Genomic DNA, 242,574 nt, shown 5'->3' with positions numbered 1-242,574 from the left:
GCTAATGCGGTCCCACTATTTAAGAAAGGTTGTAGAGATAAGCCAGGGAACTACAGACCAGTGAGTCTCACGTCAGTGATAGGGAAACTATTGGAGAAAATTTTGAAAGAGAGAATCTATCTCCACTTGGAGAGGCAAAATTTGATTAGGAATAGTTATTATGGCTTTGTCAGAGGGAGGTCATGCCTAACAAATTTGATTGAATTTTTTGAGCATGTGACCAGGTGTGTAGATGAGGGTAGTGCAGTTGATGTAGTTTACATGGATTTTAGCAAAGCCTTTGACAAGGTCCCACATGGGAGACTTATCAAGAAAGCAAATGCACATGGGATACAAGGTAACTTGATAAGGTGGATTCAAAATTGGCTTAGCTGTAGGAGACAGTGTGATGACAGATGGCTGTTTGTGACTGGAAGCCAGTGTCCAGTGGCGTACCACAGGGACCTGTGCTGGGTCCCCTATTGTTCGTCATTTATATAAACGACATAGATGATTATGTGTGGGATAGGATCAGTACGTTTGCGGATGACACAAAGATTGGCTGAGTGGTTAACAGTGAGGCGGAGTGTCTTAGGTTACAGGAAGATATAGACGGGATGGTCAAATGGGCAGAAAAGTGGCAGATGGAATTTAATGCTGAAAAGTTTGAGGTAATGCACTTTGGAAGGAGTAATGTGACACGGAAATATTCAAGGAATGGCTTGACACTGGGAAGTTCCGAGGAGCAAAGGGACCTTGGCGTGTTTGTCCATAGATCTCTGAAGGCAGAAGGGCAGGTTAATAGGGTGGTGAAAAAGGCATATGGGACACTTGCCTTTATCAATCGAGGCATAGATTACAAAAGCAGGGAGGTCATGTTGGAGTTGTACAGAACTTTGGTAAGGCCACAGCTGGAGTAGTGTGTGCAATTCTGGTCGCCACATTATAGGAAGGATGTGATTGCATTGGAGGGGGTGCAGAGGCGATTCACCAGGATGTTGCCTGGGATGGAACATTTAAGCTATGAAGAGAGGTTGGATAGGCTTGGTTGTTTTCACTGGAGCAGAGAAGACTGAGGGGTGACCTGATCGAGCTGTACAAGATTATGAGGGGCGTGGATAGGGAGCAGCTGTTCCCCTTAGTTGAAGGGTCAGTTACGAGGGGTCACGTTTAAGGTGAGGGGCGGGAGGTTTAAGGGGGATTTAAGGAAGAGCTTTTTTACCCAGAGGGTGGTGACAGTCTGGAATGCCCTGCCTGGAAGGGTGGTAGATGCAGGTTGCCTCACATCCTTTAAAAAGTACCTGGATGAGCACTTGGTACGTCATAACATTCAAGGCTATGGGCCAAGTGCTGGCAAATGGGATTAGGTAGACAGGTCAGGTGTTTTAATGCATCAGTGCAGACTCGATGGGCCGAAGGGCCTCTTCAGCACTGTATTATTCTGTATGATTCTGTCATTCTGTGAAGTGCATCTATGCTATTCACCTCAACTACTTGTAGTGAGAGTAGCAAGTTCCACATTCTAACCACTCTCTAGGTAAAGCAGTTTTTTTCCTGAATTCCTTACTGGATATATTAGTGGCGGTTTCATATTTATGTTCCCGGGTTCTGATGTCTCCCACAAGTGGACACATCATAATATCAGATTTTCATAATTTTAAATTTATTAGAACACCCCTCAGCTTTCTCTCTTCTTGACGAGTCCTGGCCTGTTCAATATTTCCTGATAGTTGTAACCTCTCACTTTTAACTCGTACATGGATCCTCCTTTTCCATTTAACACCTCCCAGCATAAACACTTCCTCCTGATTGACCAAAAGTTGTTCTGCCCAACAATTCTGTGACTGAGATAACTGATTCTTTGCTGGACAGAGCTGTTATTTGAACACCAGATATTTCACAATGATTTTGCATTATAACTGATGTCACAATACTTGTGCAGTGACTGGGAGAAACGTTGCTTTTATGACCTCATTGTTGTAATGCCTAGCAACAAAATGCCTTCAACACTGCCTGTTCAGTTCACTGGCCATGTTAAGGATGAACATCATCTAATGGAACAAATGCCAAATTGACCATTAAGTTTACTTGAAGTAAAATCTCACTCCATCTCCATCTTTCAGCAGAAATTGTTGCTGTGTCTGTGAATCTACCTGAAATGATCTCGGCTAAACGTTGTAATTCGTCAATCAAGGCAATCGCAGAACTGAGAATTCTCCACTCTGAGCCGGTACATAAAATGATTACTCATACAGTCGCAGTGCAAGAATAAAAATCTGAGCAGCTGGGTAAATGGCAGCAAAGTGGGTGGAACTGTTGTTAGCATGCACCATCTCAGCATATCCTAGCCCTGGTGAGTGTTCCCATACAGCTGACTGGTCAGTAGAGGTATGTAGGTCTCTGTGCTGGTGCCTGCTACAGTAATAATAGTTATAGGAACATCTTGTAGCTGTGATCCTGTTTTGATAGTGAGGTCCTCTGGCGCATGCAAAAAGGTTGAATACTAGATTACTGTGCAGTTGATATGAGAGAGTCCAAGAGAACTGTCCATCTGTGTGAATTGAAAAGCACAATATACCAGGAAGCAGGCCAGCGTAATAAAGGTTTATACAGCAACAGACATCAGATAAGACATATACCCATGCCACTGATAAATCTACCCCCCCCCCCGCCCCATTCCTCCCAATTCAGCTCCTGCATCACTTGCAGTTTTGTGTGCCCACCATTAAGCTGGTCTCTTACTTCACTTTGTCAATATGGAATCTTTCCAGCCACCAGCCATGTTCTTCCAAGGCGTCAGTCTCCACTCAATGGTACAGCATTCTCCCCTCTGATTTTGAAGGTGGTTGTGTTTAAGTCCCATTCCAGAAGTTTGAACAAATAAATTGAGGATGATGTTCCAGTGCGGTGTCTAGGGAGTGCTGCACTTTGAGGTGCTGAGTTTCAGGCGACACATTAAACTGTGGCCTGTTTGCCTTCTAAGATGAATATAAAAGATGGCATGGCACTATTTAGAAGAGCAGCAGGGGATCTTTTCTCTTGACATCTACAAAATACTCAATATTGCAACCTTTGTTCCCAGAATAAACAGATCTCTGCCCAATACAGCCCCACATTACTGCAAGTATTAAACATGCTTTTACATTTGTTTTTCGCTATTGGATTCCACAATGAGGTCTGAGTCCAAATGCAAAGCTTTGGAAGTTGAGAAGTGAGCAATAATTGAAAGGGGTAGAATGAATTTTAAAACTCTGGCCCCATTACTGTATGCTCAATGTGTCTATCGATATTTTAGGCAGCTATTGATCGCCTAAGCTCCAGTGCATTTGGCAGTCCTGTTTTTCAGATGAGATGTTCAGTCAGGCCACGCCTATTCTGGCAACTCAGATGAATGTCTGTCAGTAATGCTTGGTGGTTTTCTGAACTTGCCTCACTTGTTCCTTATGAACTGCCGTCAAGTGTCTTGTTTTATCACTATTGAACTTGACATTCATTGCCCTGCCTTACTGATCCAATGGCACCATTTGATGAAGATTGGAGAGTTCTCATTGCCCTGACCACCACCACTCACTCACTCCGTGCCAGCAACAACAGATCAATTGGCTATTTATCTCAGTGGTATTGGTAGGATCTTTCTATGCATAAAATGCTTGCATAACCACAGTTAAAGTAATTCACTGTGTAAGGAAGTTTTATACGATGATATAGCACTTAAATGCATTTTAAAAAATAAAATGGAATGGAATAACATTTGGGGTCTAAACTATGTAAAACCTAATCTTTTAATATTTTCCCTCTGTTGTGATAAACATGCCAGTTTTACTTTTAACAGGAGAGGCCTGAACTAATTACTAGGAACCTTTGAGTCTAATCTAACTGAGAGTAAACTGAGAAGATTAGAATGCCATTCAGGTTATGGGAAAATTTGTTCAGAATCTCTTGCCTTCAGGAATGTGGGGCATTCTGAAGTGTATGCCCAGCACTTCATGTTAATGCAGTTTGACTGAGGTTGGCTTGAGGAGTTACCTTTAAATAAAGGTAAAATCCAATGTTCTCTCAATTTCTTTTGGAGTGTGCGGGTGATTTATTTAAATGTGCAGCCCCTTTAAATTCTTTTGCATGACCGACTTGTGCGTGGCCTGTGCAGGGACTTTTGGGCTGCAGAGCAGCTGACGGGGAGCATTGGAACAATTCCATCATCTAAATAATTTGCATTTATATAGCACCTTTAACATAGGAAAATGTCTTAAGGCACTTCACAGAAGTGTAATCATACAAAAATGAATACTGAGGGGTGATTAAAAGCTTGGACTAAGAGTTGGGTTTTAAGGTGCATCTGAAAGAATGAGCAAATTCTCTGGCTATGATCCTTTGACATGAGCAAATAGCTTGGAGTTATCCCTGTTTATCTGGTTACATTTAGCATTTTTCTTCTCTTTCCTCAGAGCTTCCAACACATTTCCAAGTCTTTTGCCAATGCTACATTAAAATCAGCCACAAGGGGGCATAAGTATCCCATGATGACTATTCCTCACTGCAACTCTGGGCACGCCGGTAGCATCTACTTGGGTTTTCATAGAACATACAGCACATAAACATGCCATTCGGCCAAATAGGTCATGCCAGTGTTTGTTATCCACACTAGCCTCTTCCCACCTTACTTCCATTTCACCCTACCTGCATATCTAATTCCTTTCTCTCTCATATGCTTATCTAGCTTTCTCTTCCTTCTTTCTTTCTTTTGGGCCTCCTTATCTCGAGAGACAATGGATACGCGCCTGGAGGTGGTCAGTGGTTTGTGAAGCAGCGCCTGGAGTGGCTATAAAGGCCAATTCTGGAGTGACAGGCTCTTCCACAGGTGCTGCAGAGAAATTTGTTTGTTGGGGCTGTTGCACAGTTGGCTCTCCCCTTGCGCCTCTGTCTTTTTTCCTGCCAACTACTAAGTCTCTTCGACTCGCCACAATTTAGCCCTGTCTTAAATGCATCTATACTATTTGCCTCAAATATTCCATCTGGGGGTAGTGAGTTCACATTCTAACCATGCTTTGGGTAAAGAAGTTAATATTCTGTAATAGCCTTACTGATAAAATACTATAAGTTCACCTGCACTTTTTAACCCTCAAACTGACGGTACAAATCCAAGTTTCTATAACAACACAGACAATGGGACAGTTATAGTGAATGGACGTAAAGGTATCTGAGTATGCACAGTAAGTGTCTGAGGCATTAGGATGAAATCACCATGAGATCAATCGAGCATTGTGTGACGGATTCGTTGACTAAGCTTTTGGTCACCTGTGCTAATATCTGTGTGGCTCAGTGTCAAATTTTGTTTGATAACAGCATAAGAAATAGCTGGAGAAGACCATCTGACCCTTCAAGTCTGCTCCGCCATTCAACCAGATCATGACTAATCATGTGCCTCCCCACACTATTCTCATATCCCTCAATTCCCTTGGCATCCAAAAATCTATTGACCTCTTTTTGAATATACTGAACAACTGAGCATCCACAGCTCTCTGGGGTAGAGAATTCAAAAGACACTCGACTTTTGGAGTGATGAAATTTCTCCCCATCTCACTCCTAATTGGCTGACCCCTTATTCTGAAACTGTCACCCCATATTCTAGATTCCCAAGCCAGGGGAACCATTTTCTCAGCATCTATCCTGTCAAGCCCCTTAAGAATTTTATATGTTTCAATGCGATCATCTAAAGTCCAGAAAATATAGGCCTAGTCTACTCGATCGCTGCTTATAAGACAATCCCCTCATCTCAGGAACCAGTCTAGTGAGCCTCTGTTGCACAAAACTGCTTGGGTTCTTCAGGAGTGCTGTGTTAGTCACTGCTACAGCCCTTGGACAGAAGGGTTCAATATACACTACAAAAACTAGAAATAGCAGACTTAAAACGACTGATTACGTAAGGGGTTTCTTGTGTATTACTGAATGAGTGAAACTAAGGGGGCACAGAAGCTCCCTGAATTATCCTTACGTCAAGTTTAATTCTTCCTGTTCTGTTAAAGGAAGGCTGACGTTGTGCCTTTATCATGTGCCTCGAACATTTAATAGCATACGGTGAATTAGATTGAAATGCTTAGATATCACTGGCATTTTTAACCCCTAACTATTTACTTCTGGATCATATCTGCTGGTTCTGTTTGGGTACAGGGTGCATTTGTAAAAATGTTTGCTGATTTGTTACTTTGTCTTAACAGCAACAAGGTTCCTTACACAAATGAAACATACCAGTTACCCACATTTGAGTGGTCACGTACTACATCGCAACAGCTACCTTAATTTGCATGTGAAGATTATAAACAAAAAATGCCATCCCAATTTGGACATAAATTGACCGTTCCTTCATCTTTGCTGAGACAATCTTGGAACTCCCTGCATGATAGCACAGTGGCCGCATCTTCACCACACGGACTACAGAAGTTCAAAAAGACAGCTCAGTACCACCTCGAGGGTCACTAGGAATGGGCAATAAATGCCAGCCTTGCCAGTGATGAATTTGAAACAAGTGTTGGATAAATAATGCTTTAAGATCAAAGGTCAGATAGAAAACAGCAGCATTTTTTAGTTTTGCATTCCGGTCATTTGATTTTGCTTCTGCTCTAGAACTGTGTTGTTTTATGTCAAATTTGGCAAATCCACAGACTTATCCTGGAGATTGAGGCTATTTGATAAAGGTTAGGTTTTTCCATTCTCCTCTAGGTTCAGCGTTGGTATTAGTACAGTACTATGTATTGACCTCTCTCGAGCTTCAGCCAGGATTTCTCCGGCTCCTAGAACACTATCCTGAAACTACCATTGTCTGGATTCCAGTAAGTATTCAATTAGAGTTTTCCATCACTTAAATCGGTGAATAACCAGAAGTCAGATATAAAATCATTGGCAAAAGATCTAGAGGGGAAATGAGAAAAAAGTCTTTTCACTTGGAGAGTTGACTGGATTTTGAATGTTTTACCTGAAAAGTTGGTGGAAGCTGATTTCATAAATAATTCTAAAAGGACATTGGAGAGGACCTGAAGATGAGGAACTTGCAGGCTTAAGGACAAAAGGTGGGGATGTAGGACTAAGCACGACTGCTCTTTCTAAGAGCCAGCAAAGACATGATGGGCCGAAAGGCCTCCTGTGCTATAAGTTTCTATGAGGCTCACTGCAGCATAACAGGAGCAGAAAGGGCTAGTTGGCCCATTGAAACATATTACTCTATTTCACCTCATAACATTCAAGTGCATTTTGAAAAGCTACGTTGACCTTGCCTCTACTGCCTTCCCTAGAATAAAGCACTTGGAGCAATGCAATTAGTCCCACTCCTCTGCTTTTCTCCTCACAGCCAATGTACTTTTTTTTTTGTAGTGCACCAACGATTTGTTAGTTTGTGGTCCCTTTAAACCTTTTTGCATGTGTATGTGCAATAACTTAAAGGGTCCCCAACTGGTGCACGCAGCCTGCACAGGATGCTGTGCGGCCACGCAGCTTAAAGGGAACATTGCTCATAGACCTTCATATTTTTCCTTTTCAACTATATATTTAAAAGGGAATATAATTTATAAGGCTCCAATGGCCATTTCTGGACCTATTCCTGAATTTTCATGGAAAGTAGACGGAGCTTGCATTGCCTTCACATTAATATTGCCTCCATATTAATGCTACAGCCTCTGCTGGCTTGCTGTAGTTCCTCCTCCTGGTTGACTTTCCATTCCCCCATTCCCCTCCGGTTCACCTGTGTCGTGTGGCCAAAATTTAAGGTGATTGGTACTCGCATCTCAATGCAATTATGGTGATGAGGACCAAGGACAATTTTTGGAAGGTCCTCGGGCCTCTCCATGTTCTGCTGATGCCTTGGCTACACGCCACACGGATAACGGCAGGTTTCAAGCACCAATAACATGACGATGCTACTTAAAAAAAAAAAATCAACTACAGGCACTCCTCTAGAACTCCTCCAACCTGTCAGAATAGATTATTTGACCTCTTATCGAGAAGGTGATCATTTTGGATCAGAAGTTATTTTAAATACAGGTACTATGTGATTTTAGCCTCACTGCTGCCCAGTATTTCTTCCATGCTAGCCATTACCCCACAGACTTGGCATGCAGCAAGCTAGGAGAAGCCAAATCCTTCTGTGCACCCGGTAACCACCAGGATAAAGACTGAGGGCTGCCTCCTCGCATTACAATTTCATCCCGCTGTTATGTCTTACACAATGTGTACACTAAAGATTCTCACGAGTGTAGTATTTGATACCCTGTAGCTCTGTCTATGCTTTTAGTTTCACAAGTATTGGCAAGTATACATACGCAAGAGATGCTACTGAGTGCCAACATTAATATTTATTACACACCTCTACTTTATATACCTTTTATTCAACTTAATATTTTGTTTTTGTCAAGATAAAGTATGTTAGTGCTAGGGAATGGTTTAATTTTCCACTTTTGGCTCTCATTGTTAGTATTAAGTACTCATAGAAGTTTGATCGGGCAGACATAAGAAGATGTGGGCGAGAGTCTAAAACTGGGAATCATAAATATAAGATGGCCACCAATATATGCAATAAAGAATTCAGGAGAAATTTGCATACTCAAGTGGTCAGAATGTGGAGTTCATTACCACGGGGAATGGTTGAGGTGAATTGCATACATGCATTTAAGGAGGAGGCTCGTGTGGAGCATAAACACTACCATAGACCTGTTGGGCTGAATGGCTTGTTTCTGTGTTGTAAATACTATGTAATATTCCCAAATCAGGAATAGCAGGGGCAGATGAAGTAACACTTGCTCTATTCCCACCCTAAGGATCATGACTTAAATCCAGACTGAGATCCAAACTGCTCCCAGGTGGTATTTTCCTTTTCATACACCCACATTCTCTGTAATCACTGAGTTTAGCTCGCCAACTTAACATCAAATTATGGGCTCTTTTCGTGCTGATGACTAAAAAGCTAATAGAGGGAGAAAATTGATTGCGAGTAAATTGGCAAGAAATATAAAAACAAACAGAGCTTCGAGGGGTATATAAAAAGGAAGAGATTAGCTAAAGTAAGTGTGGGACCCTTAGAGCATGAGACTGGGAATTAATAACAGGGAACAGGGAAACTGCGGATAATTTAAACCAATATTTTGCATCGGTCTTCATGGTGGAGGACACTATAAACATCCCAACAATAATAGATGAGCAAGGAGTAAATGGGAGGGAGGAACTTGTAACAATCTCTATCAAGAGGGAAAAGATGCTGGACAAACTGATGGGACTAAAGGCAGACAAGTCGCCAGGACCTGGTGTCCTGCATCCAAGGGTTTTAAAAGAAGTGGCTACAGAGATAGTGGAGGCATTGGTCGTAATCTACCAAAATTCACTGGATTCCAGGAGGGTACCAGTGGATTGGAAAACTGCTAATGTGATGCCCCCGACAGTAAATGTTTCTATAGGTATGTGAAGAGAAAAAGATTAGTGAAGACAAATGTAGGTCCCTTACAGTCAGAAACGGGGAAATTTATTATGGGGAACAAAGAAATGGCTGACCAACTATATGCATACTTTGGTTCTGTCTTCACAAAGGAGGACACAAATATCATACCTGAAATGTTGGGGAACACGGGGTTTATTGAGAGACAGGAACTGAAGGAAATCAGTATTGAGTAGGGAAATGGTGTTGGGGAAATTGGTGGGATTGAAGGCCGATAAATCCCCAGGGCCTGATGGTATGCATCCCAGTGAACTTAAGGAAGTGGCCCTAGAAATGGAAGATGACCACCAATGCATCCACTAAGATTCCATAGACTCTGGAATAGTTCCTATAGATTGGAGGGTAGCTAATTTAACCCTACTATTTAAAAAGGGAGGTAGAGAGAAAGCATGGAACTATAGACCAGTCAGCCTGACGTCGGTAGTGGGAAAAGTTCTAGAGTTCATTATCAAAGATTCTATAGCAGAGCACTTGGAGAACAGTGGTAGAATTGGACAGAGTCAGCATGGATTTATGAAAGGGAAATCATGCTTGACAAATCTACTAGAATTCTTTGAGGATGTAACTAGTAGAGTTGATGAGGGGGAGCCAGTGGATGTGGTTTATTTGAATTTTCAGAAGGCTTTCGACAAAGTCCCACATAAGAGATTAGCGTGTAAAAGTAAAGCGCATGGGATTGGGGGTAGTGTATTGCGATGGATAGAAAATTGGTTGGCAGACAGGAAACAAAGAATAGGGATAAATGGACATTTTTCCGAATGGCAGGCAGTGACCAGTGGGGTACCGCAGGGATCGGCGCTAGGACCCCAGCTATTCATAGTATATATTAATGATTTAGATGAGGGAACTAAATGTAATATCTCCAAATTTGCAGATGTCACAAAACTGGGTGGGAGGGTGAGTTGTCAGGAGGATGCAGAGAGGCTTCAGGGTGATTTGGACAAGAGTGAGTGGGCAAATGCATGGCAGATGCAGTATAATGTGGATAAGTGTGAGGTTATCCATTTTGGTAGCAAAAACAGGAAGGCAGATTATTATCTGAATGGCCATAAACTGAGAGAGGGGAATATGCAGCGAGACCTGGGTGTTCTCGTACACCAGTCGCTGAAGGTAAGCATGCAGGTGCAACAGACGGTAAAAAAGGCAAATGGTATGTTGGCCTTCATCACAAGAGGATTCGAGTACAGAAGCAGGGATGTCTTGCTGCAATTGTACAGGGCCTTGGTGAGGCCACACCTGGAATATTGTGTGCAGTTTTGGTCTCCTTATCTGAGGAAGGATGTTCTTGCTGAAGATGTAGTGCAGCGAAGGTTTACCAGACTGATTCCTGGGATGGCGGGACTGACTTATGAGGAGAGATTGATTTGGTTAGGATTATATTCGCTGGAGTTCAGAAGAGTGAGGTGGATCTCATAGAAACCTATAAAATTCCAACATGACTTGACGGTAGATGCAGGAAGGATGTTCCCGATGGTGGGGGAGTCCAGAACCAGGGGTCATAGTGTAAGGATACGGGGCAAACCATTCAGGACTGAGATGAGGAGAAATTTCTTCACCCAGAGAGTGGTGAACCTGTGGAATTCACTACCACAGAAAGCAGTTGAGGCCAAAACATTGTATGTTTTCAAGAAGGAGTTAGATATAGCTCTTGGGTTTAAAGTACTACCAAAGGGTATGGGGTGAAAGTGGGAACAGGTTACTGAGTTGGATGTTCAGCTATGATCATAATGAATGGCGGAGCAGGCTCAAAGGGCCGAATGGCCTACACCTCCTATTTTCTGTGTTTCTATTCAAGAAAGGAGGGAGACAGAAAGCAGGAAACTATAGATCAGTTAGCTTAACATCTGTCATTGGGAAAATGCTGGAGTCCATTATTAATGAAGAAATAGCAGGAAATTTAGAAAAACATAACGCAATCAACCAGTGTCAACATGGTTTTATGAAAGGGGAATCATGTTTGACAAATTTGTTCGAGTTCTTTGAGGATATAACAAGCAGAGAGGATAACGGGGAACCGGTAGATGTAGTGTATTTGGATTTTCAGAAGGCTTTCGATAAGGTGCCGCATTGCACAAAATTAGAGTTCAGGGTATTGGGGGGTAATGTGTTGGCATGGATTGAGGATTGGCTAACACACAGAAGGCAGAGAGTTGGGATTAATGGATCTTTTTCAGGTTGGAAAGCAGTAACTAGTGGGGTGAACAAAGAACAGCACAGGAACAGGCCATTTGGCCCTCCAAGCCTGCGCCGATCTTGATGCCTGCCTATACTAAAACCTTCTGCACTTCCGGGGACCGTATCCCTCTATTCCCATCCTATTCATGTATTTGTCAAGATGCCTCTTAGAAACGTTGCTATCGTACCTGCTTCCACCACCTCCCCCGGCAGCAAGTTCCAGGCACTCACCACCCTCTGTAAAGGGTGCCATGAGGATCGGTCCTAGGGCCTCAACTATTTATCATCTGTATTAATGACTTGGAGGAAGGGACAGAGTGTAGTGTATCCAAATTTGCTGACAATATAAAAATAGGTGGTCAGGCATGTTGTGATGAGGAAACGAAGAATCGAAGGGATGTAGATAGGTTAAGTGAGTGGGCAAAAACTTGACAGATGGAGTTCAATGTGGGAAAGTGTGAGGTCATCCACTTTGGTAGGAAGAATAAAAAGGCAGATTATTATTTAGATGGAGGAGGACTACAAAATACTGCAGTACAGAGGGATCTGGGTGTTCTTGTACATGAAAGACAAAAAGTTCACCTGCAGGTGCAACAAGAATTAGGAAGGCAAATTGAATTTTGGCCTTTATTGCTAGGGGGTTAGAGTTTAAAAATAGGGAAGTTTTGTTGCAACTGTACAGGGTGTTGGTGAGGCCACATCTGGAGTACTGCATACAGTTCTGGTCCCTGTATTTAAGGAAGGATATACTAGCATTGGAGGCAGTTCAGAAAAGGTTCACTAGGCCGATTCCTGGGATGAAGGAATGGCTAAACAGCTTAGGCCTTTATTCATTGGATTTTAGAAGAATGAGAGGTGATCTTATTGAAACATATAAGATTCTAAGGGGGCTTGACAGGGTAGATGTTGAGAAGATGTTTCCACGGGTTGGGGGAATCTCGAACTGGGGACATAGTTACAGAATAAGGGGTCACACATTTACAACTGAGATGCGAAGGAATTTCTTCCGAGGGTGGTGAATCTCTGGAATTCTCTAACTCAGAGTTGTGGAGGCTAGGTCACTAAATGTATTTGAGGAGGAGGTAGATAGATTTTTGAAATCTCGGAGTCGAGGATTATGCGGAGCAGGCCCGAAAGAGGAGTTGAGTTCTGGGACAGATCAGCCATGATCTTACTGAATGGCGGGGCAGACTTGAGGGACTGAATGGCCTACTCCTATTTCTAATGTTCTTATGTTGACTGGTTGAAGAGAATGGTTTTTAAGGAGTTTTTTGAAAGCAAGGAGCGAGGTATAATTTGGTAGTGTCTCTAACTAACTGGTAAGATGGTTAGCAATCTGACTTGTTAACTGTGCTTTGTCTTGCTACTAAATAATACTCTTTCACCACCACAACTATTTTGGTATAGTCTCCTAAACGTCTTGCAGCTTGCTTGAAGATAAGGGACTTTAACGAGTTTTCTGAAAGCGAGTAGGGAGGTGGCAACATGGAGTGAACTGGCCAGAGAATTCACGAGGCAGGAGTGTAATGATGGTGCAGGCACTAGTGGGAGCAGAGGTCAAGGAGAAATCTCTGTTAGAGGATCGGAGCTGTGTGTGGAGACATAAAGCGGAGGGGAAAGAGATATTATGAGGAAAGGCTATAGAAGCATTCAACACAACAGTGAGAATTTTAAAGTTAACTCTTTGGAACAGGAGCCAGTAACACTTAGAGGAGTTTCTTGGGATTTTGGGTGAGGGCAGGGCCAACAGTATTAGTCAGTATTCGGATTTCTTTCTTCATATTGGGGTAGGTGTCAATTATTGTTTGGGTGTTGTGGATTAGTTGCGATGCAAAATGGTGATTGGGCAGTTTCTGTAATGGACAACCAATTCGCAACTTGGGTTTTACACCTGAGCGGTGAATTGAAAATCCACCTCACTGTAACCATGACATCGATTAATTACCTGTGTCAGCTTGGCTCACTTGGGAGCATTACATTGACCTTGAGGTTAGAAGGTTATGGGGTCAAGTCCCCTAGCAGCCTGTAAGGAATATGCCATTGTCAGAGGTGTCATACTCTGCATGAAATATTAAACCATAGCCCTGTCTGCCTTTTCAGGTGGGCATTAATGCTAGAATAGGGCAAAGATGGAGGGGTGGCATCCCAGAACAATGGGCTCAAAAGCTATTTTGCCATGGCCGCAGAGGCATGTCATGAAAAAATGGAGTGAAAGATCACGCATCTGTAAAACAAAAATTGGGGATCAAACAGTAAGAAATAAGATGCAATTTTTAACCAACTTCAGAACAGACTTGAAAGACCTGCGAATACAGCTCATTGAACAAGCTGTAATAATGCATCCACATGCAACTAACTCTACCTATGAAGGGAAACAATGAGCCAGTGATATTCTGTTGTTTGTTCTGGGCATATGTGAATCATATAGTCTTACTCAAGTTCTGGAGAGAGACAAAAAGGATGGACGTATTAATAAAATAAGGTGCTGAATAAGTGAATCTGTAAAAGCTCTTGATGAACTGAAGCTTCTTTGTGCCTCACAGGTTCCAATAATGGCTTCAAGCATATAATCCTGTAACTGGAAGAATGGTGCTGTGTAAAATGATAATGCTGATTACAGTGAAAAGGGCACAATGAATGAATCCTTTGCATTATAAAAAAAAATCTGGATTTAGACATAACATTAATGTCGTCCCCAAGGGGATAAAATTAATACCACCTAAATTACTAATGTTAAACCCCTTTTGGTTTAATCCCTTATTAAAGCTCTATTGTTCAATGTTTTGAAAGTCTTGCATGTGTGTATATATGTGCCTATAACTTTCTTGCTGTGTTTATTTGCCTTCTGCCATATTTTCTTTTTCTTCATTTTCATAAGTTAAAGCACCTACTTGTGCTGATATGCAGTCCCATGAGGGCAGACTTAGTGATTGTTCTTTACACGCAACCACAGACATTAAGTAGCGGCATGCTTTGTCCCTATGGAATCATCACAGCCAAGCCTCCTGACCCCAATATATATGATCGCTTTCCAAAAGGGGTCACTGGAGAGTGGGGAACCCTGACTGACTTTTTTTTCTTCGTAGCCTGCGAGTGTTAAGATGAATTGTAGCACTCCAATCGCCACTTAGGCTGAGAACAGTTAATTCACCATAGACCAGGGCTGAAGGTGGGGTCCTTTGTGCTCTATGTATCCATTGAGCCATCTGGGGAGCGTTCCCTCATGCCACCAATGGGTTGGTGGTATTAGTTGGGGACACAGCTGCTCACTTTATATAATTCAGTCGCTGAATTTATATGAAAAAAGGAGCAATGCAATATGAATTTTAAGATGTACATTGAGGACTTTGAACTCGGGATATTTTCATTAGTGAGCCTGGTAGCTGCAGAATATGTAAACTGTTTGATTTTGAGATGTGGATGTGGCAACTCTCAGTTTTCAAGTTTTATTAGTCAAACCATTTATGTTAGAATTTTTATATTGTTGAGCCAGGGCTATAGAGCTCTGTCTGGAGAAAATCCCAGAACAATGACTTAATTAGGTGTATATAAAACTAGATGCCATAAAACCAGCTAGGAATTAAGGAGCAATTTCTAACTCGGGGTGATTAGAATGTGGAACTCGCTACCATAGGAAGTGTTTGAGGCAAATAGGTTAAATGCTTTCGAAAGGAAACTAAATGAATACATGAAAGAAAAATGAACAGAAAGATATGCTGAGATGAGGGTAGATAGAATAGGAGGAGACTTGTGTCGAGTATAAACACACAGACTAGTTGGGCCAAATAGCCTTTTTCTGTACTGTATATTGTATGTAAATCTATGTAAAGGTCTCAGTCCATCAGATACACTTCAACCAGAGTCTGCATGATTATCCAACCATGGACTCCCCATTTCCGAACCCTGTTCACAACCTTTCTCTCTCTTTGTCTCTTTCTCTTTCTCTTTCGCGCTCTCGCTCTCTCTCTTTGTCTCTCTTTGTCTCTCTCCATTTTCCACGTTTACCTCCTCCAAACAGTGCACTTAATTCTTGCCAACCTCCCTACTCAACAGCTTTAAAAGTGCCCATTGATTCCAAATCAAGTATTTTCTCTGTTCCATGTGCTTTTTCTAATCTTTAACCTTGTCAAAAGCTTGCAAGTTTTGTATTTGGGTGACAACAAACCTAATAACACAAAACACAATGGAATATTTCTGCTCAGGTCATATACATCTTTTAAATGAATGTTTCTGGATTATGATTTGTAAGTTTAATATTTTTTCCTCAAAGACCAGAAATAGATATTGACAGATATTTTCAGAATTTGTAACATTACATTTAATGACAGATGGTGCACATCATGGCCACGTCAAAATTTTTATGCAGTTACATTCTAATGTTTGCTGTTCAATCCTCCCACCATTAGTGATGCTGTGGCGTTAGTTGCATGATTCTGCCCACCATTTCTCCTGTCACAACCATGTTTGAAAGACCACTTCCTCTTATTGACCATGAGCAACGTCATGGAAAATTGACTAATAATTTATATAGTTTGTATTTTTCCCTCCAATTTCTCCACTCATTTATCCCTTCTCCTTTGGGTGGCTGAATCATGATGCCATACAGTTTCACAGGCAATGGCTGCCCTCCATCACTGAAGTGGTCACTTATATGGTTGTCTATTAATGTTTGCTTCATAGACAATTTGGCTGTGGGACGTCACAACTAAACTCAACCTTGCAGAATTGGCTTCAGGATTCTTGGGATTCTGGGCACCATGTTCATCCCCCAGCACAAGCTTTGTCATAACCATTAAAATGCAATTGTGAAATGGAATGGCAAGTGTCAGTATTTATATTGTAAGGAATTTGCAGGCTCTGCCTTGCCCCGTTTTGAATATTTTGATCCAGTTGTTGTGACCACGTAGTTTTGTGGGGTCTCGTAGACCCACGTGTTAATTTGTTCCTGCATCCTTATCTTCAGTGAGATCCATGCACGTTTCCAGCTGGGTTCACTGATAATGGCAGTGAAAAACCTAGGTGATTTTTAACACCTCTCGCACAGACAAGCTAAGTAAGGCAAATTGAAGTAGCTCTACCACTGTCCCAAATGAGATGGGTTAATTAAGCACTGGTAGAGAATCCAGGATCCTCTAGCCTGTTTAGTACAAGAATTTTGATGTCCAATTTGTCAAAGCAATTGGAAAAAGCTGAATGCAATAATTAAGAATGATTCTTGTTTTACAAGGATGTAGTGTTAATTGTCTGACTGAACTAAACACATGCTGGGTTACAGTAACTGTTTGGAGTGCTGAGAGCAGAAATTTCTACTTTAACAAGAAAACAGGAAAGTGCATAGAACTATTGAGAAGGAGGGAATTCAGCCCATCAGATTTGCACCAGTACTAGTTCTTCAACTGCAATTAATCCCATTTCCCTGCTCATTCCCAATATCTTTAAATTATTTTGGTTTTTTTTTGGAATCACTGAATTTTTTTTTCTGTAATTAATGAGGTTGCGTTCCTAAAATTGGCACGCTTCAAAACCTATTAATTAGGAAGAAATGTAGGCATATTTTTCATGAACAAAGGAATTTCAAAATAGGCACACTGGATTGTTCTCTTTACAATAGAGAAGGTTAAAAGGAGATTTAGTAGAGGCGTTCAGAATTACTAAGGGTTTTGTTAGAGTAAATAGGAGAAACTGTTTTCCACTGGCATGAGGATTGGTAATCAGAGGACACAGATTTAAGGTTAATTAATTAATTAGCAAAAGAGCCAAAGTGAGATTTATTTTTCAAACAGCAAGTTATAATCTGGTAAACAGTTTCTGAAAAGGTGGTGGAAGGAGATTCAATGGTAACTTTCAAAAGGGAATTTGATACATACTTGAAGGGCAGCAAGTTTGCAGGGCTATGAGGAAATAGCAGGGCAGTGGGACTAATTGGATAGCTCTTTCTAAGAGCTGGCACAGCTAAAGGGCAGCCCTCTGTGCTGTGATTCAGTGGCACCTTTGGAGAGATCTATCTGGTCACTGACTTTTTTTTTGGAGTACTGTAAACTAAAATATTTTTAACGAAGCTTATTCAGATAGAGCCTAGACATTAAATCAGTAAGGCTGCAATGTGTTCAATTATGGCACCAAGTTCTTTTAAATCCAATTAACCTTCACCTTATTACTACTTTAATCAGCCATTTGTTAGAAGTTCCATTTATTAATAAGTAAATCTATTAATACATAATCTAATTAAGCTTGTTCTAAGATAGAGCACTCATAGGACCAAATAAAATTAAAATCACAACTTCATGATATCAGTATTTTGTTTCGCATATACAAATGCCAATATTCATAGTGATATAATTGCAGAAAATTGCAATATTAAAAGTCAAATCCAACAGCCTACATGTTTATAACTTTGCCTGTTACACTGCAAAGTCTGTGTCACACTTGCACCCAGTTATATCTCATACCATGTTCATGGAACAGCAACAAGTCACAACTATACAAATAGCTACATCTTTTAAATATTTCTTTTGAATTTCATAATCTGGCCTTGACACAAGTAGAGGAGCTACAGATTTACAAGTAGCTGCAGGTCTGCAAGGTTCCCACAGTAGTCCAAAGAGTTGTGAATTTTCAAGAGAGAGATCAAGTTCAATACAGCTCCACCTTAGCAACAGGCAGCTGTTCTCCAGGCATTCCCTTTATATCTATTTGGAATGAGCTATCAAGATATAAACAATCATTGTGATTGTATAATACATTGTGTTACATGTGAGCAACATCATGGGAGACTGGCTAGCAATTTAAAATAATTTAAAAATTGAGAGTTGTAATATTACTTGTGTTCTCTTGTTTAATGACTTTTACTGATTGGTACAAAAAATAATCAAAAAGGCTAATGGAACGCTGGCCTTTATATCTAGAGGACTAAAATACAAGGGGGTAGAAGTCATGCTTCTGTTGTACAAAGCCCTGAAGTACTGTTAGCAGAACGATACCTGGACTGCAAGAGTTGAATGATGAGGAGAGATTACACAAACTGGGGTTGTAGTCCCTACAATTTAGAAGGTTAGGGGGTGATTTGCTGAAAGTTTTCAAGATACTAAGGAGAACAGATAGGGTAGATGGAGAGAAACTCTTTATACTGGTTGGGGAGTATAGCAGTAAGGGCCATAGTTTCAAAATTAGAGCCAGACCTTTCAGGAGTGAAATTAGGAAACACTTCTATACATGGTGGTAGAAGTTTGGTACCTTCTTATGTAGATAGTTCCAATGTTACGATCTTTTGCATTTGAAAATTAACAGCAAAAAACAACTCGTTCCTCAACATTTCCACTATTGGTTAGAATGTGGAACTTGCTGGCACAGGGAGTAGTTGAGGTGAATAGCACAGATGCATTCAAGGGGAAGCTAAATAAATACGGAGAAAGGAATAGAAGGATGGTTGGCATTCCTCCATCTACGAAAGATGATGGGCACGGAGCAAACAATCCATTTAGGTGCGGTGTCTTCTCTTGGCACACCTTTACTGATGGCTGTGTAGGCCAAACCTCGAGAGGCAGGTTCTGCCACAAGTGCTACACCTGAAGCTGCCAAGTGACACTGAGTTGTTTTTGATGTCGGCGCCTGTTGCCAAGCTGCTGTAGCAACTGGCCATTGTGGTAAGGCACGCCAGTCCACAGGATGTGTTGCCATTTCCCTTTTTCGTCAGCTAGGGCTTCCTAGGTGCGATAGTTGACATTTCATGTCACGCTTGCAGGCATCCTTTAGCGGAGCTTTAGGCGCCCCACTGGTTGTCTGACCCCAGGCTACCTCACCATACAGAAGTTCCTTGGGTATGTGACCGTCTTCTGCCTTGTGGATTTGTCCAATCAACCAAAGCTGTCTCTGATTAATTCCACCACACTTGGGAACTCTGCCTTTGAGAGGATTGCCATATTTTGATGTTTGTCCTGCCAGGATATACCCATAATGCACTGCAGACAGCCAAGATGGAAATTATTGAGCTTCTTTTCCTGGTATCTGTAAGTCGCCCATGTTTCACAGCCGTACAGCAAGGTGCTGAGACCACAGGCCTTACAAACCATCAGCTTGGTCCTAAGTGTCAGCTTGGTGTTATCCTATGTGTGTTTTGCAAGTCAGCCAAAGGTAGTAATTGCTTTCCCTATGCATGTGTCAAGCTTTGCACCAATGGACAGATAGTTTGTCACTGTGGACCCAAGGTAGCAGAATTTGCTAACTATTTCCAGTGGGATGTTATTTAGTGTGATCAGGGGTGGGGCGATGCAACACCTTGTCCCATGACCACGGTTTTTTTGACACTTGTAGCCAAGGAGAACAAGTTACAGGCATAGGAGAGGCAGTCCATGATTCTTTGTAGCTGGGTTTTCGTGTGAGTGACTAGTGCAGCATCATTAGCATAGAGGAATTCTCTGATCAGGGTGAGATGTGTTTTTATCTTCGTTTTCAGCCTTGATAGATTTTGGAGCTTACCACCTGACCTATTGTGCAAGTAGACTCCTTCCGTTACTGCAGGGAAAGCGAAGGTCAGGAGCATGGGGAAGAAGATGCCAAACAGAGTGGGGGCTAGGACACAACCTTGTTTCACTCCATTCTTCACACCAAAACTGTCGGAAGTGGAGCCATCAAATTGTACAGTGCAGTGCATCTTATTATGGAAGGAGTGGATTAGAATGGGGAGCTTTGGTGGACAGCCAATTTTTCCCAAAATCTTTTAGACCCCTGCTCTGCTGATCGTGTTGTATGCCTTAGTGGAATCTACGGACGTAAGGTAAAGGAGTATAATCTGTTTCCTACACCTCTTGTAGCTGGTATATGGAGAAGATCATATCCACAGTAGATAAGCACATGAGGGAGAAAGGAATAGAAGGATATGGTGGTGTTAAATGAAGGGTGGGAGGAGGCTCATGTAGAACATAAATGATGGCGTGGATCTGTTGGACTGAATGGCCTGTTCTGTGCTGTAAATATTATGTAATGTTTTGGCTTTGATCATGTTCCTATTCTTTCATTTCCTTCTGCACGTCAAATTGACATCTAATTATGGATGGAACAGACTAGCATTACCCTTTTCCTTTTATTAAAAACAAGAAATGCTGGAAATACTCAGCAGATCTGGCAGCATCTGTGCAGAGAGAAGCAGAGTTAACGTTTCAGGTCAGTGACCCTTCATCAGAACTGGCAGATATTAGAAATGTAAAAGCTTTTAAGCAAGTAAAGTAGGGGGTGGGGCAAGAGATAACCAAAGAGAAGGTGTTGATAGGACAGAGGGCCACAGCGAATAACTGACCACAAGGTCATGGAACAAAGGCAAAAGGTATGTTAATGGTCTGCTGAAAGACAAAGTGTTAGTACAGAAAGGGTGTGAATACACTGTAAAGCGCAAAGCACTCCAAACACAAACATTTAAAAAAATGAACAGTGGGTAGGCACAGTCGAAACAAACTTAGAAAAAAACTAAAATAAAATAACTAAATAAAGAAAAAATAATCAAACTTAAAAAAGGGGGCCCGTCATGCTCTGAAATTATTGAACTCAATGTTCAGTCCGGTAGGCTGTAGTGTGCCTAATCGGTAAATGAGATGTTGTTCCTCAAGCTTGCATTGATGTTCGCTGGACTGCAGAAATCCCAGGACAGAGATGTGAGCATGAGAGGAGGGGGGGGGGGGGTGTTGAAATGGCAAGCAACCAGAAGCTTGGGGTCATGCTTACGGACTGAGCAGAGGTGTTCCGCAAAGCAGTCACCCAATCTGCGTTTGGTCTCCCCAATGTAGAGGAGACCACATTGTGAACAGCGAATACAGTATACTACATTGAAAGAAGTTCAAGTAAGTCGCTGCTTCACCTGAAAGGAGTGTTTGGGGCCTTGGATAGTGAGGAGAGAGGAGGTAAAAGGGCAGATATTACACCTCCTGTGATTGCAGGGGAAGGTGCCATGAGAAGGGGACGAGGTGGTGGGGGTAATGGAGGAGTGGACGAGGGTGTCACGGTGGGGGGGAATCATCGGTTGAGGAAAAAGGAAGACATATCAGAAGCACTGTCGTAGAAGGTAGCATCATCAGAGCAGATGTGTCAGAGACGGAGAAACTGGGAGAATGGCATGGAGTCCTTACAGGAGGCAGGGTATGAAAAAGTGTAGTCGAGGTAGCTGTGGGAGTCAGTGGGCTTATAATGGATATTGGTAGACAACCTATCCCCAGAGATGGAGACAGAGAAGTCAGGGAAGGGAAGTGTTGGAGATGGACCATGTGAAGGTGAGACAAGGATGGAAAAATTAGACTCAAAGTTGATAAAGTTTTCTAGTTCCGGGCGGGAGCAGGAAACGGCACAATACAGTCATAGAGTTGGGGGAGGGGGTCTGAGTCGGACTGGAACAAGGAATGTTCGACATATCCCACAAAAAGACAGGCATAACTAGGACCCATACGGGTACCCATAGCAACACCTTATACTTGAAGGAAGTGAGTGGAGTTGAAGGAGAAGTTGTTCAACGTGAGGACAAGTTCAGCCAGGCAGAGGAGGGTGGATGGGGACTGGTTGGGCCTCTGTTCAAGGAAGAAGCGAAGAGCCCTCAAACCATCCTGGTGAGGGATGGAGGTGTAGAGAGATTGGATGTCCATAGTGAAGAGGAGGCGGTTAGGGCCAGGAAACTGGAAATTGTCAAAATGACATAGGGTGTCAGAAGAGCAACGGATGTAGGTGGGAAGAGACTGGACCAGGGGAGAAAAGATAGTCAAGATGGGAAGAAATACGTTCAGTGGGGCAGGAACAGGCTGGAACAGTGGGTCTGCCAGGACAGTCCTGTTTTGGATTTTGGGAAGGCGGTAGAAGCAGGCTGTCTGGGGTTGCAGGACTATGAGGTTGTTTGACAGACTTCCTCAGTTGTGTATCTGTGGAGTGACCATGACAGTGGGAATTTTGGGAGTCTTATGTTTACACGCAACTCTCTTGCTTAATCTTCCTGCTGGTAAGAGATTGTGTGGAAGCAAGAAATAGAGAGCCATAAAAAGGGAAGTAAACTGAGTCACGAGTCAGTGGTGGGAGTGGAATATATTGAAACAAGGCTCTTGGTCACCTCAGGGAACTGAGCCCCAAATAATGTTTTTTCTTTCTAATGACTAAAGGATTGAAATTTATAGCTGTTTTGTATTTACAAAAATACAGAAACATTGACTCTTATACTTGTAAGTTATGTGTATTATTTCCCAGTACCACATCTGGAAAAATATTACTGCATCACTGGTCCTACATTTGATATGACATAGTTATGCCTCTCAACGTATCTTGACTCATTAAAATGGTTCCAACCCCAGGATAAAGACCTGTAAACAAATTTCCTGCAATTACCCGGTTCAAGTTTGTTTACAAAATTGCGCCCAGAATTTTAGGCAAAGCAGGAACAAAAAACATTTTTCTGCTGTTCTGTTGCAATGTTTTTAAAATGTGATCGTGTATCTTCACTGAGATCTGATAGAACAAGAACAAAGAGCAGTACAGCACAGGAACATGCCATTCGGCCCTCCAAGCCTGCGCCAATCTTGATGCCTGCCTAAACTAACACCTTCTGCACTTCCGGGGCCCATATCCCTCTATTCCCTTCCTATTCATGTATTTGTCGAGATGCCTCTTAAACGTCGCTATCGTATCTGCTTCTACCACCTCCCCTGGCAGCAAGTTCCAGGCACCACCCTCTGTATAAAAAAAAACTTGCCTCGCACATCCCCTCTAAACTTTGTCCCTCGAACCTTAAACCTATGTCCCCTAGTAACTGACTCTTCCACCCTGGGAAAAAGCTTCTGACTATCCACTCTGTCCATGCTGCTCATAACTTTGTAAACCTCTATCATGTCGCCCCTCCACCTCCGTCGTTCCAGTGAAAACAATCCCAGTTTTTCCAACCTCTCCTCATAGCTAATGCCCTCCAGACCAAGCAACATCCTGGTAAACCTCCTATGTACCCTCTCCAAAGCCTCCACGTCCTTCTGGTAGTGTGGCGACCAGAATTGCACGCAATATTCCAAGTGTGGCCTAACTAAGGTTCTGTACAGCTGCAACATGACTTGCCAATTTTTATACTCTATGCCCCGACCGATGAAGGCAAGCATGCCGTATGCCTTCTTGACTACCTTATCCACCTGCGTTGCCACTTTGTGACCTGTGGACCTGTACGCCCAGATCTCTCTGCCTGTCAATACTCCTAAGGGTTCTGCCATTTACTGTATACTTCCCACCTGCATTAGACCTTCCAAAATGTATTACCTCACATTTGTCCGGATTAAACTCCATCTGCCATTTCTCCGCCCAAGTCTCCAACTGATCTATATCCTGCTGTATCCTCTGACAATCCTCATCTTTATCCGCAACTTCACCAACCTTTGTGTCGTCCGGAAACTTACTAATCAGACCAGCTACAGTTTCCTCCAAATCATTTATATATACTACAAACAGCAAAGGTCCCAGCACTGATCCCTGCGGAACACCACTAGTCACATCCCACCATTCAGAAAAACACCCATCCACTGATACCCTCTGTCTTCTATGACAGAGCCAGTTCTGTATCCATCTTGCCAGCTCACCTCTGATCCCGTGTGACTTCACCTTTTGTACCAGTCTGCCATGAGGGACCTTGTCAAAGGCTTTACTAAAGTCCATATAGATAACATCCACTGCCCTTCCTTCATCAATCATCTTTGTCACTTCCTCAAAAAACTCAATCAAATTAGTAAGGCACGACCTCCCCTTCACAAAACCACGCTGCCTCTCGCTAATAAGTTTGTTTGTTTCCAAATGGGAGTAAATCCTGTCCCGAATAATCCTCTCTAATAGTTTCCCTACCACTGACGTAAGGCTCACCGGCCTATAGTTTCCTGGATTATCCTTGCCACCCTTCTTAAACAAAGGAACAACATTGGCTATTCTCCAGTCCTCTGGGACCTCACCTGTAGCCAATGAGGATACAAAGATTTCTGTCAAGGCCCCAGCAATTTCTTCCCTTGCCTCCCTCAGTATTCTAGGGTAGATCCCATCAGGCCCTGGGGACTTATCTACCTTAATGCTTTGCAAGACACCCAACACCACCTCCTTATTGATAATGAGATGACTGAGATCATCTGCACTCCCTTCCCTAGGCTCATCATCCACCAAGTCCTTCTCTTTGGTGAATACTGATGCAAAGTACTCATTTAGCACCTCGCCCATTTCCTCTGGCTCCACACATAGATTCCCATCTCTGTCCTTGAGTGGGCCAACCCTTTCCCTGGTTACCCTCTTGCTCTTTATATATGTATAAAAAGCCTTGGGATTTTCCTTAATCCTGTTTGCCAATGACTTTTCATGACCCTTTTTAGCTCTCCTAACTCCTTGCTTAAGTCCCTTCCTACTGTCTTTATATTCCTCAAGTGCTTCGGCTGTTCCTAGCCTTCAAGCCCTTACAAATGCTTCCTTTTTCTTTTGACTAGGCTCACAATATCCCGTGTTATCCAAGCTTCCGGAAACTTGCCAAACTTGTCTGTCTTCCTCACAGGAACATGCTGGTCCTGGATTCTAATCAGCTGACGTTTGAAAGACTCCCACATGTCAGATGTTGATTTACCCTCAAACAGCCACCCCCAATCTAAATTCTTCAGTTCCTGCCTAATATTGTTATAATTAGCCTTCCCCCAATTTAGCACCTTCACCCGAGGACTACTCTTATCCTTATCCACAAGTACCTTAAAACTTATGAAATTATGGTCACTGTTCCCGAAATGCTCCCCCACTGAAACTTCAACCACCTGGCCGGGCTCATTCCCCAATACCAGGTCCAGAATGGCCCCATCCCAAGTTGGACTATGTACATATTGTTTCAAGAAGCCTGCCTGGATGCCGCTCACAAATTCTGCCCCATCCAAGCCCCTAGCACTAAGCGAGTCCCAGTCAATATAGGGGAAGTTAAAATCACCCACCACCACAACCCTGTTACCTTTACATTTTTCCAAATTCTGTCTACATATCTGCTCCTCTACCTCCTGCTGGCTGTTGGGAGGCCTGTAGTAAACCCCCAACATCATGACTGCACCCTTCCTATTTCTGAGCTCCACCCATATTGCCTCGCTGCATGACTCCTCTGAGTTGTCCTCCCGCAATATAGCTGTGATATTCTCCTTAACCAGTAATGCAACTCCCCCACCCCTTTTACATCCCCCTCTATCCCGCCTGAAGCTTCCAAAGCCTGGAACATTTAGCTGCCAATCCTGCCCTTCCCTCAACCAAGTCTCTGTAATAGCAACAACATCATATTTCCAAGTACTAATCCAAGCTCTAAGTTCATCTGCCTTACCTGTTATACTTCTCGCATTGAAACAAATGCACTTCAGACCACCAGTCCCGCTGTGCTCAGCAACATCTCCCTGCCTGCTCTTCCTCTTCGTCCTACTGGCCTTATTTACTATGTCCTCCTCATTTACTTCACTAGCTGTCCTACTGCTCTGGTTCCCACCCCCCTGCCACACTAGTTTAAACCCTCCCGAGTGACGCTAGCAGACCTTGCAAGCCAGGATATTAGTGCCCCTCCAGTTTAGATACAACCCGTCCTTCTTGTACAGGTCCCATCTGTCCCTGAAGAGAGCCCAATGGTCCAGATATCTGAAACCCTCCCATCTACACCAGCTGCTCAGCCACGTGTTTAGCTGCACTATCTTCCTATTTCTAGTCTCACTGGCATGTGGCACAGGGGGTAATCCAGAGATTACAACCCTAGGTGCTGCCTTCTGTTCCTTTTGAATTCATTTTTACGGCATCAGTATGAGTTGCATTAAAAATTGAAAATCTTCCGCAATTGCATTCTGTGTCTAGTGTGCATTAATGATGGTTAGATGTCTTGAAACTTAAATTTCCATACTGAAAGTATGGAAACTGATGTCCGAGGGGGAGTATTTGCTAGAGTGGTTGGGGAGGGTATAAACTAAAATGGCAGGGGGATGGGAACCTTTGCAAGGATTCAGAGGAGAGGGGAATCAAGGACAAGAACAAAAGATCAGTAAGGGTAATAAGAAAAGTGATAGGCAGAGAAATCAAGGGCCAGAATCAAACAGGGCCACAGTGAAAAATAGTGGGAAGGGGACAGGTAATGTTAAAAAGACAAGCCTTAAGGCTTTGTGCCTTAACGCGTGGAGCATTCGCAATAAAGTGGATGAATTAATCGTGCAAATAGATGTAAACGGGTATGATGTAGTCGGGATTACGGAAACGTGGCTGCAGGGTGACCAGGAATGGGAAATGAACATCTAGGGGTATTCAGTATTTAGAAAGGACAGACAAAAAGTCAATATGGCGGTGGAGTTGCATAGCTGGTTAAAGAGGAAATTAAGGCAATAGTGAGGAAGTATATTAGCTCTGACGATGTGGAATCTGTAAGGGTAGAGCTGTGAAACATTAAGGTGCAAAAAAACATTACTGAGGGTTGTATTTAGACCCCCAAACTGTAGTGGTGATGTTGGGAATGGCATTAAACAGGAAATTAGAGACGCATGCGATAAAGGAACATCTGTAATTATGGGTGACTTTCATCAGCATATAGATTAGGCAAACCAAATTAGTCACAATACCTTAGAGGAGGAATTCATGGAGTGTATACAGGATGGTTTTCTGGACCAATACGTTGAGGAACCAACCAGAAAACAGGCCATCTGAGACTGGGTATTGTGTAATGAGAGGAATAATTGACAGTCTAGTTGTGAGATACCCCTTGGGAATGAGCGACCATAATATAATAGCATTCTTCATCAAGATGGAGAGTAATGTAGTTGATTCTGAATCTTAATAGAGGAGACTATGAAGGTATGAGGCGCGAGTTGGCTATGATGAATTGGGAAATGTTAATTAAAGGGATGATGGTGGATCGGCAATGACAAACATTCAAAGAGCACATGGATGAACTGCAACAATTGTTTATTTCTGTCTGGCGCAAAAGTAAAACGAGAAAGGTAGCCAAACCATGGCTTACAAGGGAAATTAGAGATAGCATCTCTAATTAGAGACGCCATCTATGACTCAGCAATGACCACCTATGGCAAACGTGTGAAGCAGAATGCAGACTGGTTTCAATCTCATTTTGAAGAGCTGGAACCTGTCATAGCTGCTAAGCACATTGCACTGTTGAACAACAAGAAAGCCCCCAGCGAGTTAACATCCGTAGCACTGAAAGTAGCCAGGCGCTATGCAAATGACTACTGGCAACACCAAGCAGTCGTACTCAGCTGGCCTCCGACGCCGGAAACATCAGAGGAATGTATGATGACATTGAGAGGTTTTGGGCTAACCATCAGTAAGATCGCCCCCCTCAAGTCTAAATCAGGGGACACGATCACCGACCAACGCAAGCAAATGGACCGCTGGGTGGAGCACTACCTAGAACTGTACACCAGGGAAAATGTTGTCACTGAGACCGCCCTCAATGCAGCCCAGTCTCTGCCAGTCATAGACGAGCTGGACGAACAGCCAACAAAATTGGAACTCAGTGATGCCATTGATTCTCTAGCCAGTGGAAAAGCCGCTGGGAAGGATGGCATTTCCCCTGAAATAATCAAGAGTGCCAAGCCTGCTATACTTTCAGTACTCCATGAACTGCTTTGCCTGTGCTGGGAAGAGGGAGCAGTACCAATATCTATAAGAACAAGGGTGACTGCAACAACTACTGTGGAATCTCCCTGCTCAGCATAGTGGGGAAAGCCTTCGCTTGAATCGTTTTAAACAGGCTCCAGAGGTTGGCTGAGCGTGTCTACCCTGAGGCACAGTGTGGCTTTTGAGCAGAGATATCCACCATTGACATGCTGTTCTCCCTTCGCCAGCTACAGGAGAAATACCATGAACAACAGATGGCCCTCTACGTTGCTTTCATTGATCTCACCAAAGTCTTTCACCTCGTCAGCAGACGTGGTCTCTTCAGACTACTAGCAAAGATCGGATGTCCACCAAACCGACTAAGTATCATTACCTCATTCTATGACTATATGAAAGGCACAATTCAGCATCGCGGCGCCTCATCAGACCCATTTCCTATCCTGAGTGGTGTGAAACAGGGCTGTGTTCTCGCACCTACACTGTTTGGGATCATCTTCTCCCTGCTGCTCTCGCATGCGTTCAAGTCCTCAGAAGAAGGAATTTTCCTCCACACAAGATCAGATGGCAGGTTGTTCAACCTTGCCCGTCTAAGAGTGAAGACCAAAGTACGGAAGGTCCTCAGCAGGGAACTCCTCTTTGCTGACGATGCTGCATTAACATCCCACAGAGAAGAGTGTCTGCAGAGACTCGTCGACAGGATTGCGGCTGCCTGCAACGAATTTAGCCGAACCATCAGCCTCAAGAAAACGAACATCATGGGACAGGACGTCAGAAATGCTCCATCCATCAATGTCGGTGACCACGCTCTGGAAATGGTTCAAGAGTTCATCTACCTAGACTCAACTATCACCAGTAACCTGTCTCTCGATGCAGAAATCAACATGTAGATGGGAAAGGCGTCCGCTATGTCCAGACTGGCCAAGAGAATGTGGGACAATGGTGCACTGACACAGAACATAAAAGTCCGAGTGTATCAAGCCTGTGTCCTCAGTACCTTGCTGTACGACAGCGAGGCCTGGACGACGTATGTCAGCCAAGAGCGACGTCTCAATTCATTCCATCTTCGCTGCCTCCGGAGAATCCTTGGCATCAGGTGGCAGGACTGTATCTCCAACGCAGAAGTCCTCGAGGCGGCCAACATCCCCAGCATATACACCCTACTGAGCCAGTGGCGCTTGAGATGGCTTGGCCATGTGAGCTGCATGGAAGATGGCAGGATCCCCAAGGAGGCATTGTACAGCGAGCTCGCCACTGGTATCAGACCCGCCGGCCGTCCATGTCTCTGCTTTAAAGACGGCTGCAAACGCGACATGAAGTCCTGTGACATTGATCACCAGTCGTGGGAGTCAGTTGCCAGTGATCGCCAGAGCCGGCGGACAGCCATAAAGGCGGGGCTAAAGAGTGGCGAGTCAAAGAGACTTAGCAGTTGGCAGGAAAAAAGACAGAAGCGCAAGGGGAGAGCCAACTGTGTAACAGCCCCGACAACCAATTTTATCTGCAGCACCTGTGGAAGAGCCTGTCACTCTAGAATTGGCCTTTATAGCCACTCCAGGAGGTGCTTCACAAACCACTGACCACCTCCAGGTGCTTACCCATTATCTGTCAAGACAAGGAGGCCAAAGAAGAAGAAGGTAGAGATAGCATTAGATCCAAGGAAGAGGCATGCAAATTCTCCAGAAAAAACAACAGACCTGAGGATTGGGAGCAGTTTAGAATTCAGCAAGGGAGGACCAAGGGATTGATTAAGAAGGGGAAAATGGAGTACGAGAGCAAGCTTGTGGGGAACATAAAAACTGACTGTAAAAGTTTCAATAGGTATGTGAAGAGAAAAAGATTGGTGAAGACAAATTTAGGTCCCTTACAGTCAGAAACAGGGGAATTTATTATGGGGAACAAAGAAATGGCTGACCAACTAAATGCATACTTTGGTTCTGTCTTCACAAAGGACACAAATAACATACCGGAATTGTTGGGGAACACAGGGTTTAGTGAGAAGGAAGAACTGAAGGAAATCAGTATTAGTAGAGAAATGGTGTTGGGGAAATTAATGGGATTGAAGGCCGATTAAATCCCCAGGACCTAATAATTTACATCCCAGAGTACTTAAGGAAGTGGCACTAGAAATAGTGGATGCATTGGTGGTCATCTTCCAAGATTCTATAGACTCTGGAACAGTTCCTACAGATTGGAGGGTAGCTAATATAACTCCACTACTTAAAAAGAGAGGGAGAGAGAAAACAGGGAATTATAGACCAGTCAGCCTGACGTCGGTAGTGGAGAAAATTCTAGAGTCCATTATCAAAGATTTTATAGCAGAGCACTTGGAGAACAGTGGTAGAATCAGGGAGAGTCATCATGGATTTACGAAAGGGAAATCATGCTTGACAAATCTAGAATTCTTCGAGGATGTAACTAGTAGAGTTGATGAGGGGGAGCCAGTGGATGTGGTTTATTTGGACTTTCAGAAGGCTTTCGACAAAGTCCCACATAAGAGGTTAGTGTGTAAAATAAAGCGCATGGGATTGGGGGTAGTGTATTGCGATGGATAGAAAATTGGTTGGCAGACAGGAAACAAGGAGTAGGAATAAACGGGTCTTTTTCCAAATGGCAGGCAGTGACTAGTGGGTTACCGCAGGCTTCGGTGCTAGGACCCCAGCTATTCACAGTATATATTAATGATTTAGATGAGGGAACTAAAGGTAATATCTCCAAATTTGCATATGACACAAAACTGGGTGGGAGGGTGAGTTGTCAGGAGGATGCAGAGAGGCTTCAGGGTGATTTGGACAAGAGTGAGTGGGCTAATGCATGGCAGGTGCAGTATAATGTGGATAAATGTGAGGTTATCCACTTTGGTAGCAAAAACAGGAAGACAGATTATTATCTGAACGGCTATAAACTGAGAGAGGGGAATATACAATGAGACCTGGGTGTTCTCGTACACCAGTCGCTGAAGGTAAGCATGCAGGTGCAACAGAAGGTAAAAAGGGCAAATGGTATGTTGGCCTTCATAGCGAGAGGATTCGAGTACAGGAGTTGGGATGTCTTGCTGCAATTGTACAGGGCTTTGGTGAGGCCACACCTGGAATATTGTGTGCAGTTTTGGTCTCCTTATCTGAGGAAGGATGTTCTTGCTATAGAGGGAGTGCAGCGAAGGTTTACCATTCTGATTCCTGGGATGGTGGGACTGATGTGTGAGGAGAGATTGATTCGGTTAGGATTATATTCGCTGGAGTTCAGAAGAGTGAGGGTGGATCTCATAGAAACCTATAAAATTCTAATAGGACTTGACAGGGTGGATGCAGGAAGGATGTTCCCGATGGTGGGGGAGTCATAGTCTAAGGATACGGGGTAAACCTTTCAGGACTGAAATGAGGAGAAATTTCTTCACCCAGAGAGTGGTGAGCCTGCGGAATTCGCTACCACAGAAAGCAGTTGAGGCCAAAACATTGTATGTTTTCAAGAAGGAGTTAGATATAGCTCTTGGGTTTAAAGTACCAAAGGATATGGGCTGAAAATGGGAACAGGTTACTGAGTTGGATGATCCGCCTTGATCATAATGAATGGTGGAGCAGGCTGAATGGTCTACTCCTCCTATTTTCTATGTTTCTATGAAAGAAGGAACGCATGATGTGACCTCTGCATTTTCCTCGGGGCCCTGGTTTCCTGCGCTGATTTTTAAGTATGCTAATGATATCGGCAGTACATTTAGGCGTAAATTGACATTGCAAAATTGCCTTCATTTCGGGGTTAGCTTCCCAATTACGCCTGAAAAGAAACTTCCACCACTTCATGTCCATATCTTTCCCGTGAGTTGATCGGTCTATGGGATCAAGTGGTATTATCAGTCACATGATTAGTGATCAAGCAGACCGCACCTTCTGATTGGAAAGCACCAGTGTTTGAACTGGGCCCTATTGCAACTCCCAGTTTCAGGCTCACCTCTAGGAAGGATATTTAAAAGTACTGAAGTTCGACCCATGAGGTGTTAACATGACCTCTCTATACTCTATAAATAATTTGAGACTGAATTTCTTGTTGTCACATCACACTTCCTGCGTCACACATCAGCCATCATTCGTTTCTGTCCTGCTTTGTCACACTTCTGAATTCACTTAAATTTTATATTCATATAAAATAGCAGCAAATCAAAACTCCATAGCTTGTAGCAAATGTACAAATCAAAATTGAAGCAAAGCAAGAATGAATCAGAAATGACCAGCCAAAATCTACTCCCTAAAACAAAGCAGAGTTTCACCAAAAGGAAGCACTCATAATAGATATAAAAACTCAGCTGTCGTTTGTTTGCAGTTTTGTTCGAAGTTTTACAATAACGTGACCATAGAATTGTCTGTGTTTTTTGTGTATTTCAGGTTTTTACTTGGAGGACCCAGTCTTTCTCGAAGGCTTAGGCTTTAAGCTAATATTTTTCCTGAAGCTATCTTTCTGTCGGCTGAATGGAGTTATCAACTACAGCTATGCCCATAATTTGGAGGAAATCTGGGCATGTATAGTGTGTAGAATTTTTCCATGTGCACCAGTGCAATCCCCTCTCTGTTCAACATGAAGCTAATCTTTCCTCGTTGCAATAGGATTTCTTGGTATCTTTGTTTTTCCAAATAAGTTGAAAAGCTGCAAATACATGTAAAGGATTTTTATTAGGTAAAGGTTTCAGATTCAAACTTATCAAATGCTCATTGATTTCAGGGAGAAAGAGAGTGAGAGACAGTGATTATATCACCTGTGGTTTCTTTTGGTTGGACTGAGAAATTGTAAACGATGACTATTTACAGAAAATATATCAATTTCTCATAAATCTCATAGAAACTTTTAAAATTGTAACAGGACTAGACAGGCTAGATGCAGGGAGGATGTTCCCGATGGCTGGGGAGTTCAGAACCAGGGGTCCTAGCCTCAGGATACGGGATGAGGAGAAATTTCTTCACTGAGGGTGGTGAACCTGTGGGATTCTCTACCGCAGAAGGCAGTGGAGGCCAAGTCATTAAGTATATTCAAGAAGGCGATAGATATATTCATGCCAAATGGATCAAGGGCTATGGGGAGAAAGTGGGAACAGGGTACTGAATTAAATGATCAGCCATGATCTTTTTTGAATGGCAGAGCAGGGCCAAATGGCCAATTCCTGCTCCAGTTTTCATAAGAACTAGGAGCAGGAGTAGGCAATTCAGCCCCTCGAGCCTGCTTTGACATTCAATACGATCGTGGCTGATCTCAACATTTTCTATGTTTCTGTTAATTTTTCTCAGTGCAAATGTCAAAGCAGACTTATGCTCAGTCAATTTTTCTAAATGTTGTGAGAACAGGTTGGAGAATGAATTTTAAGAGATTTTTGAGCAGTTTCACTCCAGACTGTTAGTTTTTTTAACTTTGGAGAATAGTAATCATTACAAAATAGAAATTGTAGAGTTGTTGAGAGCATTAGGACTACTGTTCAAGTTGAGGTAAGAACAGATCTGTGTAATAGCTTTCCATTCTGGAGTAAAATGTGAGTGAATTGTAGATGTCTATCCTGTCTGCTGGTTGCAGAGTCATTGTGAGAAGGAAAGTTTTGCCAGGACAAGAAAGGCTTCTGCGATAAATGTGAAACATGCTGTTGCAAATGGCCTTTAACAGGGATTCTAACTAATCCAAAACAATATGTGGCTCATTCACTAATTGTAGTACATGATGCTCCAAACGGTTGGGCCTCCCTGATTGACCACAACTGGGCTTTCTTTTCTTGCTGCCAGTGATTCCAAAACTATGGTTGCACACATTATGGTTTAATTATGCCACTGTGAGTTGTTTCACAGATCCAGATTGCAGTATCTTCAGTATCTTCTGACTCTACTCCTGTCAACCACACGATCCCCCTCCTCAGCATTGCCAAGCTCCAAGACTCCTCATTCCCATGTTGCCAAACTCAAGGATCTCACTCTTCCCACTACTACAAAATCCCAACCTTTTCTCCATCCACATCATTACTGAATTCCAACATCTTTCCCCTTTTCAATTCTACCAAACCCCAACATTTCTCTCCGCCATCCCCAGTGCTATCGCAGCTTCTGACTCACCATAAACTATGGCATGGGATATCCACTGGTATATATCTGTAACATGCTGCAAGTCTTGTATATAGCATATGCTTTCCCAGTACATTTATTTCATAGAATCTTGGAGCACAGAGTGAGGCAATTCCGCCCATGCACGTGCTGACTCTTTGGAAGAGCTACCCAATTAGTCCCAATGCCCTGTTCTTTTCCCACCGCCCTGCAATTTTTGCCTTTTCAGTTATTTATCCAATTTCCTTTTGAAAGTTATTCGTGAATTTGCTACCAACACCCTCTCAAGCAGCACATTCCAAATCATCATAACTCACTGTTAAAAAAATGTTTTTCCTCATCTCCCCTCTGGCTCTTTTGCAAATAAATCTGTGACCTCTGGTTATTTACCCTCCAGCCAGTGGAAACAGAGTAAATGAGAAAATATCAAAACCCTTCTTCATTTTGAACATCTCAATTAAAATATTTCTAAAATACTTTCCATGTCTCACTACCCCAGTCATATTTTGCTGCTAGCAGTGCACTCACCGACTAACCATGCCCAATAGAATGGGAGCTCTGTTCTTCCTGGTAAATGTTATGCTTAATTCCCATGTAACACATTCTCCAGCAGACTTTCCTCTGTCACACTTTATTGATTTAACAAAACAGAATTTAATGATTTACTTACCCTGGTAATAACACGACGGAGTGTATTTCCGTCGTCATTGCATGAGTGGTTATCTGGTACCTGTTAACGAGGCCACCAGATTTTCATTCTACTGATATCCGCTCCACAAGATTACTTGCTAGCTACAAAGCCTTACTTCCTGCTGCTATGTTGTTGTCTCAATTTCTTTCAATTGTTAATCGCTATGCCCACATTTGTAATGGCAACTGCCTATTTAAATTTGTCATGCTGTAATTGCGCCGTCCCGTCAGTGGTGGTGTGGCAGTGCCTCAGCTCAGCCCAGTTCCTCAGCTCAGCATGCAGAGAATCTCTTCTGCTCTGACTATACCGCTTCCCAGATTGCTCTAAGTTTTTCTATTTAATTATAAAGAATATAAGAATAAGGATCATATATGCAACTTCAAAATGAGGAGTGGTGAGAATGTGGAACTCGCCACCAAGTGGAATGGTTGAGACAATTAGCATATATGCTGTTAAAGGGAAGTGGGTAAGTACATGAGGGAGAAAGTAATATGTTGATAGGTTGAGTAAATAGGCTGGCTGGCTTGTGTGGAGCATAAACACTGACATCGACCGGTTGGGCCACATGGCCTGTTTGTGTGTTGTAAATTCTATGTAATTATTTCTGCAAACCCTGGTACAATTATCCCTCACCCTCTAACCCACCTTCCCTTGAGAGAGACACCCTGTGTGCAACACTACAGGCGATCAGTCTAATAGACCCAACATAAAGTGATTAGGCTGTGTTATATAATATGTTAATTGCTACATTTTGGGTAAAATTGTGCATGTTTGGGTTTGTATCTCAATCATACAATTCAGATTGTATCTGATGCTTCCTTCCTTTTCTGCTATTTACACCTTCCTTAGACCTATCTTTTGCTTCTATATAAGGCTCATCATCTAAAGTTGATTTGTACTGCGGTACAGTTCCACTGGTACTGGCTGGTCCACTCTTCAATTATCACTTTTGTCATTTAATCTCACCTATCCTCTACCTTATCATAGACCTTCTCCCTATTTTGCTTTATCTCCCTCCCCTGATATTCCTGGCTCTGCAATTGCTTAAAAACTCTTAACCTCTGACATCCCCCAGTTCTGATGAAAAATCATTGACCTGAAACAGTGACTCGGCTTTTCTCGGATGCAGCCCGACCTGCTGAGTGTTTCCTGTTTTAGTTCAGATAGAATCGCATTGCTTTTCTGATGTGTGAACACAGCAAGATCTTGTGATGGTACTTCAGATCCAATCAACTTCTAATCAATTGTAGTTTTGCTTGTAGTAAGTAGCTGTGACATGGTACCAGCACGTTCTCGACATCTCATTGGGCATTCATGTTCAATGACTCAACATCTTGAACCTCAAGCTATTTAAGTGGTGACTGGTTCATTCCGAATAATAGATTTCTAGTTCTGCTGCATTTTTTGGTCCTTCAACTGTATCATATGGAAACTTGGCTCTGGAATGATTCAGATATATTCCAACATGATCTTCATTTTAAAAAATGTATTAATTTTCTAGGAATCAAGATGAGCCATGTCAAAGCTCACCCAGTATGTACATCAAGCAAATTATACAATATAGGGCTTCTCCTCTTCCCTATGATGTAGAGTTATACAGCACAGGAACAGGCCATTTGGCCCATCGTGTCCGTGACGGCCATCAAGCACCTATCTATTCTAATCCCATTTTCCAGCACTTGGCCCATAGCCTTGTATGCTGTGGCGTTTCGAGTGCTCATCTAAATACTTCTTCAATGTTGTGAGGGTTCCTGCCTCTACCACCCCTACAGGCAGTGTGTTCCAGATTCCAACCACCCCCGGGTGAAATTTTTTTTCTTCAAATCCCCTCTAAACCTCCTGCCCCTTACCTTAAATCAATGCCCCCTGGTTATGGACATCTCCCCTAAGGGAAAAAGTTTCTTCCTATCTACCCTATCTATGCCCCTCATAATTTCGTATACCTCAATCAGGTCCCCCCTCATCCTTCTCTGCTCTAAGGAAAACAACCCTAGCCTATCCATTCGCTCTTCATAGCTGAAATGCTCCAGCCCAGGCAACATCCTGGTGAATCTCCTCTGCACCCTCTCCAGTGCTATCACATCCTCCCTATAGTGTGGCGACCAGAACTGTACACAGTACTCCAGCTGTGGCCTAACTAGCGTTTATACAGCTCCATCATAACCTCCCTGATTTTATATTCTATGCCTCGGCTAATAAAGGCAAGTATCCCATAGGCCTGCCTAACCACCTTATCTACTTGTGCTGCTAAATTCAGTGATCTGTGGACAAGTACCCCAAGGTGCCTCTGATCCTCTGTACTTCCTATGGTCCTACCATCCATTGTATTATTCCCTTGTCTTGTTAGTCCTCCCAAAATGCATCACCTCACACTTCTCAGGGTTAAATTCCATTTGCCACTGCTCTGCCCATCTTACCAGTCCATCTATATCGTCCTGTAATCTAAGGCTTTCCTCCTCACTATTTACGACACCACCAATTTTCGTGTCATCTGCGAACTTACTGATCATACCTCCTATATTCAAGTCTAAATCATTAATGTACACTACAAACAGCAAGGATCCCAGCTCCAATCCCTGCGGGACACCTCTGGTCACAGGCTTCCAATTGCTACAACAACCCTCGACCAAAACCTCTACCTCTGGCCACTAAGCCAATTTTGGATCCAATTTGCCAAATTACCCTGGATCCTATGGGTTCTCACCTTCTTAACCAATCTCCTATGCAGGACCTTATCAAAAGCCTTAATGAAGTCCATATAGACTACATCAACTGCTTTACCCTCATCTACACACCTCATCACCTCGAAAAATTCAATCAAATTTGTTAGGCACGATCTCTCCCTGACAAAGCCAATGCTGACTATCCTTGATTAATCCCTGCCTCTCCAAGTGGAGATTAATCCTCTCCCTCAGACTTTTTTTCCAATAGTTTCCCTACCACTGATAGACTCACCGGCCTGTAATTACCTGGTTTATCCCTGCTACCCTTCTTGACTAATGGTACCACATTCGCTGTCCTCCAGTCCTCTGGTACCTCTCCTGTGACCAGAGAGGATTTGAAAATTTGTGTCAGAGCCCCTGCAATCTCCTCATTTGCCTCACATAGCAGCCTGGGATATAGCTCATCTGGGCCTGGAGATGTATCCATTTTTTAAGCCTGCTAAAACTGCTAATACCTCCTTCCTTTCAATGCTAATTTGTTCAAGTATATCATAATCTGCCTCCCTGATCTCCGCACCTACAAAGTCCTTCTCCATAGTGAACAGAGATGAAAAGTAATCATTTAAAACCTCACCGATGTTCTCCGGCTGCACACACAGATTGCCACTTTGGTCCCTAATGGGCCCTACTTTTTCCCTGGTTATCCTCTTGCCCTTAATATACTTATAAAACGCCTCGGGATTTCCTTGATCTTGCCCGCCAGTGTTTTTTCATGTTCCCTCTTTGCTCTCCTAATTACTTTTTAAAGTACCTCCCTACACTTTCCATACTCGTCTAGGGCCTCCGCTGTTTTCAGCCCTCTGAATCTGCCATAAGCCTCCTTTTTTTTTTCCTTATCCAATCCTCCATATCCCTTGACATCCAGGGTTCTCTGGACTTGCTGGTCCTACCCTTCACCTTGATGTACCTTGGACCCTACCCTCAGATAGGATTCTACTCTTAGGCTTACGTTGTGTACCAATTTATTGGCATTCTTTGTGGGAGTTACATGTGCTGTGGATAAAGGGGAACCGGTGGATGCATTGTACGTAGATTTCCAGAAGGCATTTGATAAGGTGCCACATCAAAGGTTATTGCAGAAAATAAAAGCTCATGGTGTAGGGGGTAACATATTGGCATGGATAGAAGATTGGCTAGCTAACACGAAACAGAGAGTAGGCATAAATGGGTAATTTTCTGGTTGGCAAGATGTAATGAGTGGTGCGCCACAGGGATCTGTGCTGGGGCCTCAACTTTTTACAATTTATATAAATGATTTCGATGAAGAGACCGAAGGTATGGTTGCTAATGGTTTGCTGATGACACAAAGATAGGTAGGAAAGTAACTTGTGAAGAGGACATAAGGGGGCTACAAAGGGATATAGATAGGTTAAGTCAAGTAAGATTAGGTTAGTAAGATTAGTAAATTTGCGGATGACACAAAGGTTGGTGGAATTGCGGATAGTGATGAGGATTGTCAGAGGATACAGCTGGATATAGATCGGTTGGAGACTTGGGCGGAGAAATGGCAGATGGAGTTTAATCCGGACAAATGTGAGGTAATGCATTTTGGAAGGTCTAATACAGGTGGGAAGTATACAGTAAATGGCAGAACCCTTAGGAGTATTGACAGGCAGAGAGATCTGGGCGTACAGGTCCACAGGTCACTGAAAGTGGCAACGCAGGTGGATAAGGTAGTCAAGAAGGCATATGGCATGCTTGCCTTCATCGGTCGGGGCATAGAGTATAAAAATTGGCAAGTCATGCTGCAGCTGTACAGAACCTTAGTTAGGCCACACTTAGAATATTGTGTGCAATTCTGGTCGCCACACTACCAGAAGGACGTGGAGGCTTTGGAGAGGGTACAGAAGAGGTTTACCAGGATGTTGCCTGAGGAGAGGTTGGATAAACTCGGATTGTTTTCACTGGAATGACGGAGGTGGAGGGGCGACATGATAGAGGTTTACAAAGTTATAAGCGGCATGGACAGAGTGGATAGTCAGAAGCTTTTTCCCAGGGTGGAAGAGTCAGTTCCTAGGGGACATAGGTTTAAGGTGCGAGGGGCAAAGTTGAGAGGGGATGTGCGAGGCAAGTTCTTTATACAGAGGATGGTGAGTGCCTGGAACTTGCTGCCGGGGGAGATGGTGGAAGCAGGTACGATAGCGACATTTAAGAGGCATCTTGACAAATACATTAATAGGATGGGAATAGAGGGATATGGTCCCCTGAAGTGCAGAAGGTTTTAGTTTAGACAGGCATCAAGATCGGTGCAGGCTTGGAGGGCCGAATGGCCTGTTCCTGTGCTGTACTGTTCTTTGTTCTTTGGGCAAAGACCTGGCAAATGGAGTATAATGTGGGAAAGTGTAACATTGTCCACTTTGGCAGGAAGAATAAAAAATAAGCAAATTATCTAAATGGTGAGATTGCAGAGCTCTGAGATGCAGAGTGATCTGGGTGTCCTCGTGCATGAATCGCAAAAGGTTAGTATGCAGGTACAGCATGTAATTAGGAAAGCTAATAGAATGTTACTGTTTATTGTGAGGGGAATTGAATACAAACGTAGGGAGGTTATGCTTCAGCTATACAGGGCATTGGTGAGACCATATCTGGAGTACTGTGTACAGTACTGGTCACCTTATTTAAGGAAGTATGTTAATATATTGGAGGCAGTACAGAGAAGGTTTACTAGATTAATACATGGAATGGGCAGGCTGTCTTATGAGGAAAGATTGGATAGGCTAGTATCCGCTGGAATTTAGAAGAGTAAGAGGCAACTTGATTGAAATATATAAGATCCTGAGGGTTCTTGACAGGGTGGATGTGGAAAGGATGTTTCCCCTTGTGGGAGAATCTAGAACTAGGGGTCACTGTTTAAAAATAAGGGGTTGCCCATTTAAGACAGAGATGAGGAGACATTTTTTCTCTCAATGGGTCGTGAGTCTTTGGAATTCTCTTCCTCAAAAGGCGGTGGAAGGCAGAGATAGAAAGATTCTTGATAAGCAAGGGGGTGAAAGGTTATTGGGAGTGGGTGTAAATGTTGGGTAATCAGTTCAGCCATGAACTTATTGAATGGTGGAGCAGGCTCGAAGGGCTGAGTGGCCTATTCCTGCTCCTAATTCATATGTTCGTATTGCTGATGCTGGAAATCTGAAATAAAAACCGAAAACGCTGGAAACATTCAACAGTTCAGGCAGCATGTGGCGGAGGGAGAAACTGAGTTAATGGTTCAAGTTATTTCACCCTGATTTCATCGACCTGAAATGTTCACCGTTTCCCCCTCCCCACAGAAGCTGTCTGATCCAATGAGTGTTTCCAACATTTTCTGTTTCTATATCAGTATTCTTATGTCAGTGGATATAATATATATATTATGGAGGCTGATACAATTTGGTCCAGGGGGATTCTTAGTCTTTTCTGCTGGAGCCTCTCTTCGTGCGCACTCTCTCGCTCTCGGAGCATCCATGTTCAATGGATACCAAGAGACAGGATCGACCTTGGTGCCGGGTACAAAAAGGGCAAAACTGTCACTCTGCTTGTGATTTCTCCCTGATGGGCCATCTGAAGATTTCAAACATTTGAAGGAGCAGGCAGGATTGTAGCTGAGTTAATTCCTGTGGACGTAATACATGTAGTCAGTCACCGTCTCGTGCCCACCTAGATTCAAGATATCTTTCTGAAGCCCTTTATTACTACTATCCATCAGCTAACTTGGCACAAACTGGGACCCTACTGGTTTAGATGATGTGCATTTATGTCCATGCCTCAGGGACTTGCTTGCCGTCCACCATTATGGTGAGGACTTTTATGGTTGTATTTGGGAAACAGCAATTCTTTGTCACTGGTAAGATTTTATCTTTATTCTGTTTGTTCATTGTAAATGATAATAGTCTTGAATGTTAATGAAGCCTTTTAAATTCCTTTTGAAATTGATTTGTACAGTACACTCAATGTTGGTTGATATGTGTCCACTCTTCATGTGTGAACCCAGACTTTGGAGTGATTGCTGGGCCATCACAGTCATACTCCAGCTTCCCTCAACCAATGTTAAGTCACGGTGGGAGTTAGTGGGTAGCAATTGAATCCAAGGCCCTCAGCTGATTGTTGCCCTCTCCCTCGTCCTGGTATGCTTCAAGGACTGTGGATTAAACTCGTTGCCTCTTTTGGTCTGTAGAGTGGTCTTTCACAAAATTTGGGAATGATGTACGTGACTTGGAACAATAAACTCCATTATGTATGTGGCCTGATAATTTTGTATCAATACAAAATATTACATCCTTGGCACACAAGAGGAGTTAAGGAAATCATGAGCGAGATTTTCATCTGTACATGAAACGTCATTACAGAGAGGAAAATAGAGTGCCTGTAACTTAAGAGCTGAAGGAATATCAATTTGATTTGATGTAAATCATTAAAAAAGACTCTACAGCAAGTGTGCTCAGTTCCCTTTTCGCAATGGACCATGAGAGTAATCTTTAAGCCTGATATCACGAAGTATTGGTGTTGTACCCCACAGTGTCCAAGCTCAGTGATGTGGGATAAACTTCCCCAAGAGAAATTTCACACCATGGCTTCAAGGTAATGCATGTAGTCCTCATACTTTGAACAACAACTTTCATTTTCATATCACCTTTATTGCAGTAAAACATTGCAAGGCACTTTGCAGGAATGTGATCAGACAAACATTGATACAGAGTCAAAGAAGGAGACCTTCAGACAGGTGACTAAAAGTTGGGTCAAAGCTGTAGGTTTTAAGGAGAGTCTTAAAGGAGGAAAGGTTCAGGCTGGGTCAAAGGCAGATCAGGAGCTAACTCGGGAAGCTACACGGCCAGTCCAAATCCATACACAGCTGAAAAACCATTGTTCAGTGAGCCAAAGATGTCAATAAAACTGCATCCTAAAGAGTTACTGAGTTTAAGATGTAGGGTTATTTTCAATAATGAATTACAGGAAGTTTTATTTCACTCAGTGCTGTGTAGAGACTATTGCACCAGTAGGTGGTGCTGACCTGGACTGCGAAGCCCCAAAAATGTAATGGAATGGCACTGCAGATGTCTTATGAGGCAGTCAAGTAAAGCCAGTGGTGACTTGCTTTCCATACTGAAGTCTACTTACTGTATTACTGTTACTGCTTAAATGAAGAATTCAATGGTGAAAACACAATTGGAAACATTTATGAGAGTGAGGGTGAAAAAAACATCCCAGTCGTAACTGCACTACAGACGCTGTTGCTGAACAATGGCAGTGGATGCGAGCAGAGAGAGCAGGCACACGAGGAAAAGCTGTCTCATATGATTTATGACACGCTAGTGAAGTGACCTGATAATTCACAAGTGACAAAATCGCTTGAATTTCATATGTTGTAAGTAGGGCAAATTGCCTGAGGGGTCAGGGTGGACAAAAGTATTGCCTAAAAACAGATTGAATGTATTAATCATGAACCGTTCCACAAGTGCTAACTCAATGAATAATTCTTATTACCTTATGAAAATATATATCTACAGTGGCATCAGTTATTTAGGAAGACCAGAGAAGCTGGGATTGTTTTCCTTGGAGCAGAGAACGTTGAGAGATTTAATCGAGGTGTCCAAAAGTCTGAAGGATTTTAATTGAATAAATAAGGAGAAGCTGTGTCTATGAGCAGGAAGGTCAGTAACCAGAGGACACAGAACTTGGGATAATTGGCAGAAGAGCCAGGGGAGATGGGGAGAAATCTTTTTATACAGCGAGTTCTGATCTGGGATGTGCTGCCTGAAAGGGTGGTAGAAGCAGATTCAATAGCAACTTTCAAAAGGGAATTGGATAACTACTTGAAAAAGAGATGGGGAGTGAGTTGGGGAGGGAGGTGGAAGTAATTAGATAGCTCGTTCAAAGAGCTGGCACAGGCAAGATGGGCCGAATGGCTCTCCTCCTGAACTGTAAGATTCTATGATTTGACAGTTAACACACTGGGTGGACTGCAATGAATGGGTAAGCTATCGCCTCAATAACCTCAAATGTAAGCACCGCCTTATTGATGTCAGCTTCAACGTGGTGAGCCTGAGTGAGCGTCTCTTTTCCCTACCCCCTGTGTAGTACACAGCCTTTAGAAAGCTCAATCAGGTAACAATCTTTTTTCTTTCTCTCTCCTTTTATTATCTTCCAACAGACTGTGCAAGGAGCAGGATTTTGAGGCTATTGTAAAGAAGGCGTATTACAAAACTGGCTTAAAACCCTCCAGAGAGGAGAGAGAAAAAAAAAGCGGGGAAAGAAATTTGCAGACTTTGTGTCCAAAAGCAAAGTTTATTTAGCCGGGACATTTACCTATTCCGTCACATTTTATTGGAGAGAGAGAGAGAGAGAGAGAGACTGGGAGATCAGCGGGCACTGACCGACCTGCTGCGACTCTCGCCTTCTATCGCAAGGCGTCCCTTCAATAAAACCATGTTTGTTTGGTCTGTCTCCGCTGGAGAATAAACCATTGAAAGGTAAGTGAAAATGTTTAATGGAATGAGAGTGTGAGCTGGGAGCCCCTTAGAAACCAGGGGCACAGCGCAACCGCGGCGTGTTAACAACAAACGCCACATCAGTCTGTAATTTATAACAACTCATATACAATAAAAATTCGCACGTAATAAACATTCACCTGCATTCATTAAGCATGCACTTTATGCAAGAAATATTCATAAAATACATTTCATTTTAAATACAATACTTGTCATTGTGTGCACATTCCATGATGCATGTTGAGATAGGCTCTTTTCTAACCTGGTGTATTTACCATGCTGTTTTTTTTTCCTGCAGTCAGTAAAGTGCTGGCGGTTGCTTTGCCTGTTCTCTCTCCGCTCTGACTGTGCATGGAGCCGGGCTGTGAACCCAGAGCTTCCGCCTTTGCCTCTGCCTGTGTCTCTGTGCTCATATTCTTGCCCTTTCTCCCCGGATCACATCTCCAAAGCAGAGCAAGATTGTTAAAGGAGGAGGACTTGCGGGTTACACATTCTGATAGAATGCGCTCTTTTTAAAAAAATAAAACATCTACATAATATCCCGATTGTGGCTGATAGATTGCATTAGCATTCCTCGTTTCCTGTGTCAAAATTCAAACTTGGCTTCTCATACCATCCATAAGGCTGTTTGATGCGTCTGCATTGGTTTTTAAGGTGCTTCTCTTAAGGTTTGCTAAGAATGATCTATCTATCGTTCTCTCCTTAATCTCAGACAAATCTCAGAATACTGTCTCTATCTAACTCTATCTGGTTTGCTGGAAGCAATCTTTTCCCAGAGATTTGAAGGTTAGCCTTTCAAATCAATCAGCATAAAGCATCGAGTTTAATGCAGCAGAAAAAATATTTCATCTCTTGCCCAGATTATTTTTTGTAGAAATGAATAAAGAATTGATTGGAATAATTTATTCATATAGGTTTGTGTGTGTTAGGGGGAAGAACATTGTGCCAGTTGTTTAAAAAAAAAATTCTGTTTTTATTTTGGAAGAATTTATGTAGTCTGGAAGCAACCTGTAGTGTTTTACAGTGGTTTTTGTGTTGTGCAATAATCTTTTTTAACTGTCCGGTGCACGCATTAAGGTTTTAGTTGCTGTTATTCTGTCCTCCTATGGATTTGTTGTTGCATTGAATCTTTGGAGGATTGCAATGAGATTTTGCTTTAATATAATGGATAGGCTCTCCCACCTCCCTTCTCTCTCTCTGTCTCTCTGACTTTCCCCAGAATTACATACCTACAGAAATTAATTGAATTGAAATCATCCAGGGAGGTGGAGAACTCAGCACCTTCCCCCTTACCATGGCGTCCCCCCCCCCCCCCCCCCATTAAGCTACTAAAATCATGGTTTCATACAGCTAGTCGATAATTTATGACGTGGAACTCCGAGATTTTATACACCTCTTAAAACAAAATCTAATGTAGAAAATACAAAATGATTTGCACACAGTTTAGCAATTGATTTTCCTGTTGAAGTTTTTCTGTATTATGCTGACCTCTTGACTGAGACTGTGGACTTGCATGCACATCTCTGGTGATGCCACTCTTGTCAGCAGCTGCTGGGACCTACGTTAGAATGCCTCAGGACTATTGCTGCTCTGGGTCTGTGTCTCACGGCAAAGTGTACCTTTTTGCTCAGCATACCTCCCCACCACTCTGTAACAGGATTCACTGTCTGGGCAATCATCACTCAGCTCATAACTTAGGGCTTTGAAAAAAATGGATGCTTCACTGACATTTGTGAGACTCAGCAGAAACCTGCAACACTTGGCCTGTCTGCTGCTCTGGAGAGGTATAATTAGAGTGAGCTTGTTAATATTTTACTAGGGAAGGTGATTAGAATAGTTGCGATAAATATGATGTGTAGTGATGCCAGCAATGCAATTAGGTTATTTTGCAATGTAGGGATGTTTCGGAACACAAGTTATCAGAATACAAAAGTTAGCCTTGCTAATTGTATACCTGGACAAGTGATAGGTCTCCATGGCCTATATTTGTTGTGTTTGTTAATGCTAATTATTATCATACACTGCTGATTGTAATATAGGAAAAAGAAATTGATGGGATTCATTGTTTTGAATCTCACTTAGCTGGCAGTTGAAGATATGGGAATGGCATCTAGCCTGTCTCTTATAGTTATGATCCAGAGGCTGTCCAGAGTCATGTAACCACCTGGGAGAGGTGAAAGACTGAATAAAAATCGAGGCCAATTAGGGGGGGGGGAAAATCTGGAAAATCCCTCTCCCATTCCTGTGAAGAGACTCCTTGAGATAAGTGAGCAGTGTTTGTTGGTGTCACATGTTTATTGAGCTGTAAATTGGATCAATTATCCATTTGTAATAATAGGCATACAATGTTTGTGGATTTTTATACAGCACAGATTGTAAGTTTTGCTTTGGGTTGGCAGAGGGTCAAAAGTCTTTTACTGAACAACTTTTGAGGTGATTTCTGAATGAGTTTTGCCTGCATCGTCCAAAAATTAATACCTTTCATGTTAGAGACAGTAGCTGCAGGACAAGAGTATCAACAAATGGGTCAGGACATGCCAAAGGAGCTTGTCTGTTACTCGGCCTGTTTATAACAGTAAGCACCCAAATTCAGCAACAACCTGCATTTAGATAGCACCTTTAATGTAGTAAAACGTGCCAAGGTGTTTACATAGTGAGGTGAAACTTGGAGCATGAAACAAATCATGCATTTCAGGTTTTAAAAAAAAAGCAAAATACCGCTGTGAAACAAATGTGCTGGAAACACAGTTGATCAGACAGCATCGGTGGAGAGAGCAGGTGCTGGAGAGGCATTTACAGCAGTCACTGCCTCCCTTTGGCAGCTGGGTTTCCTGACATCTGGGAATTCCCACTGTCCAGTGTAAGATTTAAAATGGAGATAAAATCTGATGCATGCAGCCACATTAAAATATTTAAATGAGTGCCCTCGCCTCGTGGGAGCAGATTGGTTGCCCGTTCCCCTGCTTCCCACTTGCTTTAAACCCGGAAGTGGGTGGGTTTCAGTTTGAGGTTTTAAACATTTTACGGTGCCACGTGACCCAAATCCACCATTTTTGCGGGGTAAAATTCCCCTCAATTATTCAATGAAATCAATATTTTACTGCATTAAGGATGCTATATAAATACAAGTTGCTGTTGTTGAATTTGGCAGTTCCTGTTTTAAACAGCCTGTGTAACAAATGGGTTCCTTTTGCATGTCTTGAACTACTTGATACTCCAGTCATGCAGCTGCTGTTTTCAAAGAGCCAGCACAGGCATGACAGCCTGAATGAGATTAGATTAGATTAGAGATACAGCACTGAAACAGGCCCTTCGGCCCACCGAGTCTGTGCCGAACATCAACCACCCATTTATACTAATCCTACACTAATCCCATATTCCCACCAAACATCCCCACCTGTCCCTATATTTCCCTATCACCTACCTATACTAGTGACAATTTATAATGGCCAATTTACCTATCAACCTGCAAGTCTTTTTGGCTTGTGGGAGGAAACCGGAGCACCCGGAGAAAACCCACGCAGACACAGGGAGAACTTACAAACTCCACACAGGCAGTACCCGGAATCGAACCCGGGTCCCTGGAGCTGTGAGGCTGCGGTGCTAACCACTGCGCCACTGTGCCGCCCAAATGGCCTCCTTCTGCGCTGTAAGTTTCTGAGGTTCTAGATTCTGTGGAGTGGAGAAAATGTTGGTGCAGTTTCTGCCTTTTATTATTTCATGGGGTGTGGGCATTGCTGGTAAGGCCAGCAATTGTTGCCCATTCCTAATTGCCCTTGACAACTGAGTGGCTTGCCAGGCCATTTCAGAGGGCAGTTAAGAGTGAGCCACATTGCTGTGGGTCTGGAGTCACATGTAGGCCAGACCAGGTAAGAACAGCAGATTTCCTTCCCTAAAGGACATGAGTGAACCTGATGGGTTTTCACCACAACTGATAGTTTCATGGCACCATTACTGTGAATAGCTTTCAATTCCAGATTTTTTAAATCAATTAATTGAATTTATTAATAAATTGAATTTAAATTCCACCAGCTGCTGTAGTGGGATTTGAACCCCTGTCCCCAGGGTGATTTTGAATATTTCCATTCAGTTCCCATTCAGTGCTCCCTGTAGAAGTTGGTTAATCTTTTAGTGTGGCATGGTTAATTCTTTTTTAAAAGAGGCAGGAAAGTCTAACGAGAGTGCTGTTTGCTCTAACTGCACCTCCTTTTTTAAAAACAAATAAATTGACAGTCTAACTTAAATATCTTTGAATTTTGAAAGTATCAGTTTCCATGCCAACATGGAACCCTTTGAAGGAATTTATTTATATCGTGCCTTTTAAAATTTCAGAACATCTCAAAGTATTTTGTAGCCAATGAAGTACTTTTGAAGTGTAGTCACTGTTATAATGAAGGAAATGCATCAGCCAATTTGTGCACAGCAAGCTCCCACAAACAGCAATGTGTTAATGACCAGTTAATCTGTGTTTTAATGATATTGGTTGAAGGATAAATATTGGTTAGGACACTGGAGAGAGCCCCCCTGCCACTATGTACATCCACCTGAGAGGGTAGACGGGCCCTCAGTATAACGTCTCATCCGAAAGACGGCACCTCGGGCACTGCAGCACTCCATCAGTACTGTCCCCCCCAACAGTATAATGCTCCCTCAGTACTGCACTGGGAGTGCCAACCTAGTTTTTGTGCTCAAATCTTTGGAGTAGGACTTGAACCCACAACTTTTCTGACCCACTGAACTGCAGCTGACACCTCGAGTAGCGCTCCCCCTCCCTGGTAGCTGGTGGCGGTGACACCATTTACAGGGTGACTCCAATGCAGCTGCATGGAGCTGGTTCTCCGTTCGGGTGCACTCTTGCAAGAAATGGTTCTCTGGTTGCTAAGTCACAATCCCTCAGTCCATGATTTTCACTCTGCGAATTTAAATGGGTGTCGAGGTCTGTGACCATCACTCCTTCCTGAGAGTACCCGAGCAGGGAATCAGCCATTTCTAATTGATGTTACCTGAGCAGCCCTACCAGGAAGTGAGACTCAGCTTGAGAATCTACATGTTTCCCATAAAAAGCGTTTCAAAAAAAAGATCAAAAGAAATTTATGACGAGACAATTCTTTTAAAGAAAGGAGCACCCGGAACAGAAGGTCCCTCTAGACTTTCCTTCTACAGTTCATAGTTTCTGTGAAATGAAGCACTGGGATGTTAATATTCCAACTTTTAACACATTCATCCCGAAGCTCCTGACTCTGCTATTATAGAGGAAATGCTTATTTTAAATAGATTAACACTTTTGCTAAAATATCCAGAAGAATTTCCAACCACTGTCCAGTTTTGGTTACAACAGTGACTACACTTCAAAAGTATTTCATTGGCTGTAATGTGCATTAGGTGGTCTGTAGGTCACGAAAGGCACTCTATATATTCAAGTCTGTCTTTCAGTAAACTGCTGCGTAATCTTAGGGTCTTTGATCATTACAGTCACGCAAAACCTTCACAAATCACTGGTTCGGCCTCAGCTGGAGTACTGGGTCCAATTCTGGGCACCACACTAAGAAGGATGTCCAGGCTTTGGAGAGGGTGCAGAGGAGTTTTATCAGGATGATACCAGGAATGAGGCACTTCAGTTATCTGGAGAGATTGGAAAAGCTGGAAATCCTTAGAGCACAGAAGGTTAAGGGGAGATCTAATAGAGGTCTTCAAAATTATGAGGTGTTTTGATAGAGCAAGTAAGGAGAAACTGTTTCCTCTGGTAACCAGAGGCGAAAGATTTAAAATAGTTGGCAAAAGAGGTAGTTGGGAAATGAGAAATCATTTCAAGCAGAGGGTTATCATCTAGAGCGCATTACCTGAAAGGGTGGTGGAATCAGATTCCATAGAAACTTTAAAAAGGCAAGTGCACATGTATTTCAAGATAACTGCGTTGGAGGGTTATGGGGACCAAAGCTGGGGTGTGGACCTAAATTGGACAGCACTTTCAAAGAGCTGGTACAGGGCATGATGTGCCAAATGCCTCCCACCCCCTGCCCCCCCCCACCCCGCTTCTGCAATGTCAGAGTCCATGATTCTCATTAATTCTGGCTATGGATCCTGATAATACAAAGCTAGGTAGGAAAATAAACTCGAGTACACAAGGAGTCTGACATGTAGAATGGGAAAATGCCAGGTTATTCACTTTGGAAGGAGAATAGAAAAAAAATTTAATTGTGAGCAACTATGAAATGTTGGTTTTCAGAGGGATTTGGGTGTCCTTGTGCATGGAACACAGAAGTTAACATGAAGGTGCTCCAATCAATTAGGAAGGCAAATGGTATGTTGGTCTTTATTGCAGGGCGATTAGAGTATAAGAGTAAGGAAGTCTTGCTGCAATTGTACAAGACTTTGGTGAGACCACACCTGGAGTGCTGTGTACAGTTTTGGTCTCTGCACCAAAGGAAGGAGACACTTGCCTTGGAAATGGTAAACCAACATTTACTAGATTGATTCCTGGGATGAGAGGTTGTCCTAAGAGGAGAGAGTGAGTTAAATGGTCTTATTCTTCTAAACGCCCAACAGTATGAGAGGTGAGCGCAGTGGTTGACTCTTAACTGCCCTCTGAAATGGCCTAGCAAGGCATTCCGTTGTACAAAAGCGCTACACAAAAGTTGAAAAGGAATAAGACCAGATGCATAAACTGGCATCAATCTAGGCACAAGAAATGATTTTGGCAAACCCAGCCCTGTTGACCCAGCAGAGTCCTCATTACTAACATCTGGGAGCTTGTGCCAATATTGGGAGAAGTGTCCCAAAGAGTAGTCAAACAACAGCCTGACATAGTCATACTCATGGAAACATACCTTACATCCAATATCCCAGACACCACCATCACCATTCCTGGGTATGTCTTGTCCTATTGGCAGGACAAACCCACCAAAGGTGGCAGCACAGTGGTATACAGTTAAGAGGGAGTTGCCCTGGGAGTCTTCAAAATTGACTCTGGACCCCATGAAGTCTCATGGCATCAGGTCAAACATGGGCAAGGAAACCTCCTGCTGATTACCAACTCTCTCCTTCCCTCAGCTGATGAAACAGTACTCCTCCATGTTGAACACCAATTAGAAGAAGCACTGAGGGTGGTAAGGGCACAAAATGTACTCTGGGTGGGGGACTTCAATGTCTATCACTAAGAGTAGCTCCGCAGCACCACTACTGACTGAGTTGGCAGAGTCCCAAAGGACATAACTGCCAGACTGGGCCTGCGGCAGGTGGTGAGGGAACCAGCAAGAGGGAAAAACCTTATAAGACATCGTCCTCACCAGTCTACCTGTTGCAGATGCATCTGTCCATGACAGTATTGGTAGGAGCGACCACCGAACAGTCCTTGTGAAAATGAAGTCCCATCTTTTTGCTGAGGATACTCTCCATCGTGTTGTGTGGCACTACCAGCTAAATGGGATAGATTCAGAACAGATCCAGCAGCTCAAAACTGGGCATCCATGAGGTGCTGTGGGCCATCAGCAACTGCAGAATTGTATTCAAATACAATCTGTAACCTCATGACCTGGCATATCCCTCATTCTACTATTATGATCAAGCCAGGGGATCAACCCTGGTTCAATGAAGAGTGCAGGAGAACATGCCAGGAGCAGCACCAGGCATACCTAAAAATGAGGTGTCAACCCAGTGAAGCTACAACACAGGATTACTTGCATGCTATACAACAGAAGTAGCGTGCGATAGAGCTAAGCAATCCCACAACCAACGGATCAGATCTAAGCTCTGCAGATCTGCCACATCCACTTGTGAATGGTGATAGATAATTAAACAACAAATATTCCCATCCTCAATGATAGGGGAACCCAGCACATCAGTGCAAAAGAAAAGGCTGAAGCATTTGCAACCATCTTCAACCAGAAGTGCCAAGTGGATGATCCATCTCGGCCTCCTCCTGAAGTCCCCAGAATCATAGTGCCAGTCTTCAGGCAACTTGATTCACTCCAGGTGATATCAAGAAATGGCTGAAGGCACTGGATACTGCAAAGGTCCTGACTATTTATTTTTATTTTTTTTTAATTTAGAGATACGGCACTGAAACAGGCCCTTCGGCCCTCCGAGTCTGTGCCGACCAACAACCACCTATTTATACTAATCCTACATTAACCCAATATTCCCTACCACATCCCCACCATTCTCCTACCACCTACCTACACTGGGGGCAATTTATAATGGCCAATTTACCTATCACCTGCAAGTCTTTGGCTGTGGGAGGAAACCGGAGCACCCGGCGGAAACCCACGCAGACACAGGGAGAACTTGCAAACTCCGCACAGGCAGTACCCAGAACTGAACCCGGATCGCTGGAGCTGTGAGGCTGCGGTGCTAACCACTGTGCCGCCCCTTATCCTGGCTTATTCCTTAAGACTTATGCTGCAGAACTAACTGCGTCCCTAGCCAAGCTGTTCCAGTACAGCTACAACACTGGCATCTACCTGACGATGTGGAAAATTGCTGAGGTATGTCCTATCCTCAAAAAGCAGGACAAATCCAATCCAGCCAATTACCACCCCAACAGTCTACTCTCGATCATCAGCAAAATGATGGAAGGCGTCATCGACAGTGCTATCGAGCAATAACCTGCTCACCAACGCTCAGTTTGGGTTCTGTCAGGGACGCTTGGCTCCAGACCTCATTACAGCCTTGGTCCAAACATGGACAAAAGAGCTGCACAGAAGGTGAGGTGAGAGTGATCGCCCTTGATGTCAAGGTATCATCGAGTGTAGCCTCAAGGAGCCCTGGCAAAATCGAAGTCTCTGGGAATTGGGGGTAAATGCCCTTCGTAAATGAGCTGCTGGGTTGTGTTATTTTAGCATGATGGGTCTGATTTTAACCTCTAGTGTAAATTGATTGGGTGGGTGGATAGGGCAGAAGAAGTGGGCTTGGGGCCTGTGCCATTCTCACAGAGGGGTCTCATAATTGAATTTTCTGAACTACCAGTGTGGAATGTGCTCCCCCTGTGGCAGCTCAACCCTCTGGGGGTGACAATCTGGTTTTGTGTGGTCGACTCTGACTGGCCTACAGCAGTGCTTTAAGAGGAAGGCATCGGAAGTGAAAGGAAGCAGCAATCTTAAGGATGAGGCAGCAGTTTTGACAGCCTTTGCAGCAGTATATGCCTTAATTATGGAAGTCCTGAAGCCTCAAAAGCCACAAGTGACTGCATAAAAGTGTACCAAAGCCTGCTTCTCAGTTGCTGAGGGTCCCGTTAATGTTTGCTCAAAATGGCCACCTCACATCTTCCACCGTGTACGTTTAATGGGCAGAAGTGGGGACTGACGGTAATCCGACGAGAGCGGTGGAAATGCCATTGGGGCTTATAATGCCTGTTTCCGATAGGAGCCTGATTCCAGCATCATGGATTGCTGGAATATTGGAACGAGCAGGAACCCGGGGCTAAGTGAGCATGTCTGTTCCCCTCCCTGTTTTGATCCCGTGACCCACCACCATTTCTGCTCATGAACAGGGCGATAGTGAGAGATAAAAACTGCCCCGCCCCCACCCCCAGTTTTGCCACAATCTACTGATTGAGTCAAACTTGAAAATTGTTTCCATCAAAGATTTTTTTTACAAGCAAATGCTTGTAAATGCTTTTAACTGAATATTTACAAGCCCAATTTTAGTCATAAGCCTATTGCATATAGGAATGTTGGACAGAAATAGATCAAGGTCTAACTAATTCACCTCCTACCACCCTTGGAGTGATATGATACAATGATAATGGAGCTATTGGCTAATCATAGCCATCAATCTCTCTCAATTAGTCTACAACAGACCCAGACACAAGATGAGGAAATTCCCAGGGGTGGAGAACCATAGGTCGAAAGTCACATGTTCCTTCCTGGCATTGCTACACTTACCACATGTCATGTCTCAAATGATTCTGTCCAGTCTCTTTCATAATTACCCTTAGACAACACGCAAAGGCTTGAAATGAGGTAAAAGTACAGACAATAAACTGGGATTAGACTCCAGCTCTGCACTTCAGATCCTTTCTCTTGGCTTTCCACCAGAGCTCTTGCAGGAGACCAGGAAACCCCAGAGAAACCGGGTAAACTGTGATAGCCCTATGGAATTTTTTAAAAATTCATTTGTGGGATGTGGGCGTCGCTGGCCAGGCCAGCATTTATTGCCCATCCCTAATTGCCCTTGAGAAGGTGGTGGTGTGCTGCCTTGAACTGCTGCAGTCCTTGGGGTGTAGGTACACCAACAATGCTGTTAGGAAGGGAGTTTCAAGATTTTGATGGTACACACTGCTGCCACTGTGCGTCAGTGGTGGAGGGAGTGAATGTTTGTCGATGGGGTGCCAATCAAGTGGGCTGCTTTGTCCTGGATGGTGTTGAGCTTCTTGCGTGTTGTTGGAGTTGCGCCCATCCAGGCAAGTGGAGAGTATTCCAGCACACTCCTGACCTGTGCCTTGTAGATGGTGGACAGGCTTTGGGGAGTCAGGAGGTGAGTTACTCGCCACAGAATTCCCAGCCTCTGACCTGCTCTTGCGGCTGGTCCAGTTAAGTTTCTGATCAAAGGTGACCCCCAGGGTGATGACAGGATTCAGCAATGGTAATTTCAAGGCCCTTGTTTTTCAAAATAACTTTCATGACTTCAGGATGTTCCAAAGAACTTTACAACCAATGAGGTTGCACTGGGAATGGCGGCCTAGATCGTGTGCTCAAGTAACTGGGGATGGGGCCTGAACCCAAAACCTTTTAACCTGGTCAGTTCTACCACTGAGTCAAGGCTGACACCTGAGGCTGTTATAGTTGCACAAACCAATGCTAATATCCTGTACCTTGCTAAGCTGGCCGTTCTTTATGCCTCAGCCTGGACAGTTATTCAGCTATGAAAAGGATCATGGCCAAACCTGGCCCTGTCTTCACCTGATGCCAACACACGCACGTATGTACATGCACAGTTTCTAGCAAGGGGTTGCCCACTGGATAGCAATGAGGAGTGGTAGTCGAGGCTTAATTCCTTCACCTCCCAAACATTGGAATAGCTGAAGCCAATTGCTTAGTTAAATTTAGGAATGATGGACAGATTTAAACATTTGTAAATGGGTGGAATAAACTAGCTGGTGGAAACCCCCTTTCCCCCAAATGCCTTCACTCCCCCCACCACCCCACCCTACCCAAACACTGATCTCATTGGTAAGCTGATGGGTTGCCTTGTGCAACCGGGCAGCTTGTGCAATCCAGAGAGAGGGAGGAAGCTTTTAATAACAGATTGACTCTGAAATGAGCCTCACAAATGACATGATTATAGGGAAGTCTGCAGTCACCCACCATTCTGCTTAGTCGGGATGGGCCAGACCAATGAAATTTGGGAAAGGACCAGGAAAATTGTCCCTGGTCTCATGAATTAGACTTTCAAAAAATTATAGTTTCTAATAGGTTTTTCCTATTCTTAAAAATTCTTATGGACTTTGGCTACTGTTCTGGAGTTTTGCATGGATATTGGTGTTGTACTAACATTGTCTCAGTGAGAGTGGCTAAGGATATAATGCAAGTTATCGCTGTCTCTGCTTCCTACAACTGGTGAGAATACCAGGAAATTCAGCAGTTCCACAATTTGCATGTGCAAATCCTGCACCATTAGCTCAGTAAACATCTTGTGACTGCCAAACAGAGTATTGCAGTTCAACATTTCCACTGTGGACGCCATCTCTTGCAGAGGCTGCTTCCCTACCGTTGCTGTTTTCCACGTTTCCATAGTTTGTGATCTGTGGGAAGCAGTAGAATCTGTTGTTTTTTGGATTCTTTGGGATGCGGGCGTCGCTAGCCAGGCCAGCATTTACTGCCCATCCCTCATTGCCTGTTGAGAAGGTGGTGATGAGCCGCATCCTTGAACTGCTGCAGTCCGCGTGGTGATGGTACTCCCACAATCTGCACCTATTTTGTGAATCGGCAATTTGCCAGTCCTTTGCTGTTTGAAATGAAGTTATTCTTTACTACCAAGAGCTTGGATATCAAAATGAAACCTTTGGGAGTCAGGTGGCAAATCATTTCCTTAGGTTGTTTGCCAGCACAGTTGGTAACATGCTGAGTTCTTGGTCAGAGGTTTTTAATTCCAATTCCCATGTAAATTCGGGCGGCGCAGTGGTTAGCACCGTAGCCTCACAGCTCCAGGGACCCGGGTTCAATTCTGGGTACTGCCTGTGTGGAGTTTGCAAGTTCTCCCTGTGTTTGCGTGGGTTTCCTCCGGGCGCTCCGGTTTCCTCCCACAAGCCAAAGACTTGCAGGTTGATAGGTAAATTGGCCATTAGCAATTGCCCCTAGTATAGGTAGGTGGTAGGGAAATATAGGGACAGGTGGGGATGTGGTAGGAATATGGCATTAGTATAAATGGGTGGTTGATGGTCAGCACAGACTCGGTGGGCCGAAGGGCCTGTTTCAGTGCTGTATCTCTAAACTAAACTAAAAAAAAGTTTGTGCTAATTTGGCATTCCTGTGTAGTATTGAGGGAGTCCTGTGCTGTTGGAGGTGCCCAACTTCGGATGAGATATTAAACCAAGCTCTTGCTCCGATTGCCTGTTCAGTGGGATGTTAAAGATCCCATTTGTTATCCCGATGTTCTGGCCAACATCTTTCCCTCAGACTTTACCACCAAAGGCTGGCTGCTTATCTCATAGCTCCAATTGTGGGACTTTGCTAGCACAAAATGGATGCTGCATCTGTCTACAAGCCAATAGTCAGTTGCAGTTTGGAAGTGATTCATTGCATGAATTTGAGATGTTTTGATATGATTTGGCACTGTATAAAATGCAGATATTATCACATCAACAGCAGTCCTCCCCCCCACCCCCCCCGATCATTTTGTTTTCTAAATATTGTATTGAAGAAATGCAACCTTTATTTCCCTTGTAAGAGAGCAGAAATGAGTAGTTTGAAAGTTGCGAAGATAATTCTGTCTTTGAAAAGATAATGTATGGTTATACACAATACAAGGCTGTTCAACTTGCCTTTCTAGAAACATTGAAGGAAAATTGATCACTAGCCTATGAGGTAATCCAGTATCTACTCCAGAGTTACGTGAATTATACAAATAGTTCATGATAAATCTGGACTAAGAGAAAGGCTGATAATTGAATTCATTGCTAATTTTCTGCTAGGTTGCCATAATAGCTAAAAAGACCTGCTGTTACCTTGGTTACTAAATTGGTGGCTGTCATATTAACTGAGGTTTTAGCACATTGTGAAGGAGGGTTAGGATACGAAGATGGCTGTTGTGTGACCACAAGGGGCTGAGATTTCCATATGGCTCGAGAGCAGCGTCTCAACAATTTGTATGTTCTATATTTTCCCACTTAGTAGCATGCTGTATGGTTTTTCTGCTGATGAGAAAGAAAATTCTGCAGTGGCAGCATGCAATAGGCAATTTCCTGACCTCCTGTAGGGAACCTCGAGCCATAACCATGGGAGAGAGCATTGGAAAATCAGTAATACAAAAGCAAAATACTGCGGATGCTGGAAATCTGTAATAAAAACAGAAAATGCTGAAAATACTCAGCAGGTGTGCTGAGAGAAATAGAGTTTATATTTCAGGTCGAAGACCTTTCATCAGAACTGGCTGAATGGTTCCAATGAAAGGTCATCGACCTAAATCGTTAACTCAGATTTTCTCTGCACAGATACTGCTTGACCTGCTGAGTATTTCCAACATTTTCGGTTCTTATTTTATATTAGAAAATCAGATTTGTGCTGCCCATGACTTTCTGAAACTAATGGTCAGAAACTCATGATCCTGGATTTTTTGATGCCCATTCCTGAGGGGTGATGCTCCCCACTGGAAGCTCAAAGTCAGAATACTGACTACTAAAATCCTCCATTCGATGGCTTGCACTATATGTCAAAAGTGAAAGTATGGTTCCCTGGGAGTCTATTACTGTTTTTCATGTAGTCGCTGAGAGTGTGTCAGTATTTGTAGGAGTCTCCTGTACTGCATTATTGCTTTTAGGGAGGACCCCTATGTTTGTCAATACTTGCAAGGGTTCCCAGGAGCGTTCCAGTATCTTCATGGGGGGGGGGGGGCCCTCTGGGAGTGTGCCAATATTTGCATGTGGTCTGCCAGGTATGAAGGTTTGAAAACCACTACTATATTAAATGTGAAACTGGGAGCCAATCTAGGTTACAAATAGGCCAACTAGCTGGACTGTGATACTGCAAGATGCAGGTCCCTGTACGGATGTACGTATATCATTGTGATTTTATTTATATATATTTGTGTGCATAGGCAATCCCCTATTTTGTATTGAGGAATGGGCCCTTCCTATGTTAAAGGTGATGTGAGAATGGGCTTAATGCCTCACGACTTTGCCTTCAGATACGAGCCCAAACTATGTCTAACCTGCACTGCCCCCCCCCCCCCCCCAACCCACTCCCCCAAAGCCTTTGTCTGCCTGCTCTTGCCTAATTGATGAGTCAGGTGACACTGACCTTGAGGTGATGTACACACGCACATGTTCCAGGAATAGCCATTGAATGGCGACCAGCTGGCTGTTTCTCTTTTAGGGTTGCCAACTCTGGTTGAATGTATTCCTGGAGGTTTCATTACATGACCTCCTTCCCCTGCCACCAAGCTCCCATCATTCATCACTCGACTCAGAGAAGACTGAGGGGTGACCTGATCGAGGTGTACAAGTTATGAGGGGCATGGACAGGGTGGATAGGGAGCAGCTGTTCCCCTTAGTTGAAGGGTCAGTTACGAGGGGTCACAAGTTTAAGGTGAGGGGCGGGAGGTTTAAGGGGGACTTGAGGAAGAACTTTTTTACCCAGAGGGTGGTGACGGTCTGGAATGCCCTGTTTGGGAGGGTGGTAGATGCAGGTTGCCTCACATACTTTAAAAAGTACCTGGATGAGCACTTGGCACGTCATAACGTTCAAGGCTATGGGCCAAGTGCTGGCAAATGGGATTAGGTAGACAGGTCAGGTGTTTTAATGCATCGGTGCAGACTCGATGGGCCGAAGGGCCTCTTCTGCACTATTATTCTGTGATTCATACATCCTCTCAATGCCTCGCCTTCCCAGTTGGAAAGCAAACCCGATTGGGTGATTCTTGACTGTCAGTCAGACTGCCTTTATTTCTCTCCCTGCCCCACATCAATGTTTTTAGAACTAATATACAAAAGTCTTCAAAGAAAATGAAAAAAAATGCCCCTGTGATTTTTCTCCTGGGCAGCAGTGTCCTGGAAATTCATCTTCAATTCCTGGAGACTCCGGGGCAACCCTGGAGGGTTGGTAACCCTAATTGCAGTATTTCCCCCCCCAATCCACCGCACTCCTCCCTTCACCACCATTGACTGAGATGGACTAACTCAGCAGTTGTCTTTAATGAGGCACATGAATGTTTCAGTCTGTGCACACTGAATGAAATATGAGCTAGGAAGCTGGGAGAAGCAATGACATTTTAAGTCAGTCCATCACCATTTGGGGGGGGGCGGGGGGTGGTGGGGGGGTGAAATGCCTGAGTAGATCACACTGGCACAAATTTAGAAACTGCGATTCGCGCAATGTAAAATTGCACTTCTGCATTATTCAACATGTCGGAATGAGGAAGGGAATTAGTTCAGACAGCAAATAGCACATAAGAACTTGGTGAACAGTTACAGTTAGATTTTAAAAGAAAAGGAGCAATTTTTGATTAAAATCTGTTCCATTGATTGAGGTAATTCTTGAACAAAGGTGCACGTCAGCAGTTGCTAATGACCCAAATTCACATCCAGTATTCAGCATCATTGATCTTTGTTGCACGGACTCATTAGTACTTTACAATCTGTGTAAAGATTTCAACAACTTTTAATAGAGAATAATATATTAGGATGAATCTCAAATGGATACACATTTGTTTTTGATGTGCAGAGGCCAAGAGGCAGCAGAACAAAGGCGCCTGCTGCAGTCTGCTGTCTGAAGCTGCCACTTAATAATCAGACCTTTCCTGCGTACTCCACTTTGTTTTTTAAGAGTATTGCCCTGACGATTTTGCTCTCTAGTTTCCCCCACAGATGTGCGTAACCAATGAAAGTAACCGATGACACCAAGCTCAATATTTTATCCACGTCATCAGATTTATAGCTTATTGTTTTGTTAAGACACTCCATTCCTTTATGCTAGAATGATGTTTGCTGCAGAATTTTCCATGAGCAACCTCAGTAGTGCTGCTTCGCAATCTGTGATCAAGCAGCAGGAGATTGATTCTGTCAAGTCTATCTCCTCTCTGTTGTCTTTATGATTTCTCTCTCTCTCTGTCTAACAACAGAAATACACAGTAGGTCAGTCAGTACCTGAAAGATAGGTTAGCCTGTTTCTGGAATGCCTTCATCAGAATTGTCAGATCAGATTGTGGGCGGCGCAGTGGTTAGCACCGCAGCCTCACAGCTCCAGCGACCCGGGTTCTATTCTGGGTACTGCCTGTGTGGAGTTTGCAAGTTCTCCCTGTGACCGCGTGGGTTTTCGCCAGGTACTCCGGTTTCCTCCCACTACCAAAGATTTGCAGGTTGATAGGTAAATTGGCCATTATAAATTGCCCCAAGTATAAGTAGGTGGTAGGGGAATATAGAGACAGGTGGGGATGTGGTAGGAATATGGGATTAGTGTAGGATTAGTATAAATGGGTGGTTGATGGTCGGCACAGACTCGGTGGGCCGAAGGGCCTGTTTCAGTGCTGTATCTCTAAATAAAAATAAATAAATAGATTCTTTTTTCATTTGAGCTGTTGACTGAACTGTGTATTTTCTGTTTTTATTTTTGATATCAGGGACTCTCTCTCCCTCTGTTTGTCACTATCTTTCTTTGTTTATCCCTCTTTCTCTCTGCCTTTCTCTCTGTCTTTCTGTCTCCGTCTGTCTTTCTCGCTTATTTTCTCCAATTCTGTTTGCCTGTCTGTCTGTCTGCCCCCATCTCCTGTCTGTCCCACCGTCTATCTCAGTCTCCGTCTTCCTCAGTCTCCGTCTTCCTCTTGCTCTGATTCCATCTGCCTGGTAAAAACAATGATAAATCACGACACTTCTGGTATCACTGCTTTAACCAAATTATCCACCAGGGAGCTGATGACTGAAGCTTTTAGGAAAAGATTTGTCATAACACGTTTTTACCGTGTCATTTAAAAACTGTAGACAGTTTGAAAACTCAGAACAATAATATTGACCTTAAGATAAAAGTGCATCATGTAATTGAAGAAGTAGCACAGCATTTGAAAATTTGACGTGATATGATGAGTCGTGTTCAATTCGTGCATGAATCTTTATATCTTTTAGGCACTGATTCAAAGTCCCATTCAGCAACTTTTCTTTAACAGTCGATGTGAAGGTTGTTCAAGAATTAGGGTGGAAATTACTGTTAATATTATCATAATCAACACTTAATGCATTTGTACCAATTTCCCCACTGTGATATTTCAATTGAGGTCTTAATCTGTTTAAAATAAGTTGATAAATGAAAGGATAGAGGAATGAGTCCTTTAGGTTTTCATATGATAACCTCACTGACGGTGATTCTACCCATTTAGCCTCCATTGTTATTTCGATTTTCAGTCTTCAGTCAGTATAGTGAGCAAGCGTCCTCTTGGCTCAGTTTGTGAGCATTCTGTGTGTGAGCCCATGATTTCATTAGCCATCATTGGATAAGCATTTCCCTGCCCCCCACCTCCCCAAAAATCTCAGAGACACAGCAAAAATAAATCAAATGTGAAGATTAATTCTTTGCACTTAACTTTGTTCCCACCCAACCGTTAGTGGCGCACCCCTCAACTCTCATGGCTCTGCGCCCTCTGCCTTACTTCAAACCATATCTTCAGTCGCCTCCTCTATCTCTTCCAATCCCTGCTTGGTGTCTGCCTTTCACTCCCTTCCTCTTCATGAAGCATCTCAGAGCATTCCACTATCTTAAAGCTGCTGTGTAAGGGTAGGTGGAAAGAGTGTCAAGTTGAATTGAGAGGGGAACTGAGAAGTGGGTGAACAAGTGCAAACCTGAGTGTTGGAGGAGGGGAGAAAACATCAATTGATGTACATTGTTGTTATTGTTGATGTTTCTAACTGGTGCTTTGATGTGCAGTGACAAATCTTTTTTTATTGATTTGCTTATTCTTCATTCCCACAGTGATTATGAATCTATGACTGAGCAGCGTGGAAAATTATTCTGGAAGGTAACTGCACGATGCCAGAGGAAAAATAGAAGCTTGTCTCTTCAGTTTATTTCAGAATACCTGACTTCAACAGTATTACACGCCACAGGATGCAGAAAATGAGTGGCTGTGGTCGCAAAGTACACCTCTTCATCCCTTTAATACTTGGAGTAACGCTGTGCTCAGTAACACACACTATGGATTTAGACAGTATTCCCAGAAGGACGATACTAGTTCATGGTAATGTGGCACTTCTTCATGTTGAGTTTCCAGGATTACAAGGATTTGGCTCTTATATGCTTAGAACTTATATAGAGGGTACTATATAGGACTTATATAGAGGGTACTATATAGATCAAATATAGTGGGTACTGTATAGGGCTTATCTAACAGATAGGGCTTACATATAGTTAGTTCTATGTAGGGCTTGTATATGTAAAGTTCTCGGGCTCGTAGCAGGTACTGAATAGGGTTTATATAGCTGGTACTGTATAGAGCTTATATGTAGTATATAGGACCTATATAACTATATAGGCCTTAAATAGTGTGTCCTATGCAGGGGTACATACGGTACTATATGTGGCTTATTTATAGTGGGTACTGTATAAGGCTTATATAGTGAGTACTGTATAGGACTTATAATGGTAATATAGAGGGCTTATATAGCAGGTTCTGTATAGGGCCTATATGATACTATATAGAGCTTATATATATTGAGTACTATACAGGGAAAATATACAGTCAAAGGCCTATTTATGGTGGGTACTATATAGGGCTTATATATACCAGGTACTACATGGCAGTTCTATATCAGTTATTGTACAGGATGCATATGTTTGGTGGGTACTAAAAAGGTCTTATTTAGTAGTCCTTTATAGGGCTTATAGAATGGAGACTATTTTGGGCGTGTATAGTGGGAGCTAGGTATTAGTAATTGACCTACAAATGATCTGTAAGGACTTTGGATGATACCATGAAGAGAGAGAAAATGATGAAGGGTTTCCAATTCAACTTGAGATCTCAGTACTGTCAGTAATTCTCTCTGTCGTTCTTGTATCATATATAATTTATTTGCATCAGTTTAGAACTTTTCTTATATCCCGGTGGTGCTTTCTTTGATATCGCTGCTTGGAAGTCGTGATCCAGGATATCAGCTTCAGATTAAGAGTTTGCTGAGCTAGGTACGATTCCTATTCTGTGCTGAGTTAGCTGATCTCAGCAGGGCAGTGATGGGCTGTGATGCCCTTGGTTTTCACTGACCCAGAGTCAAGGCAGGGATCAAAGAGGAGCCGCAGTTCTCCTTCCTGACCGCTACCCACTGACCCACGCTGGAAGGTGTGCATGTTGCATGAGGACATCAGCTCTGATGTTCCTCCCAAGGAGAAATAACTGGCTAACACTCATTTCATAGACCCCATGCCAATGATGAGCTCATTGGTCCAGTGGAAGAGGGCAGCTGCACCCATAGAACTCCAACATGGGGCAGTCTCTACAGGATGAGAGAAAAGAAAATTAGTGGAAGAGATTACGAATAAAGATCCAGTGGACTACATCAAGTCTATAGTCCATTCGGCCCAACATATCTATAACCGGTGTTTGTGATCTACAAGAGTCTCCTTTCACCTTACTTCGTCTAACCTCAACAGCATCACCTTCTATTCCTTTTCTCCCTCATGCGTTTATCTAGCTTCCCCTTAAGTGCATCTATGCTATTCACCTCAACTACTCCTTGTGGAAGCAGGTTCCACATTCTCATCACTCTGGGTAAAGAAGTTAAAGCTGTTACACTAAGTCTTTAATTCAAAATTCTCCATATAGTACGACTCTACTGAGCCCCGAGTACTTGTAGTACACGCATTTCCTATTTGTTCTATTCATTGCTGTGACCCATTTCCCCTGCATCCGTACAGTAGCCTGTAGCAGATACCGTGAGGATCATGCAGTATCGTTACAGATGTTTGCTACATTAGGTGTGTTTCTCTTTTCTTCACTTTCTCTTTGTAAATGTTTACCTGTTCATCCAGGTGAGGGACGTTAATGCTGAGGAATTCTGAAAACCCACTGCCATTGTCATGTGCTTGCGTGATCCTAAATCAAAGCAACTAATTCTGTGAGATCCTGCACAACACCTCACAGTTTGGTGCAGACTAAAGCTCCTTCTACCTGTCTCACAATGGACCAAATTTTGCTGGAAAAATAAGTGTTAAAAGCACACACTGTTAATGAGCAAATCTGTCAGCAGGTTTGCGAATCTCCAGAACTTGCTGGTCAAATTACACCACTTCCTCATCTGCTTTGCACAAACAGCATCTCACCCTTAGCCTCTCCGTTATTTTTGACTTGCGGGATTTGCACTTTAATTACCTGTTAAACTCACTGAAGAAAGTTAGGGCTGGAACTTCACAGTGTAAATACTTCTGTAACAATGTGCTAATTGTTAATGCAATGCCAATCAACCTCTCTGGCCCAGAAAGGGAGCAATTTAAACTGTTCAATCTCATGCTGGAAATACATACAGGGGTCACTCAAAAAGAAAGACTTGCATTTATATAGCTCCTTTCACGTCCTCAGGACATCCCAACGTGCTTTACAGCTAATGAAGCACTTTTGATTTGTAGTCACTGTTGGGGGAAATGCAACAAAGGAAACTAAAGTAAAAAAGACAGCTCTGATTAAATGCACTCTTTATCAGACAAGAAGACTTAAATAGGGCTCCTACCCCGATCACTGTTCCGTGTTTCCTGCTGGGATGAGGATGTGTGTGTGTACTCAGGTTGGGTGAATGCCTAGAGGTCCCGCCATGTGACCTCCTGTCTCCAACAGCCCCTCCCAGCTAAACAAAACCCTTTCCTTCACCTCCAATACCTTTATAACTGACGAATGAAAATGTTCAAAAAAGTTAACTAAAACTCTCTGGTTTTGAATCATCCTATGATTGTTCTTTGGGGCTGTTGCTAGCAGGTGTGGCCAGGAGATTGATCTTCAGTTTCTGGAGACTCCAGACCATTCCTGGAGGGTTGGTAACCCAAGTGGATGTTGGATGAAAACTAAATGGGGGGGGTGGGGTGGAATGTATTATTGGCGAACCTGCTGACACTCAGTCTAGGCTCACTTACAAAGACCAAACCTTTGGGCGAGATACTAGATGGCTGTCTCCAGTCATTGAACACTGGTGCCTGTGGTAGAGAAAACTTGCCTAAATCATCTGAGCTGGGCTGTTTCAGGATTAATCATGAATATCTGAATTTTATCCAGTTCAGGGCCCTTTCAAATCACATGCATTTCCATCCCTTCAGTGCCATTTTCTCAAACAGCATGAATTTGCCTGCTGTTGTGGTAGTAGTTAGATTTCGTCATATGCTACACTTTTGGCTCTGTTTGATTGCCACCCACGTATTTGTATATCATATCCTGTTTGCTCGTCTGATGAATCAGGGCGAATGCAGCACAATAAACCATAGCATGTGTGAGGTGCAGCGATTCAAGGAATTCAGAGTCGAATGGTTTCCGTCTTTGTTGGTTGCATGACATTCTTCAGAAATAGCTGCCCAACTATAGGAACATACGTAGTTCACACAGAATTAAAGCACAGAAACAGGCTATTTGGTCCATCTGATCTATGCTGGTGCTGCGCGCAAACCTCCTCCCACTTTACTTCATCTAACCCCGTCAACATATCCTTCTATTCCTTTCTTCCCTCGTGTGTTTATCGATCTTCCCCATATATGCGTTCTTTTTGATCATTACATGTGGTAGTGAGTTCCACATTCTAACCACTCTTTTGGATAAAGAAGTTTCTCGTGAATTCCCTATTGGATTTATTAGTGACTTTTATATTTGTGGTACTTATTTCTGGTCTCCGCCACAAATGGAAACATTTTGTCTACGTCTACCTTATCAAACCCGTTCATAATCATAAAGATCTCTATCAGGTCACCCCTCAGTCTTCTCTTTTCTCGAGAAAAGAGCCCCAGCCTGTTTAATCTCTCCTTATAGTTATAACCTCTCAGTTCCAGATTGCTTATATAGGTTGCAAGATGAGTCGGGTCCTCCATTCATTCTGATGGCGGTTGCACAACTCCCTAATATTTTCCAGCTCCAACATTATGCAATTTAATTTCACTGTGCTGTAGGGGATATTTTCTGAAATTACTGGTGCTGAGTGAGTGAGTCATTTTTGTTTACTCACTTGAGTAGATAAGTGGAAAGGGCCTATGAGTGTAAACCTGTATGTGGAATATCACATTGTGGAATATATAACCATAAGCTCCTGTGAATGCGCTGTACTTGCTTGAAGCCTCATGAAATAGGTCATGCCCTGAGCATTGGTGACCACTTTGACTTAAAGCCTCATTCTGGTCTACTGCGATGCTAGCTTAGAGTTATATTTTTAGGTTGTGTAGTTGTGCCAGCACTCTCTCGCTTCTGGCCAACAGTTTCCTGCCCCACTACCCACCACAACCAGCTACTTGCAAAACCAGAGTGGAAGTAAAGCTGCCTTATAGAGTTGTCATGCTTTCAGCTTAGTGTTGGGTTACGTGGCTGGACCATTGCCAACAGTTTTCAGTCCCAGGGTTCCAATCACTCATCCATTGGTTTCAATTGAATGAACTCAACCAGTTCACTGGATTTTCTTTTTATTAATCATCCTGGGTTATGGGCGTCACTGGCATTTGTTTCCTGGCCTTCAGTGCCCTTGAGAAAGTGGCGGTGGGCTTTCTTCTTGAACCGCTGCAGTCCATATGGTGATAGTGCTCTCACAGTGGTGTTAGGGAGGGAGTTCCAGGATTTAGACCCAACAACCATGAAGGGACTGGCGATGCATGTCCAAACCCGGATGGCGTGTGACTTTGAAGGGAGCCTGGAGGTGATGGTGTACCCACCCAACTGTTATCTTTATTTTTCTGGGTATGGAGCTTGCGGGTTTGGGAGGTGGTGTCAAAGAATCCTTGGCAGGTTGCTACAATACATCCTGCAGATAGTGGGAGATGTGAATGGTTTAGTCTTGTGGGCAAAGTGCTGATCAAGTGGGCTGTTTTGTCCTGGATGGTGTCAAGCTTCTTGAGTGTTGTTGGAGCTGCAGAAGTCCCAGCAAGTGGAGAGTATTCCATTACTTCTGACTCGTGCCTTGTAGGCAGTGGAAAGGCTTTACAGAGTGTTATGACCAGGTGAGAAAGGTGTCTAGGGGTCCCTTTCACCGTAACAGGGTTTATTTTTAAACACACTGTTTTTAGCTCCCCCTTGGTGAATCCTTGTTCACTGCTTTTCAATTATAAGGCAAAGAAACAGCACAAATAGGTTTTCTTAAGTTTAAAGAAGAAAAGTTGAAATTTATTAAACTTGAACTTAAACTCTAATTCAGTTGACACTTACGGGTACACGATGCGCCCACGCTAGCATGCATATGCGATACACACATGCAAATAGAGACAGGAAAGCGCAGAAGAAATAAAGTGGAAAGGTTTGAGGGCATATCTGAAGAGTTTTTGTTATGGTTCTTCAAGTTCACTGTAGAGTCCTTGATTGTAGGTAGATCTTGCTTTTCGTTGGGGCCCAGTATTCTTCTGAAACTTTGTTCGCTGTAGGAGACTTTTCTCTCTTGGGGTTCATGTGTCTTCAGTGGATTCAGAGGCTTGTGAGAAAGAGATGAGAGCTATCTTCTCAGTCCAGGAGCAAACAGTCTTTGAGTTCAAACTCTCTGTGGCTAGTTCAAAAGACCCTGGAACAGCCAGTTAGTCATGTGACCAGCTGGTCTAACCAGTCCTGGATTGTATCACCTGAGCAGTCTCTGGAATACTCCTCTTATACACAGTACCTGGTGATCAAGGTCCATTGCAGGTTGAATGTGTCAGGGAATGGTCCTTTGTCCTTCCAAGCACTATTTGTTAATATGCAAATTTCTTTTCCAGCCACGGCTGATCTGTTTAACAAGTCATTTCCTCGCTCCAGCAACATTTTAAAATCAATGTTCATGACAAAATTAATGTGCCTCATTCTTGGCAGGTGGGGGCCTAGCATGACAGGGAGTCTAGAGGTTAGTTACTCTCTGCAGAATACCCAGCCTTTGACCTGTTGACATTCATATGACTGGTTCCAATTGAGATTCGGGTCAACAAAGAATGATGTGATAGTTAGAGGGTCTGTGAGGAGGAGGAGAAAGGTATGTGGAATGGGGAGCTGACAATCTCATCTGTTTCACTTGCCCATCCTCCAAGCATTGACAAAGTGAGAGCTGGGAAAACAGGCACTACATCTCTGTAGTTTCCTTTCTGCCAGCAGGATACAGCTGGTTCTCACAAATCATCTGTAAAAAGAACTTACTGTTAGGAAAAAAAAAAGGCTGCTTTTATTTTGCATAGAATTTACAGGACAGAAACAGGCCATTCGGCCCAACCAGTCCATGCTGGAGTTTATGCTCCATTCAAGCGTCCTCCCATCCTTACTCATCTAACCCTAGCAACATAACCGTCTATTTACTTCTCCCTCGTATGATTATCTAGCTTCCCTTTTAATGTGCTGTTCACCTTAACTTCTCCCTGTGGTATTTGGTTCCACATTCTCATTACTTTCTGGATAAAGAAGTTTCTTCTGAATTCCCTATTTGGTTTCTTGGTGACTATTTTATATTGATGGCCTCTACCTTTGCTCTTTTCACGACCTCAGGGCATCCTAAAGCTCTTCACAGCCGCTGAAGTCCTTTTGAGGTGTAGCCAGTCTTGTAATGTAAAAAATGCAGCAGTCAACTTGCACACAGCAAGGTCCCACAAAGAGCAATGTGGTAATGGCCATGCTTTTAGGTGTTGGTTGCCGGATTTATATTGGCCAGGACATCAAATAGTGCAATTGGATCTTTTACATCCACCTGAGAGAACTGACGGGGCCTCGGTTTAATGTCTCCTCTGAAAGGTGGCTCTCTGGCAGTGCAGCACTCACTCAGTACTGCACTGGAGTATCAGCTTAGGTTTTGTGCTCAAGTCTCTAAGATGTCTGTTGATCCTGGGCAGCATGGTATCACGTCACATTGGGGCAGCAAGATACAGTGTCTTGGATAGGAGGAATTACAGGTTCACACCTGCGATTCCCCTTAGAGAGGAGAGCGAATCAGCCCATTGTCCTGAGTCTCCAAACTTTGGGGTCAGGTTGTTCCAATTCAAGAAGGTGGCTCACCACCACCACCTCAAGGGCAATTGGGGATGGGAAATAAATGCTGGCCTTGCCAGCGACGCTCACATTCCATGAATGAATAAAACAAAAATTTATCCGATAAATGAAGGCTCGTTACATTTAGTATAGACAGGACTGATTAAATTACACTGAAAAGCCCAGGAGAAGAATTAAGGAAATTATTACTTTGTTGGCTTTGCCTTTATTTTAAAGAGTGTATGAAATTCCACTGTACTGAGTCACAGATTTTCTACAGTCAAGACAGTTTGCTCCAAGGCACCCAGCAGTGGTATTGCTCTTGAGAATGTGGACCATTAGCCAGCAATGACTCGAGGCTTCCATTGGCTCTGTTGGTATCACTTTGTCCTCTGGATTATAAAATTGAAGGTGCAAACCATATTTGGAGAGCTTGAGTCCATAACCTAGGGCGCTACCGAAGGAGGGTTGCATTACCAGGGTTGGCATTTGAATAAGAAATTAACCTGAGGTTCCCTTTGCCTTTCCAGCTGGGTGTCAAAGGTCCCTGGGCAGTATTAACAGAAAAGCAGGGTGTTCTCATTGTCCTGACTCTCAGTACCATTGGATTAACTGTACATTCATGCTGATGGTATTTTTGGGATCTTGCTGTGCAAAATGGCTGTTGTATATGCCTACATAACTGCACTACAAAGTAATTAATTGTATCTGAAGCATTTTGAGGTGCTTTTGAGAGATGGAACGAAGCAGTACATTAATACAAGTCTTTGGCCCTGAAATGATCCTGTATAAAGATTAGTGTAATGTGTTCCAATGCATTTCCTTTGTCCGTTATTCTAACTGGCCCTTGGCACTGATTTTCTCGCTTTAGATTTAGCTTCTAACTTTTTTGTTCTCCCTCTTTTGTGCAGAGGGAACTGAGAGAGACCTGAGAGCTCATCATCATAATGTAGTGGAGGTTAATACAGAGGAGGACTGCAACAAAATACAGGAGGACATTAATAAACTTGCCGAATGGCCATGTAATTAGCAAAAAAACTTCGATATAGATAAGTGTGAGGTGGTACATTTTGGTAGGAAGAATAAGGAGGCCATCTACTCCTTGGAAAATTAATGTTCAATTGGATAGAGGATCTGAGGGCACAGATATAGATATCAGTAAGAGTAGCAGCACAGGTAAATAAGGCCATTTATTTTTTAAAAAGCAAACAAAGAACTGGGACTCATTTCTAGAGAGATAGAATTAGAAAACAGTGAAATTAGGTGAGACCACACTTAGTGTACTGTGAACAGTTCTGGTTCCTGTATTACAAAAAGAATGCAGAGGCACTGGAGGAGGTGCAAGAAAGATTTACTAGGATGATGCCAGACCTGAGAGTTTATACTTATCAGCAAAGATTGAACAGTATGGGGCTCTTTTCTCTAGAAAAGAGAAGACTTGCTAGAGGTCTTCAAGATTATGAAAGAGCTCGATAGGGTTGACATAGAGATGATCTTTCCACTTTCAGGAGAGACTAGAACCAAGAGAACCAAAGATAAGATAGTCACTAATAAATCCAATAGGAAATGCAGGAGAAACGTCTTTACCCAGAGATTGACTAGAATGTGGAACTCACTGCCATTTGGAGTAATTGAGGCAAATTGCATCTTAAGTCCATGAGGGAGATAGGATCTGCTGATAGGGTGAGATGAACTAGAGTGGAGGAGGCTGGTGTGAAGCATAGACACTGGCATGGACCAACATCCTGTTCCAGTGCTGTAAATTCCATAAAATACTGTTTCTTTAAGGGATGTTCCATTATTTTTCCTCCATCTTTCTGTGCCATGTCCGGGAGATTGTGTTAGACTAGAGTTAAACGTGAAGGTGCAGTCTCAGTTTTCTCCACCTGCCCAGACTGACAACACAGACTTTAATATTCAACCACGTGCACAGCTATTTTAATTTAATAAGCATGGAAACACGAGACACTTCTGTTATGTTTTCATTAGATTTGATGCTTCTAGATTGGTGAGTGTTGCCAAATTCCTGCAAACAGTTGCAGTTCATCCATCACAGCACAAAGCATTTACAACTTACAAAATCCTCTCCTCCTTCAGGGTCCATGCTGTCAGGAGGCTGGAGCATAAGCAGAAGTATTTAATGAGCAGGTCTGTGAAAGAGCAAAGCTGTGGTATTCTTGAGGAACAGCCAACGATGACAAGCAGTTAACGCATGTTTTAGCATTACTAATGGTTATGCTAAGGGACTAAACACAATAATTTTTTTATAATATAGTCTCGGGTAAACAAGGAGCTCCTGTGATGAGGCCAGGGGTGTCTGTGTGGTGCATTATGTGTAATTACTACTGTTGTCTTTTAGGAGGATTAAGCAGGAGAATGCTCTGTTGACAAAGATGACAATTATGGGATGCCTCCTTAGGGCATCGTTAGACCACTAAAACTGATTTGAGGCAGTCTCAATCCAATCTCAATTTAATAACAAAAGTCTATCTTATATTCTTGTATAATCAGCCGGGAGGCTGTGGGAGTGGATGAGCATTTATAGATATCTATAGAAAGATTTCAGCACAGTTGGACAAATAAATAGCTCTGGTAGGCCACTAGAGTGGAATTAATGCCTTTGGCAACTACAGAAATTCTTTGTTTTCATTTTTATTATGCTGGAGAGACTTAAGACAATCGGAGGCTATGAGTTAAACTTAAGGAAAATGGGACAGTCAGGGTAGGCTGTGGCTAGGATAGTGTATGTAGGGAGGAGGCAGTGGTATGTAATGTGAAGGGTTCAGTGTATGCCAGCAACTCCTAGGCCAGTTGGCACAGTGTTATAAAATATTGCAATGGATAGGGCTTTTGATCTAAGCTCTAAATGGGAAGATTTACTTGAACTGTGAGAGATTTAAAGAGATACAATCTTCTTGGAAATGCATTTGATAGGTCTCCTTTTTGTTTGAAAATTAGAAATAAGAAAGATTTAAATTTCTCCAGTCCCTTATTAACGTCTCTTCAAGCATGTCCCATGTAGGAAATGGCTTTGAACTTTGGTGACGCTTGTTACGCAGGTAAATGGAACAATCATTTTGTGCCCATCCCACAAACAGCCAGTAAGATGAACCTATGTCTTGTGGCGTTGGCTGAGGGAGCAATGTTGGCCAAGACTCCAGGAGAATTCCCGGCTTTTCTTTGAACAGTGCCACATGATCCACCTGAACCACCAGCAGGCTTTGGTTTGAAGTCTGTTCCAAAATGATGGCACCAGCTAACAATGCAGCACTCCTTGAGTATTACACTGGGGTGTCGGCCTAGTTTACAGGGGTGGGAGCAAAGCTATGCTTTTGTCGTGATAATCTCGCATACAATGTATTTACATGAGAATGTATCTTTACACAATTTACCTCATCGCATTGTGTGCATGTTTACAAATGAAAAATGGCCTCTGGCTCATCAACAATTCAGTTGCAAAGTGCATTATCTAAACAGATACTGTGCTGTTAGTTAGTCTCTACTGGGGCAGAGTCAGGTTCATGACAAGTCGCTACCATCCTTGTCCTAATTTCTGCCCAATGAGTTATCGCTTAAAGACACGACATGGCACAGTTATCACGCCCCCTGAGTGGAATGGACACTGCATGTTACCCAGGCTCTCTGACAACAAACACTCCCCCTGTGCTCGCTACCAGAGGATGCCTAGCACATGTCCTATCTTATACCAACAAGAGTCAATTCCTACAGGTGAGGAAAACTGGAACAAAAAAGTTACAATTATAGCATGAAGAGAGTGGCAAATAATCTCATGCATGGGTGTGCTGCTGCTTTCATCTCCATCTGCAGTGTGGGTCATCCTTGTTTGGTCTTTGTCGATTTGCCATTACCAAGAGAGCCTGGGTAGCATGCAGTGTCTATTCAACTCGGGGTGTGATAACTGAGCCATATCCTGTCTTTAAGGAATAACACATTGGGCAGTGATTGGGACAAGGATGGTAGTGACTTGTCGTGACCCCGACTCTGCCCCAGTAGAGATTAACTAACAGCACAGTATCTGTTTAGTTAATGCATTTTGTGACTGAATTGTTGATGAGCCAGAGGCCATTTTTCATTTGCCATTACGAATCCCCATTGAGCTCATGAACAACAATGGAATGCAGCTTGTTACAAAAGATAACATTGCAAACAGAGCAGGAATAAAATCAGTTGAGAATATAAAGAATGATTGATTCAGAGATGAGTTCAAATCCAATCACAGCAGCTGGGAATTTAATTTCAATTAATTAAGTAAATCTAGAATAAAAAAGCTAGCATGAGTTATGATGACAATGAAACTATTGGATATCGATCTGGTACACTATTGTCCTTTAGGGAAGGAAATCTGCCATCCTTACCTGGTCTGGCCTACATGTGGTTCCAGACCCACAGCAATCTTAAATGGCCTAGCGAGCCACTCAGGTCAAGGGCAATTAGGGATGAGTAACAAATGCTGGCCTTGTCAGCGACACCCACATCCCAAGAAAGAATAAAAAAAAAGGCTGTCTCACTCATTGACAGGATGAGATTTGCGAGACAAAAATAAACTAAGATCCATCTAATTTGCCTTTTACCATCCTAGTAGTCACAAAATGCATTGATAATGAGGTTGTTGACTAGTTATTACAATCACTTTTTATCAACAAGCCTACAACCGGCCCAGACACATGGAGGGGAAAACCCCCAGTGGTGGCGAGCTTTGGGAATCATGGGTTCAAAGTCTTCTGTTTCTCTCATCACATGTCATGCCTCAAATTATTTGTATATTCTGTCTCAAAATGTTATTTTCTGAAAAAAAAACTATCTAAAAAAAGCGCGAAGAAATAAAATACTTAAACCCAAATACACAGCCCAATGCAGAAATGTAACTTTTTAAGGCATTCTGATGTGAAACTCCCACTTCATTCATTTTGATGGAGATTGCTCGATTCCACAGCCCCTGTGTTGTATGCTTTTGCCACTAGCTTGAAGGCAGCTTTAGCAAATCTACATAGTCCTTGCCTTTCTGTCTGATATTCAGGCTGCGCAGTATTTCATATTTCTCTATTGCAGCTTTAAAATGGATTGCAGACCCAGTGTTCTCATGCTAAGAGAGATTAAATGTTGGAAATTTAAGTGAAAATGCACTGTATCATAGCATTGTACATTTGCTTATAATAGTTCTGTTGTGTTATTCAAAGAAGGGCTTTAGTGCTAAACCTTCGCCCTTAGGAGATCTTGAAATCCAGTAATTGTGCAGATTATAACTTGTATTCTTGTACAGTTTCTGTATGGTTTCACAGTACACCATTTTGTGAATGGGCTTCAAATGGTATTATTGGCTTTTTGTCATTTTAGCTGCTATTGTACTATGAATTGTAAGGAAATTTTATGCTGCTCTAGATGCAAACCCGGTATCAAATTCATATTGTGACTGTCAGTGCCTGCGACTGCCTCCACACTCATCACTGTGGGATGACACCAGAGCCTCCTCAGGAAAGTGCCACAGCGTCCACGAATTTGATGTGCTTCAGCCCAGAGGCCAACTCGCTAACACAGAGAGCATGAGTTCAAGTCCCACCATGGCAGTTTGAGAATTTGAATTCAGTTTATAAAACACTGGTATAAGTAAAGCTAACCATCAAGCTGCTTGATTCTGGTAAAAACCCAGCTGGTTCACTAATACCCTTAAGGGAAGGAAATCTGCCGTCCTTACTTGCTCTGGCCTACATGTGGCTCCAGACCCACACCAACACGGTTGACTCTTAATTGCCCTCTGAAATGACCTAATAGGTTGCTCAGATCAGATCAACTAGGGATGGGCAATAAACTCCAGCCTGGCCAGCGATGCCTACTTTCCACGAATGAATGAAAAACAAAACCAGTGTTTGATCCTGAAGATTTCCAGTTAAGTACAGACAGTGCTATTACCAACGGAGCCCTTTCTGATTGCAAAATTCCATCTCTTTAGCCATCTGGCTTATTTTTGTTGTTGTTGTGTGTGACACTGATAAAGCCTCATTTAATGCCCATCCCATAAGTAATTGGTAGTTCAACTGATGTACTTGCTAGGGCATGAAGAGTCAACCATGTATTGTTGACTGGAGTCACGTGTAGGTCATCTATGAGGTGGAGAGTGGTGACAGGTTCCCTTCTCTGAAGGACAGCAGTGAAACACTTAACTTTTTACAGCTTTCGTTATCATGGCCACAAATGACCAAATTTACAGACACTTGCTGGGATTTGAAATCCTGACCTTTAGTTTTCTCTTCCAGTATCATAACCGCTACATTACCAGATCCCACATATTAATTTAGACTGGAATTCAGGCTTGGGTGTTCTAGTTGAATGGCCAATAAGCAACCCATGTAAATGTAATAATTTATCTGGAGCAAATAAGTCAAGTTCTGTTTACATTAGGTTTGGGATTTTTGTATCTCCAAAGTCTCATTTTGAGGATCACATTCCTTGGCTCTTCTCCATTTTCCTATGAAAAAATGAAAAATAAAACACAGCAAATTTGGCCATAGCCCGATATAAATTGCTTTAAAAAAGGCACTGAAACCCCACTGCCTGAACAGGGAATGAAATGAGAAAAGACTGACCTACTTGCAAAGCTGCTGTGGTCTTTTATGTTAGCATCATCTCCACCTCACCCTCACCCACCAGCCTGTGTAAAATTCATGCCTGCAGGGAAGTACTGAGATTGCTGTTGCAGTATAATAATGTTGGGATGTCGCATGCGATTTCTAAAAGATTACCAGCCTATTTAATGAATCTTTAATAAAGTAGGATCCAATTATGCGCCTAGCTTCTAACAGCATAAACACCGTTGATAGTAGCCTAATCAATCAGAAAACAGCAAGAGTAAAATTCATGATTCCAGAAGCCTTCTAGCGGCAGGGGGTGAGGCTGCCTCGAGCAAGCCGTCATAGTTCACAGAGAAATGAAAGCAATCAAAATCTCTCATTATTTCATTGCAGCTGTGACTCTTTGATGCTGGTATCACTAATGATCACTTTTACGCTGTGTTTTTTTTTGGAAATTGGAGGAAAGGGACTGTCTGCTACTGTGTGGTGTGGTACTGAGCTAGGCAAACCAGCGAGTGACCAGGCTCACTATCTAGACTCTTCCGAGTTTGCTGATCTCAACTAAGGCAATGATTGGGTTCCAACAAATGGTCTTAATAGCCCAAGGCTGGAGCAGGGTAAAAAATTCATCCAGGGGCCGTGCTCCTGATCACCATGCAGTGACTGACCCTCATGGGAAAATAGATATGTGCAACTACTACAGCAGTTATGATCTGATGTTTTTTGATACTCACCAACTAGTCCCACAGTATGAAAGAAAGACTTGCATTTTCAACGCTTCCTGTAAACTCAGCATATCCCAAAGTGCTTTACAGCCAATGAAATACTTTTAAAATGACGCTGTTATAGTGTAGGAAATGCAGCAGCCAATTCACACACAGCAAGTTCCCAGAAACAGCAATGAGATAATGACCAGGTAATCTGTTCTTAGGTGTTGAATGAGGGAGGAATATTGGCCAAAACAGCAGAGAGACCTTCCCTGATCTTCTTTGAAATAGTGTCATGGGATGCTTTACATCCACCTGAGAAGGAAAACTGGGCCTCACTTTAATGTTTTATATGTAAAACTGCATCTCCGACAGTGCAGAACTCCCTCAGTGAGCATTGAATCCATGACCTTCTGACTTAAGAGTGCTACCAGTTGGGACACGGCCAGCTTGGTGTTCTCAATGAAGAATGGATGAAACACGGTATTTGGCAGCGTCCGTGGAACTCTACCAGACATGAGTTGCTGCTTTCAGGGAAAACAGATGGTGGTTGGCAGGAGGCAGTTGGTGGGTGGGGCAAAATTATTGGTTGTCGTCAATTCAGACGTTGTTTTCTGTTGTCCTCTGACAAAAAGAAATCAGATTGTCATCAGCAGGCTAAAGGATTAGCAGTAATTTCTCAGGATCCATAGATTATCTCAAGTGGAGATTAGTTCATGTGTGAGGGGGAACGTAAAGAGGTGGAATAAATAACTTCAGAAAAATGCGCCATAACCATAGAACCACAGAAAAATTATGGCACAGAAGGAGGCCATTCAGCTCATTGTGTCTGTGCTCCCCAAAAAAACTAGCCATTCAAACTGATCCCAGCTTCCAGTACCTGGTCCATAGCCTTACTGGTTACAGCACTCTAGATACCTTTTAAAAGAATTGAGGATTTCTGCCTACATTGTACCACCATTCCTGGCAGTGAATCCCAGGCACCCACCACCCTCTGGGTGAAAAAGTTTTCCTCATGTCCCCTCTAATCCTTCTACCAATCACCTTAAATCTGTGTCCCCTGGTAATTGCCCTCTCCGCTGGGGGAAACAGGTCCTTCCTGTCTACTCTATTAGGCCCCTCATAAGTTTGTACACCTCGATTAAGTCGCCCCTCAGCCTCCTCTGTTCTAAGGAAAACAACCCTAGCCGATCCACTCTTTTCTCATTGCTGCAACTTTCGAGCCCTGGCAACATTCTTGTAAATCTCCTCTGTACTCTCTCCAGAGCAATTATGTCCTTCCTGTAATGTGGTGACCAGAATTGTACCCAATACTCCAACTGCGGCCTAACCATTTTATACAGTTCCAGCATTACATCCCTGCTTTTGAATTCTGTACTGCGGCCAATAAAGGAAAGCATTCCATATGCCTTCTTCACCACTCTATCTACCTGTCCTGCCACCTTCAGGGACCTGTGGACATGCACTCCAAGGTCTCTCACTTCTTCTACCTCTCTCAATATCCTCTTGTTTATTGTGTTTTATTTGTCCTCCCCAAATGCATTGTCTCACACTTTCCTGGATTGAATTCCATTTGCCACTTTTCCGCCCACTCAACCAAACCATTGATATTCTGGAGTCTACGGCTATCCTCTTCAGTATCAACTACATGGCCAATTTTTGTGTCATCAGCAAATTTCCCAATCATGCCTCCCACATTTAAGTCCAAATCATTAATATATACCATAAACAGCAAGGGACCCAACACTGAGCCCTGTGGAACGCCACTGGAAACCGCTTTCCATTCGCAAAAACATCCGTCAACTACTACCCTTTATTTCCTATCCCTGAGCCAATTTTGGATCCAATCTGCCACATGCCCCTGTATCCCATGGGCTTTCATTTTACTGACCACTTTGCCTTGTGAGATCTTGTCAAATGCCTTACTAAAATCCATGTAGACCACATCCGCTGCACTACCCTCATCAATCCTTCTTATTACTTCCTCAAAAAACTCAATTAAGTTAGTAAGACATGGCCTTCCTATAACAAATCCATGCTGACTATCCCTGATTAATCCGTGCCTTTCTAAGTGGCAGTTTATCCTGTCCCTCAGAATAGATTCTAACAATTTACCCACCACCGAGGGCAGACTGGCAGGCCTATAATTATTTGGCTTACCCCTCGCACCCTTTTTAAACAATGGTACAGCGTTCGCAGACCTCCAATCGTCTGGTACCTCTCCTGTATCTAGTGAGGATTTGAAGATGATCCTCGGAGCATCCACTATTTCCTTCCTGGCTTCCTTTAACAACCTGGGATGCAATCTATCTGACCCTGGCGATTTATCCGCTTTCAAGGATGTTAGACCCTCTAGTACTTCCTCTCTCATTATGCTTATTATATCTAATATTTCACCCTCCTCTTTAACTACCTTTAACCCTCTCCTTTGTGAAGACAGAGACAAAAAACTCATTAATAACCCTGCCCACATCTTCTACATCCACGCGTAAGTTCCCTTGTAGGCCCTACTCTTTTCTTAGTTATCCTCTTGCTCTTAATGTACTGACAAAACTTCTGATAAATTTTATATTACATTTTCCACAGTTATTGTATAGAATGCCATGGGATTCTATATAGGTGTAAATTAATTACACTCCTGTCCGCAGTAAGCTATATTCTCTGTGCTCTTCGTGTATTTTCAATAGAAAATGAGACGTTTTCAGAAGTACTGATCTCAAAGTGACATTGATTCATTGCTTCCCCACGCATGGGTGAAATGTGCTTGTGGGAAAGTGGGCTTGCGCTTTAATGCTGGACGCAATCCAACTCTAAAGACAAGATCCTTCAAAGAAACAAAACTTTTTAAAAATCTGATGAAGAGATTGGGAAAACTTTGAGTTCTTAAATTCCTCTGACTTTCCGACACAAAATGATGCAATCTGGGCAGGAAGAAGGAGGTGAATTCAGGTAGGGATTCTAGCCTGCCGAGTATCTGCTCCTTTTGGTCCATGTTGCAGATTTCTGACAGGGCAGTGGCAACAGTTTTGACAATCCATGCCCCTTACCTTACTGCAAGGAGCGGGACTGATGTGATGATGTTACCCAATAGAAATCCTGCCCATTGCGTCTCTTGTACGGCTAACTTGCAGTTGTAAGTGGGGCCTGCTCCAGTGCTGTTTCCCGAAGCCAATCAATCTCAAAAAACTATTGATCGTTGTTAGGAAAGTGGCAACTAAAGGATGGGTGGCTCCTGCAACAAACATTTGTCCTTCAGCCAGATCCTTCACTGACAAAGCAGCAAGGTGCTATTCTGTAATTCTGGACTGCCCCCAGGTAAATGTTTCCGAAATTAGAACAGTGACTGCATTTCAAAAGGCTGTAAAGCATTTTGGGACATCATGAGGTTGTGCAAGGCGCTACATAAGTGCACTTTCTTCTTCCAGAAAAGCCAGCGAATGTCGTAAATGGCTCAGGTGTTCACCCCCTTTATGCTAGTGATCTTGTCCCTGAGATTTGGGCATCACTGGGTGAAATTCCTGGTCCTCCTGACCGATCAGCACTGTGGGAGCACCATCACCACGTGGACTGCAGCGGTTCAAGGAGAAGGTCTACGACATCCTTCTCAAGAGCGACTAGGGATGGGCAATAAATATCAGCCTTGTCAGCATCACCCACATGCCGAGAGCAAATTAAACATAAAACTTGAGATGCTGGCGTCATGCTGCTACTTCTGCCTCTTTACTGCAGCATTAATCAGCGCTTTCGATTAGCCTTAAATCCTGTTATTTTCTGCGATATATAAAGCTTAAAGCCAGTCCCTGTTGCAATTGCTATTCCGTCAGAATCATCAAAAAATTCTACAGCACAGAAGCAGGCTGTTTGGTTCCTCGTTCCCGTGACGGCTGTTGGAAAGAGCTATCCAATTAGACCCACAGCCCCCGCTCTTTCCTCATAGCCCTGCAATTTCCCCTTTTTTTTTTACTTTTTCAAATCTATATTGAATTCCCTTCTGAAAGTTTCAATTTGAATCAATTTCCACCACCCGTTCAGGCAGTGCATCCCAGATCATCACAACTCGCTGCATTGAAAACACATTCTCCTCATTCCATCTCTCTGTTCCACATGCTCACTTCTCTTGCTGCATTCCTTTACATCAAATCGTGAACATTTGCTGAAAGATTCTGTTCAGCCAGTTTGTGTGCACCTCACAGATAACCCACACAAGGTAGTGGGGTGGGTGGGGCAGAAGCGAAAATAATTTTTTAAAGGTTTTTACTGTTTGTGCGTCTAATTTTTTGTTCATTGCTGTGTCCTGCAGATAAAATGATAACTTATAAATTAAGCTGCGCATTTTTAAAAAAAGAATTTGTTCTTGGCACGTGGGTAACACTGATAGAATTTATAGCCCATTCCTAGTTGTCCCAAGACTCATCGTGGGGCTGGAGCCATGTGGACTGTATTGGGTAGGTGTAGCTGATTCCCTTCCTTGAACAGTTACTGAACCATTGTGGTTTGCAATGCAAAACAGCAGCTTTTTTTTGGAAAAAAAATGAAAGACTTGCATTTATGTAGCGCCTTTCACGTCCTCAGGATATCCCAAAGTGCTTTATGGCCAATGAAGTACTTCTGAATTGTAGTCACTGGCGTAATGTAAGAAACGTGGCAGCCAGTTTGTGCACAGCAAGCTCCCATAAACAGCAGTGTGATAATGACCAGGTAATCTGCCTTAATGATATTGATTGAGGGACAAATATTGGCCAGTCTATGGACTATTGTAGTGGGGCAGCTAGGTCCTACATGCCTGTCTGAAAATGTTATCATGTGCGATGCACTGGAGCGGAGGAAGCATGTCAGATTATTGAGCACCTTTTTAATATCTGTATGGTAGATTTCTGCTTGTGAGGGACGCTGGCTGTCATTGGTTTAAGGGAAATGCAGGAATCTATGACTTTATTTTTCAACACAGAGCAAAGCTTTCCTGTCAGTTCATTCGGAATCAGAACCACAAAGCATGCAGGAGCTGTTTGAAACCATTCCAAAAATTGTGTGCAAGGGCAATAACACTACTTCTTTCTTTGGGCCTCCTTGTCTCGAGAGACAATGGGTAAGCGCCTGGAGGTGGTCAGTGGTTTGTGAAGCAGCGCCTGGAGTGGCTATAAAGGCCAATTCTGGAGTGACAGGCTCTTCCACAGGTGCTGCAGAGAAATTTGTTTGTCGGGGCTGTTGCACAGTTGGCTCTCCCCTTGCGCCTCTGTCTATTTTCCTGCCAACTACTAAGTCTCTTCGACTCGCCACAATTTAGCCCTGTCTTTATGGCTGCCCGCCAGCTCTGGCGAATGCTGGCAACTGACTCCCACGACTTGTGATCAATGTCACACGATTTCATGTCGCGTTTGCAGACGTCTTTATAGCGGAGACATGGACGGCCGGTGGGTCTGATACCAGTGGCGAGCTCGCTGTACAATATGTCTTTGGGGATCCTGCCATCTTCCATGCGGCTCACATGGCCAAGCCATCTCAAGCGCCGCTGACTCAGTAGTGTGTATAAGCTGGGGATGTTGGCCGCTTCAAGGACTTCTGTGTTGGAGATATAGTCCTGCCACCTGATGCCAAGTATTCTCCGAAGGCAGCGAAGATGGAATGAATTGAGACGTCGCTTTTGGCTGGCATACGTTGTCCAGGCCTCGCTGCCGTAGAGCAAGGTACTGAGGACACAGGCCTGATACACTCGGACTGTTATGCAGTAAGTATGCAAAGAAGGTGCTGCGACTATCACATCTAACATTTACAAATAGTAACAGGAAGTAAAGACTGAACACTTTAGGGCTCTGTTCCCTACAAAAGAGAAGGCTGAGGGGTGAGTTAATAGAGTTCTTACAATAATGAAGGAATTTGATTGGGTGGACGTAGCAAAGATATTTCCACGCTTGGGGCCATCAATATAAGGTAGTACCAGTAAATCCAATAGGGAATTCAGGAGAAACTTCTTTACCCAGAGAGTGGTTAGAATGTGGAACTTGCTACCACAAGGAGTTGTTGAGGCAAACCGCATAGGTGCATTTATTTGGAAGCTTAGTTAAGTACATGAGTGAGAAAAGAATTGAAGGATGTGCTAACAAGAGTTAAAGGAAGCTCGTGTGGAGCATAAACATCGGGATAGACCTGTTGGGCTGAATGGCCTGTTTCTGTGCTGTAATTCCTGTGTAACAGAGTGTGGTATGAAGCATTGGGTTTTGCATCCTGGCACAGTCATATCTACTTTCTGACAGCATAAACAAAGGTGGCAAAATAAAAAACTTTATGGACCTGATGTTAGCTGAGTTGAGAAAGGCTGTGTTGGGACTATATAAATAGAGTGTAGGACAGGCATCAAAGCAAGTTGCCTGCTTGGAATGCAGATGTTTAGCAAACCTTGTGGAGAGTTCCTCCCAATGTTCTCCATCTAATCTTAACAAGAATCAATCCCCAGTGAATCGGCTGTGTAGAGGTGGCCTCACCTCTCTGCCCACTGACGTAGGATATTCCAGGCATGTTCTATTCACCCATCATCCCTGTGCTCACTGAGCTACAGTGATTACTGGCCTGGCTGCTCCCTATCTCTGTAACCTCCTGCAACCCTACATCCCTCTGAGATCTCTGTGCTAATCCAGTATTGGCCTCTGGAATTGCCTTCCTTAACCTCTCGACGTTTCTCTTCTCCTTGAAGATCCTCCTGACAACCTACCTCTTTGACCAAACTTTTGGCCACATGTCTTAATATCTCCTTATGTGGCTTAGTGTCAAATTTTGTCTGATAATGCCCCTCGTGAAGCCCCTTGGGACTTTTTATTATGCTAAATGTGCTATATAAATGCACGTTTTTGTAGTTGTGCTGGGACTACTGCTAGTGACAGATAAGAGCAACATTATTGTCTTTGGAAATTGCCCAGCAAAGTTCCTTAAAACCTTTACAGTAGACCAAACAGAGGCAGGCTTTGCAAAAGTACAAATACATTTGTATTAGGCATTGAGAGGTAATTTATCGACTCTGCATCTCACTACTCGAGGGTTTGTAACAGGTGAGATGGTGCTGTAGTGGTAATGTCACTGGACTAGTAATGCTGGGGATATGGGTTCAATCCCACCATAGCAGCTGGTGGAATGAAAATTCAATTAATTAATAAAAATCTGGAACTAAAAGCTAGTCTCAATAATGGTGCCATGAAACTATCATTGATTGTTTTAAAAACCCACCTTTAGGCAATGAAATCTGCCGTCCTTACCTGGTCTGGCCTACATGTGATTCTAGACCCACAGCAATGTGGTTGACTCTTAACTCCCCTCTGAAACGGCCCAGTAGCCACTCAGTTGTACCAAACTGCTACAGAGAGGTCGATGGAATGCAGCGATTCAAGAAGGCAACTCACCAGAACCTCCTCCAGGGTAATCAGGAGTGGGCAACAAATACTGGCCTTGCCAGTGACGCCCATGAAAAAATAAAAATAATCATTTATTAATGGGTGACAGATTGTGCGTATCAGCTGCCTCAGTTGATGACATGCAGGGAAGTTCCCTGCCAGGAGCACAGATTTGGAAACTTGACCCTCAGGTGCAAGTTTGAGTTTGCCTCGTTTGGTAACATTCTTGGCTCTGAGTCCAAAAGTTGTGGTTTCAAGCCCCCTTTCCCAGGCTTGAGCATACAGGCTGGTTCAGTAGTGCAGGGTCGCGCTGAGGGAGTGCTGCATGGAGCGAACTGCTGTCCTTTGCTAGGGATGTTAAATGGAGACCCTGCTTATTGGTTCGTGAATGGTGTGGACTCCAGAACCCATGGTAGAGGAACTGCTGGACATCCGACCCAATATTCCTCCGTGTACTACTACTTGTGGAATCTGGCGCTATGCAAAATGGTTGAGCTATGGGATGTTTTGAGAGGCATGTTGTGTCCTGGCTAGCATTTATCCCTGGACCAACATCTATCTGATCATTTATTTTGTTGCTGTTTGTGGGACCTTGCTGCATGTAACCTTCCCTCCATCCCTTCCTCCTCCTTGCAAGGCAAACCAGTAAATGAAACTTGTCAGTGGAGGCACAACGAAGGTGTTGATCCTTGGTTGGCACAGTGTAGGATAGCACAAGATAACCTCCTCAAAATGATAGATTAAAAGGTTTAAGCGAACATTATGAGTCCATTCTATCAAACTATGCCAGTTAACACCTGAGGTCTGGGGTGTTTGATTGCCTTCTATCTTTTGTGCACAAATGAGACTTTCTTTATCTAATACGTGGAAGCGAGCCAACTTTGTTAATTGATGTGCCACTGAATCCTCCTCAATATCTTTACACTGGCACATTAGCAAAAAGATACTGGTGCGGACAGCCATTCTGAGCAGTTCAACAGTTTTAAGGAACCAGTGGCCTCGGCAATCAATGATGGGTGCGGGGGGGGGGGGGAGGCGGGGGGCGGAAGGGTTGATCTGCTTGCTGACGTAAGTGTCACAACCTGCCTGGCATTCCCATCACTGCTGATCCTGCTGACATTTGTAGGGTTAGGGGCAGGCCAGGAGTGGCTGGTTGGCTGGCCTTCGGCGGTCTAGGGCTACATCAGTGATATCCCATGTGCCGAAGACCCTGGAAACGGTGGTATCTAGCTAGCATGGGAAGATGCCAGGTTCCCGTCTCCACTCTTCCGAAAGAGCAAATTGGGTGTTCCCACGGCCTCCATAAAAGGGGACTCAATTCAAACTCGCCAATAAATTTGGGGCTCGTCACCTTCATGGTTCAGTCCCCAACACTGACCTGTTGGGCTCTGCCTCCCACCTGTTCGGTCAGTTATGCCAGGTGAAGCCAATAGTATGCCATGTCCTAAGTGCATGTCATCCCTAGAATGACAGCAAATCTGCAAGAGTGAAAGGTCCTACAGAGCCTCGATCTAGATTTGTCGGGGTCACTCCAGGTGGAAGTTACAGCACAAAGGGAAGACATTCTGCCCATTACATCTGTGCCAGCATTTTGCTGGAGAAATCTAAAAGTATTCCCACTGCATTGCACTCTCTCCATAACCTTGTATCTTCCTTTGCTTCAAATATCCCTCAAAGGAATGAATGGTCCCTACCATAAACAAGGCAAAGCCTTCCATGTTCCAGCAGCCTTCCGTGTAAAGATGTTTTGCTAACCTCGCTCCTCAGTGTCTTGTTGATCAGTTTAAAGTGATGACCCTTTGTGATCAGCTCCCAATCAAAGGAAATAGTCTTACTCCATCAAAACTCTTCACAAGTTCAAAAATGAGTAAATCTCCTTTTAGCTTTCTCTGCCCCAGTATCTGAAGTCTTTCCTTATAACTGTAGTTTTCCTTCCTTGCCGTCATCCTGGTGGATCTACGCTTTGTGCTTGCTGTGGCTTTAAGGGCCTTGGGATGTTTTACTTTTATATAAATGCAATTTGTTGACGTTAATGCCTTTTCTCTGCTGACGCTCCCAAAACTACAGACACTGCAGTATGTGGCCTAAGCGGTGTTTTTTGTACAATGACGAATTTTGCTTTGGTGAGAGAATGGAATTGAATTCTAGGCAGTGTATGGGTTGTATCACAATATTATATGCTTTGGGAATGCTTTCTCTACCTGCTCCTTTTATTAAAGTGTTAATAGCTTCCTTGGGATGACAGTAGGCTATAATAGAATCTGCTGACCTAGGGAATTGTAGAGGCATTACCTTGCTGTTTTCCTTCTTGTCAGCCAGACAGTTTATATCCTGAGTGTGATGACAGTTGGGGGATGATGAAGCTATAACCCATTTATTTGAAGGTGAAGTCAAATTTTATTAAAATACGGCAAAGCAGTGCTGGGGGAGTTGTGAATAAGACGGTTATTATTTCTGCGGTTCAGTTAACACCATCTATTTTGTTTGGCATTTATCCTTTTTTGAATCCGCCCCCTCAGTTTTCTTTCTTCTCTCCACAATAAAAGGAAAATTTGGACCTCAAAATGTTCCAAAGTGCTTTAAGCCAATGAAGTACTTCTGAAGTGTAGTTGTTGGAATGTGGGCAACGCAGCCAACAATAATGAAATAAATGGCCAGATAATTGGTTTTAGTGATGTTGATTGAGGGATAAATATTGGCCAGGACACCGGCGATAACCACGCCCCCCCCCCTCCCTACTGTTCTTCACGATTGTACCATGGGATCTTTTCTGTTCACCTGAGACGGCAGACGGGGCCTCAGTTTGACATCTCATCCGAAAGATGGCACCTCAGTGTTGCACTGGAGTGTCGGCTTAGGTTATGTGCTCCATGCTCTGACATGGGGCTTGAACCCATTACCTTCTGACTTAGATTCAAGCGTGCAAATGCAGCAAATGTTCTCAACCAGCACCATCCCACAAGCAGCCATGAGATGAATGGCCAGTTCATCAATTTTAGCTGGTATTGGATGAGGAAGGAATGTTGGCTAAGAGGGCTTACCTCTCTTTGAATAAGGACCTTTAAAATCCATCTGAAGTAGGGCATGGGAGCTCAGCTTAAGATCTTGGCCAGAATTCAGCACCACTGTATCGTGCATCCAGGTATCAGCCTCAAGCCAATTTAATATTGGTCATTTAACTTGAATTCTGGGAGTCCAGCAACCATGAGTCAGGTCGCAGTGTTTATCCTGTCAAATTGGGTTTACAAATCTGTGGCTATGGAAATTGGACTTGACAGCGTAAACACTGAGACGTGACTCTCAGATACTGGATTTCCAGAATCCAACTTTGAAGTTCAATGCAAAATGGCGCTAAAATCGAGGTCTGTGTGAACCCATCGCCTGTTGATCCACAGGTGAGCAAGAGGAACTCCCTCTCTAAACCTCTCTACCTCTCACTCCTTTAAGATGCTCCTTAAAACCTACCTCTTTGACCAAGCTTTTGGGCAACTGTCCTAATATCTCCTTATGTGGCTCAGTGTCATTTTATTTGATAGTCTGTTTCTATGAAGCACCTTTGGATGTTTTATTAAGTTCAAAGGTGCTATATAAATGGAAGTTGTTGTTTGACGCTGTTGATGAGCTTCGTGGAACAATATGAAATATTCTGACCTACACTGCAGCTCCAGCTACTTACTTTCTCATTAAAAAAAAAAATCATTTTTATTTAAAGCAGCCATCATGAGACTGCTGCAGATCCCTGCTAGTGGCTGTTGGCACAAGGTGTGTTCCAACCCTGCAATATTCAGTGAAACAAAAGTCAGTATTACTGCAGTGGAAGCCGCATGGCCCAGTAACTGCAGCTTTGAGTTGGGTCACTCAGCACCAGGTTCTCACAATTGGTGGAATTCACCGTGGAAGATCATGGCTGATCTTTGGGAAACGCTCACACGGCTGTGTGTTTTTAGTGTCTCTTACTGTAAATTGATTTTTAAATAAGCGCAGGGAGGATTCATTGCATAAAACACTTTCAGCCTAATATTTAAGAACGATACCATGAAGAATAAAAATCATCCCAAAACATCGAGATCCCCCTACACAAATAGCAGGTTTACACACGCTCGGCAAGGTCACAGTGTAAATTCAGCCAGGACTAGGTAGCCCTTTGGACCCAGTACCACCTCTCCTGTCTAAAACGAGAGCAAAAATAATAAATTTTCCTCTGTCTTTCTGTTTCTTCTGTAAATCAAAATATAAAATAGTTACGGTCCATGTACCTTATGGGGAACAATATATGTAAGAGTGTAGACAATAATTTATGAGTTCAGGAGCCATTAAGATACAGCATGTGCTCTATCCTTACGGCTTAACAAGTTACCTCAACCCTTGATGTCTCGCTGCCTTGTATCAGAAAGAAAAGAAAGACTCGCATTTGTACAACATGTTTCACAACCTCAGGACGTCCCAGAGCGCTTTACAGCCAATGAATTACCTCTTAAAGTGCAATTGCCGTTGTAATGTAAGAAACATGGCAGCTAATTTGCACAAAGCAAGCTCCCACAAACAGCAAGGATACAATGACCCCTTGTATTCTGCACAAGGTATGATTTCCTATTTTCATTTGGGGATTTTTCTTGTAATTGGGACAAATTTTGGGCAGTCTGTGCCCAAATTATGGTGCACATTGATAAAATGACGCACATTGTGTTCCTGCAGCTACGGCCCTATGTTTAGTTTGGGTTTGCAAGAGAATACAGCCCTGCAATTCCACAGGGATTCTGCTGGTCTACCAATGGGAGATTGGAGGGTTTCCCTTGAGACCTGGTATAAATGGATGACAGCAACCATTACATTGTTTCCCTGGAGCTTCCTCCAGTCTCTTGCTGGAGTTAGGTCTTACTACCAGGGATAGGCACCCACATGTTGCACCACGGATATTTGACAAAATTATTGACTCAGCCACGGATATGGGAGCGATTAATTGGTATATAAAGTGTATAGCTAAATTGATGCCATCAAAACACAGTCTGAGTTAAAACATATTTCTCCTGATTGTTTTTGCTTGCACAAGTAGTCCATGTCTGCCCGCACACTTGACTTAGCAATGCGGAGAATTGGGATAGATGTCCATCTGCCAGGAGTGATCTTGAACTTTTTCTCTCCCCTCCCTGTGTCTATTTCTCTCCCCTCTTTCCCCTCTCTGTGTCTATCTCTCTCTCCCTTCTCTCTCCTCTCTCTGTGTCTATCTCTCTCTCCCCTTTCTTTGCCTATTTCTCTCCCCTCTCTGTCTATCTCTCTCTTCCCCTGTCTGTCTATCTCTTTCTCCCCTCTCACTCTGTACCCTCTCCATGTCCTTTTCTCTCACCCTGTCTCTCCGCTCTCTCTCCCTTCTTCCCTCTACTCCCCGGGCCAGTGCTTGTTTAAAGGTCTGTGTTACGTCTAGGTGAGGAGCAGGTCACAGGCTCCCCTCTTGTCCTACTTCTTAATTGTCCGAAACAGGGTTTATTTCTTTCTAGACAGTGGATGTGCTTACTACCTGAGTGAGTGTTTTATCTTTTACCTTTGTCGTGATCGTGAAACAAACAATTGGACAGGTTTTGTTGGGTTTAAACAAGAAAGAGGCGAATTTATTATACTTAACAATCTAAGCCCAACCAAAATAAAATAATAAAAAAACGCTACACACTCACGCACACACTCACACAAGAATCACACACACAAAAATAGGTTACATTGTGAGAAGTAGATTTGTGGTTGGATTAGAGTCCAGAATAAATTAAAAAAAACACATTCTGTGAGGTTGGATGATTCTGTGGTCTTCCGGCTGAAGTTGTATTCTTGAAGTCTCTGGCTGGTCAAAGTGCACACATGACTGCCTCAGTGTATTCTCTGGAACCTTCTAATGAGATTCAAGGTTAGGAGTTTCCATCTTCTGAGGCCTCAGGATGCCAGTATTTACAATTGGAGGTATTTGCTCTTTCAAAGTCAGTGTTTCAGGATGGCCTTGAAGGTTGTGCTAGTGAAAGCAATCTTAGATAATTCAATCACTGGAGTAAGCAATTATTTTGAGTACAGGCTGATCAGACATGTCTCTCCTACTGGAGGCCTTGGAATGTGTAAGTTGTTCAAATGCAAATTGCAGTGGCCATCTTGTCTGCCAACTTTTTAAAAGTTAACGGGAGGATTGTTTTCCATTAAAAGTTCAATGTAAGTTTTCAACCGATGAGTTAAAATTCCTCATTTGGTATCGTGTTTTCTTGACTGCCTGACTGTCAGCGTGCTCCCTCCGTGCTGTGCCATGCCGCACCTCTGGCAGTGTGCTGGCCTGCTTCCTGCTCTCCCTCTCCCCCGCAGCAGCCATTCCCACTCACTCCCCGAACTGCCCGAAAACAGCAGGGGCGGCCAATCCCAGCGCGCCAGTGCCATGTACCTCCAATCAACGCTCACCCTGCTGACAGTCACAGACAGGCAGACGCCGTCCGTCAGATGCAGGTCCCGCCTCCGCCTGACGTACAGTTTAATAGGAGAGCTGTCAATCAAAGCCAAGCCACCGGCAGCCTGCTGTCAGTCACAGATGATTGGCGGGCCGAATGGAAACCACGGACCTCAAAACGGATACTGGTGTTCGCATCCGTACAGATTGCCGACTCCTGCTTTCTGCCTACCTTCTATTGTAGGCCTCTCAATTACAGCACTGTCTTTGGACTTAATACATAGAATTTACAGCACAGAAACAGGCCATTCAGCCCAACTGATTATGCTGGCATTTTGCTGCACACAAACCTCTTGCCACCCTACTTTATCAAACCTTATCTATCGTTTTATTCCTTTCTCCCTCAGGTATTTATTTAACTTCCTCTTAAATGCATCGGTCCTATTCACCTCAGTACTCCGTGTAGTATTGAGTTCCAAATTCTAACTGCTGTCTGGATGAAGAAGTTTCTCCTGAATTCCTAATTGGATTTCTCAGTGAAGATCTTATATTGATGGGCGCTAGTTTTGGACTCGCCCGCAAATGAAAGCATCTATCCTATCACGCACCATCATAATTTTAAAGACCTGTAGTCGGTCACCCCTCAACCTTCACTATTATAGTGAAAAGAGCCCCAGCCTGTTCAGTCTTTCCTGATCATTCTGACCTTTCAGTTCTGGTATCATCCTAGTAAATGTTCTTTGCACCTTCTTGACTGCCTGTATGGCCTTTTTGTAATATGGGGAACAGAACTGAGCAGGATACCCCGAGTACAATCTAAACAAGGTCCAGTAGTCACTGAAGCTTGCCCGGTTAAAATCTTTGGAAATTTGCAGACATCCCGTGGGGCTGACCTGTCTGAACCCAGGACAGTGACTATCCCAAGAGACATTGCTCAGTGTGAATAATACAAGGTTCCTGAGCAACAGTGCAGATGTCAGAACCTCATTATCGTTTCCTCAGTGTCAATTTGGGTGCTGCAATTTGTGATTTATTTATGAGCGAATGTGTAGCAATCTGTCTTCTGTCTGTCAGGCAAGGGTTCCTATGTTCCAAGTCTGAAGGAAAGGAGATATTCAAATGATTATTCATTAGAATGCAACTCCCTGGAGTATAGTTGGTGAGCATGCAAAGCTGCCCGGTTATGTATTTGCAGATGTATTTGTTTTAGTTTGTATACCTGTCAATCAGCAGATCTTTTCCTTACAGTTTGATGGATGTTTCCTTAGGGGAATGCCCTGGGGTGTTGGGGCATCAAAGGTTGATCATCGAGCTGGAATGGCCATTTAAGAAAGAAAGAGCTTGCATTTATAGTTAGTGTCTTTCATCGCCTGAGGATGTCACAAGGCTTTTTAGAGCCAGTGAATTATCTTCGAAATGTTTTCTCTCTCATAATGTAGGCAGCCTTCATAACTCATTTACATGCAACCAGATCCCACAATAAGTAGTGTGATAGATGACTACAATAACAACAACTTTAATTATATAGCACCTTTAACGTCGTAAAATGTGCCAAGGTGCTTCACAGAAGCCTTAACAAACAAAATATGACACTGAGCCACATAAGGAGATATTAGGCCAGATGATCAGGAGCTTGTTCAAAGAGGTAGGTTTTAAGGAGCGTCTTAAAGGAAGGGAGAGAGGTGGAGAGTTCAGGGAGGGAATTCCAGAACTTAGGCACGGTCACCAATGATGAAGCAAATAAAGTCGGCGATGCGCAAGAGGCCAGAATTGGAGCGCAGATATCTTGGAGGGTTGTAGGCCTGGAGGAGGCTTTTTTAAAAATTCGTTCATGGGATGTGAGCATCGCTGGCCAGGCCAGCATTTATTGCCCATCCCTAATTGCCCTTGAGAAGGTGGTGGTGAGCTGCCTTCTTGAACTGCTGCAGTCCATGTGGGGTAGGTACACCCACAGTGCTGTTAGGAAGGGAGTTCCAGGATTTTGACCCAACGACAGTGAAGGAATGGCGATATAGTTCCAAGTCAGGATGGTGTGTGGCTTGGAGGGGAACTTGCAGGTGGTGGTGTTCCCATCCATCTGCTGACCTTGTACCTCTAGCTGGTAGAGGTTGTGGGTTTGGAAGATGTTGTCTAAAGAGCCTTGGTGAGTTGCTGCAGTGCATCTTGTAGATGGTACACACTGCTGCCACTGTGCGACAGTGTTGGAGGGAGTGAATGTTGTGGATGGGGTGCCATTCAAGTGGGCTGCTTTGTCCTGGATGGTGTCGAGCTTCTTGAGTGTTGTTGGAGCTGCACCCATCCAGGCAATTTTCCCCCTGATTCCCATTGACTCCAGTTTTGCTCGGGCTCTTTGATGCCATACTCGGTCAAATGCTGACTTGATGTCAAGGGCAGCCACTGTCACCTGTGTGTTATAGAGATAGTGAGGGGCGAGGCCATGGAGGGAGTTGCAAAGAAGGATGAGAATTTTAAAGAAAGGCATTTCTTAACCGGGAGCCACTGTAGGTCAGTGAGCACAGGCGTGATGGGTGAAACAAGACTTGGTGTGAGTTAGGACACGGGCAGCAGAGTTAAGCTTAAGAAGGGTGGAAGATGGGAGACCAGCCAGGAATGCATTGCAGTAGTCGGGTCTAGAGGTTACAAAGGCATGAATGAGCGTTTCAGCAGCGCGTGAGCAGAGGCAGGGACGGAGTTGGGCGATGTTACAGAGGTGTAAATAGGTGGTCTTAGTGATGGAGCAGATATGTGTTCGGAAGGTCCTTTCGGGGTCAAATATAACACCAAGGTTGTGAACAGTCTGGTTCAGCCTCAGACAGTTACCAGGGAGAGGGACAGATTAGGTAACTAAACAGAGTATGTGGCAGGGACTGAAGATAATGTCTTCAGTTTTAGCCTTATTTAGTTGAAAGAAATTTCTACTCACCCAGTACTGGATGTAAGACAAGCAGGTAACAACTTAGCGACAGTGGAGGGGTTGATAGGGGTGTTGGGGACGTGGAGCAGGCTGTTGTCAGTGTACATATTGAACCTGATGTTGTGTTCCTGGGTGACCGAGGGGCAGCATGTAGATGAGAAATAGGAGGGGGCCAAGGATAAATCCTTTGGGGACACCAGAGGTAACGGTGCGAGATGGGAAGAGAAGCCATTGCAGGTGATTCTCTGGCTACAATTAGGTATTTAAGAATGGAACCAGGTGAGTGCTGTCCTGTCCAGCTAGATGACAGTGGAGAGGTATGGGAGGAGGAGGATGTGGTCAAACATGTCAAAAGCTGCAGACAAGTGAAGAAGGACGAAGAGTGATAGTTTACTATGGTCACAGTCATATTGGATATGATTTATGACTTTGATAAGAGCCGATTCGGTGCTGTGACAGGATGGAAACCTGATAAGTGTGATTCAATATGGAAGCCCACGTTTTTCTGACTGGGAGGTGAGAAGGCTGCTACTAAGCCAAGCTGGCAATTAATAAATGGATGTGTGCTCACATGGGCCTAGATATTCGGGAGTGCCCTGTCTAACTCAGGGATGCTGTATCAATTCTGAAATCTCTGTTCGCAGTCTGGCTGACAGAAGCTAACACAGCCTAGACACTGGACAGGCTGAACTTTAACACCTTTCTGACCTGTAAGAAAGAAGAATGAGCTTGCATTTATATCATAGAGTCGTCCAACACAGAAGGAGGCCATTTGGTCCATCGTACCTGTGACTGCTCTTTGTAAGACCACCTTTTACCAACTCAGGACGTCCCAAAGTCTTTTTGCAGCCATAGTAGCTCTCTGGAACTCCCTCTGTTTCAGCTTCAATTTGGGCAGTCTGTGCTAACTTTTTCAACCTTGGGTCGGCCTGCTGAGCCTCGACCAAGGATGAACAGTCTAACCCATCCTTTGGGTCCTCTAACTTCCCAAAGAAGCTTTCAGATAACCAGACTGTAGGGCCATCTGTCTGCAGTGCCAGTTCAGCCTCCTCTGATGGAGCTTTTGTGGCCATGGATAGGGTCACCACATAGTCAGGAAAAACGACCAGGTCCTTTTCCTGTAACTGCTCTGTCTCCCTGAACTCTTTCAGTCGCTCTAAAACCACTGGGGAAGTTACCACTTTTGCCCCTGCCAGATAGTTATCCAGGAGCAGGTCGACCCCGTCCACAGGTAAACAAGGGAGAATCCCCACAGTTACTGGTCCTGAAACAAGGTCGCACTCCAGGTGCACCCGGTATAAAGGTATGGGCATATACTTTCCTCCGATGCCGTTTACTAGCACTCTAGCCTTCAGTGCACTCTCTGGGGGAAAGGTCATGCCTTTTCCCAGCAGAAGAGATTGGGTGGCTCCTGTATCCCTAAGTATGACTATGGGCTTACTCACCTCACCCTAGGGGTATGGGGCCACTTTATCTCTGGACACAAAATCCTTGTAACTCTTAGGGATTTTGTTAGGTTTTCCCACACTCTTAGTGGTAGTTTTACTGCCACAGCCTGGTCTGCTGTGCTTTCCATCAGGGCCCCTTTTTCTGCACTGGTCTGGTGTACCCTAACTAAACCAATGGGTTTTCCCTATAACTTCCAGCAGTCAGCTCGAAGGTGGCCTGCCTTGTTACAACGGTACATAAGTGAATCCAGATCTCAGCATCATCCTTTTTGGCCTGAGGACGGTCCTCTGTGTTTTCAGCTCTCCCTTCTCACCCATGGCTGTTCATCCTCCTATCATCCTCCCACCTTCTATCCTTTTCAGGTTTTGGAGGTGACTAGGGAAGGGTTTCCTTTGGGCCACAGGCTTGTGAATAAGTGTACAATCATCTGCCAGGATTGCTGCCTGCCTGGTTCCTGGAACCTTTTGTTCCTCTACATGGTTTCTTATGGAAAGGGAAAGTGAGTTTTTGAACTCCTGGAGGAGGATCACCAGTCTGAGGTTTTCATAGGTGGACGCTATCTTAAGTTCCCGTATCCACTGGTCAAAAGCAAGCTGCTCAACTCTTTCAAACTGGAGGTAAGTTTGTTCAGGCTGCTTTCGGAGGGTTTAGAATTTTTGGCAGTACGCCTCTCGTACTAGCTCATATGTGCCCAGGATAGCATTTTTAGTCATCTCATAGTCTGATGAACTCTCATCAGGCAACAGTGAATAAACCTCCTGGGCTTTTCCTGTTAGTTTGCTTTGTAGTAACAGTGTCCATCTCTCAGCCGGCCACTGCAGCTGTTTTGCAAGCTTTTCAAAAGAGATAAATTATGCTTCCATATCCTCCTCATTGAATTTTGGTATCACCTGGGAGAACTTTAAGAGCTCAGCACCCGGTCCTGAGCTGGGGGTAACTCCCTCACTAGCGATGCCTTCACTGGTTATATTGGGTCTGCCCCTAGTTAGTTCAAGCTGCCTTCACGCCCTTTCCTCTTCCTCTGTCTGGAAAGGTCGGTCTTTTTCTTTTTCCTGATACTCTTCTCTTTCTCTCTCTGGAATTCTAATTCTAGTCTCCTCTGTTCAAGCTGTATCTTAGCTAATGTTACTCTGTCTATTTCAGGTTTTATGCCTGTCTCTGGTTCTTAGGTGTCAATTTTAAAATGGTTGGCCACAGGCTTTAGGTTTTGAGGCTGCCTAGCTTTTGGATGGATAGTAATTTCTCATTGCCCAGTTACATTCCTCAACTCTTCAACAGATAGGGCTTTTAACCTGACCCAAGTTACTTCACTCTGTTCTAGGGTTTGATCCCAGACGTGAGCCCCCAAATTTCTGTTATGGTCAAGTGAGGAGAGGTCAAAGGGCTTCCCTCTTTTCCCTCTCCTTGTTTGATTGCAGCAAGTTTAATTCTTTCTTAAAGTGGATGTACTGGCCAATTCTTTAGGTGTTTGATTACTTACTTGCTATGAGCATAACAAGAACCAACCGGACAGATTTTCTTGAATTTAACAAAGAAAGAGGTTAACTTTGTTGAACCTAAACCGAACTAATGAAAATAATAAACTACATGTCAGCTGTCACTCACACACACACTAGAGGTTTACACACACAATAAGTTACAGCGTGGGGAAAGGTAGATTGGATGAGTTAGAGTCCATAAAAAAGAGGTATACAGTCTGTGGGGTTTGGTGATTTGGCTGGTTTCTAGCTGAATTGAGTGCTCCTGAGGCTTTTAGTTTGAAGAGGTAGATGACTGGTTCGGTGGGTCTCTTGGAGACTGCAGTGCAGATGATTTCCTCCATTGGGGTTTCTGATTGTAGCTGGAATATGCAAAGGTGGTTAGTCAACAGGCAGAGTTCGAAGCTTGTAGGCTGAAATGCAGAGAGTGATAGGGACCCCCACTTGGGTCTGCACATGTCAGAGTCCAGAAGCTTCTCCCCTCTGCTGCAGAAAAACGCAAGCTTAAAACAACAGATAGGGAGGGGCTTGTCAAATGACAACCACCCAGTGATTCAAACATGGTGACAGTGTTTCTCTTCTTGTTAAAAAGAACAGGTAGTTCCTTTAAACTTCCTGGATCTTGGGTTCTTGCTGGGATGAGCAGCCATTTCGTCTTCACCTCACAGGCCTTGCAATGTAGGATTCAGTGTTACAAACTAGGTGGCCATCTTAAGCTGCCAACAAAGTCATCCTTCATCTGTTCTCTCTTAGATTTCTTCAAAAAATATAAATTCAGATCTCCAGACAGTGGATTGAAGAAAATTACCATTTAACAAAGCAAGTTGGTGTGACAGTATATAGTTAAGTATCAGACTGTGTCTTACAGATCAGAAAGTTGCCAAGGTTCACTCTGTCCAGTGTCTATGCTGAATTCGCTGTTTTCACGTCTTATTTTAATGATACTGCAGATATTTCTCGACTGAACCTTCCTCCCTTGCTCCCCTCTGGCTTCGGTTTTGCTATGCTGAGCAAGTCTCATCAAGAAAGTACAGCTTATATTTATATAGCGCCTTCTACAACCTCAGAACATCCCAAAGCACTTTATATCAAATGAAGTACTTTTGAAGTGTAGTCACTGTTGTAATGCAGGAAATACAGCAGCCAATTTGTGTACAGTAAGCTCTCTCAAATAGAAAAGTGATCGTGACCAGATCATCTGTTTTAAGGGATGTTGGTTGAGGGATAAATGTTGGCCAGGGCACCAGAGTCCCCTGACTTCCTTTTGAAATAGTGCCATAGAATCTTTATGTCCAACTGAAAGGGCAATGGGGCTTCAGTTTAGCATCTGATCCAAAAGAGAGCATCTCCAACAGTGCAGCACTACACTGGAGTGTCAGCCCAGATTAAGTGCTCACTCCTGGAGTGAGACTCAAACCCACAACGTTCTGACTTAGTACCAAGCGTGCTGCCCGCTGAGCCACAACTAACAGCTATGTGTAAGCTCCTACTGTTAACTCATTCCTTCTCAGGCCCCCCAAACTGGAGGGCTCTCAGCCTTCCTTGCAGAACCCTTTGTTTTACTTTTGTCTCCTCCTTTAAACCTGGGTGACATCCGGCATTGTATGGACATCAGCCCTTCGCCTAGGTCTCTTAGTTCTGGAACTAGGACAATAACTGTAGTCAACTTCAAGTGACTAAAAGCATTTGCAGGTTTTTGATGAGATTTATTATAATGAGGATATAATAATAAAAATATATTGACAGTTTTCTGGTTGTCTGCCCCTTGGGAATGATAAAGTGACCTTGAATATGCAATAAAGCTGTCAGTCGTTAGCTCTGAGGGATTATAATATCCTATTCCTATCAGTCATCCTTTGGGTAATATTACACAAGCCCTCGTAGTCGGTATTAGTATAAATGAGTATATTATTCCTGCGAGAGCTCTGTAACAGTAAATTAGGATGATATAGGTTTTACATTTGTTTGCTGCATTGTGTAAATTAGGTAAGAGATTGAATTTCATGGTATAACTCATTGGGATGTTGCCAACAATCTTCAGAGGTAAGGCAGCAGGGAAGCTGCATGTTTTAACAAATGGAAAGTTCTCTTTGGTAGCTGAAGAATTGAACTGGGACCAGTCACCCACTGGTTTCTTATCCGAGACTTGGTGATAGACATCAAAGGGAGGGACTGACTGGTCACACAATCCAAAACATTGTAAAGGAGGAGCTGGTGCTGTTGTCTGTGTGTGCGTGTCTGTGTGTGCTGCTGGGCCAAGTTAGCTGTAGAACAGACATTATATGTAAACCGTGACCCAGTACTGCCCTCTGCAATCAATGGCAGCGTGACCAACAGCCCAGCTCATCCAATGACAGTTAAGGAATGGGAAGCAGCAATGGCCCAGGTTCAAATCCCAATCTGAAAGTAAATCAGTTGCATTTCTGTAGCTGCTTTCACAATCTCAGGGCTCTTCACAGATGCTGCCTGACCTGCTGAGTATTTCCAGCATTTTCTGTTTTAAGCTCAGTTCGTCTCAAAGTGCTTTCCGGCTAACAGAGTAGTTTATGAAGTGGAGTCACTGTTGGTAATGTAGGAAACATGGCAGCCAATTTGTGCATGGCAAGCTCCCACAAACAGCACCAGATAACCCTGATAATGCTGCTAGTTGATTTCAGCTGGATGGCATTGAGGACTCTCCAGTTGAACAGGGCACCTGGGGCTAAGGGAGAGGAAAATGCACAGGTCTGGTGGCTGGATCAGGATTGACTGTGATGCCCTGCAGTGTTGAACAGCCCACTGGTGCTGGCAGAATGTGACAGCACAGATACAGGCCATTCAGCTAAGCCAGTCTGCCCTGGTGTTTTGCTTCCTACATTCTAATGTCACTCGTTGTCGAGGTTTACTCATTGAATAGTGGCCTCCTGGGTGAGATGCCAGTGAAATCGTATCCCGACAACTGGCCAACAGAGAATGGGAGGGGTGAAAATGAGTGAGAATAGGTGAGTAAAAGGACAAAACCATCAAGAGCTGAGGAAACACGACTGTAGGTAGTCCAGCAAAATAGATGTCCCCAAAGCCCTTTCTTAGGAAGCTGCTGGTCCGCACATCTCCATGAAGCGTTTGTGACTTCCATTTGTTTTGAGTGTTGCATTTGTGTGGAACCAGAACAAAATGGCAGCCTATGATGTCCCGCTATCAGCAGGACTCTGTTTCTGTTTATCAGCACTTTGTGCTTTTATTCCGTCAATATGGAGAAAAGCCACCTCTTTACGAGTCCCTGTTGGAGGCAGCAACCCGCTGTATTTATGTTGCAGTGGTGCCAACAGTGGGACTGAACGCAGTGGAAAGACTTGGTGAGGGTGGGGTGGGGGGGGGATGATTTTGACTTTCGGGCCAATCGATAGAGGGCACCGGTCCCCGATACCCGTGACGACGGAGCGGCTGCCATTTTTGGGGCACCTTGATCTCCAGGACTCCAAAGTCACACTTCCCCCTCATCACACTTTCTATGTCACACTTTATTGCAAACACCCTCTCGTTATCAAACCACGTAGACTCCAACTCATTGTGGGCAATGACACGGGCGATGTTTGTTTTTTAAAAACTGGCAGCCTGTGACAGTGTCATGTGTCACCCATTTTATCACTATACAAACTTGCTAAATATCTTGTGAAAGGCGGGGCAATGTCCCTTTAAATATTCCAAGCTGATAAAATCTTTAGCAGTTGCTTTTTAAATTAAGTAGGGATTCACAAACCCACAAGAGCTCTAAACGATATAAATAGATAGGTACTTAATTACTGGATTTTAACCTTTACGGCAGCTCCAGTCTGACAATGATTTTGGATTTTTCAGTGATAGTTTGATGCTCATTAAGTCTTTCCCTTGAGAAACCACAGGTCAAATAAAAACTCCCCGGTTTTAATAAACAGTTTCTTAATTTGTTGTTTAGTTTTCTGAGCAATACTGTCCTGCTGGACTTTTCCCTGTGTCATTAGCAAAGTTTGCACAATCTTTCTCGGCATGCTTAAAAATGAACAAATAAAACTTTGGACTTTGTCTTGCCCTGTACGTACTGGATGATGAATGTGTGGTAGGTACAGCAGGAAAGCTGCTTAATTGGATTTTTAACTGACTGACCTGCCAGCATTCTGCTATTTCCCCTCGACATTCAGTAGCAGTGCCCTGGAGGGAGGATAGATGGGAACTACACAGCCCCAGTTTACTTCCCAGGGTACAGATGATTTATAGAATGAGCTACATGTAGCACATGTTGCCTGAGGGAGGCTGAGGACAGAATTCAGCTCAGTTTACCAGCTCTGGTTGGACGCATTCCTGGAGGTTTCATCACATGACCACCTGCTTCCAACTGCACCCCCCCCCCCCCCCCCCATGCACCTGACACGCCCATCCTCACTGTGCCCCGCCTTCCTACGCCAATTGGAAAGTAAACAAACTCTGCATTAGCCCATCGAATGAGATTGCCTGTAGGTCAAACGGCAGTTTTTCTCCTCTCCAAAGCTATATAACTATGAAATAACCACATCTTGAATTTATATACCACCTTTAACTCGGGGAAAAAAAACATCCCGAGACCCTTCACTGGAGCGTTATTAGACAAAATTTGAACATAAATACTCAAACAACATTTTAACAAATGCTTCTTTTATAATGCCCTTATGTTTAATTCCTGGCGACTCCAGGGCAACCCTGGAGGGTTGGCAACCCTAAACACGGGTGAGAGGTCATCAACATAGTTTTTAATAAAAACTTTAGCCTTGTGTGGCAATTAACTTCATCAGTTTAAAAAGGAACGATACAAAAAGCTGATTTCTGAAACAATCTGAGTCCGTCAGTTGAGGAGATTTGATTGCAGAGAGAAACTTCTGAAATCCTTTCTCCTGTCATAAGGATTGTACCTACAGCTCCACAATATGAGAGACAAAGTCATCAAAAACCATTATGTCTGCCGAATCCTCAGAGTAAACACTTCTGCCGAAAATCACCAAATTGTGTCCGGTTTATGACTTTTCAGGGACTAAATTCCGTGAAAGAGTACAGACTTACGAGAGGATGTCCCTCTCTGCCATCAGAACAGTTATTAATAATCTGAGTACCTGACTTCAACTTACACCAGTCTTTTAGTAAACGATAACAAGAAAAAGCCAGTGGTAACATCTGTCAATCTAATCCAGCCCCTCCTCACCCCCCCCAAAACCCCACAACCCCACTGAAGCTTCTTGGAAAATAATCTGTGTCTTTTCAACAGTGGCTTAAGAAAATAACATCTTTGCCCCTGTTAAAACACTTTTTTTCTTTCCTCCTTTAAGTTGCCCCACTTCTCCACTCCTCCCTCCTGCCTTCCTACCTATCCAGCAATGTTCTCCAGCTGAGAAGATAGCCAGGTGACCTGCGGATGACAAGTGGGTGTCACTCTTGACCCAGCCTCGTGGAATTGGTTAAGAATGGCCTGGGGCAAGTTGCTTTCTGATTGGTCCCCCGGTCTCCGGGATAGGAAGGTACATCGATGGATACTATTCAATTTGCGACTGTAATTTAAGCATGTTGTCCCAGACTGGTTTAATTAGGGGATAATTTTCTTTTTTAATCCCAGCATACCCACTGATCTATAGAGGGAGGCTCTTGTGTTGGGCGCATTGTATAATCATTAGCTAAAGCTGTGAATCTTTGCCTTACATTTCATAATCGATTTGTGACCTATTCTTTTAGTCGAGACAGAGAGCTGTTTCATTGATGAACAGAGATTATTGAGTTTTATCAGTTACTCTGAGTTTCCTCAACAGTAGTATTTTATTTCCTCCTTCTGCTGGAACTTGGTGGATGCTGTGGGGAGTTCTGCATATATGGTACTTAATGTGAGATAGAAGATAACCGCCTAAAGGTCTTAACCTGAATGGTGTGTAAAGTAATGAACAATGTATTAATGAGACAAGTCTTGCATTTATATGAGACCAGTTCTCATCTCTGTAAAGCTTGGGTATGCTAGCCCAGTGGTTGTGGTACTGGGTAACATAAGGCTCATGAGTTTAAATCCCACCAGGGCAGCTGGTGAAATTAAAAGGAATAAATCAGATAACTTGCGGACTAGCACCAAGAGATGACCATGTAAAATGCTGGTGTGTCGTTAAAATCCCAACTGGTTCACGACTTCCCTTTCAGGAAGGAAATCAGCCAGTCCTACCAGGTCTGGCCTAGATGTGACTTCAGTCCCATGCCAGTTGGTTGACTCCTAATGCCCTTGGGGCAATGAGGGATGAGCACTAAAAACTGCCTGGCCAGACTTGTTCATTTCTCAAGGGCAAAAAGAACACACTTCAACGTGCTGGACATGCTATAAATTACTTGAAATTGCAGTGACTGAGATGATGGAAAAAGCAGCAGCTATTTTGTGTGCAAGGATCCGAAAAAATAATACCAAATGTGCTAACGTGTTTTTGTTGTTTGGTTTGAGGGAGGAATGTTGGTCAGGACACCAGCAGAGCTCCCTCTTCTCATGATTCATGGGAAAATACTGAGAGGTGCAGAGGAAGTGAGGGACCTTGGAGTGAATGTCCACAGATCCCTGAAGGTAGCAGGACAGGTCGATAAGGTGGTTAAGAAGGCATATGGAATCCTTTCCATTAGCCGAGGTATAGAATACAAGAGCAGGGAGGTTATGCTGGAACTGTATAACTCATTGGTTAGGCCACAACTTGAGTACTGTGTACAGTTCTGGTCACCTCATTACAGAAAGGATGTAATTGCACTGGAGAGGGTACAGAGGAGATTTACGAGGATGTTGCCAGGACTGAAAAATGCAGCTATGAGGAAAGATTGGATAGGCTGGGGTTGTTCTCCTTGGAACAGAGAAGGCTAAGGGGAGATCTGATTGAAAGGTACAAAACTTTGAGGGGTCTGGATAGAGTGGATGTGAAGGGCCTGTTTACCTTAGCAGAGAGGTCAGTGATGAGGGGGCATAGATTTAAGGTGATTGGTAGAGAGATTAGAGGGGAGATGATGAAAAGTTTTTTCACCCAGCGGGTGGTGATGGTCTGGAACTCACCACCTGAAAGGGTAGTTGAGGCAGAAACCCTCAACTCATTCAAAAGGAGTCTGGATATGCACCTCAAGTGCTGTAAGCAGGCTACGGACCAAATGCTGGAAGGTGGGATTAGAATAGGTGGATCGTTTTTCGACTGGGATAGACACGATGGGCAAAGTGGCCTGTTCCTGTGCTGTAAACTTTCTATGATTCAAGTAGTGTCACAATGCCTTAAACATACACATAGACCTCTTGAACAGGCAGACGGGACCTCAATTTAATATCTCATCCAAAGGATGGCAGCATCAACAGCACTTGCTTGGATCAGCACTGAAGTGTTAGCCTAGATCAGGAGCTCAAGGCCTGCAGTAAGCCATTAAAACACTATGTTGTGATGCAAGAGATGAGCATGTCATCAGATGAACTAAGCTTAAACAAAGCACAAACTGTGCAGTTGCACCCATTTTAAAATATCAACATTGTGCTTTCTCTGGGTACCCAGTGTGTAGTGTGTGATGCAGATGCCAAGTTGGATATCCCAAATTCAGATTTTAGTATTCGATCATTTCAGGGTGAGACAGCAGAAACAATGCATGAGTTGGGCAATGACCCAAGTCTGGGTAGAGATTTACTTCTGCGAGGAACCTACTTAAATGAGATTCCCGTGTCCATTAAATGGATTTAACTGTGCTCCATATAAGGATTTGTTTCTTTAGTTTAGGCAAGATTGACCCAAATTATCTGTCAACACTCACTCTCCAGACTCACATGAAGGAGGGCCACCTGGACATGATATCAGTATCCGTAGAAACAAGTAATATCCTTAGAAGAGCTGCAGAGGAAGGTCAAGGTGGAGAGAGGAGAGATTCCCATTATAATGCACTGACTGATGTGTTTTTTGTGTCGATTCTGTTGGCTCTCTCCTTGCGCTTCTGTCTTTTTTCCTGCCAACAGCTAAGTCTCTTCGACTCGCCACACTTTAGCCCCGCCTTTAAGGCTGTCCATCAGCTCCGGCGATCACTGACAACTGACTCCCACGACTTGTGGTCAATGTCACAGGACTTCATGTTGCGTTTGCAGACGTCTTTAAAGTGGAGACATGGGCGGCCGGTGGGTCTGATACTGGTAACGAGCTCGTTGTATAATGCGTCCTTGGGGATCCTGCCATCTTCCATGCAGCGCCGCTGGCTCAGTAGGGTGTATAAGCTGGGGATGTTGGCTGCCTCGAGGACTTCTGTGTTGGAGATACAGTCCTGCCACCTGATGCCAAGGATTCTCCGGAGGCAGCGAAGATGGAATGAATTGAGACATCGCTCTTGGCTGACATATGTTGTCCAGGCCTCGCTGCCGTAGAGCAAGGTACTGAGGACACAGGCTTGATACACTCGGACTTTTGTGTTCCGTGTCTGTGCGCCATTTTCCCACACTCTCTTGGCCAGTCTAGACATAGCAGTGGATGCCTTTCTCATGCGCTTGTTGATTTCTGCATCGAGAGACAGGTTACTGGTGATAGTTGAGCCTAGGTAGGTGAACTCTTGAACCACTTCCAGAGCGTGGTCGCCGATATTGATGGATGGAGCATTTCTGACGTCCTGTTCCATAATATTCGTTTTCTTGAGGCTGATGGTTAGGCCAAATTCATTGCAGGCAGCTGCAATCCTGTCGATGAGTCTCTGCAGACACTCTTCAGTGTGAGATGTTAATGCAGCATCGTCAGCAAAGAGGAGTTCCCTGATGAGGACTTTCCATACTTTGGTCATCGCTCTAAGACAGGCAAAATTGAACAACCTGCCATCTGATCTTGTGTGAAGGAAAATTCCTTCTTCAGAAGACTTTAACGCATATGAGAGCAGCAGGGAGAAGAAGATCCCAAACAGTGTAGGTGTGAGAACACAGCCCTGTTTCACGCCACTCAGGATAGGAAAGGGGTCTGGTGAGGCACCGCTATGCTGAATTGTGCCTTTCATATTGTCATGGAATGAGTTGATGACACTTAGTAGCTTTGGTGGACATCCGATCTTTGCTAGTAGTCTGAAGAGACCACATCTGCTGACGAGGTCAAAGGCTTTGGTGAGATCAATGAAAGCAACGTAGAGGGGCATCTGTTGTTTGCGGCATTTCTCCTGTAGCTGGCGAAGGGAGAACAGCATGTTAATGGTGGATCTCTCCGCTCGAAATGCACACTGTACCTCAGGGCAGACACGCTCGGCCAGCTTCTGGACTGTGTTTAAAACGACCCGAGCGAAGACTTTCCCCGATACTTGTTGCAGTCACCGCGGTCACCCTTGTTCTTATAGAGGGTGATGATATTAGCATCGCACATGTCCTGTGGTACTGCTCCCTCATCCCAGCACAGGCAAAGCAGTTTGTAGAGTGCTGAAAGTATAGCAGGCTTGGCACTCTTGATTATTTCAGGGGTAATGCCGTCCTTCCCAGGGGCTTTTCCTCTGGCGAGAGAATCAATGGAATCACTGAGTTCTGATTTTGTTGGCTGTTTGTCCAGCTCATCCATGACTGGCAGAGACTGGGCTGCATTGAGGGCGGTCTCAGTGACAACATTTTCCCTGGAGTACAGTTCTAGGTAGTGCTCCACCCAGCGGTCCATTTGCTTGCGTTGGTCAGTGATCGTGTCCCCTGGTTTAGATTTGAGAGGGGGGGGGGGCGATCTTCTTGATGGTTGGCCCAAAAGCTCTCTTAATGCCATCATACATTCTTCTGATGTTTCTGGTGTCGGAGGCCAGCTGAATATGACTGCATAGGTGTTGCCAGTAGTCATTTGCACAGCGCCTGGCTGTTCTTTGTTCAGCGCTTCTGGCTGCTTTAAGTGCTACGGATGTTGACTCACTGGGGATTTTCTTGTAGTTCAATAGTGCAGTGCACTTAGCGGCTATGACAGTTTCTTGCTCTTCAAAGTGAGATTGAAACCAGTCTGCATTCTGCTTCTCATGTTTGCCATAGGTGGTCATTGCTGAGTCATAGGTGGTTTCAGTTTCAGTGAAAGAACTGTACCTATGATTTCAGTTTCCTGAAGAATTCTGATGTGGTTTTGTGCAATACAATAATGCAAGCTCACACGCACTCAGATGTTTCACACCTGCATCTCACTGTGTCGGAAAAGAAACCGTACTTAATAACAAAGTACACTTTAGTACAACCACCGGTGCACTGTGGCAGCAGTGTGTGCCGCCTACAAGATACACTGCAGCAATTCACCAGAGTGTTGCTCCAGCAGTTCACCAAAGAGTTTCAGAGTGGAAGGATATGGTAGTTGGAAGCTGTACCAATAACTGTAGGATAGGAGACAGGTTGGAAGGCAGGCGTTTGGCAGGGCAGGGGGGGGAACACACAGTAGACCAGAGGTATGTATTTCTGGCACAAGTATAATGGGCCGAATGGCCGCCTTCTGTGCTGTATGATTCTATGATGTAAACTGTCACTCTAACACATACTGAGGGAGCCTTGCATTGGAGACTGATATTATTTCCTTCACACATGTAGCCCAAATAACCATGGTTTGAGGTACCTGAGGGCCTAATGTGTTAGTATATTAAAAAATACATGGTACAGCTGATACATAAATACACATCACACTTCATGCCGCTGGTTAATTATAGTCATATAATTTGTCCCAGGCTTAGTTGTAAAGAAGTGTTTTATGAATACAGTTCGACTCACATCAACAAATGAGTATTTATTGGCTGCAGAAAGAGAACAATAAAGACGGGACACCCATTTGTCAAGGGTCTGCTTTGCGGCTGTGGTTTCAACAAGAGCCCCAATAACTTGATAAATGTTGTGCTTATCATGGTAGGGGTTTCTAGTGTTGGAGATAGGAACACTTTTCTATTTCGGGTACCCAATGTCAACATTAAACACTGTGAGGTGTGACGTAGCATTCTTTCGGTGCAAATTAAAGCCTGCCTCCACTTCTGAAGAGCATCCCTGCTGTACCAGTGTGAGTGTTTCTACTCCTTCCAGTAGCCATCCCGTGGATTCTCTAAATGAGACTGCCAAAGTCAAGGGCATTTTTGTGCTAGTGGTATCACGCCTCTGTGAGTCATGGGTTTAAGCCCCACTTGAAATTCCGCTCAGCTTGCAATTCCGGGACAAGCACAATGGGCAGAACGGCCTCTTCCTGTGCTGCATAATTCTGTGATCTGAGGAAGTGCAGCACTTTCGGAAGTGCCATCTTAAGGATGAAATGCTAAACTGAGTTAAATGGCCTGTCCTTTCAGGTGGACCTAAAAGATCCCATGACACTGTTTGAAGAAGAGCAAGGGAGCTTTCCCCTGTGTCCTAGCCAATGTTCCCTCTCAGCTGCGCGACCGTTACCCAAAAGTTCCCGCGCAGGCCACAGACAAGTTGGCTTCTTTAAATTACCACACAATAAAATTTAAAGGGACCACCCACTTAAGCAAATGGCTCACATTCTGTAAAAGAAAATTATAGAGGGTACATTGGACCTGACCAATATTTATCTGTCAGTAAAACAGGTTTAGCTGCTTGTCTGACTCAAAATAGCTGCTGCAGTTGCCCACATTACAACAGCAACTACATTTCTAAAGTAACTCCTTGACTGTGAAGCTGTTTGGGTCGCGCTGAAGATATGAAAGAGATTCTGGGTTACGACCGCTCAAAGTCATTTTATGTCGTAGCCAGCAGGGAGAGGAAACCTTCAGTTTGGGTTTGATTTCAGAACCAGGGTCAGAAAGCTAAAAGACCAGTGTCCTAACTCACTACACCACCTAGTCCTTCTGTCTTGTGTGTAGCATGAGTGATGGTCTACTTGAGGTGTTTAAGACAATTAACGGATTTGATAGGTTAGATCGAGCAAAACTGTTTCCTCTGGTGGGGGAATCCAAATCAAGGAGGCATAACCTTAAAACCTTAAAATTAGAGCTAGACAGTTCAGGGTCACAAATCAATCCAGAACCTTTTCCTCCCAAAAGTTGTTGAGGCTGAGGCAGTCAACTGAAAATGTCAAAATTGCGATCAACAGAGTTTTGTTAATTATTGTTATCGAGGGATATGGAACCAAGGCAGGTAAACTGAGCTGAGACACAGATTAGCCATGATCTAATTGAATGACAGAACAAACTCGATGGACTGAATGACCTACACTTGTTTCTATGTAAATGGAAAATCTATGAAGAAAGAGGCAGCCCTGGCATCAATTCGTTTTATATGCATCTCCGAACTGATTGGGAAAAGAATGCATTGCACTTTGACTATTGCTTAGGCTACTGGATGAATGACAAGAAGATTTCTCCTTCCACATGAGTGGACGTTACAACAGTGTTTGCTCCGGGTGGTTGACAGTTTGTACATGTCACTGATGTGCAATGGCCCTGTAGCCTGTTGCTGGTTATCAGTGGCCTGACTGTTATTTCCTTCTGCTTTTCTCTTCCCCCCCCGCTTTCTAACAGACTCTTTCCTGGCACTCTATTCTAACATGGACAAGAAGCGTGTAATCAGACTGAGCTCCTACCACCACCTGTTCTGAGTTTGCGGATCTCACCTAGGATGATGGTAGCTGTCCTGCATTTGAATTCAGTGCCCATAAGCCAGGGAGAGAAAAAATACCAGCCGTGGTTCTGGCTCCGTTTCATGCTCAGTATCCAGCGACTCCTTCCTGGAGCATTGTGGGTCTTGGCCATGGCTGAGATGCTCCTTAGCTAAGATACATACAGCGTCTAAGGGGTAATTTTAAGCTAACTCAGTGGGCAGGAAACGCACAGGATGGGCTGAATGGCCTCCTCCTGTGCCATAAGTGACTCCATAGGCTGAATTTTGTTGTGACGACAGGGCTCCTGGCAGCAGGCTGGAAGGTTCCTCAGCCCTCCGTCAGATGCCCGAAGCCATTTAACGGTGGGCAGGCAATTAACTTCCCGCCATTGGGGATGCCATTCCTTTAAGGGACGAGTTCCCGCTTCCAGAGCTGCTGGCCAATCAGAAGGCTCGCAGCTCTGCAGTACGGTACTGGGAGCAGAAGCAACTGCCAGTACTGCAGGAGGCAACTGCCAGTACTGCAGGAAGCAACTGCCAGTACTGCAGGAGGCAACTGCCAGTACTGCAGGAAGCAACTGCCAGTACTGCAGGAGGCAACTGCCAGTACTGCAGGAGGCAACTGCCAGTACTGCAGGAGGCCCTGCGGTACGAAGATGTTCGGAGACCCCAGGAAAGGTGATTGGGGTCGGGGTCGCCAGGGTCATCCAGGCAGGCCCTGGCACGGGGTGGGGGGTGGTCTTCCCAGGGGGTGCGGCGATTGCTGCCTGGGGGCACTCCGGGGGCCCTGGATTACCCCTAAAGGAGGGGCTCCCAACTCCACTAGGAGGCCTCCAGGTTTTACCTAGCGGTGTCTCCACGTGGCTTTGGGCCCCTCTCCCTTCTATTACATTGAGGCGGAGGTGGGAAGAGGCCTGTAAATGGCCACTAATTGGGTGGGAAGGCCACCTTGGCCAAACTGAAAGGTGACGGGCACTCCACCTCCCACCTTCCGACACAATTTTATAGCCCCCCTCCACCTTCGTTTCCATCTTGAGGGGCCCGTAAGATTCAGCCCTATGACTCTGGTGTGGTTTTACATCCTGTCCAATATTGTTGTCCACTGACCTCATCCTCTAACTCGCCTGAGTCAGAAGGTTGTGTGTTCAAATCCCACTACAGGACTTGAGCACAGAAATCCAGGCTGACACTCCAGTGCAGTACTGAGGGAGCACTGCACTGTCAGAGGTGATGTCTTTCAGATGAGATAGTTAAACCGAGACCCCGTCTGCACTCTCAGATGAATTCAAAATATCCCATGGCTCCGTTTTGATTAGGAGCATAGGAGTTATCCCCGGTGTCCTGAACAATATTTACTACTTAATGAACATCACACAAACAGATTATCTGGTCGTCATTGCATTACTGTTTGTGGGAGCTTGCTGTGTGCAAATTGGCTGCTGTGTTTCCTACATTACAACAGTGACTACACTTCAAAAGTACTTCATTGGTTGTAAAGTGCTTTGGGACGTCCATTGGTCATGAAAGGCATTTTATAGATGCAAGTCTTTTAAGTTTACAGTTTTGCCCCCTTGTTCTGCACTCTAGGTTAAAATTTTTCCCAAAGTGTCTGTACTCACTGTGTAAAGATACACATGAAGAGTAATTGCCTGGGTGAAGCACTGGACTTGCCTACTCTCACACATCTGTACCTTAGGAGAGGAGGAACCAACAAGACAACATAACGAGACAAATGTTCTTTAAAAATGTACCCCACAGAACATGCCGTTGAAACAAAATGCACATCAGATAGAAGTAGATTAAAGAACAAACTGCTTGCGGCACAGTCAGTATACCATGAACAGTCCAATTGGATGAAATAGTTTCTGCAATCCATCACTACCCAGTGTTTCCCCTTTATACAGTGGAGCTGGTTTCACTTTCCCGAGGTAGGTTCTCTTAATACCTTCCTTTAAATTTCTGGTGAATCTGCAGTTACTGTTGTGCACTGTTTGCAAATGGTTTTGTGGTGTACTGGCTTCTTTGCTCAGGACCTAGTTGTCCTGGTTACACTTCCCACTGGTGAAACAGGGGTTGTCTTTCTGCATGTGAGGCTCAAGAACATGAGGGACTTGCAGTTGATGAATAGTAACTGGTTACCCAGCTTTCTGTTTGAGAAATGCTAGATCAAGAACATACTGAAGGACGTAAACCAAGGAAGGGGTTGTCTTAGGATTAAGGTTGGGAAGGTTGGGCCTGTACTCACTGGGGTTTAGAAGAGTGAGAGGTGATCTTATTGAAATGTATAAGATTCTGAGGGGGATTGGCAGGGTAGGTGCTGAGAGGATGTTTCCCCTCGTGGAGAAATCTAGAACTAGGGGCCACATTTTAAAAATAAGGGGTCTACCGTTTAAGACGCAGTGGCTAGCACCGCAGCCTCACAGCTCCAGCGACCCGGGTTCGATTCTGGGTACTGCCTATGCGGAGTTTGCAAGTTCTCCCTGTGACCACGTGGGTTTTCGCCGGGTGCTCCGGTTTCCTCCCACAGCCAAAGACTTGCAGGGTGATAGGTAAATTGGCCATTGTAAATTGCCCCTAGTGTAGGTAGGTGGTAGGAATATGAGATTAATGTAGGATTAGTATAAATGGGTGGTTGATGGTCGGCACAGACTCGGTGGGCCGAAGGGCCTGTTTCAGTGCTGTATATCTAAATAAATAAAAATAAATAGACAAGGAGGAATGTTTTCTCTCAGAGGATTGTTAATCTTTGGAATTCTCTACCGCAGAGAGCATTGGAGGCTGTGTCATTGAATATATTCAAGGTTGAGTTAGATTTTTGATCTGCAAGGGAGTCTAGAATTATGGGGGGGCAGGCAGGAAAGTGGAGTTAAGGCCATAATCAGATCAAATCATGATCTTATTGAATGGTGGAGCAGGCTCGAGGGGCCGAATGGCCTACTCCTGCTCCTATTTCTTATGAACTTATATTCTTAGGTTCTTATAAACAGGAAGTATGGCTGATTTGTACCTGCCTTGGTTCTATAACTCTTCATTCCTTTGCCGAACAAAAGTAAAGACCCAGAAAAGATTATTCAGTCAATGAAATCGATCTTCCAATGCAACATGTACAGGTTCAGAATCTCTCACCCTGTACGTCTGTGTCCTAACTGACAGGGGTTCAAATCGTACTGTGTGATAATAGCAACAAAAGTGTTTGTCCACTCTTATAAAATATCACTGTCTACTATCTTGACAAAGGCATTAACCTGTTCAGAGTTGCACAGCTGAATCTCGCCTCTGAAACGTGAAGCTCTAGCTGTGGCTGATCATTGCCTGAAACACTGAGGTTATGATTACAGTATGAAACTTGTTTCAGGGTAATACTCACAGGTAACCTACAGTGCTGCTCACAGTGAAACACCAGATATAAAGTTTGATGACTAAGACTGTGACAGGAAGTGAGTGTGACACGTGGTCTCTTCAGACTACTAGAAAAGATCGGATGTCCACCAAAGCTACTAAGTATCATCACCTCATTCCATGACAATATGAAAGGCACAATTCAGCATAGCGGCGCCTCACCAGACCCCTTTCCTATCCTGAGTGGCGTGAAACAGGGCTGTGTTCTCGCACCTACAGTGTTTGGGATTTTCTTCTCCCTGCTGCTCTCTCATGCGTTCAAGTCTTCAGAAGAAGGAATTTTCCTCCACACAAGATCAGGTGGCAGGTTGTTCAACCTTGCCCGTCTAAGAGTGAAGACCAAAGTACGGAAAGTCCTCATCAGGGAACTGCTCTTTGCTGACGATGCTGCATTAACATCTCACACTGAAGAGTGTCTGCAGAGACTCATCGACAGGTTTGCGGCTGCCTGCAACGAATTTGGCCTAACCATCAGCCTCAAGAAAACGAACATCATGGGACAGGACGTCAGAAATGCTCCATCCATCAATATCGGCGACCACACTCTGGAAGTAGTTCAAGAGTTCACCTACCTAGGCTCAACTATCACCAGTAACCTGTCTCTTGATGCAGAAATCAACAAGCGCATGGAAAAGGCTTCCACTGCTATGTCTAGACTGGCCAAGAGAGTGTGGGAAATGGCGCACTGACACGGAACACAAAAGTCCAAGTGTATCAAGCCTGTGTCCTCAGTACCTTGCTCTATGGCAGCGAGGCCTGGACAACGTATGTCAGCCAAGAGCGACGTCTCAATTCATTGCATCTTCGCTGCCTCTGGAGAATCCTTGGCATCAGGTGGCAGGACCGTATCTCCAGCGCAGAAGTCCTTGAGGCGGCCAACATCCCCAGCTTATACACACTACTGAGTCAGCGGCGCTTGAGATCGCTTGGCCGTGTGAGCCGCATGGAAGATGGCAGGATCCCCCAGGACACATTGTACAGCGCTCTCGCCACTGGTATCAGACACATCGGCCGTCCATGTCTCCGCTTTAAAGATGTCTGCAAACGCGACATGAAGTCCTGTGACATTGTTCACAAGTCATGGGAGTCAGTTGCCAGCGATCGCCAGAGCTGGCAGGCAGCCATAAAGGCGGGGCTAAAGCGTGGCGAGTCGAAGAGACTTAGCAGTTGGCAGGAAAAAAGACAGAAGCGCAAGGGGAGAGTCAACTGCGAAACAGCCATGACCACCAATTTTATCTGCAGCACCTGTGGAAGAGTCTGTCACTCTAGTATTGGCCTCTATAGCCATTCCAGGCGCTGCTCCACAAACCACTGACCACCTGCAGGCGCTTACCCATTGTCTCCCAAGACAAGGAGACGAAAGAAGATGATGATCATTACAGTTTGAAACCTGTTTCAGGGTAATACTCACAGGTAACCTACAGTGCTGCTCACAGTGAAACACCAGCTGAAAAGTTTGATGACTAAAACTGTGACAGGAAGTGAGTGTGACACTCACAGGAAGTGCACGTTAATGCAAGACTTTTTATAGATATATACGGTGAACAGCTTATATATATCCCATAGATAACAACAAACCTCCTGACTATTGTAATATCAACGAACTTGCTGTTTCTTAGTCCAGATGTCTTATAGGTCCAATCACGCCAGCTTTGCTAGTACATAACTTCTACCACATAATAGAAAAGAATGAAATTAATGTTATTTTTTAAAAAGAGCACATGTTATAAAGAATAACATATGGCTGGCTTTAAGTTTAATACTGTAATCTGATCCTACTGTTTACAACATCATCGTCACTACTCAGTTCAGCTACTGCCTTGTAACTCGCCTCAAGCCCTCTATTATCCAATTATCAATAGGTATTGTTGTATGTGTTTGGAGAGCAATTCCATTTCTTTTTGAGGCATGCTTGTGCCATGTTTTGATGTATGGTGACATTCATTGCGGCTTGTTGATGGATTCAGAACTGGATGTTTACCCCCAGAGACATTACCTGGGGATCCAACAACACATGAATGATATATTACAGGTAACTCAGCAATCGCAGAAACCTGCCAGAGACAGTTCTCTCTCTGCCTTTGCATACCTTGCTGGACCTGTTCCTAAACTGCTCAGGCAATTTATTCTGTGTTGTTTAAAACAGACTGGAAAGAATGGCTAGCAGAGGCTGGCTCGCTATATCATATAGGTCTGCTGACACAACTCCACATACTTTGCACGCCTTGGAGCAGTTCAGGTTGTACTCTGTGTTATCAAATCAATGTTTTGGAATGATAGACTAGCTTGTGATCTATGTACAGATCTATCTCCATTTATCAGGCAACTTATCTTGGCAGAGATGCAGAGTGTTCTAGAATGCAAAGCTCACCGCTGTGATCCCATAAATAAGAGGCTCAGTCTCCTACTTGCCATGGCTCTGTGGGTAGCATTTCTCAGCTCTAAATCAGAAGGTTGTTAGTTCGACTCCCACTGCAGAGACTTGAGGACAAATTCTATGCTGACACTATTGTGCACTACTGAGGGAGTGCTGCACTGTCTAAGGGTTTTTATCTTTGCCAAAAACGATTAGAATGCCATTATCATAGCTTGCCCACCATTAATATCAATGGCGATGGTGATTTTCCTGCATATAAACCAGTTTCATATTACTGCCACACGGCACCATAATGTAAGTGGTGACCTGTCTGCAGCTGCATTTATGTGAACAAGGTGACTGTGATTATGTGCAAACACGACCACTGCATTTTATCTATAAGAAAATGTCTTACGCGCAGAAGAAGGCCATTCGGCCCATTGAGTCCATGCCGGCTCTCCACGGAACTATTCAGTCAGTCCCAATCCTCTGCTCGATCCCTGTAGCCCTGCAAGTCTGTTTCTCTCTTTTGACCATCCAACTTCCTCTTGAAATCATTGATCATCTCTGCTTCCACCATCCTTATGGGCAGCGAGTTCCAGGTCATTACCACCCACTGCGTAAAAAAAGTGCTTCCTTGTATTCCCCCTACATCTTTTGCCTAAAACTTTCAATGTGTTTCCCCCAGTCCTTGTACTATTAGTTAATGGGAACAGTTTTTTCTTGTCTAACTTATCTAAGCCTGACATAATCTTGTACACTTCTATTAAATCTCCCCCCAATCTCCTTGGTTCTAAGGAGAACAAACCCAGCTTTTCCAACCTAACCTTGTAACTAAAATCCTCCATCCCTGGAACTACTCTGGTAAATCTCCTCTGCATTCTCTCAAGGACCTTCACATCCTTCCTGAAGTGTGGTGACCAGAACTGGGCACAATACTCCAGTTGGGGCCTAACCAGAGCTTTATAAAAGTTCAGCATTACCTCCCTGCTTTTGTACTCAATGCCTCTATTTATGAAGCCAAAGATCCCATAGGTTTTACTAACCACTCTCTCAATATGTGCTGCCACCTTCAAAGATCGATGCACATGCACCCCCAGGTTCCTCTGTTCCTTTAGAACTGTGTCATAGGCTGACTGTATGATGAATTAGAATCTTGGAATACTGAAAACCCTTGTGATTAAAGGATCATGTGGTCTTTTCTGTCCTTCACCGACGTCAGCTTTTTGTATCTTCAATGTGGCCCATTGTTGGCCAATTACTAGGGGACACGAGTTCAAAGTGAAAGGGGAAAAGTTTAGGGGGGATATGCGTGGAAAGTTCTTTACGCAGAGGGTGGTGGGTGCCTGGAACGCGTTGCCAGCGGAGGTGGTAGACGCGGGCACGATAGCGTCTTTTAAGATGTATCTAGACAGATACATGAATGGGCAGGAAGTAAAGAGGTACAGACCCTTAGAAAATGGGCGACAGGTTTAGATAGAGGATCTGGATCGGCGTAGGCTTGGAGGGCCGAAGGGCCTGTTCCTGTGCTGTAATTTTCTTTGTTCTTTGTTGGCACGCTATTAATCATGACCTTTAGCTCCAGTTTATGTTAAGGCTGTACTTCCTCAGACCCATGTTAAGATGATGAAGCAAACATATATTTACCCATTCTCTCCCATTATCCATCTAATGCAGGGCAGTTACTAAAGTCAGAGCTTGTTCTAATAATCCTGCAGCTTGTGGTCTCTCCTGTAAAATGATTAGGTGGTTACAATAGTTCAAAGATGAGGAAATGTTAATTTGATCCTGCGGAAGACTAATGTATCGCACCCTTCCAGGCCTAAAGTTAAAAGAGGCCTCCAATGTTTCAACGTATTATATAGAACTACATAGAAGTCTACCAAATAGAAACAGGCCATTCGGCCCAACAGGTCTATGCCGGTATTCATGCTCCACATGAGCCTCCTCCCATCCTACTTCATCCAACCCTATCAACATATCTTTCTATTCCTTTCTCCCTCTTGCATTTATCTAACTTCTCCTTAAATGCATCTATGCTATTCATCTCAAGTACTCCATGTGTTAGCAAGTTTCACTGTCTGGGAAAAGAGGTTTCTCCTGAATTCCTAATCGGACTTGTTCATGACTATCTTATATTGATGGCCCCTACTGGGGAATCTTTAAAAGGATGGTTTCTATTGCTGATGAATAATCTGTTACTCGTCACTGCATATTCAGGTATCAGGGACGGTTTATGGAGTGATGGAAAGTGTAATGGCCATTGGCTGTGCTTCTTCTGAGTCGTCACTACGTCTGCTGCAGTGTGTTTTAAATGAGAAGTGTAGGAAAGTATGAAGCAAGTTATCAATGACAAAATCGGCACGTGAAATTCTCCATCGCTGAATCTGACTGCTGCAGGAACATTTGGGCCATTGTAAGTTAGGGTAAAGGGAATGGTATTCCCAATGGAAAGGCAAACTTTTTTTCAAAGGCGTCTTCAGTTTTTAATGAGGGAAGCTTTTTTTTCCTTTAATTTAGTCAAACTACATAATTCAGTGGACAAAATAGACTGTTGAATTTATGTAATAGTGAGAGAGATATTACCTGGTAGTCAGCAGATGCTAACTGATCCCTGTCTCTATTACCGTCAGCAGAGAGGAATGTCTGATGGCAGTGATTGTGACAGTATGCACAATCTCTTGCAGTCTCCCGCTGTCTTACCACATCGTAGGGTCTTAATGAGGTGTCAGCCTTGGCTCATTTGGTAGCATTTGTGCATCCGAGTTTGAAGATTTTGAGCGCATTATCTAGTGCTGTACTGTCAAAGGTGTCATATGGCATCTTGGTAGAAAATCGAGCTGAATAACAGTCTCTCTGAACAAAGCGACAATGAATTTCACCATTCTACATTTTCAAGCTTCTGGTCTTTATGTGCCAGGTTCTCTCCACTGCGGGGTTACTGCGGTGCAAGCATCAGTCACTAATGGTTAAGTCGAGGTGGGCAAAAGCAGCATTGAGGTAGAAACAACTTTACAAATAGAAAGCCAGATGTACCAGTGGGTGACCTGGCAGCACAACGGGTTGGCAAGCTGCCCTTATGTCCCTCAGTTCTGGACTGAAATCCAATACAGATCAATGGAATGTAAATTTCCTTCCTCTCTTCCCTGGAGGATTCGATATGAAATGGACAGTCTCCAGCCCAGATCCTGGAGGATTCAGTGCTGTATCTCTAAACTAAATTATACACTGTGTTTTAGTGATGACATCTAATTTAATTTAAAAAATTTAAATTTGTCTCCGCATTAGAGTGTCCCTAATTTAGTAAGAAATTGGCAGTCTCCAAACTCACTCCGAGAGGACGCTTGTGGGAAATGGAACAATGCTGAACTGGGGGGCTGTTCCGAAGAGTGAGCAATGTTTTCATGTACAGACAAGGATCTTGAGCCTACAATGAAGCTGTGCTATAATTAACCTGGGAGTGTTCAACGCTAATCCTGGATGCTGAAAATGACAGAGTGTCCCAATTGCCCATTTTCACAGCCTCCTTTAAGAAGCACCAAGTAGAAACAAGACTTTTAATACATTTTGATTTTTTTTTTATATATGTACAAAATAGCTGCAATCTCTGTGGGAATTGATAGCAACACTAATTATGTTTGCTCTGATTGCTAAGTAATGAAGTTCATGGATTGTAAATAGTAAAAAGAAGCAATTTACCTCAAGCTTTGTAGTGTAGCAGTGCCAATGCATGAGTTAGAATTTATGCCCTGGAACTGTGTATAGCTGTTGAGGGAAGAAACTGTATAGACAGGAACAGTAATTCTTCTTCCCTTCCTTCCTCCCTCATAGCTTATTCTCCTTACACTATAGCTTACCAAGCAATTTGTGATGTTCCTCCTGGCTAAGCTTTATGACCTGATCTTCATTAGGAGGCTATGCAGGGTACTCTGTCATCTCTGGGGTCTGAGATCCTAACCAGCCCATGTGGCCGGAATGAAGATCTCTCATCTGTGCAGTGGGTGTAATGGGAGAAGAGAATGGACAGCTCAGTGCACGACACAAGGCAATTGCTTATTATAAAGCTGACAATAGTGAGATCTTGCTCTAAAACCAAGGACAGAAGATGCTGAAAATACACAGCAACACCAGCAACTGGAAAGGGAAACAATGTTTTTAGTCGTGAACCTCTCTGAGTCAGTCTGACGATGGACTTTTTACACTTGTTTCTAATGCGAGGGTGATGGGACCCGCAGTTTATATCCAGAATTACATAAAATTTACAGCACAGAAACAGGCCATTCGCCCCAACAAGTGCTAGTGTTTATCTTCCATATGAACTTCCTCCCATCCCACTTCATCTCACCCTTTCGACATATCCTTCCATTCCTTCCTCCCTCACGTCTTTAGCTAGCTTCCCCTTAAAGGCACCTATGCTATTGCCTCAACCACTGAAGCTGTCTCTCTGTCTTTAGTTCAGATTTTCAACATTTTCATTGTTTTTCTTCTTTAATCTTAAAATGTTGTTCCAATTTTGGCTTAATGGTGGGGTACAAGAGTTATACTACTTGATGTTGTGAGAGAAGTCCAACGGGGGCAGGAGGGGGTTCTGTTTAAATCAAAAAGTCTGATTTAATGTGATAAGAGCAGAAGGCTTGTTGGTTAAAAGAGATATGGGATGAGGGAGGCCATTCAGGTCATCTTACCCTTTCACATGCTTCTGCCAGAGCAGCTAACTGTATCTTGAGTAACTCCAGAGTTTTTGCTTCTTCTGCCCAGTCAAGGAATCACAGAAGGAGGCCATTTGGCCCATCGCGCCTGTGGAGGTTCTTTGGAACAATTGGTCCTATGCCCTGCTGCCCTTTCCTGGTTGCTGCTGCCAACAACAGCTTATGCAGTATTTTTAATGTAAAAAATGGCCCAAGGCACTTCACAGGAGCATTATAAAACCAAATATGACACCAAGCCACAAAAGGAGATATTAGGTCATATGACCAAAAGCTTGGTCAAAGAGGTAGGTTTTAAGAAGTGTCTTAAAGGAGGGAAGTGAGTTGGAGAGGTGTAGGGAGGGTACTCCAGATCTTGGGGTTTTGGCAACTGAAGGCACGGCCGCCAATGGTGGAGTGATTAAAATCAGGAATGCACAAGAGGCCAGAATTAGAGGAGATATTTTGGAGGGTTATGGGGCTGAAGGAGATTACAGAGCTAGGGAGGGGAAAGGCCATGAAGGGATTTGAAAACAATAGCCCTGCCAATCTTTCCACTTCAAACATTTATCTAATTCCCTTTTGAAAGTTACAATTGAATCTGCTTCTACCGCCCTTTCAGTCAGTGCACCCCAGACCATAACAACTCACTGCGTAAAAACATTCTCCTCATCTCCCCTCTAGTTCTTCTGCCAATTGTCTTAGGACCATATCCTCTGGTTACCGAGCCTCCTACATCTCCTTCTGCTCAGAGATCATTCCAGTTATTAATCACTCTGTGGTTTAACTCAAAATAATGTCTAAGGTTAGCCTTTACTTTGTATCTTATCCACTTGCATTATTCGTTCCCTTATATTATTACGACCGAGGCAGAGGAGTGCACTGTTTATTCTAGTTCCACTTCTCCACAGGTCACAACATATATTTAAATGTTTTTATTTACTGATGCAGTCAATCATATACTCTTATTTTTCCCACAATAAAACACGCTAACCAGGTTTCTTTAATGAACAACAAAATTATCAGTTTATTATAAAACAAGTCTTAACCAGTAATAAAGTAAAGCATAAACACACAGATTGAAATTTTAAAGTTCCCTTTTTACCTTAGCCCCTCACTCTCTCTCTCTCTCTCTCTCTCACACACACACACGCGCGTGCATACACACCCCAGTTAACCGGAAAAATAAAAGGGATTTTTATTTAAAGTTCTGTTACAGGCAAAAAAAACACACTTAGGCTGAATACTTGCTTATTCTTGAAGACAACAATTGATGAGATATGTTGTGTTCCAAAACTGGTATACAGTCTAGCCTCTGAGTACATATAGACGGGTCACTGGGATCTTTTGTAACAGTTCTTTTCAGGCGGCGTTGAGAATTCATTTAGCAGGCTTTCTTCAAAGACAGGAGATGAGATGAGTTGACACAGTGGACTTCTCAGGGTGTTTTAGAGAGGTGCTGGAAAGTTGAGCTGGGTTGTGTTCTTCTCTCCTTCCTTGGGAATTCTCTTCTCTCCATGGAAATTCTCTTCCTTTTTCTGCAGACTTTTTAAAGAGATGGAACAGGCTGGGCTGAGCTGGGGTTCTGCCCTTCAGTTTTAAAACTCCAAACCCCTTTTAAACAGTTCATTCCCAACTCCAAACAATTCAAAAATGAAGCCGGAAACAGAAAGTCCACCTTCTGACCTGTCACTTCTCTGCACATATCTCCCTCAGTTACCAGGGTTTCTGTTCTATTTTTAACTTGAGTCATATGACAACCAGTAAATGTTGTCAAACAAGTCCTTTCAGTGTTCTCTTGATGATCCTCATGGAAAAAAAACTGGTCCAACAATCCAAAACTAATCCCACCACCCCACTCTCTTCCCACAGCCTTTTATTTTACAGACTGCTCAACCAGATGATGTAGTCTTTCTCTATTGACTGCTACTGCCTCAAGGGGTGTTGTGTGAGGTGTGAGCCAGACCCATTTGATGTACTGTAACTTCCTAATGATCTGAACATAGGAAGGACATTATTATCCTTGAGATGATAAGGTGACACTAACGGGAATGGTTCCAGACATCAGGAATTTAAGCTGTGTGGAAAGGTTAAGGAACGTATGGAACATAAACACTGGCCTGGACCTGTTGGGCTGAATGGCCTGTTTGTGCTATGAATTATTTGGTGAAAGTGTTAAAGGGAAACTGGGAGACGGAGATTGCTACAATTGTTCTATCAAAGAGGCACAGGCTTGCTGTGATACTGTATTTTTCCTAAAAATCCTTGTGTTGTCCCTGAAGATTCTTGTGTTCTCCCATACCCGTTTCCATATATCAGCAATGAGAAATATTCATCTATATACTACAGGAATAATTTAAAACAGACTGGGAGGTAGATTCAGTTTCTCTGCATTAACATTCATCACCTCGCAATCGTGTGTCAAGATTGGAAAAGGACTTCTGATTGGCAGCTAGTTGAGTGACTATCTCAACAGATTTTCTTCACTGTTTGACATAGTGTCACAATTAATCCAGCTGAGGCTTCTACGCTGTGGTTCTGTTTCGAAAACAAGTAATACAGACATGATAAACTTGAAAACATGACTACTTTTAAGCACTTGTTCACATTCCAAGGATGAAAACGAACATTTTTGACTGTGAAGACCTGCTAAATAAATCTATGTCTTTAAATTGCCAGTCTTCTGTACTCATTTTTCTCACTTTCCTTCCACTGCTCAAACCATTGAGTCCTTGTTCTGATGTAAGGGTGTATTCAGTGATCCTGCACTCTCACTGGGGAGCTCTGCTTCTGGGTAGGGTGGATCGGAAGTAAAAGTACAACCATTTAACACTTATTCTCCAGCTCGAAATTCTTTCAAGCCTGGTTCCTCATTGGGAGGTTGGTGAATTTACCCTATGACTCCAAAGGCATTGCTTACCTCTGTACTGTTTCCCAAGTGTGAATTATTCACATGAGTCTTGACAGTGAGGGTCGGCGCACTATTTGATCGTAAGAGGCCTTGTATGCGTTATTGGATAACAGTCAAAAGTGGGAACTGACTTTCTCTCCATAACACAGGGTCACAGAAATCAGTTGAGATAATTAAAGGTGAGAAACTATTTCCTGTGGTGGGGGAGTCCAGAACAAGGAGAATACCCTTAAAACTAGAGCTAGGCAGTTCAAGGGTAAGTCAGGAAGCAGTTCTTCACAAAAAAAAAGGGTGATGTGAGGACACAGAAGGAGGTGGAACTCTCTCAAAAGCTGTCGAGGCTTGGAGTCAGTTGAAAATTTCAGAGCAGAGATTGGTAGATTTTTGATAGGCAAAGGTATTAAGGGTCGATGGGGTTAAGATACAGATCAGCCATGAGCTAATTGAATGGCGGAACATGCTTGAGGGGCTGCATGGGGTCTCCAACTATTCTTATACTGCTGTGTTCCTAGTTGTTATGCCACTACTGCTGCTTCACTCTATGTTCAGTTAGTCTTTGAATAAATTGTACAGCTACTGCTATATCTTGTCCTAACACGTACAGTGAAAATTAATCTTCCAAACACACTTTTTGTCCCTTGTAGATTTACTTGATTACAAGCAATTCAGTCACACCGTATACAACTACACCACATTCTGGCTTGAGGAGGAACTGGGAATCCTTTACGTCGGGGCAAGAGGAGCCATTTTTGCCCTAAATATCAGCAACATCAACGACAGCTCCATTAAAGTGGTAAGAAACATAGAATCGTAAAGCAAAGAGGCCATTCAGCCCATCGTGCCTGTGCCGGGCTCTTTGAAACAGTTATCCAATTAGTCCCACTCTCCCTGCTCTTTCCCCATAGCCCTGTAAATTCTTTCCTTTGCAAGCATTTATCCAGTTTCCCTTTTAAAGGTTGCTGTTGACTCTTTTCCCACCGTTCTTTCAGGCAGTGCATTCCACAGGAAGAGTAATAGGTATTTTGCAATGAGTGACATCTATTATAGGAAAACAAATTATTGTTACTGGTTGACCTCTTGTGGTGGGTGTATGGGGTGGGGAGAGCTGACCAAAGTGTAGTCTTCGAGTGAAGTAGGGTTAGAGGGCAGGGCTAATTGGACCAGAACATGCAGGCGTAACTCAGTCTCAATTTTTAAGCCATACATTCTGTCTTTATAGATTCCATTACAAATTCCGAAGTCTGCATTTATAATAAAAACAGTCTATGTAAACTTGTCACACTGATTGGCTCTGGCAGTGGAGAAGCCACTACTATTCTTTAGACAGTTGGACACATTAATACAGGGCACTTCACAGAGTGTCTTTTAACCTCAGTCAGACCATCAAGGCAGCAATTACTTCATATGGAGTATGATATTCTATTGAACTTCATTAAAGAAAAATGTTTGGTCCAGATTGTGGATATTCCAAGGTAACATTCATGCAGCATTACTTTTCTTTTTGGGTAAATGATACAGAAAATGTGTTCAAAGACACATGAAAACCATTAGGTTTATCAATTACATAGTCAGAATGAAAATGTACACTGATTGGTGAGCTCTTTACACATTGGGCACAACGATTGAAAGATCCATGACTGGACTGGCCAACCACTGATTGATGGATGACAGGATGGTCAGAGGTCATGACCTATAGGAGGTGGCAAGCAGGGCCAGCCCAGGATTGGTCAGTTGATCATGGTCAGCAGTGGCTTCCTGTCCTTCTGAGCAGGGGACCGATTCAGACCAAGGCCCAGAGCAGTGGGTGGGCCAGGAGGAGGGGCAGCTGAATCTGAGGCTTTTGGGAGTAAGAAGCAACGGTCCTCCGGATCACAGTCGACACTTGTCGAAATCTGACAAATGGCGGCGGGGGCGTGAGTGGGAGGGTGTTCAGGAACCCCGGGACCTTGAGCAGCAGGTGGTGCTCAGGACCAGAGCGGCATTATGAGCAGCTGACTGATATCGGGCTGAAATAATCAGCAAGCATAAAAGAGCTTAAGCGGGGAAGGGGGAGAGAGAGATGAGAGCATGAGGGGAGTCCACAACAGAGAGCAAATAGGTACAGAAAGTGAGCGGGGCACCTATTGAGAGCCGCTGCTCAGGCGAAATAGCAAGGTTTGGCTGGGGGGAGGGGTGGGGATGGTGGGGAGGAAAACAAATGATAGGAAAAATACTGGTGCTGAAAATCTGCAGGACGTGCTCCCAGTGGTTGTATCTGTTAATGCTGAGCCTCCTAGAGTTTGTGGGATCGGGGGAGAGGCCAGCAAGCTCATTCACCACCTCCATCCTCACTCTGGTGCCCACCATGCCAACAGAAACCTCACCATTTGCCCACCTTGTTTGTGGGGGTTGCCCAGTGTCCGGCCATGTTCCTGTCAGCCTCCTGAACAAGGAGCAAATATTTACATAAGACGTTGGCACTCTCTGGGAGCCTAATCCAATAAATAGCCTGGCTCCGACCCTATTAGTGGTGTTCGGGGTTGGGAGAGGGTGGTCAGGAGGCATTTTGGTGGGGGGGGGGGGGGGGGAAACAGATATTCTATTTGAGTCCAGTGCAGCTTCATTCACATAATGTGGTCTCTACAGGAGGGCCATGGTCCCCCTCCCCCAGTTCTGGCCTCAGGAGCCATATCTCTCCTGGCTCTGCTCCCAGCCAGCATTTATCTTGACAGAGGCGGTCGCTAGTTTGATGATCTTACAAAGTATCCAGGAATCTCAGAGAAACGATGGAATTCCAGTACGATGTCCAGTCCACTTGACCCTGAGCAGAGCTGAATGTGAGCCCACATCTGTTCCTGCTCTGTGACATTGATTGATAATGTGCAAACACTCATTGCTGTCTCTAATTTATTTCTTCACAGGAATTTAAGTTAGTTGCACTAATGTATTTAATTTTTTTTGGTTGACAGATACGTTGGGAGGTTGCGCCAGATAAAAGATCCGAATGTCTAGGGAAACGGGGTTACACTGAGGTATGAGAAATGGATTAGACTTGCTTAAACTCATCCAAAACTCTGCTGCCCATGTCCTAATTTGCACCAAGTCCCGTTCACCCTTCATCCCCGTGCTCGCTGACCTACATTGGCTCCTCGTCCTGCAACCCCTCGATTTTAAAATTCTCATCCTTGTTTACAAATCCCTCTATGGCTTCGCCCCTCAAGATTTCTGTAACCTCCTCCAGCCCTGCAACCCTCCGAGAGCTCTGCACTGCTCCAGTTCTGGCCTCTTGTCCATCTCTGGTTTTAATCTCTCCGCCATTGGCAGCCATGCCTTCAGCTGTGTGGGCCTTACACTCTGGAATTTCCTCCCTAAGCTTTCCTGCCTCTTGACTTCTCTTTCCTCTTTAAGATGCGCCTTAAAACCTACCTCTTTGACTGAGATTTTGGTCACCTGTCCTAATATCCCCTTATGTGTCTTAGTGCCAAATTCTGATTTTAGTTTGATAACACTGCTGTAAAGCACCTTGAGATATATTACTACACTGATGGTGTAGATATAAATATAAGTTATTGTTGGATGGCGACAGACTTGAAGGAATGCTTTGGAGATTTAAGTTCAAAAACCTGATTATAAAATACCCTGTGCTCTTTGCAGATGGACTGCTTTAACTATATCCGCTTTTTGAAAAGATTCAATGGAACTCATTTATATACTTGTGGGACACATGCCTTTCATCCTCACTGCGCTTACATTGTAAGTACTTCTTTTGTGCGCGTGTTTGCTGGCTTTGATAGTAAAAGCATTCTCCAGTCTTATACAGATGTATTTGCCACTTTGATCTTATTCTTTCTCCCCCTGCCACTCTAAAGGAGATCGAGAACTTCACTTTATCACCTACCTTTGAGGGAAAAGAGAATTGTCCTTATAATCCCACAGTTGGATACACAGGCCTCATTGTAGGTAGGTAGCAAACATTAGACACTACTGATAAATTTATTTGTACTTTGGTATTAAGGTCAAGCTAATCGAGGTGATTTTTTGACGGTACTCCTGGTTTACAGGAAGCTTGCTGTTTGAAATTCAGGCAGTGTCAGACCACCTAAATAAATGGTCAGGAAAATCATGTTTGAATCACTTGAATTTTCAAAAGCAAAGTACTGCGGATGCTGGAAATCTATAATGAAAACGGAAAATGCTGGAAATATTCAGCAGGTCGAGCGATGACAGAGTCCACATTTCAAGCTGATGACTCAGAGTGCTGAGGAAAGGTCACAGACCTGAAATGTTAACTATATTGCTCTGTGCACTGACGCTGCCAGACCTGCTGAGTATTTCCAGCATTTTCTGTTTTTAATTACTTGAAATTCTGATGTGTGCTCCCAGTGAGCAGTGCTCCCTGCTGAGAGTGTGAAGCTGGAAAATTACTCCTAATGTGTCCAGTAAGAGGATACAAGTTATAACTGAAAGCATGCTTATGATGATTGATTCTCTCTTCCCATGCTTTATAACTCTTGATACAACCACGTAGTGCGATGTGAGGGGTTCCCACTGTTCAACTCATCTGATCTCAGCAAGTATATTTGTGTTAGAGCTTGGCCTCTTGGTGTTTTGTTTTTCAAATAAACAGACAGTGACAGGTTTTCTTGTAGGGTTTAAAAACAGAAAGTCAATTGTTTATTGATCACTCCGCCTTATCCCGAAATTGTCGCAACCGCATCCACTGACACATACACGCACGCGCGCGCGCGCGCACACACACACACACACACACACACACACACACACACACACACACACACACACACACACACGTGCACACAAGAAGAGACAGATAGAGAAGGGAAAAAGGAATGTGACTTTCGGTGGTGGGAAAGGTTATGATAAACCTGTTAAATTCTCTTGGAAATCAATTTCTCGATGGATGCAGGCCTGAGGTGATTGTAGATTTCTCTCTTGATTGAAAGTTCAGTTGAAGATGGTGGGTTACTTCTAGCTCTCACTGCTGTATAATGTAGGTAATAAAAACAGGAAATGCTGGAAATACTCAGCAGGTCTGGCAGCATCTGTGGAGAGAGAAGCAGAGTTAACGTTTCAGGTCAGAGACCCTTCTTTAGTACCCGGCTGAGTTCTGAAGAAGGGTCACCGACCTGAAACGTTATCTCTGCTTCTCTCTCCACAGATGCTGCCAGACCTGCTGAGTATTTCCAGCATTTCCTGTCTTTATTTCAGATTTCCAGCGACCGCCGTATTTTGCTTTTATTTTACTGTATAATGTAGATGTTGGATTCAGCAGCAGGGCACGTGCTTTTTCTGGCTTGGCCAGAACACAAGCTGCGAGGATGTTGCCTCGCTCTCTCCCTGTCTCTCTGGCTGTCTTTTTTTTTAAGGCAAAGCTATTATCTCTCACCTCCTATTAGAAGATTCTCTGGTCTCTTCCCCACGTTGATCACAATTGCCCAGAACGTGGCTACTTCAAACCTTCTCTGTTTCAGAGGAAGACATTCAATTCTGGAATGTTTTAGGATATGTGTAGGATGGGTTCAGTTGACACCTCTTAGCTTTGAAGATTTGTCCTATGCCTTTGTCAGACAGTTTGAGTACACAAAAGGCCAATCCCATTTTACTTTGGTGGCCATTTTGGACCATTATTCACTTTTTAAAATGAAGGTTCTTTTTTTTAAAAGACAAAGTCAGTTTGTCATAACCCTTTAGAGATGGTCCATGATTTTTGTATCATCATACTTCCGCTGTTTGTGATACTCTGTAGCAATCCTTTTTGCTCTATTTTATCAATTATTAATGTCATTGCTGCTCTGAGCTTTCTTTTCTTCCTCTAAGCTCCTAATACATGTTCTTTTCCTCCTCGCTGCCTCCTCACTGTAGTGCAATCAGTACCCAGTGCCCGACTCTAACCTGTTCTTTCCCAGGCCATCAGAACTGTGAAACGACAGACCTTCTTTAATATTCCATTCCTTTTACAGTTTACAGGCTTTTTAAAGTTACAAGCTTGGTGTCATCACCTAGCCGCCAGCTCTTGATTTACCTCATCTTCTCCTTTGTTGTCAACCTTTGTAGCTTCCTGTTCCATTTGGCCAATCTGGGCTCCTCAATTCTGTAATGGCAGCCAACTGTTACTCAATAAACTTCCAGTGATTGTGGGACGGTTATTGATCCAACAGTGAGGTTTTGCATTACCAGTCAGCTACACGGTGTATCCTGGCGATCAATGACTGCCATGATACTCAGTGGCAAAAAGATCATAAGTGAGAATGAAATAAAACTGCTGTATCAAACATATAAAACCGAATGGATATGGTGACCTCTAGGCAGTAATCTCTCTTCAGTGTGGCTCCATGTGAAGAACCAGATGATATTGTCAATCAGTTCCAGTTAACCAGCCTTCCACATGAATCCTGCTGAATAACTATCCAGTTTTATAAAGATAGTTTGCTTGGCAAATGATTTCCGAGAGTTGGTAACTCAATGACAGAAGAACATAAAAGTTTATAGGAACAGGAAAAGATTATTAAGCTCATCAACTCAATACCTTTCTGGTACATCTCACTGCCACCTACCTATATTTTCACAATATCCTTTAATTCTTTGTATCATGGGAATGCGTCCATTTGTCTCATTATGGTACTGTAGTGGAATGGTTATGTTACTGGACTAGTGATTCAGAGTCATGGGTTCAAATCCCACCAGGGTAACATCTGAAACTCAGTTCCAACAAATTTGGTCATTTGGAGGCTAACATCAGAAAAAATGACCATGAAAGCTGCTGGATTGTTGTAAAAGTGCAGCTGGCTCACTGATGTCCTTCAGGGAAGAGATTTTGCCCCTTTTTGTTTCCAGTCCCATGTCATGTGGTTGATACTTGGTGAGGTGAGAGTGACTGCCCTTGACATCAAGGCTGCATTTGAGCGAGTGTGGTATCAAGGGGGAAAATTCTCCGCTGGTTGGAGTCATACCTAGTGCAAAGGGAGATGGTTGTGGTTGTTGGAGGTCAATCATCTCAGTCCCAGGACATCACTGCTGGAGTTTCTCAGGGTAGTGTCTTAGGCCCAACTATCTTCAGCTGCTTCATCAATGACCTTCCCTCCATCATAAGGTCAGAAGTGGGGATGTTCGCTGATGATTGCACGATGTTCAGCACTATTCGCGACTCCTCAGATACTGAAGCAGCCCATGTCCATATGCAGTAAGACTTGGACAACGTCCAGGCTTGGGCTGATAAATGGCAAGTAACATTCACGCCACACAAGTGCATCCTGGGGGTCACCATTGACCAGAAACTGAACTGGACCAGCCACAGAAATGCTACGGCTACAAGAACAGGTCAGTGGCTGTGAATTCTGTGGCACGTGACTCACCTCCTGACTCCTCAGTGCCTGTCCACCATCTGCAAGGCACAAGTTAAAAGACTGATGGAATACTATCCAGTTGCCTAAATGGATGAATCTCCAACAATACACAAAAAGCTCATCACCATCCAGGACAAGCAGCCCATTTGATTGGCACCCCATCCACCACTTTCAACATTCACTCCATCCACCACCAACGCACAATGGAAGCAGTGTGTACCATCTACAAGATGAACTGCAGTAACTCACCAAGGCTCCTTCGACAGCACCTTCCAAACCCTTGCCCTCTACTACCTGGAAGGACAGGGGCACAGATGCATGGGAACACCATCACCTGCAGGTTCCCTTCCAAGCCACATACCATCCTGAATGGAACTACATCATCGTTCCTTCACTGTCGCTGGGGCAAAATTCTGGAACTCCCTTCCTAAAAGCACTGTGGGTGTACCTACACCCCAAGGGCTACAGCAATTCAAGAAGGCAGTTCACCAGCACCTTCTCAAGGGCTATTAGGAATGGGCAATAAATGCTATTCCACAATCCTATATCCTTTGGATGGAAATGTTCTGCTGTTTAATTTTAATTAATTACTTAGTTTTTAACTTGGGTCCCTGGTATTTGAACCCTTGACATTAGCAATCAATTTGGCTGGATTGTCTTTACTAATTCCCTTTGAAGACTTCAATTCGATCAGCTCAGTTACATCTTTACTGAAGGAACCAACAGAACTTCCTTAATCTTCCCTCGTGAACTCCTGATTCCCAGAAATATTTCTGTTGTTCTCAAGGGCAATCATGCACTTCAAAAGTTGCTTTTAAGTTAGCAGTGGAGATTTTATGTTAGCCTGCAATTGTGAACCACACAAACCTTCCTAATCTGCTTTTTCAACAGACAATAAAATCTACACTGCCACACGCTATGGGTTCCATGGTGTTCAGGCAGATATAAAGAGGAACTTTCAAAAAAACTCACTCAGGTTGGCTGATTCTCTCCCTTATTCACTGAATGGTAAGAAAAATAATTCATTTATTCCATCTTATTGTAATCTTTCTGAGATAATGTCTCCTGGAACAAAGTTGCATACCCTCAATTTTATCCCCATGATACCTTTCGGATCCCTTTTATCTAATGTCATATATATGAACATAAGGACTAGGAGCAGGAGTAGGCAATTCAGCCCCTTGAGCCTGCTCCGCCATTCAATACAATCATGGCTGATCTCATCTTGGCCTCAACAATATGGCACAGAAGGAGGCCATTCTGCCGATCGAGTCCATGCCAGCTCTCCACAGAACTAGTCAGTCCCAGTCCCCCACTCAATCCCCATAGCCCTGCAAAAATATGTAGCTTCATTTGAAAAATGAGGGTTGAATTAAACTCGGCTGTTCTGGCCTTTGGAGGCTGATAGGCCCGGTGAGAAGAGGCAGTGCAGTGAGGTGACCATGTTAAGTGTTAGACACAAATCACTCTGTAAGGCTCACTAGCTATCACACAGGAACGTTCATGTTGGACCCCACATAATGTATGTTAGGAATATATGACAGTGTATAAAGAACAATTACAACAAAAGAATTGAAAGGAATCTATAGATGGTCCACAAAGCGCAATAGTCTGTTATGAGATGCGAAGGAATTTCTTCTCTCAGAGGGTAGTGAGTGTCTGGAATTCTCTACCCCAGAGTGTTGTGGAGGCTAGATCACTGAATGTATTTAAAGAGGAGGTAAATAGATTTTTGAAATATTGGGGAGTTGAGGGCTATGAGGAGCTGGTACGAAAGAGGAGTTGAGGTCTGGGGCAGATCAGCCATAATCTTATCAAGCAGGCTTGAGGGGCCGAATGGCCTACTCCTGCTCCTATTTTTTATGTTCTTATGTTTCGTATCTTTTGAACCATTTTTGTTCATTTCTTATGTTAATCACAGCAGCTGTTTGAAACCCGCTTATGTATGTGAACTCACCATGGTAACACCCTCAACCCTTGTTCTAACAGGATCCCTGGGAACTGAGCAGTTACAAACTATAATGCACATCCTGCAGGTTATATTCCAATTATATTCCAATACTATTTATAGTAGTCAAAAGTAACTTTCAAAAGGGAATTTGATATACACTTGAAAGGCAAATAAATTACAGGGCTGTGGGGAAAGAGCAGGGGAATGGGACTAATTAGACAGCTCTTTCAAAGAGCCAGCACGGGTACGAAGGGCCAAATGGTGTCCTTCTGTGCTGTGTCTTTCTATGATTAAGTGGACCTTGAGAATTTTGAGAAGCATTCTTATAACTAAAAGCATTACTGTGAAAATACCTGACATTTATTGTGACTACAATACAGTGGAATTTTTTAAATAATTTAATGTTAACTATGTTTGGATTTAAATACCTGATCAAATAGGCTCATGTGTATAATTTAGGGTAGATTCAGTAATGCTCATCTCCGTGAGGAGCTGTGTTCAAAGGGAAATTGGCGTTGTAGTGTTGTAGCCCATCTTCAACTCGTTTTAAGTGTGAATCTTAATTTGAGATCAACAAATTTACCCTTGTAAGCTGATAATCAAAATTGGGTGTTGGTCTCTTCATTTCAAGTGATCTAAGTGATCCAGTTGGCTGCTAAAACTCTCATTATCGGCCCTGTTAAACTTTCCCAACCTTAGTGGGGATAACTCCCAGTCTGAATCTGTGCCCCGCCCTGAGCACAAGGCCCAAAGCCAACCCTACCAGTCTTCATATTAAAACATGCCCTGCACCAGATCTCCTGTATGCCATTAGCTGACCTGAGGCCCAGCCTGAGCTTCAGCCTGAGCCTGCACTCTCCCTGGACTGCGAATCCACTGGGGCCTGCTCTTTGCCTAGGCCTGCATTTTTCACCCATTATCTGATCCAAGTATACTCCCCCCATCCCCACTTCGGATCTGTTCTCCATCTAACCAGGATATCAACCAGTGTATAATATATATAATCTTGCTATCTGTTTCTCATCTCTGTTTTTTTAAATTCTGCCCTTGTGAGCAGAACCTGTTGTACTTTAAAGGCTCCGATTCACTGAATCCCAGTTCTGGGACGCAGCTCCCAGTTGTCATGACAAGTAGCAGAAATTCAGCGGATCTGCAATAAGTGCTCTCAATATTTCCAGGTGCACAGTTTCTACCGGGTTAAATCCTACTGGGATCTAACAGTCCAGTTTATAGTTCGTTATTCGATTTGGCCAAAAATATCATTAAAAATGTTATCAAAACAATTGTAGAAAAAGTTACTGGCCCATAAAATAGCTCCTTCTTCTAATCTTGTTTATTTGGAATGTTACGGTAGTGTAGTTATGTTACTGGACTAGAGATCTGGGTTAATGCTATTGAGGATGTGAGTTCAAATTCCACCTTAGTTTGAGAGTTTTGAATTCATTTTCAAAAATCTGGAATCAGTAAAAGTAACTCGAGCTGTCGATGGTCATTGGTTCAGTAATGCCCTTTAGGATGGAAAATCTGCTGTCCTCATCTACACGTGACCCCAGTTTACACCAATATGGTTGACTCTTAACTGCCCTGTGAAGTGGCCTAGCAAGCCACTCAGGGGCGACCAGGGATGGATAATAAATGCCAGTGATGCCCCTGTCCTGAGAAGGAAAATCAGAACTGAATTTTTCTATGCTTGTCTTGTACAATTTGTTGTTGTTACTTCAAAGCTCAAAGTTTATGGGCACTTGAAACTACCTCAATGAAATGAAAACCGAATGCTGGAGATGAACAATGAGATCAGTCAGGCCCTTGAACAGGAAAGATGAGCTAACTGCAATCTGTCCTTCTCTTCTGAACCCCTGCTGCACAGTCCCAGCCTTTTAAAACATTGTGGGTTTTTTTAGCTTTGGTGCTTTTATCTCCACCAGTGACTCATGAGTACACTCGCTGTTCTTTCCCTCTTCAGACGTAAGCTTTATTGACTCAGTCCTGGTGACGGAAAGTGTCAACAGCTCTGTGGGAGACGATGACAAGATTTACGTTTTTTTTACGGAGAAGCTGGGCGAAGACAATGCGTATAATGGGAAGCCACTAGTTACTCGGGTGGCTCGTGTCTGCAAGGTAAGAGGATTTCAGAGCTTGGATTTTTGTGATTGATTGGCAACATTTAGGAGGTTATCAAAGGGACAGTTCTATGAATGTGTGCACCTGGCACAGAACCTTGCCCACTGACAGCACACACCTTTAGTGCTGTTGTGTTTTGAAATTGCATTGTGTACTCTTGAGGCTGCTGTAGAACACACATGCTAGCAAAGTGAAACTAAAACAGACAGAATAAAAGAAGAACCCGTCATGTTCAGCGGCTGCAGTCTTTGACTCCCAATTTCTGCCTCATACTTTATACTAAATTTGGCTAAACCTCACTCCAGTCCCAAGGACATCACAATAGCAGTTTGGTAAATTTTGGAAGGTTTTTGTCTACTTTTACAGACAGCATTTTAACTTGGAGACTATGTTAGGCACACACAAGAAGCTTTTTTTTTATTCATTCATGGGATGTAGGCATCACTGGCTATGCCAGCATTTATTGCCCATCCCTAATTGCCCTTGTGAAGGTGGTGGTGAGCTGCCTTCTTGAACCGCTGCAGTCCATTTGGGGTAAGTAGACCCACAGTGCTGTTAGTAAGGGAGTTCCAGGATTTTGACCCAGCGACAGTGAAGGAACGGCGATATAGTTCCAAGTCAGGATGGTGTGTGACTTGGAGGGGAACTTGCCAGTGGTGGTGTTCCCATGTATTTGCTGCCCTTGTCCTTCTAGTTGGTAGAGGTCGTGGGTTTGGAAGGTGCTGTCGAAGGAGCCTTGGTGCATTGCTGCAGTGCATCTTGTCGATGGTACACACTGCTGCTACTGTGCGTCGGTGGTGGAGGGAGTGAATGTCTGTAGATGGGGTTCCAATCAAGTGGGCTGCTTTGTCCTGGATGGTGTCGAGCTTCTTGAATGTTGGAGCTTGCACCCATCCAGGCAAGTGGAGAGTATTCCATCACACTCCTGACTTGTGCCTTGTAGATGGTGGACAGGCTTTGGGGAGTCAGGAGGTGAGTTACTCGCCTCAGGATTCCTAGCATCTGACACAAGAAGTTTGTACAGTTTATACTCACACACTGATCTCTTCAAAATAACTATCCAATCCAAAAAAAAATATATAATCTTGGATCACTGCAGAGAAGATCCCTCTGAAATGAATGTGATCCCAAATCCTTCATCACCGTGTTATGGCCTTGATCAGTATGGCATTGCATATGCCCAATCTACCACTTTTTGATGTGCATTCAGAGCACTTATCTCAATGTCCACATTGGCAAAAGTGGCTGTGATGTTTCAAAGGCAAGATGGCAGGTTTCGCAATCACAGACGACAGAAAGAAAAAGGCCCTGCTTCTACATTATGGAGGTGAAGAATAAGAGGATATCTTTGAGACACTTACGCCTGAGCGAAATGGCTATGACTCAGCAAAGAATGCTCTGATGACCAACTATACACCTAAGATAAACACCATATACGAAACCATTGTCTTCCAATGCACTAATAAGAAACAAACAAGATAATTGACCAATATTGCATGCGTTTGAGGCAACTAGCAACCAGATGTGACTTCACTGATGTTGAACATGTCGAACGGGAAATCAGAAAGCTGTCTCTCCAGTCAACTATGCCAAAAAGCACTTGAGAAAGACAGAAAACTGTCAGAGTTGCTGGAGTTCGCAAGGTCACTGTCGCTGTCAGATTCCAGAGCTACTGAAGTTGAGCCTGCTAACTGTACCTACCACACTTCAAGTTCAATTCCTGTAAACAGTTTTCATCGCTCATGTGCCAGAAATCCACCTGTAAAACAACAACAGCCATCTCACAAACAGAGCTGCAACTTATCTAAAGAATGTTTCCACTGTGGCAGTGCTTACCGACACTGGACAGAGTGTCCTGCTACTGGTAAACAGTGTAAAGCCTGTGGAAAACCCAATCACTTTGCTCGTGTTTGTTGCTCATCAGCCAAATCAACTACCAAGACCAATACCAACAGAAGGGTGCCACGTATGCGTACCACAGCAAAAGAGTGAGAGAATGTAGTTGAAGTAGAGGCGGATGACCCTGAACAGACTTTTGAGCTTTTTCTCAGACACAGCAAACCACCCTGTGTGACAGTGACCATTGGCTGCTCGGACATAGATGTTCTCATAAATACAGGAGCATCTGTCAATGTCATGGGAGACAAAACATTTAACCAACTTCAGGATTGCCCTATTCTCTGCAAACCCGGGAATATAAAAATTTTCCCTTATGTCAGTGACAAGCCACTGAAGCTTTGAAACGCCAGTTTCATTCAAAGACACTGGAACGAAAGCTATATTCTATGTCATATCTGGAGAATGTGACATGCTGTTCAGTTTCCATACAGCAACAGATCTGCACATGGTTGCAGTCACATATGCGATTCCTTCGCATAACAAAAGCATTCTCGATCAGTATGCTGATTGCTTCACTGGTATCAGCAAACTGAAAGATGTTACATGCAAGCTGCGTGTAGACCCTAATGTGCCCCCAGTCGTGCATCAACAGCGACGAATACCATTTCATGTCAGGAAACAGACAGAGAAGGAACTTCAATGCCTCCTTGACCTTGACATTATTGAGAAAGTTGGGGATGAGCCTACCCCTTGGGTCTCACCCATACAAGTCATCAAGAAACCCAAAAGTGACAACCAGATTAGAATCTCTGTTGATAAGTGATCACCAAACCAAGCCATACAATGAGAAAGACATTTGACGCTGACAATTGATGACATCATACAGAAAGTGAATGACGTTAAACACTTTGCTAAACTTGACCTCAATGCAGGCTGCATCAAATCAAACTTGCAGAAGAATCAAAATATCTTGCTGTATTCTCTACTCACATTGGTCTTTTTCAATACAAGAGGCTCAACTTTGGAGTCAGCTCAGCAGCTGAGGTATTTCAGCACTTGATTCAATTTGCACTTCAAGGACGTGAAGGCACACTGAACATCAGTGATGACATTCTCACCTATTGTCACACCGAAAAGGTGCTCGAGATACGCCTACATACATGCCTACAACGTCTGAGAATGTAATCTCACCTTGAACAAAGACAAGTGCTTGTTCAGTGAAAGCAAAATTGAATTCTTCGGTCATGTGTTCAATGGTGAAGGAGTATCACCAAATCCACGGAAAGTTGAAGTCATTGCAAACGCTGCAGATCCAACAAATGTGCAAGAAGTCCGGAGTCTGCCAGGACTTGTCACCTACTGTAGTCGTTTCATTCCTGACCTCGCTAATGCTATCTGCCCCACTATGCGATCTGACAAAAGCGGCCGCCAAGTGGGAGTGGGGATTAAATCACACAAACGGGCGGTACACCAGATCAAACGATGTTGGTCAGCAAGTTGCACAATTGCCTATTTTGACCCTGAGAAAACCACCCAGCTAGTCGTGGATGCAAGCCCAGTTGGGTTAGGTCCAGTTCTCGTACAGAAAGACAAGGCAGGTAACCCATCAGTCGTTGCGATGGCAAGCAGATCATTAACACCTGTAGAGCAACATCATTCGCAAACAGAAATAGAAACGTTCTCAATCACGTGGAGTATCTTAAATTTTCATCTTGACTTACATAGAAGTGAGTTTAAAGTCATAACCGATCATAGACCACTAATAAGCTTGTTCAAAAATCCACATAGCAAACCACCTTCTGGAACAGAACTCAGACTACAAGAGTACGAGTTCCAGGTTGAGTATCAGCCAGTCAAGCTCAACCCAGTGGACTATCTTTCACCACATCCCCTGCTGAAATTTGGTCCTACTATTTGTGAGGAAAAGGTTGCTGAACAACATCTTAACTATGTAAGCATAAATGTGGTGCAAAAGTTGTTAAAACTAACTGATATCAAAGTAGCAACAAAACAAGATGAGGCTTTGCAACTATCTATGGAGGCTATAGAATCACGAAACTGGAAAGATGTGATTGAGAAAGCGTCTACAAACGAAATTGCTCATACACAACAAGGTCTTCACAACGTTTGAAATGAGCTCACAGCTACAATCACATCTGATCTCATGTTACACAACAGCTGTATTGTCATTCCACACTCATTGAGGGAATGTGTTGTCGATATAGCACATGAAGGACCAGAGGGAACTGTCAAAACCAAACAACTCCTTAGGGAAAAGGTATGGTTCCCAGGAATCGACCTCCTTGGGAGTGCACAAAATCAATCAGTATCAAGCAACCACAATGTCAAATCTTCATGATCCTCTCCAGATGTCTGAACTACCTCCAGGACCATGGATTGAAGTTAGCGTTGATTTCACAGATTTGCCCACAGGTGAACACCTGCTTGTTGTCACTGACGGCAACAGTAGATTCCCAATCGTGGAATTAGTTATACCAACTTCAATGAAAGCGGTTATCCCAATGCTTGACCAGATCTTCGTTTTGTTCGGAATCCCTCAATTGTAAGAACTGACAGTGGACCCCCAATCAACAGCGATGAGTTCAGTAAATTCACGAACTACCTCGGGTTCACTCATCGGAAAATCACACCCTGTTGGCCAAAACCTAATGGTGAAGTCGAGAGATTTATGCGAACTTTGAAAAAAGTGATACGTGGAGCTGCAGCTGAGAACAAGTCATGGAAGCAAGGGCTACCTCACTTTCTTCGTAATTACAGAGCGACTCCTCACTCGACTACTGGAAAACCTCCAGCTACTCTCATCTTTACACAGCCTATGTGCACACGTCTTCCTGAGCTACCCTGGGAGCTAATGATCAACATGTGCGAACACGATGGGGAACAGAAGGATTGAACAAAAGTACATGCAGAGCAAAACATAAAATTTAGAGCTACACCGGGAGCCAGGAGATAAAGTACTTGTGAAACGTGATGGTCATATTGGAAAGCAAACGATCCCTAATGACATCCAACCATTTGTTGTGACCAATACAAAATGATCACTGCTAATCACGGTTCACAAATCATCACAAGAAATGCGTCATTCTTCAAAGCACTGAAAACACCAATCACAAGCATTGAATCCAATACCGACATCGACACCTCAGATGAAGAACATGAGTCAAATGAGACCGCATCTGATGTCAGACGATATCCTACTCGTGAGAGAAAACAGCACCATACTTAGGTGATGATGTTACGAAATGAACTATTTATGTTTTAAGTTTACCGTTTACATTTTGGAAACAAATCATTGAAACATGCTATGTCTGTCATTTACTAAGAAGGGGAAGGATGTAGAATTTTGAAATTGCAATTGCATTGTGTACTCTGGAGGCTGCTGTGGAACACACATGCTAGCAAAGAGAAACTAAAACAGACAGAATTAAAAGGAGAAGCCTTTATGTTCAGCTGCTGCAGTCTTTGTCTCAATCTCTGCCTCACACCTTATACTAAACTCGGCTAAACCTCACTTCAGTCCTGAGGACATCACAATACCACCTAATGAATTCCCTCTATAGAAATTAATGGCCAGAAGATTGTTGGAGGGGCGGCAGGATGGGGGTGAAATACAGGCCCAAATTCCACATATGTGCTTCCATTGGGCAAGGCTCTAAAGCAGGAGTGTTTATTCACCAAAATACCCCTTAAATTTACTTCTGTAACTGCACTAGATTAATAGACTCATTAATGTGCAAGGGATAGCATATGGGTTTCATATCGTACTGCCTGTTATATGATGCTCTGTCTATAATACTGGTTGCTGGGTGTCTTGCTGGCAATAAATAGTCTTGGATCATTGTATTCATGAGGATTACATAGTATGGTGGGAGTATTGGGGTGACGAAATGGTCTTGCCATGTCAGCTGCCATGAGTGTTGATCAAAACGAAGATCCAAAGGAGAGTTTATTAGAGTGATTTACTCAAAGAAGCAAGTGCGTTTGTTTTGATGTGACCGAATTCCTACTTTGTTACCGTGCTTCCTCCTAAAGGCCTGCTGCCCGACCCGAATCCAACGGGACCCGACGACATGTGTCGGCTTTGGGTCGGGTCGGGCTCCTCTTCCAGATCCGGCGGTCGGTCCGGGTCCGGGTCCAGGTCGGGTCGGGTCCGGGTCCGGCTCGGGTCGGGTCAGGTCGGGCTGCATACACATGGTAAGTGCGCTGCTAGTAAGTATTAAAAATAAAAAACTTTATGAGCTGGGAGTCCGGGATGAAACTGAGTCTGCGCAGTCAGCGAGTGACGTAACTATGACGTCATCACGCATGCGCTGCAGCTTTCTGGAGGTTCCGAGTCTGAAGGTAAATAAAGGAATGGTCGGGTCGGGCTCGGCTCAGGTCAGGCTGAGTGGGGTCAGGCTTGGTTCGGGTCGGGCCGGCAAAATTGGAGGGACTCGGGCCGGGTCGGGCTCAGGTCCGCTTTGGATTGGTTAGGTTCTTTTTCCCGACCTAAGCAGGCCTTTACTCCCTCCTCCCTCCATCTTCAAATCAAGACTTGTCACACCGTCTCCTAATCTAGATTATTAGTTCCTCAAAACCTCACAATTCCTTATCTCCCTCAGTTTTTCCTCCCTCTCTCAATCTGCTTGGAATGATCTTCTGGCTAGAGGCGGAATTCCAGGAATTATTTAGGAAACGGATGGATGGGCTTCAGTGAGCTCAATGGCCTTCCTGCTGGTGTATTTTGTTATCTACAGGCCTTTCAAACCTGAGTTTACTTTCACCTTCTCTGCTGTTCTTGGTGGTGTCCTGCACAACAGCTCTTGGCCGTCCCTCCATCTCAGTTTTGTCAACAAAAGACAATGTTTTTGAGGTATTGTTGAATGGATCTGGGCAACAGGTGTGAAGATTCAGATGAGTTTTTCCTCTTTAATATTTAGGTGTTTTGTGGCTAGTATCACATTGATTTGGGCAGTTGCAATTAGCTCCAGGCATAAGTGAGCTCCTGCAATATCTGTGAAGTAGTTCATCCTGTTTGGCTTTGCTTATTGTTTCTGTATTAAGTTCTAATCGAACATAGTACAGAGAATATATCCTATCCTTGAAGTAACTCTGTGCGATATTGGGCATGAGAGCTTGGCATGTTTCTGTGACATTACTTTGCCCAATATTTTAAAGGAGGTGCTAGCCCATTTAAAATAATCAGCTTCTGTTAAAATAGCCAAGTATTGGAATGGAGTTATATGGAGATAGGGCGGCAAAGTGGAGTTGATGTAAAAGATCGGCCGTGACCTTATTGAATGACGTAGCTGGCTTCAGGAGCTGAATGACCTACTGCTACTCCTATTTCTTATCTTATCGTCTTTAGCATTTCAGGTCTATGGCCTGATCTGCAATATTAACCCTGTTTTTCCCTTCACAGATACTGCCTGAAATGCTGAGCGTTTCCAGCATTTTCAGTTCTTATTTCAGATTTCTAGCACCCACAGCATTTTACTTTTATTCGAGTATTAACATTAATGTTTTTATTCCAGTATTGCAGCCAGTAGTTTTCAGGTTTACATCTACCCATTTTGGAGCAGTGCAAGTTATTACTTTTACATGTTTCATCATCAATATTTCAATAAAAGTAATTTACGATTACATTTATTGCATTGCTCAGTAACTCAGTGATTTACTGCAGTTTTGTGCAAGATCAGTCCCCTTGCAGTGTATTCACTGAGAAATAAAAATGGATCTGATATCAGCACATTAAAACTGGTGAGAATCAGCTGTGGTCTGGTGCCCTCTAAATGCCATGAGGGCAAGAAATTTGCCAAGGGCATATTCTAAGTACAGTTTCATCTGAAGAATTGTGCTTGAAATGTCAGTGCCGTGTATCTCTCACAAATGGGGATGTACCTGCTGAATTTTAATTTTTTTTTTAACAAGGGTCTGTTATAAAAAGACAGCATCCTTTCTGCTCTGATATGTGTCCACATACAGTTAGGCTTTTCCAAAATTGACCGGGGCAAAGTCACCTATGAGGTAAAAACGATGACATGCAATAAACAAGTTAACCATTCGGTAAAGGAATGGTCAAAGCAGTTGCTGTAATGAGTCTGTTGAAGTGTTTATTACCAATTCTTCACAGTATGATTTCATCCCACTACAGGTGTTGCCCCTTTTAAAAAAAAAAAGTTGAACCTTGGTGGGGTCAGATTTTCATTTGCCGTCCAAGTGTAAATCTGCTGATATTAATTTGCATTGATCTTTATATTTTGGATGGGTTATCTAATGGGTGGCTGATTCCCAGTGGCAGCTTCACTCCTGGGGCAGCAATTTGAAAATCTCCCCCTCCCCATGTTTAGTTTAGTTTAGTTTAGAGTTACAGCACTGAAACAGGCCCTTCGGCCCACCGAGTCTGTGCCAACCATCAACCACCCATTTATACTAATCCTACACTAATTCCATAGTCCTACCACATCCCCACCTGTCCCTATATTCCCCTACCACCTACCTATACTAGGGGCAATTGCTAATGGCCAATTTACCTATCAACCTGCAAGTCTTTTGGCATGTGGGAGGAAACCGGAGCACCCGGAGGAAACCCATGCAGACACAGGGAGAACTTGCAAACTCCACACTGGCAGTACCCAGAATTGAACCCGGGTCGCTGGAGCTGTGAGGCTGCGGTGCTAACCACTGCGCCACTGTGCCGCTGAACAATTGATCTTCCCCACAGAAAGATTCATGCAACCTCACAGAAGAATACCCAACTCCATTTATAAAGGCAAAATACTGCGGATTCTGGAAATCTGAAATATAACTAGAATGTGTTTGAAATACTCAGCAGGCCAGACAGTATCTGTGGAGAGAGAAGCAGAGTTAATGTTTCAGGTTGATGGTCTTTCGTCAGAAGTGGAAAATGCTGCAGATAGAACCCCCTCCCTCTGCTTTCCCAACCTCTGTATTTGGTTCAAACCTGTAATATCTGTTACGTTGTCCAGTTCTGATGAAAAGTCATTGACCTGAAATGTTAACTCCGTCTCTCTCTCCACAGATGCTGCTTGGCCTGTTGAGTATTTCCAGCATTTTCTGTTTATATTCCATTTGTAAAATCCCACCTTTTAGAGGCAGTACTATAATATAAACAAGGTGGGATACTTGGCACCAGGTGCCCGTATTAACCATTTCATCTGGTAGTCTCTGCCTCCGATAGCACACGTCTAGTCGTGCCACTCAGTTGTGGAAATTTTCACATTACTGGCCTGTGTGACTCCTGTACTGTAAAACTCTGCACCATTGGAACAGAGGAGATTTTGGGCAAATTTATTCCCAGTGATGAGGGGTTGAGAACTGGACAACATGGATATAAGATTCAGTGCAAGAGATTTACAACAGAGAGCAGGACAGACCTGTTTCACAGAGAGTTATGAGACTGTGGAATACGCTATGGTTGAAGGGGAGTGTGGCACAGTTAGTGATTGAAGCAGAGACTGTATCAACATTTTGGAGTAGGTGAGATAAGTAGTTGATGGAAAGGGGGAAAAAGTATTTGGGATCAGGATGAGTGCACAGGATTAAGAGGATAGATAGCAACACAGACTGACTGGGCTGAGCAGCCTGTTCACGTGTTGTAATTTCGATGTAATTCTGAAATCGTCCAAACAACTTTAGAGTGTTGCAGTTCCATCATTGCCTTGCATTCACCCTGCAATAGGGTTGCCAACTCTAGTTGGATGTATTCCTGGAGGTTTCATCACCTGGTCGTCTTCACCCAGTTGCCTCGGCCTCACACTCCCACCATTGGTCAGCCAATATGTCCATCCTCTCAGCACCCCACCATCCCACACCAATTGGAAAGCAAACAGACTCTTCTTACATCAATTGGGTGATTCTCAACTGTCAGTCAAATGGGCTTTTTTTCCTCCATCTGCAATATTTTTGTACCTAATAAACAAAAGCGTTCAAAGGAAATAAAGATAGACAGAATTTTTTTCTTTGACACTCCCATGATTTTTCTCCCGGGTTGCTCGCAGCCGTGTCCCGGAGATTCCTGGAGACTCGAGGACAATCCAGGAGGGTTGGTAACCCTATCCTGCGAGTATAAACAAGAATATTCTGGAACAGGAGCAGTCCTGTCCATTCTGCAGCAATTGAGTACAAATGGGGCTGAAGACTGGCAACTTTGAGCGCGATGGCAGCCCCTCGGAACAGAGGAGCAGGAGGAGGCCCCTTGAGCCTGCTCTTCCATTCAATGAGATCATGGCTGATCTGCGACCTAACTCCATATACCCACCTTAGCCTCATATCCCTTAATACCTTTGGTGAACGGAAATTTATCAATCTCAGATTGAAAATCAGGAATTGACCTCGCATCTGTTGCCCTTGTATTTGAATCAGAGGCTGTCGGGCTTTGGGAATGCTTTGGAAGCTATTTGAACCATTGAATCACCATTTGTGCAAGCCTCCAACTCAAATGCAAAGGTGAGAGTCCTTAATAATAACCTGGTCTTCTAATGTGGAAAGAATCCTGAAGCCACATTATAGCGAAACATAGCTTGAGAATGCTGAACTTTGCACTTTGTGCTGTTGACTGTACTGGTAATTACAGCAGTTTGGACCAGCAATGCTTATTAGTGAGATTAGTGAATAACAACCAATAGCCTCCCTGTGTTTTATAGGGTGGAGACACCCTGTCACATATCGGAGTACAAGTTTTATTTACTTTGATGATCTTGCACCTACGTGGCTTAAGAATGTTGGCTTGTGATCCCCTGAGTTTTATTTAAAAATCGGAGTTTTTTATGCCATCTCCATTGTTAATATCATTACAAAATCCAGGCCCAAGACTAACACAGTGGAATGCATGTCTATAACATTGATTTTCTTTTTATTCATTCACAGGATGTCGGCATTGCTGGCATTTCTTGCCCTTGCGAGGGTTTTGGTGAGCTGCCTTCTTTGACAACTGAGTGGCTTGCGAGGCCATTTCAGAGTCAACCACATTGCTGTGGGTCTGGAGTCTCATAGAGGCCAGACTGGGTAAGGACAGCAGATTTCTTGCCCTGAAGGACATAAATGACCCAGATGGGTTTTTGACAACAATCTGCTGGTTACACAATCACCATTACTGATGCTAGCTTTTTATTTCAGATTTATTTTAATTAACTTAATTTAAATTCCCCAGCTGCTATGGTGGTGGGATTCGAATTAACGTTTCTGGATCATTCGTTCTGGCCAATGGATTGCTCGCCCAGTAACATAACCACTGTGGTGCTTTTCCTCTCTCACTTTATTGGAGGCAACTTCTCATACATTTTAAACAGGCTGAGTCCCTGATACTGGAGACAGGATCTTCAGGTGAATACACTCAAGCGTTTGCATAATCCATGTGTCACTAAGTTCACACTAAGTCCCTGAATTTCCATGGTGGGAGGAAAGAGGAATTGGCCATTTACATTGTTTCTTTGAGGGTTCCACCAAAGTTAGAATTGGAGATTGGGACAATTCGCTCATGAAAATTTGAGGCCTAAATTTAACATTAGCATGAAGTGGTTCTGGATTGCCGCTGGTATTAAATTTGGTTTCAATGCCCAAAGTGCTTCCGAAATAAAGTGGAGTGTGATTGTTTCTTCCTCTTCACTCTCATGTCAGGTCGGGTGTTGACTCTGCATTCAGCGTATTAGTTGACACTATAACTGCAGTGACCCTGCTAAGCAACAGGAAGTGGATACATGAGTGTAGTGATTATGTTGCTGAACTAGCCCTCCAGGGAATTTGCGTTTCAATCCCACCATAAGCCATTTGAGAATTTTGAATTCAGTTAAAAGAAAATCTCCATCAGTAAAAATGACCTGAAGATGTTGGATTGTTGTAAAAACCCAGCTCAATCACCAGTGTCCTTTAGGGACCTGATCTGGCCGATACGTGAGTCCAGTGTCAAATCAACATAGTAGATGACTCTCACCTGCCCTCTGAAGTGGTCTTGCAAGTCACTCCGCTATCACGACTTTGTCAGGGTAACTCGGGATGCCGGGCTTGCCCACATTGCAATCAGTGTCATTTTAGCTGCACCAAATAATTTTAGTTTTAATTATTTTAGCCATGTAATTATAAACATTACTTGTGAAATAATTTTGATGTTGGTTAATTTAATTATTATTCATTAAAATAATTTTTTGGTTTGCTAAGCCTGCATAATTCTTAACTCCTGTCAGGATTTGTTCCTCCGACTATCTTGGACCATGTGTATGATCTGTAAGTAAATATGATAATTACAGGGCAGTGGAACACACTGACTTTGAGGTGCAGCAGACTGGCAGGACAGAGGCTTGATGTTCCACTGAATTCCCAATCCCGTCAGCACTGCTGCAGGGAAGATGCTGAGCACAGTTCACTGCTCAGAGGGAGACTATTCAACAGGCTGCTCTATGTATATCTCCTGGCAGCTGGTCAAGAACAGCCACAGTTGTGGCCTGGGTTCAGGCTAACTCCCTGACCCACTCAGTTACAGAGAGCAAACAGTTTTGATGGAAGTAGGAAGGGAGAACCAACGGGACAAAATGCGCCCAGAAAATAATAATTTTCACCTGCTCTACAGCTGATTGGAGGAGGAGAAGCAGATTATTATGATCATGAGTTAAAGCAAAATAATGAGCATTCTCATTTGATTTGCCTACTTCTGTAATTTACTACAAGGACACCCTTGTGTGATAAGCCGATCAGAAGCTAGACACGCTTGTTTGGAATGCTGTGGTTTCCTCCCAGATAACCAGCAGCCTTGATATTTCCTCATGGTGTCAAATCTCCAACATCATGATTCACGCCTGCTGACTTGCTGTAGAAACTTGATTGAGTAGTCAGGCTTGCTGTTGGGTGAGTCACTGTAATCCACAGAGCTTCAGAAATCACACTCCCTTTTTACTGCGGTATAGTTTCTGGCCCATTTTCACATCTATCAAAGTGACTTCTGCATCCTTGCTGCAGGTCAGTAATAGAAGCCTGGTTTGGAGGGCTTAAGTTATAAAGAGAGATTGGATAGGCTGGGTCTGTTTTCCCTGGAGCGAAGGAGGCTGAGAGTGGACATGATAGAGGTATATAAAATTATGAGAGGCATAGATAGGGTAGATAGCCAGAGTCTGTTTCCCATGGTAGAGGTGACTAAAACTAGAGCGCATAGATTTAAGGTGAGAGGGAGGAGGTTTAAAGGGGATCAAAGGGGTAAATTTTTCACACAAAGAATAGTGGGTATCTGGAATGAGCTTCCTGAGGAGGTGGTGGAGGCAGGAACAGTAGCAACATTTAAGAAGCATCTGGACAGGTACTTGAATGAGCAAGGCATAGAGGGATATGGAATTAATGCAGGCAGGTGGGATTAGTATAGATAGGCATTATGGTCGGCATGGACGCGGTGGGCCGAAGGGCCTGTACGACTCTATGACTCTAATATAAGATGATCACCAATAAATCAAATAGGGAATTCAGTAGGAACTTTACCCAGAGAGTGGTGAGAACATGGAACTCACCACCACAGGGAGTAGTTGAGAATAGTAAGGGGAGGCTTGATAAGCATATGAGAGAGAAAGGAATAGAGAGTTATGCTGATAGTTAAATGAGCAAGGATAGGGGGAGGCTTGAGTGGAGCATAAATGCTGGCATGGACTGGTTGGGCGGAATGGCTGTTTCTGTGCTGTATATTCTATGTAATTCTGTGTTCTGCATTTTGTCCCCCTCCAAATTGCTACTGAAGATACTGATGTGACTGATGTCCGATCATACTTTGTCAGCATACCTCGTTAAGTGGGCTGATCAACAGCGAATGGGTGGGGTGGGGATTGGGGATGAGGGGGATGGTGGTCACAGCCAAATCCCATCCTGTACCTCACCCAATGTTCATGTTTCAGGAAGAGTCACTTGAGAGCACATCAGCAGGTGGAATCCCCAGCTGATGTCTCCCTTCCTCCACCCTGGCTCACTGTGACCCAGAGTACAACCTCTACCGTCCAAGATAAAGCACTTCTTCCGGACAATATTTGATATGATTTTTAAGTTACTGCCTGTCCCAGTATAGAATTATGTGGAATGTTCAGCACAGAAACAGGCCATTTGGCGCAAGTGGTCTATGCTGGTGTCTATGCTCCATACAAGCCTCCTCCCATCCTACTTCACCTCACCCTAGCAACATTATCATATGTTCGCTGATAATCTGCGAATTGGATTTGGATGTTTAGCTGCATTGATGGAGCTGTGTTTACCCTCGTGTGCCTGGATAAAACCATTTAGATATCTGGCAAACCAGGGGAGAGATGAGGATTTTATTTGCACAGCGAGTTGTTGTGATCTGGAATGCACTGCCTGAAAGGGCGGCGGAAGCAGATTCAATAGTAACTTTCAAAAGGGTTAATAATTTCAAAGGAAAGATTTGCATGATTATGAAGAAAGAGAGAGGGAGTGGATCGGCATAGGGCACGATGGACTGAATGGCTTCCTTCTGTGATGTCTGACTCTTTAAGGCTATTGCTTCAGATATTTACAGTGGGGTGGTAGTGGTGTAAGTGGACTCTCCCTGACGTTAATTCAAAGTCCATTGTTCAGAGCAGTTTCTATGGATGTATAGCTTTTTGTACTTGTCTTGCTCTTGCCTTTGGGAAAAGGCCAGATTATCAGGGTCATTACAACCAGTGAAGAAAGATTCTCTTTCTCTCTATCTTTGTTTTACTTTTGAAATGCTAACGTTTTACCAATGTGCCTTGGCTGAAAGACCTTTCTATGGACTGATACAAAAATGCTATTTAGACTTTAGGTTGTGAGCCTTTTTACGTCGTCCTATATTCACAACCTATCAGAATATGAATTGTTACATATTTCAGTCCCATTCTGGATGAACATTGTATGTAACCATGTTCAGCAATATGCTGTCATTAACATAGAAACATAGAAAATAGGAGCAGGAGTAGGCCATTCAGCCCTTCGAGCCTGCACCGCCATTCATTATGATCATGGCTGATCATCCAACTCAGTAACCTGTTCCTGCTTTCACCCCATATCCTTTGATCCCTTTAAACCCAAGAGCTATATCGAGCTCCTTCTTGAAAATATACAATGTTTTGGCCTAAACTGCTTTCTGTTGTAGTGAATTCCACAGGTTCACCACTCTCTTGGTGAGGAAATTTCTCCTCATCTCAGTCCTGAAAGGTTTAACCCGTATCCTTAGACTATGACCCCTGGTTCTGGATTCGCCCACCATCGGAAACATCCTTCCTGCACCTACCCTGTCAAGTACTGTTCGAATTTTATAGGTTTCTATGAGATTCCCCCCTCACTGTTCTGAACTCCAGCGAATATAATCCTAACCGACTCAATCTCTCCTCATACGTGAGTCCCACCATCCCAGGAATCAGTCTGGTAAACCTTCGCTGCACTCCCTCTATAGCAAGAACATCCTTCCTCACATAAGGAGACCAAAACTGCACACAATATTCCAGGTGTGGCTTCACCAAGGCCCTGTATAATTGCAGCAAGACATCCCTGCTCCTGTACTCGAATCCTCTCGCTATCAAGGCCTACATACCATTTGCCTTTTTTACCGCCTGTTGGACCTGCATGCTTACCTTCAGCAACTGGTGTATGAGCACACCCAGGTCTCATTGCATATTCCCCTCTCTCTGTTTATAGCCATTCAGATACTAATCTGCCTTCATGTTTTTGCTACCAAAGTGGATAACCTCACATTTATCCACATTATACTGCATCTGCCATGCATTAGCCCACTCACTCAACTTGTCCAAATCACCCTGAAGCCTCTCTGCATCCTCCTCACAACTCACCCTCCCACCCAGTTTTGTGTCATCTGCAAATTTGGAGATATTACCTTTAGTTCCCTCATCTGAATCATTAATATATATTGTGAATAGCTGGGGTCCTAGCACCGATCCCTGCGGTACCCCACTAGTCACTGCCTGCCATTCGGAAAAAGCCCCTTTTATCCCTACTCTTTGTTTCCTGTCTGCCAACCAACTTTCTATCCATCGCAATACACTATTCCCAATCCCATGCGCCTTAATTTTACATGCTACTCTCTTATGTGGGACTTTGTCGAAAGCCTTCTGAAAGTCCAAATAAACCACATCCACTGGCTCCCCATCATCAACTCTACTAGTTGCATCCTCAAAGAATTCTCGTATGTTTGTCAAGCATGATTTCCCTTTCATAAATCCATGCTGACTCTGTCTGATTCTACCACTGTTCTCCAAGTGCTGTGCTATAAAATCTTTGATAATGGACTCTAGAATTTTCCCCACGACCAACGTCAGGCTGACTGGTCTATAATTCCCTGTTTTCTCTCTACCTCCCTTTTTAAATAGTGGGCTTACATTAGCTACCCTCCAATCTGTAGGAACTGTTCCTGAGTCTATAGAATCTTGGAAGATGACCACCAATGCATCCACTATTTCTAGTGCCACTTCCTTAAGTACTCTGGGATGTAGATTATCAGGCCTTGGGGATTTATTGGCCTTCAAACCCATCAATTTCCCCAACACCATTTCTCTACTCATACTGATTTCCTTCAGTTCCTCTCTCTCAATAAACCACAACATTTCTGGTATGATATTTGTGTCCTCCTTTGTGAAGACAGAACCAAAGTATGCATTTAGCTGGTCAGCCATTTCTTTGTTCCCCATAATAAATTCCCCTGTTTCTGACTGTAAGGGACCTACATTTGTCTTCACTAATCTTTTTCTCTTCACATACCTATAGAAACTTTTACAGTCAGTTTTTATGTTCCCTGCAAGCTTGCTCTCGTACTCTATTTTCCCCTTCTTAATCAGTCCCTTGGTCCTGCTTTGCTGAATTCTAAATTGTTCCCAATCCTCAGGTCTGTTGTTTTTTCTGGCGAATTTATATGCCTCTTCCTTGGATCTAATGCTATCTCCAATTTCCCTTATAAGCCATGGTTTGGCTACCTTTCCTGTTTTACTTTTGCGCCAGACAGGAATAAACAATTGTTGCAGTTCATCCATGCGCTCTTTGAATGTTGCCATTGCCTATCCACCGTCATCCCTTTAAGTAACATCTCCCAATCCATCATACCAACTCACGCCTCATACCTTCATAGTTTCTTTTACTAAGATTCAGGACCCTAGTCTCAGAATCAACTACGTCACTTTCCATCTTGATGTGAATTGATGTGAAAACACATAAGTTTCTTCAACTCTCTGTTCACTCCAGTCACAGTAACCCTTGAGCACAAGACTTATGATGATTCAAAGCCCCCAATCAAAATATATGATTCTGATTGTGGTGGGAGAAACGCACCATTGATTCAGTCCCGTCCCTCCACACATTGCCTAACATATCATTCTAAACTTTCCAAATTAAAGACCCAGCCAAATTGTACCATCTATTAACCCCCTAAAGAGTCTAACCAAACCAGGTGTATTTAGATCAACAAATTAACTGTTTAATTAGAAAAACTAAATTCTTAAACACTACTAAGATATAAACAACATTTAAAATAGAAAAAATTAGAGTCCTTACATGTTTACGCTCCTGCCAATGTGAAATCTTCCAATATGGAATTGTCCAAGGTTGCTTGAAGTCCTCACAGCCGTCCGATGGGGGACAAAAAAGGTTCTTCAATAGTAGAACAGTCCATAGTCTAATTCAGCAGTTGAATTGATCTTTTCCAGTGATGAATTTCAACAATTACAGTTCAGGAGTTAAAGGAATTTGGTTATTTTCTTTTAAGAAATTAATCTGGCTTGACATCAGAATTCTGAGAGTGTAATAAATAAGGTTTAAATAAACTGAGAGCTCTCTCATTTTCTTCAGTAATTGTCTGCATCTCAAAAGCCAGTTTCAACTAGTTTTCAAAAGTCAATCAGCAACAATGTATCTCGTGTCCTTGTTCTCTGAATGGCTGTATCCCGGCATTCTTTGACTTAGGCTCTGCAGCTTGCCTTAAAGCCGTACTGCTCCTTTTCTAGCCTTAAAGGCACACCGCATTATTCCCGGGAAAAAAGACGACAAATCCTTGGAAATTGGGGTCTAAAGTTCACATTTATCATTTTAATGTTGTATATTTCTGGAAATTGATTTTAATTTACCTTGAAGTTAATAAACAGTTACTGTGACATCAAAAGTAACAATTGCAACCATCCACCATCCACTCCTGTTAATTCAAGGTCTTTTTTTTTTGCTCAGAAAGCAAATGTGAATTATCTAGCTGTTCAAATAAAACCATTTAGCTGACTGTCAGCCGTGTCTCAATAGGGGCACTCTTGCCTCTGTGTCCGAAGTCCCACTTCAGGACTTAAGCATTAACTCTATATTTTTTGAGTCCCAGTCTGCCCTGTCAGGTGGATGTAAAAGATCCCATAGTGTTATTTTGATGAAGAGCAGCGGAGTTCCACGCAGTCTCCTGGCCAATATTTATCCCTCAACCAACATCATTAAAACCAATTACCTGGCCATTGCTGTTTCCAGGAGCCTGCAGTGGACAAACTAGCTGCTGTGTTTCCCGACACTACAACAGCGACTGTCAAGAGCTTTGGGACATCAAAGGTCATGAAAGGCGCTACATTAATATAAGTTTGTTCTTTAAAACAGATTCGAATGAACATAGAATTCACATTGGCCAGCTGCGAATTAGGGGGAGTTAACTGTAGCCAATATAGAAACAGAACCACAACTAAACCAGCAGCAAAGGTGCAAGAACAGCAATAGGAATCGTGACTTTCACACCATGCAAAGGAATCGGGCTGCTGGCTTGCATCTCCCACAGACACCAGCAGCTAATGCAGCTGAGCTTTCACAGGGTTTGTACACCGCACCAGTTCCCTCCTCACTGGGAGTAATTCATTTGACATCTGTGCATTACCTAGTCCATAATTATCACTGCAATTCCTCCTGTACCTCATTATAGAGGATTTTTCTTTGCTAAAAGGAAATTTGGATCGGTTAGGCAGATCACCTAAGAAATGGCAGATGGATTTTAATGTAGATTAATGTAATGCATGTTTTGAGCAGGCAGTTTGTGTACAGGCTGAATGAGTTCTATCATCACAGCTGGCAAAGAAACAGATTTGGTTGTGATTATTGAACATTATAACTGGAAGCATCCAGCCAGCTGGAAGCAGTTATCATGTAAATGGGGGCAATCATGTATTAGGATACAACTCAAGAACATTAGATTGTGAGGCAAACTAAGTTGTTTTAACTTTGCGCGACCACATTTGTATTAGTGTGTGTGGTTCTGGCATTCTCTGCTCTGGAAGGGAGCATAGCTACATTGTGGCAGTTCAGAGATGGATAATAACCAGAACTTGCATTTATAAAACCTTCAACAATGCTAAACATCTCAAGGTGCTTCACAAGAGCAATATCCAACAGAGCCACAGAAAGAGATATTGGGTCAGGTGACCAAAAGCTTGGCCAGCAAAGTAGGTTTAAGGAGCATCTTAAAGGAGGGGTGGAGATAGAGAGGTGGAGCAGTTTAGGGAGGGAATTCCAGAGTTTAGGGCGCAGGAGGCAGTAAGCACGGCCGTTAGTCATGGATCAATTAAAATCGGGGATGCCCAAGAGGCCAGAATTGGAGGAGGACAGAGATCTCAAAGGTTTGTAGGGTTGGAGGAGGTTACAGAGGTAGGGAGGGTTATTAGGGGTTTAGATTTTAAGGCCTTATGAGGAGTGAATCGCAAGGCTGTTCTTTATTGGAGAAATGAGGATATGGGTGTATTTTGGGAGGGATTAGGAGGCGTGCTTCAGTACTAAAGAGGCTACTTAACCTGTACACAATGCAAAACTTGAGGACAACGTTATAGAATTATACTCTAGGCAGGATGGTTTTTCTTCAAAGATTGGGCAAGACTTTGAGGCCTCCCGTCCACCACTGTGAGGGGGGAGTGCCCTACCTGAGTTAGGCAGTAGGCCATTTTAATATGCAAATCGGGTTACTGTGGACATAAATAGGACTCTGAATGCCATTTTAGGACAGTACTGGGTGGAAAGCCTACTATACTTTAGGGATTTGGGGGAAAAATGGGGAAAACGCATCAATTTATTTCCCCAGTGATTTTTCTTCCGGAGTTGTTTCCAGCTGTGTCCCAGATTAACCTTTAAATCCTGGAGAGGCCAGGAGAATCCTCCAACTCTTCCTGGATGGTGCCTTTGCCCACTGGGCTAGCTCTTCACAGCACATTTATTAAATTAACATATTAACTTTATGAAATTAAAATTAAACGGACAACCTTATTGGAACGGTTCTACGAAAAATGCAGCTTCGCCATCAGTGTCACTTACCAAGTTCATACCATCCCAAAGAGCTATCTTTAACACTGTTCTTCTCACAGTTCTGCTCCCTTTGTTTCTTTTTTTAAACTGGGTGATGGCATGATTAAGAACTGGCTGATGAGCGTTCCTCAGTGCAAGGGAGCTGAGCTAACATCAGTAGAGCTGGTTATTAACCCAGCGTGCTTCAGCAATTAAATCATCTCAACCGCAAATGCTAATTCAGCCCTCACATAAGGTCAGGTCTTGTATCTATACCACCAATGTCTCCTTGACAACTACTATTTAAATAGAAATGATCCAAAATAGATTCATGTACAGGAGGTGGATGGTGGAAGTATAAAAGGAAGTTTGAGTTCATTTACCTTTCTTTTTAGCTGTTTGAGTTTTGAATGACGTGGTCATGCTGAGGCTTCTTTTGTTTAGATGTTATTGTTTTCCCTCCTCCTGCTCTAAAGCTGACAACTCACATTGGAATATGTTTCCATCAGCATCAGTGGACCTCTGGCACCTCGCCCAAGGAGCCGTTGTCAGTGATGTGTGCGCCCTGACAGTGAGTGTCAGTAGCTCACTGAATGATGTCTGCAAAAGCAATTATTTTTTGAAATAAGGCTCTCAGTTGATGCTCTGCTCCAGAGTGAAGCTTGTTCATACAGCCCAGGAAGGTCTGAATTCAATGCCAAGTCTATCATCCATTAGCTGAGCTCATTTGGGGGTGCTTTTTTGGGAGAGCCCACCCAAAACCCTGCTCCCTGTATCTTAACTCACAACAAGTCCAGTTCATCCATCACCCCCGACCTACATTGGCTCCTCGTCCAACAATGACTCAATTTTAAAATTCTTATCCTTGTTTTCAAATCCCTCCATGGCCTCTCCCCTTCCTATCTCTCTCACCTCCTCCAGCCCTGCAACCCTCTGAGATCTCTGTGCTCCTCCAACTCTGGCCTCTTGCATTTATAATTGCTCCACCATTGGTGGCTGTGCCTTCCGTTGCCTAGGCCCTAAGCTCTGGCATTTTGTCCTTAAACCTCTCTGCCTCACTCTTTTACTTTAAGAAAATCCTTAAAATCTACCTCTTTGACCAAGCATTTGGCCACGTGCTCCTAATATCTTCTTATGTGGCTCTGTGTCAGATTTTGTTTGATAACATTCCCGTGAAGCATCTTGGGATCTATTGGTACATTAAAGGTGCTATATAAATGCAAGTTGTTGTTGTCACTGTTTTGTTAGGATGGACTCCAGGTAGACAAGAAACCTGTGGCTGGGATTTTATCTGGGTGATGAGGGTCTCGACCTACGGCAAAAGCGCAGCGCAGCTGAGAACCCCGTGTGACCCCTTCTGTGGGAGGCCCGCCAAATCCAGTGCCAATTAGGCACTTATCTGGACAGCGGCAGGCCTTCCACGGGAATGAGGACCCCTGCAATGGAAGTCCTGCTGTCTGAGAGCTGCTGGCCAATCGAGGTCAGCAGCTCTTTAACTGAACAGCAGTGCAGAGGTGATGACTGCTGCTGGTGGAGCACCCACCTGAGGCCTAGGAGCAGCACTGGACCCAGGCCACAGGTAGGTCAGGGCGGGAAGGGTCTCGTGGAGCGGGGTCACAGTGGGGGGGGGCGGTGTTGTTGGGGTGTCAGCAGAAAGGGCAGGGGGGATGGCTCTCAGCGGGCCCTCCCCTTCCCGATGGCGGGTCCCTCATTCAGGCACCATGTGCCATCTAGCGAGGGGTTCCTGCACGTTTTTCTTGCCATGCTTCCCTTGCGGTGACAGGCCTGCACGCCATTCAGCTAATTGCGGCAGCGACGGGATGAGGCCCTTAATTGGGCATTAATTGACCACTTAAGGGCCTCAATTGGCGGCAGGGCAGGAAGACCGTTCACAGTCTTTCTTGCCCCAGACTTAATATCGGCGGCAGAGGCGGAAACAGGGATAGGCACCGACATGTTGCACCACGGACATTTGAACAAAATTGTTGACTCAGCCACGGACATGGGGGCACTTAATCTGTATATAAAGTGTATAACCAATCTAATGCCATCAAAATACGGTCCAATTTAAAACATATTTCTCCTTATAAATAAAGTAGCTAAGCATACGAACATCAATGGAGAGCAGCACAACTGTATTAGCTAGCTAGCAAGTAAAATAATATGCATTGTCAGTGCAAATTACCTTTGTTGACAGAATAGAGCTAGCTACATGGTGTCATGGGGTGGTAGATGGACCTTATCGGATGACCTCTGTGGATTCACACTGTGTCAGGAGTGTAAGTTCATCCAATAAACCATAAAACTCAAGAAGAGGATTGTTATTGGGGTGAGGCAGTAGAAAATCAGCAATAGGAAGATGGACCATTTCTCACACTGCTGTTGTTACAAGACACTTTAACCCGTGGTCAATGTTTGTGCAACTTCTGCACCTGCTTGTATTATGTGTCTGAAGACGGGACAGCCAAGAAAAGATCTCCAAATCAGGAGAATTTTATAGGATGAAGCAGATAATACATTAGAAGAGTCATGTAAAACAGAAAAGCAGAGTGGGACAGGAAGGAACAGACAAATTAATGGTAAGTAGCCAAGACTAGTTTATTCCTCTTGACAGGTTGTTAAACTAGGTCCTGCATTCTAAAATATAGAAACAACAGAATCTCTCATGGACAAAATGCCATTTGCTCACCAAAGCTAGTGACAAAATTAGATAAGCACAATTACAAATAAAGAGCCCCTTTCAGTTACTCCAATAAAGCGATTCTCTTAAATTCACTTATGTCTATATCTCAGTCTATCATTGCCGATTCTGATTCAGCTCTCACAAGATAATTATTAACAAAAAGCTTTTCTGCAAAAAGTTGAGCAATTGATACTGCATGTATTATTCAAATGTTTAGTCACTATCTGTAAGATTGTACTCCAGACTAACCAATTTATGTCCAAGCCAAGTCTCTTACCTGTTAGCAAAGGTGCACTTTTAAGTAATGTAATTATATGATACAGACAACTTTCAGATGACATTGGTCACTCAGTTTGTCTGCCCTCAAACTGGATAGTAAATGATGCACATTGCAGTTACTGATCTTTGACATGCTTGTAAAACTTGTCCTTTATTTCAATTGGCAGCAAAGAAATCAGTTAATGACTGTTTCTAACATGGTCATTGAAACATAATAAATTATTACTATGTCTTACTTAACTATTTTTAAAATTGCAATTGCAGCATGGATTTTTTTAATGAATCGTAGACAGTTCATCATAGATTAAGGTTTCTTAAAGCTATCTGTTACATTGTATTTACTAACTATTGTATATGGGTCAGCAGCATCCAGTTTTTACCAATATCACTCAGTCCCAATATACTGTACTCTTGTATTCATGAGGAACTTCCTGCACTGAGTTCTAGATTTTCTCACCTGTGTTCCCCTTAATACAAGTTCTGGAACAATGTGATTCCAAATGAATAGCAGCGGAATTGTGACATTTATATAGAAATAAAGTCCAGTAACCTTCAACTTGTACCTTAGCTTGTGTCCCAAGTGAAAGTAATGTGTGCCAGAACGTAGAAATCGAGACATTCCCTAAATGACTCTTGCCATTTTAAAATGAGTTTGCGTAACACAAGCCTTTAAACTTGTGTTTTAAAATAAACTAGCTGCTAAGTTATTTTAAAACACAAGGTTAAAGGCTTGGAGCAGGGGTGTCCAACTTCTTTGTGTGGGTGGGGCACATTACAATTTTGTCTTACATAGGGGGCTGGTGAAACAATTTAAGAAAGATAAAGGCATTAAAATGTGCATTTTTGGGAAAAAAACCTTAAATGAAAAGACTAATTTATTGACTTACTTTCTCCTCACTATGTTGGACACTGATTTGGTGAGATACCTGGCATTTTTTTGCTTGCACAAGTAGTCAATGTCTGCCCGCACACTTATGCAGAGATGCAGAGTATTCCGGATAGATGTCCATCTGTCAAAAGTGATCTTGATTGCTCTGTCTCCCTCCTCACTCTCTCTCTGTCTATCTCTCTCGCTCTCTCTCTCTCTCTCTCTCTCTCTCCCCCTCCCCCTTCCTCTCTGTGCCTCCCTTCTCTGTGTTCCCCCCATGTTATTCCCCCTCGCTGTGTTGTCCTCCCTCGCTGTGTTGTCCTCCCTCGCTGTGTTGTCCTCCCTCGCTGTGTTGTCCTCCCTCTCTGTGTTGTCCTCCCTCTCTGTGTTGTCCTCCCTCTCTGTGTTGTCCTCCCTCTCTGTGTTGTCCTCCCTCTCTGTGTTGTCCTCCCTCTCTGTGTTGTCCCCCCTCTCTGTGTTGTCCTCCCTCTCTGTGTTGTCCCCCCTCTCTGTGTTGTCCCCCCTCTCTGTGTTGTCCCCCCTCTCTGTGTTGTCCCCCCTCTCTGTGTTGTCCCCCCTCTCTGTGTTGTCCCCCCTCTCTGTGTTGTCCCCCCTCTCTGTGTTATCCCACTCTCTGTGTTGCTTCCTCCACCATGTTGTCCCCCCCTTTCTGTGTCATCACTGCTCTTTCTGCCCCCCTCTCTCTGTCTCTCCACCTCTCTTTCCATGAACCCCCTCTCCACTGCAGCTGTCTCTCTCTCTGGCCCCCACCTCTCTCTCTCTGTCCTCCACCTCTCTCTCTCTCTATCTCTCTCTCCATCCTCCACCTCCCCCTGCTCTCTGTCCCCCTGCTCTCTGTCCCCCTGCTCTCTGTCCCCCTGCTCTCTGTCCCCCTGCTCTCTGTCCCCCTGCTCTCTGTCCCCCTGCTCTCTGTCCCCCTGCCCTCTGTCCCCCTGCCCTCTGTCCCCCTGCCCTCTGCCTTCCCCCCTCTCTCCCCCCCTCTCCCCCCACTCTCTTCTCTCTCCCCCCACTCTCTTCTCTCTCCCCCCACTCTCTTCTCTCTCCCCCCACTCTCTTCTCTCTCCCCCCACTCTCCTCTCTCTCCCCCCACTCTCCTCTCTCTCCCCCCACTCTCCTCTCTCTCCCCCCACTCTCTTCTCTCTCCCCCCACACACACTCTCTCCCCCCCACACACACTCTCTCCCCCCCACACACACTCTCTCCCCCCCACACACACTCTCTCCCCCCCACACACACTCTCTCCCCCCCACACACACTCTCTCCCCCCCACAAACACTCTCTCCCCCCCACAAACACTCTCTCCCCCCCACACACACTCTCTCCCCCCCACACACACTCTCTCCCCCCCACACACTCTCTCTCCCCCCCACACTCTCTCTCCCCCCCCACACTCTCTCTCCCCCCCCCCACACTCTCTCTCCCCCCCCCACACTCTCTCTCCCCCCCCCACACTCTCTCTCCCCCCCCCACACTCTCTCTCCCCCCCCCACACTCTCTCTCCCCCCCCCACACTCTCTCTCCCCCCCCCACACTCTCTCTCCCCCCCCCACACTCTCTCTCCCCCCCCCCACACTCTCTCTCCCCCCCCACACTCTCTCTCCCCCCCCACACTCTCTCTCCCCCCCCCACACTCTCTCTCCCCCCCCCACACTCTCTCTCCCCCCCCCACACTCTCTCTCCCCCCCCCACACTCTCTCTCCCCCCCCCACACTCTCTCTCCCCCCCCCACACTCTCTCTCCCCCCCCCACACTCTCTCTCCCCCCCCACACTCTCTCTCCCCCCCCCACACTCTCTCTCCCCCCCCCCACACTCTCTCTCCCCCCCACACACACTCTCTCCCCCCCACACACACTCTCTCCCCCCCACACACACTCTCTCCCCCCCACACTCTCTCTCTCCCCCCCACACTCTCTCTCTCCCCCCCACACTCTCTCTCTCCCCCCCACACTCTCTCTCTCCCCCCCACACTCTCTCTCTCCCCCCCACACTCTCTCTCTCCCCCCCACACTCTCTCTCTCCCCCCCACACTCTCTCTCCCCCCCCACACTCTCTCTCCCCCCCCCACACTCTCTCTCCCCCCCCCCACACTCTCTCTCCCCCCCCCACACTCTCTCTCCCCCCCCCACACTCTCTCTCCCCCCCACACTCTCTCTCCCCCCCACACTCTCTCTCCCCCCCACCACACTCTCTCTTCCCCCCCCCACACTCTCTCTCCCCCCCACACTCTCTCTCCCCCCCACACTCTCTCTCTCCCCCCCACACTCTCTCTCTCCCCCCCACACTCTCTCTCTCCCCCCCACACTCTCTCTCTCCCCCCCACACTCTCTCTCTCCCCCCCACACTCTCTCTCTCCCCCCACACTCTCTCTCTCCCCCCCACACTCTCTCTCTCCCCCCCACACTCTCTCTCTCCCCCCCACACTCTCTCTCTCCCCCCCACACTCTCTCTCTCCCCCCCCACACTCTCTCTCTCCCCCCCACACTCTCTCTCTCCCCCCCACACTCTCTCTCTCCCCCCCACACTCTCTCTCTCCCCCCACACTCTCTCTCTCCCCCCCACACTCTCTCTGTCTCCCCACTCTCTCTCTCTGTGTACCCCAGACCACCTCCTCCTCCTCTCTCCCCCTCTCGCTTTGTTGCTGACCGTTGCTGAGAGCGGGAACAGTGCTTCAGAACTTGGGACGGATTCAGGGTTTTCCAGCGGGTTTCTATTGTTTTTAAAAGCCTGCCAGAAAACCCTGAATCTGTCCCAAGTTGGGAAGCACTGTTCTGCTTCAGCACCTGTCAGCTGTGAAACTGACACTTGCAAATTTTTTATTTCAAAGCCTGTCTGAAGAAGCCATTGGGAAATTTCTCATCCATGAAATTACCAGTCACAGATGCCAAAATTGTTTACCATGGTATGGGCAGGTTGCTGACCTCTGGGCAGGGAAGTGGCAGGCTGCCCACCGCCACCATCCCACCCGATTGCATGGTCTCCCAGCTCCAAACCTGCTGCAGGGGAGAGCATAAAATTCCCACCTCTGTGTCTGTCACAATGAATCGTGCCAGTTGGTTTAATTCTGTCTGATTTTTTCTTTTAATCACATCCACTAATGTAATTGCATAAATTAACAGATGTTAACTAAATAAAGAGAGGGAATTCATTGATAAGTACCCAGGCACATTTTCCAACAGTCGTCACTGGATTGTGATCAAGACTGGGACCCCTGGTACAGAGACATCACGATTAGTTGTAACACCTGAACAACTGCTGTGACTTAGGTTGGAACATAGAAACATGAGTAGGCCATTCAGCCCCTTGAGTCTGTTCCACTGGCCATGGCTGATCTGTATCTTAACTCCATCCATCTGCCAGGGTTCTGGAACCCTGAATACTCTTGCTTACAAAAATCTATCAATCTCAGTTTTGAAATTTTCAATTGACAGCCCCCCTCAGCCTCAACAGCTTTTTGACTTCCAGATTTCCACTAATCTTTGTGTGAAGAAGTGATTCCTGGTATTAGCTCTGAATGGCTTAGCTCTAATTTTAAGATTATGGACTCCCCCATCAGAGGAAATAGTTTCTTTCTCTCTGCCCTTTCAAGCCCCTTAAATCAACTACTTCATCTCAGTTAGATCATCCCTTAATCTTCCATATTTGATGGAATACAAGCCTAGTTTATGCAATCTGCCCTCCCAGTCGAGGTATTATTCTGGTGAAGCTGAGATTTTCTTGGTCTGTGTGACTCAGTATCCATGATGGGCAGTGCCTTTCTTTAAATAGCTACTGGTGTAAAGGTTCAAGAGTCAAGTTATATCACGGTGAAAAGGTCCTCAGGAACGTACCCTTGGTCCTAGCAAACAATTCAAGTTGATAGTGTCACCTTTCCTTCCAGTTTGTGGACAAAGCTGAAATATTTGGACTTGTCAGAGATGTTGCCTTATGGGCTGTTGTTTTCTGACAGCCTGTCGTTTAAAACATAGAAATTTGACTTCTCAATTGGGAGTGGTACTGATCTAGTGAAGGCTCCCATTGTGTTTGGTGAGTGAATGTGTAATCTGAATAAATTGTAAACACACCGCTATACTGCATTAACCTTGTAAACGCAGAAATGCCTGTGTTCGTGTGAATGCCCAAGTAACCTGTAATGGAATCACTGGAATAATTAGCAGGACCATGTGGGTTATTCAGAGTACAGACGAGGCTCTGGACTGGTGAAACCCAGGTAAAGGACCAGACCCCGCAGCACAGGATACCTCAAAGATCGAAGCCAACAGATCAGACGTTAAAGCAAGTCAAGAAGTAGTGACTTGAAACTTAGGCTTTAAAGGATTGGGGCAGGGAGAAAAAGGAAGATAAGATAAAGTTAAAGAGGGTTTTAGACTGAAGAGTCTTCTTTTGGTCAGCCATGTGTCTTCCATATGTGGAGACTCATCACCACAATTAAGAGTTGGCAAACCAAATACATGAATTTGATTGATGTAGAGAGCGTAGATAGAAGGAAAAATGAAGAGTGAAAAGGCCAATTATTTGGAATTGGGGACATCCTTGAATAATTCAGTGGTACATAGGAACTGCTGGACTAAAAAGACCATCCATTTCGCCTTCCACTGTCCTGGTTGTCACATGATACAGCAATAATAGTGTTGACCAATCCTAGCAATCAATCTTTACCTCAATCAATTAGTCTACAACAGACCCAGGCATGACACAAGGAATACACCCGGTGGTGGAGAACTTTGAGAACAATAGGTCCAAAGTCTTATGTTCCTTCCAAGTAAGCTACACTTACCACATGCCATGTCTCAGTTTTCTCATATATTGCATTCCAAGATGTCAGTACCTCTGGGATCTCTTAGAATTACAGATGAATTCAAATGAATGCTCCATTGTCTTGAAATGTAATGCATGTTGCTTTATATTCTTGGTTTTTATATATGTAAAAGTGAAGCCACAAAGGATCCATAGTAAACATGGAGACCGGCAGTTAGATAGCTGCCTGGCAATGGTTATAGGTAACAGTGCAGTGCATACACACACACATATTATATATATATATATATATATATATATATATATATTTACCTTTCCATGTTTAATATGTTTTTTTCCACAGAGCGATGAGGGAGGAATGAGAACTCTACAGAGGAAGTGGACATCTTTTCTAAAGACCCGAGTTGTGTGTTCCATCCCAGAGTTTGGCTTCCATTTCAACATCTTGAAGAGTATCTATGTTTTGAACCAAGGAAGCTGGCAGAGCACCATATTCTATGGTGTGTTTGTTTCACAATGGTAAGTACGCATACTGCATTCACAAAATGGTGGAGATGTACCAAGAAAAATAGCACATGATCTAAGCCAACATTGCAGTACAGTACTGAGAGAGTGTGCCATTGCCGGAAGTGCCATACTTGGTGTGAACTGCTGAACTGAGGCCCCGTCTGGCTTTTGCAGTGGGCATAAAAGATCCCACTGCACTTTTTCAAGGAAGAGTAGGGGAATTCTTCTGATGTCCTGGGCAATATTCATCCCTCAACCAATGCCACAAAAAAACAGAAGAGCTGGATATTTTTCATTGCTGTTTGTGGGACCTTGCTGTGTATGAATTGGCTGGGTGGTTACCTACAAAACAGCAATGACTGCACCTCAAAAGGCAATTCTCTGGCAGCAAAGCCTTTTGAGATGATCTCAGGATGTCTGATAAGGTGCTATATAAATGCAGGTCCCTATTTTCGTAGAGTTGGATCCAGTTTTAAATCCCACTTCCAACGCAACCGAAATGAATGAAATGGTTGAATGCAGGGATACCATTCTGAGGACGTGAAGCGGTGGAAACGGAGACGAATGATTTCAAAAGGAAATGGGTGGGCACTTGACGGGGAAATAAACTTGCAGGACTACGGGGATAGAGCAGGGGAATGGGAGTGATTGGATTGTGCTACAGAGAGCTGGCATGGACCCAGTGGGCCGAATGGCCTCCTTCTGTGCAGTAATGCCTCCATTACACTAGGAGTAAATCCAGTACAAGGACAATCCAATCACATTTGGGTATCTAGGACGAATTCCACAACAAACTGGATTTACAGGTAACTTTTGTAAGGCCTGAGTCTGTTTTCTTTTGTCACCCTCTCACTTTCTGTTTGTTTTGCCCTCCTTGAGGCCCTGATTCTACCTCGTAATCTAATAGGTGCGCCAGCATGGATGAATGAACATTGCTGTCACTAGTGTGATTCCCAACTGCAGTTACTCCTATTACATAAGAATTTAAATCGTACCTTATTTTAAGCTGGAAAATGGCTGAGCACTCTCTCATCAATGTGAAGGACCTCAGCTGGGGAGGGAAGTAATCTAAGAATGGGTGAAAGTTTGGAAAGGACGATTGATGTACCCAAACTTGGAGAGTTTATCAAATTGGGACCAAAATCCATGTTTTGCTGGGCGCATTTGATTCACATTTGAAATGTTTCCATCGTTTCAACAGCCCAAGGGAGCTCCTGTCACTCACCCTGTTTCTAATCTGTTTGAAGGTGGTCACCACACTTGTTGCAGTCCAGGCAAGGTTATCCTGGTCCAGATTAAATGGGAAGTTTCCTGTTCACTGCTGGTCTTCTGATCTGAAACTATCAAAGGGAGAAAGAACTTGGCATTTATATATCATCCTTTATGACCTCAGGACTCCCCAAAGCCAAAGAAATACTTTTGAAGTATATTCCCTGTAGGATGTGACAATAATAATGAAGGAAAGAAAGAAGTAATGAGAAAAGAAGGAAAGAGAAAGAAAGAAAATTATCCAGCACCTTTCATGATGCCAGGACGCCCCAAAGTGTTTAATAGCCAATGAAGTGTAGTCATTTTTTCAGGCCTATTTCAATGCAGGACATGAGTAAGGAAGCAACATTCAGAAGGCAAGCAGGTACAAACTATTCACTTTGACAAATGTGACACTTTTTACCAGCCCTCATTTTCAGTTCCTTACTTTTCAATCCCCTACTCACCACACACATTTAAAATCCTGCCCCCTCCAAAAAAAAAAACCAGACCTTAAACAATCTTAATTCAAATAGAAGAGAGAGCTAACTTTCCACATCCAGAGTTAACTTGTTTAATCCCTGGCGGTTTGTACAAGTGATTGAAGATTTCCTGAGAAATACACACAATTTTACACAAATCACCCTGTGTACAAACGTGTGCCAACAACACTGCTGCACCAGCTAAGCGAGATTGAAAATAACAGCCTCCACTTTGGTAGAGATAATCTTCGTCCCCTGTGTCTTCACGCTTAGACACCTGCTCACCCTCTAAATGGACACAATATGTGGATGGCCTCAAGGCCGCTCATCAAAATGTTCTCAATTCGCAGAGAGAAGATAAAAGGCAGAAAGCACCTGTGACCCTTACCTCATGCCCCTTGTAGATTGTGCAGTTCCTCATTCTTTACAATACTACAGGTTGTAACCTTGTTACCTGGCTGTCACTTTTCACATCTGCCAAAGAGAGAAAGATTAATGCTCATGTTAAAAGGGTTCTTCAAACCATGTATGTACCAAAGTATTGTCTGTTGCAATTTTCGGCCCCAGTGCTCTTGTTATTCACATCCTCTCCTTATTGTGTGTTTTATTCTGCTGGTTAAGGTGAGGGAAGCTAGCAGGATTGAGTGAGCCACTTTTCTACTTCTCTCTACTCTTTTCCTCAAAAATATGCCTTAGCCTAAGCCTTAAAATAGTAAAATACTGCAGATGCTGGAAATCTGAAAAAAAAAACAAGAAATGCTGGAACCACTCAGCAGGTCTGGCAGCATCTGTGAGAAGAGAAGCCGAAGAAGGGTTACTGACCCGAAACGTTAACTCTGCTTCTCTTTTCACAGATGCTGCCAGACCTGCTGAGTGGTTCCAGCATTTCTTGTTTTTATTCCTTAAAATAGTAACTTGCTACTTTACCAGTGTGTATTTTTCCAACTGTTACATAAACCATTCTTGTGGCCTCTTGCAACTTACTGGCAGCTTTATGTTGTGGGCTCGTGCTGTGCTCTCAAGCAGATGAGCTGAGACTGGGACAGACAGACAGACATATTGGGCTCTAACGCCCAACAGACAGCGGAGAGCTTCATCCCATTGGTCTACACTGGTTTTTGAATCCGTCTCAGATGTAAACGAACATTGTGGAAATACATTGCACCATCTTATTCTAGTATCTTTTTTATGATATTTGACAAGAATTGAAAAAAAAAGAAATTACATTGTTAATGTGACCGCTTGACAGGTATTTGGGCTGAGATCCAGGAAAGCATGCATGGTTTGCAAATGCTGCTACCCTCTCCTGATCTGGTAACGAGGAATAATGAAGCAAGGTCAGTGCCATTTGTAAACAGAACGCTCCAGCAGAATCAATTGATAATGGGTCACAAGAGAGTTGAAAGTTCGAAACTACCCAAATGTCAAACCATGCATTTTCCTCAGTCACTTCAATAAAGTTAAACAGAAAACAGTTTGCAATGTGTTCTGCACATTTAATAAGTAACTTCCACACGGCAGGTTCTTGTATCACTTTGGAAAGAAATGTTGCTGGAAATTATGTTTGTCTGTTCTGGTCCACATTTGGAAACAAATAAATTATGGAAGTTTAAAAAAAACCAACTGCATCATCATATCAAGCCTTTCCTCACCCCCACCTCAGTGGCAGTTTGGTGCCTTAATGATGCTTTTTGGAGGTTAAAAGAAGACACTAGGGTTGGATTTTACTACCCTGGTTGGAGGAATGTTCCGTCATCACATGACTCAGTGGTCAACTGAAAGTAATCAGTTATAATGTGGGAAACATAGCAGCCATTCTGCGCACAGCAAGCGTCCACATGCAGCAACATGGTAATAACCAGCTAATCTGTTTTATTAATGTTGATTGCGGGATAAATATTGGGTCAGAACACCGGGAAGAACTCCCCTGGTTTTCTTGAAAATAGTGCCATGTGATCACCTGAGAGAGCAGATGGGGCCTTGGAGCTCAAGCTGGCTGACTATTCCATGGCAGCAGCAGGATATTAACCAATCTGGGCATTGAAATGACTGGTTCTTGATTTGTCTAATTCTCTCTCCTGTCTCTTCCAACCTCCGCTATAACCTTGTTCCTTCCCTTAGGAATTTCTGCAAATTAAATGGCCATTGCTGCTGACACCTAAATGTTACTACATAGGTTGGAATTATCCCTACTTTATGATTCATGGTGGATAATAACCACATGGAGGGCTCCCTTCCTGATAAATGGTTACTGCAGAGTGTGGGCACTAGTGGATTTGCATTAAGATGCTGTAAAATGTCATAATTGTTCAGGCAATCATTGAAGATTGGAAAAGAAAGTTCCTGTTTTGACCATCTTTAGTGTACTGGTTTTGCTGTACTTGCGTGACCTTCCAGTGTTGCACAACTGTCATCGTTTTTTATATAAGCCCTGAGTCCATAACTAACTGAAAATAATTGTTCTATAAAACTGTGAAGGAGAAATTTACTTACGTAAACGAGAAGGCCCACTAAATGCGTCACAAGATCGTCGCACATAAATTGCATTTTAGAGATGTAATTAACCTCTCGCCACCAATTATCAAGCTTAATAAAGAGCTGCATTTTACTGCTTCGAAAGGTCACAAGACACGTACAGAGGAGAAGAAAATTTGGCGCATCCTAGTTCATGCATCCAAAAATAAATGATTGTTTCCCACCACTGATCATCCTCTCCCCACCCTCCCAGCCCTTCACCTATACAACTGTGGTTCAGTTGGTAGCACTCCTACCTCTGAGTCAGAAGGTTGTGGGTTCAAGTCCCACTTCAGAGACTTGAGCACAAATGTGATGCCACTCCATTGCAGTTCTGAGGGAGTGCAGAACCTTCTTTTGGATGAGGCCCCATCTGCTCGTTCAGGTGGATGTAAAAGACTGCACGGTGTTATTTTGAAGAGCAGGGGAATTATTCCTCAGTGTCCTGGCCAATATTTATTTATGTACTGATTATCTGCTTATTATCTCATTGCTGTTTGTGGGAGCTTGCTGTGTAGAACTGGCTGCTGTGTTTCCTACCTTGCAACAGTGGCTACACGTAATAAATTACTTCATTGACGGCAAAGCACTTTGGGACTGTCCAGCGGTCATGAAGGGCGCTATATAAATGTGGAAATGTTTCCAGAATTTTCATTTTTTATTTCAGATTTCCAGCATTTATAGTATTTTGCTTTTGCTGTATAAATCTCTGTATTTCTGTCTGTCTGCCCTTTTCTCTTCTCTTCTCTCTCGCTCTCTTTAATTCCCTCGTCTCTCTGATTTTTTTCTCTGTAATGATTACAATACAGCAGGACATTCAGCCCGTTGTGTCTGTGTCAGCTGTCTGCAAGAGGAACTCAGCTGGACCCAATCCCTTGCCTTTTCTCCATAGACTTACAATTTTTTCTATTCAGATAATTATCCAATTTCCTTTTGAAAGCCATGATTGAACCTGCCTCCACCACACTGTCAGGCAGTGCATTCCAGATCCTAACCAGTCGCTGTGTAAAGCCTTTCTTTATGTCGCCTTTGGTTCTTTTGCCAACCACCTTAAATCGGTGCCCTCTGGTTCTCGACCCTTCCACAATGGGAACAGTTTCTCCCCATCTTTTTTGTTATTCGTTCGGGGGATGTGGGCATCGCTGGCTGGGCCAGCATTTATTACCCATCCAGAATTGCCCTTGAGAAGGTGAGGCGCCTTCTTGAACTGCTGCAGTCCTTGGGGTGTAGATACACCCACAGTGCTGCTAGGAAGGGAGTTCCAGGATTTTGACCTAGTGGCAGTGAAGGAACGGCGATATACTTCCAAGTCAGGATGTTTTTTATCCTTGGAGGGGAACTTGCAGGTGGTGATGTTCCCATGCATCTGCTGCCCTTGTTCTTCTAGGTGGTAGAGGTCGTGGGTTTGTAAGGTGCTGTCGAAGGAACCTTGGTGAGCTGCTGCAGTGCATCTTGTAGATGGTACACATTGTTGCCACTGTGCGTCAGTGGTGAAGGGAGTGAATGTTGAAGGTGGTGGATGGGGTGCCAATCAAGTGGGCTGCTTTGTCCTGGATGGTGTCGAGCTTCGTGAGTGTTGTTGGAGCTGCATCCATCCAGGCAAGTGGAGATTATTCCATTGCACTCCTGACTTGTGCCTTGTAGATGGTGGACAGACAGGCTTTGGGGAGACAGGAGGTGAGTTACTCGCCACAGAATTCCCAGCCTCTGACCTGTTCTTGTAGCCACGGTATTTATGTGTTTGGTTCGGTTCCGTTTCTGTTCAATGGTAACGTCCCAGGATGTTGATAGTGGGGGTTTCAGCGATGGAAATGCCATTGAATGTCAAGGGGAGATGGTTAGATTCTGTGTTGTTTGGAAGGGTCATTGCTTGGCACTTGTGTGGTGCAAAAGCTACTTGCCACTTATCAGCCCAAACCTTGATGTTATTGCCTACTCTGTCCAGTCCCCGCATGATTTTGAACACCTCTATCAAATCCCCTCTCAACCTTTTTTCTAAGGAGAACAACCCAGCTTCGCCAATCTTCCACGTAACTGAAGTCCCTAATCCCTAGAACCATTCTCAATCAATCTTTTCTGTACTCACCAGTGCCTGCACATCCTTCCTAAAGTGTAGTGCCCAGAATTGGACTCAATACTGCAGTTGGGACCGAACCAGTGTTTTATAAAGGTTCACCATAATGTCCTTGCTTTTGGACTCTATGCTTCTATTTATAAAGCCCAGGATCCTGTTTGCCTTATTAACCACTTTTTCAACCTCCCCTGCCACCTTCAATGATTTGTGCACATACACCACCAGGTCCCTCAGCTCCTGCACCCCTTTTAGAATCGTAATCCTCCATTTTACATTGCCTCTCCTCGCTCTTCCTACCAAAATGTATCACTTCACACTTTCTTTCCACTTGAGCTATGGTTTCTGCAACTAGTCTGTCACTTGTCCTTCAATCAATTTCATGTCTAATAAATGAATGGAGAAAGTTTCCAGTGTAGTCATGTATAACTGATGTTGCATGGCAACCTGCATTGCGTGGATGAGCAAGTTCACCAGAGATCAACTCTTGTCAGTGCTTGTTAAACTCAAGCTCAAAGAGGAATGCAGTGGAGAGACTCGGTTAGTGACTGTCCTTTTAACTTGAACTCAAAAGACTACAGCAAATAATCATCTCTTCATTATGCTTTCTGACTGCATTTTAACCTGAGGGAGCAAGCTTATGTCCACTGGGTGAAGCTTTGCAGTTATACGTAATGTGAACTAAAATCTGGTTAGTCAAGCATATGATAGCAGCCCAAAGGGATAACACTGCAATCAGATCATAGGATGGTATCATGGTTACAGCACAGAAGGAGGCCATTTGGCCCTTTGAGTCCATGCCAGCACTCTGCAAGAGCAATTTAGTTAGTCCACCACCCTTTCCCTGTAACCCTGCACATTTTTTCTCTTCATGTGCTTATCCAATTCTCTTTAGAAAACCTCGATTGAATTTGCCTCCATCACACTTTCGGGCAGTGCATTCCAGATTGTAGCACTGGCTGCATAAGAATGTTTTCCCTCATGTCACTTTTGGTTCTTTTGCCAATCACCTTAAATCTGTGTCCTCTGGTTCTTGACCCCTCCACCAATGGGAACAGTTTCTCTCTATCTACTCTGTCTGATTTGGAACACCTCTATGAAATCTCCTCTCAACCTTCCCTTCTCACAAGAAGAACCTCAACGTCTCCAAACTGTCCACACAACTGAAGTCCCTCATCCCTGGAACCATTCTTGTCAATCTTTCTGAACCCCCTCCAAAGCCTTCACATGCCTCCCAAAGTCCGCTTCCCAGAATTGGATACAATGCCTATGATGTGCACTTTGTTGACAATTAGAGTGAAGCATTGGAATAAAATTAAACTTTGTTATAATCATTGGCTAGATAAAAGAAAGACTTGCATTTATATAGTGCCATTCACGACCACAGGTGTAAAAATGGGCACCCGAGCCAAACACACCCTGTTCCTGAGCCAGCAGCATATTAATTTGAGACTCAATGCATTAGACTTGCATTACAATATTAAAAAAAATTTCTATAGCGCCTTTCATGACCTTAAGACACCCCAAAGCGCCTTACAGCTAATGAAGTACTCTTTGAAGTGTAGTCACTGTTGTGATGTAGGAAACACGGCAGCCAATCTGCACACAGTAAGCTCCCACAGACAGCTCCTTCCAAACCCGACCTGTAACACCGAGAAGGACAAGAGCAGCAGGCACATGGGAACACCGTCACCTGCAAGTTCCCCTCCAAACCACATACCATCCTGACGATAACTATATCGCTGTTCCTTCACTGTCGCTGGGTCAAAACCTGGAGCTCCCTTCATGGGTATACCTACACCACATGAACCGCAGTGTTTCAAGAAGACGGCTCACCACCACCCACTCTAAGGCAATTCGGAATGGGCATTAAATGCTGGCCTTGCCGGCAATGCCCACATTCTGTGAACAAATATCCAAAAAAAAATGACCAGACAATCTTATTTTAGTGATGTTGGTTGAGGGATAATTATTGGCCAGGAAAACGGAGAGAGAACTCTCCTGTTCTTCTTTGAAATAGTGCTGTGGGATCTTTTATGTCTACCTGAGAGAGCAGATGAGGCCTTGGTTTAACGTCTCATCTGAAAACCAGCACCTCTGTCAGTGCAACACCCAGCACTCAGTGACTCCAGACCATTAACTTGCCAACAAGGTAATGTAGTTCGCCAATATCAACCTCGGAAGACCACAAGTATTGCGGCCATCATCTCCAACACGCTGCAGGTTTATAGAAGTGCAAAAGGAAATGCCCCCTAGCAGCTTTGTCATGTGACATAATCTGTCCCCATGGAAACAGTGACTCATAATAGAAGGAAAGAATTTGGCTGGATGGTTCCAATTATACCTGCCATGATCTGTGGCTCACATTGTGTGATAGCGGGTATTCTCTTTGGATTACATCCCATCCTGAAGAGAACGGTAGCAAAGTGGTTATGTTACTGGACTAGTAATCCAGAGGTCTGGACTTAATGATCCAGGGGCATGCATTCAAATCTTACCCCAGAACTAAGAATGGTGTTAATAAGTAAATGTGGAATGAAAAGCTAATATCAGTAATGGTGACTGTGAAGCTAAATGTTTGTTGTAAAAACCCTTCTGGTTCAATAATGCTCTTCGGAGAAGGAAATCTGGCCTATATGTGACTGCAGAACCACAGCAATATGATTGACTCTTAACTAGCTTCTGAAATAGCCGAGCAAGCTTGGGGATGGGAAATAAATTCTGGCCTTGCCAGCAACGCCCCACTAATTTTTGGTTGTTGTGCACAGCCTGTTCATTTCAGTGCACGGTCCCTTTAAATTTTTTTGCATGATCTCACGCAATTGCGGTCTTAGAGGATGACTCGTGAGTGGTCTGTACAGTAATGCCTGAGTTGTTGCACAGCCATGCGCATGTGCAGCTTGGAGGGAACTGCACCTCTGAGTGATGCCCATATCCTGTGAATGAATTTTAAAAAATGAACTAAACTTGCTTACTCAAACGATCATGAGAGCACTTGTTTTTGGAATATTTTATACACTGAGTGATGACGTCACTTCATTTCTTAGCAATTTTTTTTCCCACGAGTCCCATTCCTGCCATAAGAATAGAATAATAATGAAGGCAGTGGGTTGAAATGTGAGTGCAAATATTCCGCAATTAACTCTGTTGGAAAGGGGAATTGAATTTCACAAGACATTTTAGAGAATGAGAAACTGCAGTATCACAGAGAATTGATTACGCATACCTGAATCAGACGCATTGTTTCCCTCCTTGATTAGTCACGCCTACTTTGGGAGAGCCATTATGGATTGCTTACATGTTTGTCACCAGTGTGAGCATGATTAATCATCTGGAAAGGGTGCTCCTCAGATGTTGCAGGAAGTGGAAACATTTTGGAAGTGATATAACCTTGTCAGGCATGGGCTGTCTCACTGAGCTGCCTCTTCCCCCACCCCCTTTCGAAGCTCATAACTCTTCAGCCCTTTTGCTTCAGATATTCAGCAGCTCCTTCTCATTCACCTTATGTTTTGACTGCATCTTCCATTGAATGCCTTGCTGAGGTAAAACTCAGCTGACCCAAAATCTGCATCCTCAGACACGTGGCTGTTATGCTGGTGTGTATGTTGACCACGAAGGCATAACAGCTGAACCCACTTCTGTCCTCGCCCAGTGTCCACACGGCTGATTTTCTAGCAAAGGTCACCACTCAGAGAGCAGGACTTTTCCTGCTCTAATGGTGCTTCCCAATCTCTGTCTGACATCAGCTAACTCACTGTAGGACATGGATCCAACTTGTTATGTCCCTGCTCTGTTTGACTACTCATTGGATGAACTCACTAGGGGCTAATTTTGCATCAGACATGAGTGTAAAATGGCATGATATCAATTCAGCTGCCTGTTTTGTTTGATAACACTCCTGCAAAGCCCCTTGGGATGTTTTACTACATTAATGATGCTATATAAATGCAAGTTGTTGTTGTTATGCATCTCTCCCAATTTTAATATCTATTGATTTTAATGGAAATTAAAATGGGGAGAGGTGTATAAAAGGCAGCTCAAGCAATATTGTTCATTTTTCACTACTGCCTGTAATGAGTTCTTATCTGTTGACTGATGCAACATAAATGAGATGCGTAGAGTCTGGTTTGCTGAAGATCTCAAACAGGTTTATTACAGCTAACAAGTATATACAGTACAGAGCAAACTATTTATAGAACCTTCCTCTAGGTGTTACAGTTGCAGAGTGACTCTGGCTCATTAGCATACTAAGATCTTAAAGGGACATCATTAACGGCAATCATACAACATCTCCTTTCTTTCCAAAGATAAGTCTCATATGCTACAAGTAAAAACACATAACATTCGATAACATCAGAATTATTTACACAGGTATAGAGATTGTGCAATTTATGAGTGCAGAAGCTTTAAAGTCCATATATCATTTTGGTGGTTGACCACTCTTAATCGGGGAATTTGCTCATCTCATTTGTTGTTTTTTCTGAAATTTTTCCCCCTCTGCATTCAGTTTTTGTTTTGCCTTCAGCCTGCTAATATACTCTGTTGCTTTTCTCAAGATGACTACTTTTGGAGCATTGTCCTTCTTGGAAAGTTCCGGCACCTCATCTCGAAGAGCCAGTAAACAATGCTTCAACTCATTCCTCCTCTGCCACTTCAGGACATTGCATGTCCTTCACCTCTCCTCATCCTGTGCATCTGAAGGCCTGGGGCTCAGGGTCGAGGACTTGTTGGGGGAGGAGTACCTGGCCTCATGGAGGTACCTGTCTGTTCTGGCTTGTTGCGATGCTGGCAGTTGTCTAGAGAGCAGAAATGAAGGCGCAGCATAGTTGTGTTGTTGTTGGGTTTCCAGACGGCATCGTTTAATGTTGGTCAGAGTCTGCATGCGGGTTCCGGTCCTTGGAGATTTCCCCTTGGGAATGCTCCCCACTGCCAGCCTTTGCTTCTCAGTGGTTACAACATCAGTCTCTTCTTCCGAGTCGCTGGAGCACGAAGAGACACTGCCTGTTGACAAAGAACTTTCACCATCTGAATTTGGATCTTCATTCTCCTGGTGTGCTCTGAGAAGGGGCTGATACTCTCCAGACCAGAACTACTGAGATCCTAGAGGAACTGTGAGTCAATGTGGGTACCTTTGGCCTCTTCTGTAATGGGTACCTTGGTGACCTCGTGGATAACTATGATGTTGAGGTCCTTACGCACTGGTAGTCCTACCACTGCTGGTCCGCTCGTGTCTACAAGGTAGAATGTTTGTGGTTTCCATGCCAACTTGCATTGCATTGTTAGTGTGCCACTGCAAGGAATGTGTGACCCGTTGTATGCAGATAACTTGGCAGTGTTCGGTTGTATCATTGATTTCCAACGACTCCGGTACATATCTTTGAGGATTCGGACTGGTAGAATATTTGCACTAGCGCCGGTGTCAATCTTGACCCTGAGTGTATGTTTGACAGCTTCCTTTGGGCACATGATGTTAATAGTGGCGAAAGCTTCCAGTTGTTTGACTTCATCAACGTGATGTGTCAGGTTCACAATGTGGAACACCTATTCATCCACTGGCTGAGAAGTACTCCTCATTGAGTTTTGTCTCAGGTCTGTTTCCCTGTGGACTTCATGTTTCAGCTTGAGTTTATGCAGGTCTCTGATGCTCTCCTTGCTGCTGTTGTCCTGCTGCAGCTTCTGGCTGCGTCTTTGGAGCCAGATTTCTTACATAGGTGGGTTCAGTGTCCTTTTGCCTGTACACCTTGTGCAGGTCACGAAATGCAGGACAATTTCGGCGTGAGTGGAACAGACCACACTTACCACACAGCTTGCTTGCTCTTTTCGACCTGGTAATGGTGCCGATACTGTTGGCTACATCTAGTGCTTGCAGGTGCTGTTATCCAGCTACAATAGCTTCATATTTTCTGCCATCCTCCAGCAGCAGCTGTGGCCTTTTTCCCCCCCAAGAGGTCTTTTTGAAACCCTTCAATGGCTGTCGATATAATCATTAGCTCCATTATTCGTTCTGACAGCTCAGTTTCTGATAAGTGGCTTTCATTGCCCTTACTACAGCATCTACTGATGGACTGATCTATTGATTCCTCTGGCTGTTGCCTGTAGGGCATCAATTCCAGGTGGTGAATTCTAAAATTCACTTGTAATCGGAGCTGATCTTCTATCATTTTCCATATCTTTGCGGGATCTTTCTGGTCATTGTCAGATAGTCCAGCGATGTTGATTCTGTGTAATCCCTCATTTCCAACTGCTATTAGTATTTTACAGCCTGTTTTTCTGGTTCAACAATTACTTGGTCTGTGGAACACAACTGCATTTTCTGTTTGAAAAGTTGGAACTCAGATAGGATATCCATGGCCTTCCAGCTCATGCTGGAAAATTTGGTATCCATATTACTGCTGTTCTTTTGCTTCAAAACGTGCTTTCAGACTTGTTCTATGACTCTGCACTGTTTCCCCTTTAAGAGACTCTCTGTTATTTATACTAGCTGCTTTGATTGACAGAAGCAGGTATTTTATTTTATTTAGAGATATAGCACTGAAACAGGCCCTTCGCTTCCAGCACCTAAGCCTGTTCTGTTTACACAGCTGTTCAAAGGCAGTTCAATATTTTTTTAAAGAATTTTGTTTGTTCACACTGCAGTGGGTTTAATTTTTTTTATCGGGGCTTCGTGAATGGAAGCTCTTATTCATGCTCAAGTAGTTTAATGGGTTTTTTAAAGCTTTGGCTGCATGGATGAAGGCGCTGCAGTGACCTGGGTCTTCCCGCATTTTTTCTAATGGTCATCTTCTGTAATGGCGTCGACCTTCGATCAGCTTGGGAAAGGAATTGGGACTTCCCCGGTTTTATTCTACACGGAGCTTTTGAAAAAAATCGATCTTTTAAAGGACTTTAAAGGTTTTTTTAAAAATCTAAAGCAGTATCCCTCACCCATCGGCACAATGATTCACCTGATTTACTTGCAGCCTGTCATTCTGTGCTCTATCTTCTACAACTTGAGGTAAGTTCTTCTTTTTTCACTGTTTGAGCCAGTATTTTTCTTGAACTTCTCTACTGGCTGTAGGAAAGGTCATTTTCAGAGCTGTTTTAATTGTGGTCTTCAACCTCAGACTTTGTCTTCTCACCACCACTGCCACCATATAATGACATCTTTTATGTTGTCTGAGGTAACATAAATGAGCTGCATGGAGTCCAGTTTGTTGAAGATCTCAAACAGGTTTATTACAGCTAACAAGTATATACAGTACAGAGCAAACATTTTACAGAAACTTCCTCTAGGTGTTACAGTTGCAGAGTGACTTTGGCTCCAAGTCACATGACTGCATCCATGGTTCATTAGCGTAGTACGATCTTAAAGGGACATCACTCTTAAAGGCAATCGTACAACACTGTCCAAAGCCAAAATGACCCCCATTGTACCATCAATGGAGCTCACAGACTCTTAGTACTCAATGGCGTGTCTCTCACTTACTGCATCTACTGTACAACCTCTTAGCTTGCGTTGAGTTCACTTCAGAATATTTACCCTGAGTGTAACAAGCTGTGAGTCTCCTGATTTGTTTACCACTCTTTCACACGTCTGTGCCATTATTTCTGTAGGGAGCCCGAGTATTCCTTCATGGTTCCTGCTTCAAAAGTGGAAAAAGCTTGGATGTTTTGTGGATACTTTCTTTTTGCCCAAGGTCAAAAATTAAGATGATGATTTTCCGCGGAGCTGCCTATTTTCAGCCACTTCATCTACTGTGTTTATTAAACGTGCTGAACTGTTAAGTTTGGTTGATCATGTAAAAAAAGAATGCCCGGCAAATTTAAACAATATATAATTGCATGTTGATCCCAAAATTAAACTCTGCGCCACTAGTATAAAAACACATGCCACAGTCATCTGAAATTCCTCTCTGCATGATTTTAACTGATGGGTTAATTAGGGTTTCCAACTCTGGTTGGCTGTATTCCTGGAGCTTTCATCATGTGACCTCCCACCACAAACTACCCCACACTCCCGCCATTGGTCCATTCTGTAGGTGCACTGCCTTCCCGCGGCCAATTGGAAAGGGTACTGATTGTTACCCAGTTAGATTAAGCTTGACTGTCAGCAAAAGAAGCTTTCTCCACAACCCCACCCCCCCCCCCCCCCCACTCCTCCCACCCCCACCTCTAATATTTTTATAACTAAAGCATTCAAAGAAAATGAAACAAAAATGCCCCTACAATTTTCTCTTGAGTCTGCTGGCAGCATTGTCCTGAAGATAAATCTTCAATTCCCGGAGCCGTCAGCACAATCCTGGACAGTAGGCAAGACTAGGGTCAACCCATAGAAAATAAAGAAACAGATTCCTCGTGAGGTTATTCAGGGAGAATTGGAAAGGTTTAGTGGAGAGAGTGTGTCACTAGAAAGAAGTGCTGTCTATTTGCATGACCTCTAGATCCCATATGAGTAATCAACCCCTCTGCAACATGGGAAAGAGGAGTTTCAGGCAATCACTTGAAGCATTCAGACAGCTAATATCCCATGGTGTAATGTGAGCTGGTTGTCTGCTGATTTCACTAATGTTTCCTCACTCTTCTCCATAATAATGAAGGCAAAATGTACAAATGTCCGCTGTCTGTCAGTACACCATCACCGACATTTGGAAGACATTTGAAGGGCCATACAAGGAAGACCAGGAATTACCACGTTGGTGGTCAAGATACATGGGCAAGGTTCCAGAGCCACGCCCAGGATCGGTAAGGCTCTTCAGCATTTGAAAGTAACATTTTCTGGGTACTTTTTTTCTTGAGGCTCGCACAAAGCAACACATTTAGGTTGACAACGGGGGTTTCCAACAATCAATACACATCCAGTGAAAGCATCACATCTTCTATTCCAATCTCTACATAAGGCTTCCCTACACATGAGGACTGCTTTCTTGCATCCCTGTCATGTTTTGTGTGGATATGATGGAGGGTGGATTTTGTGAGCTGCTGCTTCCAGCAGGGACGTGAATGGAAAATTAAGTCAGGAGAGATGTGAAATGGGCTCTTGATTGCACAAAGTCAAGGTCTACCCCTAGTGAATTTATCCTGTGAATGCAGAGCAGGAATGTGCCCGATTCGATCCCCAGTCTATGCTGAGCTCAGCTGGATCTCCGTCTGGGTTAAGGGCAACAAATGGCCTTAATATCCCTGTGTTGGGAGGCAAAGATCAGCCAGGGGTTCTGCTCCTGATCACTATCCAGCTACGCCTACAGGACCTGTACATATGTGGATGTCAAGTGAGGAGAGTATCGCTGTGATTCCTGTCCTGTCTCCACCCCTTCCCTGCTATGAAATATCCGGTTAACACGCAGCCTCCCTCATACGTGCCAAATCGCCATTTGGATAAAAAAGGAAACAAAAAAGACTTGCGCTTATATAGCGGCTTTCATGACCGCAGGGCATCCCAAAGTGCTTTACAGCCAAGGGAGTACATTTGAAGTGTGGTCACTGTTGTAATGTGGGAAACACGACTCAGAGGCGAGAGTGATAGCAACAGAGCCACAGCTGACAAAAAAAACCCCGCAACCTTAGTGTTATCAGAAACTGAAGAACAAATAACATCTGTGGAAGCACTCTTGCTTCTGAGTCAGAAGGTTGTGGGTTCAAGTCCCACTCCAGAGATTTGAGCACAAAATCAAGGCTGACACTCCAGTGCAGTACTTAAGGGAGTGCTGCATTGTCCTTTGGGTGAGACATTAAACTAAGATCGTATCTGCTCTTGCAATTGGACATAAAAGAACCCAGGGCACTAACATGAAGAACAACAATGCCCTGGCCAATATTTATCCCTCAACCAATATTACTAAAATAGATAATCTGGTTATTATCATATTGCAATTTGTGGGAGCTTGCTGTGCACAAATTAGCTACCGCAATTCCTACGTTACAACAGTGACTACATTTAAAAGTAATTAATCGGCTGTGAAGGGCTTTGGGAATGTCCTGAGGTCATGAAAGCTGCTATTTAAGTGCCAGTCTTTCTGTGGATTTATACCCCAGCAAGGAGTCATGGTAGTTGCAGTGGTGTAGATCATTGCCACAATTACTCCATACTCTCGCCCCTCCCTATCCCTGTAATCTCCTTCAGCCCCGTAACCCTACGACATCTCTGGCCTCTTGATAATCCCTGATTTTAATCACTCCACCATTCAGCTGCCTCGGCCCTAAGCTCTGGAATTCCCTCCCTACGCCTCTCTGCCTCTTTACCTCTCTTTGTTTCTTTAGGACGCTCCTTAAAAGCTATTTCACCAAGTTTGATCACAAGTTTGGCGTCAAATTCTGTCTGATTACAGACCTGTGCCTTGGGATGTTTTACTATGTTAAAGATGCTATATAAATACAAATTGTTGTTATAGAGTCATAGAGTCAAACAGCACAGAAACAGGCCCATCGTGTCCGTACCGGTCATCAAGCACCTATTCCAATCCCATTTTCCAGCACTTGGCCTGTAGCCTTGTATGCTATGGCATTTCAAATGCTCATCTAAATACTACTTAAATGTTGTCAGGGTTCCTCCTCTACCACCCCTTCAGGCAGTGTGTTCCGGATTCCAACCACCCTCTGAGTGAAAACATTTTTCCTCACATCCCTTCTAAACTTGCCCTTTACCTTAAATCTATGCCCCCTTGTTATTGACCCCTCTGCTAAGGGAAAAATTTTCTTCCTATCTACCCTATCTATGCACCTCATAGTTCTGTATACCTCAATCAGGTCCCCCCTCAGCCTTCTCTGCTCTAAGGAAAACAACCCTAACCTAATCCAGTCTCTCTTCATAGCTGAAATGCTCCAGCCTAGGCAATATCCTGGTGAATCTCCTCTGCACCCTCTCCAGGGCAATCACATCCTTCCTATAGTGTGACGACCAGAACTGTACACAGTACTCCAGCTGTGGCCTAACTAGTGTTTTATACAGCTCCATCATAACCTCCCTGCTCTTATAATCCATGCCTTCCTAACCACTTTATCAACATGTGCTGCTGCCTTCAGTGATCTATCGACAAGTACATCAAGGTGCCTCTGACCCTCTGTACTTCCTAGGGTCCTACCATCCATTCCCTTGCCTTGTTAGTCCTCCCAAAATGCATCACCTCACACTTGTCAGGATTAAATTCCATTTGCCACAGCTCTGCCCATTTTACCAGCCAATCTATATCGTCCTGTAATCTAAGGCTTTCCTCCTCATTATTTATGACACCGCTAATTTTCATGTCATCTGCAAACTTACTGATCATACCTCCTATATTCACGTCTAAATCATTAATGTACACTACAAACAGCAAGGGCTCCAGCACCGATCCCTGCGGTACACCACTGGCCACAGGCTTCCAATTGCGAAAACAACTCAACCATCACCCTCTGCTTCCTGCCACTAAGCCAATTTTGGATCCAATTTACCAAATTGCCCTGGATCCCATGGGCTCTTCCCTTCTTGAGCAATCTCCCATGCGGGACCTTATCAAAAGCCTTACTGAAGTCCATGTCGACTACATCAACTGCTTTACCCTCATCTACGCACCTCGTCACCACCTCGAAAAATTCAATCAAATTTGTTAGACATGATCTCCCCCTGACAAAGCCATGGTGGCTATCCTTGATTAATCTCTGCCTCTCCAAGTGGAGATTAATCCTGTCCCTCAGTACTTTTTCCAATAGTTTCCCTACTACTGATGTTAGATACACTGGCCTATAATTACCTGGTTTGTCCCTACTACTCTACTGTTGCTGACTGCTTTTGCTGTGCTCTCCCCTGCTGTGTCTGACAGTGCATCACAGACAAATTCAGGAGAGAGGGCTTCAAGAGATCACGTGATCTGCCGGACACCGTCCTGGACTTTGTGAAGAAGCATCCACTGATGGACGAAGAGGTCAAACCCGTGGGAGGGCATCCAGTTTTTACGAAGGAAAATGTGAACTACACAAAGATTGTAGTAGACAGAGTCACAGCACTGGACGATAAACAGTATGATGTGATGTTCATTGGCACAGGTATGTGTTGTCTAAAGAAATATTATCCCTTCATAACTCCACAGCACTCTGACCTTTGAATCAGGCTATTGTGTGATCAAGGCCCCACTCCAGGTCTCGAGTACTTGTCTAAGATAACAGCAACATATGAGCAAATGAAATAAGAGCAGTAAGAGGCCATTTGGCATTCCCGCACTATCTCCAAATCCCTTAATTCCCTTAGTACCCAAAAATATATTGAACTCTGTCTCGAATATGCTCAATGACTGAGCATCCACAGCTCTCTGAGGTAGAGAATTCCAAGGATTCGCCACCTTTTGAGTGGAGAAATTTCTCATCTCAGTCCTAAATGGCCGACCCCTTATTCTGACACTGTGACCCCATGTTCTAGGTTCTCCAGCCAGGGGAAACATTTTCTCAGCATCTACCCTGTCAAGCCCCTTAAGAATTTTATATGTTTCAATTAGTTCACCCCTCATTCTTCTCAACTCCAGGGAATGTCGGCCTAATCGACTCACTCTGTCCTCATGAGACATTCACCTCATTCCAGGAACCAGTCTGGTGAACCTTCATTGCACTCCATCTAGGGCAAGTATGTCCTTCCTTCAGCAAGGAGACCAAAACTGTATACAGTACTCTAGGTATGGTCTCATCAATGCCCTGTATAATTGTAGTAGTTGTAACAAGTGTCTAGGATAACACGTTAGTGCAATGCTGTGAGAGTGTTGTCTTGTCAGAGGTGACATGTCCTTCTGATTGAGGTATCAAGCCCAGTCTCCCTGCTTTGGAGGTTTAAGTGGATGTTGCCGATCCCCCTGTGCTGTCTGAGGAAAAGCTGTGTGTTCTCCCAATGTCCATCCATCCTCCCCAAGGTAGACCAGGTCAGCCAGTTATTCATCTTGTTCCTGTTTGTGGGACCCTTGCTCTCTGCAAAACAGTGACTGCACTTCAAAGCTGTTCATGGTGAAACATTATAGAATATTTGCGAGAGACGCGATAAGGCATAAAGCAAATACAAGTTTTTTTTCTTTACTGCACACAGTAATTAGTGTCTGTTATTGAGCCTGGACACAAACTGAGGAACTGTCCTTTATCGGACATTTTTCTACTCAACCCTTCAGCACTTGATGGACAAGAAACTATTTTTTTTAAAAGATGAGAGGATTTATCATTTTCACTGTTGTTGGGGTGGAAAGCCTAGTGGTTGTTGAGTGTCGAGCGGTTGTTTTGCTAAACACCCTGCCAGATTTCCCCGTCCGTTCACTCTAGTGAAAAGGAAAATCGAGCCAAGCTGGACGACTGATCCACCACCGCCAGTTCCCTCCGTCCCCTCCCCCAATCTCCGCCCAGCCCTCTGCCAAAAGTGCAAATTGCCTCATTGCCTTGCTCCCAGATTTTTGATGGTGGTAAAGCTTTGGCCTTAAACGCCTGGGTTTAATAATTAATAACCATTACTTTCCTGGAAGATGCTGTCAAGCGCGTTATTCTGGATAACAGAGCAAATAGTTGCTTTGTTTGGCCACAGTGTGGTCATGGCAGACAGTCGGCTCCTGTGACTGATTGCAAAATTTGACAAATGCTGACATTCGTCGAATCACACAGCACAAAAGGAGGCCATTCAGCCCATTGTGCCTGTGCTGGCTTTTTGAAAAGAGATATCCAATTAGTCGCACTTCCCTGCTCTTTCCTCATGGCCCTGTAAATGGTTCCTCCTTAAGTATTTACCTAAATGCCTTCGGAAAGTTACGATTGAATCTGCTTCCGCCACCCTTTCAGACAGTGCATTCCACAACATAAAAAATCACTGCATAAAAAAAGTTCTCCTCCCCCTGCTCTGGTTCTGTTACCATTTATCTTGCATCTGTGTCCTCAGGTGACTGATCCTCTGGCCAGTGGAAGCAGTTTCTCCCAATCTTCTCTATCGACACCCCTCATAATTCTGAACACCTCCACTAAATCTCCCCTTAACCTTCTGTGCTGTAGAGGGGAATAATCTCAACTTCTCCAGTCTCTCCACATAACTGAACCACAGCAAATCTGCTCTGCTCCCTCTGCATGGCCATAACATCCTTGATGTTGTCATTAATTTATTTTACTATCTGATGCAGGGAAATATCGCGGACTTCCTGCATTATTATTCAGTCTGCGGTGAAAAGATTGTTAATCTGCATGTTTTGCGACGTATTCACTCCAAAAGTATTATTTAGCTGCAAGAGAATCATGTGCATTTGTCTCTATTGTAACTGATGTTACCTGTTTTAAAGTTGATGGATGGCTGCACAAGGTAGTGAACACAGGGTCCAGCATACAGATCATAGAGGAGATCCAGCTGTACGAGGAACCCCAGCCCGTGGAAAGTTTGGTCCTAGCCAGCACCAAGGTACGACCTTAACATTATAACTATGCAAAATGATAAGTGGACATGGCCAGACTCCATTATTAAAACACACCGTCAAACTTGTTGAGGTGGGGGGGGGGAGATGGGAGTCAAAATCAGGTGGGTTCTCTAATGGGCGGGCGATCTGTTCTGTCAAGTTACCATCCAAGTGGTGAAGGTGAAGATTTACCCTCCTTTCCTCCTGCCATGTGGGCAATAACATTCTCCTGATCAGGAAATAATGTATTCGAGGTCTGAGCCCCTCTGCTGGCTAAGACAAAGCTTCTGCAAGGACCAGAGGAATGGGTGGGTTGCGTTGCCAACATATTATCATGTACTGGATACGTTTACTGAATCCTATTCCGTTCGAGAGCGCATTAGACAACACCTTGCACGTGGTGATTCTTCTCACGTGAGTCCAGAAAATGTGGAAATAAAAAAGATATTGTCAGTAAAAGTGACCGTGAAGCTATCGAATAAAAACCCAACTGGGGGTTCACTGTTGTCCTTTAGGGGGGGAAACCTGCCGTCCTTACCCGTTCTGGCCTATGTGTGACTCCAGACCTACATGTGGTTTACTCTTAAAGAGGTGGCTTTGCAAGTCCACTGTGTCCAGAGCAATGAGCGGTGGGCAATAATTGCTGACCTTACCAGCGATGCCCACATCCAGGGTGCCACGAAAGGCACTAAACCTGCCATCTTGCAGAGCCCCTTGGCTGAGTAAGCAGTGGCTGTAACCAGAGCTTTCAGGGCACCCCATGATCTTGCTCAAGGAAAACAGTAATAATACAAGTAAAACAGCCACCTCAGCAATAGAGCCATTTCAAGCCATGTATTTTCCCATTGTTATTCTAGCCTAGTCTGCAATTAAAATGGAAGGAAAAGGTCAAACTGTTACACCGACATGTTTATTATACACCTCAGCATTTATGACCTGATGGAAATTAATGTTAAAATAGTGCTCGCCAACAGCATGCTCTGCATGGAATGACGGTTTAACTTTGGTGGTGTGTCTGTTTTAATTACAGGGGATGCTATATATAGGATCACAAAGTGCCGTGATTCAGCTCCCTGTGGCAAGCTGCCGCAAATATTTGACATGCTTCGATTGCGTCTTGGCTCGAGATCCTTACTGTGTTTGGGACGGCAAAGTTTGCCGGGAGTTTCAGCTGGAAGAGGACAGGTACAGTCATCCATCTTGAGCTTTGATAAAACCTTGTCTGAAATGTCGATCTTTGTCACACAGATAGTCAGTGCTGGGTTTTAGTCCAGTGTTTCATGTAACTCATCAAGCGAGAGCTGTGGAGAATTGTTTTTCTAATCCAGCGAGTTGTTGTGATTTGGAATGCGCTGCCTGGAAGGACGGCGGAAGCAGATTCAATACCAACTTTCAAAAATACTCGAACGGGAAAAACTGGCAGGGTTATGGGGAGAAAGCAGGGGAGTGGGATTTATATCATCACAGGCATGATGGGCTGAATGGCTTCTTTGAATGACTATGAATGTTTCATTGAGCTCCAGAGTCGCTTGGAAACAAGGCCAGCTAAAGAGGGCACTGCTTTTAAAGAGTATTATGAACAATTTAAATTCCCAATTTATTCGGGAACAATCTGCACAATCTTCCTCGATATTGCCAAGTGAAATTCCAGTGCATGGCTGCACTTTTACCCTTTTTTTTCCAAAGTTACTGAAATTTTAAAACATTGTCAAAACTAAAGAGAGCTGGCCCAGTTTTTGACTGAGGCAGAGGTTGCACCATATCAAAGATAAGTGGAAATCAAATAGAAACACTTGATCTGTGTGATCTGCTGACCTGATTCTGTTTGCCTGAGGAATTTTCCAGAGTATTTTATTCCCTGAATTGGCCCTAGGTTTTTTTTGCTGTTTTGTTTCGACTCTTGTGGGGGATTACATGGTGGGGCGACGGGAGTTGGTGAGATTGATAGGAAATGTCTGTTTATTGAAGCCATCTTGAGTAAGGGGCACTGAAATAAAAGCAAAATGCTGCAGATGCTGGAAATCTGAAATAAAAACAAAAAGTGCTGGAAATACTCAGCAGGTCTGGCAGCATCTGTGGAGAGAGAAACAGAGTTAACGGTTCAGGTCAATGACCTTTCATCAGAAGTGGCAAAGGTTTGAAATGTACTAGGTTTTAAGCAAATAAAGTGGGGGTGGGGCATGAGATAATAAAAGGGAAGGTGTTGATAGGACAGAGAGTCACGGAGCATAACTGACAATAAAGTTAATGGAGCAAAGGCAAAGGGCGTGTTAATGGTATGCTGAAAGACAAAGTGTTAGTGCAGAGAGGGTGTGAATTGACAGAAAAATGAACAGCCCTGGCCAAAAGCACAAACATGAAAAAAAACAGTGGGCAGGCACATGATAAAAATATGAATGATGAAACAAACTAAAATAAAATTAAAAGAAAAAAGAAAAAATATTACTAAAAATAAAATAGAGGGGCCCGTCAATAATTTCATAGCATGACGGGCCCTCCTCCTTTATTTGTAGTAATATTTTTTTTTCTTCTTTTAATTTTGTTTTTTAGTTTATTTCATCATTCATTTTTTTATCATGTGCCTGCCCACTTTTTCATGTTTGTGCTTTTGGCCAGGGCTGTTCATTTTTCTGTCAATTCATACCCTCTCTGCACTAACATTTTGTCTTTCAGCACACCCTTTGCCTTTGCTCCATGACCTTCTTGTCAGTTATTTTCTGTGACTCTCTGTCCTATCAACACATTCCCTTTTGTTATCTCTTGCCCCACCCCCGCTTTGTTTGCTTAAAACGTAATACATTTCTAACCTTTGTCAGTTCTGATGAAAGGTCATTGACCTGAAACGTTAACTCTGCTTCTCTCTCAACAGATACTGCCAGACCTGCTGAGTATTTCCAGCACTATTTTGTTTTTATTGTGTGGGGCATTCCTTTTTGTTTGTTATCGTAAACCTTAAACACATAGAAACAGGTTTTTTGAATCTAAGGCACTGCAGGTTAGAAATAATGATCAGGACTGCTTGTCGTCACAAGCAGAACACCCCAACGACATTTCTCTTCCACGCTTTTTAACGTTGATTTTAACGTGTTTTAAAGTAATAAACAGGTGAACACCCGTGTTACTGCAGTACGGGGAGACATTGTGTAGCAGTGTGTTTTGCGTTCATTGTGGACAGTACCTCGCTGTGTTTACAAGCTGGAGAGAGTGGGGAAGTTGTTTTACAAGAATTTCTTGTACAGCAACCTAGTTATTGCATTTGACAAACCCTTGGCACTAGTGACAATATTAATCAGTATGGTATAGACAGCCGAATGGCATCCTCCTGTGCTGTAACAATTCTGTGATTTTACAGCAAAATCAGTCTCAACTGGTCTATGCTGGCGTTCATGCTCCACACAAGCCTCCTCCCACCCTACCTCATCTAATCCTCTCAGCATATCCATCTTTAGTTTAGTTTAGAGATACAGCACTGAAACAGGCCCTTCGGCCCACCGAGTCTGTGCCGACCATCAACCACCCATTTATACTAATCCTACACTAATCCCATGTTCCCTACCACATCCCCACCTGTCCCTATATTTCCCTACCACCTACCTATACTAGGGCAATTTATAATGGCCAATTTACCTACCAACCTGCAAGTCTTTTGGCTTGTGGGAGGAAACCGGAGCACCCGGAGAAAACCCACGCAGACACAGGGAGAACTTGCAAACTCCACACAGGCTGTACCCAGAGTTGAACCCGTGTCGCTGGAGCTGTGAGGCTGCGGTGCTAACCACTGCGCCACTGTGCTGCCCCAATGTCGCTATTCCTTTCTTCCTCATGTACGTATCTAGCTTTGCCTTAAAGGTGCTGTTCACCTCAACTACTCGTGGCAGTGAGTTCCACATTCTCACCACTCTCCGGGTGAAGAAGTTAAAAGAAGTATTGACTCAGAGCTCCGGGAGTAGAGAAGCGTTGGCACGGAAACCAGGGGCCGACAGTGTCCGGTTCTCCATTCATTTAAATCATTGGGTGCAAAATCACGGTTGGACCTGTGATCTTTGAGCGGCATTCCATGCTAGGAGAGTCTGACCGGCGAAACGTCGCTTTCTAATCATCCTTGAGCTGCTTTACGGCCAATAATGTACATTGGGGATATTCGGCCTAATGCATTAAGATTAAGGAAGGTTAAATCGAGAGAGATGTAAATGGGTGATTGGCTTGATATCACACGTGTTACGCCAAAGTTAAAATGACCTCTGCTGGTTTCAGAGGAAGGATGAAAATAAAATTATTTTCAGATTATTTAGGTGGCAAGAGAGTAGAGTTTTAATTAAAAATAGGCAGCTGGGTTAGGACTAGGGGACATAGCCTAAAATTCAGGGCATTCAGGATTGAAATTGGGAAACACCACACAAAAGATGGTAGAAGTTTGGAACTTCTGCAAATGGCAGTTGATGCTAGATCAATTGTTAATTTTAAATCTGAGCTTGATAGTTTTTTTTGTTAACCAGAGGTATGAAGGGTTATTGGGCAAAGATGGGTTTATGGAGTCAGATCAGCCATGGTCCCAATGAATGGCTGAACAGGCTCGAGAGTCTATGTGGTCTCCTCCTGTTCCGATGTGTCTGTATTTCAGGGGAATGCAAGCTAATTCTGGGTGATTTTGGGTTGCCTGACCCACTACAACATACAGTTAGTTAATGCTGTGTTTGTCATAAGTAGAGAAAGTGCTGGCAGTAGCAGGGAGTGGTGGAAATACAGGAATTAAGAGATTTCCAAAAAGCATTCCTGTTGCCTAGGCAGTGCCTTGTTTGTTTAAAGTTGTTTGGTAGACTTTTGAGTTTACACAGCAGCCTGGGTCGGTTCTGTATTAGACACGTTCCAGGAAGGGAAAATGCAGAAACTGAAAGAAAACAGTTGCAAAATCTATAATTAGAAAGAAGCTGCTCGGATTGTTGTTTGTGTTTGTTGTGATAGTGTAAGATCGGCAATAGTGAGTCAGCAGCCCATTTGTTATCTCTCCTGTTTTCTTGACTTCAATGGAAATATAAATGGGGAGAGATGTTAAAAAGGCACCAATTCACTGTCACCCACTGTAGACCGTCAGAATCTTCCACCTGAGTTCTGAAAAGGTGAATGGTTTCACCAGACGTCCAATTGAGTTCTGGAGAAGAGGCTAATGACATCATTAGAGGTCCATTTAGCTCTATCCAATATCTATACATATGTAAGATAATTTGTTTCCTTCTCCCCTCTTGCATTTAAGGAGAAGCTAGATAAGGGAGAAAGGAATAAAGGAGTGCTGATCGAATCAGATGAAGGGAGTGGGAGGAGCCTCTTATGGAGCATAAACACCAGCAGAGACCAATTGGGCCCAATGGTCTGTTTCTGTGCTGTACATTTGATCTAAATCTATGCAAATCTCTTGTTCTCCCCGCACTGGACGTCGTCATTGGGGAGAACATAGCTTGTGTCCAGGTGATTGATGTTGACACTCCCGCTGCTGGCTTCCAGCAGATACATGACTATTGCTCAGTGTAATCTGCTCTCCCGTCTCCAAAGGGAAGCGCCTGGCTTCCACTTCACTTCCTGTGACGTTGTGGCTGTTATAACGAAGTCAGTATGAGGGGAATCAAAGCTGTGATTAACCCCATACCTCAGTACAGTGCGTTGGTGCCTCAGTACTGGACCTTCTTAGCAACCTAGGAACCCACTGTTTACTTTGGAAATGAGGAGAATTCAAGGTGCCTTGATTAAAGTTTTAAGCTCACAGTGGAAAAGGGTTTCAAAACCAGGGGAGACTATTAAAAATGGGGAGTGTAGAGTCATAGAGTCATACTGTCATACAGCACAGAAACAGACCCTTTGGCCCAACGTGTCTGTGCCGGCCATCAAGCACCTAACTATCCTAATCCCATTTTCCAGCACTTGGCCCGTAACCTTGTATGCTATGGCATTTCAAGTGCTCATCTAAATACTTCTTAAATGTTGTGAGGGTTCCTGCCTCTACCACCTCTTCAGGCAGTGCATTCCAGATTCCAACCACCCTCTGCGTGAAATTCTTTTTCCACAAATCCTCTCCAAATCTCCTGCACCTTACCCTAAATCTATGCCCCCTGGTTATTGACCCCTCCACTAAGGGAAAAAGTTTCTTCCTATCTAACCTATCAATGCCCCTCATAATTTTATATACCTCAGTCATATCTCCCTTCAGCCTTCTCTGCTCTAAGGAAAACAACCCCAGCCTTTTCAGTCTCTCTTCATAGCTGAAATGCTCCAGCCCAGGCAACATCCTGGTGAATCTCCTCTGCACCCTCTGCAATCACATCCTTCCTATTGTGTGGTGCCTAGAACTGTAGACCAGCTGTGGCTTAACTAGCGTTTTATACAGTTCCACCATAACCTCCCTGCTCTTATATTCTATGCCTCGGCTAATAAAGGCAAGTATCCCATGTGCTTTCCTAATCACCTTATCTACCTGTGCTGCCGCCTTCAGTGATCTATGGACAAGTACACCAAGATCCCTCTGACCATCTTTACTTCCTATGGTCCTACCATCCATTGTATATTCCCTTGCCTTGTTAGTCCTCCCAAAATGCATCACCTCACACTTCTCAGGATTAAATTCCATTTGTCACTGCTCTACCCATCTTACCAGCCCATCTATATCGTCCTGTAATCTAAGGCTTTCCTCCTCATTATTTATGACACCACCAATTTTAATGCCATCTGCGAACTTACTGATCATACCTCCTATATTCACGTCTAAATCGTTAATATACGCTACAAACAGCAAGGGTCCCAGCACCGATCCCTGCGGTACACCACTGGTCACAGGCTTCAAATTGCAAAAACAGCCCTCGACCATCACCCTCTGCCTCCTGCCATTAAGCCAATTTTGGATCCAATTTGCCAAATTGCCCTGGATCCCATAGGCTCTTACCTTCTTGACCAGTCTCCCATGCAGGACCTTATCAAAAGCCTTACTGAAGTCCATATAGACTACATCAACTGCTTTAGGCTTAAGTCAGTGGAGCATCTTCACTCAAAGGGTAATAACCTGTAGGTGTGGGCACCAATCCTGATTACTAACATGAGCCTGTTCCTGGGATTTTGGCATGGGATCATGGACAGGTGAACGTGGCGATGGACCTCTCACTCTCCAACCCTTCTGTTGATGCAACAGCACTGTGGAAAGTCTTCCCTCTGGCCCTCTGCTGATGATAAGCTTCCATTTCCTACACTTCAAATTCAAGGTTTGTTTTCTTTGTTGTAGAGCGCAGCTGATTCAAGACATTGTGAATGGGAACAAAGGGTGTTTGGACAGCGGTGGAGATGGTATGTAGCTGTTTACTTTCACATGCGCGCGGAATCCTTACTGTTGGCCAGAACAGCCCATAGCCTGTGGGAACTGCTTTCGCAGGACCACTGCTAAGGACTTGGCAGGAGAATTTTGCTCTCTGTATTGAGAAAACTTTGTGCCTGATGACAGGATTGGACAAGGAAGGGATCCAATTTAATGTTGAAGCAGCAGTCTAGATAAGCAAAGGAAATAGAATTGCTTGCTGACAGATAGGTAAAGTGATGGACACAGTAGTGTAGTGGTTATGTTACTGGATTGATGATCCAGAGGCCTGGACAAATAATCTAGAGAATGTGAGTTCAAATCCCACTTGATTTGGAATTCAGTCTAAAAACATGGAAATTAAAAGATAAAAGACTGTGAAGCTGTCAGATGGTTGTAAAAGCCCAGCTGGATTACTATTGTCCTTTAGGGGAGGAAACCTGCCGTCCTTACCCGGTGTGGCCCATTTGTGACTGCAGACCCACATGTGCTTTGAAGTGGCTCAGCAAGCCCACTGCCTCTAGGGCAATTAGCGGTGGGCAATAATTGTTGACCATATCAGTGACGCTTGCATCCAGGGCACCACTAAAGGCATCACCTTTGTATCATTGGACCATATGGCCCACAATCTCCAGCCTCAGTTAGCTGATCTCAGCCAGGGCCACAGTTGGGGTGCTATATATGGTCTTGGTACAAAATCAGCCACTCCTGATGGCTATCCATGGTGAAGAGATCAGGCTGAGCCATGATGGTTGAATAACCTGCTGCCATGAAGAGATGGTGAGAGTAATGGAGAGCCACACCCATAAATCCGTGCCTGAAGCATCTTCGAAAGATGAGGGGAGGAATTGGGGGAACAAACTGAGTTACAGACAAGGATAACACATGATATTAAAGGCCTGATTCCACGATGTGGCAACCCAGTGAGGAGTGGCCCTCATAGGAATCACAGGACGTGAGATCATGGGCCTGCAGTTTCCCAAGCTACCTTCTGTATGAGTGCTGCTCCTTACTGGAAGCACCTGATCACAGAATCATCCCTGAGGTTATCACAGTATGTGGAAATCGGAAGTAGGAAAAAGCATTTATAACTAGTGGTTAGTTGCTCAATCCTGTAAATTGGGAGAATGAGTGCTAATGCTCAGTAATAGCCTGCATTCTTGAAACAAGTTCAATGGTTACCTGGCAATCTACTAAGGAGCTTAATCAACATTGGCATAAGAGGCCTGGAGCTGATTAAAGCAGTTATTCATGATAATATTGCATTTTAACCTATTGCTGCCCAGACCTCGTTTCAACGCAACTGCCTGGAGTGAAAATGAGGTTCTAGTGTCTTCCTTCACTCTGGGGGTCCCAAGTCAAATTACATAGAATATACAGCATAGAATCAGGCCATTCAGTCCAATCATTAATGTTCCACTCAAGCCTTCCCCCATTCTTCCTCAGCTAACTCTATCAGCATGACCTTCTCTTCTCCCTCATATGCTTATCTAGTCTCCCCTTAAATGCATTTATACTATTCAGCTTCACCACTCCCTGTGGTAGCGAGTTCCACATTCTCACCAGTCTGTGAGTAAAGACGTTTCTTCTGAATTTCCTTTTTCATTTCTTGGTGACTATCTTATATTAATAGCCACTAGTTTTGCTCTTCCCCACAAGTGGAAACACTCATCCTGTGTCTGCTCTATCAAAAACTTCCTTAAGTTTAAAGACCTCTATTAGGCCACCCCTCAGTCTTCTCTTTCCAAGAGAAATGAGTCCCAGACTGTTCATCCTTTCCTGATAGATATAACCTCGCATTTTTGGTATCATCCTTGCAAATCTGTTTTGCACCCTCTCCAATGCCTCTATATCCATTTTATAATATGGTGACCAGTACTGTGCACAGTACTCCCAATTGTGGTCTAACCAAGGCTCAATACAAGTTTAGCATAACTTCTCTACTTTAAATTTATCCCTCTAGAAATGAACCCTATGCTTGGTTTGCATTTATTATGTCTTTATTAATGTGCATTGCTACTTTTAAAAATCTGTATATTTGTGCTCCCAGATCCCTATGTTCCTGCACCCCATTTAGATTCGTATTTTCCAAGTAATATGTGACCTTTTGATCTCATTGAATGGAGGAGTGGGCTCAAAGAGCTGATGAATTTTTCTCAATTTCTCTAGTTGTAGCAATTTTGTGATTCTGTTGGGGAGAAGGCGGGGAATGCAACAAAGTGAATTTCTCACTTGGAGAGCCGGTGCAGACAGGATGGGCCAAATGGCCTCCTTCTGTGCTGTTACAGCTCTGTGATTCTGTGACTTTTTTATTTTTCATACCAAAATACCTGCATTGAAATTCATTTGTCAATTATATGTGCATTATGCATATTAATCTCTTCTTGTAAGTTAAGGCAGGCCCTGGTTGGCACTGAATCTACGAGAACAAAAATCTGTCATAATCTTACACTATTTCGCATTAGTATGTTAAACCTACTCAGATTGATCATAAGGATGGAGGGTGAGGATTGAGATTGTTATGTCACTATATTACCGGGTGCCGTTTTGAGGTTGGGGTTAAAATTAATAGGTCAGAGAAAAAGGGGCTTTGCTCTGCATCTATTGTGTCCTGTACCAAACCAGTGAGTGCATGTTCCTGATAAAAAGTGTAAAAAGTGCCCTATTCCTTGTCTACCCTCAAGTAGACGTAAAAGACTATTTTGAAGAAGAGCAGGGGAGTTCTCCCGGGTGTCCTGGCCAATATTTATCTCCCAACCAATATCACTAAAACAGATTATCTGGTCATTCTCATATTGCTGTTTGTGGGAGTTTGCTGTGCACAAATTGGCTGCCATGTTTCCTACATTACAACAGTGACTACACTTCAAAAGTATTTCATTGGCTCTAAAGCCCTTTGGGATGTCCTGAAAGGCGCTATAGAAATGCAAGTCTTTCTTTACTTTCTAATACTGACATTGCACAGTCTAACCTGCCAAGGAAGGAATAATTCAATAGCTTTGCATTGCAGATTTAACAATAATTTCATTGTTTAGTTGCCCGAACTGATCAAGTTATTCTCACCAACTTGACCCATCCAATAATAAGAATTTGATAGGGTAGGTACAGGGAAACTATTTCCTGTGATTAGGGGAATCAAGAACAAAGGGACATAATGTCAGAGATGGGCCATTCAGCAGTGAAATCAGGAACCGTTTAATATACTTTTGGTTGCCCGAAATGCGACTTTTCCTTTTGATGAAGAAAGTTAAAATCAGGTGCCAAGAAAGAGAAGGTAGAGTTTTGCTCCCACTGGACAGTTTCCGTGGTGTTTGATGAATGAACTCTTCTCGATTGCTGCAGAGGTGGGGAAGATAGCTCCCTCATTTGAGAGAAAGCACAGTTATCAGTAATTAACACACTAGATGTATTTACAGTTAATTGTCCCTCCTGTTACATATAGTCAGTGAATGAAGATGAGTTTTTGTTTATATGCAAGGTGGCCACACAGTTGGGAGAGACACTTCAGAAACAGGCTTCACAGAACTACATAGTGGCCAGAGGCTGTAACTACATTGTGACAGTTGACGTTGCTGAATTGAAGGGGAAATGTTGACATTTCAATTAACCATAGCAAATGGCAATGCAAGAGCATCATCAAAAATCATGGCAACAGGAAGTAAGATTTGTGAATGGGCTTAGCCTCTTCTGTGAGAGCTTCATGCTGGAACAGGAGGGTGGGCCTACTCAAAGGGCTTGAAACTGCAAGGGCATGAGCGTGATTCTTCCCCTTTGGGGAAGTACCTTGGGATCCACCCCGTGCCTCCCTCTGATGTTATAGCTGGTCCACTTACATTCCACTCTGAGTGGCCACTGTGCCAACATGACAGTTTACTAAAAAGCTGCCATTCACTCAGAAACTGAGTCTTTCCCTGATTACGCTCAATAATAATTGCTTCATAGCAACGACTGGATACAAATATTTCCCTCACTGGAAAGGTTCTTTCCCCCCACCCCCCTCCCCCCCCACAAAGCTCCGCCGACACTCACAGGAATAATATTTTATTTATTTATAGATACAGCACTGAAACAGTCCCATCGGCCCACCGAGTCTGTGCCGACCATCAACCGCCCATTTATACTAATCCTACATTCATCCCATTACCCTCTCACATCCTCACCTTCCCTCAATTCCCCTACCACCTACCTATACTAGGGACAATTTACAATGGCCAATTTACCTATCAACCTGCAAGTCTTTGGCTGAGAGAGGAAACCGGAGCACCCGGCGAAAACCCACGCGGTCACAGGGAGAACTTGCAAACTCTACACAGGCAGCACCCAGAATCGAACCCGGGTCGCTGGAGCTATGAGGCTGCGGTGCTAACCACTGTGCCGCCCGGACTAATAATTCCAGTAATTTCACCCTTTTTTTTTCACAGGTCATTTAGAAGTGAAGAGTAGAAGAGTGCAGAAGGGAGCGGACATTTTTTTGCGATGCCATCTCAGTTCCAACATAGCCATCGTGAGGTGGAAGCTCAATGGGGTGGAGCTCCTTGGCGATGATGAGAAATGCTACCGACAAGAAGACGGTTCATTGGTGGTAAAGGATGTGCAGATCACTGACAATGGGGAATACTGCTGCTCTGCCGAAGAAAATGGAGTGAGGTACGCAGTAGCCTCATACAACATCAGCATCATGGAAAGCTTGGCAGTCTCACCACCTTCCCTTCCGTCATCACCTCAGCGCCAGATCTCCAAAGGCCGGGAATTCATATATCTAATAATTATCACTGTCCTGGCTGCTATTTCCTTCGTCCTGTCCACCTTGTCCATCTACCTCTTCTGCTCGCCCTCCAAAAGGGGAACCTACAACATGCGGCTTCCCAGGTCGTCGCTAGTGGAGCTGCAGAACATTTCCGGCAGTTGCGTGGGGAAGGCCGAGGAGGGGGGAACCGGGCCACTACCCCGGCGACCGCTTCCTGAAAATAATCCCCGGCGAGGGTGTGACAACGGGTAATCACAGGATGCCGACCACCGAACTGCTGCCTCCACCTCCGCCTCCTCCCCCACTCCCTCTCCCTCCCGACCCGTCCTCCTGCACCACCGACCCCGCCAGTGCCACCACCCCCAATGGCCTGCCCGGCCTGCCTCATGTACTGAGGAAGATGAACGGCAACAGCTACGTCCTGCTGCGGCAGGCCAGTGAGATGGAGTCCACCTCGCCCCATTACCACTCCTTCACCGAGGAGCTGAGCAAAATGCTGGAAAAGCGGAAACACGCTCAGCTGGTGGAGAAGCCGGATGAAAGCTCGGTGTGAGAGGAGAGGAGAGAAATGGTGGGACCTCCCAGAGAGAACTCCGAATTATCTACCTCAGTCAGTATTCAGGGGAAATCCACTGTGGAAGAGCTACTTAGTGTTTTATCCAAACCTTTCATCACCTCATCTGAGGCCCTTTTACAATTCAAAAACAAATGGTGTACCGAAAAAATCTTCATCGCCTGTAAATAACCCTTGAGCTTTAATATATATTTAACTGTTTAGATAACAATCAAAAGAGAGATTTTATGCAAATCCCACGAGGCGCCTGAAGCTTAAAAATGGTGAGGCACAGAAAGAGATTAAAATGAGAGACTCAAGTGAACTTTTGACACTTGTCAACCGAACATGTCATGACCCCCCCCCCCCCCCCCCCCCCCACCCCACCGAGCGGAACAGGCTTGAGGGGCTGAATGGCCTCCTCCTGTTCCTGTGTAACCCAGGGAGAAACTTCTCTTAAAAGGCAGGCTGCTACATACCGGCAGGACAATCACAATGGTGAGTCAAACGTTAAATCTGACTTTTTTGTGGAGTGATACTTCCAGGCTGTGGGAGAAAATGGTAAATACATTTGATATGTATCATTTGATATGTAAATATAGACATATTTATGCTTATATAATCATATGTTGTCACCATGATTTCCCATCACGCGCGACAGTCGTTTCAGTCAAATGTCATGCTGGCCATCTGAAATTCTTAGATTATCCCCATCTTGTGTGCAAATTACCCGTGGTCTGAACCTGGGTTTAATTTCAAGCCGTGTACCTCCAACACGTAGGGAGGTACTGCTGTTTACAGGCCGTGATGGAGTGATTGCATTAGCTTCAAGTGATGAAGTCAGCACATCACATGAGGTGCATTGCCCAGCATTAAAGAGTATTGGCTTAAACGCAATGCTTGCACCTTCTGACAGCACCTTTGCTAACACTTCTGGGGGTCATTTAGCAAAGGGGAAATGTGTGGGGAAAACATAATCTCTTAAAATCATCCCCTCTCTGTTTAAAAGAGAGCTCCTGTGCTGGAGGGGCAGGTCAGCATCTTGTTTGGATATTGTTAAGGATTTTTTAAAATTATAAACAGTGGCTCATTTGTCAGCTAATGAGGCTTAGTGCCTGGCAGGCCCAGGTACCTGGGAAGCAGGGGAAGGTCGGGGTGGGGGAGGGGAGGGGGGTGGTGGGGTTGCGGTGGTGGGATGTGGTACAGTGGCTGATCCACAGGCTATGGGTGAGAGGTGGGTTGCTGTGCAGAGGTGTTTGGATTGTGCAAGAGGAGGGGATTGAAGAGGACATTGTGATGGGGAGCACGGGGCGGCACAGTGGCGCAGTGGTTAGCACCGCAGCCTCACAGCTCCAGGGACCCGGGTTGATTCCGGGTACTGCCTGTGTGGAGTTTGCAAGTTCTCCCTGTGTCTGCGTGGGTTTTCTCCGGGTGCTCCGGTTTCCTCCCACAAGCCAAAAGACTTGCAGGTTGATAGGTAAATTGGCCATTATAAATTGTCACTAGTATAGGTAGGTGGTAGGGAAATATAGGGACAGGTGGGGATGTTTGGTAGGAATATGGGATTAGTGTAGGATTAGTATAAATGGGTGGTTGATGTTCGGCACAGACTCGGTGGGCCGAAGGGCCTGTTTCAGTGCTGTATCTCTAATCTAATCTAATCTAATCATTATTTAAACATTTGTTCTTGGGGCATACTCTGACAAAGTGATATTTATTACTCATCTATGGTCGTCCTGAGGACATTTAGAAGCCAATCACATAGCACGCGGTCTGGAGTCTTTCGGAGCAAGTGATGGTGGGTACGGGGGTTGGGAGGGGACGTGGTGATGGTGGCATGACCCCTTTTCTGAAGGTCATTCGTGAACCAGTTGGGTTCGTATGACAACCCAACGTGGTCATTGTCTGCTGCTAGCTCACAAATCTTGCGACATATTGAACTGATATCTTGTCGTGGTTGCCACATGACCCTTTAGGTTGCTAGCCCAGTAACATAGGCAAGCACAGGGTGGGTGGGGAACAGCTGCAGGTTCTTGAAGTTGAGTCTGAGAGCTGTGAAGGCCCGGTCATCTTGTATATCAGCGGTGAATGGAGCTACAGGTTTTGTAGGCAGAATCTCTGCCGAGTTAGTTCTGGGAGTGTAGAATTACAGTGTTGTACAACACAGAAACTGGCCATTCGGCCCTCAGATGGAGTATAATGCGGGGAAATATGAAGTTATTCACTTTTGTCAGAAGAATAGAAAAAAAATCTTTTAAATAGAAAATTTAAATGTTGATGTTCAGAAGGAACGCAGAAAGTAAGCATGCAGGTACAGCAAGCAATTAAGAAAGCAAATGGTATGTTGGCCTTTAATGCAAGGGGTTGGAGTACAGGAGTAAAGGAGTCTTGCTGCAATTGTACAGGTCTTTGGTGAGACCACCCTGGTGTCCTGTGTACTGCTTTGGGCTCCCTACCTTAGGAAGGGTATTATACTTGCCTTAGAAGCAGTGCAACAAAGGTTCATTAGGTTGATTCCTGGGATGAGAGTTATCCTATGAGAAAAGAGTGAGTAGAATGAGCCTATAATCACTGTGGAGTTTAGAAGAGGGAGAGGTGATCTCCTTGGAAAGTAGAAGGTTCTAAGAAGGATAGATGCTGAGAGGTTGTTTTCTGTGGCTGGAGCGTCTAGAAGCAGGGGGCACAGTCATCTGGATAAGGGGGGTCTGCCTTTTGCAATTGAGATGAGGAGAAACTCCTTCACTCAGAGGGTTGTGAATCTTTGAAATTCTGTACCCCAGAGGGCTGTGGATGCTCAGTCATTGAGAATATTGAAGACTGAGAGCTCTAGATTTTTGGACTCAAAGGGGATTTTGGGATATGGTGATTGGACAAGAAAGGGTAAAACTAACTATGTTATTAAATGGCCATATGGCCTACTCCTTCTATTTCTTAGGTTCTAATGCTCCACACAAGTCTCCTCCCATTCCATCTACTCCGACAAATAATCCACTCAAAACGCTTAAAGCTACACTGTTTCAAAAAATAAAATCTCCTCAGTCTAAGTGAATTTGAGAGGTGTCAGGGCAAATATAGAAACACTTTGTTTTGCTGTGATGTGATTGGGTAAAATTTCTTTTGGTCATTGAGAAGAAAATTAAGCTGGAGCTTTCAAATGAAGTGCAGGTGGCAGTGTGGAGGGGGTGAGGGACGGGTGGAGGGGGTGAGGGACGGGTGGCGGCGTGGAGGGGGTGAGGGACGGGTGGAGGGGGTGAGGGACGGGTGGCGGTGTGGAGGGGGTGAGGGACGGGTGGCGGTGTGGAGGGGGTGAGGGACGGGTGGAGGGGGTGAGGGACGGGTGGCAGTGTGGAGGGGGTGAGAGAAGGGTGGCGGTGTGGAGGGGGTGAGAGAAGGGTGGCGGTGTGGAGGGGGTGAGAGAAGGGTGGCGGTGTGGAGGGGGTGAGAGAAGGGTGGCGGTGTGGAGGGGGTGAGGGATGGGTGGCGGTGTGGAGGGGGTGAGAGACGGGTGGCGGCGTGGAGGGGGTGAGGGACGGGTGGCGGCGTGGAGGGGGTGAGGGACGGGTGGCGGCGTGGAGGGGGTGAGGGACGGGTGGAGGGGGTGAGGGACGGGTGGCGGTGTGGAGGGGGGTGAGGGACGGGTGGCGGTGTGGAGGGGGTGAGGGATGGGTGGCGGCGTGGAGGGGGTGAGGGACGGGTGGCGGCGTGGAGGGGGTGAGGGACGGGTGGCGGCGTGGAGGGGGTGAGGGACGGGTGGCGGCGTGGAGGGGGTGAGGGACGGGTGGCGGCGTGGAGGGGGTGAGGGACGGGTGGCGGCGTGGAGGGGGTGAGGGACGGGTGGCGGCGTGGAGGGGGTGAGGGACGGGTGGCGGCGTGGAGGGGGGTGAGAGACGGGTGGCGGCGTGGAGGGGGTGAGGGACGGGTGGAGGGGGTGAGGGACGGGTGGCGGTGTGGAGGGGGTGAGGGATGGGTGGCGGTGTGGAGGGGGTGAGGGATGGGTGGCGGTGTGGAGGGGGTGAGAGACGGGTGGAGGGGGTGAGGGACGGGTGGCGGTGTGGAGGGGGTGAGGGATGGGTGGTGGTGTGGAGGGGGTGAGGGACGGGTGGAGGGGGTGAGGGACGGGTGGCGGTGTGGAGGGGGTGAGGGATGGGTGGCGGTGTGGAGGGGGTGAGGGATGGGTGGCGGTGTGGAGGGGGTGAGGGATGGGTGGTGGTGTGGAGGGGGTGAGGGACGGGTGGAGGGGGTGAGGGATGGGTGTTATTGGAATCAGCTGCCTGCTATCCATTCAGCGCCATTTTCCTTTCCATCAACATAAAGAGAAACTAAGTGGGCGACTGATTCAATTTCATCTCTTTCAGTTGAAAGTTCCATCCATTTAGGTGTTATTTACAAAGTCCCCCTTCTGCACCATTCTCTCCGGCGCAGAGTCAATTGGCCAGCAATGGCTGAGTTAAACCATTCTCTGATCCGCTTGACAGCCTGTTAAATGATAAGAGCTGTGCTAATAAACACTATGATAGAGGCGTAGAGCTCGAGTGCCTCTCGGAAGTGACTGGGCCACAATTGCAGTCATTACACTCTGTCACATTCAAGTTCCTTTCGCTTTCAGCAATTTAAAAAAAAATTCTGCTTGTCTTATGTTGAGCTCTGTTCCCCCAAACAAGTGAGCAACCTGAAGTAAATCTAATTCTCACGAGCTCTGCTTGCTGTTAACCCATGCGTTCTAGCTTGTGTACATGGTATAGTGTTGCTGGAATTATTGAAGAACTAGCTTTTATTGGGCACATCAAGTAGACGAATTTCGGTGCTAGTCTTGGGCACCTGGCGACAGCATAAAGCAGCTGTCACGGATCACCAATAACACAGGGTGAGATGCAGTGTAGCCAAGGAATCTTGAGTGCACCAGCGCGACATTTTACTATATCCCACACAAACCTTCTGCGTGAGATTATGCAGTTAGTTCCAACGTTATGTTATGGGCCCCATCCATTGGAAACTGGATTGAGGAGACACAAATCCATTTTGCTTAAGCCCTTCTTACGGCAAATGGAAACTTTCACCCAATCCGGCTAGATTGAACCCAAATGTCAGAGGTGAAATGTGTACCCCACTGTGCCACCCTAATTCATTTTTTTGTTGTTGAGAAATAAAACTATTTCAACTGAAGTTAACTATTTTGCTAAACAGTCCTCTTTGGACGAGCTGGCCTGGTCACTGGTTGGTGGGATGTGATTACCTGCATGGTGATATCCTGATCTCAACCAGGCCATATTGGGAGAGACGAGCAGGCCGAGGCTTTGCAGTGTGCTAACCCACAAGAAGGGAGTAATAAAAGGGGTAACTAAGACAACCCTACACAGCTGTCAACAACCAATTGAAGCACCTGTAAGGAAATGACGCAGCGAGAATGAAAGAGGGAGCAAAATAATTTGGAAAATATGTTTTTTGTAAGAAAATGATAATCTGCCTCAAAACACAATGTCACATATTAATGAGCAAAAAATCCTGGAGATGTGGGATATTCCTCAGTTGAACGAATATTTTTAGAATGACTTGTGAGAGTAAGGGGCTACTTATTCCTAATCCATATTGGAATTCATAAGAATAACTCTATGTTTAAATGTATGGCCACATACTGCTTGTAAGTTGCTTAATTTATGGAACCGTTTTGTTCCTTAAATCCATTTATACATTAAATTAAGATTTACCATCCTTCACTGTGTTTGTTACTTCATTTCTTTGTTATGACTGAGGTGGGAGGAGTGCACTGTCTTTTCTTGTCCCACTTCTCCACAGGTCACAATATATATTTCAAAAATATTTACCATTTACCGATATGGTCAATCATATACTCTACTCTTTATCCCAGAATAAAACCAGGTTTCATTAATAAACAACAAAATTATCAGTTTATTATCAAACAAGATTTATCCAGTAGTGAAGCAAAGCATTAACACACAGATTGAAATATGAAAGTTCCCTTTTTAAATTCTCCACACATGCACTCACACACAGTGACAAAAATACAGAAATTCTCTCTGCTGAGGTCTGTTACAAAAAAAAAAAATACTTGCAAATGAAGAAAAAAGAGAAGAGATGGAAGGAAGTCCGTTGTTCCTTTTGGTCTGGCGTCTGGGTGTACGGAGACGGGTCACTGGGATGTTTTCTAAAGCAGTTCTTTTCAGGTGGTGTTGAGAATTAATCTGGCAGGTTTCTCCAGCTTCTTAGGAGAGATGCAGCAACAGGGATTTTAGCTCTCCCCCCGCTGGATCTTTGCAGGGTTTCTTCAAAGAGGTAGAGAAAGAGGTGAGCTGGGTGGTTTCTTTTCCCTTGGCAGGCAAAACACCAGCTGTCTTCAAAACAGTTCACACCCCAACTGAATTAAAAACAATATCCAAACCCCAAACAGAAAGTCAACCTCCTGACCTCCATAATGCATATGTGGCTTCTCTGTAAACATCTTCACCAGGTCACCAAGGTTTCTGTTGTTTATTGAGCTTAAAGCACATGTTTGCCAGCACAGGTTGTTTTCAAACAACATCTCAAGTGTCCTTTCAGTGAACTTGGTAAAAAAAAAAACACGTCCATGGAATCTTTTCAGTTTTGACACAAGTCCTCAAAAAATAAAATATTAAAAAAATGGAAGTACTTTCGTAACATCTTCGAGAAAAAAATGCCGTTATGCGTTTACTAATCCTGAACTGATGGGCTACAAAATAAAGCCTGAAAATATGTTTCAAAACATGGAATCTGCCACCGAACAAATATCCAAGCTAGGCAAAGTACAGGTAACACATTTTGACTGTTCTGAAGTCAACAAAAGGCTTAATTATTGAACGGGGGAAGCAGGCCCTGAATTTCCTGCCTGCCTCTTTATGGTGATGGATCTTTGGCAGGGTGACACTTCCACCCACCGCTTGAGCTGCTTCACAACCCCTTGGCCCATTTCCCAGTGCCAGAGGGCAGCCAAATATTCCGGGTAAACACAGTGTTCATTTATGAAACACCTGCTGCACCTGCCTTCGGTGGAAAGGAAGAGAGTTGCTCTGCCACCTCACTGCAGTGTGAATTTTTTTTTATTTGTTTGTGGGATGTAGGCATCGCTGGCTAGGCCAGCATTTATTGCCCATCCCTAATTGCCCTTGAGAAGGTGGTGGTGAGCTACATTCTTGAACCACTGCAATCCATTACACTCCTGACTTGTGCCTTGTATATAGTGGACAGACATTGGGGAGATAGGAGGTGAGTTACTTGATGCAGAATTCCCAGCCTCTGACTTGGTCTTGTAGCCACAGCATTTATGCGGCTGGTCCAGTTCAGTTTCTGTTCAATGGTACCCCCCCCCCCCCAGGATGTTGATAGTGGGTGATTCAGCGATGGTAATGTCATTGAATGTCAAGGGGAGATGGTTAGTTTCTCTCTTGTTTGGGATGGTTGTCGCCTGGCACTTGTATGACGCGAATATTACTTGCAACTTATCAGCCCAAGCCTGGATATTGTCCAGGTCTTGCTGCATTTCTACACGGACTGCTTTAGTATCTGAAGAGTTGCGAATGGTGCTGAACATTGTGCAATCATCAGCGAACATCCCCACTTCTGACCTTACGATGGAGGGAAGATCATTAATGAAGCAGCTGAGGATGGTTGGGCCTAGGACACTACCCTGAGGAACTTCTGTAGTGATGTCCCGGGGCTGTGATGATTGACCTCCAACAACCACAACCATCTTCCTTTGTGCTAGGTATGATTCTAACCAGCTGAGAGTTTTCTCTGATTCCCATTGACTGCAGTTTTGCTCGGGCTCCTTGATGCCATGCTCAGTCAAATGTTGCCTTAATGCAAGGGCAGTCACTCTCACCTCACCTCTGGTGTTCAGCTGTTTGTTCCTTTTTAGACCAAGGCTGTAATGAGGTCAGGAGCTGGGTGGTCATGGCGGAACCCAAACTGAGTGTCAGTGAGCAGGTTATTGCTGAGCAAGTGTCGCTTGATAGCACTGTCGACAACACCCCCTTCCATCACTTTGCTGATGATCGAGAGTAGACTGATAGGGCTGTAATTGGCCGGGTCAGATTTGTCCTGCATTTTGTGCACAGGCCATACCTGGACAATTTTCCACATTGCCGGGAAGATGCCAGTGTTGCAGCTATACTGAAACAGCTTGGCTAGGGGCACGGCGAGTTCTGGAGCACAAGTCTTCAGTACTCTTGCCAGAATGTTGTCAGTGCCCATAGCCTCTGCAGTATCCAGTTTCTTGATAACGTGTGGAGTGAATTGGATAGGTTGAAGACTGGTATCTGTAATGCTGGGGACCTCAGGAGGAGGCCGAGATGCATCATCCACTTGGCACTTCTGGCTGAAGATGGTCGCAAAGGCTTCAGTCTTGTCTTTTGCACTGATGTGTTGGGCTCCCCCATCGTTGAGGATGAGGATATTTGTGGAGCCTCCTCCTCCTATTAGTTGTTTAATTGACCACCACCATTCAGGACTGGATGTGGCAGGACTGCAGAGCTTAGATCTGATCCGTTGGTTGTGGGATCGTTTAGCCATGTCTATTGTATGTTGTTTCCACTGTTTGTCATGCAAGTAGTCTTGAGTTGTAGCTTCACCAGGCTGACACCTCAATTTTAGATACGCCTGGTGCTGCTCCTGGCATGTCTTCCTGCACACCTCATTGAACCAGGGTTGATCCCCTGGCTTGATGGTAATGGTAGAGTGGGGGATATGCCGGGCCATGAGGTTACAGATTATGGTTGAGTGCAGTTCTGCTGATGGTCCACAGCACCTCATGAATGCCCAATTTTGAGTTGCTAGATCTGTTCGAAATCTATCCCATTTAGCACAGTGGTAGTGCCACACAACACGATGGTGGGTATCCTCAACGTGAAGACAACGCTTCGTCTCCACAAGGACTGTACGGTGGTCACTTCTACCACTACTGTCATGGACAGATGCATCTGCGACAGGTAGATTGGTGAGGACGAGGTCAAGTAGGTTTTTCCCTCTTGTTGGTTCCCTCACCACCTGCCGTAGACCCAGTCTAGCAGCTATGTCCTTTAGGACTCAGTAGTGGTGCTACTGAGCCACTCGGTGATGGACATTGAAGTCCCCCACCCAGAGTGCATTCTGTGTCCTTGCTACCCTCAGTGCTTCTTCCAGTTGGTGTTCAACATGGAGAAGCACTGATTTTCCAATCAAGGGTGGGTGGTAGGTGGTAATCAGCAGGAGGTTTCCTAGCCCATGTTTGATCTGATGCTATGAGACTTCATGGGGTCAGGAGTCAATGTTGAGGACTCCCAGGGCCACTCCCTCCAGACTGCACACCATTGTGCTGCCACTTCTGGTGGGTCTGGCGATGGCAGTGTCAGGGACATTGTAAGGTATGATTCCGTGAGTATGACTATTGTCAGGCTGTTGCTTAAGTAGTCTGTGGGACAGCTCTCCCAACTTTGGCACAAGACCCCAGATGTTCGTAAGGAGGACTTTGCAGGGTCAACAGGGCTGGGTTTGCTTTTGTCTTTTCCAGTGCCTAGGTCAATGCTGGGTTGTCTGTTCGGTTTCATTCCTTTTCTTAGGCTTTGTAGCGGTTTGGTACAGCTGAGTGGCTTGCTAGGCCATTTCAGAGGGCAGTTAAGAGTCAACCACATTGCTGTGGATCTGGAGTCATATGTCAGCCAGACCAGATAAGAACAGCAGATTTCCTTCCCTAAAGGCCATTCGTGAACCAGATGGGTTTTTGCAACAATCGATGATGGTTTCATGGCCACCATTAGACTAGCTTTTTTAAATTCCAGATTCATTGAATTCACATTTCACCATTTGCTCTGGTGGGATTTAAACCCAGATCCCCTGGGCTTTTGGGTTACTAGTCCAATGACATTACCACTACACCACAGCCTCTGCCATTGATGAGCACGCAGAACATTAAAAGACAGTTTCAAAGTTTCTAGTTCTCTTTAATGCCAGTTTGACTAAGCTAAATTGCTAAAATTTAACAAGCACTCCTGAGGCTCTTTGCTGGGATGCACTTGATGGGGAATATGTCACATGATGCATTTCCTTAATTTGCATATCATTGTAACATGCCTGTCCAGGTATGAACTGGAATATCTCAAACATGACCTCAGTTATGGTAGAATTTTGGACTGATTCCTTCTGTCTGGTCTTAAAGGAAATGGGTGACACTAAGGTTGACCTCAATACCCCTGAGCTAGGGAAAGGGCAATTCAGTTAGGCATCCCCTTCCTGAGCACTACCTGGTAGTTCCTTCTCCTCAATGCATCTGTCAGGGCATCAGATAAGGGCAGAATTGGGCTCACCTGTAATTTCCTTGCTATACCATTACCGAATAACCCTTGACCTTCATTGTTTTGGCTCAAACATATATATGGTTGAGGGTTAACATAAGAAATAGCAGGAGTAGCCAGTCGCCTACTGCACCATTCAATAAGATCATGGCTGTTCTTCAACCTCAGCTACACCTTCCTGCTCTGTCCCCATATCTCTTGATTCCCTTAGTATCCAAAAATCTCAGTCTTGAATATACTCAACAACTGAGCACATACAGCCCTCTGGGGTAGAGAATTCCAAAGATTCACAACGCTAAGAGTGAAGAAATTTCTCCTCATCTCCGTCCTAAATAGCCAACCTCTTAATCTGAGACTGTGACCCCTAGTTCCAGATTCCCCAACCAGGGGATACATCCAGCACCCACCCTATTGAGTTTCAATGCGATCACCTCTCATTTTTCTAAACTCTAGCTGATTGATGACTTCTAACAGTTCAATCAGGTGAGGCATAATAGGAGCACGGTAAGAATGTACTACTGTAGGAAGGACAGGAAGGAATTGGACCTGGGAGGGGAGGAGAGAGGTCAGGGAGATAAGTTAATAAGTAAGAGGAGAAATCAAACCACAAAGGAGAAAGAGATGGTTGGAAAATGTTTTCAATATTGGTCATATTTACCAGTACACACAGGAAAAGGAGAGCCAGAGAGTGTATGTATGGAGTGAAGCCAATGTGTTGGTACTAATGTAACCTGTTAGTGTTTTCCCTCAGTATAACAATAGAATTGATAATTCCACTATACTCTGATTCAGACAGATTTCACAGCTCTAAGCAGCTCTTACTGATGTCTGTTCCTCGTCGTCTCTCAGTACGAAGGTCGGATTCCTTTTTAAATACACATGACTGACTGACCATAATCAGCAGCACTAGGTCATGTGGTAAGCGGAGTGCTTTGTGATGAAACGCTATTGCATACCAGACCTTGAACAGTTTTGACAAGCATTAAGCTGGAAGAATGTGGGAGAAAAAAAATCATCTGCCTCAGCACGGTCTGTTATGGGTCAGGCAAACTGGGCAGTTCCAACTGAAAGGTTGACTATTGGGAGCTGGGCCTGTCTTCTCAACAGGCCACGCTCTGTTTTTCTTGTATTCATTCTGTGGAATGTGGGCATCACTGGCAAGGCTGGCATTTATTGGCCGTTCCTAGTTGCCCTGTACAGCTGAGTGGCTCACTCGGCCTTTGCAGAGAGCAGTTAAGAGTCAACCATGTGGGTGTGGGTTTGGAGTCACATATAGGCTAGATGGGGTAAAGATGAGAGGTTTCCTTCTTCATAGGACATTAGTGAACCAGATGAAATAACACCAGGGAATACCAAACAGTGATCAGCAATAGGAGCAGTTCAGTCCTGAGGGAATGCTGCACTGTCGGAGATACCATCTTTTGGATGAAACATTAAACTGAGACCTAATCTGCCCCCTCAAGTGCATGTAAGAGAATCCTGTGCACTATCACGAAGAAGAGTAGGGCAGCTCTCCTTGATGTCAGGACTAATATTTCTCCTTCAATCAACTGAAAAACAGATTATCTGGTCACTATAACATTGCTGTTTGTGGGAGCTTACTGTGCACAAGTTGGCTACCACGTTTCGTACATTACAGCAATGACTATACTTCAAGAGTACTTCATTGGTTGTAAAGTGCTTTGGCATGCCCTGAAGTTGTGAAAGGCTCTATATAAAAGCAACTTCTTGTTTTCTATTTCAGTGATCAGGAGCTGACACACAAGCTGATTGTCCCCTCCATATCTCAGAGATCATGAGGCTAATTTTAGCACATCAGCTATCTCACTACAGTAGGATCAAACCCTGGGGGACTTCCTTAATGATCAGCTTTCCCCCGGATAAACCTGCGGAGACACTGGGAGAACGGGGAATAGGTGGCTTTTGCTTTTTGTTTGAAGACCTGCTCCATCAGCACCGGCTCTGTAACACTGGTCACTGTTCCCACCAGTCACATTCCAAAGTGACACTGTAACAACGGACAACTCAGTTGGATAGAGGCGAGCCAAGGTGAACTGGTTCTTAAAGCAAACGCTTAAGTTTTTTAATTTGAATTTGATTTTGATAAAAAGTTGACCAATGAAAGACTAACGTTATGTGACGCTGTAACATAAAGGTCCTCATGCACACAATGATTTATTCCTCTCAAATATGGTTAAGAGTTTACAGGAACTGAGTATAATAGGACTCAAATCCGTCTCTGACCCCACTCCCTAGCACTGAGCAGAACTTCACACCGCCACCAATCATTTATCATTTTTGAGGGATTTCTTTTTTGTTCTGATGTCTGTTGATGAAACACTTTTCCACTGAACACTTCTCACTAAGGAAAAAAAGAAAAACAGACTGGAATTTGCTAGAGTGGGGCATCTCACAGAGTGCCCTGTTAGATATTTTCTCTTACCCTTCAGCTCAAAAATGTTTTGCACAGTAAGTTGCTGGAAGTGTGAGCTGATACCAGCATGGTGAGGGCAACAGGGCGTCTCGGCCCTTAGTGAATGTTGGGGCCAGCAGTCTACCTCCTTAACCACTTAGATTTAAGGATTGAGAAATAAACAGATTAAGGATGGAGAAGGAAATAGGGTGAGTTCGAAGCAAAGCAGGTACAGAAAGTGAAACAAAGAGAGGGAAAGAAAGATTGGATTAAGAAAGAGAGGAAAAAAAGAGACAAGAAGGAAAAGTAAGAACTTTTTTAAATTACATTTTAAATTTAAAAAAATCTAACAACAATTTATTACCTGTAAGAATGAGACTCCACAGTTAAATCATTCCCTTTCTGGGCCAGAAAGATTGCTTGGGATTGCAGGAATGTAAATCTCCTCTTTAAATTTTATAAATTTGCAGGGCTACGGGGAAAAGATGGGAGATTGGGACTTGGTGAGTTGCTCTTACAGAGTGCCAGCACTGACATGACGGCCAGAATGGCCTCCTTCTGTGCTGTAACTATTTTATGATTCTGAAAAGGTATTTCCAGTGTTGAGTACTGGCCCTAACATTCTGTGATGAGCTAATGGGTAATAAATACACAAATGCAGCAACTTTATGAAACTAACGGGGAAGTTGAGGGCGAGATGAGGTATTGATGGAGCAGCACAAATCCTCCAGCATCTCGTAACGATTCACAAATCACACTGTATTCTCTACCTCCCCTCAAGTTGCTGGATAGTTTGCATATGAATAACAATGAGCACCATGAATCTCCCCATTATTTTGGAGGCAAATTCTGGGCTAATGTCGTAAGATGATAAATTCTAAACTATCCTGACTGCCTAACAGATCGTCTGGTTTGAGTGAGTTGGAGCACTTGTATAAGAGCAGGACTAGGCCATTCGGCCCCTCGAGCCTGCTCCACCATGCAATAGGATCATGGCTGATCTTCGACCTCAACTCCACTTTGGAGGCGATACGGTGAGACAGCCAGATTTTTATTTTAAGATAATCGCTCATGATGTTATCAGACCTGAGTCACAAAAAAAATCTCCTTGTGGTCAGAGTAAACTGGTTGTTTCGCCTCATGCCTGGGGATAAGGCTCATATCAGTTTTAACTAAAATAATTAAAATGTTTAGGGCATTGGGTTTATTTTTTAATGGAATGCACCCACCCCATTTTATTCTCCTTCCAATTATACTCTCCACTGAAGTCAATGGACTCGATTTTACCTCTGTGAAAGTGGATGTGTTGTGAATGGGTTAAAATGGGGACCAATGGATGATGGGGTTAAAAGTCAGTGGGGTGTGAAAACGGGCGTCGCACCCAAGGCTGTCAATGTCCCGCTAGTCAGGTTAGGTTAAAGCGACCTCCTTTAGTTTGTTCCTTTGACACCTATTTGCTTTATTAGTAGAGGTGATGACCTATTTAAATGAAACAGCTCAGTGTCTTGTGTTAAAGTAGCAAAGATAGAAATGTCATTGTGACTGAGTCAAGCATACTAATATCAACGATGGAAATTTCTCAGCTCTCAGCTTTCTGATGGATATTGGGTGCTCCCCTGTGCCAAGTGCACAGGAGAGATTTTTAATTGGACTAACATGACAGAGGATTAATTCTAGATTAACGGACTTTGACACATTTATATACATCGGCTGGGCTGACATAATTTCATTAGGAAGAACAGCACAGTTGTCCTAAGATACAAAATAAGAAAATAGCAAGCAGCCATGTAACTTATCTGCCTACTTAATAGGGAAAGTTCTTCAGAATTTCTCTCTGATCCTTCCCCCAGAGATAATCAGGCAAAATTTCAAAATATCTTATTCATCCTCACTGCTTGCCCATTGAGCCACTGGTTTCCACTTGCCTTCCACTGGTGACTTTGTCTCGGTCACAGTATCACAAGTTCTGTGGCTGCAACCTTCAGCCTTGAAAAGGATGTAACTAAGAAGGGAACTCGTGGGGGTAGATAAGACAGTGAATGGTGTATTAAACTCTGGAATACAGTTTCATGCTAAGCCATGACAGTGGCAGGGCTTCAAGGCAAATGTAGGTCTGTTGGCAACAAGCAACTGCAGATGCTAGAAATCCAAAACAGAAACTGAATCACACAGCAGGTCAGGCAGCATTTGTGGAAAGAACTGTTTCAAGTGTAGATCCTTCGTCCATTCTGGTACAGGGAGGTTGGTAGTTGTCTCTGAGCTGTATGTTAGGTTCAAATGAGAAAGGAGAAGACTAGGTGAAAAAAGGTTTTGTCTATGAACTCACCAATAATCACCTCAAATACATTTGCTACCCCAGTGGTCTCTGGTATGGCAATCTGACTGATTGCCAGCGATTTATATAATTCATCAGATAAGAGGTAATGTTATAATACTTGCATTTATACTGCATCTTGTCATATTATTGAAGGATCTCAATGTGCTTTGTACAATGAATTACTCCATTGACTGCTGTTACATAGGCAAACTGGCACCAGTAATGCTCCACCAACATTAATGAGATGAGTAACCTGGTAACTTGGTTTTAGATGCTATTAATTATGAGAGGAGCACAGGCCACAACAGCAGGGAGAGCACCCTGCTGTTCTTCGAATAGTACCATGGATCTTTGACATCTGGGCAAATAGATGGACGGGACCTCAGTTTAACATCTCATCAGAAGGATGGCACCTCTGACCATGCAGCGCTCCCTCATTGTTGGCTTAGATTATGTGCTCAAATCCTGCGGTCACTGGAACCCACAATTTTCTCTCCTAGACATGAGAGTGCCATCGGTATTGTTTCAAATTATTTACTGCAGATTCTGCACTGTTGAACGCTTCAGAATGACTCCGCAGTCAGTACAATCCAGGCATATTAAATATAACTAGTCTTTCAAAAGCACTTGACCTGTTTCTGTTGGGCAAAAAGGGAGCTGCTCTAATTTTGGTGCCTTTCTTAACTGGCCTGGATCACTTACTAATTTCTTTTGTTTTTTTGATTACATTCTCAAGAAGGTATCATTCACAAGAATGATATTAGTATTCATTAACACATACTTTATTTAAGCTACTGTACTTCTAGTATTCATTCACATATATACATGAGGCCATTGTATATTTAGGTGTATATTTGCACACATATTTATGAACTTGTATATTCGCATATATCTTTAATAAAGTAAAAGAAAGACTTGCATTTATATTTTTTTTAATTCATTCATGGGATGTGGGCGACGCTGGCCAGGCCAGCATTTATTGCCCATCCCTAATTGCCCTTGAGAAGGTGGTGGTGAGCTGCCTTCTTGAACCTCTGCAATCCATGTGGGGTAGGTACACCCACAGTGCTGTTAGGAAGGGAGTTCCAGGATTTTGACCCAGCGACAGTGAAGGAACGGCGATATAGTTCCAAGTCAGGATGGTGTGTGACTTGGAGGGGAACTTGCCGGTGGTGGTGTTCCCATGTATTTGCTGCCCTTGTCCTTCTAGTTGGTAGAGGTCGCAGGTTTGGAAGGTGCTGTCTAAGGAGCCTTGGTGCATTGCTGCAGTGCATCTTGTAGATGGTACACACTGCTGCCACTGTGCGTTGGTGGTGGAGGGAGTGAATGTTTGTAGATGGGGTTCCAATCAAGCGGGCTGCTTTGTCCTGGATGGTGTCGAGCTTCTTGAGTGTTGTTGCAGCTGCACCCGTCCAGGCAAGTGGAGAGTATTCCATCACACTTCTGACTTGTGCCTTGTAGATGGTGGACAGGCTTTGGGGAGTCAGGAGGTGAGTTACTCGCCTCAAGATTCCTAGCCTCTGACCTGCTCTTGTAGCCACGGTATTTATATGGCTACTCCAGTTCAGTTTCTGGACAATGGTGACCCCTAGGATTCAGCGATGGAAATGCTGTTGAATGTCAAGGGGAGATGGTTAGATTCTCTCTTGTTGGAGATGGTCATTGCCTGGCAGTTGTGTGGCGCGAATGTTACTTGCCACTTATCAGCCCAAGCCTGGATATTGTCCAGGTCTTGCTGCATTTCTACATGGACTGCTTCAGTATCTGAGGAGTCACAAATGGTGCTGAACATTGTGCAATCATCCGAGAACATCCCCACTTCTGACCTTATGCTTGAAGGAAGGTCATTGATGAAGCAGCTGAAGGTGGTTGGGCCTAGGACACTACCCTGAGGAACTCCTGCAGTGATGTCCTGGAGCTCAGATGATGGACCTCCAACAGCCACAACCATCTTCCTTTGCGCTAGGTATGACTCCAGTCAGCGGAGGGTTTTCCCCCTGATTCCTACTGACCTCTGTTTTGCTAGGGCTCCTTGATGCCATACTCGGTCAAATGCTGCCTTGATGTCAAGGGCAGTCACTCTCACCTCACCTCTTGAGTTCAGCCCTTTTGTCCATGTTTGAACCAAGGCTGTAATGAGGCCAGGAGCTGAGTGGCCCTGGCGGAACCCAAACTGAGCGGCACTGAGCAGGTTATTGCTAAGCAAGTGCTGCTTGATGGCACTGTTGATGACACCTTCCATCACTTTACTGATGATAGAGAGTTGGTTGATGGGGCGGTAATTGGCCGGGTTGGATTTGTCCTGCTTTTTGTGTACAGGACATACCTGGGCAATTTTCCACATTGCAAGGTAGATGCCAGTGTTGTAGCTGTACTGGAACAGCTTGGCTAGGGGCACGACAAGTTCTGGAGCACAGGTCTTCAGTACTATTGCCGTAATATTGTCAGGGCCCATAGCTTTTGCAGTATCCAGTGCCTTCAGTCGTTTCTTGATATCACGCGGAGTGAATCGAATTGGCTGAAGTCTGGCATCTGTGATGCTGGGGACTTCAGGAGGAGGCCGAGATGGATCATCAACTCGGCCCTTCTGGCTGAAGATTGTTGCAAATGCTTCAGCCTTATCTTTCGCACTAATGTGCTGGGCTCCTCCATCATTGAGGATGGGGATATTTGTGGAGCCACCTCCTCCAGTTAGTTGTTTAATTGTCCACCACCATTCATGGCTGGATATGGCAGGACTGCAGAACTTAGATCTGATCCGTTGGTTATGGGATCACTTAGCTCTGTCTATCGCATGCTGCTTACGCAGTTTGGCATGCAAGTAGTCCTGGGTTGTAGCTTCACCAGATGGACACCTCATTTTGAGGTATGCCTGGTGCTGCTCCTGACATGCCCTCCTGCACTCTTCATTGAACCAGGTTTGGTCTCCTGGTTTGATGGTAATGGTAGAGTGGGGAATATGCTGGGCCATGAGGTTACAGATTGTAGTTGAGTACAATTCTGCTGCTGCTGATGGCCCACAGCGCTTCATGGATGCCCATTTTTGCATTGCTAGATCTGTTCAAAATCTATCCCATTTAGCACAGTGGTAGTGCCACACAACACGATGGACGGTATCTTCAATGTGAAGGCGGGACTTCATCTCCACAAGGACTGTGCGATGGTCACTCCTACCAATACAGTCATGGACAGAAGCATCTGCACCAGGCAGATTGATGAGGACGAGGTCAAGTATGTTTTTCCCTCGTGTTGGTTCCCCCACCACCTGCTGCAGACCCAGTCTAGCAGCTATGTCCTTTAGGACTCGGCCAGCTCGGTCAGTAGTGGTGCTACCGAGCCACTCTTGGTGATGGACATTGAAGTCCCCACCTAGAGTACATTTTGTGCCCTTGCCAGTGCTTCCTCCAAATGGTGTTTAACATGGTGGAGTACTGAGTCATCAGCTGAGGGAGGGCGGTAGGTGGTAATCAGTAGGAGGTTACCTTGCCCATGTTTGACCTGATGCCATGAGACTTCATGGGGTCTGGAGTCGATGTTGAGGACTCCCAGGGCAACTCCCTCCTGACTGTATACCACTGTCCCGCCACCTCTGGTAGGTCTGTCCTGCCGGTGGGACAGGACATACCTGGGGATGGTGATGGCAGTGTCTGGGACATTGTCTGTAAGGTATGATTCCGTGAGTATGACTATATCAGGCTGTTGCTTGACTAGTCTGTGGGACAGCTCTCCAAACTTTGGCACAAGCCCCCAGATGTTAGTAAGGAGGATTTTGCAGGGTCGACTGGGCTGGGTTTGCCATTGTCGTTTCTGGTGCCTAGGTCGATGCCGTGTGGTCCGTCCGGTTTCATTTCTTTTTATTGACTTTGTAGCGGTTAGGAACAACTGAGTAGCTTGCTAGGCCATTTCAGAGGGCATGTAAGAGTTAACCACATTCTGTGGGTCTGGAGTCACATGTCGGCCAGACCAGTTAAGGACAGCAGACTTCCTTCCCTAAAGGGCATTAGTGAACCAGATGGGTTTTTACAACAATCGACAATGATTTCATGGCCATCATTAGACTAGCTTTTAATTCCAGATTTATTAATTAAATTCAAATTCCACCTTCTGCTGTGGTGGGATTCGAACCCATGTCCCCAGAGAAATTCCCTGGATCTCTGGGTTACTAGTCCAGTGATCATACCACTACGCCACCGCCTACCCTTATATAGCATGTTTCATGAGCATAGGATATCACAAAGTGTGTTCCAGCCAATGAAGGACTTCCGAAGTGTCGTCACGTTGTAATATTGATAATGCAACAGCCAATTTGTGCACAGCAAGGTCCCAGAAATAGCAATGTGACAACCCAATAATCTATTTTTGTGATGTTGATTGAGGGATAAATATTGGGCGGGATACCGGGAAGAACGTCTCTGTTCTTCTTTGAAATAATGCCATGGGATCTTTTATGCCCACATGAGAGAGCAAACGGGGGCATTGGATTGATGTCTCATCCAAATGACAGCACCTGTGACAGTGCAGCATTCCCTCTCTCCTGCACTGGAGTATCAGCCTAGATTTTGTTGCTGAAGTCTTTGGAGTGGGACTTGAACTCACAACTCAGAGTGCTGTACACTGAGCATGGCTTTTTAAAAAATTATTTCATGGGATTATGGGCATCACTGGTAAGGCCAGCATTTGTTGCCCATCCCTAATTGCCCTTAACAACTGAGTAGCTTGCTAGGCCATTTCAGAGGGCAGTTAAGAGTCAACCACATTGCTGTGGGTCTGGAGTCCAATGTAGGCCAGACCAGGTAAGGATGGCAGATTTCTTTCCCTAAAGGGCATTACATACAAACATACGAATTAAAAGCAGAAGTAGGCCATTCAGCCCCTCTAGCCTGCTCCGCCATTCAGTAAGATCATAGCTGATCTATTTGTGTCTTGAATTCCACACTCCCATCTACCCCGATAACCTTTAATTCTCTTGCCTAACAAGAATCTATCTACCTCCGCCTTAAAATTATTCAATGACCCCCCTCCACCACTTTCTGAGGCAGAGAGTTCCAAAGTCGCACAACCCTCTGAGAGAAAAAAATTCTCCTCATCTCTGTCTTAAAAGGGCGACCCCCCAATTTTAAAACAGTGCCCCCTAGTTTTGGACTCCCCCACAAGAGGAAACATCCTTTCCACATCCACCTTGTCAAGACCGTTCAGGATCTTATATACTTCAATCAAGTCTCTGCACACTCTTCTAAACTCCAGTGAAAACAAGCCCAGTCTGTCCAACCTTTCCTTATAAGACAACCCACTCATTCCAGGTATCAATCTAGTAAACCTCCTCTGAAGTGCCTCCAACGCATTAACATCCTTCCTAAATAAGGTCACAAAAACTGCACACAGTATTCGAGATTTGATCTCACCAATGCCCTGTATAACTGAAGCATAACATCCTTACTTTTATTTTCAGTTCCTCTCATGATACGGATAGCAATCCATTAGCCTTTTTTATTACCTGCTGTACCTGTATACTAATTTTTTGTGACTCATGCGCTAGAACACCTAGATCCCTCTGCACCTCGGAATTCTGCAGGCATTCTCATTTAAGTAAGACTCTGCTTTTTTATTCTTCCTGCCAAATTAAACAACTCCCCATTTTCCCACGTTATACTCCATCTGCCAGATTTTTGCCCACTCACTCAACCTATCTATATATCAGTCTGCAAGCCCCTTATGTCCTCTTCACAACATGCTTTCCTACCTATGATGAAAACAAAAAGTGCTGGAAATACTCAGCAGGTCTGGCAGCATCTCCACAGATGCTGCCAGACCTGCTGAGTATTTCCAGCACTTATTGTTTTCATTTCAGATTACCAGCATCTGCAGTATTTTGCTTTTATTTACTTTCCTACCTACTTTTGTGTCATCTGCAAATTTAGCTACCATGTCATCGCTCCCCTCATCTAAGTCATTGATATAAATTGTAAGAAGTAGAGGCCCCAGCACAGACCCCTGTGGAACTCCACTCGTCACATCCTGCCAATCAGAAAAGGACCCATTTATACGTACTGTTTTCTGCCAGCCAGCCAATCTTCTGTCCATGCTAATATGCTACCCCCTACACCATGAGCTTCTACTTTGTGCAATAACCTTTTATGTGGCACTTTGTCAAATGCCTTGTGGAAATCCAAGTACAGTATGCCAACGGGCTCCCCTTTATCCATGGCACATGTTACTCCTCCAAAGAACTCCAATAAATTGGTTAAACATGATCTCCCTTTCACAATGCCATGCTGACTATTCCCAATTACCTTGAGATTTTCTAAGTGCCCAGCTACAGCCTCCTTAATGATCGATTCTAACACCTTCCCTACTACAGGCATTAGTGAACCAGATGGGTTTTTTACAGCAATTGATAGTTTCGTTTGAACCCATGTCCCTAGGGCATTAGCCTGGCCCTCTGGATTACTAGCTCAGTGACATTATCACTATGCCACAGTCTCACCTATGGCTGAAGCCATAGTAACTTTTGATTGCAAGATGGGGATGGAGGGGGAATTGGCTAGTCCTTAGCCCTGGTTACTATCTTGTGACTCCTTCTGGAAAGTGCGTGTGTGTGGGCATCAGTGAGAACAGGTTTGGGCTCAGCTGGACTATTTCCACTCAAAAGGACTGCTGACTCAAAAAACCGTCTATGCTCATGTGAAGGTAACGGGTGACAGCTGACGCATGAGGACTTGGGACCCCAGCATGAGTCATCACCTGCAGGCAATGAGCGACGAGAAACCGGAGGAGGAAGGAAACGTCAATCTCTTAAAGCTTGCTTAAAAATCAGAAAAAACATTTTAATGATTGGCCTCAGGAGATAAACAGCACAGTTATAAATGACAACGAGGAAGAAAAGAGAATGAATGCAGATGTTTAAGCAGGGCTTAAATTAGAAGCAAATTCAACCAGAATGAATGAAGGAAGCAGAAGTTGAATCTGTTTGAAAATTCAGATCGGAAGAATTAAAAGATTAAAAATCAATGAGTTCATCATCTCCACAAATGAAGTTTTCTACAGTGATTCCCACTGTCGACAAAACAACACTTTCCCCAAAGCAATGATTTTTCTATGAAGATAGAAAATATGAGAATCAGCCTAAATTTAAGGCTTTTTACTCTAAGCTCTACTATGGGTAATGAATTTGTTCTTAACTGCTTTGTTTTGCCTTAAACTTACACAGTCAGCAAAGGGTTTTTCCTCTAATGTAAGATAATCCAAGTTTTCAATTCGATTTCAGAGAGTAATGGTAATGGGTAGTGGAGACCAGAATGTCAGGGATATTTGTGAAATTGCCAATCATGTTTTGATCTGATAACTGCCTGACTGGCTCACCACATTGGAAACCATGTTCCATGGGCACTGTATGTTTCGATTTAAACCTCAAATTGGTTGTGCTTGTGAAAATGTCAAGGTCTGTTGGGGAAATGCAGTGTGGGTGTGATGTGATACTGAGCCACAAGACCTTGCATGAGACCCATGCTAATGCCACCCTAACATGGTTTGCAAGTAACTGACTGCAAGCCAAATATGAAATGGTCAGGACTTTCCAAGACTGGCTGTTGGGATAACATACTTTTTGCAAGATGCTGGTTTTAGTGGGCCTGGCAGTTTTACAGGACAGAACAGTTGTTTGATTGGCCCCTTGCCATTGGACGCAATATCCACCTCCTCCATCATCAGTGCACTGTGGCTACAGTATGTATGATCTACAGGATTAAATGCAGAGCCTCGCTCCCACACGACCTCTATAGCTGAAAAGGACAAAAGGAGCAATGTCGTGGCAACAGTATTATTTCCACGTTCCCCTAAAAGTCACCTACAATCCTGACTTGGCTACATATCACCGTTCCTTCATAGTTGCTTGGCTAGTATGTAATTCCTACCTAACATCCTGATGGGAATACCCTCATCAGAAGGATTGCAGCAGTTCCAGGAGAAAGGCCATCACCACTTTCTCATGGCAACCAGTGATGGGAAAGTAATGCAGCCTTGCAAGAGTTACCCACGTCCTGAGGTCAAATACATATTTTAAAAATTGGCTTGTAGCCAGCAGTGTAAGATGCTTGTTTAGATTTCCCTCAGTGGCATAGTACTGCTGAACAGGTTCCAGATTCAACCTTTGTCTGAAATCAGCATAGGGATCAAAGCTGGCTCCTTTCTGCTGTGTGTGCCTTAGTCACCTTATCTATCCATCTGTTGTGTTCTGGCCTAGGGGAGCTCTTAACTCAAAAGATTCTTGAGCCACTTTGAGGTGGTTTCTCGCTTTCTTCCTCATGGCTTTTATCTGGAGCGTTCCATCTCCCAGCTGTGCTGCAACCAAGGCTAAAGAGCCCCTCCCACCCTTTATGATGGAGGGTGCCCACCCACACCCATTAGACACCAGTACTCCCACTGGGCGTTAACCCAGTATTCAGAGATGGCGCTCCAGTCTCCACTCGCTGGGGCTGTCGAACTCGCGGATGGGATTACTACCACTGAGTCAGTGGTGACTCCATCCAGATATATGTGTCTTCACTAAATGTCAACACAGTATTTAGAGACCATATTCTAGTTTCCACTAACGAGGGATGTTGGGAATGGGGCTTGAACCCCTTTCACCATCTGACTTCAGAGGTGGAAAATGTTACCACTAATCCAAAGGCTCACTCCCATTAACATCATGTGGGGTGGGGGTGAATTTGCTCTGTTAATGATAGATGGAAAATCACCTCTTTTTATACTTACTCCACAACCAGTTAATAAAATTGCAAGAATTCACAGATTGAAATATGATTTCTGAGACGACCTGGTCTGGTCTGCATGTGACTCCAGACCAACATCACATGATTGGCTCTCAGTGCCTCTGCAGTAGTCCAGCAAGCCACTGAGGTGTAAAAAAACAATTGACAGGGCAGCTTGTGATGGGCAATAAATGTGGTCTTGCCCAAGGTATCTACATAGTAGTAGCAAATTTAAAAAAAATGTTCTCTGTGTGATATATTCAAGAAAAGGCTAATGTTAGAACAGTGCAAGCAGGAATTTTTAGTTAAGCTGGATGGCGAGCGAGTTGGAGAATTAGCCTTATGGTGTAAAAGTTTAATTTCTAACCCATGGTCTATCTGTGCACTGGTGCGAAATGTTACTGAATTTACACATGAATTCCTGAGATTGTAATTTCATCAGCAAAAAGGAACATAGGAACAGAAGGAGGCCATTCAGCCCCTCGAATCTCTCCTGCCATTCAATTATATCAGAGCTGATCTGTACCTCAATTCCATCTACCCAGCTTTGCTGCATATCTCTTGATCACTTACCAGGCAAAACATTTATCCACCTTAGTGTAAAAAGCCATTAGGGAAAATAGTTTTGCATATACTTCTTTGTGTTAAGGAAGTACTTCCTGATTTCCCTCCTGAATGGCCTGGCTCTAATTTTGATAATATGTCCCCTCATTCTTGATTACCCCACCGTTCCTTCCCTGTCACTGGGTCAAAACCCTGGAACTCCCTCCCTAACAGCACCATGGGTGTGCCTGCACCACATGGACTGCCACGGTTCAAGAAGGTGGTTCATTACCACCTTCACAAGGATAATTAGGGATGGGCAATAAATGCTGGCCTTGCCATCAATGTCCAGCTCCTGTGAACAAATAACAAAAGGTAATACTTTCTCTGTATCTCCCCTTTTAGCATTTTGAACACTTCGATCATATCATCCCTCAATCTTTTATACTGCATGGAAAACAATCCAAGTCTATGCAACCTATCCTCATAACTTAACCCTCTAAGTCTTGTTATCATCTTGGTGAATCTGTACTGCACCCCATCCAAGGCTAATACATCCTTCCTGAGGTGTGGTTCCCGGAACTGAACACAGTGCTCCAATAGGGCCTGACCGCAAATATGATGGAAAGCAATCATTGCCCAGTTTTGTATCAGAGGAATTTTGCCTCTATACATTGCTTTCAGCACACAAAGGTCCAGGAAGTGGGTGGATGGATTTGTCTGTGTAATTCAAGCTGATACAATATTTATTTGAAAAGGACATTTGAATGCTGTGATGCACTCAGCACAGGCTGGCAAGGGAATAAGATCATAAAGTGCTGAAGTGTTGAATTATTTGAAGATAATAGTGTTATCTGTGCAGTGCGATGTTAGCAGGATTTCACGGGTGGCCATGAGCTGATACATTGCATTGAGAGGAGCTTTTATGAGAATCGTTTGTGAGGTGTTCGAACCTTGAACCATGGAAGCTCCCAACAAAAGAGAGAGTTTGTGGCTTTTTAACCACCTTTGACATTTTTTGGAACAAGAATGGTGAATTGCTGCACTAATGTGACTGAAGCTGTTGGCGACCCGGATATTTATGATTCTTTCATGTTGTTTGCTTTCAGATGAGACGAGAAGTGGAGCCCAAGCTTGTCTGAAGAAAGTATTCAGTGTTTGGAACAGTGTATAACTTCCTGTCTGATAGAATCCATCAATGTGAAACAGGGATGTCCAAGCCTTTTAGCTCTGTGGGCCACTTAGGCAAGTAACATGGAGACTAGCAGTCCATGTAGACGGTTTAACTCTACGTTGCCGTCAAGTTGAGTATACCCCAAGTGGTTGATAATGGATCTTGGTGTTCTGAACTAGAACTGGCCCACCAATGTGGTAACATTGCTAAGAACGGCCCTTAAACAAACCAGACAATAAGAAATATGAGTGCTCATGTGAATGCGATGTTTGGGCTTTGATGGCCTGGGATTGTGGGCCTTCATGGTCTACAGGCTATAGTTTGGACACCCCTGATCTAGAACCTTTTTGTGAACATTGGTAGAACATTTTCAAAATCTCCAGACAATACTGTACCTCCATTCTCAAAGTCCTCCCCAACCTCCCCCACGTGCAATATTGCTCAATATTCAGGAGTATTCATCACGCCCTTAGTAGGGCACATACTAATCAATGTCCAGAAGGACAGGGCAATATCAAAAGGAAACCTTTAAATGGAGTAGGTGCAAATTACAGAAGACCAGTAATGATCAGTATTCAATCTGGTGGCCCCACAGGGTAGTAACCTATTTTGAAAATGCACTATTTCCAGGTTCCCCGCCACTGGTAGCCAATGTTCTCTCTAATCTTTAATAAAAACAAGAAATGCTGGAACCACTCAGCAGGTCTGGCAGCATCTGTGGAAAGAGAAGCAGAGTTAACGTTTCGGGTCAGTGACCCTTCTTCGGAACTCTAAGCTTTCCCTGCTGTGTGTGGCCTGTTTATTGCACTGCATGGTATATTCAAGATTGTGCATGGCCATGCAGCTTAGAGGGGACATTACTGGTTGCACATACTCTCAGCAATATAATGTTAGCTGTTCAGTTTCTGTGAGGGGAACATAAGGGAATTTAATTTAGTAGATATGGTCGTGTAGAGGGTAAGGCACTGTACCAAGAGCCGGGAGGTCAGGAATTCAAATTATGAATTTATTGTAGTAATCAGGTCAAGTACAGAAAAGAAACTACTGAAGCTGCTGGATTGTAGTAGACACACAACATGTTCATGAATGTCCTTCATGGAAAGGAACCTGCCACCCCGACCCTGTCAGGCCTACATGTGAACCCAGTCCAATATCACACCATTCACCCCTAGTGCCCTCTGAAGTTACCCAGCTCAGCTGTAAAGAACAATACAGGGCAACTGGTGACGGGAATGAATATGACTTTGTTAGTGCTGCTCACATTGCCGTAACAAAAGCTTTGAAATGGCCTCTGTGAACCATTAAAAAAAACTGCGTTAAAAGAGTGCAAACAGAAAGATGAAGCGTGAGTTGGACAATCTACCTGAAAACGGAAAAGCCCAATTTCCAAAGCAGGGTCCTGTGTCTGTCGTGGTGTAAGACTTTACTGAATATAGTTCATAAATTCCTTTCCGTACTCCTTTAATTATCCTTTTAATCCAAGCACATAATCAGTAGACTAAAAATAATGGATTGAGAGATTAAAGGTGAGGGACACCAAACATGTTTGCATTTTAAAAATCACAGTTGCCTCTGGTGAACTATGAAAGAAGCCACTGCCGACCTCCCTGAAACTAACAATAGTTAGTAGGGAATTTCCTCAGAGCTGCTCCCATTGTAACTATGCCAGAAATGCAGCGGAGCTCCATTCACGTGGGTAAGCAAGATTTACGCCTTACTTCGGCCAAAGTTATGGCAGTGGGGTGGGAAGAGTTCTGAGGAAATTCTACGACCTAATTTTTGTGGAATTCTGTTAGCCATGTTGGCACTCAATAAAGCCCAGTTCACTTGCCCACTGTCAAAGTGTAATACCCAGTTTATATGACAGTGCCATTTCCGGAACTAGGGAATGCCACCTTGCAAAGTGGAAGGGACTATCATTTAGCAAAGATGGCTTTGGTCCCTGCCTCCAAGGTGAAGCATTGCTGGTAGCAGCAACAATGACTAGCGCCTCTTGTCACCACATGGTACCAGGGCAATCGTTTTCTTTTGGCCACTGAATACTTAGGCTGCCCTCACAGGCCAGCAATGTGACTGTGATTTACCTGAATCACAGAATTGTTACAGCACAGAAGGAGACCATTCAGCCCATCGTGTCTGCACCGGCTCTCCGAGTGTGCAATTCATCTAGTGCAATTCTCCCCATAACTCTGCACATTTTTCCTTATCAGGTAACTATCTAATTCCCTTTTGAATGCCCCGATTGAATCTGCCATTCCAGATCCTCACTACTCGCTGCGTGAAAAAGTTTTCCCTCATGTCGCCGTTGCTTCTTTTGCTATTTGCCTTAAATTTGTGCCCTCTTGTTTTGAGCCTTTCGCGAGTGGGAACAGTTTCTTCCTATCTACTCTGTCCAAACCCCTCATGATTTTGAATATCTCTATCAAATCTCTCAGTCTTCTCAAGGAAAATAGTCCCAACTTCTTCAACCTATCTTTGTAAATGTAGTTCCTCATCCCTGGAACCATTCTCATGAATCTTTTCTGCACCCTCTCCAATACCTTTAGATCTTTCCTTACATGCTGGATGCAATAGCTGAGGCCAAACTAGACAAATGGTAGGACTTGCATTTATATCACACTGTCAGGCTGTCCTAAGGCCCTTCGAACAAATGCAGAGAACAAGAGGAGAACTGAATATTAATTGCAATAAGATCCATTTGCTAAATAACTATTACTGCTAAGGTTATCAGGGGACAAGGAGCAGAGGAGTGGAGGTACAGTTCAGACATGATTTCATTGAATGGTGGGACTGGCTTGATGGGCTGAATGGCCTACTCCTGTTCCTACACATTGGTGGAGAATTTGTTATCCCGTTCAATGTTGTCACTAGGCATATTTAGTATGTTGGCACCAATTTATTACAGGAAGAAATACACTTAAAGCAACTTGCTTTAATGTTGTGCAATATGCATAATTAATCCCCTCAAATTAATCCTAGCAGTATTTGTGACACCAGTGACACTCCTGTAATTACAAGTCCTTCATCTCCCCCTTATACAACTCAGAATGCTGCCTCCCAACACAGCCGAACTTTGAATAGCAAAAGTCTGGAATGATACAGCTTGGTGTTGATCACAGTATGAAGATTTCACACGGCCTTTGTTATACTTTATTGGGAATTCCTGGTGATAACATTGCACTGAATTAACCCTGTGATTTGATGTAAGTTACATTCTAATAAGCCCATGTATTCGCCACCCTTCGCTGTGATGCTGGATCTCTGTGTCTTTGAGTGAATGTGAAGGGTGTCCTGGAACGTGTGCTTGGAAGTGTGTATGTGATTATCTGGAGCTGGTTGTTTTGTAACATATTTTATAATGTCATTGCTGTCATATTCTTTACACCGTGACAGTTAGCCATAATTCTGACCAACTGAGTCTTCACTGCCCTGCTACCTTTTATATTTTAATTACTGTGATTCATGACAGGTGTCAATTAAATGTCAATTAAAACATAGCAAGTGTTCCTTCTTAAAGGGGCACAACTGTAAGTTAAACAAAATTTAAAAGGAAACTTAACAGATTAAATTAAAATTTGATCCCGTGTGTTGATGAAGCACTCCAGACCTTCTGGTGCCCACCGGTCGGGGCAGGCCTCAATTGTGCCAGTGAACACCGCCTGCTCCCTCTTCAGGGACACTTGGAAGCGACTGTAGCCATGCAAGAGAGGCAGGCAGTTCCAGACCATTCCCTTGATTGCACGCTGCCTGAGCCTGTTGATGACCACCTTGGCTAAGCCCAGGAACAGTCCTTCGAGGAGGTTCCCCCTACTTGCCCCATCCCCTCCACACTGGGTGTCCAAAGACCGTGAGCATGGGACTGAAATGCAGCCAGAAATTGAGGTGCAGACACTTGAATTAGCGGAAGGGGGGAGAGGGGGGGCTGCAACTTCTCATACTCTATACATACATGAAACATGGACTCCTCCAGGCCGCAGAAATTGTAGACGGCCCCGAAGTCCATGAATCTGCTTAAAAATTTATTGCATCACTACCCTGCTAAGATTCCATGTCACCAAATCTGTTTAACTCTTGCCTAATTTTGAATGGTTTGATTTAGTACTATTATTCCTGCAAGACTGTGGCACGTGCCAATTTGATGAATGTAAAATATATAAACATAACCGGACTTAATAACCTTTTCCATTCTCTTGAGTTTGTTGGTATTGTACAGAAATCTAGCTGTTGTGTGAATAGCTTTCACAAGCACAGAAAGCACCTTTCTGCTGTATTTTAAGCTTTCCTTTCAGTAGAAGCTCTCCTTTGTCTTGCATGGCACTTGGAAAGGTTGATTTGCTTCCTGTCCCACCATTCTCCTGCAACTCCCAGAAATGTGCCATTGAGGAACAAACATTGGCAGCATAGAAAGATCCGACCAACATCAGCTTGCTGCATCAATAGAAACGCGACATCTTATCGATTGCTTTTCAGATCCAATCTTATGGTATTTTCACATGAAGATTTTGGATTCAACTCCCTGTTACAGGGCATGAGTTGCCTTGGCTGCTGCTCGGATGTATTTATGCAGAAACATTTGCTAGTGAACTATATATTTTTTCACATTATGAAATGTTAATTATTGTTAAAGATCAGTAAATAAATATATGTTTCTTTGAAACTAAGAGGTGTGCGTTAATGGAAGGGACACTCTGCAGTGATGCTAATGCATCAATGTATTGTATTTTATTCAGGCAGAAATGCACTCTTTTCAGCATGTGACGATAAAGAGGGCAGCTCATGTGACAGGCACTGATTTGAGTCCTGCTGCACTCACTTCCCTATCTGAGCTGCACTGACTAGTGAGGCACTGAGTGGAATTTACGACATCTCAGGAACAGAGGATGGAAACAGACCATAGTTCATCTAGTTCTCCTTCTGTCATCCTGGCAGTCACATGATACCACATTAAATGAGTTGTTGACTAATCTTGACCATCAGTCTATATCAATTGGGGAGGCCGTGGCGTAGTGGTAATGAACTAGTATTCCAGAGGCCCAGGCTAATGCCCTGGGTACACGGGCTCAAATGGTGCCATGAAACTATCAATTGCTGTAAAAACCCATCCGGTTCACTAATGTCCTTTAGGAAAGGAAATCTGCCGTCCTTCCCCGGTCTGGCCCACTTGTGACTCCAGACCCACAGCAACGTGGTCAACTCTTAAATACCCTCTGAAATGGCCTAGCAAGCCATTCAGTTGTCAAGGGCAATCAGGGATGGGCAGCAAATGGTGGCCTTGCCCCAGCAATGCCCACATCCCAGCAAAGAATTTTAAAAAAGGAACATAGGAACAGGAGTGGGCCATTCAGCCCCTTGAGACTGTTCCACCATTCACTTAGATAATGGCTGATCTGTACCTCAACTCCATTTACCTGCCTTTGAACCATAACCCTTACCAAACAAAAAAATCATTTGAGCTTTGAAATTTTCAATTGATCCCCAGCCTCAACAGCTTTCTGAGGGCAGGAGTTCCAGATTTCCTCGACCCTTTGTGTGAAGAAGTGCTTACTCACTTCACCCCTGAATGGCTTAGCTCTAATTTTAAGGTTCCGCTCTCTTGACCTGGACTAACCCCCCCCCCTCCACCCCTGACTCACACCACCCCCACCAGAGGGAACAGTTTCTCCCTATCCACTCAATCAAATCCTTTAATCATCTTAAACATATCAATTAGATTACCCCTTAATCTTCTATACTCAAGGGAAGACAAGTCCTGTCTCTTCATAATTTAATCATTTTAGCCCTGGCATCACTCTGGTGAATCTACACTCCCTCCAAGGCCAATATAGCTTTCCTGAAGTGCCGTGCGCAGTACTCCAGGTGCAGTTTAACTACAGTTATATAACTGTAGCATTCCTTTTTTCCCCAAACCCATTAGCCTTTTTAATTATTTTTTGTACCAGTGCACTCGCTTTTAGTGATTTCTGTACACGGACCGCTAAATCTCTCTGCTCCTCCAAGCTTCCTACCATTTGGAAAATAATTCTTCTGCAACAGATGCACACATGAGGCAAGGAAACCAACAGTGGTGGAGAGCTTTGGGGTCAACAAATCTAAAACCACTACTTGTCCTGTTTATTGCTACACTTACCACATGTCCTGTCTCAAATGACTCATACTGAAAATGATGGTTGCCAACTCGGATGGAATATATTCCTGAAGGTTTCATCACATGACATTCTGCCTTCCAGCTGCCCCACCCCATACTCCCACCATTGGTCACTCAGCATTTCCATCCATCATGGTGCCCCACCTTCCCACACCAATTGGAAAGTGAAAGTCCTTCATTACCTGATTGGATGATTCTTGACTGTCTGCCAAACAGCCTGCATTCCTATCTCCAATATTTTTATAATTAATAAACAGAAGTGTTTAAAGAAAATGGAAAAACAAAATCTTTTGTAATGCCTCTCCTGGGTTGCTTGCAGTAGAATCCTGGACATTAATCTTCAATTCCTAGAGACTCCAGGCCAATCTTGGAGGGTTGGCAACCCTAGATGGTCACTATCTCCAAGTTGGGAGTGTCCTCATGATCCCCAGTGCCTCCTGGAAGCTGGCCATAGGGATTACTGATGGCAAGTTAACAACTGTTCAAATAATGGAGGCAGGGGATTTGCCAATAGCTACAGATAACTCACAGAGGGAAAAAAAACTCTCCCCTCCACCCCAGTCTGGGCTGGGAGCTCAATGCCCAAGACAAATTTAACATCTTTTGAGTGGTGCAGTGGTTAGCACCGCAGCCTCACAGCTCCAGCGACCCGGGTTTAGTTGTGGGTACTGCCTGTGCGGAGTTTGCAAGTTCTCCACGTGTCTGCGTGGGTTTAACAAACAAAGAACAAACAAAGATAATTACAGCACAGGAACAGGCCCTTCGGCCCTCCAAGCCTGCGCCGATCCAGATCCTCTCTCTAAACATGTCGCCTATTTTCTAAGGTTCTGTATCTCTTTTCTTCCTGCCCATTCATGTATCTGTCTAGATACATCTTAAAAGACTCCATCGTGCCCGCGTCTACCACCTCCGCTGGCAACGCGTTCCAGGTGCCCACCACCCTCTGCGTAAAGAACTTTCCACGCATATCCCCCCTAAACATTTCCCCTTTCACTTTGAATTCGTGTCCTCTAGTAATTGAAACCCCCACTCTGGGAAAAAGCCTCTTGCTGTCCACCCTGTCTATACCTCTCATGATTTTGTACACCTCAATCAGGTCCCCCCTCAACCTCCGTCTTTCTAATGAAAATAATCCTAATCTGCTCAACCTCTCTTCATAGCTAGCGCCCTCCATACCAGGCAACATCCTGGTGAACCTCCTCTGCACCCTCTCCAAAGCATCCACATCCTTTTGATAATGTGGCGACCAGAACTGTACGCAGTATTCCAAATGTGGCCGAACCAAAGTCCTATACAACTGTAACATGACCTGCCAACTCTTGTACTCAATGCCCCGTCCGATGAAGGAAAGCATGCCGTATGCCTTCTTGACCACTCTATTTACCTGCGTTGCCACCTTCAGGGAACAGTGGACCTGAACACCCAAATCTCTCTGGACATCAATTTTCCCCAGGACTTTTCCATTTACTGTATAGTTCACTCTTGAATTGGATCTTCCAAAATGCATCACCTCGCATTTGCCCTGATTGAACTCCATCTGCCATTTCTCTGCCCAACTCTCTAATCTATCTATATTCTGCTGTATTCTCTGACAGTCCCCTTCACTATCTGCTACTCCACCAATCTTAGTGTCATCTGCAAACTTGCTAATCAGTCCACCTATACTTTCCTCCAAATCATTAATGTATATCACAAACAACAGTGGTCCCAGCACGGATCCCTGTGGAACACCACTGGTCACACGTCTCCATTTTGAGAAACTCCCCTCTACTGCTACTCTCTGTCTGCTGTTGCCCAGCCAGTTCTTTATCCATCTAGCTAGTACACCTTGGACCCCAAGCGCCTTCACTTTCTCCATCAGCCTGCCATGGGGAACCTTATCAAACGCCTTACTGAAGTCCATGTATATGACATCGACAGCCCTTCCCTCATCAATCAACTTTGTCACTTCCTCAAAGAATTCTATTAAGTTGGTAAGACATGACCTTCCCTGCACAAAACCATGTTGCCTATCACTGATGAGCCCATTTTCTTCCAAATGGGAATAGATCCTATTCCTCAGTATCTTCTCCAGCAGCTTCCCTACCACTGACGTCAGGCTCACCGGTCTATAATTACCTGGATTATCCCTGCTACCCTTCTTAAACAAGGGGACAACATTAGCAATTCTCCAGTCCTCCGGGACCTCACCCGTGTTTAAGGATGCTGCAAAGATATCTGTTAAGGCCTCAGCTATTTCCTCTCTCGCTTCCCTCAGTAACCTGGGATAGATCCCATCCGGACCTGGGGACTTGTCCACCTTAATGCCCTTTAGAATACCCAACACTTCCTCCCTCCTTATGCCGACTTGACCTAGAGTAATCAAACATCTGTTCCTAACCTCAACATCCGTCATGTCCCTCTCCTCGGTGAATACCGATGCAAAGTACTCGTTTAGAATCTCACCCATTTTCTCTGAGTCCAAGCATAACATTCCTCCTTTGTCCTTTAGTGGGCCAATCCTTTCTCTAGTTACCCTCTTTCTCCTTATATATGAATAAAAGGCTTTGGGATTTTCCTTAACCCTGTTTGCTAAAGATATTTCATGACCCCTTTTAGCCCTCTTAATTCCTCGTTTCAGATTGGTCCTACATTCCCGATATTCTTTCAAAGCTTCGTCTTTCATCAGCCGCCTAGACCTTATGTATGCTTCCTTTTTCCTCTTAGCTAGTCTCACAATTTCACCTGTCATCCATGGTTCCCTAATCTTGCCATTTCTATCCCTCATTTTCACAGGAACATGTCTCTCCTGAACGCTAATCAACCTCTCTTTAAAAGCCTCCCACATATCACATGTGGATTTACCTTCAAACAGCTGCTCCCAATCTACATTTCCCAGCTCCTGCCGAATTTTGGTATAGTTGGCCTTCCCCCAATTTAGCACTCTTCCTTTAGGACCACTCTCGTCTTTGTCCATGAGTATTTTAAAGCTTACGGAATTGTGATCACTATTCCCAAAGTAGTCCCCTACTGAAACTTCAACAACCTGGCCGGGCTCATTCCCCAACACCAGGTCCAGTATGGCCCCTTCCCGAGTTGGACTATTTACATACTGCTCTAGAAAACCTTCCTGGATGCTCCTTACAAATTCTGCTCCATCTGGACCGCTAACACTAAGCGAATCCCAGTCAATGTTGGGAAAATTAAAATCTCCTATCACCACCACCCTGTTGCTCCTACATCTTTCCATAATCTGTTTACATATTTGTACCTCTATCTCACGCTCGCTGTTGGGAGGCCTGTAGTACAGCCCCAACATTGTTACCGCACCCTTCCTATTTCTGAGTTCTGTCCATATTGCCTCACTGCTCGAGTCCTCCATAGTGCCCTCCTTCAGCACAGCTGTGATATCCTCTTTGACCAGTAATGCAACTCCTCCACCCCTTTTACCTCCCTCTCTATCCCGCCTGAAGCATCGATATCCTGGGATATTTAGTTGCCAATCATGCCCTTCCCTCAACCAAGTCTCAGTAATAGCAATAACATCATACTCCCAGGTACTAATCCAAGCCCTAAGTTCATCTGCCTTACCTACTACACTTCTTGCATTAAAACAAATGCACCTCAGACCACCAGTCCCTTTATATTCATCATCTGCTCCCTGCCTGTTCTTCCCCTTAGTCACACTGACTTCATTATCTAGTTCCTTACAGGCTTTTGTTACTACCTCCTTACTGTCAACTGACCTCAATTGGTTCCCATCCCCCTGCCACATTAGTTTAAAACCTCCCCAACAGCGTTAGCAAAAGCACCTCCAAGGACATTGGTTCCAGTCCGGCCCAGGTGTAGACCGTCCAATTTGTAATAGTCCCACCTCCCCCAGAACCGGTCCCAATGTCCCAAAAATCTGAACCCCTCCTTCCTGCACCATCTCTCAAGCCACGCATTCATCCTGACTATTCTTTCATTTTTACTCTGACTATCACGTGGCGCTGGTAGTAATCCTGAGATTACTACCTCTGAGGTCCTACTTTTTAACTTGGCTCCTAACTCCCTAAACTCTGCTTGTAGGACCTCATCCCGTTTTTTACCTATATCATTAGTGCCTATGTGCACAATGACAACTGGCTGTTCACCCTCCCCCTTTAGAATGTTCTGCAGCCGATCTGAGACATCCCTGACCCGTGCACCTGGGAGGCAACATACCATTCGGGAGCCTCGTTTTCGACCACAGAACCGCCTATCTACTCCCCTTACAATCGAATCCCCTACGACTATAGCCCTTCCACTCTTTTTCCCGCCCTTCTGAACAGCAGAGCCAGCCACGGTGCCATGGACCTGGCTACTGCTGCCTTCCCCTGGTGAGCCATCTCCCCCAACAGTATCCAAAACGGTATACTTGTTTTGGAGGGAGATGACCGCAGGGGACTCCTGCGCTGCCTTCCTGCTCTTTCTCTGCCTTTTGGTCACCCATTCCCTTTCTCCCTCAGCAATCCTAATCTGCGGTGTGACCAATTCACTAAACGTGCTATCCACGACCTCCTCAGCATCGCGCATGCTCCAAAGTGAGTCCATCCGCAGCTCGAGAGCCGTCATGCGGTCTAACAAGAGCTGCAGGTGGACACACTTCCTGCACGTGAAGGAGTCAGGGACATCAGCCGTGTCCCCGAGCTCCCACATTGAGCAAGAGGAGCATGACACGGGTCTGAGATCTCCTGCCATTTTTAAACTTAAGCTTAACTTAGTTAAATGAAAAAGGAACGAAAAGTTTTTACCAATCACAATAAAACCAGAGAAATCGAAAAAGCCTTACCTTATAAACACCCCACCGAGTCCTTTTTTTTTTGGTTAGAGGAGGAGGGCGGGTGGGAGACACAACAAGTGTGCTGTCTCGGGTTCAGAAACCGCCCAAATATATAGTGTTTTACTTACCCAGCAGCCCCCTGGCCTCCACCGAAAAACAAAAGGAAATTAAATTTACTTTCAAACTGACCTTCCCAGCTGCTCACTCGCTCACTCTCTGCTCCCGAAAAAGCTGCTGCAATGAAAGGAAAGTTATTTTAAACCGCCCAAATATATAGTGTTTTACTTACCCAGCAGCCCCCTGGCCTCCGCCGAAAAACAAAAGGAAATTAAATTTACTTTCAAACTGACCTTCCCAGCTGCTCACTCGCTCACTCTCTGCTCCCGAAAAAGCTGCTGCAATGAAAGGAAAGTTATTTTAAACCGCCCAAATATTTAGTGTTTTACTTACCCAGCAGCCCCCTGGCCTCCGCCGAAAAACAAAAGGAAATTAAATTTACTTTCAAACTGACCTTCCCAGCTGCTCACTCGCTCACTCTCTGCTCCCGAAAAAGCTGCTGCAATGAAAGGAAAGTTATTTTAAACCGCCCAAATATATAGTGTTTTACTTACCCAGCAGCCCCCTGGCCTCCGCCGAAAAACAAAAGGAAATTAAATTTACTTTCAAACTGACCTTCCCAGCTGCTCACTCGCTCACTCTCTGCTCCCGAAAAAGCTGCTGCAATGAAAGGTGAAAGGTTTCCGTCAGGTGCTCCGGTTTCCTCCCACCTCCAAAAGACTTGCAGGTTGATAGGTAAATTGGCCATTATAATTGCCCCTAGTGTAGGTAAGTGGTAGGAGAATGGTGGGGATGTGGTAGGGAATATGGGATTAATGTAGGATTAGTATAAATGGGTGGTTGTTGGTCGGCACAGACTCGGTGGGCCGAAGGGCCTGTTTCAGTGCTGTATCTCTAAATAAATAAAAAAATAAAAATAAATCTCGGATGCAGCCTCTTCGTCAGAAGTCTTGACATTAATCTCGACTTCTCTCAGATGCTGATGGACCTGCCATGTATTTTCTGACTGAATCCACAGTTCATAGCACTGCTGCGAATGGCGATATTGTGAGCGACTTCAGGCTTATGATCCAGAAATTTCAGCATTAAATCTTTTTTGTGAAAAGTTGGCAGTGTTGACTTTACATAGGAGCTATTAGCACTCAATGAAATAGATTGCAGCAGGAGCTGTGGATTTCCATTATTTCAGATGGCATGTGTAATGCATGCTTAGGGTTGCCAACCCTCTAGGTTTGCCCTGGAGTCTCGTAGAATTAAGACTTATCTCCAGGTCATTGCTGCAGGCAATCCAGGAGAAAAATCATGTGCACCATGAGGATGGACATGTCGGGTGACCAATGGGGAGAATGTGGAGGGGGGGGGGTGCAGTTGCAGGCAGGAGGTCACGTGATAAAACCTCCAGGAATATATCCAACCAAAGTTGGCAGCCCTAAAGCTGAGCTCTAAGCAAGTTGAGCAAACTGGAATGTAGTGCTGTTCCTCCTTTTCTTGACAATCATCAAGTTGATGCTATTTGGAGTCAGTGTGGTCCCAGCTTAAGTGCAAGTGAAAGCCAAAGACAGAAAATGCTCGAAACACACAGCAGGCTAGTCTGCCTCTCTGGCTCTGTCTCTTCAGAACTGATAACGAACGATGAGCAAGCATTTTGATGAAAGAGACAAAGAGGAAGAAAAACCACGAGACAGACTATTAGTGGAATGATACATAACCTGCTTAAAAAGAAAACAAAAGGAAGAGATGGTCAGGTGACTGAGAGAATTGCGTTAAAGAGATTGGAGACACGAGGGAAACGAAGAACATGTTAATAGTTCAGGCAGTGAAAGGCACAACCTAGGAAGACGAGATAATGGAGGACGTTGAAAGCTTGCAGATCATGTCTGAAATTAGAACGGCAAATGAGGGCAAAGCAACTTGCATTCGTATCACACCTTCAACATAGTAAAATGTTCCAAGGAATTCACCGGAGTGCTTGCAAAATTTGACACTGAGCCACATAAGGAGATATTAGCACAGGTGACCAGAAGCTTGGTGAAAGGGGTAGGTTATAAGGAGCATCTTAAAGGAGGAAAGAGAGGCAGAGAGGTTTAGGCATGGAATTCCAGAGCTTAGAGGCTAAGCAGTTGAAGGAACTGCCGCCAATGGTGGAGCAATGAAAATTGGGGATGCGCAAGAGGCCGGAATTAGAGGAGCGCAGATATCTTGGAGGGTTGCGGAGCTGGTGGAGGTTACAGAGATAGGGAGGGGAAAGACCATGGAGGGATTTGAAAACAAGGAGGATAATTTAAAAATCGATGCATTGCCAGACCGGGAGCCAGTGAAAGTCAACGAGCACAGGGCTGGTGGGTGAACAGGACCTGATGCAAGATAAGGGCGGCAGAGTTCTGGATGAACTCAAGTTGATGTAAAGTGGAAGATGGGAAGCTGGCTCAGTGAACAGGTAGAATGGACAAGCCTAGTGGGATCCATTAACTATGAAAAGTTTAACATTTGTTTTAATCTCTTCCTGCAGCAAGTGCTGGCTTCACTTGCTCACATTCAAGGGTCCTGCTTGACATTGCTTTGTCCTGTCATGGTAGGCTTGCCAACTCTGATTGAACTTATTCCTGGACATTTCAACAATTGACCTCCAGTCTTTAACTGCCTTGTCCAGTCAAACAGCCTTTCCCCCCCCCACCCCCACTCCACCACCCCACCCGCCCTGATCTCCAATATCTTTGCAACCAATAAACAAAATTGTTCAACGAAAATGAAAAGAACAATTTTGATTCAAATGTGATTCTTTTTCCCGGAGTTCCTCACTGCAGTGACCAGGAGACTCACCTTTAATTCCTGGAGATTCCAGGGCAATGCTGGACAGTTGGCAACTCTATACAGCAGGGTGGCCCTTGAAGAATTGTTAATAATTAACATTCACCACCTCAGCAATACCAGCTTCTCTAGGTTCTGTTTTCCAGTAGAGTTTCACTCAAGAGTTGAATCATTCAGATTGACAGCACAGAAGGGGACCTGTGCCAGTTCTGTGAATGAGCTATCCAATTAGTTACACTTCCCACTTCTTTACCCAGAGCCTTGCAATTTTTTTCCTTTTCAAGTAGCTGAATCAGGAATAATTTGGAGATTTCAGTATGGTGATCACCACTCAGCCGTGTACAGCAGGCTTTCAACAAGTGCTAATAATCTTGCATTCCACAACTGGAGCACAAACTGCTTTGCCCGGTTGATACCAAGCCATTCTCACTACAGATTACAATCTCTCTACCTTCAGCATACACAGTGCGTGCAGCCTCTTATCAGCCACATGAAGGGCAGATAATCACTAATCAATCTGATCATTCTGGGCAATTGTCCCTAAATTCCATTCAGAGAACCATAAAGAATAGATAAAATTAATAGTGCAGCCATTTCCCTGTTTCATTTTTTTGATGGTTGGGTGTTACCAAAGATTTCAAGATTATTCCCCAGCTAAAAAAAGGATTTTACTCTACGGTACACATTTTCTGACCCGGCAGCCGGCTCAAAATGGTGAAATTTAGTTCATAGCATCATAGAATGATCCAGCACAGAAGGAGGCCATTTGGCCCATTGTGCCTTTGCCAGCTCTATGAAGGAGCTATCCAATTAGTCCCACTCGCCTTGCTCTTTCCCCATAGCCCTGTGAGTTTCAAAGAAAGAAAGCAATTGCATTTATTTAGCACCTTTCACATCCTTAGGACATTCGAAAATGCTTCACAGCCGATAGATTACTCAGTGTAGTGACTGTGCAGCCAATTTGCACACAGTAAGGTCGCACAAACAACAAATAACCAGTTACTCTGTTTTGTTTGAGGGAGGAACATTAGTCTAGACACCAGGAGAACTCCCTACTCTCTTCAATGTAGTGCCATGGGATCTGAACAGGTCGGACACGGTGTAATGTTTCATCCGAAAAAATGTCTCATCTGACCATGCAGCACTCCCTGGAAGTGGCAGCTTAGGATCAGTGCTCAGGTCCTGGAGTGGAGCTTGAACACACAGTCTTCTGGCTTTGCGACATGAGGCCTACTACTGAACCAAACTGACAGAAGGAAATACTGAGGAAACTTGGGCTTTTCATCCTTGAAAGGTGGTATCTAAGAGGGGCATCTCATGGTGATATTGTTGTGTAGAAAGCATAAGTTGGGAACTTTGCTTCGAACTAAACCACGAGAATTTGGCAAAAAAGATACAGGTTCAAACTAACAAGAGACAAACTTAGGACTGATCATAAGATCATAAGAACTAGGAGCAGGAGTAGGCCGTCCGGCTCCTCGAGCCTGCTCCGCCATTCAATGAGATCATGGCTGATCTTTTCGTGGACTCAGATCCACTTACCCGCGCTCCCATCGTATCCCTTAATTCCTTTATTGTTCAAAAAGATATCTACCTTAGCTTTAAAAACGTTTACTGAAGAAGCGTCAACTACTTCACTGGGCAAGGAATTCCATCGATTAACAACCCTCTGGGTGAAGAAGTTCCTTCTTACTTCAGTCCTAAATCTGGTCCCTCTAATCTTGAGGCTATGCCCTCTTGTCCTAGCTTCACCTGCCAGTGGAAACATCCTCTCTACTTGTATCTTATCTATTCCCTTCATAATTTTATATGTTTCTATAAGAGCCCCCCTCATTTTTCTGAATTCCAATGAATATAATCCCAATCTACTCAGTCTCTCCTCATAAGCCAACCCCCTCAACTCCGGAATCAACCTAGTGAACCTCCTCTGCACCCTCTCCAGTGCCAGTATATCCTTTCTCAAGTAAGGAGACCAAAACTGCACACAGTACTCCAGGTGTGGCCTCACCAGTACCTTATACAGCTGCAACATAACCTCTCTGCTTTTAAACTTGAGCAACGAAGGACAAAATTCCATTTGCCTTCCTAATTACTTGCTGTACCTGCAGACCAACCTTCTGCGATTCATGCACAAGGACACCCAGGTCCCTCTGCATAGCAGCATGCTGCAACTTTTTACCATTCAAGTAATCCTTTTTACTGTTACTCCTACCGAAATGAATGACTTCACATTTAGCAACATTGTATTCCATCTGCCAGACCTTTGCCCACTCACTCAATGTATCTATGTTCCTCTGCAAAGTTTCACAGTCATCTGCACACTTTGATCTGCCACTCATCTTAGTGTCATCTGCAAACTTTGACAACCTACACGTGGTCCCCAACTCCAAATCATCTATATAAATTGTAAATAATTGCGGTCCCAACACTGATCCCTGAGGCACACCACTAGTGACTGATTGCCAACCAGAATAGCACTCATTTATCCCCACTCACTGCTTCCTGTTAGCCAAGCAATCCTCTATCCATGCTAATACTTTACCCCTAACACCATGCATCCTTATCTTATGCAGCAGCCTCTTGTGCGGCACCTTGTCGAATGCCTTTTGGAAATCCAGGTACACCACATCCACTGGGTCCCCACTGTCCACCTTGCTCGTAATGTCATCATAGAATTCCAAAAGATTTGTCAAGCATGACCTGCCCTTCATGAACCCATGCTGCGTCTGCCCAACGGGACAATTTCTATCGAGATGCCCTGCTATTCCTTCCTTGATAATAGACGCAAGCATCTTCCCCACTACAGAGGTTAAGCTAACCGGTCTATAATTCCCCATCTTTTGTCTACCTCCCTTTTTAAACAGTGGCGTCACATCTGCTGTTTTCCAATCTGCTGGGACTACCCCAGAGTCCAGTGAATTTTGGAAAATTACCACCAGTGCACCTGCTATTTCTCCCGCCATCTCTTTTAGTACCCTGGGATGCATTCCATCAGGGCCAGGAGACTTATCAATCCTTAGCTCCATTAGCTTGCCCAACACTATCTCTTCCGTAATAATAATTGTTTCCAGGTCCTCACCTACGTTCGTCTCTTTGTCAATTACTGGCATGTTATTAATGTCCTCCACTGTGAAGACCGATACAAAATACCTGTTCAATGCCTTGGCCATTTCATCATATCCCATAACTAAATTCCCCTTCTCATCCTCTAAAGGACCAACGTTTACTTTCGCCACTCTTTTTCGTTTTATATATTTATAGAAACTTTTGCTATCTGTCTTTATATTCTGTGCTAGTTTTTTCTCATGTTCTATCTTACTTTTCTTTATAGCTCTTTTTGTGGCTTTCTGTTGACCTTTAAAGTTTTCCCAATCTTCTAGTTTCATGCTGTTTTTGGCCACTTTGTATGCCTTCTCTTTCAATTTGATAGCCTCCCTTATTTCTTTAGACACCCATGGCAGATTACCCCTTTTCTTCCAGTCCTTCCTTTTCACTGGAATATACTTTTGCTGAGCACTTTGAAAAATTGCTTTGAAAGTCCTCCACTGCTCATCAACTGTCCCACCATAAAATCTTTGTTTCCAGTCTACTTTAGCCAAGTCCTCCCTCATTCTATTGTAGTCCCCCTTGTTCAAGCGCAGGACCCTGGTATTGGATTTTATCTTCACACTCTCCATCTGTATTCTAAATTCAACCATACTGTGATCACTCCTTCCAAGAGGATCCCTAACTATGAGGTCATTAATTATTCCTGTCTCATTACACAGGACTAGATCTAGGATAGCTTGCTCCCTCGTCGGTTCCATTACATACTGTTCAAGAAAACTATCACGGATACACTCAACGAACTCCTCCTCAAGGCTACCCTGACTGAGCTGGTTCGACCAATCTACATGTAGATTAAAATCCCCCATGATAATTGCCGTACCATTTTTACAGGCATTAGTTATTTCTTTGTTTATTGCCTGCCCTAATGTGATGTTATTATTTGGTGGCCTATAGACTACACATATCAATGACTTTTTCTTCTTAGAGTTTCTAATTTCCACCCAAATGGATTCAACCTCATTCTCCATAGAACCTATATCATCTCTCAGCACCGCCCTGATGTCGTCCTTGAATATCAGAGCTACACCACCTCCCTTACCTTCCTGTCTGTCCTTCCGAATAGTCTGGTACCCCTGGATATTTAACTCCCAGTCATGACCAAGACATCCTTTGTCACATAACGATTGGGTAACATGTGGACTGGGCTTTCAGACAGGTTGATGAGGCTAAAGTCTTGGAATCATTTTAGGAAATGATTGGGACACTCTGACAAGGGAGAGAGTGTCTTTGTTCTGGATTGATGGGTCAAATGACCTACATCACTGACAACTATCTCAAAATATTTTTTAAAACATGTGGAAGAAGGTAACCCAAGAAGGGAAAGCAGATGAACTCAACAGATTGAAGATGAAATTCAGGGGCAAAAATGGGGAAAAAGAGGAGAAATAATTAAAATAGCCATGCAGCAATAGTCTATCTGCCTGTGATAGTACACGCATTCTTATTCAGTTTCTACTCTTAGTGAAACTCTCATTTCATTGGCCGAGGCGAGTTGGCTTTGCAATGTTAAATGTAATTTTTGTACACATAATGTAATTCTTTTGCATTTAAAATTCTGTTACACATTACGTTAAATAGATTCTCCTCGTGGGTTTGAGTTTTTCAATAAAATCATTGAAAATACCATCTGAAAAAGGTTTTTTTTACTGTTGAAGGAATTCCCCATTTAATTTTTTTCGCATTCTCCTCTGCAGGAGGTATATTGGGGTACTGTTTTGTGGGTGCCAGATGCTCTCTGATACCTCCAACAAGTCGCCATTCATCAGGCATGTTTCTAGACATGGGAAAGAGGCATTCTACCAGGGCCTAATGCTATTCTCACTTGAGATTTATACTTGCACACTTTTCGGTAGGATAGCAATCATTCATGGCAAATGCATCCATCTCTTTCTTTCTTCATCTGCCTGTGCTCTGAGGGCAAATGTACAACTATGACTGCACAGTGTTACGGCATGACAGCTCAAGACAAAGCCCCCAATCAAAATATATGATACTGATTGCAGTGGGAGCAGCGCACTGTCAATTCAGCCCCGCCACTCTCAGATCACCTAACATATCACTTTAAACTTTCTAAATGAAAGAAAACCACAACTAAATTGAACCATCTATTAACCCCCAAATGAGGCGAACCAAACCATGTGTCTTTAGATCACCAGATTAACTGTTTATTCTAAGATAAAAACATTTAAAATCAAAAGAATTTGTGTCCTTGCAGATTTACGCTTCCTGATGAACAATCCTCTGATTAAAGTCCACTTGCAATCTTCCAGGGTTTGATGAGGAAAGAAAAACAGCACAACATCCAAAGCTTCAAACTTCTCTTTCTTCCAGTGATGACCACAGCAGATCAACAACACGCAACCACTTCAATAGAATCAATCTGGCTTTAGAATTTTGAGGGATAAATTTTTAAAAAGTCACAGTTTAAATTCTCTTCCTTCAGTTTAAATTAACAGAGATCTCTGTTCAGTTCATGCTGGCCCAGCTGTCTATGTCTGTTAGAACAGTCTGTCTCAACAAAAAGCCAGTTTAAAAGTCAATCGCAACATTGTATGTCTCGTTCTCGGTCTCTGAATGGCTGTATCTGGGACAACCAAGATGCACTTTCCTTGCTAACTTAAAGCAGTACTGATCCTTTGTTATCTTAAAGACACACCGCATATTCCACCCCCCCACCCCCCCCCAAAATAAAACAGCAGGATCATAACAAAAGGCAAAGATCAACTAACTCACCTTGGACCAGGAAATTTGAGCCTGGGACCTTCAAAGTCTGTTTGGTTCCATGGTATACCACAGAACACATAGGATAAGTACATACGAAGGATTATTAAGCTGACCCTAAATGGATTAAGAAAGTGACACTGCCTCTGCTTCTTCAGATTCGAGGGAAAAATGGCTCGCCACTAGCCTTAGGAGTTCAGACTTCCTAGCCTTGCCATATACAGTGATCCACACTGCTCAGCCATTTTCCTCAACTCATCCATCGACAGTGCTTTTAACTTATCCCAAGTTACTTCACCCTGGCTTGGAGATCTACTCGCTTCAGTTGCAGACATGTTCGTATTCAATCACACACAACCACAAGAGAACCTGTATTGAAATTTTGCTCTTTTTTTTGATTGGGAACAATTTGGTTTCACACTTCCAATTTCACTTGTTTGTCTGTGGGTAAAATCCAGGATGCTAGCACCCAAATTTCTGTTACGACCAGGTGAGAAATGTGTCTTATTGAAACAGGGTTTTATTTTTAAACACACTGTGTTTTGAGCTCCCCTTTTGTAAATTCTTGTTCACAGCTTTCCAATTATAAGGCAAAGAAATGAGCACAAACAGGCTTTCTTTGGTTTAAAGAAGAAAAGTGAAATTTATTAAAACTTAAATTCTAATACAGTTCACGCCTACGGATATACGACGCACCCATGCTAGCATGCATACGCGATATACACAAGCAGATAGGGACAGAAAAGAGAAGCAGAAAAGATAAAGTGGAACAGTTTGAGGCAATATCTTGTTACTGTACTTTGCTCATGGTATAGTCCTTTTGCAGGTAATTCTTACATTTTGTTGGGGCCCAGTATTTTGCTTAAACCTTGTTCACGTAAGCAACTTTTCTCTCTTTGAGGTTCACGTGAATTCACAGGATTCAGTTCCCTGAGAGATGAGCAGGCAGGCAGGAGAGGAGGTCAATCTTGCTTCAGTTCCAGGGGCACATGGTGTTCTGAGTTCAAATTCTGTTTTTCCAGTTTAAAACTACCTAGTTGGCAGCAGGTGGTCACGTGACTGACTGGTTTGACCAGGTCTCTTCTGTGTATTGGGGTGGGAACTGGTTCCTTTGTTTCAATACTGTCTGGTACTATGCAAATATCCTTCCAGCCAGGGGCTTGCAATTTTAAGTTTTCATGTTAATGTGGCAAATTCATGTGTGCCTCAGTCTTGGCAGGTGGGGGTTTGCCTGACACCTCCACACCCAGGGAAATGAAATGCGATTTGAAGAAAAATGGCACACTTCA

General features: G+C 44.1%; 1 protein-coding gene across 1 annotated transcript; it reads left to right on the top strand.

The window, feature by feature from the left end:
- The first annotated feature begins 62,284 nt into the window (after positions 1–62,284).
- On the top strand, positions 62,285–199,345 carry sema4gb (sema domain, immunoglobulin domain (Ig), transmembrane domain (TM) and short cytoplasmic domain, (semaphorin) 4Gb). The gene is given in 16 exon segments (XM_068053048.1): positions 62,285–62,352; positions 62,355–62,543; positions 122,894–123,042; positions 125,198–125,260; positions 125,883–125,981; positions 126,098–126,188; positions 130,484–130,600; positions 133,507–133,661; positions 162,709–162,884; positions 177,764–177,908; positions 180,962–181,184; positions 183,428–183,543; positions 184,569–184,723; positions 190,800–190,861; positions 195,290–195,795; positions 195,797–199,345. Coding segments are annotated over 16 exon segments (2,679 nt in total). The 5' UTR covers positions 62,285–62,291; the 3' UTR covers positions 196,169–199,345.
- Positions 199,346–242,574: the final 43,229 nt, after the last annotated feature.

Source organism: Heterodontus francisci, chromosome 20 (genome assembly GCF_036365525.1).
Source record: "Heterodontus francisci isolate sHetFra1 chromosome 20, sHetFra1.hap1, whole genome shotgun sequence".
NCBI classification, from domain to species: domain Eukaryota; kingdom Metazoa; phylum Chordata; class Chondrichthyes; order Heterodontiformes; family Heterodontidae; genus Heterodontus; species Heterodontus francisci.
Note: the sequence above shows the minus strand (reverse complement) of the source record. Positions and strands in the feature narration are given on the sequence as shown.